This window comes from Paramormyrops kingsleyae, chromosome 8, assembly GCF_048594095.1.
Source record: "Paramormyrops kingsleyae isolate MSU_618 chromosome 8, PKINGS_0.4, whole genome shotgun sequence".
Classification (NCBI taxonomy): Eukaryota; Metazoa; Chordata; class Actinopteri; order Osteoglossiformes; family Mormyridae; genus Paramormyrops; species Paramormyrops kingsleyae.
In genome coordinates, this window is record NC_132804.1 from 16,798,935 (window position 1) to 17,065,000 (window position 266,066).

General features: G+C 45.5%; 16 protein-coding genes across 33 annotated transcripts in view; 8 read left to right on the top strand and 8 right to left on the bottom strand.

Moving 5' to 3' along the window:
• The first annotated feature begins 9,862 nt into the window (after positions 1-9,862).
• On the top strand, positions 9,863-12,778 carry LOC111854961 (transcription factor Sp5-like). Of its 2 annotated transcripts, none has more exons than XM_023833513.2 (2): positions 9,863-10,383; positions 10,942-12,778. In XM_023833513.2, exons 1-2 carry the CDS (start codon positions 10,330-10,332, stop codon positions 11,992-11,994), a joined length of 1,107 nt encoding a protein of 368 aa, XP_023689281.2. In that variant the 5' UTR covers positions 9,863-10,329; the 3' UTR covers positions 11,995-12,778. The 2 variants fall into 2 exon arrangements, with proteins under 2 accessions (XP_023689281.2, XP_023689272.2); XM_023833504.2 differs by having other exon boundaries at positions 9,863-10,088.
• Positions 12,779-15,317: 2,539 nt separating this feature from the next.
• Positions 15,318-52,579, bottom strand: arhgef25b (Rho guanine nucleotide exchange factor (GEF) 25b). 4 transcript variants are annotated; one of them, XM_023832627.2, is made up of 16 exons: positions 52,069-52,541; positions 32,331-32,614; positions 31,714-31,824; positions 26,704-26,828; positions 25,729-25,795; positions 25,475-25,578; positions 25,300-25,369; positions 23,478-23,567; positions 22,938-23,030; positions 22,370-22,420; positions 21,062-21,139; positions 20,644-20,835; positions 19,851-20,031; positions 18,911-19,128; positions 18,202-18,360; positions 15,318-16,993 (listed from the first exon to the last, which is right to left on the bottom strand). In XM_023832627.2, the coding sequence occupies exons 1-16, from the start codon at positions 52,160-52,162 to the stop codon at positions 16,877-16,879; spliced, it is 2,034 nt and encodes a 677-aa protein (XP_023688395.2). In that variant the 5' UTR covers positions 52,163-52,541; the 3' UTR covers positions 15,318-16,876. The 4 variants fall into 4 exon arrangements, with proteins under 4 accessions (XP_023688395.2, XP_023688413.2, XP_023688404.2 ...); XM_023832645.2 differs by lacking the exon at positions 18,202-18,360 and having other exon boundaries at positions 52,069-52,529; XM_023832636.2 differs by lacking the exons at positions 15,318-16,993; positions 18,202-18,360 and adding an exon at positions 18,378-18,811 and having other exon boundaries at positions 32,472-32,614; positions 52,069-52,579.
• Positions 52,580-71,183: 18,604 nt separating this feature from the next.
• Positions 71,184-77,684, top strand: ankrd33ab (ankyrin repeat domain 33Ab). Its single transcript, XM_023832655.2, has 4 exons — positions 71,184-71,438; positions 71,623-71,752; positions 75,258-75,398; positions 76,438-77,684. Exons 1-4 carry the CDS (start codon positions 71,184-71,186, stop codon positions 77,265-77,267), a joined length of 1,356 nt encoding a protein of 451 aa, XP_023688423.2. The 3' UTR covers positions 77,268-77,684.
• A 2,099-nt stretch (positions 77,685-79,783) lies between these two features.
• Positions 79,784-92,341, top strand: LOC111854584 (activin receptor type-1-like). 6 transcript variants are annotated; one of them, XR_011992611.1, is made up of 12 exons: positions 79,784-80,363; positions 82,475-82,586; positions 82,734-82,805; positions 84,080-84,304; positions 84,926-85,101; positions 85,205-85,304; positions 85,532-85,678; positions 87,099-87,374; positions 87,649-87,846; positions 89,254-89,384; positions 90,253-91,265; positions 91,319-92,341. XR_011992611.1 is itself a non-coding variant. In XM_023832670.2 (10 exons), the coding sequence occupies exons 2-10, from the start codon at positions 82,736-82,738 to the stop codon at positions 90,397-90,399; spliced, it is 1,470 nt and encodes a 489-aa protein (XP_023688438.1). In that variant the 5' UTR covers positions 79,793-80,363; positions 82,734-82,735; the 3' UTR covers positions 90,400-91,303. The 6 variants fall into 6 exon arrangements, 1 of the variants encoding a protein (XP_023688438.1); XR_011992612.1 differs by lacking the exon at positions 82,475-82,586 and having other exon boundaries at positions 79,793-80,046; positions 80,220-80,363; XR_011992609.1 differs by lacking the exon at positions 82,475-82,586 and having other exon boundaries at positions 79,793-80,363.
• Positions 92,342-96,680: 4,339 nt separating this feature from the next.
• LOC111854507 (activin receptor type-1B-like) lies at positions 96,681-116,624 on the top strand. The gene is made up of 9 exons (XM_072715329.1): positions 96,681-96,858; positions 109,166-109,405; positions 109,926-110,186; positions 110,288-110,518; positions 110,738-110,905; positions 111,608-111,764; positions 112,033-112,157; positions 112,488-112,618; positions 112,757-116,624. Exons 1-9 carry the CDS (start codon positions 96,768-96,770, stop codon positions 112,880-112,882), a joined length of 1,530 nt encoding a protein of 509 aa, XP_072571430.1. The 5' UTR covers positions 96,681-96,767; the 3' UTR covers positions 112,883-116,624.
• A 186-nt stretch (positions 116,625-116,810) lies between these two features.
• On the bottom strand, positions 116,811-124,431 carry prkag1 (protein kinase, AMP-activated, gamma 1 non-catalytic subunit). Its single transcript, XM_023832204.2, has 13 exons — positions 124,242-124,431; positions 122,899-122,953; positions 122,313-122,413; positions 122,108-122,189; positions 121,967-122,025; positions 121,753-121,798; positions 121,619-121,673; positions 121,011-121,137; positions 120,327-120,492; positions 120,030-120,067; positions 118,919-119,065; positions 118,741-118,840; positions 116,811-118,625 (listed from the first exon to the last, which is right to left on the bottom strand). The coding sequence occupies exons 1-13, from the start codon at positions 124,281-124,283 to the stop codon at positions 118,615-118,617; spliced, it is 1,029 nt and encodes a 342-aa protein (XP_023687972.2). The 5' UTR covers positions 124,284-124,431; the 3' UTR covers positions 116,811-118,614.
• Positions 124,432-126,480: 2,049 nt separating this feature from the next.
• Positions 126,481-159,691, bottom strand: LOC111854313 (histone-lysine N-methyltransferase 2D-like). Of its 3 annotated transcripts, none has more exons than XM_023832177.2 (55): positions 159,069-159,691; positions 155,671-155,755; positions 155,124-155,214; positions 154,394-154,596; positions 153,877-153,986; positions 153,494-153,656; positions 153,234-153,405; positions 152,605-152,719; positions 152,330-152,508; positions 151,768-151,928; positions 151,258-151,401; positions 150,222-151,021; positions 149,429-149,539; positions 148,479-148,592; positions 148,300-148,404; positions 147,723-147,904; positions 147,462-147,626; positions 147,269-147,378; positions 147,108-147,152; positions 146,845-147,009; positions 146,590-146,748; positions 145,732-145,863; positions 145,358-145,488; positions 145,134-145,254; positions 144,970-145,047; positions 144,790-144,873; positions 144,527-144,670; positions 144,237-144,321; positions 143,895-144,142; positions 143,714-143,787; positions 143,557-143,607; positions 141,991-143,430; positions 141,498-141,653; positions 141,280-141,413; positions 139,196-141,123; positions 138,983-139,106; positions 138,818-138,905; positions 138,572-138,638; positions 138,262-138,494; positions 134,915-138,145; positions 134,689-134,826; positions 134,439-134,603; positions 134,209-134,356; positions 134,038-134,125; positions 133,714-133,889; positions 133,382-133,524; positions 133,152-133,284; positions 132,924-133,039; positions 131,610-132,825; positions 131,371-131,507; positions 131,068-131,198; positions 130,238-130,523; positions 129,514-129,587; positions 129,314-129,422; positions 126,481-129,171 (listed from the first exon to the last, which is right to left on the bottom strand). In XM_023832177.2, exons 2-55 carry the CDS (start codon positions 155,717-155,719, stop codon positions 129,079-129,081), a joined length of 15,045 nt encoding a protein of 5,014 aa, XP_023687945.2. In that variant the 5' UTR covers positions 155,720-155,755; positions 159,069-159,691; the 3' UTR covers positions 126,481-129,078. The 3 variants fall into 3 exon arrangements, with proteins under 3 accessions (XP_023687945.2, XP_023687962.2, XP_023687953.2); XM_023832194.2 differs by lacking the exon at positions 159,069-159,691 and adding an exon at positions 158,524-158,622; XM_023832185.2 differs by lacking the exon at positions 159,069-159,691 and adding an exon at positions 156,352-156,442.
• A 1,695-nt stretch (positions 159,692-161,386) lies between these two features.
• Positions 161,387-166,659, bottom strand: rhebl1 (Ras homolog, mTORC1 binding like 1). Its single transcript, XM_023832217.2, has 8 exons — positions 166,214-166,659; positions 165,292-165,363; positions 164,948-165,015; positions 163,951-164,033; positions 163,684-163,740; positions 163,553-163,600; positions 163,333-163,414; positions 161,387-162,902 (listed from the first exon to the last, which is right to left on the bottom strand). Exons 1-8 carry the CDS (start codon positions 166,263-166,265, stop codon positions 162,810-162,812), a joined length of 555 nt encoding a protein of 184 aa, XP_023687985.1. The 5' UTR covers positions 166,266-166,659; the 3' UTR covers positions 161,387-162,809.
• A 203-nt stretch (positions 166,660-166,862) lies between these two features.
• LOC111853875 (limb region 1 homolog-like protein) lies at positions 166,863-182,782 on the bottom strand. Its single transcript, XM_023831272.2, has 17 exons — positions 182,501-182,782; positions 177,827-177,911; positions 176,401-176,434; positions 174,282-174,421; positions 173,297-173,400; positions 172,833-172,956; positions 172,004-172,072; positions 171,463-171,527; positions 171,296-171,368; positions 171,123-171,206; positions 170,946-171,022; positions 170,435-170,512; positions 170,261-170,334; positions 169,951-170,041; positions 169,776-169,842; positions 168,527-168,688; positions 166,863-168,268 (listed from the first exon to the last, which is right to left on the bottom strand). Exons 1-17 carry the CDS (start codon positions 182,561-182,563, stop codon positions 168,186-168,188), a joined length of 1,473 nt encoding a protein of 490 aa, XP_023687040.2. The 5' UTR covers positions 182,564-182,782; the 3' UTR covers positions 166,863-168,185.
• A 47-nt stretch (positions 182,783-182,829) lies between these two features.
• Positions 182,830-199,850, top strand: LOC111853842 (zinc finger protein Eos). 6 transcript variants are annotated; one of them, XR_011992614.1, is made up of 10 exons: positions 182,830-182,865; positions 183,152-183,211; positions 189,736-189,790; positions 189,890-189,994; positions 190,082-190,372; positions 190,558-190,725; positions 191,795-191,944; positions 192,054-192,185; positions 192,921-195,714; positions 195,760-199,850. XR_011992614.1 is itself a non-coding variant. In XM_023831197.2 (9 exons), the coding sequence occupies exons 1-9, from the start codon at positions 182,854-182,856 to the stop codon at positions 193,679-193,681; spliced, it is 1,734 nt and encodes a 577-aa protein (XP_023686965.2). In that variant the 5' UTR covers positions 182,830-182,853; the 3' UTR covers positions 193,682-199,850. The 6 variants fall into 6 exon arrangements, 5 of the variants coding, with proteins under 5 accessions (XP_023686965.2, XP_023686984.2, XP_072571431.1 ...); XM_023831197.2 differs by having other exon boundaries at positions 192,921-199,850; XM_023831216.2 differs by lacking the exon at positions 182,830-182,865 and adding an exon at positions 182,903-182,921 and having other exon boundaries at positions 192,921-199,850.
• Positions 199,851-200,577: 727 nt separating this feature from the next.
• On the bottom strand, positions 200,578-202,081 carry LOC111853869 (small ribosomal subunit protein eS26). The gene is made up of 4 exons (XM_023831260.2): positions 201,928-202,081; positions 201,314-201,491; positions 200,944-201,074; positions 200,578-200,686 (listed from the first exon to the last, which is right to left on the bottom strand). Exons 1-4 carry the CDS (start codon positions 201,928-201,930, stop codon positions 200,651-200,653), a joined length of 348 nt encoding a protein of 115 aa, XP_023687028.1. The 5' UTR covers positions 201,931-202,081; the 3' UTR covers positions 200,578-200,650.
• A 74-nt stretch (positions 202,082-202,155) lies between these two features.
• ccdc65 (coiled-coil domain containing 65) lies at positions 202,156-207,645 on the top strand. The gene is made up of 9 exons (XM_023831236.2): positions 202,156-202,581; positions 202,857-203,066; positions 203,304-203,471; positions 203,566-203,735; positions 204,376-204,514; positions 204,638-204,835; positions 205,008-205,226; positions 205,790-205,939; positions 206,593-207,645. The coding sequence occupies exons 2-9, from the start codon at positions 202,923-202,925 to the stop codon at positions 206,878-206,880; spliced, it is 1,476 nt and encodes a 491-aa protein (XP_023687004.2). The 5' UTR covers positions 202,156-202,581; positions 202,857-202,922; the 3' UTR covers positions 206,881-207,645.
• Positions 207,141-209,626, bottom strand: fkbp11 (FKBP prolyl isomerase 11). The gene is made up of 6 exons (XM_023831248.2): positions 209,244-209,626; positions 208,892-208,954; positions 208,084-208,171; positions 207,944-207,977; positions 207,534-207,604; positions 207,141-207,376 (listed from the first exon to the last, which is right to left on the bottom strand). The coding sequence occupies exons 1-6, from the start codon at positions 209,355-209,357 to the stop codon at positions 207,162-207,164; spliced, it is 585 nt and encodes a 194-aa protein (XP_023687016.2). The 5' UTR covers positions 209,358-209,626; the 3' UTR covers positions 207,141-207,161.
• Positions 209,627-215,660: 6,034 nt separating this feature from the next.
• Positions 215,661-224,452, bottom strand: LOC111854907 (protein Wnt-1-like). The gene is made up of 4 exons (XM_023833405.2): positions 223,398-224,452; positions 219,418-219,671; positions 218,162-218,427; positions 215,661-217,674 (listed from the first exon to the last, which is right to left on the bottom strand). Exons 1-4 carry the CDS (start codon positions 223,496-223,498, stop codon positions 217,171-217,173), a joined length of 1,125 nt encoding a protein of 374 aa, XP_023689173.1. The 5' UTR covers positions 223,499-224,452; the 3' UTR covers positions 215,661-217,170.
• An 8,362-nt stretch (positions 224,453-232,814) lies between these two features.
• arf3b (ADP-ribosylation factor 3b) lies at positions 232,815-238,947 on the top strand. Its single transcript, XM_023831889.2, has 5 exons — positions 232,815-232,945; positions 235,071-235,304; positions 236,275-236,385; positions 237,155-237,279; positions 238,095-238,947. Exons 2-5 carry the CDS (start codon positions 235,157-235,159, stop codon positions 238,254-238,256), a joined length of 546 nt encoding a protein of 181 aa, XP_023687657.1. The 5' UTR covers positions 232,815-232,945; positions 235,071-235,156; the 3' UTR covers positions 238,257-238,947.
• Positions 238,948-248,539: 9,592 nt separating this feature from the next.
• erbb3a (erb-b2 receptor tyrosine kinase 3a) overlaps positions 248,540-266,066 on the top strand; it is a 27,545-nt gene continuing 10,018 nt past the window's right edge. The window contains exons 1-19 of one of the 2 annotated variants that reach the window (XM_023831866.2): positions 248,540-249,098; positions 256,718-256,875; positions 257,547-257,733; positions 258,222-258,347; positions 259,097-259,159; positions 259,286-259,404; positions 260,601-260,742; positions 260,951-261,064; positions 261,559-261,676; positions 261,774-261,847; positions 261,921-262,011; positions 262,250-262,267; positions 262,775-262,989; positions 263,239-263,371; positions 263,487-263,580; positions 264,321-264,475; positions 264,830-264,880; positions 265,372-265,513; positions 265,647-265,766. In XM_023831866.2, the coding sequence (XP_023687634.2) occupies positions 249,017-249,098; positions 256,718-256,875; positions 257,547-257,733; positions 258,222-258,347; positions 259,097-259,159; positions 259,286-259,404; positions 260,601-260,742; positions 260,951-261,064; positions 261,559-261,676; positions 261,774-261,847; positions 261,921-262,011; positions 262,250-262,267; positions 262,775-262,989; positions 263,239-263,371; positions 263,487-263,580; positions 264,321-264,475; positions 264,830-264,880; positions 265,372-265,513; positions 265,647-265,766 (2,202 nt within the window). In that variant the 5' untranslated portion in view covers positions 248,540-249,016. The remainder of the gene's footprint in view (positions 249,099-256,717; positions 256,876-257,546; positions 257,734-258,221; positions 258,348-259,096; positions 259,160-259,285; positions 259,405-260,600; positions 260,743-260,950; positions 261,065-261,558; positions 261,677-261,773; positions 261,848-261,920; positions 262,012-262,249; positions 262,268-262,774; positions 262,990-263,238; positions 263,372-263,486; positions 263,581-264,320; positions 264,476-264,829; positions 264,881-265,371; positions 265,514-265,646; positions 265,767-266,066) is intronic. The other variant, XM_023831876.2, reaches the window with a different exon arrangement.

Consider the following 266,066-nt stretch of genomic DNA (forward strand, 5'->3'; position numbering starts at 1 on the left):
AAACATTTATACATAAGTGCAGAAGGTGTTACATTTAATGCGCTGTTTTTATTTAGTAGCCTACCTCTCGCTAAGCCTGGTCTCAAACATAAACACGGGCGTGTTTTCTCTTCCTGTGTTATTCCCAAACATGAACAGTAGGTACATTCTTCTGTCACTGACTTGAAATCCCGTTTGAATTAGTACGCGGAGCCGGGTGGTGATGAAGAGGCTGGCGGGGACGCATCTCTGGCTGACGGAGGACCTGCGCTAATTAGGGAGTAATCAGCTCTGTGAAGCTTGCTGTCGCCCGGCTGCCACTCAGGTGCGAGGCTGACATAATGGGGCTGCTGGGGTTGGGGGGGCAGTGATCCCTCCCGCTCCATCCTTCGCGCACGAGCGCGTTCACGCGGTGTACTCCGCAAGTCCGCGTGACCTGTTCGAGAGGAGACCTCCGCGTGCACATCATGTACAGTATGCTTCTCAGGTGTTACAGTCCATCGAACATCGATTAAGAACAAAACCATGAATTCATGAAGATCTTCAATCAAATGATGACCGGAGGGATAATTATCCTGATTTTTGAGAACGTCGTAAAATGCTAGAATGCTTTATATTACTTTTTCCGCGTAGCCTATATGTCAAAAGTAATTCCCATTACACTTTACACCGAATGTGAAAATGACATTATAGACATGCTACTGGAAGATTCGCAAAGGACAGTTATTTTCCCGAGTTGGCCTGTCGACTATTACATGTTAATTTAGTTTTCTTTCAGCGGCATTGTCTTACATTGCATTTGCTAAATTTGTCTCCGTGGGAACACATTGACACATAACAATATATCAGCAGATAATGCCAAAACTGTTTACGTATAGAGGGTGTCCAACATTCTGCACACAGTAGAAAATAAACTTAATGAACTAGTTTAGCAATTATGTGCATCTCAGAACTTAGCAGAAAGCTTCCTTTGGTACTTTAAATGGTATTTAAAAACTACATTGGTCCTAGTGATATTAAATGTCTTTTTTTGCGATTCTTTTATTTTTATCGCATTTCCGTCTTGAACCAATTTGAACCAATCTTGAGCCTCTCCCCCCCGTTGCCGACAAAAAGTGTCTGTCCATCTCCCAACCACCAAACCCTCCGCCAACAAAACTCCCACTTTTTTTAAAGACGTTTAAAACGATATAAAATTATGATAAACCTAAAAGTACATAAACATAACAAACAATATATACAACATGAGATTCACAAATAGAAGTGACAAAGGCAAATAGAAATAAATTGTAGTATATAAATTAAAAACAGAGAATCGAATTATCACTCTATTTCCCTACTGGCTAACAAACATACTAAAACATGTATAGTATACTATATGTAGTATACTGTTATACTAGCCTATTTCATTACATGCATAATATTATACTCATAAAGACATCAAATATCTGCATACCTTTTGCACATTTCTCCTCTTATTCTTTACTCTTTTTTTCTAAGCTGGGCAGCTGACGTCTTAGACCTGTTCTTATCCATTTGCGTTAATTTGATATCAATACATGACCCATCCCCTAACACTGTCAACCAAGAGTCAAAACTAAACAAATTCACCTTGGTGGCGTATAGACTGGCTTTATATATTCTTAACGATTTTGCACAAACCAGAAAAAAATGCAACAATATGTCTGTGACAACTAGGGATTTACAGCATCATGAACGAATTGTGAATTATTTGGTAGCATTTCGTAGCGTGATTGATTTACTAATTGCATCAGTACTGTTCAAAGTTAGAGGGGCGCTATTTGATAGATTCCCCCGCTCCCCCTACCTCGGACTTCCAGTGGGGCGACCTAAGGTCAGCCTAGCCCCGCCCCCTTCCCACCTCGTACTTCAGAGTAGCCCACTCTGACAAAGTTAATTGACTCCCATGGTAACATAATGTCATTAACTTGACGTGCAAAATGGCGAAATCGCGCAAATGTTACCATTTTTTTTCCCGGGCGCCCCATGCCGCCCCCGGCAAGATACCGCCCTGGGCGCCTGTCGCCCATGCCTAAATCCACCAGTGCACGGTGCTATGTTTCAGAGACAGAGCGGGACACAAATACTAATACAGCTAGTTAGAAAAAAAACTTTCTCGTGAACCAACCAAAAGAACTCAATGCAACAATCTACAAATGTCTCGTTTTCTCTTTCTCCTACTTTTTCATTTGATGATCAAGGGGCGGAAAAAAGTTAAATAATTCTGTGTCTTTGATCTGAGGACGCAAGTGAGGGTTCATTTCCATTTTTGATTTCCCCCCTTCTTTTCTGTAAGAGTGCCAAACATCAAGCTTCACCTTGGTGTGCAAATGCGCTGGAATAGGTTAAAAGAAAAGCACGTGGATCCGCGGAAGCGGGACTGCAGATGCCGTAACGTTAATTAAAGATTTAGCATTTCTTTTCTGGAGTCCCAATTTAGGTTGTATATCAAATGAACGAAAAGCAAAACAGAAGGGGAGCAACTTCTGTCGGTGGTCCACATAGCTTGACAGCTTCTTAAAATGTTTTATTTTAAAGGAAATGTGTATATGTTCGGCGTCTCTTCATCTTTTAATGAACTGAGTGGCACGATGTTTGTGGGATCCCAGGTTTTTTCTACACAACGCCAGCAAGCAAGTTTGCCGTGTCTCCACCATAAGCTGCAAACTATTTACGATAAACTACTTTGTATTTTGGGCCTACGCCTATTACATATCGATTTTTACAAAAAAAATCCAAGCAAAAGCAGAAATATTAACGTGTAATTTATCAAGCAGATCCGATATTCCTAGTGTTTAGCTACAAGCCCATATTATACGCCTGCTTTTACGGATCGCCTCACCTTTCTGTTTTAAGGTTCTTAAGTTTTTGCGGGTCTTAACTCATTTGACCTTGTTTCCTGCCAGCTCAGGTAGACCTACAGTACCTCACCATATAACGAGCTCCCCCCAGTCTTCCTCTCGCCCTCGATCTGCCCGCTACACCCAGCGGGACCGCGTTTTCATTGAGGGATATTACAAGCGGCAGAATCGCTTCTCTGATCTGCTCGCAGTCCTGGGTGAATAACGATTGACTTGTTCAATTTGTTTAGAAGCCACAATCTGCGCTTTGAAGCCCCGCGTTTCAGCATAAATCATAACCCCATCTTCGTGCTCCCCGACGCTTTGAAATGCAACATCTGGTTTTGAGTCCCACACCATTCAATTAGTTAGGCAACATCAATAGATTGACTTTCTATAATTTAGCACAGCAGTAAAGCTTTTGTTTTGATGACTAATTATTTCATATTTATACTTTCTTCAAATATCACCTGTATGTCTGTGCATAACACCGTCCATTTCTCACTGTCTTTGGCTGACGCAAAGATGGCTGAACTTCGGGCTGGTTGCAGGGTATTGTAACTGTAGGTTGTAGGCTGTGTTGTTGGTTTTTATCTTCTCCGTTGCACTAGTCAGGTGTCTGTTTATTGGTTTGCTGCTGAAAGGCTGTTCCTCCCATCAAGCTGCGAGCTGCTCTAACTTGCAGGAATGGCAGTGACGGTTCGCGCCGGCCCGCTTCACTGCAATACATGAACATAATCCATATCGTACAATATGATGCATTCTACTGTCTCTCGCCAGCAATTACACACACAAGCTTAGAGAAATATCAGTTTATAACCTATATAAATAAATATTATGTGACGTCTTTGACTGCAGCCATATGAACCAAGCTAGCCCAGCTGTCCCGAAAGTCACACAACATACCGACAGGCGCATAAATCTCACCTGTGAACCTAGGCGGATACGTCGAATACGCCCCAAATCCAACATTAAACTGAGGGTTTGTATCTGATCGTCGCATAGCCCATTATTTGAGGTTAATAATTTCTAAGTTTCTCTCTCTTTTTGCACTTGTTCCCATTATTTATATTGTGCGACGCCGCCACAACCATTGCGTAGAATTCGTTGTTTTTCGTGTACATTAAATACAACAAATAATACACGTACATAATACATGTCTAACCCTCTCTAATCGACGAGTTAGTCATTCATTTTAAATGTGAAATGGGGGAGTCGGCTGAATACGTCTGGGATATCTCAGGAAGTTGTACTAACAAAAGCCGTAGTCCTCAGAAACCTCGGGAACGACTCAACATTTTTTCTTCAAAGAAAATACCGGTAGCTGTAGCAGGTCTACGATTAGGGCAGACGAAGGATGGTAATGACTTTACAGCCACGTTACAGATAGCGTCTGAGTCGCAGACGCCTTGTGTCGTGTCGCACTCCTCTTCTTACTGGTTCCCGTCCTTATGAAGCGCTGGACCAAATCCAAGGATCGTAGCTGTGGTTGAATAGCAATAAACACCTTGAGTTCAGAATTTTACATTTGAATCTGAGATGTATTGCACCGTTATTTGTGTAACAGATGGGATGGATAATATAAATACAAATTATAACTCATCGTGATTGGAATGACATTTACATGCTTTTATTTAAGGTGACATACTATTGAGAAAAGCCTGGACATCAAGTCTCTGGAGCAATTACGGGTAAGGGCCCTGTTCGGTCACTCAACCAAGCACAAGATTAGAAGTAGTGCTCTTCCGATCACAGTCAGTGTCCTAATTTACAGAGCCATTGACTGCTCAATGCCCATCCATCCATCCATTTTCTGTAACCTCTTGTGTTCAGTATCACGGGGTGGTGCTGGCACCTCACACACCAGTCACTCACACACCAGTCACTCACACACCAGTCACTCACACACCAGTCACACACACACCAGTCACACACAAATGCACAGCTATGGGCAATTTAGCAACTCCAATTAACAGGTAACACTTTACTTGACGGGACTCCAACGTAGTATTATCCGATTACTTATGAATTAATTAACCACAAATTAAGATTTAGTTACAAACTGATCTCATGTTTGTTCATTATTAAGGTATTGTCACATATTTTTATCTCTAGCAAGTACTATATTTGTTACCATATCTGTTAATTCTGCAAACGTTTGTGAACCACTGAAGGAACAGATAATGAGAAACACATATAAACTACTGATCTCAGGTTTGTTCATCGTTAATTAATTGTGACATCTTTTATCCCAAGCAGTTACTATTTTTTTTTAAATTCTGTAAATCTTAGTAAACCACAGAAGAAACTAGTAACAAACTATTGAAGGAACAAGTAATGAATAACAAAAGTGAAATACTGATCTCATGTTTGTTCATCATTATTGAATCTTTAGTAGTAACTATTTTTTCTTCATTATTTGTACTTTAGTAGTAACTGAGTTACTACTAAGTACTTGCATCCCCTCAAGTAAAGTGTTACCAATTAACCTCGGCATGTTTTTGGACTGCGGGGGAAACTGGAGGAAACCCCACAATGGGAAGAACATGCAAACTCCACATAGATGGAGTCACAGAGGAGACGCAAACCCTGGACCCAGAGATGTGGAGCAATGGTCGCTTCTAACTTAAGCATGGTGCCCAAAGGGGTACTAAAGGCTCTGGTTTTTGTCTTCAGTGTTGAAGAGCTTTGGATACAACTCATGTAAAAACGTTGTGTAAGTTATTGATAGCGAATTATTAACAGAAACATTAGTAACCCATTTGCTCCGTTTTTCAAGTTTCAAGCTTGTTGTAACAATAGTACAAGTAATTTTTATAATAGATTTGTCTCACATCATACCTTACGGCTGAAATGTGTATCCAGATGTGCCAAAGATATGTGAAGGCGTGCATAGCTTGTGGCTGAGTGAGTGTGTCAGCCCTGGGGGAAATTTTGATCAGCCCCCCCAGAGGTGAGTGAGGTGCATCAGAAGAGGGAACGTGCACCATACTGTTCGGATCTCACTGCTCCCGGTGGAAGGCCTCCATACCACAACGTTCTGAGGCTCTAACTAGCAAACGAACGCATTGGCACCAGGCATCATGGAACAGGCTGGAGAAGATCAGACAGGCAACGGAAAACTGTGGGGTTCACCAAGCTGCCACTGCACCCCCCTACTCCGCCACCGCATCTCCTCTTTCTGCTCTGGGAGATACGGCGAGTGTCAACCAGTTGCTGGAGCTTAAATATTGATGCGGAGTATCAAAGAGCGGAGATTTAATCCTGTGTTTCCAGACTGAACCGCGAGCTTCTTTGATCATGAGCTACTGTGACCTGACTTCTCAAGCTGTTAAGAGCAGAGAAAAACAAAACGCAAACAAACTTCAAGAGCTTTGGATTCCGTGTGAGTTTTCCTCCGAGTCCCACCAACGCGACCCGTTCCTGCCTGCATCCCTCTGCAACTTCAGCTTTTATTAGTTAGCTGGTGACCATGATGAACCATAAACTAGTTAATGAGCAATGTGGGCGTTCTGTGGTATGGTCTGACGCGTCCCAGTGACTCAGTATGGAATATGTTGCTGACACATACTTGACTTGATCTGCAGTAACGGATAATCCTTTGCACTGTCTGGTGCTGGGTTTTTGGGAACATGGTCTGAACTTTTGCCGCGTTACAGTAAAACATAAAACCACAAGTCTCTGTCCCCACATGTGTCATGTGTGTCCTGCTCTGCTCTGATTGGTCACCTGCTGAGCCTGAATCAGGTACTGTTGTGGGGGGGGGGGGGGGGGCGCTTGCACTGTGGGTTGGGGGTGATGGGGGGAGGAATCGTTTGGTCGGAGCCTTGGCGTGAAATCAGTTTTACGGCAAGGCGACCATAAGAAAAGGCCCTTGCAGCAGCTCTCGTTACATCAAGTGCAGATGGCCCAGCCAGATGGGTCGCCCCGGCAACCCCAGAGTGTCACCAGCCCCTCGGGGTACAGCGCTAAGTGCCTTGACTGTACATTTGCCTCACTTCCTCTATGCTCCCACGTGTCATTCTCTGTACGTTAATCCGCCAGTAAGGGAGGTAAATGTGAAAGGGCGACTTTGTCACAATCAAGGAGAATGTGATTGGCATTTATAAAAGGCGTCACTTACTGCGATTGGAGTAAGGCGCGCAGATGCACGTGGGGGACCCCTTTATGTCGAAGGGGGGCGCTACAGGTCGCGTCATAATAAACACTGATTCTGCTTAACAATGACGGAAAGATGAGCACTAAGTGAAGAACAGACATGAGGGTTCAGTCGACATCAGCGCGACCCTGTTGGGCTGCCTGAAGTCTCCCTATGCTCCTTCCCTGCTCCGGAAACAGACTTTAGCTCACGGATGGCGTGGTAGGGGGATCCAGGTGTATTTAAATGAGGCAGCAGCGCACGGGGGAGGTGAGGCCCCCACCTGAGCATTGTTTTCACAGTTCAAAGTGAGGAGAGAGTTGTTAGCACTTCAAAGGCACTCATCTGGGAAGAAGTCAAGCACTGGGGGGGGTGGGAAAGGGGGGCGCAGGCATAATGACAGGAAATGAGTATCAGGGTAATTAATAACTTCTGCAGAGTAATAAGATTTGGAAAAAGAAGGAGTCTGTGGTTCCAGGAGACACCTTTTACCCCGTAATCTTAGGTACGTGTCTTTATGCATCTCTATCATGCAGACGTTGGCTCTACAGTTAGTGTAGACACGGATCACAGTTAATAATATAAAACCCATTTTGAAAATATTTAAATTATTTATTTTGCCAAAAACAGTTAAATGTGTTTCTCACCAAGATTTCTCTAGATTTTTTTCGCTGTGTTGTCTTTGCCAATAGGGGGCAGTAAAGGCGGTAAACCATTTGGAAAAGAAGGCCATGACTTCGACAGCCTAACATGTTATTAACAAACGGCATCACTCACATTGAAGCATTATACACACCCTGTCGACTGTGATTCATATTATATACCAAAAGACCCCAAACCGTCAGCTTGTCTCTTCAAATCCCAAGAGCAGCCTATTGTACCTTTCAGCGAGGCATCAGTACTTCACAGAGTAGACGTCTAGGTCCCCTTGGATTATCGCATTACCTGAGGAATTAAGTGACATATTAAGATGTTGTTTGATGGGACTATGGGCTAACTGGTGCAAAGCAGGAACGGAGGGAATACACTGTATAGATCGGGACGCCGGGACTACGCTTACATGTCTGGTACAATTTAATAGGCCCTTTGAAAAATGAATCTGCATTCAGCAGCCATATCCTCAGGAGGCCCCGTCAGGCACCGGGCTCCGCGCGATCACAGGAGATCACTGCCGTTACCTCCCGGGCCCCACCGGGCCCCACCCACTGGGCCCCACCGCCTCAGGTCTAGGCTACGTCTTTACTGTTTGCCAACAGGGTAATTTAGCGCCTTTAAAGGCATGGTGTGGTAAATGCCAGCAGATTTTAACAACGACCGTGACAGAGATAACATCTTGGCTTCGTAACCGTCCCTATTATTGCATTTTAATGGATATCTGGGGTGGGGAAGGGCAGCTCCAGGCTAAGGGTAAGTGTGCCCCCCTCCCTGGGCCGCGGACGCCTTTGTAAATCGCTGTTCTTTATGTGAGGAGACATATGGCATAACCATCCTGACCTGGAGGGGGGCATTGGCTGAGGGGTGCTTTCACAGGAGGAGATAGATGCATCGTGCAGGTGTTCTGCCTTAAAACTGAAATTCTTTACGTTATACAGCAACAAAATTAACACTTTTAACAAACACTTACAATACACGCTGTTCATAAGACATTGTTTCGTTGTGACCCTATTACTGAGCCAAACCTATAACTTACATCACATTCAATATTTACAGAAGCTGACCTCATTTTTGACAACGGACCAAGCAGATAAATTTGATCACTAAAATTTCATCTGATCATTTAATTCAAACTTTTACTACAAACTTCTCACTGCAATGTAATGTCATCACGTCTTGACTGACCAATTTTGGAAAACAAACTAGCCAGTTATTTTTGTCGAACAAGTCTGAAAAAATGGTTTAGTCTTGTTATGGCAATATAAATAAGGCATGAGAACTCACTTAATTATTTCATACGGACTAACTTTTTAAAGACTAATTAAATTATTAAAAACATACTAATTTGGACGGTATGTTGGATTTTTAGCCAGCATTCTATGGAAACGGAACTGCTCATTTTCTTTCAATTTACATTTATATTTGAAACGGACAAATGGGTTTATTTATATTATTCAAATTAATCAATTATCTGATTATCACAAATACGAGGAGACCCCGTCCTGGGCGTCCCCTAACTGCTAGGACAGGTGCCAGGCTCACTGCGACCTTGTACTGCGTCAGTAGCTGGAAGACGGATGGATGGATGGAGGCTTTGATGCGTGAGAGAGCGAAGAAAACCGGAAAGTGTATCAGCGGGAATATCAATTTAATTGCAGTGTAGTTTCAAGTGTTTTATTTTTCAATTTTACTTATTTATCGATCTATTTATTTATTTACTTTTGCTGTAATGTCACTTCACTTTATGTTCAGATTTATTTATTTTTGTTTATTTAATTGTCTATTTTTTTAAAAAGCATTTTCAGGCGACGTTGTAATACTGAGAAATATTGCACCCCTTTGTCATTTAACTGCTTTACATATTGGGCTCGCCAGTATCCAGGACTTTGTATTTGTTCGTACACTGAACATTTATTGGGAATTAAAATAATAATTATTTTGATTAAAATAACAGATAAGCGTTAAATGTTATGATATTAATAGAGTTGGATGGATGTCTTAAAAATCCAGGCTAATAAACATGTTCCAGGTTTTGTTTTGCATATGTCGTGAGAAAACATGACAGAAACAACAAACGTCTTAATATCTTAATTATTAGTAATTTAATAATTCCTTGGGACAGACTCAACTCAATTCAGATTTTTATTGTAGAATTTACATGGGTCACTCTTAAATTTGAACCTTTTGTTGAATCTTTGACGTTCAAAAATAAACAAAAAATGCTATATAAAAGACTGTTGTTCTATCAGAAACGTGTCTTTACTCACTGCGACTTCCTCCTCCTCTTCTGCAAGCCCCGCCATCACCGCCCCCCTCCCCTGTCCCTTAGCACATACATAAGGGACTCGGTGGAGAGGGTCTCTTCACTGTACAGAGGATGCAATCAGTGCTCCTTTGAAATGGTCCCAAGGACTTATGGCGATTGGCTCTGCCCTGCACTTCAAAAGACTCGTCAGGTATATGAAAGCCACCGCTGGCCGTCAGAGGAGCGGGGAAGTTCGCACGAGTGCAAATAACAGATCTGGGTGAGGAGGAGAGAAAGTGTGAAACGACGAGCTTTAAGTCCGGATTTCACAAACGGGATTACCCTGCTGTGCTTGTTAAACCTGGTCTCCTGTAACGTGCGCTTCTCCTGGAGCGTCGCCGCTCAGATGACCGCGCTGTCCGCGCCCAGCGAGCGGGGGTCCGAGCACACACATGGCTGCGCTTACTTTGTCCGCTACTGATCATTTTCTGCACTCATTTTTACAGGTTTGTAGATTGTTTTATTGTTTCCTCTTTAGACTTGGCAGGTAAAAACTAGTACTTGGTGACAGTAACAGATGTACTCGTATGGCGTATGAAAATAATAATAAATAAACAGTAACACTGCGTCAGGAACTTGAGGAAGAAGTGAACGAGTTAAGCACCTTTCCACAAACGTAATCTTTTTCTTATAAAGTTCCGTACAAATAATTCTCAGAGTAACATCATGATACACGGTGCAGCCTTTTTAACGGTATTAAGTGTTATTTCTGTTGCACTTGTAGCTGTTGCATTCCATGTTTCTGCAAACCATATGATGTTGACGATGCACATGCCACGTGCTTCAGTAGATACGGGACTAACACTGTGACTCAGCGACTGTTAGTTTAAGCCTCTTTGCTCCCGCTGCACTTAAGTTGTTATTCACAGTGTAAAAAAAACAGCTGATTATGCCTCATAATATCTAATAGGATGATACATTATTTCTCTCTATGAAGAACTGTGACATTAGGCTGCATAGTAAAAGGTAACTGATTAACTTTTACTTTTGTGGTCCTTGCATAGGACCGCACGCCCAGCTCCTCCCCAGACGGTGGATCCCACGCCATTTCCTTCTTGCCCTCGACACGGGGTCAGGCGCGGCAGGCAGGCAGCAGCGTGGGGCTGGAGGGACCCCGGGTTCCCTATGAAGGGGGGGTTGGCTCCACACCTGGGATGTTCCAGCTGTGGAGTAATGAGGTGGCGACGAGCCCAGGCCTGGGCAGCCACCAGATGACCCTGACGGTGCCGAAGTTTCCAGGGCATGTACAGTCCGGCCTGGGAACTCACTCTCACCACCACCACCACGAACTGCCCCTCACCCCTCCTGCTGAGACCCCAGCCTCCTACCCCTTTGATCTCTCCCCCGTCAAAGTCCTGTCTTCTCAAGTGCAGCCTAACAGCTCTTACTACCACCAGCATAGCAGCGTCGGCCAGAATTTCCCCAGTCTACTCCAAAGCTCCTCCAATAGGCACCACCTTCCAGGAAGCCACATGGAGGACAGGCAGCAGTGGTGGAGCATCCCCCAGACCAACAGCAGTCCACCCAGCCACCCCTTTGCCCTGGGAAGACAGCTGGTCCTGGGCCACCAGCCCCAGATTGCAGCCCTCCTTCAGGGCACCTCCAAGGGACTCCTGAGCTCCACGCGCCGCTGCCGGAGATGTAAGTGCCCCAATTGCCAGGCATCCAACAGCGGGCTGGCCAGCCAGACTCCTGAGGAGCTGGGCAGGAAGAGACTGCACGTGTGTCACATCCCTGAATGCGGCAAGGTCTACAAAAAGACATCGCACCTGAAGGCCCATCTGCGCTGGCACGCCGGCGAGCGCCCCTTCATCTGCAACTGGCTCTTCTGCGGCAAGAGCTTCACGCGCTCGGATGAGCTGCAGCGTCACCTGCGCACGCACACTGGCGAGAAGCGCTTTGGCTGCCCGCAGTGCGGCAAGCGCTTCATGAGGAGCGACCACCTGGCCAAGCACGTCAAGACCCACCAGAACAGGAAGGGCAGGGGGGCCGCCGCTCACGCCCCAGGCCAGCAGCACGCCGCGGGGGCCCTGCTCAGGCACATCAAGAAGGAGTGAGGGAGCAGGGGCCAGATCGGGGGGCCACAACACGGGGGCCCTTTCACACCAGACGCGTCAGTGTGCAGGAAACCTGCCCCCGTGTGCCGCGTGCGCGCCCCCCCCCTCGCTTTGCTGTACGCCCACAGCGGAATTCGTTTTGTCTCGACAATCTTTAAATACGCACTTTCACGCTTAAAAGCTGATGGGGAAAAATGGCGTGGCGATGAAAACATTTTCATCAGATTGTATGAACGTGGAGTAACAATCTGTAACACAAGAGATACTGAATTATCGTGGGGAGGCAATGTTATTTATAAAAGTATGTTTGTAAAGGACTGGCATCCGGGCTGGGGTGCCCTCTGCCTTGTATTCTGTTCTGCCGGCGATAAACTCCAGGCCCCCATGTATCCCTGCCCAAGATGAGTGGCTGGAGGTGGACGGATGTTCCTTAAGCTGATAGTGATTCGGAGAAATAAACAGCAAACTGCAGTAAGGTGAATCTGAAATCAATGAATCAGAGAAGCATTGCCGTGCGTTTTACTGCGGATTGTGCTTCCAATATGATCAATGGCCGTTCAGCTTTCACTGGGAGCTTCACACAGTGTAGCAACCTTGTCTTCCCTGTTCCCTAATATTTTGCATATCGCCACATCTGCTTAATTCAAAAAAGCAGATATCACTCAAATAAATCGCAAAGCAGTTTACCTGTAATTCTGCCAAACCAAAAACATTGGAATTCATAGGGAAAAATTATTTCAAAAGTCCTGCATCATTCAATATGCATTGATCAAAGATGCACATCTGAAATTTAAAAAATGTTAAATTAAATACATGGTTTCCCTGTCACCATAAGAACATACGTTTTGCAGGTTATTTTTGTTAAAGAAGAACCCCGGTCAGTTTCCGTGAGAACAAACTTATTTTCTTTATCAGAGAAATATTGTGAAAATAAGGGTTTTCAGAAAGTCGTTTTGTTCCCGCGGCCGTCGTTAGCTTCCCGTCTCGGGCAAATGCAAAAAGTCCTTACTGTTGTACCTCGCTGTCAGTGTACATTTAAGTATGTAACCATGTAATATGAGAAGGCATGTAAAAATGTTCCTTTAATGCAAATAAAAATAGATGGTGTGGTCTGTCTTCCGCTGTGTTCCTGTGACCTGATTGATGCTTGTACACTTTCAAACGGCAAGTTAGGTTACAGAAAACCTCATTATTCTGCAAATGACATCAATATTCCAGTGAACATGCGTCAGGATGGATAAACAGGCAGCTACCTAAAACATAGTTATCCGCTCCTGCTGGATAAAGCATTTAATATAACACAAATACCGTGACTAATTAGAGGTGTTAAACCTCCGTGGAATTATAACAAAACAAAACTATTTCTGCCTATATCTTTCTCAAGATATATTTTTAGAGTGCTAATTCTGAGGCGTTTAATTAGCTAAATTTGACCCTTTTCCCAGCAAACAGCCCTGTTGTGACAGAGGGATGCCAAAGCGTGTGTGTATACCATCTCGTAATTAACCTAATGTCGAATTAGGAAAATAACAGTCTGACATACAAGACGCCATTACTATCATATCAAGCCTTAACATTTCGTGGAAGTTACCTTAATAAATAATATGCATCACTGTTTGGCTGCTTTTGTTTTTTATTTTTTGCACAAATTAACAAACGCCTTTCTGATTAGGCCTACATACAGGCCTTAAGATCCCGTTAAAAATAAATTAAACATTTAAACTGACATTAACCTTTCATTTTGTTAGACTACTAAGCAGGCCTGCATTAACCATTATTCATCTGTTGCTGTAAATAAATCTGTTTTCCTGGTTTATGTGGTATAAACGTCCGCAGTTTTTTTTTTAACATTAAGTCTAGCGGTCATTTGCTAAGTAGGCTACATACGGCGGGAGGTTCTACAATCGTTATCACACTTAATACTCCTGGTTTGCCAGCCTGTATTTGGTACTATAGTGTGTGCCTCTGTAAAAGTGAGCATATTCCTATAACACTACTGGGCAATTAACATTTAACAAAGGAAGTAAAGCAGAAGGGTAAGACTCTAAATTCAAGAATTCAAAATTTTTAAGTTAGATAGCGACGAAGCGCGTTGAGTTTTTCTTTTCTGTTTTCTTTTCCGTTTTCTGTGAAACGACCGACGTTGTTTTGTTTTTTACCTAATTAAAATTAAGTTCTCGGATGGACCACGACCAAGCAAAGAAACAACAAACAAATTTATTTTTGTATAGCGCGTTATCACAACATTCAAAAGCGCTTTACATCAAGGAGGTTGGCCGTATGAACGCGGAGAACTTAAGCACCCTGGTTTGTATTGTCTGATCTAAAGCAATATTTATTTCTGTTTATGTAAAACAATGCCAACCACCACTGGCCGACCGCTCCCGAGCTGCAAAGTCTCGGGAAGCTTTATTTATTTTTGTAGTATCGCACTGAGGACGGGCGGCAGTGGGGTCGGCGATCTGCACCGCTTGGTAGGCTGGCCGCCGTTACATTCCTGCCTGGACAATTTGCACTGGAAATTTACAGACAAATACGGAAATACAATTTATGCAATAAAAGACTAAGTTCCTCCGCCTGGTTAAGATTACGTACAGCGCCTAGTTTATCGTTTTCATTTCACGTCAGTTTGTTTTGATATGTCTTTATTAAAAGGCGGTATTCGGTGGGATCCTGAAGCTGCTGAAACGTCGCAGCTCCGCGCTCCCTCTTAAAACGAGCGCATGTATTTCGTATGAGCCCCAGCACACCGCCCGTCTTACTGTCTTACAGGTATTTAGAAACTAGCCCTGGTTTTCAAGATGCGTCAGTTTTCTTGTGAAAATGCGAAAACGAAAAACTAAGCCGAATCCCTATCATGCTTATTTAAATCTGTGACATTAATGCACGTTTTCAACATCCGACCATAAAAGACCAACATGACTTTGACATTTTAAGTAAATACATTTACAGTTTTGCCCCATAGGAGGCGTTATACACTCAGTTATTACAGGGTATTTTACCAATATAAGCCACCTGAAACTGGTGCCCTTTTGAACATTTGTATACGTGATTTACATTTATGGGATGTTGTATGAGATTTATACTATGTTACATACAGCAGCCAGAAGGGGGCAGCAAACAATTGCAAGAATTATATTGCTGCAGCTATGGCTTGGCAGCGAGAATATCGCTGTCATCACAGATTGCAAGCTACTCATGTTCACAGTCTGACGTTTGATTTTCACAGTTGAAAGGTTTGTAAGGAAATCTGATTCATAATTTCTCACTTTTGCACTTTGTGCAGTATAAACAAAGGAAATCACCCAAAGAATTAGCGAGGATGAGTTTTCAAAAAGGTAAGTTTTATTTAAACATGATACAACGGCAAATGCTCATAGGTCAGGCAGTTTCATCTATCTCCCATCCTCTCCTTCTGTATGTTCACTTCCTGGTATGGTATTTTGTCTTTGATAAGCATGCAAATTAAGAAGGGTGAAATAACCTCAGTGGGGGCGGAGAAGACCTCAGGGTCTGGATCGGTATGGAGAGTCCAGGCCGCTTAGCGAGATAGCTTAGGGCACTCAAGCCTCCCCAAGAGGCCAGGTATGAAACCAGTACCGAAGAATCACACCAGACACATTGCAGGGTGAGCAGCTTTGCCTGCAGTGACGACTCCAGAGGAGTGAATTACACAAGAAGGGCAGGAGTTACCATGGCCAGAATTTCAAGATGTTCTTTGGTTCCCTCGCTGAAGATACAGTAAAACATTCAACTGATTATACCCTGTGCAAAAACCCTTTATATGCCAATGTGTGGCATTTTGAGCAGTGTCACCTGAGCTGCCAAGGCTGCAGATCCCTTTGGGTATTTAAACCTGCAATTCCCCGTCGTTATGGTGATTGTCATGTTTTAAAATGACTGATCAGATCAGTCGATTCCTACCTAGTGGTGGGATCACAGAAACCAATACTGCAAGGCAAACATAGACAGAGGTTAAGAGTGATTTTTTTTTTCCCCGTGAGCTAAACCCAATTGGACCACAGGCACTGATTTGGTATCCATGTGAGAGGTGGTGGGGGCATCAGGCTTCAGCTGACCCAAAGCGGAGTGTCTCTGTAAAAACCATCCATAGGTGGCCTTATAAGGACCGTTCACATCCCGTGACATTTCCACAACCTATGAATACCTTTGTTTTGGAAAAATCAAGAAGTAAAAATAAATCGGCAATAACATTGCCTTCACCCATGTCCTTTAAAAGTACGAGAAGCTCCCATCTGCTAAAGATGTCCGGATTTGACCTGTTTAAAGTCTGGCTTCTCCTTGCCTCTCTGACTGACTGTGAGTTTGCTTGAAGGAGCTAATCCAGTGGCACCTTCTCCTGAATGAAGTACATCTGCTGCATGACGGAAGAAGGTTCCTCCTTGGCAGGGCATTGAAGAGTGAGGTCAGCAAATGCTAAGGATCTCCTGCCTGTTACACATGCATACAAAAAATTTAAAATCTGTCTCCGGGAACGTCCCAGTTTTCAGCATATACCGATCTTAATCTAAATCCTTAATTGTCGACACGACACGGTGCCCATTCTCACTGTGGGAGAGAAATGCTCATTCTTGATGGACATTTCACACCCCTCCCTTCCTTGGTCTGGAACATTATTAAAAAGGGAGAAAAAACAAACACAAGGAAAAAGTCTTAAACATTCTGGGTCGTTTGTAACAGAAGGATGACGAGTAAAAACCGGTAGGAAAGAAGAGATAAGACAAAAAGAGCAACAGCAAAAAGTGATGCAGCCTAACGACCGCATCAGCTATGGCGTGCAGATTAAGACGACGCAGCACCGTCGCGCTCTATGGAGTTTGGTGCTGGGGGGGGGGCAGGAGGAGGTGCAGAGTCTCTGTGCTCACAGTTCATCTTCGTCCAGCTTTGCCAGGCTGCCGAGCCTCTGTACCCCCAGCGGGCCGGGCGAGAAGCACCCTGCCTCACTCGCTATGGCTTTCACATGGTCCTCACTGGCCCTCTGTGTGGGAAGAGGAGGACACAAGGCTGTCAGTTGAGGGAGTGAGCTTTACCAACCTCTGGATGGCCTGTCAGTGGTATGCCAGTTTGGCCTTAGCCTGGCCCCTTATTGGTGCATCCACACGTCTGTTAAGTGCAAACGCTGTTATTCATACAAAGCTGTGGAAAATTTTGGCAAACGCACAGCGTCAGGTTCGTTCGAATCGCAGGTTTTGTTCTTCCCAGCTCTCACATCACAACTCCACGCAAGCTTGTTTTCCCTTTTTGTAATATATTAGGGTTTTGGTCACTGTTAATGATTAACACCATAATTAGTAGTTGTAATGGCTGTCGCTCCGTTCCGCTGTCCTGTAATTAACTTTCAATTGTGATAAAAATTAATTATGCATTGGCTTCCAAGCCAACGCTGCTTTGGTGATAAAGTGTTATGCAGAGTGACTTGATACTGAGTCTGGTTACATATCTGAACTTTGTCTACCATCATTATAAATAATATCAGCTATGCTAATTAATTCGAATCATTTTGAAATTGCTTAGCTGACTCTTTTACCCAAAGTGACATACATTTTGGAGAAAGCCAGGTTTGACAGTCCCTGGTGCATTTGAGGGTTATGGGCTGAGCCCAAGGACATAATGGTAACTTCACTCTGCCAACCCTGGGATTTGAACTGGCAACTTCAGGAGCACAAGCCCAGCAGCCTAATCCCCTGAGCCACATGCTATTCCATAGAAAGCCAAATGGACAAAGATCTGTAAATGAATTATCCCTATTCACATGAATCATTCACACAAATGATTCACAAAGAAACAGCCAGAACTTAACAGGAAATCACAAATCAGGAAATTGATGAAGTCCGTAAGCATCTCCCCCAACGAGGCGACTGACCGCGCTGGCAGAGAGATCTTTGTCAGCCTGCAGTGAGAATTGGCCTGTTATGTCACAGCAATTTTTTTTCTTTCTCTGGAACAGGAGATGTGGCTGTTTTACAGTTGAGGAACAAGTCAAAATGCCTTTTTCTGGTTAACGTACAGTCAGTGGAAAGGAGATCTAAATATGTGTTATATACAGGTGCTGTATATAGTATACGTTGTGTCTGTCAGAGGGATTAAGATCAGAAGATACAGTGGGATTCTGGAAGTTTCGAGGTAACGTGTTTGATGTCAGTGAGCCAGCTGTGCCCAGAAGGGGGCAGTGTGGAGCCTGCATACCTGTGTAGTATGTCCCTTAGGATGGCACAGCCCTTTGGACACAGCTGGGTGGCCCTGGGGTGTGTTGCAGTGACCACAGTGTTGTGTGTGGATATGGATGGGAGCCATGCTCTGGCTGTATGTGCCAGACGCCAAGGGGAGGTGCTGGTCATGCGTGGGCTGGAGACACAAAGAGACGGAGAAGCTGATGGGAAAGTGTCCGACTGTCAGACCCCGATAAATGACCCTGTCCTTCACGGAGCTCATGTCTCAGTATTAATCCTTGCAAATAGTCCTTTTAATGGCAAGCCTCACATGGCAAAAGTGTTGAAATAGACAAAAACATTAAGGAAATAGCAAAATGAATACATGAGAATTTGTCTGGGTTTGTTGGATTTCTATGATTTGGTTCTCTGAAGAGAAACCATGGACCGGGCCAGGCCGATGAACCATCCAGCTGGGTCTGACATGCAGAACTGGACCCCCATCGATTCCCCGTTTCCTGTGGCCTCGGGGCTCCGTGACCCACGGGTGCCGGAGACGAGTTGGACTCTTCATTTGTGGTCCTGTTGTGGTGCAGAAAGGTGCTGCTCCTTCTGGACTGAGTGCTTGTGTGTTCAGCACAATCGGCCTGTGGGACCATTGTGGGTTTCCAGTAGCTGTTGTGAAAGACTTAGCTGGGAACAGGCCACACTTAACATTGTGGGGGGTGGGGCCCTTTGAGGCTTACCTGCTGCCGTGCGACTGCATCTAGGGGCCCCTGGCTGGGCATGTGGAGGGAGGGCAGTGAGCTGTTGTAGGCGTGCAGGTAGGGCAGCTGCTGGCGGTCAAAGGAGGCAGAGGAGTGGGGGCGCAGCGCAAGGTCGGCCGCCGTTGGAGCCTGCATGGCCCGTCCCAGGCTGCTGGACTTTCCCTCACGCCGCTGGTACTCGATGGGTGACTGCAGAGCTGACAGGTCAACGGAGAGATCATTGACATGCTGATCAGATCATTCACGATACTGCAGACCTTACTGCCTGCAACTGGTAAAGTGTTACATGGAATCTCTTTTGTGTACAGAGTTTGACATTCACGGCCTTGGTTGTTCGCAAGTCGGCCACGAGCAATTAAATGGGAATATTTTTGGAGCTTCTCCAATGTGTAAGCCAAAAATAGCTATTGAAATGATACTGACAATGATTTGGATAATAAAGTCATTTAATATATAAATATTAGTGCTAAAAAAGAGAGCTAAACATCATAGCTTGGGTACGCCATGCATCTTAGCAAGTAGCGTCACTCACGCGTTGACAGCTGTCTGTGTGATTTTCTTACCATATCTTAAACTTTTTGGTACCGTTAATTTGGATTTTTTTATAATGAGCCCAAATATGATGCTCAAATTTTCACATGCACAAGGACCTTTCGCGACCCTCGCAAACCTGAAGGGGTGACTAAAGTCAGTCTGACTTCTGTTGGCTCATTTTTGATGGTCTTACTCAGCTGATGCTGCTTTATATGCAAGCAGAAGCTGTTTCAGCCGCTGCAAGAGCTATAGCACATTAACTCCTTTCAGAAGATAAGAATGTGCCAGAAGGGAAGTGCGGGGGGGGGTGTGCTCAGAGGGAATCATTGTTTCAGAACGAAGGATGTGTTCTTTTAAAGCCTGGAGGCTGGAGGGTAGTCGTCACCATTTAAGAAGTTGCGCTGCGTCTCAAGGATCTGGCCGACGTCGAGCACCCAGGCTCTGCAGATATCGGGCGTCAGTGCCTGCAGTGTGAAGCGGACGCCGCTGCCGTTGGTCCCGCGGGATGTCAGCACGAAGCGGCACGTGTCGGCCTCATCACACGCCTCCAGGCCAAGGCAGCTGACCTGGGCGCCGACGAGACAGATGGTATCACCCGCCGACCGCCAACACAAACACGCCCAAAGAGAAGTTTGTTATTGTATCGTGACATCGATGCCACACTCTTATAGGAGACACAAATGTCAATCCACCCATTTTATACACACTTATCCAGTTACAATTACTGTGGTCTGGATTCTCTTTCAGAAGATAGAGATCATGAGGCAGAATATAGCCTGGATGAGAACCTTCCTCACGGACACACAGACACACACACATAGACGAAAGCAAACACCTGAGGACACTTTGGAGCTTCTAGTCCATCTGGTCTTTGTAATGGAGAACAGAAAGAAAAGTGAGGGAGAACAAGCGAACTCAGCACACAAATCCAGGATCATCTTCCCAAGGTGACAACACTACCTGCTGAGTCACTGTATCGCCCAACAGACATATTGATATTGTTTTTCTTAACACACCAGCTGTCAGAGTGGAATGGAAATGGAAAGAACAACAGAGCAAAACACTAAACACCTAGAAATATGGTACATGGAGAGAATCTGGAGGCTTGCCAAAGAAGGTATGTAATGCATATATGCAGTAACGGTGAAAAGCCAGGACTCTGCCAGAGGTCACCACACCTTGATGCTGTATTTGAAGATATATCCTGGCAATGAGAAGCCCTTCTTTCTGTCAATGGGCTCACTGAAGATGACAAGCTGCTCGAACAGGAAAACCCGCCTCTCCCTGGCCCGAGACAGGATGCTGTTGTCCTGCTCGGTCACCATAAATGTGTCCTGCTGGAGCAACTTCCCTTGTGCCGTGATCTTTCCCTGGGACACAGGAAGGCAAATAGGTGTTATCAGTCACTGCAATATGACCTCTGTCACTGGATGCACAATGGATCGTCAGTGAAGCGTGAGTGAACAAATGCCTCTGCAGTCCCTGCATTTATATCACTGTGCTACAGCTGGGACCGGAAGGGAACTCTGGATGATCCGGTGATAAAGTGGAGTTTGTGATTATAAACACATACTTCCAGAATGCGTGGCACCTCACCTCAAACCCCTGGAGCCTTCCCACATTCATCATATCGTTGCAACGTTTGGGGACGAAACACATGACCTCCACTGCCTTCTGCTCAAGAAGAAAAAGAGGTCGTGTGCACTAAACTGCAGGCGTCTCGGTCGAAAGTAATGGCTAAAGAAGTCATGCAAATAAGAGGAGATGTCCGTGAAAATATATCTACGCCAAAGGGTATGATAGAGTAATGACCACACCATGTTAGCGTCAAGTAATAGGTACATTTACAAATCTAGCAGATGCTTTTTCTAAAGCAACGTACAAGTGAGGCAAATGGCACATCAAAAGCATACAGCCACAAAAAAATTACGAGACCACTCTATACATTTTTAAATCCCGGTTTAATCATGATTCTGCTGCCAGAAGGCGTCGCTGAGCAGCAGGTCGCTTCCAGCTTCACAATTTCTAAGACAGCAGTACACAAGAATAAGGTGAAACAGGAGACACTGGGAATGACCCCAAACCAGCCAGGTAGACGGCGGAAGCGACTTTCAAATGCCAAAGATGACCGTTAACCGATCTGAGAATTTCTCATGAATTGGAAGACGACATCGTAACCTTTAAAAGGAATGGGAAACATTAAGTATAGGTGTGAAGTGCACTGCTAGGACAGTTCGTATCAGGCTCCTAGAAGCAGGACTGAAGTCCCATAAAGCAAGGAAGAAGCCCTTCATTAATGAGAAGCAGGGAAGAAGCCCTTCATTAATGAGAAGCAGGGAAGAACCAGGCTGCAGTTTGCAACAAAAAAAATATATAATTCACAGACACACACCCTTAAATTCAGAAATGAGTGAAACCAAAAATTGTGCTGTGGTCTCTTAATTTTTTCCGTGGCTGTACTTGCTGTCAAGGACTCAACTAGGCGTAACTGCAGTTAGGCTGAGCTTCCAAGCAAACGAAGCAAGTACCTAATAAGACTATTCAATGACAAGAAATGCAACACGAAAACATTCACATGAAGAGGCATGAAGGAAACATGAAGAGGCATCAGAGTAGCAGGGGAATTCATAGGACAGATGGGCCTTGAGGTGTTTCTTGAAGGTGGAGAGGGAGTCTGATGACCAGTGATTCGGCAGCTCATTCCACCATCAGAGAACCGCGCGAGAACATGCAGGACATGCAGCACTGGGAAGCAGATATGTCCAATACTGAGAATTTCGAGAAATGGAAGAATGGAATCTACTGACTGGAGCTGCTGTCATATTTGAGGTCATGCTATATTATTTTTCTATTTGCGGCTGCACGAGTGACAGTCTTTCCTATGAATAACTAACAAAATCATACCTCCAACTCAGCAGTGTCCATTCCAGCCTTGGTGTAGTACTTCAAGAAGTCCTGTAGGACCAAACAGCTCATTTTCTGAGGGAAAACCATCTTGGCTTATACAGCAATTAAAATGTTTCTGAAATGGTATTTCTTCACAGAGATATGTAATGGGAAAAAATTGCACATAAATTAATTTCCAGAGAGTGGATACGACCATGGTACAACAACCATGTTCCTCAACTACTATGCATCACAAAAAAATTGAATCCGAATAATTTGCAATCAATCGCTCAATGAATTGTTTATAAAGTCATTGGCCTGTTTGGCTGCTTAAGCTGGATTAGAGTAGTATTTTATTTGATGATCCTTAACTCACTGATTTACATGTCTGTTTGAAGGGGAAAGTCAGGTGACTTTTTTCCCAAAAGTTTAACCAAGCAACGCTACAAGCTGCTTCATCGTATCAAATATGGCCGAACTGGTAGAAGCAGGAATTTTCAGTAACACACAGCTGATGGAGGCAGGCATGTTATGAAAGACCTTCCACCGCTTCCCGCAGTTCCTAGCACTATACTCTGAGCCTGACCTTGAGCAGAAGCTGATACTTCATGATCCTCTGCACTGGCTTGATGAGCAGGTCATTGAGCTGGAGCCGGTGACCCAGCTGCTGTCTGAGTTCCTGTACAAAGCAGGATTCGTGCTGTGATTTTCACACACGATTTCACTCCGCAAGGGCTTCCTGACCAGAGGTTCAGAAAGTACAAATCCAAACCATGATTTTATTTCAATCAACCAGTTGAGAATAAAGAGTCACAGTCATAGAGTACTCAACTGGTTGATTGAAACAAAATCTTTGTTTGTACTCTCTGAACATGAACTTTCCACCTCTGCTGGTGACATCACTCTTCATTTCTCGTGGCACTAATCAATAAAATAATCAATTAGCCAATAAAACTTTGTGGTACATCTGTAGTACCGTGTTGATGGTTACAGATTCATGTCTTTGAGATATTCCGATACAGTATTGACCTTGAGATTGCACTGAACACAACCAAAGCTTTAGACTAAAGTGAACTTCATTAGAATGGCCTTTACCTTTTGATTGTGACTATGGTCATATACTCACTTCAAAGTAGGTATCGATGTATTCAGAGACGATGTGCTCCGATTTGGGCTTGTTCTGACAGTACACCACGTACATGTGTAACCGGCGTTCCTGCAACACGTGAGGACACGGTCAGTGTCTCCTACACAGTTTTGATGGCCATCTAGAGATCGGTCCAGAGTTCTGTAGCACCCTTTTGTTCATAAGCCCTGTTCACCTTGGAGGCTGTGGCCATAAGCACATCCATCATACTTCATCTGAAATCATTAGCGTTATCATTTTATAAGTGGGTTTTGCACACATTCTAGCTCCATAACAGCGACATGGCTTTACATGACTGGCCCTCTGTTCTCTGGTAGAGCCAGTCTGTAATGGAGCTGAGCGTGAGCAAGCGTCCGTTCATGTATAATTTAACCACATTATCCTGAAAGCCACATTAGAAATGAACACAGTCTACCTACACTGTCAGGAAAAGGTACCAATTTGTATCTTTGCTTGTCACTGGGGCTGTACCCTTAAGGGTCTGCCAACTATACCCTAGCTGTAGATAATAGTACTTTTAAGGTATAGAAATGGACTATGAGGAACATATTTGTACCATTGGGGTTCATCTGAGGGGATGTACCTCTCTGTCCATTTCTATACCTTAAATTAGATGAAAAGGTACAATTACCTACAGCTAGGGTACAATTGGCAGACTCTTGAAGGTACAAAGCAAAGGTACAAATTGGTACTCTTTTTTTCTGACAGTGTAGCAATTGCTGGGTGGTGAGGCCTGGAAACAGCCAGACCTTGTTAGGGAAGTGCTTATAGAGGTTCCTCAGTGTTACTCAGATACAGGGACCGTGTGCTTAAACAGGCCTTCTGTAATGGCGCAGATCGTGGAGATGGAGGAATGGGGAACTTTCTTCATGGAAGAATCACAAAACCCACTTTTTGCCTGACTGCCCATGCTGGTTCTAGTTTGCTCAAGGCATCTGACACTCAACATCTGCCTGGTTCCAAGGCTCTAGCCACCTTGCTCCTTTTCAGCCTAGTATCCTTCCACAGGCAGGGCTATCCAGACCATCCATAAGTCTCATTACGTCTCCCTCGCTCAGTCAGCATGGTTAATGTAACTCATGCACATGAGCAGTCAGGGCTGGAACGAGGACAGAGATCATGGTACCCTGGGAGACACGGCCCACTGACCTACCGTGACCTTTTCCAACCATTAGCTGCATAGCAGTGACCTGACTTACCCTCATGTACACAACCAGTCAAAAGGTTTTCTCTGCTGTTATAACTGCTAGAGGAGGTTACTTTGATGAATCAAAGATATGGCATTTTCCTGCTAATAAAGGTACTCAAATGGTGAACACAGTGTAAATTTATAGTATAAATATAGTATAATACAGTATAAATACAACATTGAGTGTATTTTTAGTAAATGTTGAGTAACGTGCAAATGTAGAAAATCTCAGTGTGTGCAAAGACTTTTGACTAGTAGTGTATATCTGTATCCTGAATTCAATGTTCTTCTACCAGCTTCTACCATTAATTGGCCCTCGACATTAGCTTATTATTATAGTATCTGTGACAGCAGAGGGGATCAAAAAGACACCGTCCCTCCTCCACCAAGGGAACCATGCTCCTCGGGGTAATCATGGCCCGGTTTATAATTGTGTTTTTGTTTTCCTCTTCACGCTTCCTGGCCAGTCACGGCACATCTGTATGGCAGACACCCAGAGTGATACTTAAAAAATTAGCTTGTGAGAGTTGGGGGGGGGTACTCAGCAGTAAACCAAGTCAGGTGACCTCTTGGGGGGTGGGCTGTCCCGTGGCGTTCCTCAGCTACACTTACATGCTTGATGAAGAGCTGCGCCAACCTCTCAGGTTCCTCTACACACTTCCCCAGCTCCCCCAGGAAGTAGCTGCATGGAGGGGGGCAGAGCAGAAACCCATTTCTGTCACACACACACACACTGACACAGGCTCACTCAGTCTGACATCAATACCGGAAAGCAATGGATGCTTACTCCTTATGCCAATCGAATATCTGGTGGATGTTCCCAAACACGATCTTGTCCCTTCCCTTCATATCTTCTGGCACTCCCTTGTCATTCATGGTGGCCCTGTAGCCCTTGTGGGGGTCAGAATTTACACAGTGTTACTCCGCCATCCAGGGGTGACTGTGACTCCATGTGTTTCTTACGGCGACTGCCATGTTTAATGCTCAAGCGAGTGGGAGAATGAAACAGATCATCTTAGCGGTGCAGTGTGTGGGATTTACCTCCACAATGAATCCCAGATCAGTCACATAGAGCTTCTCCGTCTCAACAAGCTCTTTCAGTACATAGCTGCAGGGTTGCGGTGACAGAGAGGAGGGCAGCAAACACATTACAATCTGCTGGACACTTTTTTTCTAAGCAACATACAATTGAAAGCATGTGAGTCTCTGGGGCAATGCGGGTTAGGGGCCCTACTCAGAGGCCCAAAGGTGAAATCACTATGACGATCACTGATTTGAATTGGAGAACCTCCAATTACAGGCAAAGTGTTGTAATCTGAGCCAGTCGTCACTGATCTAGCATGAGATACCAGAGTGACTGTAGTGTGGCCTTCTAATTCCCAACATGGGGACAATCAATGGATCCTTGACTTCTATATTGACCTTTGGACCATTGCTTTTGATTGAAATGGACACAGGACAATTTGTTTGAATTTAATGGACACAGGGCCATTTGTTTTGAATGAAATGGACACAGGACTATTTCTTTTGAATGAAATGGCACCGGACTGTTTCTTTTGAATTAAATGGCACCAGAATATTTGTTTTGAATGAAATGGACAAAGGGCTATTTGTTTTGAATGAAATGGACACAGGGCCATTGGTTTTGAATGAAATGGACACGGGACTATTTGTTTTGAATGAAATGGACACGGGACTATTTCTTTTGAATGAAACAGACTCAGGGCCATTTGTGTACTTTCAGGCATGGCCCCTGTAGCTCATGAAGTACAGTACTGCATTTGCAGCCTCTTTCGAAAAAAGCGTCAGATGAAATGCAAGTGTTTCATGTGAAAAGCTCTCCATCCTTTGTTGAATAATAATGATTTTATGATTGCGAATTGGCAAAAGTGGTTTTAAACAGCAAATGAGATAACTGTAATGAAATAAGTGCCAGATTGGATGTGTGTTCCCTGCATCAGCAGACGGATGTGAGAGCAAAGCCCATGTCTGAGGACGGTGAGGAGAAAGGCCTACGTGCTCTTCTCTAAAGCACTCCTCCTCTCTTCCTCACTGTCTGTAGTGGTTGACGATTGGCTGGACGCATCATCCATCATGGCGAAGCTGTCCTCTTCTCTTAACCGATTAGAGGGCAGGTGGTCCTGTTGGAAACAGCAGAAAGCAGTTGATAAATTGTGTTTTCGGCATTCCTGTTTCATATAATAATAATAATAATGACAATATTATTAGTAAATGCTATGTACTTCTGATTTGTGCAAAATATTATCTCTGAAGAACATTTTAATTTTAATATAAATGTGTAATATGTTTTTCCTTTTTGAACACGCTCTTCTCTCCTATGACCTCATCTGAGAGTCCCCCCTTCCTACCTCAGAGGATGTGCCAACACCACACACCATGATCTGGGCAGGGCTGCCTTTGTTGACACGTACCCCCCCCCCCCCCCCCATAATCAGGGTTTGTTCAGAATGCTGACCATAAATCAATGTGTGTCCTTATTACCACCAGGCTGTCACTACTCGTCAGCTGAAGGGAGCTGTTCTCCCATGAACTGTTCTACCAGGAACTGGGAGGAAGCAAAAACATGTATTGTCTGTGGATCCCCGAGGACCGTATTGGGAAACACTGATTTAGCCTCATAGGTAACGCATTATATTAACTGCAACTTCATAATGCTTTTATATTGCATTCATAAAACATTCAGTACACCTTCATAATGTATTCCTTAAGTATTCATAAAACATTCATAAACATCATGCATGTATACCATAACATCCTAACATTCCTTAACAGCTGTAATATACAATAAATAACAAAAATTATATAATAATAACGAACAGTATAATTGTATAATCATGTAATGTTTGTAATTAATGTATAATAAAGGGATGTTAGGATGTTAAGGTGTAGTTGCGTGCTGAATGTTCTATGAATGCTTTATGAAGGTGCACCGAATGTTCTATGAATGCATTATGAAGGTGCACTTAATGTTCTATGAATGCATTATGAAGGTACACTGAATGTTCTATGAATGCATTATGAAGGTGCACTTAATGTTCTATGAATGCATTATGAAGGTGCACTGAATGTTCTATGAATGCATTATGAAGGTGCACTTAATGTAAAGTGTTACCGCCTCATATCCAGACCGGGTTGGTATATTTGCTAACAGCCTGGTATTGTGTACTAGACCTCAGCTGAGCACCACTCTGCCCAGAGCGCGATAGCGGTGCTGTAAGTATGCGGGGATGATCCCGCTCTGCCCAGAGCGCGATAGCGGTGCTGTAAGTATGCGGGGATGATCCCGCTCTGCCCAGAGCGCGATAGCGGTGCTGTAAGTATGCGGGGATGATCCCGCTCTGCCCAGAGCGCGATAGCGGTGCTGTAAGTATGCGGGGATGATCCCGCTCTGCCCAGAGCGCGATAGCGGTGCTGTAAGAGCGCATGAATGATCCCGCTCTGCCCAGAGCGCGATAGCGGTGCTGTAAGTATGCGGGGATGATCCCGCTCTGCCCAGAGCGCGATAGCGGTGCTGTAAGTATGCGGGGATGATCCCGCTCTGCCCAGAGCGCGATAGCGGTGCTGTAAGTATGCGGGAGTGATCCCGCTCTGCCCAGAGCGCGATAGCGGTGCTGTAAGTATGCGGGGATGATCCCGCTCTGCCCAGAGCGCGATAGCGGTGCTGTAAGAGCGCATGAATGATCCCGCTCTGCCCAGAGCGCGATAGCGGTGCTGTAAGTATGCGGGGATGATCCCGCTCTGCCCAGAGCGCGATAGCGGTGCTGTAAGAGCGCATGAATGATCCCGCTCTGCCCAGAGCGCGATAGCGGTGCTGTAAGTATGCGGGAGTGATCCCGCTCTGCCCAGAGCGCGATAGCTGTGCTGTAAGTATGCGGGAGTGATCCCGCTCTGCCCAGAGCGCGATAGCGGTGCTGTAAGTATGCGGGGATGATCCCGCTCTGCTCAGAGCGCGATAGCGGTGCTGTAAGTATGCGGGGATGATCCCGCTCTGCCCAGAGCGCGATAGCTGTGCTGTAAGTATGCGGGGATGATCCCGCTCTGCCCAGAGCGCGATAGCGGTGCTGTAAGTATGCGGGAGTGATCCCGCTCTGCCCAGAGCGCGATAGCGGTGCTGTAAGTATGCGGGAGTGACCGTGGACTTTCCTCATGCAGGGTCTCCTTTGGGCTGCTCTTTCTTTATCTGAGCCGTCATCTTCCTTTCCTGTTACCTTCTGATTTTTCCAGACTGTTTTCCAAGCAGCACCTGTGTTTTGCCGTCTGAAAGTCCTCCATCCCTGTGAGGCCCCCAGTCACCCACATGAGGCCCGTCGGCATTTAACCCCCTAACAGCAGATTTTCATGCTGATTGATTTTGTGTGTTTGTCTTAGACTCATGTTAATTCCAGCCTCTCATCCTCTTTATTAGTCCAACCCGCCATGTTTCCTTCACACTAAGACTCCGCGTTTGAGGTTTCTGGTTTTTTTTTTTAATGAATGACATGGCGAAAGATCAAAGTAAGCTTTTCATAGTGCTGAAAACAAAAACACGGAGACAGAGCCAACGGCCCAAACAGATGAACAGCAAAAGGTGCTCTCTGCCTATCGGCCCGGCGTCGCCACGGCTACGCCTGCCCGCCTTGGTATCGCAGTGACTGTCGATGGATAGAATGCGCACCCCCAGCAGATCTTAATAAGAGGAAGAATCCTGGAAAGAAGCTGCCCGAGAGAATCAGGGGACTGCTGCAGCAGTGTCACGTGACCTGTGCTGTTGCGCAACTGGGACCAACTCCAGACCTAATAATAACCATGACAATAATAATACTGATAATGATATTAATGATGGAGCTGTTTGCTGGTTGAAGGGCGGGGAGCACTGAAGGCGTCTTCCTTTCTGCAGGGCTTTGCACGTACACGCGCGTATCTGGGCCTCCCGCGGCCTCCTGCTTACTCCCAAGCTCCTCAACCTCCCAGGCTGATCGCTTCCAGATGTGCCGTCCCCCAAAGACAAGATTCCTGCTCCTAAATGCATGATTATCGCCACTTTTTATGGTAGCTGTATTTGTTTTTCTGTCCAGGGGCTCTTTTTCACACTTTAGTGTGTCCATGGATGGGGCCTTATAGTAAACAGTCTGGTTAGAACATAAAACTCTCTTCGGTTCTTCTGCACAAGCTACCGTGCTGCGTGTCTGCAGTGAAAGTCAGTGAGGAGCTATAGTGTCCTGCACTCCCCCAGCCCATACCATACGCACCCTCAGGACGGCCCACGGTGAAGCCGTCTGCCTTTTCGTGGTTGAACTCATGTCCAAGTGGAGTTTCTCCTCTTTCTTCCCGATTAATTTTTTTGTTTGAGTCCCTTTTTAAAAATTGTTTTGTGTGTAGGAATGAAGGTGTTCACGTATTCATGATGTTGGGGGTGATGTAGGGGTGGAGGGGTCGCTAAAGGGGAATCTGCCAGCAGCCCAGGGTGATAAAAACGGATTTATCAGGGCAATGGAGTGAGAGAAGCCCTGTAGCCCAAACTGCACACCCTCCTCATGGGAAGTAAATCCAGACCATGACTCTCTCTGAAATGCTACCAGCTCATTCAAAAGAGCTCAGTGCAGAGAGACAGGCACCAGTCTGGGCAGCCTGCACCCCGGGGTCCTCAAAGCGGGGCCAGAATGAAAATGCAGGGCCAGAGATGGGTACTGGTGCTCCCAAATGAAAGAAAGGGACGGGGGCAGAATACCAGGTAAAATATTACCGTGTGCTTTGCTTGATGTTTTCCAGGAAACTCTTCTGACTAGAGAATTAAAGATTACCCGCATTAAAATTCCAGATTATTTCCTACTTTAAGCGCATATGTTCCTGGCGTTGCAATGCTCTGGGGTTTGCCTGCATCTCCTTTGATTCTCTGCATCAGTCCTTCCACAGCATCCCGAAGTCTTAATACTCCAAGTCGTACTGCTAATGTCATGTGACCATTACAGACAGCATGACATCACACATGGTATATGTGTTAAGCCGGGCCTGGGTCTGCTGTCTACTATACATCAGTTACAGCAGTAAATGTAGTAGTGATACCGTAAGGCACTTACAGCATGGAGAGAGATCCTCTAGATAGGAGTCATGATCTTATAATATCACAATATCTCAAAATTAATTTTCAGCCTTAAAGCTAACAAAGGAATGCAAATATATCCCTTAGAACAATACTGGTGGAATCCTTCGGAAATAAATCCTCTTTTATAATGTCTGATCCTGCTGATGATTATCTCTTTATCTACGAATGCGCAAATTGCATTTAAACCCATTTTGACACACTCCCTTGTCACATTGGCACCAAATTACCAACTAGGGCAAGTTTTTATAAATCAGGTTGTAAGAGGGGAATGACTTCTGTCACAGAGACCAGATTATTTTAGCTGACATACAGACAGAACACATCAGGATTGTGGCAAATTTTCATGTTATTATGTAATAGCACCTGCATTTTGTAATAATCTGCCACATTTTGTAATAGATGGCTTGAATGCAATATGTAACAATTTATTTGTATATTTTGTAATAAATTATTACATATTGTGGTGGTTATTACAAAATGGGGGAGTTGTACCTTTTAAGATGAAAATGTAATACTTTGCATTATGTAATAAGCAGCTAAAATGGATGTCTTCATTCACTCTTTGTTGAGTTGTTACATAATGCCTTGTTACACATCCACTGTTTGTCATTGATTAAATGGACGGTGTCAGTCTTTGTTTTCGCTGACTTCTCTGGTAGACCAAGGTTCCCTAGTTCCAGTCTTGGAGGGCCAGTCTGCAGGGAAATCTGCAAACTGTGTTGCAGATTGGCTGTCCAGGATCGAAATTGGGGAACCCTGTATAGAGGGCCTGCAGGGGCACCGCCCCACTGATTCCATATTCACAGTTAGGTGAATAACATTGATTCTGATGACCGCTGAGGTTAGATGGCAGTCCTGTGTGCTCCTTGTGTGCTTGGGAGGTGGGGATGATGGGGCTGGATGGTAGCCGGACCTGGACTCACCTGCACTGATGATGTGGAGCTTCCCACTGGCACTAGCTGGGACAGGTAACCATCACAGAGACGGATCTCCTGTGGGCAGCTTTCGGGATGCAGCGGACCGCTCTTCCATTCCTACACACAAACACATACATAACGGGCCGTCAATAACATTATCCAAGTAGAAATGAATGGTGCCAAGGACATGTGTGCTTGAGGGGATTTCTAAACCAGTGGAAACAAACTGGAAATCGTGTGGCTTCTGAGCCCTGGCCACAGAAGAATGGCATCCCCAGAGCGAAGGGCGCAGATGCTGTCGCACAATCAGACTGCGAGACGGCCCCTCGGCGGCGAGATGTGCTGACTCCACATCCCGCGGTAATGGCTTGAGCACCCATGCACTGCCACTGCGCCTTTTCACTGTGGTTTTTCCTCTGTGCCAGTGTTCCATTAGTTACTCTGCTCCACGTTGAGAGTGCAGTGGAGTAACCCAATTTTTAATTGTTCCATTTTCCACTCTCAGTCGCCGCAACTCCCAGGCTTTTAATTATATTACTGTGCAGCAGAACTTCCTCCAAGCAGATCCCTGTTGTTATAGTAACGAACGGAGGGGCCGTGATGATCATGGGTGTAACTCTTACCAGCTCTTGGTCTGTCACGGGAGGAGCGGCACAGCGCTCCCCACAGTCCTTACAGGGGGGGGCCGGGGCCTTGCTCTCCACTCGGCGGACCTGTCGCTCACCCTTGCCCCCCCCGGCGGAGCTGGAACTCAGCTTACGCACTGGGTTGGTCAGCCATTTCTTGAGGGTGCTGACGGAACGTCGAGATCCGGGAGAGCTGGGGGCGGACCCCCCCGAGGCCTGGGGGGGCAGAGAGGCCACAGAGGTGGAGATGCTGCCCTCGCTACCCGCCACAGAGTATGACTCTGCAGCATAAAAGAAAGAGGAAACGAACAGAGGGAGAGATTTAGGGTTTCTGATGGAGAACAGGGCTGTGGCGAAAGTGCAAGGAGGAAAAGGCTCTGATATGATACTGAAAGCAACAAATGTGCCTTATTTTCAAAATGTCTCAAACATAAAAGTCATTAAATAAGTATAATGTCTGTAGTATCAGTATATTGGTCATTAAATCAAAAGTATCCAAGTATGAATTGGAAGACATTCATAGCTGTTGAAAAGTTTCTCCTGGCTTCCTCACATAAATATCTGCTGTTTGTGTCAGGGAAACCAAGAGCCAACAATTTAACAGAGAAAAATAAAACCCAGCACTGGGCAGCAAGCAGGTCACATAAAGGTTAAGAGCCAACACCTTCATGGGTTTGCGTGGTGGTTCAAGCTTCACCGCTTTCTGAATGTCGAATGTAAATTTCAGCTAGAGAAATTAAGTGTAATAAGCATGGCAAAGCAGAGGAGAGAGAGAGAGGCCTTGATGGAGTTACTCTTACACCCATCAAAGGCCAATTTAAGGGTCAGTAACAGTTAGTTTAGCTGACCTGTGACCTTTGATTACCAGAATGCTGTCACCTAGACCAGTGGCAAATTACAGCAATGTGACTGTAGACCCCACTAATCTCTGCTTAGGATCAATCTCTGCTCTGGTTGGATCAAACTTTCACACAGCCCCTGCCCCCCACCCCCTACTCATCCCTCAAGTTTGCTTGTTGCCTGGATGGGCAGCTACTCAAGCACAAAAAACAGGAAGTAGGTGGACGGGATATCGAAGCCACTCCGCACCCCCCCTTTACTCCTCAGAGAGTCAGACATCTATATTAAGAGAGTAACCATACTGCTCCTGACTTTGGGCTCCTTCTCAAGCCCACATAATAAACCTCTAAATTAAATTATTATGCTTTTTTTAAGACATGGTAATATTTTACATCTGATGTCTAAGGTCCATCCACAAAGTAATTGGACCCTCTGAGTTATTTTCCACTGTTGTTCGTGAGAATAAACTAGTTCGTTAGAAGGTACCACGGCCAAAGTACTACATATTTCTGGAATATATATGTAGAAGCCTTTTGACATTCTGTCAAGCCTCAACTTAACATTTTGAGTTCAACATTAGACATGCAAACATGAAACCACGGGGAACAGAACTCTCCGGGCCAGAGCTGGAATCAGTGAAAGCCACACGGAGTCTGATATGGATGAACAGTATCGAGATCATGAAAGTCAGAAATGTTATGGTAATTAGTTGTCAAAGTGTTGCGATGCTTCAGGGGAAAAGACAATGTCACACGATTGCAGGGCAAACAGTCACGGAAAGTCCTACAGAGTTACTAATGGAGCTTTTCCACTGCCAGACCCAAGACCCAAGCCGTACTCAAGCCATCCTGCAAAGAGACGATTTTCCATTGTAAATTTTGTGAGCCGTATCTGAGCCATGCCCACGCTGAAATGGTTGAAGCAGAGCTGAAAGTGTGACTAAACTGAGGTGGATGCGTCACCACCCTCTGATTTGTTGAAATGCATACCAGTGATCTGCATTAATATGCATGAATTATCTGAAGGGACAAGGGCATTTTCTGTATCTTATTCATCAGTAGTAGTATTGCACACCACAATGTATTGATACAGTCCTGATAACTTGGAACTTGAAAATTTCCAACCTCTTACTTAAAAAGTAGTAGAGAATGGCTGAATAGAATGGATTCATAATTTCCACAAAATAATGTTAATTCTGCTAACATTTGATGCTAACATGACACTGCGATTTTCACAGATGTGCTAGCAGAAATTAACATGTAGTAAATCATGATGTACACCGTGTGAACAGTAAATAAGCATCTGTTTGGTTTTACGTAATTGTCACTCTCAAATCCCGGCAACGCCTTTATCGAACCGACCATTCTGCAGTGGAAAACCAAAGTAAGCTGGAACCACGCTGTAACTAGTGTCTCTTCGGGCTCCGGGTCGAGTACGGCCTGGATCCTGTATGTCAGTGGAAAAGGAGAGCAAGGGACTTTCAGCACCTATGTGTGCTAAACCACATGCAGTTCTTTAGGTTCAGCTCTCAATGCCCTAAGGACGAATTTCCATCCATCTAGTCATGAGGGGAGTTCAGTGTATGAATGTCTGATGAGTACAGCGTACTGATAATAGGCTGAGAATTTGTTCTTAGAGCAGAGCTCTACACCCCAAAAATACTTTCCAAAGTTTATAATAAGCTTTTCTAGTTTCTAAAGTACTTGTGCATGTTTTTGATATGTTAGTTATGCAGAATTTCTTTACTTGCACATTTCTCATCTCAAAAGCATTAAATAAACATTTGGAGGAGAAGTAGCTTTACTAAGTCAGAGGCAGCTCCTCATTTTTCAGCATGTGTGTCAGGATAAATGTTCAGGCCGCTGTGTTCTGGATGCTTTTGTCCTTCGTCAGAGACCACAAAGCTCCCCGTGCCAGATCCGAGCCTGAATTTCCTCATGCTCCGTGTACCATCCAGCCCCTGTGGTTTCTGCAATGGAACAAGTTTAGCCTGACGCCCCTGTGTCCGATTGCGGATGGTCTGTAGGTACCTCGGGCGATCTTTGAGCAGTAACATGGTGGGGGGAGGGGGGTGGGGAAGGGGGGGGTCTAAGGCTGAGGTGTTGGAGTGTGCTGTGCTAATTACTTCATCGTATCTCCTCCAGGCGGCAATCGTGAAAACTACTCTGGGGGTCTATTATTGAATCGTCTGTTGTCATAATCCCGGCTATTAAAGGCAGGGGGTAGCATGGTTATTAAGGACCTTGCTGGCCTGAAGGTTGTCAGTTCAAGTCTCTGCTTCTGCTGTCGTGATCCTCAGAATGGTTCTTGATTGAGTAAGTCTGAGTTTGGTGGAAGCGTCAGATAAGCCAAGAACTCAAGGGAAGAGCAGCAAAGCTTCAGCTTTGGGATTCTTGGGTGGAGGAATAGAGCAGGCAGGAAGGGCTGATGGATGGGGTGGATGGACAAGATGGACATGAAATAAAGACAAGTTAAATGGAGCAGAAAGGTCCACTTCCCTAAAACAGCAGAGAAAAGAGACACTGTGTTTAAGAAGCACCAGTCTGACTCCTAACACACTGCGTTTAAATCTGACCTGAGTCTCTGGACAAGCCCAGCGCAAGGACAAGCTCAGAGTCCCAATCGGTCATGGAAAATAGAGATTATCTTCCAACAGCTTTGGTTTGTTTGACCACACTGAGCTTTTTGCCGCTGAACTAAGCATAGGGTCCGTTTCTCGGCACTGCGCCCCCATCCTGCTCAGCGTCACCCAAAGCCCGGACCTGAAGCTGCTGTGCTGTCAGAAGGTCCTGCTGCCAGCGGGCTGTGGGGAGCTGTTACCATTTAATGGAAGAAAAGCCATAAGGGGTCCTTCTCTGGGAATCCGCGCCAGAAACAACGGCACCATCGACAGCTTAATTACCATACCTGACTCTGTCTGGTAACTTTGTCAGTCATTCCATCCATGTTATTTCAGTCTGTATTTGCGTGTTTGCATGTGTGTCCGTATCTAATGGCAACAGCTCCTTTCAGGATTAAATCAAGAGACTGAAAGAAAAACTAGGTTTTCCTTCTGACTAACATTTCTTTTTAGTAAAGCATTTATCATTAAACCTTCTAATTTTAATTGTTTTTTAATCTTCTTTCTTTTAAAATATTAGTCTTGATAAGTTTTTTTGTTCCTTTTGCTTTTTGATTCTGTAAGCACTTTGAGAGTTTTGGTAATGTAAAGTGCAGTATAAATAAAATGTATTATTATTATTATTACTATGACAGGCATTAAAATCTATCCCAGCTTCCCCAGTCTGTGGCCATAAAAGCCTGATATTCAATCAGAATGCTCACTCAATATGGCACCGTACAAAGTTGCTCTGACCCCTACTGAGCATAAGGTGGGTGACATAGAAAGGTATGACTTTCTTAATGGCTGGTTAGTGTAGGATCACCTAGCTAATCACAGGCACCAAAACTAGCATATATCATTTCTGACCCTGATTTTTTTTTTTTCATTTCTATATGTTACTTACTATATGTTCTTAAATCTACCAGTGGTGGTAAGGAGTGCTTTGTCCAAGGGACAGATTAAATTTGCACATAAAATCAAAAAATTAAATAAAACTGAAGCATTTTCATCACTCTGTTGGCACTGGGTGCCCTGGCGTCTAAGAGATGGATTAATTCCAGTAATGGTAGGGAGCAGATTAAAGTGCTACTGTTATTAATTCATGCAGAGCCACTCTGGGTCTGCAGCCTCAAACTGACCCAAACAATCCACTTATGCTGTCACCAGTTTAGACACGACAATGGTGCAGAATTCAACGATGAGAGAGAAACCTCAGTCTGCATGGATATCACAGTACAAACTGAATTAATGTACTGAACGGTGAGCTGGATCTGCCGTAACCCACGGTGCTGGAGAAACCGCCCTCCATCTGATGTGCCAGGGCTGCCCATCGTGGATCTCAGGCTCCCACGCTTTGATTAGGTCACCGAATATGGAATGATTTTAGCTTGTGTTACACTATGCTTATTCAAGGATCAGCAAATACCAGCATTGCCTATGGTTTATTTTCATTATCTGTTTTAAAAAAAGACATTCTCCTATGAAAAGTTGTAATCTACTAAAGTACTTTAGCAGACTCCAGTGTGAGGGAAGCGCTCAGAGCAGCCGCGGCCGGGTCTGGTTCTGGCTGTGTAGATGGCTGCTCCCTCAGAAGCCAAAGGGACGATACGTGAAATACCGACTAACGAAACAGGCATGAGTGCAGACCATCCTGCCAGTCTGAGGACCCGCCTCCCTGCCCTCTTTATGATGGCTTCGGGACCAGACACTGGTTCTGTGAGCTCACCTGTTATTCCATCCAGTACCCTGGCTGGCATCGACTCACCATAGATTTCTCTAACCATAACGGCCTGTATTTGAGGCCAGAGGGTCGCACTAGACTTTTATCCATGTAGGAAATGCTGAGGAAAATCTATTTCACGCAATGTCCCACCGGGAAAGTCAGGTTGAAACGACACCACGTCGACAGAGGTAAACGTTCATAAAGATGTGTGAAAGTTGCCAAATTATAAATACACGTAAAGAGCACGTGGAATTTATTTTGGTGGCAGACTCTGCTGAAGGTAATCCAAAACAATGCTGATATTTTAAAACCTGGGAAGTTTCAACACATATTTCTTCAAAGTGCCATTATTATTACGCTTTTCAAAATAACCTCAAACATAAACCTTAACGCTTTCAAAGCCACACCTGATGGTGGTCGGTTATTTTATGGTTGTGGTAACACACAAGTAACTTAGCAACTCAGTTACTATTCAAGTAGAAATTATGAACAAATATGGTAACTGCATGAAATACACAAACCGTTATGACTGATTAATGATGAACGAACTTGGTATCGGTACAAAACTAACACTTAGTTTCTGTGTAATTAATACATTAAGTAAGAGTGTACTTACTACTACATGATTTGTGCCTCCTCAGGTGAAGTGTTACCGTGCTTCTTAGGTTCACTTCGCTCAGAGGAGAACCAGACTGACTCCAGCCTATAAGCGATTTATCAGCTCAGAGCTGATGGAGAGCAGCCAAGGGAGGCATCAGTCAACACTGACATCATTACATCAGGAGTGGGGCTGCGAGTGGAAAGTCTGCATGTGGATTAATAATATTATCTGCCTTGTGGAAACACCCCCAAACCACAGACAGTGGAACATGCTTAGAATTATAGTTTCGCGTTCTTGTAATTTTCAGCAGTATAATTTTTCCTGACTTGAAGGTTTTAGGACCCAAAAGATGCAATGAGAGCACAGCTAGATCTTGGGCCTGACCTTGAGCTACTGCTTCTGTGTCTGCTCTTCCCAAATCAATAAATGCAGATGTCTGGAATACTGCCTCATTGATCCTCCTCTCAGCATCTGTGTAGGCTTCCTGCCTCCCCTGCTGACTTCCTACTCCACCGGCTCCATAAATGTACAGCAGATAGACCACATGGGGCCTCTGTACGATGGCTCATGAAATTAGCATTTTCATGTCATCTTCCCCAATCGTGGCCAACAGGAAGTTCATATGTTCCCGGTGATCATATAGATGACTGAAATATTTCATTATATTTAATATATCACATATAATCCTGACCAGATAGTGGCCTTATATCCCTGCTGGGTTAAATCCCCTGAGTTAAATCCCTGCTACAGAAACCTCAAACCACATGCACATGCTATAGACAAATAAATATGGACAATCTGTATAACATCAAAAGCCCAAAGAATTGTAAACTTCACAGAAAGAATTCCTCTCGATTAAGCATAGAAATTTTTCAAAATAAAAACAGAACAGCTTGCTTCTGAGACATTGCAATCTGATTAGTAACAGATTTAAAACTGATCTAAACAGTGCAGACACATAAACTGAGACTGAGGGAGGTACTACAGACACATGGGGGTATAACTGAGACTGAGGGAGTTACTACAGACACATGGGGGTATAACTGAGATTGAGGGAGTTACTACAGACACATGGGGGTATAACTGAGATTGAGGGAGTTACTACAGACACATGGGGGTATAACTGAGACTGAAGCAGGTACTACAGACATATGAAGGGTATATCTGAGACTGAAGCAGGTACTACAGGCACATGGGGAGTATAACTGACACTGATGCAGATGCTACAGACACATGGGGGGTATAGCTGAGACTGAACCAGACACTACAGACACATGGGGGTATAACTGAGACTGAACCAGACACTACAGACTCATGGGGTATAACTGAGACTGAAGCAGGCACTACAGACTCATGGGGTATAACTGAGACTGAAGCAGGCACTACAGACTCATGGGGTATAACTGAGACTGAAGCAGGCACTACAGACTCATGGGGTATAACTGAGACTGAAGCAGATGCTACAGCAGTGGATACATTTCACTGCAATCAATGGATCCTCCAGTCAATATCTATAATCCAGCCAAAGTCTCACAGGTGTTACCTGCAACCTTATACCTCCTAATATTGATACAGCATTAATAATGATATGTTATTGCTCTGTACACAGTGCCCTAGCTGCACATGTCCATCAAACCCCAGCCTCCACTTGTGCTGCTCGCCAACCTTCATGCAGAACGTCAGAGGGATGGGCAGGACACGGCCCAGGCCTGCTCGCACACGCACACGCTACACGCTAAAAGCCCTGCGATACTGGAGCCCAGCATGCCGCGTTACCTCACACCTCAAAGCCTCCTGGCCTGTTTACAACGTTTCCCCCCAATAACGATGCGATTAGCAGGAGGTCAGAATGCTTCTGAGGCCTGCATGCTTCCTCCTACTTCAGCAAGCTACCTCCAAAGCATAAATCAGTTACATAACCTCAAGACCGCTGTGTGACCGCAGATCTATTTAAAGTGCAGAAAAGCACGGTCTTCAATAAAAAACATTATGGAGGAGTGTAACCAGTGTGTAAGAACAGAGGCTGGTATAAATTAAAAACGGACACTTTCACGCCTCTTAGTTTGTTTATTTTCTCATCTTGCTCTAATGGAGAGTGAAAAGGAGCAAGCGGAGCGGGGCGCGGTGTTACCGTGAACTGGCGGAGAGTCTGCCTCCCCAGGCTCTCTCTCTCCCGCTCACTCAGCCCTGCAGCCCTATGAGTCAACCACTCTGACCTTGAAGGTTTAAACAAACACAGCTTATTGACTGGCGCTGAGCAGGGTATCCCTCCTCCCCGTTACCTCGGCAGACGCAGTCAGCTCTGTGAAGGTGCCGTCCCACCTCCGCACCAAATGGCGTCAGAGGAGATTGGCAGAAGCGGCCAACCAGGGAGCATTGTTGGGTTTAAGCGGCCAACCAGGGAGCATTGTTGGGTTTAAGCGGCCAACCAGGGAGCATTGTTGGGTTTGACCGCCCAGCTGCGGGGCCTGATTGTTATGGGCGACCACCCAGCCTACCCCCACTGCTTCTTGGGCACCAGTGCCAGTGTAATGGGGGCCCTTTATGAACAACGCTGGAGCATAGCTAGATGATCAGCATATTAGCCCGTGACCTCAAGGACCTCATCGCAAAGGGGCCAGAGTGTCTGTAGTTCATTTACAGAACTGGAGATTAAGACCAATCTGCCATCATCTGGGCATGAGCAGAAGGGGAATAAGGGATCCCTGGCCAGGCAGTGAACGGACGGAAAGTGCGTGGGTGTCTCAGCTGTCCAGGCTGTACCCTTTATCAGCTGGCACTCTTTAATACCTGCCTGTGAAGCCTAGATATTCTTTCCTGGAGGCATCTTAACCAAATGTGAAGTAGGTCAGACGTGTTGGCCAGGCAGGGGGGCAGACAAGCTGGCAGGTCTGGGAGGATGGGATTGGGAGTTTAAATTTCGACATAGTCAGTCCCAAGATAATCGTCTTTGTCTGAAACCGAGCATGCCTTAATGCGACAGGCCAAAGCGCACTAGGTCCTAACTTATGCCAGGGGGTCCGTCCCAGAAGACAGGACTTGGTCATTATAGGAGAGAAGTCAAATATAGTGTGTAACATAAGACATAATATCACACGTATTTAACTAAAGCTCTATAGTGGCAGCACAGTCAGTTTGTCTTGGTTCTTGCTGAATGCCGCACACATAATAAAACACTTCTGCTAACGTCCGCTCTGTCTGCTTAGGACGTCTCTTGATATTTTTACAGAGTGTCTATATGCACCTGGGTGCAAATAATATCTGCCTGCTGTATTCACCTGGTGCAAATAGCCACATTGGCTATCCACCCGTGGTGCAAATAGCCACATTGGCTATCCACCCGTGGTGCAAATAGCCACATAGGCTATCCACCCTTGGTGCAAATAGCCACATAGGCTATCCACCCGTGGTGCAGATAGCATTGTTAGCTACTGGCACCTGTGAATAAATAGCATCTGCCTAAATTTTATTAAGGCTTTTATGGGACCGCGGAAATAAGTATGATGGAACGTTAGTCGATGGATGACTGTACATGTTAATGAAAAACACAGGGCTAGGAACCCCCCCCCCCCCCACCCACTTTGGCTGACAGAGCTGCACCCAGCTTCATATCCTGCTAGCTGAAGGGTCCCCCACTGCGCAGAGGGTCTTTGAGGATGACTGCCAAGCTGCTTGAGGATGCTGAGATGTCCCTTCAGCTGCTCTGGGTCCAAACTGCACACAGTGCTCCTCACATGAAGCACAGCCCTCCATAGGAGAGCCAAAGATCCCCCTGCTGATGCTCGGAACCTCGGCTTCCTCCGTGCTCCCGTCTCCTTTTCTCTCTCTCCTCACATTGCCATAGCAACCATACCCAGGAGAACGAGGGTGAGATACACCCTCAGAAAAGACAGCGAGCCAACAGAAAGATGCACTGAGGGTGTCTGTGCCATGGGCATTCCTCTTTGTACGGGAAGGGGGTGTGGTGATGTCAGGTAAAGACAACACGTACATGACGCTTGTTATGTTTTCACACTTGACAGCTGGTGAGAATTCCTTGAGAATTGATTTTATGTTACTTTGCAGTGGTTTAAACTAGGGCGCCATAAAGAGAGAAGTTAGGGCGATTCCAGGGGCCCCTGACTGACAGGGGCCCTAAAAAATGTAGAACATAACTGGATTGGTCTGGTTGGGGGACCAGTGTGATATGCTGTCATGGGGCCCAAAATCTCTAGCGGCACACCTGGGTTTGAAGGTTTAACATTTTCTCTAAGAAAATTAAATCAAAGTGTGCGTGGTGATGAGACAACACTTCATACTGAAGAGAGAGATGGTCAACTGCAATGCCAACATACAGTGTGAGAGGACGAAGGCTTCCACTGGAAGCAGTCCTGGATCATCTGGGAGGGTTTAACGGGGCGGGGCTGACAGAATGGTGTTACTCCCCCTGCTTGGACTTGCTTGACTTACTTGCATGACACTGGAATGGTGGGGGGGAATTCAATTGATCTCCTGAGAAAACTGAAGCCACCACAAGATGTGATGTAGGACCACCAGACACTTGCCAAGTGACACTGAGCTGGGGCAGGAACTGGTTAGGGGTCAGCGCAAGAAGGCACACCAGTGACGCCCCCGAAGTTATGACAGGTCGTCATGGTCCGTCGCCCATCTGTTGTAACGGATTCTTTGCAGGTTGGCCAGATACAGTAGATGTGACACCATAGCTAAGGGACACTGCTGAGCTGCTGTGAGAATCGGCCCAATCAGCTTAGTCCGCCCCCAAGAAGCCCAAATATCCTTAATCAATTTTGTGCTGTGCTGTGGTTTACCGGGACACACTCCGCTTCTGCCGACACGTCAGCCTATTCATGCATTCAGCCTCATGCTTCATGCCTCGCATACATTTATGTGGGCATTACTTCGCCATGTGGGTGAACGAGTATCTCAGGAAAGCGAGAGCTCATTACATGCTACAGTCAGCATGATGTAGGTAGGATGCTGGTCACCCCTCCTTCTTGCTAACTGATAGGGTCGGGGGAAACACTCTGGGGGCGGGGGGCGGGGGGTAGGGGGTTTCCGGTCTGCTGATGTGGTTTTCTTGCCTTCCTGGGGCTAGCAGTGCATTCTCCCCTGTCTCCGCCAGGTAGCTTGATTATGAGCACATGAGAGTCAAAAAAGAAAGAGAACGATTTCTGAGAGGAACGGAAGGAGTCAGGAAGGGAGGGTGCAGGCATGGACACCGTGTTATAACCAGCGGAGAGATAAAGTCGGGGAGAGATAAAGGAAGGAATGGGAGAGTGCCTGTTTAGTGGGAAGTGGGGGTCAGCCAGGGGGGCTTTCCTGAGGAGAGGAATTCACATTCCTCGCAAGCACAGCTTTCACTCAAGGGTTAGAACTCCCTCCACTCTCAGTGGGCAGAATGGCTCTCGGTCAGGTCATGTTTGGAGTTGTGGGGAAGGGGCACAGGGACTGATATAAATTCTTGCTCACCATTAAATAGCAAGCTGTCTCTAATTCCAGCTTTGCTTTCAGCTTTTTTTGCAGCATTTTCCATTGTCTATAGCCTTCTGCCTCATGTGCTGATGGACAAAAACAGACTCCTAGTCTAATTCATGGAGGAAGAAGGTGTCTGCTATTTGATCATTCTGGAAGAGGAGGAGCTTCGCTCAGTTTATGAGAAGCTGAACACATCAGCTCTACAGACACAGGAAACAACAGCACTGGTTGGGAAATGTAGGGAGTTACCACACTGGATAAACTATTAGTAATAGAGGAGAACTGTTGGCAATGACAAATAGTTGTAGTCAAGGAACCCATTAACCAGTTAGCATCAGAGGGGACCTGACAGCAGTGAATAGGGGCATGCTAGCAAAAGACATGATGTATTAGCATTGAGGGACCTCTTAGCATCATAAGGAATCTATTAGCATTGGGGGACCTCTTAGCATCATAGGGAATCTATTAGCATTGGGGGAACTCTTAGCATAATAGGGAATCTATTAGCATTGGGGGAACGCTTAGCATAATAGGGAATCTGTTAGCATTGGGGGACCTCTTAGCATCATAGGGAATCTGTTAGCATTGGGGGAACTCTTAGCATAATAGGGAATCTATTAGCATTGGGGGAACGCTTAGCATAATAGGGAATCTGTTAGCATTGGGGGACCTCTTAGCATCATAGGGAATCTGTTAGCATTGGGGGACCTCTTAGCATAATAGGGAATCTGTTAGCATTGGCGGTCCTCTTAGCATCATAGGGAATCTGTTAGCATTGGGGGTCCTCTTAGCATCATAGGGAATCTCTTAGCATTGGGGGACCTCTTAGCATAATAGGGAATCTGTTAGCATTGGGGGTCCTCTTAGCATCATAGGGAATCTGTTAGCATTGGGGGTCCTCTAAGCATCATAGGGAATCTGTAAGCATTGGGGGACCTCTTAGCATCACAGGGAATCTGTTAGCATTTGGGGATCATTTAGTATCAGAGGGAGTCTGCTAGCATTGGGGTACATGTTAGCATTAAAGAGAATCTATTAACTTTGAGGGACCTCTTAGCATCAGAGGCAATCTGTTAGCATTGATGAGAATCTATTAGCATAAGAGGAATCTATTGGCATCAGGGGGGTTAGCATGGAAAGGGTATAAGTCAGTGTGAGAGGGTACTAAATGCTGGAGATTGCACAATTTAACATAAAGTAATGCAAAATTCATTCCTTTAAGCCCCATGAACCGGAGGCATCACAGCGTGTGTTTCTTGCACATATTGATTGAGCTGATTATATGCCTGAAAAAGCATAACGTGGGATGGATGTAAGGAGGAACACATTCAGTGATTAAAGTGTGAACACAGAGATGATCCTGACACACTGTCACCCCACTCTATGTACAGAAAAAAGCATGAGAATTTTGGTAAGCAAGCCCAGCGTTCATCTTACTACCGCTGTTCCGGGTTCTGCTCAGGTCCGTCCCACTGTACGATTCGATGACAACACTGTGGGAAATGCCAGTGGTTTATTGCATGCCGGAGGTGAGTGGAGAGGGAATGCAGGCTATCAGGTATTAGCAAGAGTGAATGAGGCTCAGAAGATGGCCAGAAAGTGGGTGGTAGGTGGGTGGACAGAGAAGATTGCTGGCAGTAAGATATGCGAGGGCTCGTGGAGGAGGAAGAGGCCAGCACCTGCGTTATTATCATTTTGATTTTTAAATTAGTGCTTATTTTTATATTATTCTCAATTTGAAATCCAATTTAGTTTTAGTTTTTTTTCTGTGTCTGTTGTATATTAGTTTATATTTTAAAGATTTAAAGACACTATATGGACAAAAGCATTGCAACACCCGTCCATTACACCCACAGAAACTTTGATGACATTCCATTCTAACAGAAAAGGGCCTTCATCAAACCTTTCCAACAAAACTGGAAGTGTAGAATTATCCAAAATGTCTTGGTATACTGAAGCATTAAGAGTTCCCTTCACTGGAACTAAGGGGCCTAGCCCAACCCCCGAAAAACAATCACAAACCATTATCCCTCCACCACCAAACTTTACAGTTGGCACAATGCAGTCAGGCAGGTAACGTTCTCCTGGCATCTGCCAAACTCAGACTCATCCGTCAGACTGCCAGACAGAGAAGGGTGATTCGTCACTCCTCAGAACATGTTTTCACTGTCACAGTCCAGTGACAGTGTGCTTTACATCACTCCATCTGACACTTGCCATTGTGCTTGGTGATGTGAGGCTTGCATGCAGCTGCTCAGCCAAGGAAGCCCATTCCATGAAGCTCCCGGTGCACTGTTTTTTTGCTGCAGTTAATGTCAGAGGAAGTTTGGAACTCTGCAGTTACTGAGTCAACAGAGCGTTGGCAACTTTTATGCACTATGTGCCTCAGCACTCGGCGACCCCCCTCTGTTTACAGTTGACTGTAATATCTTACAGGGAAGAAATTTCACTGACTTGGAAAGGTGACATCCTATGACAGTACCACTATGACCGTACTTGAATTCACTGAGCTCTTCAGAATGACCCATTCTTTCAAAAATGTTTGCAAACTTGACAGCATGGCTAGGTGCTTCACTTTTTACACCTGTGGCAATGGGTCTGAATGAAACACCTGAATTCAATGATTAAGAAGTGTGTCCCAATACCTGTATCCATATAGTGCATATTTCTCTTTATTTTTATATAACTTTTACTTTAGTTTAAGTTTTAGTAATTTTCTTCCTAGGGATAGACTGAAAGTTGTAGTTATTTTTTGTGTCTGATCCTGCATGAATACACAGCACACATTATGTACTAATGTCATCAAAATGGGAAAAACATGTTCCAGTCATTATTAATGGAAATTAAAGACAAACAAATCCATTGCTTTAGCTAAATAATACTAAGAACGATAATGGAAAGTATTTGACGTTTGTTTTGATTTTATTTCAGCTCGTTTTGAAAACAGTATTTACAGTGTTCATTCAGAGTTTTTTGTTTTATTTTCATGTCTTTTATTTTAGTTTACAAACATTTTTTGTTATAGTTCTACTTTTCATTAACGATAATAACCTTGGCTGGCACCCAGCTAGCGACAGATGGGCATGAGTTATGTGAGGCTGGGGGGAGGTGGAAACGCGGGGAGCTGCTCTCAGGTTTGGGTAATAAAGCATGAGCAAGCCTGGGAGATACTGCTACAGCACCAAAGCGGGGCAGGGGTGGACTTACCTAATTGGACCAGAAGGAAGGAGAAGATGCAAGGAAGGCTGATAGGCAGCTTAGGGAGTGGGGCAGGATGAATAACACCAGTCACACAATGTTCAGAGACAGGCTGAATCCAGCGAACCACCAACAGCAAATTGTTACTATTTGTTTGGGCACCTCGATAATCTGTAGCTAATACTGACTTTCATTTCATTTTCATTTTAGTGAAAAACTAATTAACAAGAAAGTCACAAGGGGAGAAAATGGGCAGATTTAATTTGTCTCATAGTCATATTTATTTAATTTACTCAAAGCTTCTCCCATTTCACTGTCTGCGTGTTTCGGTACATGAAGCGTTCAGTCCTGCAGTAATCACTGCTGACAGGAGGCATGAGACACAACACGCACCTCGCAGACGCTAATGTGTAGCTGACAGGTGAAACACGGGACCTCGCCAATCTGCAACAACGTGTACGATCCGTCGTTACTGTGACGGTTGCAGCTTCCTGTTTGCTGGGCATTGTGTGGTTTGGTGACTCACTTCTAAAAATCATGGCTGAAAAGTTCCTCTTTTTTTACTCCTTGGTCCAAATTTAGACGAATCACTCAGTCACCTGAGCAGTCAGCATGAATGATCCAGATTAAACATCCATCCATCCATCCATCCATTCAATATCTGCCACTTTTCTGGGTCCGAGTTGCCTGGGCCGCAGTCTAAGCAGGGATGCCCAGACCTCCCTCTCCCCAGCCACTTCCTGCTCCTCCGGAGGGGATTCCCAGGCAATCCCAGGCCAGCGAAGAGATAATGCCCAGAGCACCTTCCCAGAGAGGCATATAGGATGCGTCTGAGACAGATGCCCAAACTTCTTCAGCTGGCTCTTTTTGATACAGAGGAGCAGTGTCTCTCCTTAGGGCACCTCCTGAATGTCCACTCCCCTCACTCTTCAGTACAGCAATATTATCATCTCGTAATCAGAGATTTTCCTTCAGCTCTCACGATGTTTACCTAGAAATATTGACGCACGTGCACCGGCGTGACCCTTTAGCCTCAAAGCCTCTCTAAGAGGGAATCACAGATGTACATGTGCTGATGTATCCTTCCAAGGCTACAGAGGATCATCACCCGCACTTTACACGCAGGGCTGGGTCTCCCAAACGGATTTTACCTCCTGTGCCCGTAATGCCAAGATAAGACTTCCTGCCCAAACACTCCAATACATGAAGTGCAATTTTCTGAAGCGGCTTCAGTCCAGCATCAGCTTAACGGGGAATGGGGGGCTGGTTTCGGTGAGGAGAGGGAATCCTGCAGCAGTAACCTGGCCCCCACCGCACCACCCACACACAGAGGCGGTGTCCTAATTGACGCACCATCGCGGCTGCCCAAACAGCACATCCAGTCCATTTCTGTGCTCTCTCCTCCCTCACAACCATAGCACCAGCAATCAAGATGGCTTTCATCTAGCTAGCCCCTCCCTGGCCTGCTCTCATCTCCCATCAGGCAGGTGCGATGCTCGTGGAGGCGTGCCTTCAGTTAGCAGAGAAATGCGCTGAGGATATTGCCGTTTGCCCATATTTCCTCCCATTTTTGCTGTTTACAGGTTTCAAGAACAAACACTCAGTGAGTCCAAAAAATGTCCCCCCCAACACACTGTCACTCAGATAAGGGACATTGCCAGCCAAGTCTTGTCCCACTGGAGTGGTGTTTCTTTAAGAAAATGAATCAGCCAATCGCTGCTCTCATCACACGCCTTTAATACGTCACATGCATGCGACGTAGAGGCACGTATGAGGGAACCGGAAGTGAGCTGAATGAGTAGGATGAAGCTCAACCCAGGAGAATGTAGTTATGGGGAAGGGCTGTCCATGCAGCAGAAAGGCAACTCCTTAGCCTAAATGCATTTTCATCTAACCCACAGCCATCATGAGAACATCAACTCGTGTGATCACAGCTGGATTAGATGCTTACACAGGCAATGCTGAGTATCAATATAATCCCCCCCCCCCCCCTCCGGATGATGCATGCCACAAAGCCTTTAATAATGACAGGAAGGCCATCTCAGCTCAGTGCTCGGAGCTAAATATTGAGTTCGGAAGCACAGCAGGGAAACATTGCTGTTAAATTCTATTCAATTTATTTTTATATAGCGCCTTTCACAACAGAAACGCTCCAAGGTGCTTTATATGGATGTGTTGTGATATATTACAACATCATTAAAACAGAATATCCTGACAGAATATGTTGTTTGCGTCAGCTTGCTACTGGTTTTGTCGTCTGAGATTAATGCAAGGTCTTGCATCTGCTTAAGTAGAGAAATTATGAGGTTGCACTCTATCAGTGCACTGTAGCCATTTGAAAGCTACACTGCAGCCATTTGAAAGCTATACTGTAGCCATTTGAAAGCTTCACTGTTTCCTGTAACTGTATCTGAACTGTGTTACTGTAACTGCTTTTCAGACCACATCACATCACTTCTTAACACCTTTTTATTCTGACACCCTGCACTGGAAACAGAGGAAGAACTGACTGAATTTGCTGCTGGGAAGCGATCGAAAGTGAGTGGGATGTTTGTTTACTCTGCGCGGGGGGGCCGGGGAGGGGCGGGGCTCTCAGGCTGCATGGACACACAGACTGCGGCTCATCTTTGCCGCCGGAGCACTGCAGAAGCACAGGTGCCAGGCGCGAGTCCTACAACAAATAAGGACATTAGCATATCGACATGGTGATGCTGTGGCGAAGCCCCGTACCATTTACCCGCCGCTCATTTTAATTAGCATTACTGATTCTCCAGGCAGATGCCCTCATACATATTTCTTACACTTTTATACCGAAGCCCAGATTTACGAAGCATTTGCATCAGCATATCTGCACTGTTGCTGAGGGATATGCTTTTGCGTACTTGGAAATAAAGTGCAGACATTATTTAGCAACAGTTTGAAGATGCGAAAATGAAAATGATTTGACCTGTAAGCTTTTCTTTTCTTTTTTTTTTGCTTTCCAGTGGTTTGAGGAAAAAATCTATCACCCTGTACTATATAGTGCTTGCATTGAGGTGAATTAAAGTACAGTGCTGTGTCTGTGCCTGCTTGTGTACTAGGGCCCCATGCATGAAATCCTCGCCTGCCTTTAAGTCAGAGGGGAGACCGAGTCGATGACTGCAGACCGCTGAGGACAAACAGCAGCTCAACACGCTGTGGCCCAGCAGGACTCAGTTAAACATCACCATCCCTGAGAGACAGGGCAGCCTGCCTCCTGCCTGCCTCGCCTCACATAAACACACAAGCAGCTTACAGAGTTCACTGCCGGCATGATTCCGGGCAAGTGAATGAACAGATTGCATTAGCGCTGGATCAGCTATTTGACTATACGGTAGCCTGGAGGAAAGAAGAGTCAGACAATCCAGAGCTTGTTTCTCTCACGTCTTCTGTGGAAAGAGCTGAGCCTTGGCAGACAGAAACGGGGTAAAGGGACACAAATATCAAATAAGCACAGGGGAGCAACAAAGAGTGATGGGGTGAAAATCTCAACCCTGCTGAATGGCTGGTTAGCCTCTCATTAATGGTCAGCCGGCCACTTGAATGAGCTTTTTCTTGTTAGGATATCAGAAACACAGACCCAGAGTCCCAAGACTTTCAACCCGTCCAGAATGAACCCAGGAAAAGGAATGTGCATGCCGTATTAAAGGCACGCTTTATTTTCTTTCGACTACATGAATCTCGTGTAAAACATGCTACGCTGAAACCGCAAAACAGCAAATTACAAAAGCAATCAGCAAAGCAGAACCGGGCTGAGGTTGCAGGCCCATGCAGCCGGAGAACTTCCAGAAAGATGCACTTGAGCAGAACAGACCCTGAGCAGCGCCATCCTGGGGAGGGAAATGAGGGGCTCTCTCGGCTAACGGGAAGGACCTCTACGGGCCTCGGTCAGCGGAGCTGAGGTGCGTCGTGTGACTCAATCGCAGGCGAGACCCACGATACAGTGCTTTGCATACGCCTAGGAACGACAGTGTGTGTATTGATCCTACTCATCTCTGCATAAAACATGCTGTAGTCGCAGAAAGGGGATTTCGGAAAAGAGGATAAACTGTTTAAAGCTAAAATTGAAGCTCGGGAAAAAATGCTTGTCGGTGCTGTTCTGAGCCCAGCCGTGTTTGTTTGTTTGTGGGCACGGCGCCCGGAGAGGAGAACAAACAGACCACGATGTGTTTCGTGTTTCAGAAATACGGACGGCGCCGTATTGAAAGCATCGCTCGCTTGTCAAATAGTGACAGTACCCTGGCGTTTTTAAGGTTTTGGAGAAAACAGTGAATATGAGCAAATAAAAAAGTCTGGAAAAGGCACAGGATCATCATTAGATTTCTGATCATATAAACAGTTGTATTTGGCCGTGAATTGAACGTGAAGGTAGTGATTTGGCTGGACATTGATTGAGTAGCAAACAGGCTGATGCAGCAACATCAGCATCAGGCTGTTTTTTAAGTCTGTCAAAGCTGTTTGGTGTTTGCCAGCATGCTAATCCAGGCCAGGATCCATCTCCCAGGGAAATCCAGAGGTGTTTGAGTGTGTGCAACTAGAGAACTAGGTCCAGGCTCGAGATATCCCCATGCCTGTGGAGATAGTTGTTGTTAAAATGACCATTTATCTATCTGTTGTCATTGTTTTGTATACATACCACTCATTACATCGTTCCTGCTGTGTCTCATCACTACAATTTGTCTAGGCGACTAAAAGCACAAGATGGGCTCTGGGGGGGGTGGGATTCTGTAAGGCAGGCTGTTTGGGGAGAGGAATTTTATGTGTGAGTCAGGGTTTAGTGTCCCCACAATCCACGGGCCGGCACACACACGAAGGCGAGCTTCCAGATGTGTGTGTGAGAGGTCCCGCTACATGCACGAGGCCCCAGCCAGAACTGGCAGTATTTTCTCAGTATTTGTTTTTAAGGAGAGCGAGGCCTGAAATAGCTTCCCCCCCACGTCTGGTACAAAAAATAAAAAGTGCGTTAAGTGGAAATAAGAGCGGGGATGCAGAAAAGAACATCTGTTGCTCCTAAGCGGAGAGGACTTTCGAGGAGGAGGAGGAGGAGGAGACCGGGAACTGAAACCCGAAACAGGGCACCACGCGGCAGGGGGAATGCAGAGGCAGGGTGCACGGGTACGAGTGGCCGCCCGGGCAAGGGGGCACCACTTGTACAGGGGTAGACAGAGCACATAGAAGGAGGCAGGGAACGGGAGAGCAGCCACAAGCAGGCACAGAGATAGAGGGAGAGAGGATGAACGTGAAAGGTTAAAGGTGAAAATGAAAGCAAAGCACTGACCTCTGACCCTGGCGTAGCAGCAGCCACACTTCAGCAGCACTTTCCGGAAGAGATGGTGGCAGGCGCAGCCCCGCGGGTGATGGCCTCCCCTCATGCTGTATCCCTGGCGTGAGTCACAAGGTGGCCAGCGGGGCGCATGGCACTGGGCGAGCGTGCACTCTCACTCTCACGCTCACTCTCACGCTCACGCGGGCGCTCGCCGTCCCACGTCCCGGCGATATATATCCCAGAGAGGCGGGTGGAAGAGACGAAGACCGGACAAAGTCAGGCGATAGCGGGGTCGAGGAGCGTGCTCCTCCGGAGGGGGGGGGGGGGGGAGAGGAGGAGGCGGGCGTGATGCGGAAACGCCAGGAGAGCGGCGGGCCAGACGAGGGGCAGGTGGGGAGACTGAGCTCTGCTCCCGTTCGCTGTGCTTCCCTCTGGTCAAATAACGGCTAGGAGAGCGGCGGGGAGAATGAGCGAGCGAGAGGGAGAGAGCATGGGGAGGGGAGGTGTAGAGGAGGAGGAGCATGCGGGCTCCAGTTGCTGGCTATTCCAGGCTGTCCCCCCCCGCCACCCCCCTTTTTTCCCTCACTCTTTCCGTCACTCTGTCTCCCTCCATCCCTATCTCTATATCATGTTTCTTCCTCCCTTCCTGTTTGCCATTTCTTTTTTTTTTTCATTTTCTCCCACTCCCCCACACCCCCAGCACCATGCTCCCTTTTCCGGTCTCCTGTACGTGGCTTTGCTCCTGCAGCCACCACGGCTCCTGAACTCAGTGGTAAACATGCATGCTGATTCCCCCCCCCCCCCCCACTCCCACCCCACCAACCCCCCACAGAAACCCTACACCTCAGAGTCCTTTAAATGTCTCTTGGCCTCCTAGCAGTTTAAAGTGAATGAGCAGCAATCCGACGTTAAACGGCGCGACAGAACAAGACTGACTCTCCCTGCCTCCCCCCGGTAATGAGTCGGCTGTCCTCGGTGATACTATCATCTTCACACTGCATTGAGTGTGTATTGTTAATGTATTCTTTCTTCACAAACATCCAGGCTGCACGTAGGCTGGACGGCTGTATGAACATGTGCACAGATCGGGGACGGGGGCGATTGTTCAGCTCTGTGTGGGGGTGGGGGTGTGGGGGGGTCATTCACTGATGTCTGCTCTGATGCAGCTGATAGGACATCATGGCTGAACAGAACGCCACCCAAAGACCTATCATCCAATAGGGCTGCATGTGTTACTCCTATAGCCGCTCGACTGAGCCACCATTTAAGGGCATTCAGCGCTGCTTCCTAACCCGCTGACTGCTAACAGCTATTCTGCATTGGCCAGTGTGCCGTCGCGTTACGGTGCGGCATGTAAATCAGCGGCGAACAAGGCCTTCTGCCGGACGGGGTGTAAAATGCAAATGCAAGTCCCATCTGAGCACAGCACCGTGCCAGAGACGCCCGATCACAGTGCCCTTAGCGGTTACGTAACTGCAAAGCAGCACCTTGGGGTATTACGGGGCTAACCTCGGAAATCACAGGCGGAGTGCTGTGAAAGGTGGTGGGGGGGGGGGGGGGGGGGAGTGACACGTCTGATCAAAATGCCTTTGCATGATGATTTAATCAGTTATTAAAGCTGAGAATGTTACACAAGTGGCCAGTCATTGGGATAATCTGTGACTCCTCCTGGGGGGGTGAATTTCGGGATGGGATGAAGGCTACCTATGGTACATCTGTGGGCCAGGCAGGGGGAGGTCAAAAGGGCCCTTAAACCCCATTGATCTGTGTCTTTGTTGCCACAAAATCAAAGATCTTCAGCAAGCGGCAGGCAGATACAGGCCCAGAAGTGAAACCGACCACGCAAGGCATACAGCCCGGGGAGTCCCTCAGGCACTCAGCAGCTCTGGCGTCCGCTCTGATGCTGGGGGTCTGCAGGCATTAGCTGGCTTTTCTGGTGGACCAGAGACACAGAGACACAGGCACACGGGCACAGAGCGACAGACACAGAGACACAGGCACACGGGCACAGAGCTACAGACACAGAGACACAGGCACAGTGCTACAGACACAGGCACACGGGCACAGAGCTACAGACACAGAGACACAGGCACAGAGCGACAGACACAGAGACACAGGCACACGGACACAGAGCGACAAACACAGAGACACAGGCACAGAGCGACAGGCACAGAGACACAGGCACACGGACACAGAGCGACAAACACAGAGACACAGAGACACAGGCACAGAGCGACAAACACAGAGACACAGGCGCAGAGCGATAAACACAGAAACACAGGCACAGAGCGACAGACACAGAGACACAGGCAGCTGCTGTTACATTAAAGCCAAGCAGAAATAATGATATTTTCCCAGCTAATAGGCACGATGTTAACAGAGCACAGGATTACCTGCACTCTGGCTGAATACCAAGCTGGAGGCCGGGTGGGTGGGGTCTAAGAGTAGGGGGGGGTGGGCTCACATTCCTCTTTGTACTCTTTACTTCACCATACTCTCTTTCTCCTTCAATTTCCATATTAAACATTTCTCAACAGCTGCAAAGCATGTACTTCATTCATTTTTTTTTCTCATTTTGTATCTTTAATCTAATATTCTCCATAGAATCACACACATATGGATTTATTCCTCTAGAATGACTGAAATGTACCACCCTCCCATGAGGCATGTACATGCATTAGAGATGCAGGGGTACAGATTCTGTCCAACTGTGGCCAATACAGATTGAAGGTACAGACCAGAGGGTTTCTCTCATGTGGCGTTGGCTGACTGTGTCTCGCACACACAGTCCAGGCTGTGGTTCCTTCCTAAATCCCAGCCCCCCCCCCCCTCACACACACACACGCACACACTCATAAACATGGCCATCACCAGCCAAACATCACGGGCAGAGATATCAATCCACCCACGAGATTCGAACTCTGGCCTTTATTCCCTTAAAAGCCTTGACCTTATGGGCTAGAGAAGTACTTGGCCTTTTCAGCCAGCTAAACAGGATCTTTGTGTGAATGAATAAACAAGGTGACCTGAATCACCCATGATCCAGCCCCCAGCCCCCACCTCTAACCTATTCTGGTGACGGGAGTCTAAAATAAACACATCTGAGGCCTGCTGTTTGTTGTGGTAGTGCTGGGCAGTACTGTGTACTTTCCGGGTTTTATAAGGCCGTGCAGATGTTCACACTAATGCTGCCAGCGCCGATGACTTGGTGTTTACATCCTCATTACCGCTCAGACGACATCACGACCCATATCGGCATTATCTCATGGCTATGCTAACAGCTCCGCTAATGGCTAACAGAAGAGTTATTAACCTTGACGGATGGGCATGGAATGTATACCGTACAGCTGTGGGTGAAACTTTCTTGGCTGTGCCTATCGTAATATTTTTTTTTACGGAATTTTTTGCCCAACCTTGCTGTTATTAATGTTTCAAATGATTACATTTATAACTGTTTGTATGTTACCAGGTATTTATTTACTGTGCAGTAATGTATAGAGTAAATCCAATATTGAGAAAATTTTTAGATTTTACTGCAATTGTTCAACTAGCAACCATCTTTTTACTTGGGATAATTTCGGGATTATTATTCACTCTTACAGGAATGAAGTTCTAGCAACGGCCATCTTCTCTTTCTCGCCTTCTTGCCTGTAGAGTGATCTAGGAATTGGTGTAAGCTGCCACCTTGGTGAGCACTCTGTGAAGGGTGTGTAGACTCATAGCCTCACACACTGCATTCTCATTTATTCGTTTATGATCGCTGTGCTGCTCCTCATTTGGTAAGCAGGACATCCCAGGAGGAATATTTCCAAGAATCAAGAACAGTGACATCGTACCCTCCTGGCCTTGCAGACATGAAGGTGGACAGATACCATGTTTATTAGATACTGACTCCTTTGTGTTAATATTTATTTAAAGTCAGGTGCTCCACCATTGTGCAATTCATGTGTATAACATGCTTTTTAGAACCACAAAACAAGGACATATTTATCAAAAAAGTTATTTGCATACATTAAAGAATAAGCATAAAGACTGTTAATATATGTGTAGTATTGCATGCCTGCAAGGAAGAAAATATGATATCATCCGCATGCCGCATATTTGTCATGGTTCCGCAGGCAATGCATCCGTGGTTGCGTCCGGTTGCCTAAGCAACAGGACAGCCTGCTCTGGGCGGATGTTTTAGCTGCTCATTAAAACCCAGCGCAACAGGCATCGCCGATCGACTGGGGTGTAGGAGGCAGGGCCGCTTCTGGTGCCATCTGGTGGAGAACGGAAACTGAGGTAATGGAAGCGCGTAAAGGAAGAGGTTAGCTGAAGAAAGAACTCATTTTCATTTAGTGTAAGATATTCAGCAAAAAAAAAATCTTTGAAAAAACAAATGGTACTTTATGTTCCAGTTTTTCTGCTCACCAGACAGGCACTTGGGCATTAACAGTGCAGACCTGTGTAAAGTGACTCCTTTTAATGAAAGGCATATTTTCAGCATGCTTCAGTTAAAGCCAAGCAATTTTGCATTCAACAGCTGGGAGAAATGCAAAATTGGCAGACGTGTAATGAACCCTGACTGCAGCATCAGACTGCAATGTCCCTGAAACAAAAGCAGAAAAGAAAAACATGCAAATACCAGATGTACATTTTTGGTATCACTGACATAATTTATTCATTCTGCAGACAAGTTTACGCAAAGTGATGTACAATTGAGAAAGCAGGGCATGATTCCATCCAACCATGAACCCGTGACCTCCCAATCACACAGTAGACACCAAATCTCGATTTCATTCAGTTCCTGAAAAAGATTGACTCTACTTCCCAAGTGTAGCTCTACAACCTCTGAATGTGATTTACTCCAACTATCTTTTTTTAACCTTTGTTTTTGCTCTTGTATCTCACACACTTTCCTGTGGCTTCGGTTTGCATAACTCTCAGTGTGAGGGAAGAGGCAGAGCCGCAGCTGATCTCGTACAGTTAGCCGGCTGGATCATGTGCGATGGCTCACAGAACACCTTGGACTGCAGACGTGCACAGGAGGAGAATGATTCCCATTCCTGGAATCCCACAGAAATTGACTGTATCCATCTCACTGGATCCCTGTGCTTGTCCCCTGTGACAGCATGTAGGGCAGCAGTTTTTTGGTTATATACTGTATAATCTCCTCATCATGACAGGAATCTGGAATGTGGTAATTTGGCGTAACATTTCCAGATTGGAAAAAACACATCTGACAAACGGTAGGCATGTCCCACACCGGAGTCTGAAAATGGAAAATGGAACGTGCCCTTACCTGCATTGTCTCTGATGGCTGTCGCTTTACCTTTTCTTTTGTATTTATATATTCAGTCATAGAGGCATTTGTGCGCCATAAATCACTTTTTCATTTGCACCTTGGCCAATATAAATAATTAACATCACCTGACTGGAATCTTGAAGATGTTTTCTCAGCCTTTAGGTTTTTTGAGTAGCATAGAATACTTTTTGGGTTATACAATACTCCCACAGTGCTTCAGGGACAGTTCGGAAAACTGATGGACTTCTGTTATTACGTTTTCTGTCTTTTCTTCTGCATTACAATCATTCAGCTGGGGTTTTCTCTTTCAGACTGAATCTTCTGCTTTTATAGAAAATGTTTTTTGTTAATTTGTTTAGCCTATTTTAGTCACAGAGCTGACAGAAACAATGAAGTAGCGAAACCATCTGTAAGTCTAAACATGCTCCAGAATATGTGAGTCACAGCTATACATCTAGTCGATTTTTTTTATCTTCAAAATTGATGCTACTCTGTTCCTTTCATGGAACAGGAAAAAACTCTTTTCCTGCAGCTTAACCATGAAACTCTATCCATCCATCCATCCATCTTCCTGCGTATTGTGTTCATGGTCACGGGTAAATCTGAATGTTATAATTTATGCATTATGATGCTAAAAGTCACATTTACTCCAGGCTGTTTTGTAAATTAATTGAGTGCATTAATTATAACCATCTGCATTTCAATTAGTACTATGCTTAAGGAAAGTTATTTAAGTGTAGATGCTGTAAGGACCTCGCTCCTGGATACTCACAGACACATGGCTGCTCCCACTCGCTGACGCGCAAACTGAAAGCGCACGGATACTCACAGACACGTGGCTGCTCCCACTCTCTGACGCGCTAACTGAAAGCGCACGGATACTCACAGACACGTGGCTGCTCCCACTCGCTGACGCGCAAACTGAAAGCGCACGGATACTCACAGACACGTGGCTGCTCCCACTCTCTGACGCGCTAACTGAAAGCGCACGGATACTCACAGGCACGTGGCTGCTCCCACTCTCTGACGCGCTAACTGAAAGCGCACGGATACTCACAGGCACGTGGCTGCTCCCACTCTCTGACGCGCTAACTGAAAGCGCACGGATACTCACAGGCACGTGGCTGCTCCCACTCTCTGACGCGCTAACTGAAAGCGCACGGATACTCACAGACACGTGGCTGCTCCCACTCGCTGACGCGCTAACTGAAAGCGCACGGATACTCACAGACACGTGGCTGCTCCCACTCGCTGACGCGCTAACTGAAAGCGCACGGATACTCACAGACACGTGGCTGCTCCCACTCGCTGACGCGCTAACTGAAAGCGCACGGATACTCACAGACACGTGGCTGCTCCCACTCGCTGACGCGCTAACTGAAAGCGCACGGATACTCACAGACACCTGGCTGCTCCCACTCTCTGACGCGCTAACTGAAAGCGCACAGACAAGCACGCTCACAGCAGCAGCTCGCACATGCTCACTGCTCACATGCCGAAGTGCCCGTTGCTACAGCAGGGGCATCTTTAGGAGGAGGCCTGTGTGCAGATGTACAGACCAAGCCAACGTGCAAACAGACAAGGCTGCAAACAGAGAGACAGTAATGCCCCCCCGTCTCATTTCCTTCGTTGCTACTCCTTCTCTGAATTGTTACCGTATCCTGATTCTAGGCTCAGCGCTGATCCCCCGCCTTCCCTTTCCGCACTGCCCCCCCCCCCCCCCCCCACAGTGCTAAGTGCCTTTTATGACAGGTCTACCCAGGGGAAGCTGAAAGGCCGTCTCATCTGCACTCAGTAGCAGCTCCAGATTGTCTTCGGGGGGCATGGGGGGGGGGCATCTTCTGAAGACATGAAATGAATGCTGTCACTGAATTCTGTCTACTAAGTGCAGGTGCACAAAACGAAAACTCACTCAGTCCACGGGCTACATTTTCCATAAAATTTCTGTGGATTTCTGTGGAGTTTTGGAAATTTAACGAATGTTCTTTGTTGGATTACATGAGGACTGAGTAACTTTTGGTTACACAAGATGAGGAAGCCTAACTGTAGGTCACCGACTGTCTCATCTTAAAAACAACAAAAAATGGATGAAGTGAGTTTAGGGATTTGCTCTTCAATCATGGCTGTGATTCATGTATATGTTTCTGAGAACTGCTAAAGTTATAGTTACATATGTGCATTTGGGAAAACTCCATCCTGCATTCTATGATCAGCATCACTTGGAGTCAATGTAATCTGATTGGGGGGGGGGGGGGCAATTGCGCCTTGTTTACAGACCTGTCTGTGGTGGAATTTAAAACAAAGCAAGCCTGACTGAGAGGAGACTCACAGTCTCATCTTGTACAGCTGCATTTAATAGATGGTAGTTTACACTGCCCCCTAGTTGCCAACAAGGGTACTTCTCAGCTCAGCCACTGTCATGGCACTCCAGTGCACTGTACTTAATTATTATTGGCACTATGTTTATTTTCATTATCGAAACAGGATGACAAGTGTACCACTATAAAACCACTCCCTCTACAAATTTGTTTTTCCACTGAATTTTGCTTCAGAGACATCAGTTTGAACATACCTATTGCATTTGAATTCATAAAATTTCTTTGGGTTCTTTAAGGGCCTGGTTAAGTGTTATATAATATGCAAGTAGCTACAGAGACATCAGTCAATCCATCCATTACCATGCTACACTTTATTGTGTCACATGACCCACCTCAGCGTGTGTGACAGAGGACATCCAGCAGATCTCTGCAGAGGGGAATAATGAGCGTCTCTCACTCTAGGTGGTGAAGAGCCAGGAGTTTGGTAAACCACAGTGCAAACTCCTTAAATACTCCAGCCATATTGGAAGCCACAAAACTGAGAAATGGGGCACTCGCACAAAAACATATTCTCGTTGTTGATCTCTCTGTTGACCTTGCAGTCTCTAGGACTGAATCATGTGGCTTATTCGTGTGTCATCAAGGCTTTTGGTTCACATCTGTAACATGTAAGACGCTCACGTCTCTGTTTTTATTCATATTTGGATGGTCAGAAACTGCCCTATTCCACCAAACAGAAGCTTCTGTCTGACACATGTTGTCCTGAAGCACTGAAGGAACACGGCCAGTCTGACGTTTTTATTCAGGCGCGACACAGAGGCCCCCACCTTGTAGTGACAAAGTCCAGCTCTTCCCGCAAAACTCCTCTGTAGCAACCACAAGACATTTGGAAAGGGCTGAAACATCAAATACGAGCAAGAACAAAGGCCTCATTCACTTTATGTTGTTTATTAAGATAACCAGACTGCTCTCCCCAGTATTTCTGTTTCAGGGCTTTAACTGGTAAAGAAACTTAAACAATACTTTGATCTGGAAAAAAAATTAATCAAATAAGTCAAAATAATAGTCAAAGGCACAAACTATATAAGGTCAGATAATGTCACAGAATCTAAAGCAAGGCAAAAGGCCCAAGGCAGCTGTCGCAGGAGTGGATAAATAAGTCAATACAGATGATGTTTAATTAACGTAGACATGAGGCGAGAGACAACACTGATACAGCGTGCAGACACGTCGTATAAGCCGTGAGCACATCAGCGTTCCCCTGCTCAGTGTCCCAAAGTGCTAAAAGAGCTCCGCAGTGGGTAATTCATGTTTGCCTGTAACGAATAACACCATCAGATCAGCTACACACCACCTCACATCCACAGTAGTCATAACAACAAAGGTCAAGTGTTATTCTGGGCTGTTCCTACATCAGTGTCACAGGCTGCATGTTTAGAAATGTTATTGCAACCTGACATTTAGCTTTACTGAAATATACTATTTTGTTTTTCACTTGTGATTGTTCTCTGCTCATAGTCATATACATCAGTGCTTTGAACAAGTTTTTTTTTTCATTTGAGAACATAAAACTGATGAGGAAAGGCTGAATTCACTAATCAGATTTAATTAATAAATAGACCTATTAAAATCGGTCCGGTGAAACAAAACCCTTTGTTCTCTTGAAAAATATCACGGCAATCATCGTTCAGCTTACATTCTCTTTGCGGTCGCGGCAGTAATTTCTCACCACCGCCCTTGAGATTGGCCACTTCCATGTTTAGGCAAAGTTCACCAGCTCCCATTGTTATTTTCTTTAATAAGGTATACAGGAAAACACATTTTACAAAGGAAACTTCCAGAAATATTGCGCTAGATGAAGAAAACAGTCACTTTCTGCAATGCCATGTGCCCAGAGCCCTGGCAGTGTGCCAGAGAAAAGGCAAGAACAGCTCTTTCATTCTTAATGTGCCTGTTTTGTTCAGTTTGCCGCTGCTGAAGTGATCCATTAAGCAGGTTTAGCAGAGCCACCAAAATCTGATTCCTGTTCTGATTTGAGATTCTTCCAGCTTAATAGAATATCAGGGCAGCTTGACGACCTGGAGTCCGTGTGGCTTTGGGGCTCCCTGAAGTAGCTGACCTCAAGGTTAGCAAACGCTATTAATAACTGATCTGAATGCATGGCTCTCACTGAAATACTCCTCTCATAATGTTCGATCACTACTCACCAGATACTAGACTAAACATACTAATCACTGGAACAGCAATCTGAGGGCAATTATGCAGCAAATTATTAAATTATCAGACTGCTATCTGTCTGTCTGTCTTTCGGTCCATCTGTCTGTCTTTCCATTTTTCCGTCTGTCTGTCTGTCTGTCTACCATCACACTGTTCATGTTTCAGTAATTAGCAGAGGCCATACAGTAGATGTGAATACATTTCATATCTTCCTGTGTAACAATCTTATTTTGCATGAAATTAGAGAAGGATGTATGGTACAGATGTCAGATTTGATTATTATGCCAGATTGTATAGTTACTAAAAAGACTGAAAGTGGCACTTCTTGCCAACGGTCTTCACACCTCATAGGACCTCCTACAGCATGGTTTCATCCTGTTCAGTTTTGCTGACCATATTTCCTGAGCTTCAGTGGGCTAACAGATGCTGTACAAAAGACCCAGTAATTATTATAATTTCTTTACGTTGACACGTATGAGGACTGGTAACGCGCGTTCGTAAGACGTATGACCGGCAGAGGGCAACGTGAAGATGCAGGCAGCTGGCACAAGGGAGGCAGCGAGTATAGTTTGGCTTCCCGGTGGCCGTCCCTCTTCCTACGCGCACAAGTACTTAGTCGTGTACTGTCACCCTGGACCTGAAGCTCATACTCTAACCAATCAGCGAAGTCATATAAGGTGGGTATAGCTACCCTCAAGGGATGGATGTACCTCTTAAAGCCTGTCCTCGGGTCATGAGGTGAGCTCTAGTCTGGAAACATGAGAGCCACACTCCAGTTCGGCTCTTCCCGGTGGTCCCAGCTGTTCCAAAATGCTGACGAGGGACCTTATCCGCAGGGCAAACAAGCTAAATGCCTTTGTGTCCCCACTGCTAATGTTTGGGCCATCCATGACTTCAGCAATATGCTGCAGGACAAGCTTATGGGGCTGCCCATACATCTTAGTAAGAGCTTGCATGGTATCAGTGAAAGGATACCTAGAATTGCTATATGAGTCAGCTACCAGCAACGCTTCTTCCAACTTTAAGTGGTCAGTGAGGATCTGGAACTTGAACCTTTCGGTGGCATCCTCAGGGAGAAGATTCTCCAGAGCAATCCTCAGTCGGGAAAATTCTCTTGGGTCTGCTGAACCCAGGATAGGTATTGTTGGCTTCGGACCTCTATACATTCTCTCCTGCAACAGTGGAGTCCCAGGCACAACAGAGATGTGCTGGAACATCATTGCATTGGAATGCGCTACAATTTTGCTTTCCGCGAGCCGCACTTGCACCCCATCGACAGAGTGACGCTCTGTCTGCTGAATGACGTGACTCTCGGGAGAGGAGCCATACCTTGAGCACAGCTCATAAGGTCCTGTATTGTCGGCCCGTTGCGGTGAGAGATGGCAGGTACTCAGTTGTTCCACTAGTGATCTAACAGGGGACGGTGGGTGGCAAATGATATATATATCCGGTACAATGCAACACACTCGTGAATTAAATGTATATGCCAATATAAACAGGAATAACTTAAACGAAGTATTAATGAAATCAGGGAATTACAACTAAATACCGCTTCTACAACTTAGGGAAGTAATGCAGTTATCGGTAAGTGCACAAGTAACTAATATAAATTGTCTGTAATGCAACACTTACTTGTATATCCACGCACACTCTCAAGCGTAACAAAAGGGAGCTTTCGGCTGAGAAGTTAACTAACTAAAAAACCAAACTATACTCGCTGCCTCCCGTGTGCCAGCTGCCTGCATCTTCACGTTGCCCTCTTCCGGTCATACGTCTTACGAACGCACGTTACCAGTCCTCGTACCTGTCAACGTAAAGAAATTATAATAATTACTGGGTCTTTTGTATAGTTGTGTTGACTCAGGAACAATGTTATCAGCACTATCCAGGTACCTTCAGGTAGACTATCATTCTGGAGTTATCAGCATCATCAAGTTTGCAGATGACATCACAGCGACTGGACTCAGCAGTGTTGGTGACAAACGTCCCCACAGGAGGGAGGTAAAAGTCCCGGCATTATGGTATCAGGTGAGCAACCTCACTCTGAACGTCCACAAGACAAAGAAGATCATCGTCAACTTCAGGAGAGACAGAGGCAGTCATATTCTACGTGACATCAAAGGTTCACATGTGGAAATTGACAGCAGCGTCAGATTCCTGGGCATCCAGCTTGCAGACTCTCTCTGATTTTTTAACATGAGCTGCATCCTCAAGAAGGCACAGCAGAGACGGTTCTTCCTGAGGAGACCAAGGACCCCCAGATTGGAAGTTAAGGTCCTGTACTGCTGTGCCGTTGAGAACATCCTGGCAGGAAGCATCATGATGTGGTTTGATAATCTGACAGACCAGGATCTCAAACTGCTACAAAGTTCAGTCAGGGCAGCTTCCAGAATGACCAGCTCTGACCTTCCACAACTCTAGTCCATTTACCTCACCCCCCAGCCTAACACTACACTTTGTTATAATGGGAGGGGCAATATAGCAGAAGTTGTTTGGAGTATTATCTGAATAATGACAAGTAAACCTGAGCCCAGGCAGGTACTGAACCCCCAGCCCTGGGTTGTCAGACAATGGAGTGATACTCTCCACGCTAAGGTTTTGTTTTGATCTCATCAAAAAATTAAAGTGCTTCCCTGCGACTTTCTTATAGTGATTTGTTATACTAAGTAAATGTTAATGAGATATTGATATTCATTATCAAATAAAGTCTGGAGATCCACTTCATGCTATATATGGTTAACTCACGTGGTAACATTGATCCATGTATTTTGGTCTTGGGCTGCATATTTTCAGAAGACGGGAAAGACTTTGGTAATTATGCAGGATGGGGGCAGTGGGACCAGGGGTCAGAGGCCATTTAAAGGCACAGCAGACAAGGGAAATCACACAGACTGGAAAGGATCACCAAGTTGGTGTGTGGTGGTTTAAAGTTTGACCACCATGAAGTCGTATCTCACTGTCACACCAGTCTGACCAGTCTCCAAAGGTGCACCAATAGCCTGGTTTACTGGCTCCAGATTCTCATCTTTGTACATCACCACAGACCCGTGACTGAGCACTCAAATCCGAAACCCCACGTCTCCTTTATGATGCCATGTTGCATGTGTGTAGAGCTAACAGCAAAAGTATTTCCCTGGAACAGGAAAGTCACTGGCATTGCTAAATTCTGGCTACTCCAACTCTATTCTTTGTCACATGACCCTTAACTTCCTGTTATCCTGCATGAGGGATCAGAACAAACCGTACTGCGACTGTGTCTTCCCTCCAAGTCAGCCAAAGTGGCAATCAATAAGAAAACCACAAAAAGCCAACAGCCAGCCATTTACCGTACAACATGACAGACAATATTAGTGTCTTACCCCCATCTGTTTTCTGTATCTATGCCCAGTCTGGATTACCATGATCCAAAGTGATCCTGAGCAGCATAGATGATGGAGGTTGGAATGTTGTTAACATTAGGGCTGATCACCAGTTTACTGCAAGACACTGACACACAAAGAGCAATAAAAAGTGACTTATTCACTGTAACAGCACTCAAAATTAGGAAGGTGTTACATTTGCTTCAAGAAAATAGCTTGCAATTAAATGGCCTTGGGGCAGCAGATACGTGACACTTCCGTAGAGCGAGATGGCATGAAAGATGACAGCACACCATCTGCCTAAGTGATCTGTGGTTCAGTAAAAATATTTATGATTTATTTGGATGCAGCAGCTAAAATTAACAATACTTAAGAGTGGCTGAGTGGCTATATATGCGAAGGATGAGAGAACATCCTGTGTTCTCCTATATCTAGGCACCCTTATAGCTCCAAAGAAGTCCAAGATCTGGTCATGTAACTATCAGCGGAATGGAAATGTGACGTCCAAAATGATGATGTCTGGTACTCTTACACAGCAACACCAACAGCACTGTAGAGTTAACCACTACAACTCCTGTGGAGTGGGCATCAACTCCTCAGGTGATCATAAGGATCAAAAAAGGTTGTTTTTCTAGCTTTCTTCATCAGCAGAGTAAGAATGTATCCAGCCCTTTCTGGCTTCAGCCAAGAGTATAGCCAGATAGGTTTGGTACACAGCTGGCATCCTGAGAAGGACGACATGCTTCAGGTCGGCACACATATGTGGGATTGGGCAGCACGTTTTTGTTTTCTGGTCCCTTATTGAAGGAAGTGTGATTAAAATTACGTCTAGTGTGAACGGGAATCCTTCTGTTCCCTGTGTTCTGCTGGCAGAACATTTCCTTTTCTGTGTGTTTGTCTGTTCAGTAGGGGGATGTAAACAAACAATAGCTGCAGCATTTAACAAAGTGATAACAGTACAAATAAAGCTGCAACGGAATGTACATGCGAAGAAAACAGAGCAAATTCTTCCAAGCTGTCAAATCTGACTGATTTAAGACAAAGGTTAGTGTTTATGTAACAATAATGGGAAAATCCAAAAAATCAACCAAGATTTTTCTCTGAAGAAGTATCTTATTTTTTATGTCTAAATGAGTTTCAGTGACAATCCAAACATTCACAGTAAATCATTACTAAATTGCGTAATTGCTAAATGAAGTAAGACACTCGTGTTTTTTTGTGATCAGACAAAACAATGTATTATCGTCTCATGCACACTAGCGCCCCCTTCCGAAATTCAGCAGGATTACTGTGATCAGCATGTGTCACACACAAATAACATATTAGCAGTGATAGTAGTGCTTGTAAGAGTGGAGATGAAGGGTGTTCCTTCTGCAGGCTACTAATCTCAGCCTCTTCTGCCAGTAATAAGCATACGGTCAATAACCATCAAATATACATGACTATTGAAAGCCTTGCGCTTTAAAACCCTCCTTTTTAATGATGAGAAACACAAAGCCAGCCCCAGCGGGCACGGACGGCAAAGCAGGGCACACTTGGTTGGACTGTGTATTTATGGAGGCAGGAAGGAAATGACAAAACACAATTGCTGGGTTAAAAGTTTTTAACCAAGAAATGCAGGCACTGATGTCATCGTTAAAATATGAGCAGTATTCTGAGCAGAAGGTCACCTGACTGATTTGCTGCCCAAGTTTGGTGCCATGTCCATTTACTCCCAAGATTCAGTGTCTCCTGAAATGCTCCATCTGATCCCATAAGTGTCCCGAGATTAGAAATCTGGTGCTGTTCTTTTGACATGGGGCTCAGAGGGAAATTTTTAACCTTATTTTGAGGTGGTTTAAAGCGAGGCTATTCAAATCACGGTCCTCAAGGTCCGAGCACTGCTGATTTCCCAGCCTTCCTTTACCTGTGAGCCAAGTATGAAGCCTCTGTGGCCAATCAGTTATTAAACTAACTACTTGGGAGAACTGAAAACAAGGCCTGGATTTGAATCAGATTTGAAGAGCCCTGGTTTAAAGACTTGTTGGAAACATTGTGGTCAGTGGCCTGCCCCGCAAATCTTGCTCTCACCTCCCATCTAGTGGCTCCACGACATAATGTGGGGTCACTGACACACAACTACCCCACTATTACACTCGCAGAGCCAAATGTCAGCAAGCTAACAAGGTACTGGTCCACACAGTTGCCCTTTGGACCAATCAGGAATGAGCTGGGGCACAATTACTTGTAAACTCACCCTATCAAACCTCTTACACAGATATGTTTAAAAGGTGTAGTTCACACACAGCTGTGATTGTACATTTTTCACACTTGACTGGCCATTAACACTCAGTGTCTGTGTGTTTAAATCTATCTGAGAGAATAAAGTATGACATTCTTCAGATGAAAGACCGGCACAGGAGACAGGAAATTGCAGGCTGGTGGGGGGTTAATCTAATACAATATGAGGCGGGGCCCCTTTAAAACCACCTTTAAGAAAACACTGTGAAACCACAATACATATTTCACTCAGAGAGATCACTTCCTTCTGGTCTTATCTCTCCGCTGACACTCCTCTCTTCACCAAGGCCACCCCCACCCTGCCCCAGTTCAAAAACATTTTACCAAACATCTGTTCTATTAACCATCTACTTGTAAAACTTTAATTAAAATGCATATGACATAAAAATAACCAAGGTCACCAGAACAGCAATTTTGTGTCCAACAGTGTGGGATTTAAATTTGTTTGCATTACACAGCCGTGTATCGACTGGTCCTAGAACGGTCCTGACCACCTGGAATCACAGGTACAGGAAGAGGAAGCTCTCTTTTTCATTAACAGGGAATTTCCTGCAGAAATAAAACTGCCTTCCTGTACACCCAGCCTCCTAGCCTTGGATTAAACGGCCGGAAACCCTCTGAGTCGCTCTGTGTAAACGAGAGCAGAAGACAAAGGTATTTCCCATAGACCTCAAAGGCTGTACAGGCAAAGATCTTCTTGCCTCCCCTCCCTTTAACCCTCTTCCAAAATCTCCAGCTTTAATGAATAGTTTGCACTAAGACCTTCTTCATTAGCATCCAGCAGGGTATCATGACAGAAAGGGGGGTTAAAACGTGGCCGGTTCTCATGTGTGCTTCCAAACAGTTCAAAGGTGATGGAACAACAGTGGTAGATACATTGTGTCCCTTCTCGCTAGTTCAGCCAAACAGAGAAGGTACAGCTAGTCTGTCTTAGTAGTTCTCTGCTGAAGGTTGTCAGTCGAGCACCGGTTTGTCCTCTGTCTGGTAGGATTGACATTTTGACCCCCTTGTGGTTCAAAGCCAAGGTACAGGCTGAGGACGAGCTGTGGATTTGCGTGCCAGTGCTTTTCAGATTAATGTCTCCATCATGTTGTGCGTCATAATACTGACTTCCAAAGCTCGCGCCGAACAGGAAGCTAGGGGCCAAGGTGACAGTCCGGCTCACATTGTCCTGCATAACAATGCAGCATCAGCCTGGGTGCCTGCTGCAGAAACAACATCCTGTTATATGTGAACGTGGCATGGAGATGGAATGAAAAAAATCCTATAGTGGGGGACGTTAGTGGTGGGGTTATGTCATTTTTTCACAGACACCAGTTTCTGTTTATTTCGATTCTTTTCTCCCTCCTCCAAACAGCAGGACAGTGTTAGAGACTGGGATCAGGTACAGAAAGATGGCTGACAGAGGTGGGACTTCAGAGGGACATGGATACCCTGGCAGATTCAGGGGACCCAACTCTTCACCTTGAATAAGTAACATTATACGTGAAAATGGGTGGGGAGGTGACATTTTGTCAGGGGGTTCAGAATATATGGTACTCCCCAGACATGGACATTTCTCATTGACTGTAAGAAGCAAAGGTTTATCTGTCACTGGCTTATTTTAACAGGTTACCATGGAGATTTTTAACTAGTCCTAGGTTTTGTTCTTTAAAAATGACAGGTGACTGAATTGTCACAGGCGTCCCAAATATGGATAAATAAATTTCCACATAGTAAACATATGATATACAGGGTTACGATGGTCCGTGTTACGATTTTTTGACTTTACGATGGATAAATGTTTTTCAGTTTCAGTGCATTATTCAATAAATTACACAAGATATTCAATACTTTTTAATATATAAATTAGGCTTTATTTTAATTATTTTGCCCAACTGTAGGCTAATGAAAGTGTTCTAAGCATGTTTTTAGGATAGGCCGGTCTAGGCTGTGATGTTTGTTATATGTTAGTTGTACTGTATTAAAATGCATTTTCACCTTACGATAGGTTTGTCGGAACTTAACCCCATCGTAACCCGGGGAGAGTCTGTATTGCTTTTGCTGACAATCATAAATAATGTTCCCACAGTTTACACTGAATCCTAAATATATTAGCTGATATAAATTTGTTTTCATGCAAGTATAAGCACTTTCTAAACAAATGTTAATAGATGGAGTCAGTGTTCACACGGTCCGGTAAAGGATTTCAGTGAGCTGTGATCCAACATGTTTCTCATGTCTTCAGAAATCTGAAGACCGTGAGGCAGAATTCTTCATCTGGTCCTAATATTTATGTCGTATGAAATAAATTTTAACCACATCATGCGATGAACTTATATCCTATGCCTGTCTCACACTCTACTTCTGAATCATTACATTCCTAACCAGATGAGCAGTCATTGGAGATGAACAGCTTCTAGAATGTTGTTAAACACCACAGAATTGTCTCAATTTTATTTTTTATGGCACGCATCCAAACCAACTTAGTCATTCGGACATTTGTCTGTCAAAAACAGGCGAAGGAGACCACTTGAAGTCCCTACTACATTTGTCACACACAAAATCCACTGAGACAGGATGCAGTTGCGGAAATCACACTACTGAAGGTAGAAATTCCACAGGACAATCCGAAGTCAAACATGGTACAAACAAGCTCATATGGGCAATGCAGATAAACAGGAGTCAATAGCCATGAGGCACAGCTCAGAAACCCTGCTAAATGCGTGACAGACTTTTAAATGACCAGAGTCTTCATGCACATTCTCAACTAGAAACTGGAGGGAAAATGAAAAATGAAATTGGGCGGAGCCAGTAGTGAGTGGGCTGGCAAAGGGTGGGGGGGTGAATGAGCGCATGACGCTACATAAGCATCGAACCTTCAAAATATTATTGAAGAAATGCAGGAGAATATGTTCTCTTCTCGTCCCCAGATATATAGCCAGGCTATGTTTTCCACCTGGTGCCTGATCAAATCCAGTCCTTCTGTGATGAATGTAAGGCCCAGCACAGTTTTTCTTGTGCGTAGTTCCTGGTCTCCTGGAGGGACCTATACTGTCTCCTAAGAGAGCTCTCAAAATAACCCACGAAGCACATCCACAGCCGGAGTGGCTCATGCAGCCCTGTCAGCACTCTCATCTCAGGCTTATATCCGCTGGCCTGCTGGCTGTGACCTGCTTCACCGTTCACGGTTCACCATTTTGAGGATGCCACTACGTACAGCTCCTTAGCAGGGAGGTGGGAGTGAGCCGCCACACGTCACACAGGTGGAGGTAGGTGTGGAAAAACGCTTAGTTCATCCTCCCTGACAACCAGGTTCCCACTGGTCCGTGTCCAGGGATTTCAGCTCCAAACAAACCCCCCCTCCCCCGACCCCCCCGCTGCTTCATCATTGCTCTTTGCAGTCTGGGGTGTTCGGTCTGATTCTGGTATTTGGGTATGTCAGCAGTCCTATGAGCGATATCTCCTTAATGTTCTCGTTTGAAACTCCTTATCTGCTTCTGTACGAAACGTGTGCTCATTACATCATTTCCTGTTGCGGGAACTGACAAGTCAAGGTTTCAGTGAATGTTCCTGCATCCCAGAGAACAGCTGTGATGCAGGAATAGCTGGGTCCTTCATTCGGCACGCGACCCCTGGGTCTGGGGGGGGGGGGGGTGCAAGATAGTGAAGGTGGAAAGAGCCAGGATGGAAGACCCCCAGCACAGCTCGGGTCCAGCCAAGGAGACTTTGAAAGTGCCCGAATCTTCAGAAGACGACGACTCGGGGAGTGTGCGCTCTGACAACTCAGTCGTCTCCATGTTTGGGCTCCAGAGGAGAGGAGCAGACCATGCCATGACGTTGTACCAAGCCTGTGCCAGGAATGAAGCCCTAGTTGTCCGTGAGATCCTACGGAGGGGCACCACACGTCAGGAGGTGATGGAGGTGGACATCAATCGCTGGGTAGGTGACCTTCTTGCTCTCCATCTCCTCAACTCAGTCTTCGGTCATGATTTTATAAATTGAGTTTCAGCTTATGAGAAACATTGATGCTAATGATCACAGCACTGGATGCACAACTGGGACACAGACACGGACCTCAAAGCTGACGCTGGTTCCTCTGTGTCGCCCCTGCCTCTGACCTCAGAACGGCTTGATGGTTGCTGCCTATAAAGGCTTCCTGGAGGTTGTCTTTGCCCTACACAGCTGCCCTTATCTGGACATCAACCACCAGGACAAGGAGGGAAACACAGCACTCATGATCGCTGCTCAAGCAGGTCAGTGCGAAACGCAGCTTCTGCTTTTCCCGTTAACACCCTGCTTAACCTGCTTCGGGCCCATTCAAACTTAAAGGTGCTCTTATTAATCATTATTATACTGATAACAAGTGAGCTGTCAACGTAGCGATGTACAGTGCATATCCATATCTCACAAAGCAGGGGGCATGGAGCCTCAGTCGGGAGATACAGGCACCCCCTACACATTATACTCATCAGTCTGACTCTTTTATCCAGAGTAATCACAGTACAGAGGAGGGTTACAATTTATATGCATGAACCCATTATCTTTGTGTCACTAGCACAATGCTCTACTTGTTGAGCTACAGCAGTTGTCTATGAGGGATGTAATGGATAATGTAGAGTGTATACAGTAATGGATAATGTAGAGTGTATACAGTAATGGATGTAATGATAATGTAGAGCGTATACAGTAATGGATTTAATGGATAATGTAGAGTGTATACAGTAATGGATGTAATGGATAATGTAGAGTGTATACAGTAATGGATAATGTAGAGCGTATACAGTAATGGATGTAATGATAATGTAGAGTGTATACAGTAATGGATGTAATGATAATGTAGAGCGTATACAGTAATGGATTTAATGGATAATGTAGAGTGTATACAGTAATGGATGTAATGGATAATGTAGAGTGTATACAGTAATGGATGTAATGATAATGTAGAGTGTATACAGTAATGGATGTAATGATAATGTAGAGCGTATACAGTAATGGATGTAATGATAATGTAGAGCGTATACAGTAATGGATTTAATGGATAATGTAGAGTGTATACAGTAATGGATGTAATGATAATGTAGAGCGTATACAGTAATGGATGTAATGATAATGTAGAGCGTATACAGTAATGGATGTGATGGATAATGTAGCGCGTATACAGTAATGGATGTAATGAATAATGTAGAGCGTATACAGTAATGGATGTAATGGATAATGTAGAGCGTATACAGTAATGGATGTAATGATAATGTAGCGCATATACAGTAATGGATGTAATGGATAATGTAGGGCGTATACAGTAATGGATGTAATGAATAATGTAGAGCGTATACAGTAATGGATGTAATGAATAATGTAGAGCGTATACAGTAATGGATTTAATGGATAATGTAGAGTGTATACAGTAATGGATGTAATGATAATGTAGAGTGTATACAGTAATGGATGTAATGATAATGTAGAGCGTATACAGTAATGGATGTGATGGATAATGTAGCGCGTATACAGTAATGGATGTAATGAATAATGTAGAGCGTATACAGTAATGGATGTAATGGATAATGTAGAGCGTATACAGTAATGGATGTAATGATAATGTAGCGCATATACAGTAATGGATGTAATGGATAATGTAGGGCGTATACAGTAATGGATGTAATGAATAATGTAGAGCGTATACAGTAATGGATGTAATGAATAATGTAGAGCGTATACAGTAATGGATAATGTAGTGCGTATACAGTAATGGATGTAATGATAATGTAGAGCGTATACAGTAATGGATGTAATGAATAATGTAGAGCGTATACAGTAATGGATGTAATGATAATGTAGAGCGTATACAGTAATGGATGTAATGGATAATGTAGGGCGTATACAGTAATGGATGTAATGATAATGTAGAGCGTATACAGTAATGGATGTAATGATAATGTAGCGCGTATACAGTAATGGATGTAATGATAATGTAGGGCGTATACAGTAATGGATGTAATGATAATGTAGGGCGTATACAGTAATGGATGTAATGATAATGTAGAGCGTATACAGTAATGGATGTAATGGATAATGTAGCGCATATACAGTAATGGATGTAATGATAATGTAGAGCGTATACAGTAATGGATGTAATGAATAATGTAGAGCGTATACAGTAATGGATGTAATGGATAATGTAGCGCATATACAGTAATGGATGTAATGATAATGTAGAGCGTATACAGTAATGGATGTAATGATAATGTAGGGCGTATACAGTAATGGATGTAATGAATAATGTAGAGCGTATACAGTAATGGATGTAATGATAATGTAGGGCGTATACAGTAATGGATGTAATGATAATGTAGCGCGTATACAGTAATGGATGTAATGATAATGTAGAGCGTATACAGTAAGTGCTATATATACAGAAATGGGCAGAAGTCGAAGAAAATGGATAAAACTATTATCTGGGCCATTAGTGTATATCTAGAAATCTAAAAAATGCTCAAATGACCAGTAACACAATAAAAAGTAACAAGCTTTCTTCTGTTCTCCAAAAAGTCACAGATATCTTGTTGGATGGCTAGTAGAACAGAGCTTCAGTTGCCAAACCTCTCCTCAGGGGCACCTCAATTCCATTATTCATTAAATTTCATAATTATCTCATTTAGTTAATTACTTAACTTAATTAAGTAACTTGTCGAGGCACTGATTAGCCGAACATGTTCCAGTGGTTTCTTCCAGACATGGGCAAATTGGATGGTTATTGGAAATACCAGGGTGACTTTGGGAGAGGTTTTTGAACACTTTTTGACAAAAGTAAAATCAAACACCAACATCAAGATAATTCTAACATAATTATCTTTGGTGGCCTTTGACCTTTGCTCAGCCCTGTGTGTGTCATACAGGTCATTTTTGTGGACCACAGCTGGAGATAACTTTTTATTTTTTAAATCACCAGGAGGCTGTTATATGATCTGCTTTACCTGAAGTCCACAGAGAATTAATTAACAACTTCTGCAAATCGTCAGCATGACATCAGAGTCATTGCTCAACACAATATTTCCATTTGTATTCTGTTTATTAGTGGGATTAACTCCCATTTTGTAAAAAACAAATCTTCTATAACCCCTTTTCCTTTAAGACAGGGCAGATGCCTATGCTACAGATTAATTGCCCCATGAATTGTCTAAAAAATCATATATCTTAATGTTGAACTGTAACTAAAATATTTATATAGATTCATGACACAGTAAACATGACGTGCAATATGTGAAACTCTCAGCCACCATGGAGTTATGGGAATGTTGGGGTGCTCTGATACTAATAGGTCTGATTATAACAGTGAATGTGTAACTGCTGGGGATATCTACAGCTTGCATTCCAGGGTATTTGAAAGGCGTTCTTGCCAGTGAAGACACTGAACACTGCAGTAATTCCTCTGGAAAGAAACTTATTTGTGTATTTTGTTCATCATGATATGAATCAGACCTTTATAACTGTCACACAGCAGTAACCATGAAAATCCAAACATAAACCTTCATAACACCATCAAAGACATTGCATAGACATTTATCAATCCATGACTGCCCTGGACATTATTGCTATTTCATGCAAACCTGAAAGTCACTGCCACCAGCATGTTTGTGTACCTGTGCTGTAGCCATTTTTCTGACTTTGCATGACAGTATGAGATCAATTAATGAAACAGGAAACCAAAACCTCCAGCTAGCTCCCCTGCTGACTACGACCTGTGTGCCCCAACTCCTTCAGGTCACGTGACCATTCTGAACTACATCCTGAATTATTACCCCGGGGCAGACATGGAGATCCGGGATGCCCGCGGCTTCACGGCCCTCATTAAGGCGGCGATGCAGGGACGCAGCAGCTGTGTCATCGCACTGCTCATGGCTGGTGAGTGACAAAGTGTGACAAGGACCCTCCACCCTCCAGCAAGCTCACCATTGTAGAGGGAGGGGACACTAAGCCAGCAGAGCTGGCAGACAGCACACTGCAGCAGACAGAAGAGATAAGGAAGCTGTCACATGGTCATGCTTTTAAGATAAGACACCACATGACAATCTGTCAGTTGTGACAATCAATGGTGACCCGTAAAGATTAAAAGTACACTTAAATGACAGCACATACACAAATAAGACACAAATGACAGCACTGAGAACCCAGAACATGCAAAAGGTGAAAGGGAGTGTTCAAAAAAGGCAAAAGCAGGACACATGGATTGATGAGGTTTAGAGACAAGTCTGGACAATTTTATCTCTAAACGCTGTCAGCTGTCTGTCACAGCCTTGCCTAGATTTGGGGTAGCAGTATGTAAACTCACTGGGCTTATTATGGTCAGTATATATTTACAACTGTCTTATAGATAATCATAACCATTCCCTCTCTTGTTTGTGTCTTACTATGATGGTTTCTACAGCACGTATCACTGCACAGTGTGCAGCCACGGTGTTTTTATAACATCCCTCACTGTGCAGTGTGCAGCCATGGTGTTTTTAAAACATCCCTCACTGCACAATATGCAGCTGTGGTATTTGTATAACATTTCTCACGGCACAGTGTGCAGTTGTGGTATTTGTATAACATTTCTCACTGCACAATGTGCGGCCACGGTGTTTTTATAACATGCCTCACTGTGCACGTGCAGCCATTGTGTTTTTATAACATCCCTCACTGCACAGTGTGCAGCTGTGGTATTTGTATAACATTTCTCACTGCATAGTGTGCAGCTTATATAATTTAGATGTTCTATACTTCAGTGGTTCCTTTTCATCCCGTCTCCATAGTAATTTTCCTACTTCCTGTTTTTCTTGCAAAATGAGAGTAGATGGCATCTGTCACTATGTACAGCAGTTGCTTCCGTAGTTTCTCCTTCACTATAATGCTCTTATCCTGTTTTTCTTCCCTTCTTCCAACCATCCCCCCAATCTCCCAGGTGCAGATCTGAATGCGGTGGACACCACATGCCACAAGTGCGCGCGGGAGTGGGCCCAGAAGACGGGACGCTTTGAGACCCTCCAGATGCTCCAGCGACTCCATATGCAGCCCCAGGCCCAGCAGTTCTGTGAGACCTATGTGCTGGAGTGGCCAGAGCTGAAGTACCTGGTGAACAAGTCCGCAGTGGCCAGGAGCAGGGGGAAGCAGATCTCTAGGTCCCTACGTTCCACCTTCTCCTTCCGGTTCCCCCAGGACCCCCGGGACAATGGTGTGCTGGACCATATGGTGCGAATGACCACTAGCATCCACAGCCCATTGGTGGTCACGGGTTGTCGCCCGCTCTGCCCCAGCAGCCCCCCAGAGTTGGGCAAGAGGCGCCTAGCCGTGTCGGAGCTAGCTCAACAGTTCTCGGTGAACAGACTGGAGGAATGTTCTGTAAGGCACAGCACCGGCTCCATCTCCTCATCCCCTCCCTCTGTGACCTCCTCTGCCTGCACCTCGCTGGCCTCCTGCTGCCCCGACACACCCTGCAGGACCAGCACGTTCTCCGCGGCCTCCAGCAGGGTGCAACGCTTCATCTCATGGGGCTCCGGCACCCACAACAGTGTCTTCCCGGCTGGCTGCATCCCCCAAATCAAGGTGATCAGAGCAGGAGAGGCCACGCCCAGGAAGGAGAAGATGAGGAGGAAGACCAGGGGCTACCTGGAGCCACCCAAGTGGAAGTACAGGGAGATAAAGGAGGACAAACAGAAGGTGAAGGAAAACCAAGAAATGGAGAAGAGAGAAAAACAGTCATCTGACAGAGTGAACGTGAAGAAGACAAAGTAAGACCAAACAAGTCTGATGCCAGCCGTCAATATACATGGGGGTCCCCGGCTTCTTTCACTCACAGTATCCTTCATCAAAACAATGAAATGGATCCTTTAGAGCGCCTGTATGCTTGTGGTCTGGGGTCAAGCTGGGGCTCTGGGCTCCCGCCCAACAATTATAGTCAGCTATTTCCGACCATCGTTCTGTGAGCCAAGTCAAACTTCAGGTTTCTATTAACACTTGAATCTGAAATGTTTCTTGACACCTTGTTGAGGGAAATTCTAAGAGTGATGGTCGTCATGATGTCGCATCACCCTGATACTGAACTCTTTGTTGGGATGGAGAATTATTTACCTTTTGTGATAAATAAAGTGGTTCTTAGACAGTGCTCTTCTCAAACAAAGAGAACTTTGTTTCCCTCATCATTGTGATTCATATTCTGCCATGTTAATCCACCTCTGTCTACAAGTGCTCAGAGTCCTGGATGAAAATACTCAAACTATCCTTAGTCTTTGTTGAGTTCTGGTTTAAAGTTTTACACACATGTCCTGAGACAAGAACCAGAGGTGGAAAATTCAGGTCCAGAAAGTAGAAATCCAGACCAAGATTTTGTTTCAGCCAACCAGTTGAACATAAAGAGTCACAGTCACAGAGTACCCAACTGTGAGTACTCTGTGACAGTGACTCTTTATGTTCAACTGGTTGGTTGAAACAAAATCTTGGTCTGGATTTCTACTTTCTGGACCTGAACTTTCCACCTCTGACAAGAATATTACAGAAATACATTTTTGTCCAAAGCAAAATGCAAGTGAAGATCAGACATCACGGTCAGCCAGTGTACCTGAAGCATTTGTGGTGAACAGGGCATGACATTAACTTTTTTGCTCACTGGCCAATGTGGCTAGTGGATTTCCGGAGTCACTAGCCATTCAGCCTTTTTACTAGCCACAATTTTGTTACCAGAAAATCGCAGTTTTTTCTTCACCATGATACGTTAATGTTTGTTAGATCTAGATTTACTTATGAATGACAGCATACAATGTATCACTATAGTAGTAGTCAAGTATTCAGTACTGTTAAGATAGCTCCCAATATAAAAACATGCAAACATGAACAGTATATTCTGTTTATTGAAATTAAATTCAAGCCTCTTACGACATGAAATTGAAAAATAACAGATTCAGTACAACTGAACAGTGCATGGTGTTTTTTTCTTTGCAATGAACTAGCCAATCTCGCCCTAATTTCCATTTCTCATTAAACTGTCTTACCTTCCTCTTATCTTGTTCCTGTTGTTTATTTACAGCAGTACCAGCAGGGTCTGAAACACCAGTTACAGTATATGCCGCCACATAATACTGTCCAAGTAGTTGAGAGTAACTTTACAGCTTCTTACCGCAGGTTATCACTGTTAACAGAGACGTTAACGCACGTTCTAAACAAGTTGTATCAGAATGTTGATATAGATGCTCATGGGAGTTTTGATATTACGTTGCAATGCGTTTATTATATCAGATGCCTTTAGAGAAAACTACAACAAAAATATATTGTCATACCAAAGAATAAACTACCCGCCAAGGTGGCTAGTGAGACGAAAGTTATTACCTGCCACAGCCGAATTTTACCTGCATTTGGCGGGTGGGCGGGTGCCAATGTCAAGCCCTGGTGGTGAAGATCAGACATCACAGTCAGCCAGTGCACCTGAAGCATTTGTGGTCAAGGGCCTTGTTCAAGAACCCAATGATGACATCACAAGTCCAGCCAAGGAATCTGAACCAGCAATCTTCCAATCAGTTACACGGTTCTAACCCATAGAGCCACAAGCTGGCTATTCCACTTCGTTAAGTAAATGAAGGATGCTCAAAGAGTCTTTAGGACTGACAATGAACTTCTTTCTGGTGGGGGACAGTTGTCATCAGCATAACAATAATGATATATAATTACCCTGAATTTATATATAAATGATCTAGTACCACTTGGTTGGTCAGGAAAAATAGATCAGAATAGATTGCATGACTGTGAACAAATGTGGCCTTTAGAGAAGTGTATAATATTAGGGCATGAGGGACAATGTAAATGCCCCCACCCCGAAAGCTAGCCCCCTGACTGGGATAGGCGGCATGATGGATGAGTATGTAGAATAGGCTTTATTTATTCATTAATTGTTAAAAAGAGAAAATTATTAGGCCTGATAAAACAACACATTTTAACAGTTACGGGTATTTTTAAATAGTAATTTTCAGCACAATCAATTATTAAACATTTGCACCATCACAATCTAAAGAAGAAAACATATTTAGCACTTCTACTCAAGAGTGGGAAAGGTCGTGTTTTTGTCAAATTAAAAACGTATCTCGTCATTCGTTTTCCTGGATTCTGTATAAATTGTGAAAGCAAAAATGGCAAATTCTGTGTCTGCTAGTAAAATGTTAGTGTTGTTTTAACAGCGGCCAGATATTCTCAATAACATTCTCACAACTTTAATTTTTGGGAAGCATTTCCTGTTTGCTCAAGTTAGTCCTAATTTGGCATTTTATTCATTTGCCATCATTTTGGCAGTATATCGCAATTCAAGTTTTTACTTTGATAAGACGTGTAAAGGGGAATGGGGCTCTGTTGGCTGGAACACAAAAAGACAACGCGCAAAACTCGGGGCTTTCGAACCACAAGCTCAGGAAATGCGTGATAAAATACCACGAACAGGAAAACAGCTGGGAAAGCGCATTTCGCAACGGGAGCTTTGTCGGTCTGAGATCGGGAGTATGTGTAGAAGACCCGGAGCTGCGATTCAGAGCCGGTTCGTCGGTGAAAGATTTTTTAAAGCGATAGGCCTAATCATTGCCGGAGATTACTCCCTGAATAGATTTCCAGATTTCATAAATTATCACCATGCCATAATCCTTGTAATTTTTTAGCGCTTATGAGGATGTAAAGTCAAAATAGTTCATTTGCTCTTTATGCGTGCTTCAGCTAAAACAGGAAAACAACGGAGAAAAGCAGAAGACGGGATTAATTCAATGGACCGTTCTCTTTCTGATCTGAACTGAAAGATTTCGCGCAAAAAAAACACAGGAAACAATCCATTCTATACGGACACGGAGAAAAAACATCCAGGTAAAATGCTGTGGCTTTTTCACGAATTCATCTGGATACAATTCAAAACGTATTCAAAGTTTGGCTTCGTAGCCCACGTTAAAGGCTTGTTTTTGATAAGTGAGGTACGTGCACCCCAGTCCTTACAGGATAAGCCCCATGATACATTTATCTAAAGGAAATTTAATTTTGTTCTAATCTCGCTGTTCTTTGCTGTCACTTTTACACATGCTTGTAAAGTTTTAACGTATATTGGTGTGCGGGTTACTTGTGACTCCCGTGTCACCTTTCCGCTGAAAAATTAGTCTCCTTTCTGGAGATTAGCGGTTTTTCATAACGTAATTTACCACGGCGCTGACAGGCATGTAATCCGGCGTCATGTGATCTGGATGCGCTGTCCTGGCTGGGATTCATGCCGATACGCAAATGTACCCACTTCGTTATACAACTTAAACTACTGGTAGTTAATCGGCGTCTTTATTGTCTGTTCCCTATTATATTAGGTTGTAAACCGTTGGAGAAGGATGTTTTTTCGCTTTTTTGTGTTATGTCGATGCAGTTCCTCTGGTTTATATCACTTCAATCTAGCTAATATATGTTCTAACGGCTTGCCCTGGTCAGGGTCGCGAGGACGTCACTTTAATAAAATTCAGTCTCATATTTATGTATAAACCGAAGGCGAATACATTTCAAATTTATGATTTTCTTGATGGGATCAGACGAAACATAAAATAACCTTTGTAGCCTACTTTCATATTCATATTGTTAACAGTTTTTGCTTTTGAAGACTATGAATGAACCTCTAGATCAATATATCAGTAAATAAATTTTGTATTAAAACACCTAGAGTCTAGGTCCTAGACTGTCACAACGACGTAAAAAAACGTATTGCGGAGAAATGTTGAGCCATATTAATAAATGATATGACAGCTCTTTTAAAATTAATCCTACCATATTTATTAACCACTATCGATTTAATTAATACTAGCAGAGGCAGGGAAGCCCACAATTTGCACGACGCTCGGGGACGCGCGCCACGCACACGCAGGGCTGCCGGTGTTCTGACGAGTTGAGCTACCTATCGAGACGTGCTATCGGGCCTTTCTGCGCATGTGCAGTTCAACCGTTTTGGGATTAGGGTTAGGTTTTAGGGGTTAGGATTAGAGTAAGGGTTTTAGGGGTTTTTGGGGGGTTAGGGTAAGAGTTAGGGTTAGGGCTATCGATTAGCACTACGGTAGCCTAACTCGACAAAGTAGCTCAACTCGACAGAACACCGGCTCACACGCGTCTGGCGTGACACTCACATTTTCTGACTAACGCTCACGCAAGAAATCTTACGGTAAATATGTATTACGGTAAACACTCATTACAAAACATCCTATTTGGCGCCATCTATTCCAATTTTTGTCTAGATCCCGCATTTAAGATAACACCACTTTTTCAGACGAAGGGAGGAAAAACTCGTCTTTTATATTCGGGTCAACACGTTATGTATTAGCTTATTGCAGAATGAGAAGTTTGACTTTTTTTTTGTAAAAGTTTCCTGTTATTCCCACTGACATGCACTGACCCTCACGTACACCGTGTGGCTGGTTGCATTGTCTCCGTGGCAGAAAGGTGTCATTCCTGCATATCGAGTACCCAGGAGCCTGGCTGGGTTCTTAGAACAAGAAACTGGTGTTTGGAAACACGAGATTTTGTGGGAGGAAAAAAAACAATAATATTTTTGGGGGGTTTCCATAGCTGTTTTTAGAAGATTGTAGAGGCTCATATATTTTCTTTATTTTATATTCCCACAATACATTGTCCACGTTTTCTGAGTGATGTGTGCATGTGGACCTGTGGCCTGCACTGGGACAGACACCTACAGTAAACTGTATACGTTTATTTATTTATTTTACACTTTGATCCATGTGCAATTGACAAAGTTGGGTCAGTTAGTCCCTGGTGCAATTGGCGTAAATGGTGAAATCAATGCTAAAATGACTGAGCCTACCACAGGACCTGAACCCGAGACCTTCCAATCACAGCTACAGAGTCCACCCTTAGCCACACTCCGCCTGGAGCTCCTCCATCCAGCACAGCGCTGGTCTGAGGGACTCTGTGGATCGATTCTGCCCATCTCTTTTCAGCCTGTCCTGTATATTGTGCTTCCCACTTTCATCAACGCCCAGACCGGCTCTCGCAGTGTTGGATGGGAGGTGCCGACATCGCAGCCTGTCAAGTTAACAGGGTCGGGATAAGGTGATAAGGAGCAGAATGTGAATTAAAGGTCCTTCCGATAATTATCTGTCACTCGATGACTCCGAGCGATATAGTGCACGTTTGTGTGGTGTATCTGTGCTGTGTGTGCCCTTAACGCCGATGGAGGCTCTCTCGCACTCCCGACAGAGATGTACACTCCTTCAGCGGTGCTCCTGGTTCTCCTTCGCCTCGGCATGCGGTCCGCAGGAGCTCCACAGCGTAAGTGACGCTCCTGCCTGAAACTCACATATCATGCGGCTCCCCTTTAAAGCAGCCAAACAGTCCAGCTACACAGCTGAGGACGTTAAGCGTAGGCGCACCGCTTTGAAATAGCTGTGGAAAAAAACTCATTGTGTGGTCAATTGGTGGGGCCTCCTTGTGCAGGTATTTATGAGCATATTAATGTATAAATGAAGGTATAGATAGAAACTGGGTAATACAGTGGTGTGACATCAAGTGATGGGGGTTCAAATGTGTGTGTGGGGGGGGGGGGTCCATGTTTTCCATGTGTTGTGAGGGCTTCCACAGTCTGAAGGCATGTAGTTAGGCTGGAATCTCTAAAAACACAGTGTGTGTCTGTGTGTTTGTGTGTGTGCGCACATGTGTGTTTGTGTGTGTGTGCTTGTGGGTTTGTGTGTGTGTGTGCGCTTGTGGGTGTGTGTGTGTGTGTGTGTGTGCATGTGCGTGTGGGTGTATGTGGTGACGAGATTTTCCCACAATGTGATAAAAACTTTTTACCTTGTGGGGACATTTTTTCAGTCCCCACAAGGATAACCTAAATTTTATAAAAATCTGTGAATGCAATCAAAACACAAAAATAGCCAGAAACCTTGTATTTCGTTTGGTTACTTATGGTTAAGCTTAGGGCTGGGTACAGGTTAAGGCTACCATAATTGGGATTAGGTTTTTACCTATAGAAATGAATGTAGAGTCCCCACAAAGATATGAATACATGGACTGTTTGTGTGAGTGTGTGTGAGACCCTCAAGCGCATATTTGGAGATGGACTCTTATCACCCTGAAACAATGGGAGGCAGGGCGTGTGCGTCTTCCTGCTGCTACCGGCCCGCTGCTCCATTCCCATGATGCACTGGGATCCCCATGGCACCAGGCTCTATTCCCATGATGCACTGGGATCCCCATGGCACCAGGCTCTATTCCCATGATGCACTGGGATCCCCATGGCACCAGGCTCTATTCCCATGATGCACTGGGATCCCCATGGCACCAGGCTCGATTCCCATGATGCATCCCCCCTCCAAACAGACTCTGTTAAAGGGAAATTGCCCCAAATAGGGGAAGGGGGTAGTGGCTGCCTAATTAGACGTGAAAATGTCATAGAATGGTATTTAAAGGTCATGTTTATTTTGTTAGCTCTTGTTTGTGGACCAGGTGAGACTTCAGTGAGATCGGGGGGTGATTATTCTGTTCCAGATTTGTTACAAAAACTGATCACTCTCAATCATCTCACTCTCCACCCCATCCATATCCAGACCTGGCCTCTAAGGGGAAAGTTCAGTGCACATGCAAGAGTACGGAATGTGACAGCGCCACCTGCTGGGGCGACCTATGCTATTTCACCGTGGTGGAGGGCCGGGAGCTGAGGGGCTGCTTTGACGTGGACGAGCAGCTGCAGTGTGTCACAATGCCCGAGGTCTACACCAAGTGCTGCTTCTCTGACCACTGTAACACCAACATCACCGCGCCTGTGGACACAGGTCAGCCACATCACATCTGCCAGCAGTGCGGGGAACATGAAGGAGTGGGAAGGATAACATTATGAATTCATTGGTAGAGAATGGCACATTACTGGCGCCTAGTGGTTGTTAAGAGTACAGCGGCTCAGCGTCTGTCTTCTTTCATCCATTTTCTAGAGCTTCTTCTACTATGTGGGGTATTTGCTCGCCAGGAGTCCCTGAGGAAGCGCAGGGCATGAAGCAGGGGACATTGTAGAGGAACTTTGTCACAGGATACAGAAACATTACGGGCTATTTAGAGACACAAACCATCTTTAGGGGAACCTTACCCTGTACCCTGAAGATAAGAGGTCACAGCGCTTCTCACTGTAGCACCATTAATATTATACAGAGTGAAAAAGAGTCCTATTTATAAGTGCAGCTTCTATGTTTATATATATATGGGACACCAGGTTAACTGGGAATTTTGTGCAGGTGAACTGGGTAACTGTTCAGTAACTGTGATCCAATATAAACAGTTTATCAGTGAAGTGCTCTACTCGGATAAATTCAGCACAAGTTTCTCCAGAGCTACCGCCAGCGTTGAGGAGGCTGTGTAGCTCGGCACATGCTACCTCTGATGCCCTCTCTCTGCACGTCCAGCGGATGAGGGGACAGCGGTGCTGGTGGCCATGCCTGTGCTGGCGCTGCTGGTCCTGTCTGTCGGACTCGCCGGGTTTATCTGGTGCTGGAGGAAGCGGCAGGTCAAGCGGTGCCAGCGAGAAGACGACGGGGTCATGGTGCCCAAGGTGTCCAGCAAGGACGAGCCCACGTACGGGGTAGGACTCCGGGCGACCGCGGGAAGAAGAAAATGGCCGACTCTGTGCCAGGAAGCGGGAGGCCCTGTGTGTCTCATTGGCTGCCTCTGCCTGTCTCCCGCAGGACATGTTTGATGAGTTCTGCACATCTGGCAGCGGCACTGGCCTGCCCTACCTGGTGCAGAGGACCGTGGCCCGACAGATCATGCTGGTCGAGTGCGTTGGTGCGACATGTTCCTCAGCAAAAGCCCCCATTGTCCCCAACCCCATGTCACGCAGTAAAACGTTCACAGCAGACAGAGGCCCAGAATTCTGCCTCACAGATACCCAAACTCGTTCCCAAGAGTTCGGGCTCATCGATGAGGACAGATCTGATGCTGCCTTTCTTTTGCAAGGAGACAGAATCAGCGCAGCCTTGTTTCACCTCCTGCGTGTCATGGGATTATTTCAGGGAAAGGACGCTATGGTGAAGTGTGGCGGGGAACCTGGATGGGGGAGAACGTGGCCGTGAAAATCTTCTCCTCCCGGGACGAGCAGTCCTGGTTCCGCGAGACTGAGATCTACAACACTGTGCAACTTCAGCATGAAAACATCTTAGGTGAGTCAGCCCCACCCCCAGACACCAGAGGGCGCTGTGCATCTATGTTCTGAGTCAGGATCCACTCATCTAACAGATACGTCAATGTTCATGAATATATTTTGTGTATGTGCAGGTAACTGAATCCCTTGGAGTTTTAGCAGGTGTTTATTTTGTCTAACGGATGAAATACAGAGGGTAAAGAAAGAGGAGCATGACAGTCTTTCATCTTATTCACATCACAGAACATGTAGCATTCTCCCTGGTGGTGTTGGGGCACTGCTTCCAGTGTGAGGAGTACAGACATGGCTGACACATTCATGCTATCTTGCAGTTTCACATGCTCTTAATACCTCAGACTGCTTGGATATTATTTGGGTTATTATGTTCCAGGTCAGCTTTGAAACGCTTCTACCATTCCCAGGGTTGCCAACTCTCACGCATCTGGCGTGACACTCACGCTTTCCGACTCACGCTCACGTGAAAATGGTAGATTACCTGGATTCAAATAACATTCTGAGGGATGGCCAGCATGGATTTAGGAGAGGTAGATCCTGTTTAACTAATCTACTTGAGTTCTTTGAGGAAGCTACAAGAGAAATTGATCACAGGAAGACCTACGATGTGATCTACATAGATTTCCAGAATGCCTTTGATGTTGTCCCCCACAAATGGCTCTTGCTTTAGCTCAAAGCTGGATTTTAGGAACTGTGGCAGCTTGGATCAATAACTGGTTAACAGACAGGAAGCAGCGAGTAGTTATTAGAGGCACAATGTCACAGTTGGCCTGCGTTCATAGTGGGGTACCACACGGTTCAATTTTAGGACCATTATTGTTGCTAATTTACATTAATGATATTGACACCAATACGTACAGTAAACTGGTTAAATTTGCCCAAGGTGGGTGGTGTAGCAGATACTGATGTAGCAGCAGAGAGGCTACAATGGGATCTGGATTTAATTAGCGACTGGCAGATGAAATTTAACATAGATAAATGTAAGGTAATCCATGCGGGGAGCAGAAATATAAAGTACAGATATTTTATGGGTTCCACTGAAATAAAGGTAGCTGATTACGAGAAAGACCTCGGTGTGTATGTTGATGCTTCCATGTCCCACTCTCCACAGTGTGGGGAAGCAATAAAAAAGGCCAATAGGATGTTGGGTTACATTTCTAGGTGTGTGGAGTTTAAGACAAGGGAGGTGATGCTACGATTATATAATTCCTTGGTAAGACCCCACCTAGAATACTGTGTGCAGGTTTGGTCACCATACCTTAAGAAGGACATTGCTGCCTTGGAAAGGGTGCAACGGTGTTTTATTTTGCTGCATAAGCATTCACACAAAGCACATGGAGTGGAGTAAATGAGACAGTTTATACCAGTTTGCTGTAGTGAAGAGGCCATCAAGTTTCCTCTGTTTGTACCCCATTGAACCTCAGGTTTCATCGGGTCAGACATGACGTCCAAGAACTCCAGCACGCAACTGTGGCTGATCACACACTTCCACGAGGCGGGCTCGCTCTTCGACGTCCTGCAGCACCGGAGCCTGGCGCCCGACAGCTGCCTGACCATGTGCCTGTCCGTGGCCAGCGGTCTGGTGCACCTCCACACGCCCATCCTGGGCATGCAGGGCAAGCCCGCCATCGCACACCGGGACCTGAAGAGCCGCAACGTCCTGGTCAAGAAGAACGGGCAGTGCTGCATCGCCGACCTGGGTGAGGCAGGGCGGACGAGCATGGCTTGGGGGGGGGAGTGAAGTTTGGGGTCAGAGCACAGGGTCATTTATCTGACACCCCTGGAGCATTTTTCCGGGTTAGGGTCTCACTCAAGGGCCCGATGGAGATGTGACTACTCATTCAATGACGGGATCAGAACCGACAGCCTTCTGATCATAGACTCAGAGCCCTGTCCTGCAGATCCACTTGCCACCCCACTGCTCTGTTCGTTCAGGCCCAGTATACATCTGATGCACCCGTTGTTCTCCCTCAGGCTTGGCTGTCATGCAATGCGAGACCGGTGACCACCTGGACATCGGAAACAACCCTCGGGTTGGGACCAAGCGCTACATGGCCCCTGAGGTTCTGGATGAGACCATACGGACTGACCAGTTCGCCTCCTACAAACAGACTGACATCTGGGCCCTGGGCCTGGTACTGTGGGAGATCTCCCGCCGGACTGTGGTGAACGGTGAGTGACTCCACTTCTGCTCCTCAGCTAAATCTGGCATCCTGCTGTGTTTTTCGCCCTTTATCAAGCCAGACAGGTAACGTGTATAAGTAAGAATGTTCTGATAAAGTTGCCTGGAATCAGACGTACGGTTAAGGATTTGAGTTTTCAAACAGAAGCAGTCTGGGAAGCCCTTTTGTGGTCTTTTTTTTGCGGGCTCTCTAAATAGGACAGCATGGTAATATTAGGTCTGTGATAAGTTCAGTTTAGGCTTTTTTTTTTCTCTGGAGGTTTTGAGGGGATAGCTTGGACTGAAAATGGGAGGGAAAGGAAGGAGAGCGTGGGAGGACAGCGGCAGTGAAATCGAGACACAGCTAAAATTTGGTGGCCCTGTTGCTGCACACAGCTGTTCCCGCCTTGAGCCTGGTGTTGTGTAGAATAACCTGTAGTCCGTAGATGATGATGCTGAGGGTGGTGCCACAGTTCAGTGGATGACCCTGCAGCCCCTGGTTCTGAGTGTGTTGTGTGCATGAGGTTTTGTTTGGGTCTTGCAGTTTCTTCCTACAATCCAAAAACATGCAATTAGGCTAATTAATGTCTCTAAATTGCCCATTGTGAGTGATTATTTGTATGTGTAACTAGGGATGCAGCAGTATACCATGGTGAAAATGCTATCATGAAAATTGATAGTAATCATACCGTGTATATTTGCCTATTACTGGTATTTTAAAAGAGAATCTCTGCTTCGGAAGCACATCTCCTTCACTCCTCACCAGTCTGTCAGTCAGACTGAGCAAGTGATGCCGTTATGTGGAATCTCTGCCAGCGTGTCACTACCCGACCCGTACCACCTGCTCGAATCCTACCATGCCTCCACCACATGATGTTTCCTGGCACTGTCCCATCTATTCATCCTGCCATTTTATGGTGAACATATATTGTCTACGGCAGGGGTCTCCAACTCCGGTCATGGAGAGCTACCGTCCAGTAGGTTTTCTATCCAACCCGGCTTCTGATGAGCCACACCTGTTCTCAGGTAAATACCAGGAGCAGGTGTGGCTCATCAGAAGCCAAGTGGGACAGAAAACCTACTGGATAGTAGCTCTCCAGGACCGGAGTTGGAGACTCCTGGTCTACGGTAATAGCAGACTACACTGGTCACTGGTCACTAACTGGCAGGTTGAAAAAAAACCTTGGTCTGGATTTTGACTTTTCTGAACTGTCCACCTCTGTCTGTTATGGATTATTTTGTGAGTAATTTCCCCAACACTGCCTATGTGTAACCTGCAATGGACTGACCTTGACCTTGGGTGCACTGCATCCTGGGAAAGGCTCCAGACTAACCATGTACTGGATATGCAGGTCGATGGATGGATGGATGAATGGATGGACTTTGAGCCTTCTTGGTATGTCTTCATCCACACTCAGGAATCGTTGAGGAGTACCATCCCCCCTTCTTTGACCTGGTGCCCTCAGATCCTAGCTTCGAGCAGATGAAGAAGGTGGTGTGTGTGGACCAGCAGACGCCCAGCCTCCATAACCGCCTGCACTCCCACCCGGTGAGAGCGCCGCACTGAGGTCTTGAGATGCTGTCAGATCTGGGATCGTTTTCCCAGCCTGACACATTTAGGCAGCTTCCAGTTTACCTCCAGGGAAATGCAATGTTGTGTCAGCAAACAAAGTCAGGAATGGAAAAGGGGTTTGTTTCAATACCCTGTGTGCAAGATATGCATGAATGTGCTTCAGAATAAGAGTTTTAGCTAAACAAAAGGCTCTGTTTACAACAATGATATTCAGCCATTAAAGAGTCTCAGAAAATTAATCACCAGACCTGCTCTCTAAGCACTAGTTACACAGCACCATAAAAAATCTGAGGCTGAAAAAGAAAATATTTAAAGTTACTTATCTGGGCAGTAAGTGTATATTTTCTGAGAAGGAACAGCTGCACAAAAAAAGCAATTACAATTTAATATTAGAATATATGCAAATGAGGAGTAACATAATGAAAAGTAACAAGAATTTCTTCTGTTCTCCAAATAATTGCTGATACCTTGTTGAATGGCTAGAAGAACAGAGCTTCAGTTCCCAAACCGCTCCTCAGGGGCACCTCAGCAATTACATATGTTTTTTAAATTTCACAACCACTTCACTTAATTCATTAACTTAATTAGTTACTTCATGAGGTACTCATTAATGGTTGACTCAACAAATACATGTATGTATAGGACGATCGCACATCATTTTCCTTGGCAGCCTATGACTTCTGCAGTGCGCTGTACTTAACGCCTGTACACGCAGCCTCACACCAGTTCAGCATCACTGCTGCTGCTTACATCATTTCAGAGGCTTTACTTCACCTTCTGCACATGATGCACATCTCCGAGCTGAGCAGCAAACACCAAACTGTGATCCGCTTTTTTGGTCCAGATTCTCGCAGCCATCGCCAAGGTCATGAAGGAATGCTGGTTCCAGGACCCCAAGGCCCGGCCCACCGCCCTGCGTCTGCGCAAGACCCTCTCCAAATTGGACCAGGACATTGACCATGGGCTACACAAACTCAAATTGGACTTATAGCTTCCCTGAGATCCACTCATTAGTTTTAACAACCCTGGAGCAGTTCACCACTCCTGTGGGCGCTCCAATAAGGGAGATGCTACCAGAGCAGGCTTTTGGACAGAACTGGGCTCTTATCCATTATTTGGGGGGGACCAATGAGACATTGGATTTTTTATCAAAAAATGTGGTGCACATGTGCTTTCTTAGTGTCAGGTCCTGATGAACCATGAACAGCTGTCTGGGGACATCGAAACTTAACAGAGACATCAGATCAGGAACTGCACCTTCAAAGTCCTGAGTCCCACACACAGCATTGATTTTAGCAACGTCTCAAGATAACATGATGTCCAAGAATGCAGCAAGGTCCCCGTAAAGACCATGTCTCCGAATGCAGTAAGGTCCCTACTCACAGCAACGTCCCCGCATAAAACCATGTCTCCAAATGCAGTGAGGTCCCTACTCACAGCAACGTCCCCGCATAAAACCATGTCTCCAAATGCAGTGAGGTCCCTACTCACAGCAACGTCCCCGCATAAAACCATGTCTCCAAATGCAGTGAGGTCCCTACTCACAGCAACGTCCCCGCATAAAACCATGTCTCCAAATGCAGTGAGGTCCCTACTCACAGCAACGTCCCCGCATAAAACCATGTCTCCAAATGCAGTGAGGTCCCTACTCACAGCAACGTCCCCGCATAAAACCATGTCTCCAAATGCAGTGAGGTCCCTACTCACAGCAACGTCCCCGCATAAAACCATGTCTCCGAATGCAGTGAGGTCCCTACTCACAGCAACGTCCCCACATAAAACCATGTCTCCGAATGCAGTGAGGTCCCTACTCACAGCAACGTCCCCGCATAAAACCATGTCTCCGAATGCAGTGAGGTCCCTACTCGCAGCAACGTCCCCGCAAAAAAGCATGTCTCGAATGCAGTGAGGTCCATGCACACAGCAATGTCCCCACACTAGACGATGTCTCAGAATGCAGTGAGGTCCCTACTCGCAGCAACGTCCCCGCATAAAACCATGTCTCCAAATGCAGTGAGGTCCATGCACACAGCAATGTCCCCACACTAGACGATGTCTCAGAATGCAGTGAGGTCCCTACTCACAGCAACGTCCCCGCATAAAACAATGTCTCCGAATGCAGTGAGGTCCCTACGCGCAGCAACGTCCCCGCATAAAACAATGTCTCTGAATGCAGTGAGGTCCATGCACACAGCAAGATGCCCACACAAAACCATGTCTTTCAAAGCAATGATGTCCTAGCATGTAGCAGCGTCCGTGCACAAAAAGATTTCTCCCACCCTTTCGATGGAGTTAGATGCCAGCATGCAGCAACATCCTTGCATAAAACTATGCTGCCGAATGCAGTAAGGTCCATGCACACAGCAATGTCCCTGCACAAAATGATGTCCCTAAATGCAGTGAAGTCCCTGCAGGCAGCAATGTCCCTACACAAAACGTGGTCTCTCCACACCTAGCAAACTGTTGGTGTGGTCAGTAGCCATGGTCTCCACTAATGATCTTGACTTTCATCTCTTGTACATGAGCTAAGAGGGGCCTGACATTTTATGGACCTTGTGATTTTTGCCTGTGCTTCGGAAACGTGACATGTGCAGTGGATCCTGAGATTGCAGGAACGGCCGGCTATAAGCACTTATACTGAGTTCAGCATATCCCTCAAGCGTGCAGATCAGCTCCACATTCCAAAGGAAACATGTTTGCACTGTGTTTAATGTCAGTAATGCTGGGAGGATTCTTACTCGCTGCATGTTACAACAGAAATTTCATATCAGCCATGAAAGCTCAGAAACTTGTTTCCCTTGTAAGCAGATTTATTTCAAATGCACTTTGTATAATGCTATGTGATTTTAAACATTTGATTTGCTGAGAAGCTATATTTTTATTCACAATATACAGGGAATATGTTTATAAATATATTATGCTCAACTTTTGAACATTTTTATCCTTTATTCGTGGTCATAGTTGTAAATTGGATTTTTCCATCTGTAATGGTCTGTTTCTTAATGGATTATTACTTCACTTTAAAGTTACACTGAATACAGAAAGTATCTCTCAGGTTAACTTGGGCCCTTTTAACTAAATATGGATTGTAAACCTTAAGTCTTTTCTTTTCTGATGAACATAGTCGTGTACTAAGAAGGGTACCGCTAAAGATTTGGGGCCCCATGCAGTCATATCATATTGGGCCCCCAACCCAGATCAGTCATATTATGTTACAAATGTTTTAGGGCCCTGGGTTCTGCCCTAACTTTGCCCCGCTTTATAGCGCCCCTGTGCACTGACACATTAATGCACCTCCTCAGTGTATTAAAGCTATACCGTGGTAAGAAAGTGTTTTACAAATCCTCATTACTAACCATCTTCTCTCATGAATATGTTCAGCTGTATGGTCAATATTAAGACAAGAGCACCTTTGATGCTACAGCTGTTGTAGTTCCACTGATGACATAAAGGGCCAGTGGGAAAAGGTAGGAACGCATTGGAGAGAATGTGGCTGGTGAGAGACGCTCTGACCACATACACTTACTGTGATGCACTCCTTGCCTGTCACTCAATAACTCTTTGGTTGTGGTTTTCCTTTAATATAACGTACCCGTTCTCTTAGTCTCTGTACTCTCGTCAGGTGGCAGCGCCTCTGTCCGTGTTCTGAGTTTAAAGGAATAGTGAGGCAACAATTTCGCCGTGCGCTCCTTGTAGGAGAGAGCAGCGAACGATTCCTTCTGACCCACTTATGTTATGTGTGTTTTTAATTTTTTTGAGCCCACGCCCAGTGGCCTGTACTACAAAGCGGGGTTACTGGCTTATCGGGGTAACTTGTTGGATTTAAGGTAGGCTACCACAGTTTAAATGGACTTCATATTCGTTCACTTACATTTTGCCCAGACTACCTTAAATCCGACAAGTTACCCCGATAAGCCAGTAACCCCGCTTCGTAGTACAGGCCACAGGTGCCAGAACACAGCACTTTCTCAAATGTAAAAAGCAGCTTGTTACTCGGGCTGCATCTCAGATGTCAAAATGTGCAATTAGTCATTGTTATTTTTTCAGTTTCAGGAACACTTTCGCAATTGATTCGTGTTTAATGTATTATTTATCGCGATTGCAAAATGTATGCCTGTTAAATATTGCATAATTTAATTTCCAGGTAAATCATACACATAGCAAACCCAATATATTTAGTAATGTGGGATGCTGTCAACGGCGCTATAAAAAAATTAACAGCCATCAGAAAGCAACATGCAATGGGATTAAGTACAATTTTGAACGGTATTTTAATTAAATGAATCAATTTCACATGATTAAGTTTTGCGTCGGTCAGTGCTTCCTTCATAAAACATCTTCCCATGACCGAAGCAATTTTTTTTTCTGATTTTCTTTATTTTTAACATTTTTAAAATTATTTTTAAGGGCTTAATTGTTTGTGAACGGATTTAATAACGCTATACCTGTGTGATGGTGGTGTGTTTTTTTATTTGTGTATAAGTGTACGCGTTTGCAGTGCGCCTGCATCTAACTATGCGCGTGCGGATCAGAGAACCCGAGACCTCGTAATGCTTCAAAGCTTAAGTCCGCTAATCGGGCTGTGGGGTGGGAGGGGGCGCTGGAGGGGCGCCGACTATTGAAGAGCGACGGCCCTGCTGGTCTGACGCTTTTTTCCCCCGGCTACATAGTGGTTGTGTTATCCCCTGTTCTGCTGCTCAGTATGTGCACGTTGCCCTTACATGTGACCTCCTCGCTTGGCGCCCTCCGCTCTGGAGCTGTGTCCAGTCTGCCCACGGGAGCCCACGTCACACGGGGGAGGGGGAGGGGGGGTGGGAGGAAGGCTGGATGTGAGAGTGCAGACGCACGCCGTCTGTACCGCCCCGATCAGTCTGACAGCTCGGTAGCTGCGAGATGTGCAATGCCTTTATTCACACACCAGGGGGTTTCAGGACAAAACAGGACCGCAGGCATTTCAGCAGAACCAAATGGGGATTAGAGAATACTCAAGCGTGGTATTTCAGGCACATAAATCTGCTTCAGCCTAACTATCAAGAATATTTTGGCAAGTGATGTTGATAATTATACACTGATTTATTCTCTCTATGATTTGTGAATATTATTTTGAAATGTAAGACGGTCATGATAAATGTCTTACTTTGTGCACTGATTTCTTTTTGTTTATGGTTTTGTCTTATGATCTGAAACTATACTACTGAAAAAAATGTTGAAACGTCAGATAGCCCTGAAATTACACCAGGATTGGGTAATGCCAGTACGATCTGGCAACCTGGTGCAAGTTAATTCAGAAAGAGAAACAAAATACCATGTAACCGACACCATCCTAAAGGTTTAATGATAATCTGTGCTGAAAAATGGGGCTCAAATTAGCCATTTAACAGGTACCCAAAGCCATAGCGTAAGACTGGCTATTGTTAGCATGAGGTGGCAGAATTCAAAGGTTGCAATAGGTATAGGGCAGCACCCTGGAATTCTGCACGGGGCCAGCACTCACTGGCAATGCTCAGCGGTGAAACACGCTCTGGCATTCCAGTGCCCGTGACTGGTCTCGACAGGTGCCACCCAGGGCTTTGCCAGAGTTTTTGAAAACATTCCCGGCAAATATGTGCTGAGCGCCTCAATTTTGTCACAAGCTGATCCGCTCCTGAAAGCCCTGTAATGGCAGGGCAATACAGTATTGCTGGATAGTAGATGCGTAGGTTTATCGAATGACCCCGTATTGGGGGCGAGCTTACACCCAATCAGGAAAACAAACTGGAGATTAAACAGGGATGCCTCCATTGCACTCCTCCAAACCCCTATTAAAGGCAACACAAATCACAGACACCCCCCCATACAAACACATAGTATGTATTATATACATAGCTGCCACTGATAGCCTATGTGCTGGACATCGTTGGTTGTTTGTAGATGTGGTTTTGTCACCACACAGTGCTCTATGAATCCCATCAAGGCTTTTGTTTGTCCACAAGTGACCCAAGCTTATGCCCAGCCAACAACAGCCTCTGGAGGAAACCTTAATACAAGAAGAAGAGAAACGTCTATTTGCATGGCCGACACTTGGTGTCCTGTGTGCCGGGCTCCTTGTCAGCAGGCGGTGGGCGGGTTGTCTGGGAGCCACCGGGGAATAAAGTTCTCCCTGGGAAGCAAGACAAAGGCCACCAAGACGTCACCTGGCAGCGCGACGTCCCAGTCTGAGCAGAGCTGGCGGTCTTGTCTCATGCCAGCCGCTCAGACTGACCCATCTGTCTTATAGATTTTCTCCCGTCTCACCAGGGAGCAGTGGAGAAATAAAGCCTTTGAAGCCAGTTTTTTTGTGGCTGACACCAAAATTCCCAACAAATCCTTGTTGTAAGATTTTTTTTTTTTCCGCTGTGATTTTTTTTTTCTTTTAGTATCAAAGTAACTTTTAATACCAAAATAAATTTCTTCAATTTATCATGCTAACTATAAGCCAAATTATGGATAATATCAGTTTGATATGTTAAATATATAACAGGCCAGCTGGTAGGAAGGCTACTCACATTCTAAGTCTGTATGTTTGTATGTTTAACTTGAAAAACATACAGTGGAGCAATGAAGAGAGTATAATCCACGGGATGTTATTGAGTTTTATGTATAATGTTGTATAACCAAGATCGGATTAGTTAATGTGATCTTATGACAGGGATGATACTAGGCCAAGTAAACCGCGAAGTCTGACGTAGTAACGTGGACACGTGTGATGTTTTTCTCAGGAGTGTGATTAACTCTTCTGTATGGATCCAAACAGGCCCTTCTGATAAACACACCTAACAGCCGCCACGCCTAGGTCTGTGAATGCACTTACGTCTAGTCAGGTGGAGCAGGAAGAAAGTATCGGATGAACTTTGTGCCTTTTCAACGCAACTTAATACAATAAAAAATGTAAAGAGGATCTGTCCTGCGGGCACTTTCCGAGACACACAAACACAGATCAGTTAACTGGGTGCAAAATTCTATTGTCTAGCTTTAAAAAATGCCACCTATGCTCTTTACAGTAAAATCGTACACGCATCGATTGCACATTCTTTACCTTAATTATTTTATTTATTTAGTCGTTATTTACAAAATATTTGCATACTAAGAATATTTATATTTTGAATAAAAAAAAATAAATCCCTGCACTTAAGTTTCAAACTCCTATTATTATTAATATTATTATTATTAATAATAATAATAATAAACAGGATGCCCTTCTCTTTTACGGCCCCACAGTAAAAAGCGAGGTGATGAAGCTAACTGGGTGCGCGTCGCCTTTAAGAGGCGCATCCCTTTAAACGCGTCCCTGCCTGCCTGGCGGTCCGCTTCCCTTGTCAATATCGTACCTCTCATGCATTAATGCCTTGCGATGGGAATCTTTCAAACATGGCTAAAAGATACGCCGGTCTGAAGCTGCTGATCCTGCTCGGCTCGCTGGCGAGCTGCGACGGTGGGTACTCGGTGGCTTTTCTGCGTCCCCCCCCAGCCCTGGGGGCATTTGAGCGATCTGCTCCAATGTATTTATTTATGCGATCGCGGCGTAGGGGGGGATCGGGATTGGGGCTAGATCTGGCATTTCCCGACTCTCAACATGGCGCTTGGATTTATTACCAGCAGCCTGCGTAGCGGGGCTGGTCCGCCGGCCGCCCGGGTCGCCCGGCCGTCTGTATGGCGTGCGGCTCCGTCCCCTCGGCGCCGTCGGCCGCACGGTCTCAGCAAGCGCGCATCGGCCGCCTGCGTGGTCTCAAAGCGCCGCGCGATCGGCGGCAGGCAGCCAACTTTAACGACACGGTATTATTACGATGGAAGGTGGGAAGTAGTAGTTGGAGCCGAAGCCCCTGCACCAAGTGCGTGATGTGCGCCTTCGGACTGCGGGTCTTGCTTGCGGAGCGGCTTCTGGGCTCCCGGTGCCCCGCATTTGCGCACGGCGCAGGTGGAGGTGCCCGGCGTCCCGCGTCCGAGCCGAGCCTCCCTCCAGCACTTGTGGAGGATCCGGCAATTGGAAGGTCAAATTACTAGACTAAATTGACCTTTTTGGAATTTCTGTATAAGGGGCAACTGAATTGTTTCACCACGAATGAGATGCGTTGGTGAGACTTAAAACTACCCAGACAGTAATCCTCGCGACTAGTTTACATGATTGGATGCACAAATTTAACTCTTGGGACCCGTTTACATATGACACTCATTTGTGCGACCTGTATCCTTTAATAATCTTTAGGGCTTGTTTTCATACGCCTTATATCGTTTTATATATACCATTCTTTATATAGTGCTACCCTTTTTAAAGAATATTTGGCACATGCTAGGCAGCTGGGTGAAACTTTATATGTGTAGAGTTCATACATCTATTTTATACGCTCTTATCCTACTCAGGAGTTTATTTGTGATGTAGTTTTTGGATATTTGTTATAGTCCCCTAAGAGAGATGTATTTATAAAAACACGTTGCCGTACATTAAGCAGGGCCGCTTTATTCTGAACGGCAGATTGGCCTGTGCCTCTGAAACTGTCAGGAAAATCACTACAGATGGATTCCTGTAATAACAATTAGCTGGGGGTGGCTTTTGGTTAGGATTATTATGTTTTTTAATAAATGCTTTAAAGGTTTCTTCTGGCTACCTTGTCCATGCCAGTGGTGTTAACTACTGCTAAGTTTTACTGTTCAGTTTGGTTTTAGTTTACCTCCTATCCTGGGTGGCAGGAGACATAATTACCGAGGTGCGAGGGAATTTCATTGGGGGTGTAAAGTTAAAGTGAGCGGTCCTGGTGTGGGAAGGAACCAGCTGCTTTCCTGCTGGACCCGTAAGATTTGGTACTTCTGTGAATCGTTTGACCTGAGTTCTGTATCAGTAACAAAAATATGACCAGGTACCCCAATAGTATCTCTGTTTTATAATACTATTAACAATAGTCTGATATTAATACTTATTGATGTTCTGAATATAATTATTGTTATTACTGGTGTTTTTGCTCCTTACTTGGAAGAAAGACTGCATTTCACATCAGCGCTGATCTGCCGTTTGGGAGGATCCTGTTTCCATCATGCCGCTGGATTACTTGTCCAGTTTATTGTATTTTTGAGGACGTCCTTCATCATTTCATGTTTCATTATTGCTGGAGAAACCCTCAGGCACCTACTGAACTTCAAAGAGTCGATTGTGGTGCAGAGATTCCAGTGAACAGGAGTTGCTTTAGATGCTAAGTGACTGGGTTTTGTAATATTTTTCATAATGACGTCATTGATGGCAGTATTGCTTGTTAATAAGGTAAGATAATGAGGTTGAGTAATGAGAATGGATGGTAGGGTGTTTGTAAGGGGGGAGGTGATGCGAGGCCAGGAACATGGCAGCAGGAGGCTGTCCTGTCAGCATAGATGGACCGGTCAGAGTGAGTCTGACTTGCAAGTGGTCTGCCTGGGAGGCGGGCCTCTAGGAGCAGGCCTGCCCCGTCCCAGCAGCCAGTGTGACCATCATCCCATTCACAGCCTGGCTCGTCTCCGCTTCTGAATGTGGAGGCCGGCCAGCCGCTGGCGTTTCCCTCCCTGCCGTAACGCTGGGCCTGGTGATGTGGGCACGTTTCGTGCTCGGGAGATAACACACTTTGATTCCTAAACATTTTAACTCATGCTCTTACTCGTAGGAGGCCTGTGTGTTCCTTTCGGCGATAAAGGACTCATTAAGCGAGCGTTTCACGGCACTTGGGTAATGTGGGCATCCCATTATCAGGCTTGTCTTATCATGGCTGCCAAAATACACACTGAATAGGTACAGTTTTGCAGTTGGACTGCAGCACAGCAGGGACAAATAGCGAAACAGAAACGCCACTGTGGTTAAGCTAGAGAGGCTCGGCACGCGGCAGGCCTGGAAAAAGGAGAGGAGAGGCTCAGTACGCGGCAGGCCTGGGAAAAGGAGAGGAGAGGCTCGGTACGCGGCAGGCCTGGGAAAAGGAGAGGAGAGGCTCTGACTGGCTGTCGTTCTGTCTAAGGTTCACATAATACCACTGTGTCTTTGTGCTCTGGGGTTAAAGTGTTGAGGCGGCTGCTCTGCCTTGGGGGGGGGGGGTGGTTATTGGACCCTTGATCGAGGGTCCTGAATCGCTACAGTAAATATTCAGAAATTTCTAGAAAGAGCAGTAGTCATACTTCAACATTGTTGGTGGGGGGAGCAGTTTTCCTATTTAGGTCGGATATCCGAGTCATTTTTGGCTGAAATGCTGTCAACTTTGAGATGCCGAGAACTTTTCGTTCGTTTCACTTTAATGTTTATAACATTTAATGCTTATAACATTAATAATTTTTTTAAATTTAAGTTGTCATGGTTGGAGATGTGTTAAATATCTAACTCAACACTAGTCACTGTATTACTTGGTATTAGGAAAGTAGGAATCTGCTTTAACTCTTTGTGGTTCTGAGGTGAATCACTATGGCATTGGAGCTGCTTTGAAATACGTCTTTATTCTGTTCTCGGTTTACTGCTCGATGCTGCGAGGCCTTGATGTGATTGGCTGAATTCTGTCTGTACTGCTCGCAGTGCTCGCCGTCTGTACTGGCCCAGTTCCTGACCCCATTTACGCCTGTCATTTGCGCTTCTGTGTCTGTGAGGACCCACCGCGACTCCCTCCTCAGCTCTGCATCCGAGCGTCGAACGAGCACTGGCCACGTTTGTTTTCTTTCTCGATTCCGGTGGGATGGGATGGGATGGGATGGGGGGGTAGAGCCCCGATTGGCAATCATTTGGAGGGATTAGACCTGACAGGCGTCCGTGACAGACGATGGCGTGGCCCTCCTGTTGTCACCATTGTCCGACTGACTCGTCTTGCTGTGACCCGGGTCTGCATATGACCAGAGTCATGGTCGTGGGAGTCGGATGGATCAGCTGGCCTGCTGTTGGTCTCTGAGAGTGGCACAGGTGCTGGGAGACTAGGAGCGTCTCCTGCAGAAGCTCCCACCTCCCCACGTGGTGTAGACCTGTCTGAACTGTCACAGAACAATACCTGCAGTGTACATCTGCCAGGCCCCGCCCCCCTTTCTGCCCAGCCTCCATCGCCATGCCTATGTCTCAAAGTTCTGACTCCGCCCACTGTCACATGACCTTTCTTCAGCTACTGCTACTGTTTGTATGGCTAGCTAGGCCTCATTCCTTAGCTGTGTGTGCGTCTGTGTCAGTGCATGAGCATGTGTTATTGTGATAAAAAATTTTTGGTCCCCACAAGGATAACCTCAGTTTTAGAAAAATCTATGATCACAATCAAAAAAGTAAAAATGCCAAGCAGTCTTGTATTTTGTTTGGTTACTTGTGGTTAAGGTTAGGGCTGGCTACAGGTTAAAGCTGAGATTAGTGTTCTGCCCATAAAAATGAACGATATGAGTACATGGATTTTGCTTGTGTGTGCGTGTCTCCCCTCCCCCCACCTCAGTGCCCTTCTCCCCATTATCCCTGTCAGGACATGTATTTAAGTATTTATGAGCTGATCGTAAATCATTGTGAATTAACCATTGTGCGCGTTGGGTGATCATGTGACAGGTGTGAGGTTCTGCCTCGGGCCTGTGATCTTAGCGGGCTTCTCCATGTTGCATTTCCACAGCAGATCTGGCGGTATGCATGTTCTGGTGTGCAGACTGCTGCAGGTGTCACTGTGACTGCGGATCGACGTGCCGGTCGGGCTGGGGACTCAAATCCCCGCGGGCGTTTGTGCCGCAGATGGGAGCCACTCCAGGTCTGTCGAGTCTGGGGCAGCCTGGTCTCCTGTGCCATGCATGCGATTGGCCGGCTCAGCCTCTTCCGACCCGAGTGAAAGTTTTCTCTGTAGGTGTTAAGCGCTTCCCTGTAAGTCAGATGGCGCCGCTCGCTGCGTGGCCCTAACAGGAACTGGTTTTTCTGGTGTGTCATGCCGCCCTGCATTTCGGTGGCGCCGCTGCCATCCCTGTCTACCGGCGCCTTGGGACGGCGTTTCCGGTTCTGCAGGTGCTGACACGTTCCTCTCAGGCGAGTTTTGCCGTCTTTGGGTGAGACGGTCGGTGGTGGATGTTTGTACGGCAGGCGGTGAGGAGCCCGGCGGGGTGTGTGGGGGGGGGGGGGGCGTGTCTGGCTGCGGGCCCATCTGTCGCCGTAAAGGCCAGGTGGGTCGTTTGGCTCCCCAGGGCTGTGTCAGCGAGGTCTGCGCCACACTGGGTCTGCGCCCTGTCATCGAAACTGACTTTGCCCCCACCCCCACCCCCACCCCTACCCCTCAAACCGGACGGCTCTAACGAAGTGGTGATGTCATCGCGCGCATCTGCCCAAGGATCAGAGCCAGGTGGAGTGTATGTGCGCTCCTTGCATGCCTGGGGTTTGCAGAGGGTCACCTCCCCGAATAATCTTAAGACACTTTTAGGGGGGTGCTGACTGGTGGACATGCTGACTTTTGTCAACCTTTCCTTCTTTGGATGCAGAGAGTAGCGTTGAGCTCAGGAGCCTTGAAGTGCTGGTTAGTGAGGTTCAAATGCTTATTTGTGCCTCCGTCTCCTTATCTTATTTTCGCCAGTCCATGCAAATGAAATATAGCATTTTATTCAGTTTTTCAGAAATCATTTCTGAGGAGGATGTACTAGGTAAGATAATGTAAGTTAAGTATGGTGGCTCTTTGTAAGAGAGACTTTAGTGCTTGATTGTTAGACATTATTGTTGACTTTAGCAGCTTTGGGCCAGGATCGCACCTCACTGGAATAAGGGAACCTTTGGATCAGGGAGGTGCTTTTGAGGAGCAGACGGTCTACTGCAGACTGCCCTACAGAGTATCCCCATGCTGGCAGTTGTGTCACTGGGCAGCCGAATCTCCCAGTGTTCTTGGCCACTTGGGGCTGGGTGTAGCTGTGGGACTGGAGAACCTCCAGCGTGAATATAACACAACCTTCCATCCCTACTCCCCCTCTCCCCTCCCCGCACAACAGATCTTGTGTTTTTATGCTGTATGTCACTGAATTGCAAATAGACATTCCAGTTTTTGGGGAGGTAGGGGCTATGGGAGATGGTACCGTGAGAGAGGTGAAGGTGAAGGACTAGGAGCGTCATGGTGCTGGAGGTGAAGAATGGAGCTTTGGAGGAAATGGGGCCCCATGCTCTGTGCTTTCATCACTATAGTTAGTGATGCAGCTGATGGGGTGGTGGGCTTGCCCGTGCCCTCCCCCCCCCCCAGCATTGATCTGTATAGGAGAGTGGGGGCAGGGGCCAGAGATTTTTCTTTATATTCATTCCTCCCCCCCATCTACTGGCGTCTGCCTGTCTTTAACGGCTCGATGTCTAGATGCTGCCTGGATCTTATTTCAGGCCTCATCTGGGATAACGGCACTCAAGTGCAACCCCCTCCCCCCAAACATGTATTTTCGACCCCACACTTTGTGCCAGAGGCCAGGATTTCATTCATGGGCAGCATAGCTGTGCTGGTGCAGGGCAGGGGCCCCCCAGGCGCCCTGCGAGTCCACACACCGCACACACGCACTGCTGCTTCAGTGTCTGCGTTGGCTATTTATTTATTTATTTTCTGTTAATTGCCTACGGGAGCCTGATGTGACGCAGAGCAGGCGTCTATGTAATGTCATTTTGAAGTCCTAATCCCTTTCGCAGCCTGGGATAAGAGGTCTTTGACAGACATCAGATCTGGTGGCACTCAAGTTTTCATGTGGAAATTTAGACGACAACAAAAAAAATCTGCTTCAAAGGGGGGGGGACTTTACCAGCCATGATGTCACTATGGGGCCTTGTTAAATTAACGAATCGGGCTTCTACACAGCCAGTTGTGCGTCACCCGACAATGGAAAAGTTGGGGACTCCGACTGGCTTCTAAAAAGGAGGATCGGATAAGTTTGCTTTTGTTTTTTTTTTTTTCCCCCTTTTTCCTTCACTCTGCTTATTTGATACTGTGGCTATTTTAGTTTCTCAGTGCTGATGGACTTACCCCAAGCAGACTTAATGTTCTGATTAAAGTCGCATGGCACATTTGGTCATTTTCAACTTTTCTGTAGAGGATTCACACCAGCCACCACCCAACGTCTGTAGTATGACAAAATTCACATTGTATGGTTGTGGTCTAAATTGGTTCCAGTGGTACCTAGGAACCTGTGCAGGAACCCTCACACTTACCCCCTCTTTCCAGTAGAGTAAGACAGCTGGTACTTAAATACAATGAGTTACTCCTGTCACACACACACACACACACACGCTTTATCTCTGCAGGGTGATCCCGTTGGGAGTACATGGACCCAAGTAGAGTCCATTTCTAAAACCACATACTACTGGAGAGGACTTGGCCACGAGAATCTGCACCAGTCATACCGATTTTTCCCATCCTAGGGAGGATCATCGTCTCCCTGAACACAGTGATAGTCACCGGACACCGTAGGCACAAAGGCAGGATGAAGCCATGTAGCCAACCCACCCACCCCCCCCACCCCCCCGATTTCATGTTGTTTGATGAACAACATGAAGTCGGGGCTTTTCTGATTCCGGCTGGGCAGCCACTTGGGCACGAATCATGAGCATCTTCCCGGGTCGGAATCGAGGTGTGGAGGAGGTGCGGCGAATCTGCCGGTCCGCCTCGGCGCCGGCACTCCGGTAGCACGTCTGTCATGTGACAGCAGATATTTCCATCCTAGATTGTAAGGGAAGATTGTGGACTCTGACTTCAGTGAATTTAGACCCCCTTCAGAGGCCTTGGGGGAGGGGGGGGGTATGAAAATGCTCACTTTATTACTGTCTTATTCTCCAACTGTGGTGCTTCTGACCCTGTAGCTCATTAATTTGAGCTGTGTGATTCACGTCCGTTGAAGTTCACTGGGCTGTTCAGGTGTCCTGCTAATATGTGGTACGTTTTTTTACATAATCAGAATTTCATCAGGATCCTGTAGCTGGACCCCCTTCGGTCACCAGTCAGTCTTGAGCCATGAGACTACACACCACTTTCTTATTCTCTGATTAAAAGCAGATCACTGTGAGGTACTGGTCATGACTAAGCACTGGAGTTGGAACAAAACGACATTCTCCAAGCTTAGTTTAAACTGTGTGAAGGATGGAATCCTAGAACATGCCCCCCACAAAGTGCTATGGAAAGCAGGGGGTGGGAAAGAGCGGAGTCCAGTTTCTGAGGAACATTATCGGTTTGTGTGGGTGAATATATCTAGGAATCATGGCAGAAACACGCCGGCTTAATCTACTCAATAGTTATTATTTTCATGATTGAGAATTTTGAGCGACTGCATCACAGCCAAATTGCTCAGTTTCCTGCTAATTTTACAGAGAGAGAAACTCATTGGAGTTCAGTAATTATTAGTTCCGAAATCTGAATTAAAGCTTATTTGCGGGGAAATGGGTAGTTAGTCCGTGAGGTTTTGAAAATAGTGCAGTGGAAACCTTTTAAAGAGTCACTTTTGTATAAATTAAAACACAACAGTGACCTAACAGGATGGATATGGTTTTAGGATGCTTGTGTAATTCACACCTTTGACAAATGGGGGGGGAAAAAAATTGACCAATATGTGCACCATGCGGAACACCGTAAGTGAAGGGGGTGCGGAACGTAAAAAGAAAATCCAATGGCAGTAGGCATTCAGCTTTTGTACAGTAGGTAGGTTGGGATTGAAATCACCGGGGGTTAAGAGGTCTCTTCATGTTTTACAATGTTACAATGTTGGCTCCGTGCAGTCAGGATAGCCCTGCCCTTTTTCCTACTGCCAGGAGCAGGTCTTTGACATTGAGATGATCCCGGTGTATGTGTTTATCTCAATCATCATGTTTGAAAGGTTTTAAAGAGCAAGGTTTTAAGCTTGATGGGGATGTGTGAGTGAACCTGGGAGGCTCTGTCATGTTTTGGTGGATTTTGTGGAAAGAAACTCTCACAGGAACCTTCTTGTTGTGGAATTTAAATTGATCATACAGTTTTTAATTCTAAGGAATGATTTCAGATTTAAAGAATGCAGAATTGACGTCAAACGGAGGACATGCCTCGTACCGTATTTGGCATTCTGTCAAAACTGAATTTCATATCAGGATGGGAGTCAGTATAATCACTTACAGCTGTTGGTATATCAGCTGGGAATTTTTTATTTTTTCTTTCTTTCTGTATGAAGTCAAAAGTCCAACAGTCAAATTTTACAATGTGCATGTCCTCCAGAATGTGTGACTCGGAGAAGTGGTGACATGGAGCAGAGTCCTCACTGTGTTCCTTTGATTTGCTCCACAGTTAAGTTCACAGTAATGTGATGTGACCTGTTATGTATTAGGTGTCGTGTGCAGAAAGTCTGTTTCTCACCAGCAGAATGTTTTGCAGTGTAAACATCTTTTGGTTTGAATGCGCATTTGGTTATGGATCTGAAGATCTCAGTTGCTTGAGATGGATTGAATTCCATGATTCACTCAACACTCCATCCCTTTGTGTGTGCACCCCTCTGCTTCTGCCGAGGATCGTCCCTCAAGGGCAAAACTCCTCTGCCTGGGTCTTTGTCCTTATGTTACGCTTTTTGCTTTATCGTATCTTAATGAAAATGTAGGGGGTGTGTTTGGAAAGGGTTGTAATTGAGTATATTTTTGGAGTGTTTGCCTTAGCATGGCTGTCCTACCGTTCATGAAGCTTTTGTGAGATACTGTACAGGAATTCTGTGGCCATCGTTTTATCGAACAACTGGTGAATGTTAGCTAGAAGAGACGGCCGACTGGCGCTGTAATAGGAAGACACCCCCCTCACCCCTGGGTTTTGAACTTCATGATGTTTTGTGCGGCTTACTGTACCATGAAAGCATATCCGCCCCCTGGGTGATGGTCGTCTTTGTATCTTCTTGACACTGAATGTTATCTGATCTTCAGCCAAGACTGAATATTAGACATAAAGGGAACCCGAGTGAACAAACTTTCTTTTATGCATTTCTGTGATTTTATAGGATGTATGAAACACCATTTGGGGAAAAATATTAACCCTCTTACACTGGGCTGATAACAACACTTTTGAAATGACTATAAAACTTCCTGTAGTTCTTGCTCAGTCTCTCAGAGCAGTGGAAGAGTTTGAACAATGTTGATCTCCTTCACTTCTGGGATGTCTGTTGGTTTATAGATAAAATCTGCTTGTTTCATATCCTGTCACATCCATGTGGTTTGGCCTAGTCAAGGTTCATACCTAATCCAATGTCTTTTAGCCATTCCAAAGTAGACGTGTGTATGAGTTTTGGATGGTTACATGACCCGTCTGTTCTACCTGATGACTTAATGTTCTGTGGAACTTCAGGTGACTGGCAAACTTGCAGTAAGAGTTTGAGCTGAATCCTCTGTTCAGTACCAAGACAGTGTCGAGGAGGAAACCTATTCTGTCCACTGTATTTCTGATGGTGGAATCATGAACTTCAACCTTCTCCCAAGCAAAGATAGCTGTCCTTGGTTGTAGCTGTAAGGTTCTTTGTTACTCACTGGGTATTGTCACCTTGATCTTGGAAAGTTTTTGTATGATATCCTATAAAATTCTGACTTTAGTTGAGTCACTCATGACTGGACCTAATCTGTAACCCTTCCAAAACTGCCATGCAAACCTTTCATTTTTTAGGATCTTAAGGAATTCCTATTGGCTGTGTAAAATTATCTAGAGGTGTCCTTTCCAGAGCTGTGCCCTAAAAAAGCCTCTAATGGTTGACCATAGTTATTTCGGAGTAAAATTTCACACCTGTAGGTCTGCATGTTTGGACTTTTTACATCAAGTAAAAATAAGGGAAAGTGAAATGTTTCCATCTGCAGCCATGACCCAGAAGAAAATCTGCGCAAAATAAATGTGGGAAATGTAGAAATGGCAGGGCGGGGAGTACAGCGTGTCCGGACGTAATTATACGCCATATTTTTGGTTTTCAAGTCAAGCAGGTTTCCTAACATGAGTCGTCAGGATAATGGAGAATGCGGCACAGGGCTATAGTGCTTTTCCATTTTCGCCAGGAAGAGTGGGCCTAGGGGTCTGGCAGCAGAACTTGGCAGGCGGGATGATAAATGAAAATGTAGAAGGGGGCAACGTCCGCGCATTCATTACCTTTATTGCTCGGAGGGGGATTACAGGAGGGATTTTAGCAGGGCGGCTGCGCATGGTTTTGTCAGTCTTGTCACCTTTTTAATCAGCAGCAAGTTCTTTCCGCAAAAGTTGTGCTGATCTCGGGCCAGTCTTTAGCATGGCTGCTGTTCTGAGAAGGTGACCTGATAAGTTAGTCATTTTACTACTCTAATCACTTGGAAAGAATCAGAATTTTTTACACGTTTGTGATGTCATAAAGGAAGCGGTAATGGCTGACTCTGATCAGCATGTGTAACCTCCATACTGTGGGAATCTGAGTGTGGGTGACTACATGTGTGTTTTGCAATAACCATGAGGAATGAATAGAGGGTTTGATTAGGTCAGAGATGTTTAGGTGTTGAGAGTGGGGTGGGTGGGGGGGGGGGTGCTCTGGGGATTTTAGGGTTTTATTGTAGCACCTGACACTAGCTGGGCAGCGTGAGAACTAAGACCCCATAGTCACATGATCCAAAATCATGACCCTTCGCTTACAGAAGTATAGCAGTGTGCTAGCGTCCCCCAAACCCGCACCCGAGGAGTGCGCGTTCAGAGGCAGAAAGTAAAAATCCAGACCAAGGTTTTGTTTCGGCCAACCAGTTGAGTTCTCTGTGACTCTTTAGACCCAATTGGTTGGTTGAAACAAAACCTTGGCTTTTTATGTTCCCAAGCCGACCTTCTGTAGATGTGTTTATCTAGATGTGATGAAATGCTGTTTGACACGCCCAGATTCGCATGTCTCAGGTTCATCTGCTTGGTATCTGTTTAGTAAACCATGCGACAAAGTGTTTCTCCTCTGGCTAGTGTTTCTTATTGCGTAAACAAACTCAGTCACACACTGTGACTGTGAGCGCCCTCTGCTGGACATTTATGTATTTATGTTGGCACCTACTCTGCAATTATTACTTGTACTCAGTTGCTCTGTTTTTAACACCAAATTACAGCCTTATTGTCTCCTCTATGCTATGCAGTTCCATATTGGCACACATGATCAGTTAACTTTTTGTATTAACTTGACATTTCTGTTCACAAATGTGAAAGGCTTTAAAGTCTTTCTTTTAAACCTATTCCCATTAACCCTATTATTAGCTTACTGATCCATACATCAATATGACCCATAGTTAGAGGCTACCATATTTCTGCTAAATCCTTAGGCCCTCAGATAATCGGAGTGGGTGGGGGAGGTGTGGATGAGGTCAGCCATTAGCCATTGAAAATGAATGTGCTTTTCTACTGAAGCGGATTGGCTTTTGCAGTGGGGAGGTGCTTAATCAGATGATGGCACTGCCTCCTGAGAGTTGCTGTGTAATTGGTTTACAAGCTCGACTGCTGTTCATTTGTCATATATAATAGCAACGTGGATATTTACACGTGACTTTTTTTTTTTTCTTTTTCTTAATTCATTGGCAGTGAGTGTGGGTCAGATATTCTCCATCTTCTGGTCGTTAAGTGATCCCAAATTAGGGGGGGGGGGGGGGGGGCAGGCTTGGGGAACAGCGGGGCGTTTTTCAATTCTGAGCAAACAAAGGCTGTGTTATGCTCCGACACGTCGCAGCCCGGCTCCTCGTCCCGCTGCATGTTTGCTCGTTCCCCCGGCTGCTGTCTGGGTGCAGATGGGGTGGCACCGATGCTCCTCCTCCTCCCCCCCCCCCTCCCCACCCCCCCTATTCGGCCCTCTCGCTGAGCTCTTTCCATCTTCGCCAGCAGCCCTGAGATGCAACTGCACGGAGTGTGAGAAGACGGGCTACCAGTGCGTGACCGACGGGGCCTGCATGGCGTCCACATCCTTCATCGAAGGCCAGGAGCACCACATCCGCATCTGCATCACGCGCGAGAAGCTGGTGCCCCCAGGGCAGCCGTTCTACTGCCTGAGCGCCGAGGGGCTGCTCAACACGCACTGCTGCTACACCGACTACTGCAACAGCGTCGACCTCAAGGTCCCATCCGGTGAGACGCAGTGAGCCCGACCGCCCTTCCCCCACTGCATAAGTGGTTCTAGACTATTAAAAACAATTTTCCTAAATCCATTTACTAATCTGCCCTGTATTTTTGTATACATTTTGTGCCCCCTGCTCAGCAAATTTTAATAGTGACCCCTTAAGGTAGGGCGATCACCTAATCCGTATCAGAGGGGACAGTTTGTAAACGACCATTTCAATTAAAAGTACCTGCGTTTCACTTAAGCACTGACTTCTTGCTGTGTGCTGATTGGCCGGTCTCCTATAATCATGTGCGTGTCACTAATATTAATATGAAACAGCTGGATGAGTGAGTCTTCCAATCAAGGAAACGAACCAGTAAAAGCACAAGAATAATCAAACTAATTGGCCAAGCAGAGGAGCCTTTCAGTAGTAGCTCATAGTGCCCCCCCGACATGGATTAGGTCATCGCCCGACCTTAAGGGTCTTTTGAAAGCACGTTTACTTTACCAGCATATTAACCTGTTAACATCCCCCCCCACCCCCAGTCACCGTGAAGCCAGGCGAGGGCCTGGGCCCGGGGGCCACCTGGGGCCCCGTGGAGCTGGTGGCCGTCATCGCGGGGCCCGTCTTCCTGCTGTGCCTGCTTCTCGTCGTGGGCATCTTTCTATTCCAGCACCACCAGCGCGCCTACAGCCACCGGCAGCGGCTGGGCGTGGAGGATCCTTCCTGCGACCACCTGTACCTGGCCAAGGACAAGACCCTGCAGGACCTCATCTTCGACCTGTCCACTTCCGGTTCCGGCTCCGGTGAGTCTACGTTCCACCTCCAGCTCCTATCCTGCTGGGCTCTGGGTGCACGGCTCCAGCCCTGAGGTGTGGTGTGTCCCCCCCCCCCCCTTCCACTCCAGGGCTGCCCCTCTTTGTCCAGCGGACTGTGGCGCGGACTATCGTGCTGCAGGAGATCATCGGGAAGGGCCGCTTCGGAGAGGTCTGGCGGGGCAAGTGGCGCGGCGGCGACGTGGCCGTCAAGATCTTCTCGTCCCGTGAGGAGCGCTCCTGGTTCCGTGAGGCCGAGATCTACCAGACCATCATGCTGAGGCACGAGAACATCCTGGGCTTCATTGCCGCTGACAACAAGGGTAAACGCGCCAATTACAAACCAGAGTCCGTATCTTTAATAGCAGAAATAAACACTCTGGGTCTGATCCTAGTTTGTCCCGGATGCATTTTATTTAAAGCCGTGATTATTTCAGACCCATCATTTCAAGGGTACAACAGCTGGTTCCTTCATGGGATGTGAGTCTGGAATCCTTCACCACCTGCTGGCTGAGTCATTTCTCTGCTCTGCTCCTCCCCAGATAATGGCACCTGGACCCAGCTGTGGCTGGTGTCCGATTACCACGAGCACGGCTCCCTGTTCGACTACCTGAACCGCTACTCGGTCACCATCGAGGGGATGATTAAGCTGGCCCTGTCGGCTGCCAGTGGCCTGGCCCACCTGCACATGGAGATCCTGGGCACGCAGGGTGAGACTGGGGGGTGGGGTGTATGGGGTCTATACCGGGGCGGGCTTTAGGACCCAGGAGCCACATAACCTTGCAGACCCCAGATACCCAACATAGTAAAAACAACAAGGACCTGAGTCCTGAGTCAAGCTGCGATCGAAGCAGTTTATGAGACTGGATGTGATGGATTGCAAGGTGCTTTCCATGGAGAGAGCTGGCATGAATTTGCAGGATTCCCGCTCGTTGAAGGCTCTGTTGTTACTGTCACAGATGCATGGAGCTGGCTGGTATTATCAGTACTGCAGATCTCCTCCTTGAGCTTGTTTTAAAGTGGCAGAGTCCCTTTTATTCACCAACCTACTGTATAAGAATGCCTTTGGCTACATTAGTGAATGTTTGCTCCTGTGTTTAATTAATCATTTCCCCATCACCTTTATTTATGGAGTGGTGTGTGAGGGGGAAAAAAATCAGACCTTTTTTTTAGAAGCTCATGTCTGGGATGTAGGAGAGTAATGACACACATTTTGTAACGTGGATTTGTGCTGCACCCTGAAATGTTCTCACCAGTCGTGTTTGTGTAGCTCTGTGGTAACTGACATTTTGTGCCTTCTCTCTTTGTCTTACACTGTCACCTCTTTCTCCTTCCCTCTCTGCCCCCCCCCCCTTCTTTCTCTCTCACCCCTACCTCTCTCTTCCCCTCTCTGTCTTTCTCTCCCTCCCCAGGGAAGCCAGGCATCGCCCACCGTGACCTCAAGTCCAAGAATATCTTGGTGAAGAAGAACTGCTCGTGCGCCATCGCGGACTTGGGCCTGGCCGTCCGCCACGAGTCGGTCACCGACACCATCGACATCGCGCCCAACCAGCGTGTGGGCACCAAGAGGTACCGTCAAGGCCAGAGATGGGCAGTCTTATCCGCAGAGGGCCATTGTGTGTGCTGGTTTTTGGGATAACCTGCAGGTTAGCTGTTCAAACCCAGGTGTGAGGACACCTAATCACTCCTTTAATTGGTAATCTAATGATGGAGTTGCAGCCACACCCAGCACACACAATGGGCATTTCTGGATAAGATTGGCCACCCCTGGTCTGGGCCAACTCCCACCCTTCACCTGTGGCCAGAACCACTTCTGAAGCCGCTCTGTGTGCTGCAGGTACATGGCGCCCGAGGTTCTGGATGAGACCATCAACACCAGGCACTTTGACTCCTTCAAGTGCGCCGACATCTATGCCTTGGGCCTGGTGTATTGGGAGATCGCGCGTCGCTGTAACGCAGGGGGTAAGGCGCAGCCATGTGGGGCTCTATGGGATGGGTGGGGGGTGGGGGGGGGGCAGTATGTATCACACAGTGATGGGGGAAGTAATGTTAGAGCAAGAGGGATGAACATGATGAATATGAGAGGGGGTAAAAAAAGACAACTGGAAACTGAGACTGCATCTTGAGAGGAATATTAGATCGATGGCAGTGAAAGGGGTTCGGCAGAACTCTATATATTTATTGATCACTGTACAGTGTATCTGAGCATGCAGTTTGGGTGCAGTGTATCAGCGTATGTGTAATATGCTGCGGGTGGATGACTTGGTGATCAGGAGCCGGGGGTGTTCCTAGGTATCCATGAGGAGTACCAGCTGCCCTACTATGACCTGGTACCCTCTGACCCCTCCATTGAAGACATGAGGAAGGTGGTGTGTGAGCAGAAGCTCCGGCCCAACGTGCCCAACTGGTGGCAGAGTTACGAGGTCGGGGAGCCGCGCCACGCGCATACACACACATATACACACGCGCATACACACACATACACACACATATATACACATATACACACACAAACACCCTCCAGAGCGCCCTAATGGTCCTGCCCCCCCCTTACGCTCCAGGCCCTGCGCGTGATGGGGAAGATCATGCGGGAGTGCTGGTACGCCAACGGCGCTGCCCGGCTGACCGCGCTGCGCATCAAGAAGACGCTGTCGCAGCTCAGCGTGCAGGAGGACATCAAAATCTGAGCCAAGTGGCGCGTGGCGTCGCCGTTGACACCAGAGCAGCTTCGAAAAGTCCTGCCAGTTCAAAAGCCACAATCTGCGTTGTGACACGGCCTACCTCACCTCTTCAGCCAAAACTACTGAGAAAACCACACCCCAGTATCCCTCCACCCATTTCCAAAACGTCTGAACACTCCCTTTAGTGACCTCCCTGTAACCACAGACAACTACTATAATACTACTACTATACTATAATACTACTACTATATTACTATTACTACTACTACTATTAGTACTACTATTACTACCGCTACCATTATTACTACTACTACTACTAGTACTACTACTATTACTTCTACTACTATGAACAGTCTTACTGCCCTTTTAATTTATGAATTGCTGTACAGTGTCACTGTACCTTTTCTATTTAATCTTTTTAATCTCCCGACAAATAACTCCTTCCCCCATCCCAAGACCAAAATTTCTTAATTTCTTCTTGTCGGTATCTGTGTAAAACTGCCCTCTTCCGATCTGTCGTCTTTGTCAGAAGGTGTTTGACTTTGTACAGAGAGTTGAGGCTGGGGTGGGGTGGGTTGGGGGGGAGGGTGACCCTGATTCTTTGTAAACTCTTTGTCACAGACTGTTAAGCCAAGGACCATCTGCGTGTAGGTCATGGGAGACAAAGGTGGAGACCAAGAATGAAACAAAGCTGAAAGTTCGTCTCCCTCCGTCAAGGGACAGAGTAACACTGGAGCATTTCTGCTGAGCTGAGGGGTCAGGCTTCAGCTTCTAAATCAAAATGGGGGAGGGGGTGTGTATTCTTCTGCAGGGTGGGCTTGGGGGGACTGGCGCCCCCTGTCTTCTTAGGTTTGCGACGCCAGTGGCTGGTCTGTAGGACGTGGCCATCCGACACCAACAGCAGCGCTGCAGCGGGTTTGGGTTTGGTTAACGCCGGCTGTGTGTGTGAAGTGGGTTCACATTGGGTCCCCGTTCATAGTTGCGCTCTTTAAGGTTCGGGTGCCGATGGTGCGTGATTCGGAGGGGAACGTGAAGCGGCAGGGCGACCCCAATGGCGATTATCCATAACGCGGCCCGCAGAAGTTCATGCCTCTTCGTCCCTTTGCTGGAAAAGTGGCCTGGAAAATGGATAGATGGATGTGACATTTTCTGATGATGTTGACCACTTACTGATTTGCTGTATTGGTTCCTGAAATCCTCCTCTGAGCATTAATGTGATGTATTAAATATCAGATTCACTGGTGATGTGATAAGTGTATTAGCACTAGTGATGCTGGTTATGGACGCTGACCGGTACAGTATATAAACTCATAAGTCCTGTGGAAACTTCAGACTGTAATCTGACGGTTAAAATGCACGGCGGTTTGCTGGTACAGAACGCACCCGGTCAGTCTGCGGTCTTAAACGGGGATGGGGCTGAGCTCAGGAGCGAGTTTGGGGGGCACCTGCCTCGTTTTCTGTGCTTTATTTTATGAAATGATGCATTTTTATTGGATGTCAGTGTCTTGGTCTATGAATGGTTTTCACTGTTTTTACCTCCTCAATATGCAAATTATAAATAGTTTTTACAAAGTAAGGCATACAATTTTTCCTGTGTTAAAATATTATGGAAATTAACTGAACTTGCAATTATTTTTTTTTCTGTCTATAAATGATCTGCTGTAATTTTGTGTGTATAATATAATTTTTTTTTTTTTGCTTTTAAGAGATAGAAACTTAAGGTACTGCTGATTTTTTTTCTCCATCACAACTGATTGTGATTAGGACACTTGAACCTGCCTTGTATAGTCTGACTGTATATACTGTATTTTATGTAGTGTGTACATCAAGGGGTGGTCATTAGCTTTTTAAATATCAGTTTTAGGCTTGTTTAGTCACAGCTTAAAAACCAAATGTATTGCATCTGTATCCTTATAACTACAGCTGTGTTCCTTTAACAGTGCAGGAATATCCAGATTTAGGTATAAAGATCATCATCACATGCCAGTGGAATAAGACTTGCCTCTGTAATCTTGTCCTATTATTCTGTTGTGCAAAAAAGGTCTCTGAATCTTGCCTAAAGAGGTGCTTTGTGTTAAATTATGTATATTTAATATACCACGGTTCAGTAGATAGTCCTCTTTCATATAAACTACATGGCTATGTGCTGATTAGACTGGGACTTTGAATCCTGTACAGTTTCTGTAGCTTGATTGCGGTTTATTTATTAAGCCTAGTCGGTACTTAGCACGATGCCAGCCTTCCGAGATCCGTCACCTCCGGCTGGGGGACTCGGAAGCCAAGGTGCACGGAGCCATGTTGCTCATGAAAGTCAAGAAAGAGGGAAAACAAAATAACCTATCTGGGTGACTCACATTATGAACTCTTCCTTACTGGTTGTGGTGTCACTGGCTTACTGTATTTATTGAATTCAAAGTCCAGTACCGAATCCAGGATCCCAATATAAGCAGTCGTTCTATTAAGCAGGATGGACGTGTTTCAAGCATCCTGTACAGCTGAATGGATGATGATGTGCGTTGTTGAGCTGCCCGTTTATGCTCTGCAGGTGGCGCTGTTGTAAAAATGAACTACGCTCAGTGCTGCCATAGAAAAGCGTTTGATGTAGAAGGTAGCAGGTCGGTAGGAGAGGAGCCTGAATCAGGGGAACTTTGGTTTTTATTTTTCATTTTAATTAGAATTTGTTTTGTATATATCTGTGTTATATTGAAACATTTTGATTTCATGGAGGGTGACTGTTGTGGACTGGGTCTGACTGCACGGTGGCTGCTGGGAGACGGACGTTCAGGGGGGTCTCAGTGGGTGAGGCTGCCATCATACTGATTTTGTCACTGACAAGCATGGTACTCAGGGGTTTTCAGTCTGTGGGGGGGGTGTCTCCCTCCTCCACCCCCCCACCCGAGGTTGGTCAGGACACTTTGTCCATGCTTCAGCTGTGATCTGACATCTTTCCACTCCCCATTTTGCTGTATCCAAGTCCTTTCTCAAGCCCAGTTCCAAACTTCTGCATGGTTTTAGACCAGCAGCGATGTGTGACTGGTCTGCAGTGTTAGGGGGCGGCATTGCCCCACAGCAGGCCATCGCCAGCCCCTGGTCCTGTCATGCTTCTGGGTTCAATGGGGGGGAAAAAATGGTGCTTCACTTTTTCCATCTGTAGCATGCCACCCTACAATTTAACTCCTTTCGGCAATGAAACACTACTGAAGGTTTATCGATGCCATCAGCCAAGGACGAGTATCTTGCAAGGTTTTGCCTCCCAGCAATGGTGTCTGACCTTGGTAATATTATTTATTTATTCTTTAAAATTTTAATTTTGGGGATACCTAGGGAAGGTGTATATACTTGCCTGAAAATTTTGCTGCTTGGTATAAAGGTATTTGGGAGTCTGGCTCACGTTGCAGGAAACTGGAAGCCAGAGATGCAGGGGTGTGTTCATCTAGTCCTTTTAAGCTCAGATGAAGCACAGGAGCCAAAAGCGTTCAGCTGGGAGTCTCTGCTCAGTCTTCCCTTTGTGAGTGGAAGTCCTCACCTGCTTGGGTCCTTTTGTTCCCTGCAAGACGTATTACTGAGCTTTCTTCAGTGTGCACCTTCCTTCACCGCAAAGGCGGCATGGCCTGGATGCTGGCTTTACATCCCTACCAGAATGGACAGCTTAAGGACTTTTACAAAATGTGTGTAAAGAATCTTTTCAGGACTAGTTTGCAAACATGTACATAGGTGATAAATAAAATAAATGCATTTTTTTTTCCTACATCTTTGTTGTAGTCCGTTTTTTTTAAAGTGAGAGCCGCACTTCAGTTGCTGCATGTAAAATACTATAGAAAGAGGCTGATTCTAAAGCCCTCTCTGAAGCACAGTCAACCGGTCAACACTGATCTTGTATGTTTGAGAACCATCAAAGACTAGAGAACGTTTGGGCAGGAACAGAGACCACACATTGTACAACGCACAATTTATTGCTCATGCTTAATATTGATAGAATTAGAAAAAAAAACAATATGGATATAATTATGACTTGTATATAAACACATACATTTATTCATGTATTGAAATACCAAACAGAATCTAATTAACTGCAGATCTGTCACTGGCACAGTGTCAAGACCGACCACGTTGCTGTGAATGCGGGACCTGCATCGGTAATACGATGATCGTTCAGTTGTGTGACGGGAAAGTTGCGCGCTCTGTGGTTTGTCTGGTTGGCGAAGGAGTCTCTCAAATGCTTCAGTGAGCATGGCTGCGCAAACGAAGTGGGCATTTGTCCGCCCTGCTGAGACCCAGAATTTTTACCCAAGCTTCTCATCCAATGCCTTGCTGCACTGCTGAGCCACCTTCCACACACCATCCCCAACCTATCATGACCGTGGAGAGAAGATGCAGCAAGAGGTACAAGGGAAATCTGAGCAATGTAACCTTAAACAAACATCTACTTGACTCACGGTTCTTGATTTAGATACTGAATATATAATAAAACTGCAAGCTCTGAAATGCAGAGAAATCTCTTCTGACGTATTCCTATTCACTATACTTGGATTCCTGTGGTCAAACAAACAGCATGCCTTATCCATTGCAAGCACTGGATCACAGTGAGATCACCTAAGTGTGCGTTCTGCGTTGGCGTTCGAGCAGAAAGCTCCTAAGCATCGCTCAAGAAGCCTCTCGTCTCGTGTTGAAGGCTGACTTCACCATGAAGTTATTTCTGATGATTTATCTGGTTTGCCAGATCCCACCGCTGACAGCAATTTTAACGATGCAGGAGGGACTGACTAAATAGCAGAACGCTGCGTGAAATCCTTTGGGGATCAACCCTGTCCCTACAAAACATTCTGTACTTATACTCATTGAGCCCGACACATTTAGGTTAACTGGCACTTGGTTGCGAACGCAGAGGCTGACACCTAGTGGGTGGGTGAGGACTGCAACTCCTGTGAAAGTTAATTTAAATATCCATACTTCCAAGGTGTAGCCACAGCCAATGCACAAAATAAAAGTCAGAGGAAGGATAAAACTGAAGGTATACCCAAATAATGCTCCACTAATGATGGCAAATATCTAAGTCAAATATCAAACAAGTCTAGATAATCTGATCCCATAAAACTCAAAATGGTTGTATCCTTCGCAAATTTAAAAAAAAAAAAAAAAAAAAAACTTGTAGTATAAACTATAGTAATAGAGCAAACTTCAGACAGCAGGTGTGCAGTGCTGGTCAGCTTTTGCACTTGCTGTCATGACCCCCATCTGAAGGCATCAGACCCACATGACGTCCCTAAGTGAGCACGGAACAATGTATGCCTCTAAACAGGTGAAATCATCACGTCGCCAATGGAGAGAGAATCATTTCTAACTGAAGTAACTGCATAAATATGTTTAAACTGTATTTTTTTTACTCATATGCCTAAAAGGTAAAAGTAGATATTGGGAAGGGATCTGCTCTAGACTGCCCTGCGATTCCAGTAGCCCCGTGCTCCAGTGGACCCTGTGGCCTGGTTTCAGTGAATCATACTTTGTGATTATTGCTCTGTTCAAAATCCCGGATGCTCCCTTGTATCAGGAGGCGGTGGAAACCGGGGTTCAAAAGGGGTGGAGTTGGGGCTCAAAGGGGCAGAGTCGGGGCTCAAAGGGGGCGTGTAGAACACGGATAACAGCTGCTGGTGCTTCTCCCTTTTCAAACCCACTTCTGCCTCCCAGCTGTTCCACAGACGAAAGGGAAGAGCCGGAAGACCTTCATTCCAACTCCAACTTCAGGCGGTACCTACAAACAGAAGCTAAACTGCACCATTTCTGGACATTCGACTGAGCTCATGGATTTATAGCACTGGGCCACATAATTACATGCAGTCAAAAACCAGAGGGTTTGCCAGACTTACCCCCCTCGCCATTAGTGAGCACCAGAGCCTGCAAGATGTCCGACAAGGAGACAATTCCTTTCACCACGTCCTGTTCATCCACCACCACCAACCTGTGGACCTGTGGGGGAGCAAGACAAGTTCACACAGCCGGGACACTTAAAGGTTTTCCACATGAGGGCCAGGTGAAGGTGTGTACCTCGGCCTCCACCAGCCTGTTGATGATGGTCTCCAGGGTCTCGCTCCTGTGGCACGTGAGGACGCCCTCAAAGTACTGGGAACGGTGCTGTAGTGCCTTGGTCACCGACAGGTCCAGGTTGTTGTAGGTCTTCTCGGCCGCCAAGTTCTGGACAGACACCACAAACTCAGGGCGCGTTCACTTTGGGTTGGACGTCCGCTTCCTCCACGCCTCAGTTACGGTTCCACGGAAAACCGCTGCGTGATTAAGTGCTGAACAAATTCAGTATGTATGTACATTCATGTGAAAAAGAAACTACAACCTCTTTCAGTTCTGAGGTTTTAGGTATCAGGACATAATATAAAAAAATCTGATACTTACCAGGTCCTAAAATAAAGTAAATACAACCTCAGATGAACAACACCACATGACATATTACACCCTGTCATTATTTATTTAACAAAATCTAAGTCATAAATGCAGAAGCAGTGTGTGAAAAATTAAGTACACCGCTGGTGCTTCCATAGGAATTAAGTGAGTTAATCCACTTGATTAATTGATCATCAGCAAGTTTTTAAATTAGTACTTATTTTTCCCCCACACACGGCTTCTCCATTTTGGCTTAATTTTTGTTAAATAAATGATGACACTGTGGAATCTGTTGTGTTGTTTTACATCTGAGGTTAGACAAATAATTTAAATAATAACTGGTAAGGACCAGTTTTATTACGTCCTGATTTGTAAAACCATAGAACTGAGGATGTATTTTCTCTTTCACATGATAATAACTTAAAACATCTGAAAATTCAGACCAATCTCTCAGTAGAGAATGCAGAGTCTGATTTCCAGTACAAGTCAGCGTGTGAGTCCCAGTGTTAATATGCAATGGAGTAGGAGAGAGTTTGATATGGGGGGGGGGGTCACTGTTCAATAATTTAAATATAAAAGGTCAATTTATTGAGTGGGATGAATAATATTCAAATTAAATATTGGGGGGTACATGCCCCCCCCCCCCCGACAGAGGGACTCAGCTCCCCCCCTGACAGCATGATGACCAGCAAACCCCGACGCCCTGATCAATAAAGCAGAACACAAGCAAGGCTGGACATACAAACACCAACTCAATACTTACTATGACGTCAAACTTGGAGTAAATGTCCACCACTCGTCCTGTAAAAAAAAAAAAAAAAAAAAAAGTTCTTTCACAATAATACAGTGATACTAATACTGAGATATCTTTTTTAAACATTGTTACTAATTACTGATTTAATTCTTTTATAAATCCACACCACTGAAGATGTACAGGCAGACAGATGTACTCTGCAGCCGTCCATACAGCTGCAGAGACACTAACACATGACCAGTCACATGATTTCCTCATGAATATTAATGAGGACCCTTCCTGCCACCTGCCACCTGCCCCCCTCACCCTTGTCATCCACCACTGGTAGCGCAGATACTCTCTGGTCCACAAAGATGCCCAGCGCTGTGTAGAGGGGCGTGTCAGCATGCACCATGGCGATCTTGTGGAAGGTGCCGATATTCAGCTCCTCCAGTGTCTGACTTAGGAAGGCGGGTTTGGGCATCTCAGAAATCTGATGGGGGGGGGGGGGGGTAGGGAGACAGAGGCCATGTTCACATACCAGCTGCCAAAGCCAGGAGAGTATTATGTCGACCAAAACCACCAATGAAACGGGAGCGTGTGGCCTTCCTGAAGAATGTACCCCCTAGAGATATGCCTGGGTTGGTCCCAGTTTAGCTATGTCCGAGCAATAACAGGGAAAGACATTCATGAAGGGCAAAAGGAATTTAGGTCTATGTATATCAGAGCTACACTACTCAAACATGGTGTCTAGATTAAAAAAAACACACACACACACACTGCGGGAGGGGCTGCTAATCTGCATTATTCAAGTTTGGAGGCATGTCGTGCTGCCTACAGCAGGAGAGGACAAAGGGGACGGAGACACTGAAAATTAGGTGCGAGTTCCGCATGTTAATGAGGTCATCATGAAGGGACAGCAAATGGGGATGCAGGAGCTGCAGTTATGCGGTGTTCAGGTGAATGGGGCCGGCGTGATGGCATCCACACAGCTAGGAACGGGCAACTCACAAAGAGCTTGAGAAACTTGAGGATCCTCTTGTGCGTCAGGATATAGAGGGTGTTGCCTGTCAGAGGGTCAATGACGGGCAACCTGTGGATCTTGTTCTTCAGCAGAGAAGAGACGGCATCGTATAGGCTGGGGGGGCAGGCAGAGAGATAGAGAGGCAGCCAGTGACACACTCGTCCACCTAAACCGTCCACAACTTGGGCAACCATTCTATTATTTCTGGAGCAGGACGCCCTGTGAGTGGCGCTGACTAGACGAAAACCATGTTCTGTCTCAAACTAAAACCTGTGACACAAGGTCACCGACTTCAAGGGGAGCAAGGACAGCACAGCTGAGACAATGTCTCACCCAGGCAGGTCTGCAGTGACACACTGGAGGAGCCTCCTGTTCAACTCAAAACCTCATCATAATACCCTGGTACTCCTGGTGACCAGAGCAACAGCATATCCCCAGAGCACCAAAAAAAACACACAGGTGAAGGACATATGACCAGATCTACTAGACCCTAATCTCTGAATTATATTTCAGATAACACACATTATTTATGGGAGTGTGAAGAAAAGATTTGCCTGTTTCAGTGCAGCTGGTGAGCGAGTTGGGGAGTGCTTACCTGGCATTAGGGGAGATGCTGACTAGGGGCTTGAAGGAGTCTTGTAAATAGACCTCTGGGGAATAGAGGGGCCATTTTCAGCTTTCGTTTGTGTACATATTTTTGATGAAAACAACAACAAAAAAAGTGCTTACCTCTCCATGTCTCTATTTTGTGCTCCTCTAGCTCATATATTTGAACCTGCAATTTCACCAGAAACATGCAGAAGGAAGCAAAATATGAAGTACCATGCTCTGTTTCAACATGGCACATGTGACCTACTGGCTTTACAGAAATCCTGAATTGGTGGTTCTGAGAATTCAGGGGCAATGGAGCAATAACAGTGAGTCCAGCAGAAGGCAATCTTACCAAAGGAGATTTGTAGTAGCGATGCAGGATGTTGATGAAGTCAGTGATGGTCAGCATGCCTGTGAAGGCAGCATCATTAGAGAGGGCACAGTGACCCAGGTGAAATGTGGCCATTTACAAAGTTACAGTAGCAGGCCTTACCCACAAAGCACTGCTTCTTACTGTCCCATAGTGGGGCTGCTCTCACCCCATTGGACACCAAAGCGAAAAATGCTTTTTTCACCTGAAGGAAAAAAAGAATAGAAAAACTTTAGATGTTTTTCTGTCTGTCTATCCAAAACAATTTCCTGGATTTTGTGTTTTAATATAAAAGTTCTAAACAAATCAGAGCTATTAAGAATCTCACCTGCAGTGAGGTGTCAAACACAACCAGCTTTGAACTGGTGGGCACCAGATCGTAGCAGCGATGGGATTTCATGAAGCGTGTGTAAACATTCTTATCTGCGTCTAGACAAGACACAGATGCTGCCATCATCACATAAACATACAGCAGATCTTAAGAGGGGCCTTTTCTGTTTTGGCACAAAAGCCCCAAAAGGACCATTAAGGTCCATCTGCCCTCATAGGAAATGTGAGAGAGAGAGTGCTGATTCTGATCGATCTCATCTCTCTTCTAAGGAAAGTTACTCACAGTGTGTTCTTTGTGATATATTAGACTTCCATTCAGACAGGTGCTTAAAGTTCCCTGCCTTTGCACATTTTGAAATGACCATCATTCATTCATGATTTTTATTGCATTGAATGGTTTTATCTTTGTATGTGATCTTATAACAAAGAGAAGAACCCAGGGAGTACAGATGAAAACTAGCCTTCTGGCTACCTCTGGCATATTTACTGCAATGCAATCAATATGCATTTTCCCCATTAAATAAAACAACAAACAAACAATAATAACTCAAGGTCCCTCATGAACATTTCCGCAGAGTTCATACCCTCTGTGGCTGCCATCTCCTTTTTCCCCTCCAGGTCATCAGGAAGAGCAGTGACCTGAAAACAGATTAACCATGAGCTTCCAGCCGTTGTCATACACACACTTCTAGAGCTTATAATTATATTATGGGATGCCTACTGTAGTAAGCAAAGCCTTCCTCTGCTAGGTCAAATTAATAATAAAGTTATTGTTAATTATTAATAGATGATTAATAATAAATCTGGAATTTCAATAATTTAAGAAAAGGATGATACTAAAAACACTTACTCTGGCACATTTCCCAAAATATGCCACCTCAGTCCAAACAAATCAACCTGTCAGTCAACCAGCCAAGGAAAGTGTCTAGAGGTTCACAGTAAAATGTAAAAGTGTAACTACTGCATCGATTAAAGTGTTACTGAACATTAGGCTTGAGAGTGTCTTGTCTTAGAGTCGATCCCCCGACGTCATATTCAGTTTTAACTCCTCGATGTTCTAAACCTTGACATAGTTAAACTGGTTATCTCCCATATATACAGTATATATATATATACATACATACATACACACACACACACACACACACACACACACACACACACACACACACACACACATATATATATATATATATATATATATAACAGACAACGTTTTTACAGATCACCGCGGCAAAACGGTCCTAATGCAGAGCAGGAACAGCACACCAAATTTAAAGCATCGTCCTTATTACGTATGTTCCAGTCGGGAAGGGTCAAAGTCCTACATTTCAGTTCATCAATTAAGCAGCACGTGCCGATTTAGGCGAAGGTGAACCTGTAAATCAATACGGTCTGGAAGGTGGACAGGGGCGAAGGCCGAAAGACAAACCACAGATTTCCCATCAGTGGGTGACATGAGACCACGGTAAGTAGGTGACTGCGTCCGATCGGACACCCACGGCGGTTCAGGTGGCATGATGACGGAACACCCTACCCGCTTCAAACGCAGACAGCGTGCTGAATTTTATGTTATACTCTACCTGCATTAACTATACTGCTGTTTACTGAGCTTGCGTTTACTGTACAGGCGATTGTAACACCCTTCCATACAGCACATACTATATGGTGTGTGTATATATGATTACTGCATTTTTGTGCTTAGTATATTTGTGGCGTGTTATATAAAGTATATGTATCAAAATATCGCACTGGGCTGTTGTTTGAGTCTATAGACACTAAATCAAACACCATAAATAAGCATACGCACACTTTAGCGGCGAAGCTAACACTGCCCCTATCTGTGAGTACAGCTTCCCGGACCTTCGGACGTCCGGACCCCGCGCGGCCGCTCGCGCACGAGCAGTGCACACCCGTCGCTACTTACGCTCTCCATGTCCAACTCGCCGGGTCCGCTTTGTCCGCGCATTTAACCACCCACGACCTCGTAGCACCCGTACTTTCCACGTCTGCTGCTTTTGTGCGGCTGCTGCGCGGCCAGCCGGGTGTTGGGTGGGTGAGCCGGGTTTTGAAATCTTGCCTTGACGCTGACAGACCTGCCTACCACGTCCCGCCTTGTTTACTTCCGGTATTGACACCATCTGCGCATGCGCAGCTATAGGCATCATGACCGCAGTCATTTTTATGGTGGGTGTTAAATGTCGCCCCTTATTTGTTGTCATCATTCTAATTTCCTCCCTTAGTGGTTCAGCTCGTCGACTGTATGGAGCAGAAATTACATTTATTTCACGTATAAGTATTGTGATTACAAAGTGGTTAAATGTTAGTGCAGAATTTGTGAAAGTGAGATTCAGAGCCATGTAAGTCAACACATCACAGTAAAAATGACAACATTCAGATACGAATTAACGTCAATCTCGAAGAAAGTCCGGGTAGTACCTAAGTGTATTCGTAAGGTCCTGGTGTAAAACGTAAACTAACTTTAAACATTTGCGTTTTGTAATGTGTGGTAGACTTTGGCTGTTTTACCTTATAGTTATCATTTACAACCTCTTTCCAGAAAAGTTGGGATAGTGCGTAAAAAGTAAATAAAAACAACACAATGATTTGCAAATCATATAAGCCATATTTAATTGTAAATGCAACAAAAACAACTGAGAAAAAGTATTGTTTTATATAAATATATGCTCAATTTGAATTTCATGCTAGCAACGTATTTTAAAAATGTTAGGGGAGGGACAATAAAAAAATGAAAAAGTTGTCAACAAATCACCAGGTTAAATATCTCACAACTCATTAGATTAATCAGTAGCAGGTTGCTAAGATGATTAGGTATAAAAAGAGCCTCCCAGAGAGGCAGAGTCTCTGTGCAGTGAAGATGGGGAGAGGTTCACTGCTCTGTGCAGTGAAGATGGGGAGAGGTTCACTGCTCTGTGCAGTGAAGATGGGGAGAGGTTCACTGCTCTGTGCAGTGAAGATGGGGAGAGGTTCACCACTGTGTGAGCAAATAGTGCAACAATTTATGAATAATGTTCCTCAACGTAATATTGGAAGAAATTTGGGAATTTCATCATTGGTATATCGGTATATCATTAAAAGATTCAGAGAATCCAGAGAAATCTCTGTATTCAAGGGATAAGGCCAAAAACCAGTATTGGATAGTCATAATCTTCAGGTCCTCAGGCAGCACTGCGTTAAAAACAGACACGATTCTCCAGTGGAAATCACTGCATAGGCTCAGGAACACTTCCGAAAACCATTATCTGTAAACACAGTTCTTGGCTGCATCCTTAAATGCAGGATGAAATGTTACCATGCAAAGAAGAAACCATATCTAAACATGATCCAGAAATGCCACCAACTTCTCTGGGCCTGAGTTTATTTGAGATGGACTGAGGCAAAATGTAAAACTGTCCAGTGGTCTGACAAATTTGAAATTCTTTTTGGAAATCATGGCTGCTGCGTCCTCCAGGCTAAAGAGGAGAGGGACCATCCAGCTTGTTATCAGCAGACAGTTCAAAAGCCAGAATCCGTGATGGGATGGGGGTGGATTTGTGCCCATGGGGTGGGTAGCTTGCACATCTGGGAAGGCACCATTAATGCTGAATGATATACACAGGTTTTCGAGCAACATTGAAAACATTTGGCACATCGTGAAACGAAAAAATGTCAATGGAGACCCTGAACTGTTGAGCAGTTGAAATCCTGTATCAGGCAATAATGGGCCAACATTTCACTTTCAAAACTCCAGCAACTGGTCTCCTCAGTTCCCAATTGTTTAGAGTGTTGTTACAAGAAGTGATGCAACACAGTGGTCAACATAACCCTGTCCCTTTTCTGAACTGTTCTGAAACGTGTTGCTGGCATCAAATTCAAACTAAGCACACATTTTTCATAAAACAATAACTTTTCTGTTTCAAACATTCAATATCTTGTCTTTGTTCTATTTTCAGTTAAATATGGGTTTATATGATTTGTAACTCATTGCATTTTTAATTTACATTTTACAGCAGCATGTTAAAATGAAGTTAAGAACTATCAGAGGTGTCAGCCACATACTCTAGGCAACCGACAGAGAGGGAATTTCTATGTGTAATTGCCAATAACTGTAGTAACTGCCTATGCAGCTGAAAACGGCGTGGAAACACTTATGGAAAAACCTTCAATTTTATATTTAAAATGCATCTTTATTTCTTTACAGAAGTGGAGACAGATGTAAATTGAGAGGGAGAGGAAAAAGTGGAATAAAAAGGGCATATTGTCAAAAATATGTACAATTCAAAATTATACAAAACATGCCACATAGAATCAAAATGATCATTTATTTAGCATTTTTTCCTAAAAGTAACTCTGCTGTACAGATTAAACATCTTTAAAAAGAAGGTAATGCTTTCAAAATCTTCAAGAACTTAGGCAATCTTTAAGTTAAAAGCTATGTGAAGAACAGGATAGTCAAAAATAATTTATGTATATATAGATTCAACACGTTTTGTCAGTCACCTAGGAGGAAAAGAAAAGAAAACAACTCCCCTGAAAGGTTTGTTGGTCAAAAACAGTGCGTGTTCACGTTACTATCAGGGCTGTAATTAAAACATGACTGACTGAGAACATGATTCCTCGCAAAATCATAGCTGAAGTCAAATCACACAATATAAAAATGGGCTGAATATATAGTAATTCCACACAAACTAATCCAACACTGTACTTTCATAGGCTAGAAAAAGTTACCAGTATTAATAAGCATAGTTAGGACGACACTAGGGTAGTAAAAGACCTTCAAAGTTTCTTCTTTTCTGAGGAGTGCACATAACAGGGAAGTCTCTGAACAATCCAGGGACTCATTTTGGTACATATTCACAACCAGTAGCATACACAACAGTACAAGTAGGAAGGGAGAAACAAACCTACACAACCGCATCACACGTCATTGCACCTTTACCTGCAATCTTTTTTTTTTTTCTTTTTATTTATTGAAATAAAAATAGGCAGACACCTCTCCGATTGGAGATCCTCTCATAAGATCTGTTCCATGTGATCCAGCCCTGCTTCTAGCCAAAGTCATTGGCAAAACAGTCTTTCTGTGTTTAGCTAAAATTTACTGCTGGAGTATACAAGCTCGTAGCAAAAATGCTAATAGAAAAAAACTTAAATGCAAAAGGAAAAAAAAAATCATATACATATAGTCTCTTGACTGTTCTATTTATATGTGTGTATATTCATATATATATTTAATACTTGTATTAAAACAATATCCAGTGGATGATTTCTCTCACTTTAATTGTTTAAAAAGGGGTGAAGCTTTTGTTCCCCTTGTTTATATACAGTTTTTACACTTGCAGCTTACCTCAGGGGGAGAGGTGTGTGCAGTTGGAGAGTCCCACTCCCACACACACAAAAAAGCGAAAAACTAACTAAATGCCCTTTAAGACTCTTTCCCCCAAAGGCCCTTAAAATGAAAAGCCATCACCTTTACATGATTGACTAAGGATTTGGCTGTGGGGTGCAAAGGTCAGAATGCCAGCTGTAAGTCAAGTAGGCCTCACTACAGTAATCAGTAACATACAGCTGGTCTCCTGGGAGAAGCTCGTCAGAAGACGGGCAGAAACGGGGGCGTCAGACCAGCATCACAATAGGCTCCCTGTCAGCTTTTCTTATGGCCTATTAGCAATAGGAACGCTGTGAAATTCCCTTTGTCTTGAGCATCAGACAAAAACCTCCATAACATTTTGGGATTTCGTTGTGCATCATGTACGAGTATATACACAAAATCCAATGTCTATCATGTTTTACTTCAAATGGAGACTCGGATATAACAGTGGGAGTTCACCATTCAGGACTGATTTCTGACTGATGCAGTTTCTGAAATGCACAGGCCTTCCCAGACTGGGCATGGTCAATATATCATGGTTATCCTTACCATTCCCATGTTATTTCATATACTTATAAAAATTACAGCTAACCTGCTTAAATTTCCCAGCTTTTTTTAAGAGTAATAACCATTAATGTCTCCTCCACCTCTGCCTCTAACCCCCCCCCCCCCCCAAAGCAGTCCTTTACAGCTTTCAAAGCCTACAGGTCCTAATTGACTCAAATGAGGTAGACTGGGTCAGAATTACCACCCTGAATGCATTCAAACTGTCCGCTTTCAGGGAGCAGGTGGCTGTGTTTGTGTGTCTCACTGCCTCTGGTCTATCACACTATGCACTGATTTTTAGATTGTCCAGCCAATAACCACAATCTTTCATCATCACTGATGCACAGGGAGAGACCATGTTTTGGGGGAATAAGGAAGAAAATATATACTAAAACAGAGGAAACACGTGCTACTCTCTCTTCAGTGGTCATCACTGTACATAACTGGACAGCAGCACATCCCTTTTGGAGTCGATGAAAAGCATTTGAGGGATTAAAAGTCAGCTAAAGGCATGAAAGTAAAATTCGACATCACTGTGGCATTAACTGGAACGCATTACGAAGATCCTTTAAGACTCGTATTTCATAGTTTGTTATTAGATCTCCAGGCAGCGGCAGAGGGTGGGGGCTGCAGCGGCTGGTTAGTGATGTCAGATCCAGTTCTTTTCCTTCATAATTTTGGCTCCCAGAGCGTGAACGGCACTGACAGGAAACCACAAGGCAACTGCCAAAATGTATAAAAAGCACAGGCGCCTTCACTGGAAGCAGCTCTGGGTGGGATGTCGAATTTCGGCAAGCTTAGTCATGAAGGTGTTACTCCATTCATTCTGTCACCCCATTCTTCTCTCTGGTCAGTTCATCCACTTGCGGCAGTTCCAAGCTCCACAATGGCAGGGGATCTTGTGCTGATCATCTTCAAAGTCGAACTGATAGTCATAAGTCAGCTGGTAACAGGAAAACGTAAGGTCAGCTTAGTTTCTGCACATCTTCAGTTTCAAGCAAGTAGCTGATGCCACTTCACAACTTCATGAAGCTCTCTGTACACTGTAGATTAGAATGAATATGGTATTATGTTGGTTCTTTTACCTCCTCTCCCTTAGGAATCCTCCGACTAGATATGATGATGATCTTGTCCTCTTTGTCAAAAGTAACAACCTCCGCCACACAATTGGGGGCACAAGAGTGGTTGACATATCTGGAGGGGAGAGGATGCAAGAGGAGTAAAACCATACGGGTGAAAATGACTAATAGACAAAGAAGTAAACGGGCACATGGGGATGGCTCACCGGGCTGGGCCGCCGGTTAGGGTGGCATCGATCACGTGCTCATTGTTGATGCGAAACATGTAGATGCCTCGGTTCTGAAGAGACAGCAAAACACAGCTTATAGCACCCCAGTTGCTAGGATCAAGCTCAAGTTCAAACGAAACAGCCCGCTTTCACAAAATTAAGCTAAAAAAAATCAACCGATTTTACTCAACATCCCAGTCCTCCAAGCATTTCAAAGTATCATACCCAATGGTTACCTGCAGCATATGTAATTCGGCTCACAAATGATTATCAGAGCGTTCTTTCCTCAGAAGCCTAGTAAAATTAAGACCCCTTTCCTCAAGGATATATTTACAGTAGAAAGTACCCAGAAGCTACAGAGAGCCCAGAAAGCACAACAGCTACAAAACTACCAGAATTCACTTAATATCTTAATGAACATACGAAATATAGAAGACAGTACCTTTAAATCAACCAAGAGCTATTTATAATTCCATTAAGAGCAGAAGGAATTCTCAAGTTTAATCTTAAATTATAGATTTGCCCACCGTCTTAGAAAACAGTGATAACACTGACTTTCCTTCCACTTCAAATGAAGGGGAACTTTATCAGCTCTGTATTTTTGCAACATTCTCTCAGAGCCACCAGAGATCCTTCGTCTTTGGGTCTCTTAGAGCTCAGATGAAAACATGACAGATTAGGGTCAGTGCCGGTTTCCATGCCAACAACAGTAGCCCCCCACCTGCTCCTCATAGATCTTCTCTCGCCGGTTGGCCACCTCATTGCGGATGATGGTGCCGATGTACTCGATGACCATGGTGTGCTTCTCCAGGTCTTTGGCAGCGTACAGGCCGAGCCCCTGGATGCGAGAGCGGGCCAGATACACATTGTTCTTCCACTCGGTCTTCAGGCGCCGGTACTGCGATGACTTGGAATGGACAAACTGCTTGCTGTATGGTGTGTTGATCTCGCCGGTGAAGGTGCTCTGGTAAGCCTTGGACATGCTGGTGCTGTTCAAGGTATGAGGCCTAACCGGGAAAAGAGTGGGAGGTCTGTCCAAGGCCAATTACAATATGCTGGAGAATACAACGAGGAGTTGCTCTGGAGCCACGTGCAGACGTACAGTACTGAGCAAAGGTCTTAAGCAGTCAAAGAAAATGTACAAAGCTATTTATCCAAGTAGTAAATGTATATTCACTCAGGGGGAAAAAACAAAATGCAAATTAACAGCAACAATTAAAAAAACAAGAACTACTTCTGTTCTCCGGAAAGTTACTGATCTTGTTCGGCAGCTAGATTAATACTGCTTCAATTCCCAACGAGTTTATTAATTAAGTAACTGAGTGACGTATTGATTAGCCAAATAAGGTGGGGTATTGGTCAAGCAAAAAAATACATGGGTATGTTAAATGGTTACTGCAAAGGGTTCTTGGAGAGGTTGTGAAATGGCCGACACGTTGAGAGACCAGATATAGTTTTACATCAACGTGATCATTTAAACATCATTTTCTTTGACTGCCTAAGACTTTTGCACTGTACTGTAAATCTGACAGTAGAGAAGGGTGTGGTCACCTCTTGTAGTGGGTGAGGATCTTGGGCTCAGACCGGGCACAGCCAGTGGGGTTGATCATGAGAGGCAGCTCCATGAGTGGATGGCGGCCGTAACGGAAGACGTAGTTCTGGCAGTTCTCGACACCGGGCAGCTGGGGAGGAGTGAGGAAGAGTGTCACAAGCTAAACTAGTTTTGCGTTTACACTGTCCAAATGTAGTTCAACTCAAAAAATAAATAAATAAATAACATAACATAAGAGGTGGTTTAAATAGGACAGCTTCGCATCTGAGTGAACATCAGAGCGGCAGGTTGGAAGAACTCACAGACTCGGTGATCCGCAGGACTGCATGCACGGTCAGGCCATACATCTCCTCTCCCTTCACATGCTCTGTGAAAAGCTTCAGCATGGCGGCCTCCTGGCGAAGGCTGGCAACCTGCTCTACAACTCGGGCCCAAATCCCTGCAGGAGCCATTAGGAAAAGAAAGAGGGACAGATTCAGGGTTTTAACAGCCCGTTCACTGTTGCTGACTAGTTAAGAGTAAGACGACAGGGCTGATGTACCATCAGGGGTGGAATCCTGGAGAAGCAGATCCTCCTGGCCCTGCTCCAGCACCCGCACCTCGAAGAGCGGCCGGCTGTCCACCTCACTGATGCGGCAGCGGTAGCGGCAGCGCCGGTTGGGCACCCTGGTGCTCCAGTAGATACGCGTGGCCTCGTAGCCCACAGGGAAGATGGCGGTGGGCGAGTGGAAGGCAGCCATCTGGGAGGGCAGCAGCTGGCCCACGGCGTGGAAGATGAGGCCGCCGACACGAAACATGTGGACACGGTCGCCACGCTGCAGAATGCTGGCGATCTGCTTGACCTCGTCGCGCTCAATGTAGACCCGCCGGAAGACGGCAAAATTGCTGAGCTCCTCCTCACTGGGGCCCTTGAGCTTGTGCTGAATGCACAACATAGTCTTGTCCTTGAAGAACATGCAGCGTGCACGGATGGCGCAGGCAAAGTGGTACACGTTTGGGCAGCGCAGCCGGTTGCAGCTGTTGGTGGCGCCCGTCTTCTGGCAGCAGGCGCAGCGTGTGCGCAGCCCCCGGCGCAGAGCCACCTCCACGTTGATGAGCGCGCCGCCCTGCGTCTCGTACACCTCCGTGGACCATAGCGCGCAATTCAGATGCACCCATAGGTCCACATCAATGTTGAGCAGGCGTGCCGGGCCGTCGGTGGCGCCGTCACCCTCCTCGTGGCAGAAGCAGCATTTGCGAAGGTCGCGGGGCATTTTGTCGGGCCGCAGTGTGATGCGCAGGCGCTCCATGAGCTCGGACACCTCCCTGCTGCTCTCCTTCCGCGAGCTGCCTTTGCGGATGGTGATGACCAGCTGGAGGCGCTTCCAGCGCAGCCCCTTCCACTTCTTCATCTTTGGCCGCAGGTCCTCGTCTTCAGAGGGCGACCGGCTGCGATGCTTGCTGGCCTTGGGGGAGGAATCCAGCAGGGCGACACCATCTTCAGATGGAGCTGTGGGGTCCGTCAGTGTGGCAGCCATAGGGAGAACGGCAGAGTCCTGCTCAAGTTCAGATTTGACTGGAGGTTTCCCTGGACTGGAAGGTGGAGAAGATGAGCTTTGAGCAGGAGGTGGACAGGATGGATGCAGAGGGGCTGGTGGGGCGGGTGACTGGGGCGAAGAAGCGTCCACTGGGTATATAGGAAGATGGTGCACATCCAGGTCAGACACATTGGTGGTGTAACAGTGCTGAACCATGGTGTCCTCTGTCTCCAGGCACTCCTGAAAGTAAAACATGCCATTTAATCCTCTTTAGATCAAGTTCAACTGGTTAAGCAAACAAAGGTATTAACATTTACAACAGCCGGACATTTACTCACCTGTTTGACAATAGACAAGATATCCACCTGCTTCTTCAATGTGCAGCCAGGTAAGGAGGCATCAAACTTCACCCACTCTGGCTTTCCTTGTCTAGAGGCGTCTGGATCTGAAGGACCTGGATCAACACAAAGGGCACGAAACACAAGAAAGGGGGACATAACCATAGATTAGTTTACTGTGCATCCTCTCTTAACGCATCTACTCCAATGTTATACTAAGCAAAGTACCCGGAGCAAGTGTGTCCAGGGCTTTCCCAGCTTCAGGCCCTCTGCCTGGGCTCGGGGGAAAGGCCACCTCATAGGACCCTGGAGTCTGCATGTGTAGAAGCTGAGCCATGGCAACCATCACTGCGTTCAGGTTCTGTTCTCAGAGGAAGAAGAGAGAACACGACTCAGTAAAGTGGGTCTGACCACGTTCCGTACAGGGACAAGGAGTCGCGGTTCCCCTCCCACAGTACCTTAGCGGCAGCAGCAGACAGCGTGAACGTGACAGAGACCTCGCCGCTCTTGGCTTTATCCCATTGGCTCGAACCTGGTCCCATCCTGCCAGCATGCTCGGGAAGTGAGCTCACGGATTCGAAAGCCCTAGTCTCAGGGAAAACTGAAAGCAGGTCAAGCAGAAAGACAAGTCAGTGAGACACTGTATGAAACAGGTACATCAAAGCCTTTTCTTTGTTGTAAATTAATGGGAACATGTCTATCTAGCAGGACACAGCTGGGCTCTCTAGCAGAGCAGGCGAAAATAAGAATGACAATAGCCTAAGGGACTAGGGAGGATTACATTTCATACCAGGGATAGCAGAGCACGGGATGATGGGAATGACAGGCGATACAGCCCTTTCGCTTCCGCTCATCTTTGTCTCCTCCATCACAGGAAATCGAGGGACTTCTTCCCCCAGAATGCTTTCTGGAGAGGAAGCGGGAACAATGCTGTCTGGAGCGTCACTGTCCTCATCGCTCTCCATCCTGAAATAAAGTGGGAAGGGGAGAGTCACGGTCTGTACAGACCACCACAGAACAAATGCTTCTACATGATCAAACACACCAGTTTATCAGAGTGACAATTCAAATAAATCACCCTGATCATGCATGCAGTGCTTATATGCAACAGTACCTGATATCCTCGTTTTGATTGTGTGGAGGTGTGGGAAGAGCAGCGAGCAAATCAACATTCTTCACTTCCACACCTTCTCCCTCTGTGTCTGAAGAAAAAGAGAAAAGGACTCAAACTGGCTCTTCACAAAACAGACTGTAGCCTAAAAACCCACTTTTCCCACCAGCTCACCCTTGGACTCCTCAGGAGGGTCAGTCTCCTTCTGTTCATCAGACAGCTCCTCCACAGTGGTCACCCCATTCAGTAATTTGTGCTGCACCGATGGTGGGGGAGTGGGCGGTAGAGAGGAGGGTGGTGTTGGTGGATTGCTAAGATGACTCTGAGGAGACAGGAACCATGAGGACCTGACTGACAAAGACAAACAAGACAAAGACACTGTACACCGTCCTGCTATGTTCTACCTGAGTGAGCAGCTGAGAGTAGTAATCAGGGATATTGTCCAGTACTGCATTGCCGAAAGAACCCTTCAGCTTTGTTTCATCGTTGCCTGTGCTGCTGCCAAAAGGTGTGAACAACTCAAGATTGGCAGTGATGGAGGGCTCCATTAGAGGAAGGAGAGACAGCTCCTGGAATAACAGAATTGCGTATTTTATTACCCTTGAATAAAGGTTATGAAAACCAGACTGTAGGTCATGTTCAGCTCTGACACACCTGCTTCAGTTGCTTCATCAAAGCCTCTGTGCTTTTTCCTACTTCATCCTTTTTGGTCTTCTTTCGAGCACTGGGTACAGCCTTGGACGTGCGTTTAACCTTGGTTGCTGGAGGCTTCTTGTTGATAGACTGCAAGTCCTGTAAAAAAGCATGAACAGTTGTATCTAAAGAATCTTGAACAGATTACAAACATTTGCTTCAGAAACCAATGACAAGGGGATCATACCTCCATGTTGCATGGCGTTCCCTGCAGCTTCTGCTCCAACATCGCCAATTTGCTGTTGATGTGGCCATTAATCTCACTGTGGTTGTTGTCAGAGGGCTGCTGGGCCACCAGCTGCAGGTTTTTAGTGTGCAACAGTTTCTGTAGAAGATGCTGTCCTGTCCCAGGCTGCTGAGCTTGAAAGCCAGGAGTCCCAGCTGTGCCTTCCTGGCTTGTGGTGTTGGAATAAACTGAACCAGTGACACTGCCAACAAGGCAAGGACCCACCTGCCCATGACTGCTCTCCTTCTTTACAACCCTACTACAGGCCTCATTCCGTGCATCCGGATCACACATTACCTCCCTCGGCTCCTGTTTAATGTTCTGAAGAAACATTTTGTTTAGAGATTCTTCCCCTTGATGAGATGTTTGATTCTCTACACAAGGGGGCTGCTGCGTGTTCCTTTCAATTGGAGGTGGTGGCCTGCCCACTAGCATTGTGGTAGCTTGTACCTCATTGGGTAGTTTATCTGAAGACAGATGTTCACACTTTAGCCCTGGCTGCCCTGGAGGCCCATTCACATCACCTGAGACAGATCTACTGGTTTCTACTTGATTGAATGGACTGCTTCTTCTAGCAAAATTCTCAACTGCAGTGTCAGAGACTGTTTGGCCATAAGAGGGTAGTGTGCCTTGTTCCTGACTGGTGGTTGAAGCTGGACTTGAAGTAGTGCCTACTGCTAATGGTCCAGGACATATCAAGCGTGCTGGGGAGCCTTCTGAGCCGACTGGTGCTTGAGGTGGCTGAAATGGGCTAGAAGCTCCTGGCAATCGTGGTTGAAATGTTTGTTGATGAGATGCTTGTTGAGATTGCAATGCTTGTGTCGGTGATGACTGATGTGCACCTGTAGGGTGTGGGAAAAAGTGTTGCTGCAACTGTTGCTGCTGTGCCTGTACATTATGCTGCTGAGGAAGCTTAATTCCTGGGGAGTTTTGGTGCAAATCCTGTCGAGGATTTGTATGACCCTCTCTTAGAGTGTCCAAAGCCATTGTAATCTGTCCCCCAGCCACTTGCTGCTGCACTTGCATTCTTTGCTGATGCTGAGGCAAGATACTATATTGGGCTGGAGCTCTTTGCTGTAGCTGTTGGGAAAGTTGCATTGGTGGCTGTACCATCATACCAGGCTGTTGTAACTGTTGGGAAGGACCTCTAACACCTTGCTGCAGAGGTATCCCCACTGAGGACTGCATCATCATGGTTTGTGGGGAGACTCCCACAGCTTGTTGCCCCACTGCTCCTTGGGGGAGCTGCTGTTGCGTTACCAATCCCTGTGGTCTCTGTGCTACTAATCCTTGTGGTCGCTGTGCTACTAATCCCTGTGCTTGACTCTGCTGTCCCTGGACTTGTGCCTGCCCCGGAGACATGGCCATTCTCAGCATCTGATGCCTCTGGGCAATCATAGCTTGTATTTGACTTGGGGACAAGTGGCGGAGCTGGGGATTCTGGGCTATTAATGCTTGAATGTTAATATGTGGTCGGATATGTCCCATAGTCATTCCTGGCCTGGGGACCATCCCTGGACTTTGTTGTCCCCTCACCATACCCAACTGTCCCATCATAACTTGCTTCTGCTGTTGGATGAGGAGGGCTTGCTGTTGTTGCTGCGGATTTGGGTGAGTTGTCACACCAGATGCCTGTTGGCCAGGCTGACTCTGTAGCTGCCCAATCCCATCCTGGGGCTGCAGCTCAACCTTCTGACCAACAACTGCACCCTGCTGCTGTAGCTGAGATATGCGACACGCTTGTTGTCCATCCTGCTGCGCAGTATTGTTTTGCTCTCCCTGCAGGTTGCTTTGCCTCGGCACAGTCTGTGAAAGAACACCCTGGTTGCTTTGATAACTAAGTTGTTGTGGGATCCCTGACGGAGAGGGGGAACTGGAAAGTTGCTGCAATTGTGCAAGTTGTTGTGACTGTGGTGCCATGTATGTGTTTGGTGTTTGTTGCTGAATCACCGCTCCTGATGCCTCTCCAACTGACCCAGGGTGCTGTACATGGACAGTGATTACAGACCCTTGTGGCTGTTGTGGTGTCCTTGGGTTAAGTATTCCACTGTCTTTAGGGTTTTGAATATCATGTGAAACATTTTGTACCCCTAGCTGCAGACCTTCAGTTACCCCTTGCTGTTGAGGACCTTCTCGAGCATTTCCTGCAGGGAGAGACGTTTCCAGGGTGACCTGACTTTCAGCCGAGTCCAACTGCGTCGGTGCCGTTTGCAGCTGTCTGCCCAGGTCTTGTTGAAGGTTGATCTGGTTCATATATCCTTTCTGCTGTGGCAGGTGCTGTTGCAACTTTTGTTGCTGGGGTAGCTGTGGCAAGTCATTTCCTGCCTTCTTTTGCTGTTGGGAAAGAAGCATTCTCTGTGCTAGAATATTCTGTTGCTGTGGGGTTAGTTGGGTATGTGGTCCCTTAAGGCCATGCTGTTGCGGACCCACCAGCCCATGCTGAGCCACCATACCCTGGGCTCTCTGCTGTTGTACCAACATCTGTTGGTTTTCAATTATTCTTTGCTCCTTTCCCACAGCACTGTTGCCTTGGGTCATCACTTGCTCTCCCATAACATTCTGCTGCTGTTGTGGACCAGTTTGGCTTCCCATCAGGCTTTGCACTGGCACAGGCCCCTGCTGATCTTGGAGCTGCATCATGCTTTGTTGTTGGGGCTCATGCTGTTGAGACATCATCGGATTATTCATCACACTTTGCTGGGTTGGTGCAACCATTGCACCTGCTGGCTGATTAGTCAGGCCAGATTGCTGGACTTGTGGTGGAATTACTTGTTGTCCCATAAGTCCTTGCTGCCGCATTTTCTGTACAAGCTGCATCCTGTGCTGAAGCTGCATTTGTCGATCCTGCATAAGTCTTGCATCTGGGCCCTGAACTCCAGCATTCTGAGGAAAACAACCTGCATGGGGACCCGAGGTCATAGTAACAGGATGTGGGGGTTGAGTGGCTCCAAGGAAGGGTGGCGGCGGTTGCTGCAATCCTACCGGGACCCCCCCAGGAGGAACATGCACAGGGGGCTGGCCTGACAGTGGCACACCCTGCTGCCCTATCACTGATCCGGGCAGCTTGGAGAGGACCCGAGTTGCTTGTGCAGAAGAGCCAGGTGTCAGAAGACTGGAGCTTTGTTGATGTTGCTGCTGTTTGTTTCGGTATTCTGTAATCAGACTCGTGTGCTCTTTTTGCTGTTTGCGCACCTGGGGGTTTCAAATGAATGAATGAACAAACAAAACAGAACATCATTACTTGTCCAGCCTTAGCACAAACTCAGCAACACTGTATTACTACCATGTCAGTTCCGTAGTTCAGTTACCTGATCTAGCTGTTTTTGTATCTTGCTCTGTTCTTCAGTGACCAGCTTAAGCTTCTCGGCATCGGCCTCAGCAAATTCCCGGCCCGCTTTCTTGGCTGTGCGCTGCTTGGCGCAAAGCGCCTTGCGGGACTTGCGGTGCACGCCAATCTGCTCCTCCAGGAATTTGAGCTGCATCTGCAGGAGCTGTTGAGTATGCAGCAGCCACTCCTCATACTTGTGCTGCTCCGTATCATCTGAATTGGGGAGAGATCTCATCAAACAAAAAGAACTCAAACCCTACTCAAAAATGTAAAATTTATTAATTTCGTACTGATAATGCCTTGCACGAACTGTGGAGGGTTAGGTTTGGATTGGGTCATGTCACTGGTTTCTCCTTCCTACGGAAAACAAAGCAAAACTCATGTTAGATTACCATATTACAGTCCATTAGAAATCCTAACCGCACACTCTCAGGATAGAATCTGGAGGGTCATTCTGTGTCAGACGGCAGAGATTATTTTGTCATTACATCTCAGCAGATCTGTGACTGAATAAAGGATTAGTAAATAAATGGTACCTTTGCAGACCCTGCTTGGAGCCTGCCTTGGGGATCTGTAGCACCTGGGGTCCTGGCCAGTCTCTGAGCCAGGAGAGACACTTGTTGTCTGAGAGAGAGTAAAGCACTGACATCAGTCACAAAACAAAGATAGAAAGTTGTCTTATTTTGAACAAGACCAAGTACCTATTGATGCCAGGTGGCACTCCGATGGGACTTTGAGCCATAACCCTTTTGATGCCCTTCAGTGCCACCATTTTTGCCTTTGCAATAGGATCCATGATGTCATCTGGTGCAAATTTGTCCAGATCTGCAACAAAGCATCAGAGGGTCAAGAATTCAGTTCCACGGCAAACAATGAACTAGACAACATAAAATACATTTTAAGAATTGAGTTACCTGTGTCTGGGAAGAAGGTGTTAGCCAGAGGTGGCTTTGCCAACTGTTGCTGCTGATGTGGACTGACAATCATTTGATGTCCTCCTGACTGCTGAGCCATGGGAAGATTAGGTGACGGGGGCACGGCTGCTCCCAAAAGCCTTGGCTGCTGCTGGGGTGGAAGTGAGTGTGGTCTGGGCACCACACCTGGCTGAAACTGTTGATTTATAAGCTCCTGTGGAAGTGAGTGGTGCTGCTGGGCCAGCAAAACTTGTGGGGTACCCTGAGAAAGGGGAGCTTGCTGTTGAGGGAGGGTGCTACGAAGGTGTGATGTTATCCCTCCCTGTTGAAGGGCACTCAATTGTTGCTGTTGTTGTTGCTGCTTCTGAAGCTCCTTCTTCTCATGCTCCAGAAGATCCTGGATTAGTAGGGGTAGCTCACTGGCTTCCAGAGAGCTTTCGACTTTGTCCAAATCTACAGCAGGAGAATGCTGCCCCCCTCCATCAGGTAGCCCCAGTGGGTCCTCATCCAGGTCTGAATGCAGATTGTCTGAGGGAAAGGAAATTGTGTCTGCAGGGAGATTAAATGGTAGACCTCCCAAAGGAACAGTCCCAAGAGAAGCAGACGTGTTTGGCAGCTGAGCAGCAAGCCCACAGTGGGGCTTGGCAGTGTTTGGTGACCCTCCTAATATCATGGAGACAGATTCTGACATCTCATCCTTTATGGCACCAGAAGGCAGCTGCTTTGGCTTAGGTCTGGTTTCATCCTCAAGGCCAGGCATCAAGCTGCTCTCCTCCAACTTAAGTGTCGGGAGACTCTGGGCCTCTGATGATTGGCTATTCTGTGTAGAAGGATGAGGAATGCTTGAGGAAGTCAACACTGGCTGTGGACCGCTGACTGACGTGCCTGATTTTAATGATTTCTGCTCTGTCAAATCCAGCTTTGGTTTGTCTTCCACCTTAACATCAGGAACCGAAGTGGAAGAGGCACCTGGGACTTCACTCTCAGCCTCTACCAACCGAAGCTGCTCAGAAAAGGTGTCCTTGGGATCTGCTTGATCAAGCTCAGGGTCAGTGTAGGCCAACAAGTCAAACTCGTCACACTTCAGCAAGTCATCCAGGTGTGGGTCAGTGGTTTCCAGATTGTCCAAATCATCGTCCCCCTTATCAGGGCCAAGGTCAAGTGTGGCAAGGTCATCAACATCCTCAGTGCCATCATCACCCCCGGTGCCCCCCAACCCTTTGGCATCAAATGGGTCATCAAGTTCAGCTGGCATGTCTAGGTGACAGGGCCTTATAGCCATTGGGTCTACAGAGGAAGCCTTTCGGTCTTCTCCAGTACCAGTCTGGGGGGCTGGTTTCTGGATGTGCATGCTGGACATACTTAGGTTTGGAGTAGAGGTGCTGAGTTGCTGCTGCTGGGGTTGGGGTGACTGCAAAGCGGCTTGCTGGGGCAGTACGGTGGCACATTGCTGCAAACCCAGCCCAGGATCTCTGACTGCCTCCACCTGAGGTGGGGTGGCAGCAGGCAGCAGCAGAGCTGGAGGAGCAGATAAAGAAGCATGTGGAAATGGGGCGCCCACGTCCTGCTGAGGTATGAACAAACGCGGCCGGGGCTGCACACCACGCGCCACGAACTGCGCTCCTGGAGGCACTCTCTGCATGTTGTGTCTCAGCTCGATAAATTGTGGAGGGGTTCCAGGCACAGGGCCTCCCTGTACAGCCTGAGCAGGAGGGCCAGTTGTCATGGCAAGGGTGCTGGAAATTCCCGGCATCCTCTGAATGTTAAGTGAATCACCAACAGAGGTAGACGAGTGGTGTCTCGTAGCTGCCGCCACCTCCACCACAGCTGGCTGCAGAAATCGCTGCGGAGTCGCACTTTGTCCTGGCCACTGGGCAGGTAACTGACCATGCAGGTGAAAGCCCTGGGGATTGTTTTGCCCTGTTTGTCTGCAGGGGAGGAAAATTTGCAAGCATTTGATAATATGGCACACAGAAACAAACATAGGTACAATTTAATACTGCAACACAGAAAAATAATGGGGTAAAGAATAATAGAAGACATTTCCTGCATGTTTCTTAGCATAAATAAAATAATGTTCATACCTAATGCCAATAGCGTCCGTTAATGCAGGCATCCCAGGAGGGATGGGACAACCGAGTTTTTCACCCATTGTGCTTACAGCAGCTTTCTTGCCCAACTCTGCAGCTGGATAACCAGCAACAAGAGCAGCTCTATCCTAAAATAGCAGAAACAAATCAGTGAAAGTTTTCCTATTATAGAAACAAGTATGGTACAGTCAACATGGCAGTTAGACCTGTACCTGGGGGTAAGGTGGGGGTGCTCGTTGACTTTTATCTGCTTGGTAGGGTGGCATGTTCTCTCCTGGCCAGGGGGTGGCGCTGTTATTGGCTGCAGCTGCTGCTTTCTCCTGTCGCAGGGAGTTTCTCTGCATTAACAACTCTCTTAATCTCTGTTTCTGCAAAGGGCAAGAACAGGGGAAAAAAGGGAACATGCTTCTGTTAGAGGAAGCGGTGGTCTTTGAGCCGTCTTAAATGAAAGCTGTGAGAAATACCTGAACCAAATATAATAAGGGATTCATAGTCCAGTTCCATTTTTATTTATTTATTTTTTTAACTTTGGCTGACTCTTCTCTAGCAATAAATTACTTAACACGCTTAGCAACTACTTAAGTCCCCTTTCATCATGTCAATATCATGTGGACCCAATTCCATAAACAGCATGTCCAAAAATTTTCCCCATATCAGAAGCCATACAGGTGCTTTTGACATTTGCCTATAAAAGTGATGCTTTACCTGTCGGTGCTTCTCCAGGTCCGACTGGCTTAGAGTGCCTGTCGCCAGGTCCTGACTCACGTGCAGCTCCTGCGGCTCCTGAGAGCCCGGTATGGCAGGGGTGCGAGGCACCTCTTGGGCTCGCATAGAAAAGGGTTCGGATGCCCCCGTTGGCGGCTGTAATCGCGAGGGGAAGCTGTCGGCACTCAACACCTGAGGCTGGGCGGGCTGGGGCTGAACTTGGGGAGGGCGGGATTCCCCAAAAGCCCCATGCACCTGAGTCGTTGCCCCTGGAAACACACCCATACTGGGATTACAGTTCAGCGCAGGGGGTCCAGGGGGCTTTCCTGAAAGGGGATCCCCAATGGAAGATAGAGGGGGTGCCACTGGAGGCAGCTGGCCAGGGAGAGTGGAGGCTGGAAAGCCCAGGTTGCCTTGTGGGGGAACCGAGGTTGGCCGGGGGGGTTTTTGCAGAGAAGCAAAGGGGTCGCAGGACTGGGGCCGCGAGGGAGGGCGAGAGTAAGGTTCAGGAGACTGGAAGCAGGGGGGGACAGGGGACTGCGTAGGAAAGGCTTCACTCGAAAGAGTGCCTGTGCTGAGGGGTGACTGAGGGCTGGCAGCCACTCTGGAGCTGGGGTCTGCCTGAGGTAGCAGAGGCCTCTGGGACAGAGGAGAGCAGCCATCCCCTGACTGTGGCCGAGGGGTGAGAGCAGGCTGAGCGTGGATGTCCGAAAAGGAGGCCGAGGGAGATTGGCGGAAGCTTTCAGAAAGGTGACTGGGTGAAGCACCAGGCAGGGGGCAGCCGGCGGGGTTGGTGGCATCGCCCTGTTGGGCCCGTGGTGTCATGGGGGTCTTGAACAGTCTGTCCCCTGACTCCAGCAAGCCAGTAGCGGAGCCAGAGATAACGTCTGCGCTCCCGGCAGAAGGAGCCCTACTGGGGGGGATACCAACCAGGTCAAGCTTCTGCTGTCCCATCCCACCTGGAGAAGCTGCAGACAGAGGGGATGGAGTACTGTGCTCTTGACGTCTCCCCCCCTTCTGACTACATGGAGGGTCTCCAAAGGGGGAGGAGTGTGGTGGAGAGAGCAGAGGGGAGCCCCCAGGGACTCTGTGCTGAGGGCTCTTGGGCAGGCTTGCTGGAGACCTACAGGAGCTGGGCTGCGTGTCCTGTGGGCCGGAGCAGCCCGGCTGACCCTGGGGGGCGAGCTGCAGGCCTGAAGGGGGTTTGCCTGAGGAAAGGGCCTGCAGTGGACTGCCAGCGGACTGAGGGTGTGGAGACTGGGGAGTAAGCGCAGAGAAAGGATCCACTGGGGTGCCGGCGCCAGGCATGACGGAGAAGGGGCTCTCCGCAGAGCTGGGCTGCGACGGAGTGGAAAGGGAGCCAGATAGTGGAGGGGGGATGTGGAGGTGCAGGTCAGGACGCTCCGTCTTCACGGACCGGCACAGCTGGACCTCAGATTGCTGCAGGGGTGGGGGGGGGGGGGGTAGCAGAGCAGAGTACATCAGCAGACACTCACAGCAGGGCTGCACTAATATCAAGCCCCTCCCAGAGACACAACCCCACCCCCTCCCCAGGGCATTTCTGACCTTCTGTGCCTTGCTGATTCGTTGGGCAGCCCGGTTGTCTTTGGCCTTTTGCTGTTGCAGCAAAGGTAGGAAGGATGGTTACGTGACATCACAGATGCCATGCGATACAGACAGAGCCAAATGCGACGGAAAAGCTGCAGGGAAAACTGCGCCTTACCAGAAAGGGCACCTTATCCGCAGCGGAAATCTTCCTCCACATCTTCATTATCTGTTTGCACCGACTGGACCAGTCTGTCAAGAGCAAATCAAGGGAGAAATCACCAGCTAAACCACAGCAGAGCCCAGCCTCCAGGTTAAGTGGTGTGTGCCATGTGCATGCTGTCTTCCGGTAGGCTAACCCGGGAAATCCTGCTTGAGACTGGGGAAGTTGAGGTTAGCGTAGAGCACCGGCGAGATGGTGGACAGCTCCCCCAGCTCCTCGTCTTTCTCCCAGCGTTGCAGGCTGCGCTGGCTGTAAGACAGGCCGTCGCCCTCCGGCTCTGTGGGTGTGGGGGGCGTGGAGGGCGTGGAGGGCAAGGCTGGGGTGGAAGGTGTCGCCCAGGTACTGTCCTCTCCATGGTCAGGGCTGAAGAAACCCGGCCGATCCCTAATAACGTCGGAACAAGAGGTGAGCTAACTGCCGGAATAGGGCGCAAGCAATCGGAAGGCCAACCAGGACTGTGCAGGATAAATGGTCTTACCGGCTGTCCAAAAACGGAGACTGGGAGAGCCCGGGGAAAGAATCCATCATGCCAGCAGAAGGCAGGGAGCTAGACAAAGAGCCTCCTGCATGGAGGTCACAGGGGTGCGTCAGGGCACAGTGTACAGCTCTCACATTACCACGGCAACCTCATTAAGACTCCCTGTGTCAAGACGTGCCGGTCAAGCAGCAGCACAAAGCATCACTCGCTGACCACACTTTGTGACATCCCAGTTAGCCCAGTCTCGCTCCCCATCATTCTCTCCCCCGACGCCCCATGGCCATCCAAACCTGGAGGAAGGCTTCGGCTGGGCTCACCCGGCCCCGGCTCCACGACGGCTCCCGCACTCCCCTGCTGGCCATCACCCAGGGCAGCCCCGTCTTGAACTCCAAGGACCTTCCGGAAGAACTGCTCTGAACTGAGACTGTCGCCACCTAGGGGAAAGTCAGGGCCACACGCGTGAGAGGAAAGCGGAGGTAAGTGACGGGTGCAAAGGAGGACAGCGCTGTTCGGGCACCCAAAGCCGCAGCTCGGCTGCAAGCAGGACTCTCACCCTCAGGCCTGTCAGAGCTACAGCTCTGTGCGACATGCGACGTCTGGTCCTTGGGAGACAAAGGTCCAACGGCACCAACATCAGCTGAAAGTTCACAAAGACAGCCGGTCAGACACTATCAAACTAGCCAGCAGTAATATCCATGTATGGTAAATAATGTTTTAAATAAGAGAAGCTCACCATCGGTATTTCCTTCGGCCTCTGAAAGGGGAGCACTCTGCTGCTTCAGGTTTGCCGTCACTCCTTCCTTTGCCTCAGCTGAAATTTCCCATATGAGGACAGTCACTTTAGGTTAGTTAGAGACGTTTTGTATGGAAAGCCGCCTTAGCCGTCTCACCCCTCACCTGATTCAGCCATTGCTGTAGTGGGTGGAGGCTGGAGTGGACCGTGAGCCTGCCTCTGACCAGCAGGGGGCAGCAGTGCTTTCTTGCTAAGATCCAGGAGGGTCTTGCCAAAAAAAGCCTCCTGTGTTAGCAGAGACAGAGAAGCTATCTAACCATACTTCAGTGGACACCGGCTGACCCACTGTCCACAGGACTGGCTCGGACACATCCTCCGTGCGACGTACCTGCAGGTACCCCGGGAACGCGTCTTCCAGCTTACTCTTCTTTCGGCCCCGGCGCTTTTTGGCCTGCTCCCCTTCCACCTCGGCCACCTTCAGGTCAGAGGGTGCGTTCGCAGGCGTGTCCGGATGAGCTCCTGAGCAAGTATGAAACATCCTCAATTTTACAGGCCCACTATAAAGGAGACAATGACCTCCAGGAACATCTAAAGCTGACATGTACCAGATGTCATTTTTGCACCGATTAGCATCTGTAATGCTGACCCGGTAACCAAAGACCAAACTTTGTTACTGAATAACAATATTTCACAACAAAGAACGACAAAGTGGAAGGAACGGTGAGACAGCAGCAGAGAGCAGACAGAAGCGCTCGGTTTAACCTGCTGTTAACTTGTCTTCATCAGTAGCCTTGTCTGCGTTCAGCCCATCCAATTCTCCAGCAGGGGGCACTGCTGGCCCCTTTTTCGCTCGGGGGTTAGACTTCCTCTGTCGCACCATAAACCCACCAATCCCTACAACCGATGAGAGGAACCATATTCAGGGATGCCAGATGACCCCACCCCAGAACACGGAGATGTGCGGGTCTCCTAGGCCAGTGATTCCCAACCGGGGGTACGCGTACCCCTAGTGGTACGCGAGCACATTACAGGGGGTACGTGGAAAAAATTTTAATATTTAATTTCCCTGATGATGGGTAAATATTATCAGCCATTCCATTAGCTGTGCCCTGGTATAGAAAGAAAATCTGTCTGGGATGTGTTGCTTAATGAGATCTATCAGAGCTTATCAAAGATAAGCAAGCTCAGGTGTCTCATTAAACTAAACTAAGTTGAATGATGAAAACAAAGTAAAACTGATATGGTTATTTATTTTTGTGTTTTGCTCCTGATGTTCTAAGTTTAAATGTCTGTTTAAAGGGGACTCATTCAGCTTTTGTTATAACAAAGGGAGGTTTATTTACTTTTTTTTAAATTTAGTATTTATTTTCAGATTTATCATTCACTTTCGTGGCAACATATATATTTATGTTAAATTTAAACTGAAAAGAATAAAATGCCCAATAATTAAATGTTCAAGTTATGGAGATTTAATAAAATGTTTTAAATTTGATAATCAGTTGTACGTTCTACTTTTATTGAATCATCAACACATTTGACAAAGGGGGTACTTGTGGTATGAGAAAATCTCTCAGGGGGTACACAATTCAAAAAAGGTTGGGAAACACTGTCCTAGGCTACCTGGCCTGTAGGGCTTCCTCTTCCTCTTCTTCCCATCGTCGGTCTCTTCCGCTCCCCCCTTCACTCCCTCTCCTTCTGCTGCCCCCTCAGGTCCGGGCTCCCGGTCAGGGCTGCCAGGGGCCGCCGCTTTGGGCTCACTTTCCATAGGTTCCCCACAACCTGCTCGAGGGAGGGTAGAGAGCAGGTTCCTCATCCAGGGTCACGCTTCAGGCAAAGTCTCTGAGCTGAACCTCTGAGCTGCAGACGCATACTCGCCTTCCCCCTTCTCCGCGTCCCCCTCGCCATCCTTCAGCTCCAGCCCGTCCAGAGTGCGGGAGCGTCGCTGTCGCCGCTTGGTCACTGGCGACAGAGCGATGCCGCGCAGCATGGACATACCCGTCTCTGTCAGCCAAACGCCCTCCAGGCGATAGAACTGCGGCTCTGAGAGGGAGACCCAGCACACATGCTCAGAACAACAACGTCGATAAGCTACGTCACCATCAGCGAATGAGAAACAAAAGCCTTTTAAAACCACAAACCTGGTTCCTTCACTTTCACTGGTGTCACCAGGGGTGGCTCCAACACTTAACAAAAGGAGAGAAAAACATTTAAGTTCATTTAAAAGACAAAATGACTCATCAAGAAGCATGCATCCTGTCTTCTAGCCGTTAGCATAGCTGCCCAGATGAAACCACGTTACCTGGGGGTTTGGGGACGTAGGGAGAGCAGGCAGTGCACACAAATCCCTCATCGGATGCCTGTTCCGCCTCGTCCTCGGTGTAGAGGCCCTCACACACGGCGTGCATCCACCTACGCAAAGGCAGAAGCCAGTCAGAGGGGGGCCCCGCCACTGGTGAATTCCTTGAGCCCTAGCGCGATGGGCCCCCACCCACCGGTCGCAGTGTTGGCACTGCATGAGCAGCTCCTCCTCCATGAAGTTCTCGCGGCACACGGGGCAGGAGACGAGGCTGGCACAGGGGCCGCAGTGCGTGTAGTTGTTCTGCCACTCGCAGTGGAAGCCAGGTGAGCTAGCCCCGCACTGCATGCAGCACACGCACCTGCAGGCAGGGGACGGGGCAGAGCACAGCAGACCATCACAGAACCGTTAGCATAGCAACTACTTTGGATTTGGATTCACGCCTCCGATCACGCACCATTTGCACTTCCAGCCGCCCTTGGGCACAGTGTGCAGTGGGGGGTCCAAGCAGTAAGTGTGGTAGCTGACGTCACAGTCGTCGCACAGCAGCAGCCGGGCAGGGTCTGAGGCCTTGCCGCACACCTCGCACACGATGCACTCCAGGCAACGCCAGCCTTTGCTCAGCATCATCTTGGAGATCTGCACACGGCAAATAAATGTCACAAGGGGGCGCCACATGCAGCCATGCGACAAGATTAAAAAAAAAAAAAAAAAACATTAATCAAAGACTCACACAGCAACAATTAAACCAAGACCTACGAAGTAAAGTCCCGAGAACAGGAGCTCTGACAGGAGAGTTTACTATAAGCATACTGTTGGGAAAAACAAAAACATTCTGTTCATTTATGCTGACTGAATGATGGGAGCATGGAAGGGGATCCAGGTCCCTTCGGTCCTTGGGGACCCGCAACCCATCCATGATTTTGGTGCCTGCCAGCTCCCTGCCAGACTGTCTGCAGGTCCCTGAGGACCGGCTTGAGAAATACCACCTTAGGGCAACGGACACACGAAACGCTGGGACCACGGCGACACACCTTGCTGTTAACGCAGTAGGGATGGTAGCACTGGGCACACTGGGCACATGCCAGAAGCTGTCCCTCGACTCCGCGTCCGAAACTGCCACAAACCACGCACATGTCCTGGGGGGAGGGGGCACGACGTCAGCTATGCCGAAACCAGGCTAGAGTGGACGTCCGAGGACTACATTGGGTACCTGCTGCAGGACAAATTTGTCCGTGTTGGAGAAGAGCACCACGGTGTTCTGCATAGTGTCATCCTCTTCCTCCTCTTCATCTTTACCCAGGCCAGTGTCTGTGTCCATGCTTTGCTGGGAAACCATAGGATTCATGAAATTTCACGACGGAACCACACATTATAATGCACTCATTTGGAATGATTATATCTATTATGCATTAGAAATGCCTTCATACAGCTGTTCAGGACTCGTTCAGGTTAAGCAGCTCACCATGACACTCAAACCACATAGCATTCTGGTTACCAGCTCAGGTCCTGCTGCCCTGATCACACTATGCTACTGATGGTCTGGTTAAGACACAGCTACAGTTACAGCAGCTCCCATAGCTATTCCAGCTAATGCAAGGCTGTCAAGGAGGAGACATGGAGGCCACAGCAAGTCAGAGGTATGGCTCCTGTCTCTCCCTGGTGACTTTCAGCAGCATGCACCGCAGCTTCGCTCTGAAACGCAATGCCTTCGCGTGTTCCCTCCCCCCAAGCCGAATTCGATCAGCTACCAATTTACCGTATCCACGCATCAGGACACGATAAAAGCAAAAAGAACATGGAGCCGCCGATCTGGGCTGAATCTATTACAATGAAATCAGAGAAGATGAAACAAAACCAAGGCCAACCCACAGCACAACCCACACCCTATACCCAGGGATGCAAAGGAGAATAAGGAAAGTGAAAGTTTAGTAGGAAAGCCTAAATAAAGAGAAAGCAACCCCTTAAGTAAGGCATCAAAATGTAATATACGAGTGAATACATTGTTAATAACATTAACACTTGCAGACACAGAAGTAATAAATTTGCAAATTGCAATGTATCTGATGATTATGATGCACATGGATCACCATGCACACATTGCCTCAAATGGCCACACACTACCAGTGTGTTCAAAGACAACGCATCCATGCATAAGCTCACCAGGAAGGCCTCAATGCAGGAGGCCATGGCCTTCAGCCGTGAGCGACCTCGGCCCCGGCCGCTCGCACTGCCCCGCGGCCGCCGTTTCCCTGGGAAACTGCTGCCACGGCCCTGGAGGGCATAGAGCACAGGGCAGAGTGAAACCCCATAAGCAACTGAGAGGGGAAACCATCATTTAAAAGCTGAGAATACAGTAATACACACAAACACCAACCCTAAAAGCTCAGCCAAAATCCAACCCGTGATTCCATTCTGCACTAGGGATGAACCTGTTACCAGTTTCATGGTAAAATTCCCAACAGCTAGTATATTACTGTTTCAATTTTTAATTATCATTAAAACTGATTACTACACTTTGGAAAATTCATGTAAAATACTGTCCACCATCAACCAAAGTTAGCAGCAGAGTCAGACACAGGCAGACAGAGTCAGTCGCAGGCAGACAGTCAGTCGCAGGCAGACAGAGTCAGCATGTAACCTGGGTTTGTTTAGTGTCAGTGACACATGGTGGAAGGCAGTGACAGCACTCCAGAGATTTTTAATATTGATGCACATTTGATCTGGTTTTTACGTTTACAAAAGTTATTTTGATGTTTATGCAAACAAAAATTACATACTGGTGCTAATTTTATTTGTGGTGTTTTTTAACATTTTCAGCACATTTTAACAATACCACGATAATCCTGATAACCATGCTAATTTTGGTTTTGATTTTAAATTTTCATACCGTTTTGTCTATTTTATACCTTCTAATGAATCAATATTAATATTTAAATAATCTGTTATTCAGTACCTGCTTGACGCGAGAGCGACCAGGAGAGCCTCTCCGTTTGACTTTGTCCCCATCGGAATTCAGGGCATCAAAGGGCAACGAGTCGTCAGTCTCTGTAAGCAAGGAGTCTGACTTGGACCTTCCCGTCTGCCCCAGGCCAAGTTCCGCGGACAGAGACTGGCAATCGGGCTCCCCAGGGGAGCCCAGGAATCCACTGCTGCTGCCATCTCCATGGCTCAGGTTGGACATCTCATCCAGGAGGAGTTCCTGCTTGGATCCCATTTCCTGGGACTCTGGCTCTATTTTCACCTCACCATGCATCTCCTCTGCGGGCCCCGCACACTCATCCATTGCCTCTTCCGACAGGGTATTTTCAGGAACCGTGTCAGATGGAGGGACCTCATCCACAGAAGAAGGAGGGCTAGTCCTTGGTTCTGCCTCAGGTAGAGTGTGAGGTTCAGTCTCGACCCCTTCCATTGGAAGGTACTCCAGATCCTGGGTGGCCATGGGAGGGGTTTGGGGGTGAGGGGATTCCCCAGCAGGAGGCTCATTTGGAGTCAAACCCTCAGTGACACCTGTATCTCTTTCCTCCACTGACAGCTGTTCCATAGTGAGGCTCTCTGTCTCCTCCTGCTCTTTACATTCTTCTTCCACCAAGCCCTCAGCTCCTGGCTCAGCCTGGACCTTTGCTGCAGAACTCAGGGCAGGAGGTCGGGAGTCACTGGGGAGCTCATTCTGAGATGCCACATCTCTTTCACCAGCCACAGGAACAGGACAAGGCCCAGCCTCCAAGTGCCCAACCTCTTCACCACTGAACTCCACTTAATAAAGAGAAAGGAAAGGGAAATTCAGATTAGGCTGCTGAAGCGAGAGCAGATACTTACAGGCCAGGCACGTAGGCTGTAAGGTAAAAGGGAGAGTGACTTCCTCCCCAGCATGTACACACGCTGTGAGCTCCTCCGCTACCTGCTATAGGTAATCCAGCATGTTCTCAGGCCATATTCCCCCAACAGAGTCATTATATCCTGAGCAGGATGCTGTTAGAACCCTGGTTTACCTGGAGGCTCAGGTGAGAGGGGGGGCTGCTCTGTGGGCCCCACTGCCACCTCACGCTCAGGCTCCTCTGCTGCTGAAGGCTGCTCCTCGTGCTCCTCCACACGCTGCTCCACACACTTCTCCTCCTCAGTGGTGCTCTCCAGGCCTGCAAAACAAGACAAAGAAATAAATGTTGGTTATCACAACTCAAAAACAGCCTTTGTTTTGTTTGCACCTCAGTAAAAGTGCTATATTTAAAACACAGGCTAAAAATCAAAGAACTTTTTTTAGAGCTAGAAGAATGCGTCACCCATTAATGCCAACCGAGACCAACAGGAGGACATTTCAGAACCACAGGAGGCTACAGCAGGACCTCAGAACCCAGCCCCTTATCCAACTGCTGCAGCATTACAACTGCAGCATTAGAGCACTTGGGGAAAATGGACCCAAATACCATTTAATGAGCTCTGGCATTGCTGAAGACCACCGGCCACTTTATCTTACACTTACAGACAAAAGGCTGGGGAATTACCTGGATCCAAGGGCTCAGATGGCATCGCGGCCTCAGACTCTCCTTCAAGCGGAGCGCAAGCTGCACGGGCCTCCACCACAGGTCCCAGCTGCCGGCAGCGGTGGCACGTGTAGGTCCCCTCCACAGGGCCCGGCTGGGACGCACACTGCATGTGTACCGACCTAAAAGCAAAGGACGGATGAGAGGAGGTAGGAAGGTACAGTAGGTAGGTCATAGTTGGATATTTAATGCCATGTCAGCATCTCTGACTATCTCATGGCAAGAACTAGGGTCAGTCAATAACAATTCACACAGAGATAGGAACCAGATAAAATTTGATGTACACAGATACAAGAAGTTTTTGTTAATAAACAAATAGCAGGACAAGCTTAATATGAGATAAAAATGATAATGTCACAAAGGAGGGTTTTATTAGAAACGACTTGCAATGTAGCATCAGAGAATCGCTGTGTAATGGCACGACAGGCAGAGCAGTGCAGTAAAATATGCCTTATCGACAGAGGGAGACAGGGGAGTCAGACCCGTGCGGTTGAGGGGCGAGCGGCACCCACGGATCACTGACCTGCCGCAGGCCTGGCAGGGGTGCAGGCCGGTCGGGGACTCGGGGCCCTGGTCGCAAACACAGCAGGCCAGGCTGCGGCGCACATGACAGCCACCACACACGCTGTACTTTTCAAACCACTGCACCGATCCGGACAGGGCGGAGCCCCGGGAGCCACAGACGCTGCATACCCGACACCTCTGGGGGAGAGAGACACCAGGCGGGGGCTTCATTAAATCCACAGCGGGCCGCCTGTCGCAACACGGGAGGCAAGTGTAACGCAGGCCGCGACTGACCCGGCACTTCCAAGGGTCTGAGGGAAGAGACTCCATGGCAGGCTCTAGGCAGAAGGTGTGGTAGCCCTTATCGCAGGCGTCACAGACCAGCATCATGGAGTCCTCCCCGGGCTGCCTGTGGATGCACGACGCACAGAGCGTTCACTTCCACCCAGCAGAGCCAGACAAGTCACAAAAAAAAGCATCGGTTACCTGAAATAACTTGAGAAGATCAACTAAACAGCCAGCATCATGTCTGCACGTCCCTGCATTTCCTGTACAATCACTCTGCGTTTAGCGATAACCTTGGTTAGCGGCCATTTGCAAATACAGCGGTAATAAAAAAATACATTTTCTAACCAATGTGTGCATTTACGGCTAAATTTCACACATCTGACAGCAACGCACGCCAGAGTAAGAGAGATCCTTGAGCTAGGCTGTACAAAGCGATGCTAAAAATGGTCATTCCTAAGCTACCGTGATACATACTTAGCAACCTTTTCACTTAACAATTTGGCTGTTGGAATCGACCTCGGTCACTAATCGAGGAGCAGTTGTATACAAACCTCTTCAAACGCCGCTCCACCTTAAATGCCATCCTGAATAAACAGGCATGCTGTGCTGATGCACACACTGCCACATGGGCTCACCTGCAGGTCTGGCACACCTTGCACTCAGGGCACTGCCAACCGGAGCGCTGCAGTGGGGTGGCGCTGATCTCCAGGCAACCCGCGTGGTAGTGCTGCCCGCAGCCCGTGCAGAAGAGCAGGCTGGGCAACTCCCCCGCAGAGTCGCAAACAGCGCAGCGTGACTCCTCACCCGCTGGGTCGTGCCAAGAGGTGATCCGTTAGAGGGGAACGGAAAAAAAAAAGCGGCCACGCGGAAGGCCGAAGCAGATCCTTGCACCTACCCAATTCGGCCATCTTGTCTATGTGCTCCGGACAGAGGAGAGCCAGCAGCTTCATGGACTGGAAAGAGCCGCTGGCCGCCGAGCAGGGGAAGTGGTAAAAACGTGAGCAACCTTCCGCCCTGCACCTTATGGTAGCACCCAGCCTTTTACAGTATTCACATCGCTGCAAAACAAGGAGCAGAGCCTTAGCAGCGAAGCCTTGGCAACCCTGCATCATCACCCTTGATCCGTTTCAAACACAGTGACTGCTTCCTTCCTTAATGGTGCATTTACATTCTCCATTCACGCTGTACCAATGCATAATGAGTAGACCTCATAGGTGTACAGTTATCAAAAAAAAAAAAAAAAAAACCCCAAAGTCCCCACATCACCCCCCATCCAACCTGTCGTATCCCTGAGATGACCGCTCTATCCACACCCTCCAGCTGCTGATCGCCCGTCAGCTTCACCTCCTCCGACCAGACGGCACAGCAGTAGTGCACCCAGCAGTGCCCTGTGATGCCCGCAGGTGCAGGGAGAGTATAAGCAGTGATAATGCGGCACATCATAAAAAGTATATACAGGACATTTCAGGTAATGTTCATAAGTAAATGAAGCAAAAAAAAAGGAGAATCACAATGGCACAAAGTTATTACAATGGCACAGCTGTCACATGAGAAGACACCTGTGACATGGATTAAAAAGCCACTGCCGATTAGGTACGTATGTACTTATGCACACGCAGACAGACGGAAGAAATTCACATTCATAGCCAGGTTAACAAACTGGGGAATTTCACCAAAGGAGTCCAAACCCACATCCTTGAGGAGGCCCCCTGACTATAGTGACACATAGAATGACGCGCAGGCAAACAGCAGGACCAAGTCACCGGTCCCCAAAGTTATCCATCTGCCGACTGACCATTTTCGTCGAACAACGAAGTGGTATTGATGTGGTCAGGGAATCCGATGGAGGACAGATCATCATCGCCAGCCGGCAGGGGAGCAGCAGCAGGGCTCTCGAGTGGGGACCAGAGGAGAGAGGGCCCCCAGCGCCGGAGCTCCCGCTGGCCATGCAAACTCCGCTCATCACAGTTACAAAGTGCACAGGCCCTGCCGATTTCCCTGTAAACATAAATCAAAGACGCCTCAGTGTTTGCTGCCATCATGATACTTTCCACGTTCTCTCTTCAATCTAGTGCAATCAAATGCTATTTGTGCCTAGAAACGTTCCACTATACATATTATCAGTTACGCAAACCACAGCTGGAGAAGCGAGTGCCGACTGGACTAGGGAACACGCCCCACTGCCAATAACTGGCAACCTGCAAACCCCAGAAAGATTTCTGCGGTCCTTGTACAACTGCCAAAAGAGATACCTTGGCAGACAAATACTGCACCCTCTCCCCAGCAACAGCAACACTGGAGGGAAATTTACTGAGCCAATGTGAATCCTCCTAATCTGTTTTATAAGAAGATATTAAACTGAATACAACCCAAGCATTATTGACGTTTTATTTCCATTTACCAGTAAGATAGTAGGACAACACGTATTTGAACACTCTAAAACTACTTGAATTATATAGAGGCAGCTAAATGCAAAATAAACGCCTTAATCTTGTTTACTGAACATCTGGCACCCAGGTACTTACGCAGTGGCACTAGAAGCTTCCGTGGTTCTTTCTGGGGGTTCTGGGTCTCCATCAGGGGGAGCAGGCTTCTCTGGAGGTGCGCTGCCATCAACTAGAGGGTGCAAAATGGGATTAAAGAAAAAAACGAAACAGCATGCAACAGCTATACGCACTGTACAATTTAATCATTTTACTTTTGGCTTCATGCAGGACTGTAACCCTCCAGACTACTGGGGGTAAATTTATGGATTTGTGGTTTAGTTTTAATGATTGAAAATTTAATTCAAATGGTCGTAAAGCTTTTGTAAAATCCAAACCCCAGAGACCTCTAATGCCCATATGGTGACCTTTTTAAGCCAATCTGAAACCATGTTCAAAAATCCTGAGATACGTAATATTTTTGCCATGTTCTGTTGTCGTGTTATAGAAACCCTCTATTGTACAAAAAAATCTGCTATTATCAAGCTAGGCTAGTCCCAGGTGTGTAAACGGGAACCTGTTATAGTTCTGCTTCCACATAGAAAACAATCACTATACATTTGAAAAAACACCTGTACTGACTGCTTACCTGCCGATTCGGAATCATTCTCCTCGCAGTTGGATTTCTGGTTGTCCATCCCTTCTCCCGGTACAGCTCTGTCCTACACAGAGACCTAAAAAAAGCACCATCACTCCGCATGAGACTGGAGTTTATTTAGGGTGACCAAACGAAATAATACATTTTAATGGCATCTCTTTAAAATGCAACTACCATTTAATGCTTCAGTTATTACCACCAATTAAAAGTTGGCTACTCGGGTTTAACATATATTGTTCATATGGTTAAAGTTCTCTAAAGAGATTTTTGTTCTCTCTTTTAAATATCTACTTAACAACCATGACAATGAACAGTTTAAAAAGAACCCTCAATCTGTACCAGTTATTCTTTTAAATGCAATATTTATGCAATGAATACACTGCATAACATGAATTCGCCAACTTCCTTTCCCAGTAACGTCTTTCGTCTAATATACATAACACGCCGTATAACCACCATAAAAGTTGATTAAAGACATTGTGTCGTTCTTCTGCTGCGTCTGTCAACTGAAGGAAAGAACTCTACAATCCTTTGCCTCGTCACAAAACAGATTTTTACTACAAAACTACAAAAAAAGAGAACGGTATTTAAAACTGCTACAGGTGAATACCATTACAAATTGTTATCCGTTTGCTAATAATCAACAGCAAATGAAATTTTAAAACAACATACCGGTGCATATCATAATAAATCAAAATTTCCTTAAGTAAAACAAACAACACGGATACAAAGGGAATACAACTTCCGTGTCCGTCATTTCCTGTGAAGTCCGGGTATTTGTGGTGAAACAACCAGGTGCGTTATGGTTCCGATGCAAAACAAGACTTACACTCAAGCGCGTCAGATACCGCTCCTTTCATGACGAAAAGTAACGGCGAGAAACATTTATGAAAATCGATTACTTATTTGTTCAGAAATGCCATCTGATAGTACTAACCTAATATTTTACACTCATCGGTCTTTAATTTTCACACACCTACGATAAATAAACAGGCTAGGAAACGCCCCTCTCCACCCTTGCAGGTTTTGCCTTTCCCTGCTACACGTATAAAACCAAGACCGCTGACAGGTATTAACGTGATATTTTGTTAAGGAAAATTGATTTGTAAAGCGATAACCATCAGCATTGAATGCTAACTTTACAATACATAAATCTTTGTGATACTTTAGGTAAAGCATATATATATTAGATTTAAATTGATTATATATTAATTTCCTCTGAGTAAAACAAACCCCTAATGAGTCTATTTTTATATGCCATATTAGATGGCGCACAGAGATTCTGATATACTTTAAGTAGATAGCAAAGCATCTCATAGGAAATAAGCGGGTGGTTATAGATCTGTGGCCGTGCGGCGGAAAGTCATGGGTTCGAATCCTTTGACCCGCAGAGTTGTCATATCACTGTTGGGCTCTTGAACAAAGCCCTTAATCTTAACTGGTCCCATTGCGCTGGGTGCAGTCGAACCCTGGTTTTTCACCACAAGCTTTACTCACTTGTACGTCGCCTTGGAGACGTGCATCTCGCAAGCAAATAAATGTAGCGATATAACAGTTAAAATGTATCTAGAGTATTTTATACAGTCATATATTTAACCTTCAGAAAAAAATAACAGCTGCTTTAATTAAAACAGCGTGACACCAAAGAATGAAACCCTAATATTTTTTTCCAACACTGGACACAATCGTGATTGTCCAACAGGAATGCTTCTTATCTAAACTCTTATTGGACAGTCATGACTTCTAGTTGAAATTAACCCAACTAACTGAAAAATCCTGCTTCGTGGAACACCCCTCAGGTCTGATAGAAGAGATTATCAAATGTATTTCTCATTGTGCTTTCAGTTTCCCCATGATACATTATAGCAAATCATCTCGTAGGCGCTTACAGTTATTAATGGACAACGAAATTAAATTATCCAAGGATGAAGTCCAAACAATTACCTCTTCCCCAGTCTGATCGGAGTATCCCGTAAAACCAATCGAACAACTTATATTATAAAGTATGTTAAAGCCCCATTATGTATAGAAACTAAAGCAAAGAAACAATGACAGCTGTTTTAATGTTGGAATAACTGCTCAGCACGGCTATCGTCCTTATTCCAAATCCAGTGGATGGAAATAAATTAAACATGCAAACTCTAGCTTATTTAAGATACATTAAATAGGACGAAGAAGAGGCTAAAAAGCACGAGGAACTCCGCCATCTGGACCTTAATTTAATGAGAAAAATGTCCCTTCAACCATTTCTCGCCTAATTGAAAATTTAGGCCAAAAGCAATAGGCAAAAAACTAAAGAAACCACATTATGCTTTTACTATTTTACCGGAGCGGGACGACATTAAACGAGCACACAGTGCTAGGAGGCATTAATATTAACGCAAATAAACAACAGAGGTTTTAAAAACTTAACTAGTTAACTAGTGTTATGCAGCAACACCGACACGCCCCCACCCAGGGGTATTTAACCAGCTGGCGCGGCAGTGTTAATTAGTGGTTCATGAACGCCTGGCGTAAAACAAAAGAACCCTCCCCCCCCCCAATTAAAATGGAGATACGATATTTCGGAGAGGCCTGTATTAAATGAATCCAGGCGAAAGATACTTAAACAAGCGTGTAGCGAAGCAGCCAGCTAAACGTTGTTTGAAGTCTCCTTAAACATGAATCGAAATTGTTAAAGTTACTGCATATTTTTGTTAAGTGCAAGTGTCACTGTAGCCAATGCTAACTGGCAATTCAAGCGTAAAAGATTAAAAATAAAGCAGACAGAGCCGATCGGCCTGGCGTTTTTGTGGAGTGTTAGTTTCGGTACGGTTAAAATAAGCCCAGGCGCCAGGACATCACCGTTGATGGTACGAAGCGGACCCGGCTGCGCATTCCAGCGCGCCGCTGGCTTTTAGCAACGCGGGTCAGCCCGTTAGCCGCCCGACTTCGGTCGATGCTTAACCTAGTAGCCAGTCGCTTCGAGCTGAAGCCAGCTAACCAAGGACACCAGGCAGCCGATGTCGCCTGCCTTCGACCAGAACTGGTGGGAACGGGGGGGAGGGGAGGGAAAAAGAAATCAGAAGTTGATCGCAACCACTAAGTTGGCATCCAGCTAGCTGGCTAGCCGGTTAGCCTGTCGTCCCGGTCGCGCGGCGGCTTAGGTGACCGGGAGCCGCCGCGCGGGTGACGGTCAGCGACAGCGCGCGCCCGGTTTCCACGTATTCGCCGCTCGTGCGCAGTTTAACCGAAGGCTACCCGCAGTCCATAGCCATCGCCTTTCAAAAACAAAAAGACTTAACAGCCAACTACTTACCTAACCAGTTTAAACAATTATATGATACGTTGTAGATACTAAGACTACACTTGTTTACTTAAGTGAGCTGTCGAATTATAAGGCAACTCACCTTTTTAATTAGTGTGGTTCTACCGCACTCGGGTCCTTCTAGGCAGCCGCATCCGAACAGTCCTTCCGAAATAACCGGCTTACAGCTTCCATCTGTTAAAGTGCGAGACCCCGGGGGAGAAGCGCTCTTCTAGCTCACCGGCTAGCAAAGGTTACATGTCAGAACTGCTATCTGGTGGGCAGGCCCGCCCGGCAGAATAATGCTTCCAGCGGCTCTTGGTGTCGATTCGGGCCGGACTTCAGGCGCAAATCTCTGCTCCGATGCGTCGCAGACGACGCCGCCGCGTCCGAGTTGCAGTAGCCGGCTGGCTAGCTAGCTACGTCGCTAGCTAACCACACAAATGCAAGGAGCTCCCACATATTATTTTCAATCCGCACGAAAATTGCGTCCTCTCTCGTTGTATTGAGCGCCCAGATATGAGGAGTATACTTTGGGTTTTACATCCAACTTCATTCGCGCTTCGTGTTTTTCCGTACACCCAGTGCGATTCCCATTCTAAAAATACTCCTTTCGCTGCAGAGCCAATCCCCCTCCCCACATACAAACTACAGCCATGGAATCGGAATATTATCGGCATCCAGTGGCGAATTGCAAATGCTGCCGTTGCTCTCTGCCCCGCCACATGGGGGCGTGCACTGGGCTGCATCGCCACACTGGGGAAGGGGGCGGTGTTTCTGGATGGGAAATGGAGGAAGGGTTGAAAGTCCTGAATGGATATCTCAACTCGCTTGGCGCCACTTGTTTTCACACACCACATGTCGACACGCTATAAATATATTCTTGGCCAGGTGCATAAGTGTAACTACAAGCGACCGTTGTCGTATTAGGGGCAGTTTGCAGATCTGTTCGGTCCTGACTGATATATTATTCGGAAGCAAGTGATTGTTAGAGCTGGTGAAAGACGTGTGTGAGGGAATTGCCGAAAAGATATTATATTCTATGCGGGATCGGTGTGTTATTCGACGTGGCTTTAATCCCGTAGGAGTCTGTACGAAGGCGGACCAGCTCTGCACGGAAACCGAGCACAACGTAGGGGTCGGTGAGCCAAGCCGGAGGCACTCATGTTTTGGCCGAGCCATTTCCAATAACCTATATACAGACACTCCGTGTTTCTCATACACACATTTTAGAATATCTAGAATTCCTCTCAAAGTACTGGGCTATGACTTCTATATCGATTAAATGCGAACTTGTTTATTAACTTATCATTTTGATTGTAAGGTATAACATCTTAATATTTATTCATGTGTTTGTATAATTATCTATTGAATTTGAAATATGCCGACGTTATACGCAGAAAATACACGCTTAATTACCCTAAATGAGAGACGCGAAGTGGGTTAGATTAAAGATTTATTGTGATGCGTAAAATACAACCCTTAACAGTTTATGAAACCAAGCGATAAAAGACCCTTTTCATATTATTTCTCACAAACATGTTACCTAGCTGGCTTTGACAGAGGTGTTTATGAACCTAATACAAATGTTACGCTACTAAGAAACCCCGCCACCTCGCTTGTCTGATCAACTGGGTCACATTGTGTCCACATGGCGATGACAATAGTATATTTAACCCTTTGGGACAAAAAACAACAACACGGTCACATGTGGCGGAAATGAGGTTTCTTCGCAGGTTGGCTCTCTTCTCTACTCTTCATGTTTGGATGAGGAGTTCGGAGACCTGGGGGGACCTCGCAGTGGATCGAGGGGAGTCAGCCGAGGTGATACGACCATCTTATAAAGATACCACCTGGACGTTCCCAAGGGACTCCTTCCAGGACTCCCCAGGGGGAATATGTTTCCCAGCTGGCTTGGAACTGTCCAGGGATGGGCCAGACCGACAGCCACTGTGACTCTCACCAGTAAAAGCAGTGGGCAAAAAATTGAGACCAAAACTGTTGATAAATTTAATGGTCCTAAGTGAATTTCTATAATAACATGTATTAGGCAGTTGCATTCAGTAATTTTAGATTCTCTTAAGGGTAAAACTAAACCTTTAAATCTAACTATGCTGCCGGCTCTTTCAACAATAAGATCCTGACACATCGAGTCCCTGACTCATTCCTGTTGATTGCTTGTGAAATATATCGCCTTTTACTTAATGTATTCATGGTTTCACGCATTTCGCTCTCAGCGACAGAATTAGTAGTACACCTTTCAGTGGAGCCTTGAATCATTTTCTTCATATATTCTTCTGATCCCGCTGCTTAATTATATCCCAGAAGCCCCAACACTAACTTTGTAAGTCTATGGCTTATTTTTGCCTAGCAGAGACAATTTTCAAACATGAGATCAAAAAAATACACTTGAAAACATGGGAGGCTTAAAGGAGCAGAAGGATTTATTCATATATACATACTGTTTACAGCAAGATGTTGGTATCAACTCCAAACATGCAGGCATCGGCATTCAGATGCGCAACACCAGCAGATCCCAGGTTCAAGTCACCAGAGAGGAAAACCAAGAGAGCACCTTTATTTGGGGGGAGGAGGGGGGAGTGGGGGCAGGCAGGATAAGGCACAGGATACAGCATCACCAGGTTAGGCACCAGCTTCCAGCAAAACCGATACCCACTCTGACACACGGCAAACTAATAAATACTCTGAGCACCTCAGCCTGAGGCAAAACACACAGGGTAAGGCCGTGCCAATTCTGCGCATGAGCAGTGTGGGGGAGGACCAAAGACATCAAGTAGATTCTCTCAATATACCATTTTGTAATCCTCAAACTGTAAACCATAACTGTCTGAATTGCAGTGTAATTATATACACACATATTCAATATACAAGTACTGGTTTTCCAAAGAAGAGCAAGTAAATCTCCAAACTGTTCTACAAAAAGTTTGCTGCTGATGCCGGTCACAACGTAAAATGAACCCTTTTAATATTTACTTCTGCTAAATGAAATAGTAACATTATACTGGAAAGAAAATTACACAAACAGGTTCATTTAAAAGACAGTTATTGGGATATATCTTATTTGTACAATTAATGTACTCTACAGTCCAGAGAAGCTGAAATGGTATGTGTCAACCATGTCATCTGCTGAAAGCAAGTAGTACATATACTGGTTAAGTTATGGTCAGTTTATACTGGTAACCAGTGTGCAAGTGATTCTAATACTGAACCTTGTGCTCTCTGTCATACTGTTGCATTCTTAAAGTGTTTCATCAGTGCAACCAAGACACTGGTCAAAAACAAACCACAGGTATGGTTGGACCACTGACAATTGCCCGGACCTGCCATGTTGCTGCCACAGATTATGTAAATGATCTGACCTGCTCATTGCATGGAACCTTACTAGGGGAAAGCTAACTGATTGTGATATCCTTCAGCATGAGAGAGTAATTCATTATGTGATAAAAGACTAAATGAGCTCATTTATGAAAATAAAAAAATCTGTCCTTGTTCCTGAGGTTTAAGCCGAACCTTTTTAAAAAACCAGTTTAGTCTGTTTCATTTTGTTTAGTAGAACCAAGATGGTTTTTATCACAAATCCACTACAGTAACATTATACAGACTCTCAGGAGTTTTCAAAATCGGGTACAAGTAACCAAGTAAACAACCTGGTGCCAGGACTGGTGAGATCCTGCCCAGCCTCTAGATGGCGCTCTAGCTCTTGCAGTTTGAGACAGCAGATGGTACATCCATAATCCCGCTCAACTGTTTGGCGGGCAAGGAAGTGGGTGTTGGCGTGTCCCCGGGGGTCTGCCGATGGGCCCACTGGTGTCCTGCTGGGCATCTACATCACAGCACACTTTTTCTCCTCCGAAGGCGCATTCCCATCAGCCTTCTCCATCTCCAGAATAATCCTTTTGAATACCTCCACAGCCGTCTGTCACAGAACACAAGCTGGATGTTCACCTTCATTCGCATTAATGAATCTCATCAGCCCACTTCCCCATGTTCTTGTCTGTTTTGTTGTATTGATAATTTACATTGTTAGACTTGTGGCAGCAATGAATTGCAAGAATGTTTGAAAGTTTTGACTGTTTCCTTGTGGTTCAAATGCAACAGAGTAAGCACGATGAGGCTAATTAAAAACCGTTACCAAGAATCACTCAAAAATAACCTTAAAATTCTACTAATAAAACATTAATATATTTAACGTGACATATAAGTGTTGCCCAATTAAAGCCGTGTTTCTGAAGTCAATGCTTCCCATGCCATTTCTATCTAAGAGCTAACTGACCCACCCCTGAGGCTCACTGAGGTACAGCTTATTCCATACTAAACCCCCAGAGCACCTGGGAATGCCCATATACCTGATTCTCCTTGGCTGAAGACTCCATGAACGCGGCCCCCCAAGAGTCCGCCAGCTTTTTCCCTTCCTCTGGCTTGATCACCCTGAGGAGGAGCGACATGCCCAACGTGATGTGCGAGGCCCAGCGTCCAATGAAGATCCCCCGTAGCCTGCAGTAATTCTCTACCCTGTGCCTACAGATATGGTTAAGTTTCTTGACTCAGTTTTAAGTAACATCTCACCTTTCCATGTGAAGATCCTTCTTGTTCCCAACAAGAACAGTTGGCACCCTGAAAAAAATAGCATTTAATCACCAGTCTGATCATATAAATGTTGTACAAAGTGTTAATAAGACTTGACTTGTAAAACCTACTGGATTTTTCCAACCATGTCCAGTAGCTTGTCATGGAGGATCTGAACCACCTCAAAACTGCAGAGAGAACAGGACGACTATGCATGACTGCACGCACATTTTGTAACAATGGTAACATGGACACAGGCGTAAACATGGGAAACTGCCATCTGGCCTCAGATGAAATTTGTACTGCTATTGTTACTCGCTGTCAGATGTCAGACCTGAAAGACAAATCACACACCACAAAGCGCACAAATCAATGCAAAGACAATGACAGGGACTCACCTCTTCATAGAGGTGACTGAGTACACTAACACATAGCCATGGATGTCCATTGAGTGTGACTGGGGGAAAATTGAGTACTCATCCTGTAAAGAGACAACAGGGCAACCGCCTTTAAAGGCAACACCAGACCAAGATACCTCCACAAAACAAACCAGTCCTGCATCTATTTATCACAAACATATAACATTTTCAGGAGTTAACAAGCCTTGTAAATTTAGTCAAAATTGCTGCTGATACATATTACTCTTAGAATCTCAGTATTACTTCCAGAATTACCAGTTAACTGAAGAGTTATTTGAACTCCCTAGATATTTATTCACAACTGACAGATTATATAATAAAAACTGTACTGTAACATCTGCTGTGCCAGAATCATTCCATTATCAGCATGATATGGATGTAGCTGCCTCTGTGTTCAGACATGAGCAGATAGACTTTCACAGCAATGCAATTCACACTGAAATCTACACTTAAGTCTGATGATACGTGTTTCAGTCCCATTGCTGCAAATATATGCGTCTCATATCCTATGGGATTGCTTTTGCTGTCATAAATGTCTGGAAATGCTTCTTTGGCATTAAATAAGGGTACCGAAAAATAAATTCAGCAGATACAACGGAGAGTCTCCACTTTTTCCTAATTTTAAGATTTAAAATGGTCATAAAATACGGAATGCTCCAACAACAAAAGGATAAAAAGATGCATACACATTCTAGAAAAATGTTACAAGGAATGTTTTTATTCAACACAAGTCATTTTCACCTTTGTGCTACACTGAATGGACACCAATTAATTTAACCTTCCCTACAAAGACAAATTTAGAAATTTAAAATTTAAGAAAATGTGAATCACCTTGTATCAACTGACAAAAGGATAACAACCAAAGGCAAAACAATGCATTTATACAGACCAGGAGCTAAAAGAAATATCACATCTAAAATACAGTAACAGTGAGCAGAAATGTCACTTTGCATCTTCCATAACAGAACTTGTATACCTGTCCTGCAGTATCCACCAGCTGCAAGCTGAAGTCCTGTCCGTTCACAGAAACCATTTTATTAAAAGCTAGTGACAAAGAAACAGGAAGATATAATGTCACAATAGGGAAAGGAGATCTAAAAGTGAGGTAAATACACATGTAAGCTACCACTGCAATAAAGATTCATAGATATAGCCACAATCCAAACAGACTACATTTTGTACACAAATAAGTCTTTTTTGATTTACTCCCTTCCCTAGGCACACACACACACTGTTACTGTGATTCTCAAGGTATTTACTGGCCAAAAAACACATTGATGGATTGTGTTTCTGTAACTAGATGCCGCTGAAGATACCTACTGTTTTCAATGGTGGGGTCATAAGAGTCTACGAACTGTCCCTCCACAAACTGGATTGTAAGCGATGATTTGCCTGCAATGGAAGTCTGACACATTGGTAACAAAACACATGTAGCTTGGTCACACAAGTTCAAGACTTAAGCTGCTGGGTTGACTTTTTCCTCTCTAGAAGGTCATCAAAAAACAGTTTATGTAAACCTAAGTTGTCTGTGGTGGGTTGCAATACAATAAGTACTGTACAATTGTACAACCCATAGTTATTCCGGTTTTTATTTTCGGTTTGGTTTTAACGTGTATGTGGGTTTTATTGCAGTTTTATGTTTCAGACTTATTTTTAAATTACTTTAGCTTTGCATCGTGTTTTAACTTTATCCGTGACTGTGGCACACTGTTGCGTTCAATGACACGGCTCCATTTCCGCTCTGCATAAACATCTGTGCGGTACATACATAAGTACGTGTGTATGTATGTACTTATACAGTGTGTGTGTATATATATATATATATATATATATATATATATATATATATATATATATACACACACACACTGATCACAAAATATATAGACAATGTTCCCTACTGGACTAGACACGAATATTACCATGCCTTATAACACTAAACTAAAGTAGTACTTTGCAGTTTGTTAAAAAAAAAAACCTAGAAGTTTCGTTTTGTGAATTCAATCTCGTTTTCCATTTCAAATAATACATATTTTCATTTCAGTTTGCTCATTTTAGTTGACGGTAATCTTGTATCAACCACGCATGAAACGTATTCGGACCGGTACGTGGACTTAACGAACTAATCACAGAGTAGCCTAAATCGAGATTTTGATTTCCCAGGGGGGATATTAGCCAACCAGGCGTAAGCCAACTAGTTAACCCCGCTGAACAACCTAACAATAGGCGGGCTTCTACTCACCCACAGATCTGTACCCCAACACGGCAATCTTTCGGTACTTGGGCTGAGGCATGGCTTTAAAAGTCTATCAGCTCAAATAAATATTTAATAAAACAAAATGTAAGGCTTAAATTTTTGAAAAGAAAAAGTTTTATCGCCACATTCGTCTCGTGTCACGTGACAACAACAAACTTTTTTTCTCTCTCAAAGCCGCCGAAGATCGTTTCCCCCCGGTGGCTCCGCGCCGTCAATAAAAGTCTACACTGTCACTCGTAAATATCACTATCCGCCTCGGGATTTGTTCGTAACCTCGGTTAGCGCTTTCAAACGCGATCAAACCAAGAAAACCAAAAAAAAGTGAAACGGCCAGTTCCAAACGACGATGGCACTATAGAGTCGTACTGCCGTAAACTGCTTAGAGGAAGGAACGCCGTCGTAAAAGTGCAGACGCACAAGGCTAACATGTTAACGAGTCCGGAATGAAGAGCGCCATCTTACCCTGTTCATGTGACCATAAACGTCACATCTTACGTGTGATTAAAAGGAAAGATTTCGTAATTAACGTGCGGTCCTGCTGCTGCAGAGAGATGGCAGTAGACAGAAAGAAGAACGACGGTTTCGGTTCACGTATTAATAAAAAAAAACCAGAGAAGGATCAGACATCGGGAAGTTTTGAAAAAAATACGTTTTTATTAAATAAAGGTACACAATTTTCATATTTTATTCACAGTTTAAAAGCAAAGCTAACACTGTACAAATATAAACAAAAGGATGACAATTTTATACCTGTTATTACATTTTTTTTACTGCTGTTCCAATAATGAGAATTTTAGTTACTTTGCAAAATGGCTTTTGGATATTATGGCATTATATTTTTTCCCTTCACAGATTCCAGTTTTTTGTTTACACTAAACTAGCATTTCCCCCCTCATCACAGCAGTCAAAAAGCTAATTAGGATCTCTTTTTCACAGTTAATACAAAAGTCAAATTTCATTGCGCAAACAAATTTCAAACACCCAAAGTGCATAAAACGTGTGCATAGGACAGACCCGGGAAAGCCAAGCTGCCTTGTACCGATCTGGTTTTACAGCATTTTAGTGCCCCGCTACTGAGGCGCATAAGAATACCACAGAATAAATGGTCACAGAAGATTGGAAATTTCAAAATGTGAGGTTTCTAACAGTGGTTTAAGAGCATGGTACACATCCCAGCATTATAACACTGCACATTACAGACGAGGATAATTGAAATATTTTGATAAACACTCACAAGTTTATAGAGAAAGACCAAAGTACTAGACAGGATGAACCCTAAGACGCTTCAGGTCTGAGTTATTCAACAGGCACAGCAGCAGAAAGAAGCCTGAAATGATTCCTACAAGAGTAAAATTAGCACACATTTTAAACACCAAAAATGGCAATGACATCAAATTGTATCCAGGTGATGAAAGGATGGGGGAAGCCCTGGTCTGGAAAGGCCATGGAAAACTGATGGAGGTGGTGCAACACTGGCTTCTTACCAAGGTCAAAAGAATCCATTCAGAGAGGAAGGAACTTTGGGTAACAATAATATAATATATATTGGGTAATCCCTAATATACCGAACGACAAAAGTATTGTTACAATGCATTAAGTGTACCACTGATCAAACAAGCTTCACTACACTAAATATTCAATATTGTACAATAGTTTCCTTTGATTCCATCCATCTTTCAAATAATCCGTTGTGATGTGAGGAAGCAGATATACTTGGTCCCTGTCCTAGGTCTGCACTGTCCATCTGCTCCTCCATCTCATAAGTCTGGTTTAACGTCACTGCTTGATGAGCTCCATAATTGTTACAGCTGTGGTGGCAGAATGATTAACGTTCATTCTGCCTAAGAGACGCTGTCCAAGTTAGATGGATGTTGTCAATGGGAGGTAAAAAAAAACAAACAAAGTCCAGAAAGTGAAAGGCGTGCAGTGAGACATGGGTGTGAAGGTCAGTGACGTGTCACTGGATTTTTGAAAGTCCATGAGTCAGTATCTTGAAGGGGACTTTAGGACGAGACATTGTCAAAGGTAGCCTGTGTAGCCCTGAGAAGAAGAGAAACAGGGGTTAAGAAGTGGTAAGAGGAGGTGCATCGTAGGGAGACTCAGGAAATCAAAGTGGGGGGAAGGAGCAGCACCAGAACATATGACATAATTGAATGAAAATGTTTACTTTATGAGCTCCTGTATTATGATAGTATGTTTCCCACCCCAGGGCCAGCTATTGCGGTCTAACGTAACACAACCCTGCTCCCTTAACGATGAAGTGTACTGACAACTCTGTGCCCATGAAACGATGCTCACCCACAGCGCAGATGAGTTCCCGCTGCATAGCCCGCGTGATGGACCTCATGAGGCAGGCTGACGTCAGCCCTGCGAACAGCATGTTGTACAAGAAGATGATGTAGAAGTTGCCCAGCCAATCATACCGTCCGAAGTCCCCTGGCAGGTCAAAATGCGTGATTCCTGACATGGGAAGACCAGAGTGTTAAATCCTTCCACCCATCCTCACTGGCTCAAATTATTTCAGAACATTTAACATCATGACTGTCCTGTGAAAAACATGAATCTCCAAGCGTCCATTATTTCAGGAACATGAAAAACAATCTTTTTCTCAGAAACTGCTCTACAAAATAAACCTAAAACAATGCAATGAGACACCCTTAGCACCACAAACAGAAACCTATCTTTACACAGCCGTCAATGAATGGTTTAATGTTTTAAATGATCTTTGATAAACAACAATATTAGCTAGCTAGCTAGCTAAAAACATTTTTAAAATTTGAAATATGAAATAATCCATACAAATGCCCATCATAAATATAAATGTTAAGTGGTACAAAATAAATACTAGACACTTCACAAAAAATCTTTTCATTGGTCAATTAGATGTCAAATGCTATCAGTAGACAGAGCGCATTCCAACTGTAGTAAAACGTCACAACTGCCAAAAAGTGACCATACCCCGAATTTATTGGATAGTGACAATATGGACTAGGCATTAATATCCAAGCTACTGTACCATTCTCAAACACATCATTCACTGCAGAATAGCAATAGACCAGCATATACCAAATTCATTACCTAACCCCTATATACACTACCAGTCAAAAGTTTTTGCAGCTACTGGTTTTTATCACTTTTCCATTTATTTCATGAACTGCAGATTTTTTTTATTCTTGTTAAGCATTGTAAAGTTGAGTGAACAAATTTCAAAAAGAAAATACAAGTCAAATAAAACAAGTTTCCTTTATAACACGGACAGAGTATGTAACGGTGCATGTCTGACATCCTAGTAACTGGTTGTGCGATGATGCCATAGTTAAATTCTAAGCTGTCTTGATATGGCATTTTCCTGCTAATAAAGGTACTCAAATGGTGAACACAGTAAATTTGTCAGCAAAGAATACTGAGTCTATTTTTAGTACATGTTAAGTGAGTAACATGCAAATGTTGGAATCTCAGTGTCTGCAAAAACTTTTGACTGGTAGTGTACACCAGTACAGCACTGGAGCGAATGCTGGTTTTTCACTGAACTGCTGCACCGGCTTACCCAGGGTGCGGGAGAAGACCGGCAAAGCGGAGCTGAGCATAAGCAAGGACACGCAGTTCCCAATGATCTGAGGACAGAGAGAGGTTAGCATTCAGTTGGACCACAGGTGCTGTAGAAATTGGCTGACTGATGCACAAATGTAGGGGGGTGGGGGGGTGGGGGCTCCCCGACATGCCTGCGTCAGGGTGGTGTCTTGAACACGGGGCAGCAGGCTGGTGAAGAGGGGCAGGCTGTAGAAGCCTACCACCGACGATGCCATCAGGTATCTGAAAAGCCTCGATAAGGAAGAGACACTGCAGCGCAGTGACTGCAGGACTGCAGAGCACACTGAGCTACATCTGGCAGATGAGCGACTGGGGTTAGGGCCTTGTTCAAGGTCACTGGCACAGGGCTCCAACCCACAGAGCCATATATCGTCCCACCCAGTACTACAGTAACGGCCAAGGTCCCCTATGTGAGGGGCTGACGCAAGTGAGAAAGGATACAGGATAAGGATGACCTGCACAGCGGCACCGAACGAGCCAAACATGGAGAACGAGGCCGCTCCTAAGAGGGGGTCCTGGTGGAGAAGGGAAGGGGCAAAGGTATTAATGAGGGGCAGTTTCCTCCCACAGGTAACCCAGACGCGTCCACAGAGAAGGTGGCGGGTTGTTCCTCACCTCCATTCCTCGGGGCATGGCAGTATCGTCGAAAAGCAGCTCCAGCACATGGAAGCTAACTATCAGAACACAGAGTACCTGAGGGAGAGAGGGTGCAGGGTGATGGAGGACCGACACTAAAGCTCGTGTCCGTTTCCGTCTTCCTGCTTTTGCACCAACCAAGGTTGAACCGTGTCATCGATAGCAGTGTTTTGCACACCAGTCCTCGAGGACCCCTAGACGGTCCATGTTATTGCTCCCTCACAAATTCCAAGGAACCGGGAGAGAGCATAAACTTGCATAAATTTGCACCATGTCCCTGAGGACTGCTTCGAAAAGCACCGATCTGTAGAGGTACATCTCATGAGCATATTTACTTCATAAATCGAGTAACCCGTTTTATACAAGTGGACTGTTAGTTACCAGACACACTTGATCACATGCCCCTGATCAGCTGCCTAGTCATACAAACATCTACGGAAGCTTCCTCTGATGTCATGTCAAGCTGCCTGGGGGGATCAGCCAGCCTCACCGTCAGTCCCAGCAGGAGCAGCAAGGTCAGTGGGTAGCCCACGTTCCGCTGCCAGGGAGATGCATTCCTCTTCAGCTCTGAGCAAAAACAGGGAAAAAGATGACGGCACATTCACTCCAGGCTTTTATCAAGGGCTTCCACAGCCCTTCTGTGGAGCCCCTGAATGGTCTGTCTTACCTAGAGACACCCGCCTGGCTTGTATGGAGAGAAACTGATTCTTGAGGATATCCAGGTTGACGCTGATCCAGCAAGAAGATTTGCCTGATGGAAACAAGACAGTGGCTCCTAACAGACAGCTGGCTCAAACCCAGGGTTCATCTCTTTCTCTTCTTGGACACCAGACCACTAACCTGCCAGCTTCTTGGAAAGACAGGCTTCCTCAAACGCCACGCAGCTTGCAGTCTCGTCAATGTTCTCCAGCAGCTGGAAGGGGGGCAGTGAACAGGACTTGTTCTCTGAGAATGTCGGTGCGACAGGAGTGTCAGACAGACCCACTGCAGCTCGCGCCGGCACTCACCCGGGGCTTCACCAGGACGCTCTCTGTGACGATGAAGACCCGGGACAGCCCGAAGGGCGTGCATACTGCAGGCGATGCAGAGAGACAAGCGGCAGCTCAACCATCACTAGCCAACTTCATACACAGCAATGCTAACCATCAAGAAGCCATGTTAATTACAATGAAGTGAAAATGTAACAGTGCCATTAATGTGACCTGGGCACTATGCTGTGGGAAAAAAAATCATCTGAAAAGGGGGACTTTTGCACATACATAAATGACTATTTTTAAATTTAAAGCTAAACTCTGATCCATCCACTACACTATACAGCAGAACTGCTCGTTTCATCATGACGGATTGGGCCCAGTCTTTGAATAAGCGTCTCCTGCGCTCTTCCAGCACCTAGTGGACACGAGCGCTCACCTCTGCGGGAAGGACAGAGCGGTGCACACCCTCGTGAAAACATTACGGCTTAAGGGTGGCTGTGGACACCAGAGGCTGCTACAGAATCAGAATGGCTACAATGAGGATGAAATGGAGAGGCAGTGCGAATGTACTCACGCAACAGCAGCAGGACTCCGAACAGGGATATGCAGGAGTACAGGTAGGGCAGGTAGCGTTCCCACAGGTCTGTGAGAGAAACAATCGAACAGGGACAAAGGCGTCATAACTACGTTATATTACACACACGCACGCACTGTATTTGGCAGTTACTAGAATCCAGGGCTGTCAAGTTTTGAAGACAGGCAAGAGTGACATTCCACAGGATGCCTTTTCATTGGTTGTTGTGTTGTATTTTACCCAGATACAATAGTACTATTTTCTGATTGGCTATTGTGTAGGCCCTTTCTTTTTTTTTGATTGGCTGGTAAGAATCTTGGGGCAAATCTTGTCGGAGTTCATAAAAGAGGCGTGTTTCCGACGGGAAGCGACGTTTTTCTTGACGTTTCGTGACGTTTTCATCCGAGTTCCGACTTGGAGAGAAATAATCGAACGCACCATAATGTCACTCAACTCAGAATTTCCGAGTTCCGAGAGAAAAACGAACGCACCATTAGACTCCAGCGGAGACACGCTTGTTTTATAGTGAGGCGCTACTGTGCCGCGGTCTGGGGAAAAATTGGGCTCTGCGGCATATTAGCCTACAAATTATTTTTCCGCATGAGAAATACAATGTGTGGCGGGAGTGCGTGACAAAAGACTGAAAAGAGTGACTGTCACTCTCAATGCGTGACACTTGAGAGCCCTGTAGAATCGTTATTCTGACCAGAAAGTTCGCTGCACAGGGAGAAAGCAGGCAGCTAGTAACACAGCCAGGCTAACCAGAGGGTCAACAGTGGGGAGATTTAAAGGACTCTACGTGCTGAGGATAGAGAGGACTGACGCTCACCATTGAGGCTCTCCCTGGCCACGTCGTGGTGGGTGAGAGCAGACGCCAGCCACAGCATACCCAGGACCAGCAGGCTGAGAAGCAGGAGCACCACGGCGCTCTCATAGACACGGCCCATCACGCCCTGCGTGTGTCACGGTCAGGACCCCGGTTAGGCCGCAGCTCGGCCGTGTTTAGTGGTCAAATGCCAGTACAGCAGCATGTGTGAACTTTCACAGACGCCTCAAGAAGGTCACCTTAGCTGCTTTGTCCAAGACCCCATCCTACTCACCAACTGGACAACTAAAACCTATATCTGCTCATGAAACCACAAAAATCTACATGTTGGTATGAATGACTGGTCACCAGTGCCAATGTATTTAGTCAGCTATTATGAAAAGATATCCTGAATTACATAGCACAGCATGACAGAGGACTTTGAGAAAGACTAAAATAACCTGTAATTCCAGGCATTTACAAAGTACCTTCTTGGAGCCTACAAATCCTTCGGACTCGGTGAAGAAGTAGGCGAAGGGCAGGAGGAACACCAGGGAGAGGTTGGAGAAGAGGAAGATGAGATTCCACAGTCCTGTAGAACGTAATAGTAGGTTCACAAAGAACATTTACATTTCAAAACCCACATATTACATCGCTATCACAACATAATAGACAAGAGAAGTGTTGTTGGTTTGGGGCATAAAATGGCACGATATGTATGATTTGTAGACTGGAGACGGCAGCAGTAGTTTCACAGTTCCTCCACCAGAGAGAGAAGCCATCTGAGCAAATTATTTTCTGTTAATAAACAAAAGTATATCAAAAAAGAAATAAGAATAAATATGATTTTGTCGACCTCCTGTACCTGAGGAGGCTATAATGGAAGATTCCAGCCAACTTATGGTTTGGTGTTTGTCAGTGGAACGAGAGAAACAGGTTATTGGGGTGTGAATGTTTACACAATAGGAAAGAAATGTTGAAACCTACTGTGCTGTAAGATGAAAGGAGGCTGAAACAGCCAGCAAAACCTCACTGAACATTCAGCTAACTAAACACCTCTCCAAAAAACGTGGAGCAGATCATAATGAAAATAACATAAACAAGATGGAGAACTACTCCTGACAAAAACCTAATGATAAAATTTAAATGTAAAAATCGGTCCTTATCGAAGAATCTGTATGTCAAAGGTTTAAAATATTTCAAATATCTTAAGCATTTGCAAGTTGAGCCTTCTGTTGTGTGGCTTGGTATTCAAAATCTTGAGAGAGACTGACAGAGACGACGAGAGAATGCAATACGTCAGTCGTGATATTTGTATGACAGAGCAGTGACGCAAAACGGCAGGCAGTGATCTGGAAGGCGGTGGTGGATCCTGGCAAAATGGGCAGTTACCCAGGGTGCCATCTTCTGTAAGGGGGGGGGGGGGCAGGGGGCAAATGGTGGCACCATTGCTGGGAGGGCAGATGAGCTTACCATGCACAAGGGAGCCATTGAGCCACTGTATGTAGTAGCTGTCAGGGACAAACAGCAAGACCTCATTGGACAGGATGGAGAGGGGCAGCAGGAGGACGGCACCCACTGACACGGAGAGGGAGAAGGTGCACAGCCACAGCCTGGAGGCAGGAGGAGAGCCTGCATTGAACCTCGACGATAATAAAGCATGAAGCTGGTCACACTGGCTTTTATTACCATGCTTTCTGTAGAATTGCTCCTACAAAAATGGACCCCTATAATCAAAGACTTCAAATTGTTGCTACCACCCAGCTGTCTTACAACAATATATCATATCCAGTGTTAGGGAAGTTACGCACAAAAGTAATCCATTAGAGACAGAGGTGGAAATTCCAGAAAGTACAAATCCAGACCAAGGTTTTGTTTCAACCAGCCAGCTTAATACTTTGTGACTGTGACTCTTTATACTCAACTGGATGGCTGAAACAAAACCTTGGTCTGGAATTGTACTTTCTGGACCGGACATTTCCACCTCAGTCTGTAATGGATTACTTTTGTGAGTAACTTCCCCGACACTGATCTTATGACATGTGCAGTATAGTTTAAGCTCCCTGCTTGAATCAGGATCTCAGTGTGCTTAGAGTGTACAGAGCTTTTACACAGTTTTAGCTCAGGATGGTCACAGAAAGACGGCACGGTGACAGACGCAAATCCCATTTTTCAAATGTGCCATTTAGGAACTTTCCTGTTAACACGTCTAGGTCAGGGGTCTCCAACTCCGGTCCTGGAGAGCCACTATACAGTAGGTTTTCTGTCATACCCGGCTTTTGATGAGCCACACCTGCTCCTGGTATTTACCTGAGAACAGGTGTGGCTCATCAGAAGCCGGGTATGATAGAAAACCTACTGGACGGTAGCTCTCTAGGACTGCAGTTGGCGACCCGTGGTCTAGGTAGTGCAAGTGGAATGAAGCCAGAGAACTTGCTGATGTTGATCAGCATTGCAGCTTCGCTGGGGCCCTTGCCACCACAACCATTCCGCTGGGGAGATCTCCAGCATGCAGTCATCATATAAACAGTCAGCAGGAGGCACAGCTAGTAGTAGCCCCCTACTGGCCGCCTGGACACGCCCCCTACTGGCCACCTGGACGTGCTCCCTACTGGCCACCATGACGCGCCCCCTACTGGCCGCCTGGACACGCCCCCTACTGGCCGCCATGACGCGCCCCCTACTGGCCGCCATGACGCGCCCCCTACTGGCCCCCATGACGCGCCCCCTACAGGCCGCCTGGCCGCGCCCCCTACTGGCCACCATGACGCGCCCCCTACTGGCCGCCTGGACGCGCCCCCTACAGGCCGCCTGGCCGCGCCCCCTACAGGCCGCCTGGCCGCGCCCCCTACTGGCCACCATGACGCGCCCCCTACTGGCCGCCTGGACGCGCCCCCTACAGGCCGCCTGGCCGCGCCCCCTACTGGCCACCATGACGCGCCCCCTACAGGCCGCCTGGACGCGCCCCCTACAGGCCACCATGACGCGCCCCCTACAGGCCGCCTGGACGCGCCCCCTACAGGCCGCCTGGACGCGCCCCCTACAGGCCACCTGGCCGCGCCCCCTACTGGCCACCATGACGCGCCCCCTACAGGCCGCCATGACGCGCCCCCTACTGGCCGCCTGGACGAGGTGTAAATTCAGCATATACCTGCTGTTTATCTTAATCTAATGGATTTTACTGATCCCAGGGGGAAACTCTGGTGCATACAGCAGCAAGAACAGATTGCATGGATGAACATGCATATAGTGCCAAATAGGAAGGGTTATTTATGAAGTTATTTATAATGATATAAATACAAAAAAACAGGTCTGCATGACCATTTTCCTGCAGTGCATGCCTCTTAGAAACAGTAAAGGGGACCTGACTGGAGGGAAGACCGACAGGAAACCACAGAGACACACCTGCACCGGGATTAGGTCGCCGTGGAAACCGCGCCACAAACAGACTATAGAAATTCAGTGCACTGTTTATACAGTCAAGGATACCACCTCACTGTCATTCTGGAATATGCCAGAACAATTTGGCAGAACTTCTGGCCGCTGGCAATACAAAGGGTAACATTTGAGGACGGGTTTATGATTCACTTACGAAATTCTGTTCACTGTCGCATCTTCGCTGTCATCTGAAATGCCAATAGAGTAGAAGTTAATGTGTCATGCAGCCACTTTTCTCAGCATGTATATTGAAGCACAAAGGCATCAGGAAGGCGTGCAGAGAATGGGAAACCTTACAATCGAGGTTGCTTTCCACATTAGAGCCGATACGTGCCCACACACTGAGATCAGGCTCATTATTACCCAAACTCCCCTCTTGCCAAAGATCCTTCATTATTTAAGTAGCAGGCAGAAGCAGCAATACAGTGCGATACACATACGTATACGCAACATTCTGCCAGGATGACAATGCTTCACAAAATATCGACATTTTGTTTTTGCACAGTTTCTCACATGCCTGTAGAGAAAAAAAATCCCCACAAACCGCACTGCATCTAAGCCCCCCAAGCCTGCAACAGCTGGACATGCATCTCTGGGCTTCGCAGTACAATCTGCACAGGGGGGCAGTTTCACAGAGGTGAAATTATGAACATTTCCACAGATAAACCAAATGTATGAAAGAATATTAAAATGTACGTAGGACATGTACTTAATTTTGTGGGTTTTGTTTCCGTGATGTAACAGTTTCACCGTGCTGTGACTATACAGTGTTACAGACATCGTAACCTTTACCTTTTTGTGGTATTTTAACAAGCTGTCAGAAGAAAGAAAACACAGAAATGGAGGACACCATGTGTTTCAGTGACATTTCAGAGAAACGTTTTTGCAGGCCGCAAGTTCAAGGCTCAGAATGTTCCCCCAGAAGCTGAAACTCGAGGCACTAAGCAAAAACGTGAAGCTGGCATGGATCCTGATACTAGGGAGGTCCCCTGCCGTGCCGTTAACCCCAAGGAGGTGGGGGGGGTCATAGAACTGAACACTGGGTATTATTATCACAGGGAACATTCCCCCATATCCCCCCCCCCCCGATGGGCCAAGGTGAGTTACATAACAGACACTCTGTCTGTTTTCAGGGACTGTGCACTAAAATGCACAGTCCCCAGCTGGGGAAACGTAGGGGGGCATAGTGACCTCACCCCCCTGAAATCCAAACATTCAGACAAGTTAACTGGCACCTTACTGTGTGACAGACCCCCAGCCCCACTGTGACCTAGTACTAGATAGAGGGCTGGAAAATGGATGGACACGTTAATGCATGATCAGAAACAAACAAACTGAATATACTAAACATTTCTGCTTTATAAATGCTGCTTTTCCTGAAAATTCTCATACTGACTTCATTAACATGTGACCTACGTGTAAGTATATACATGTAAATATCAGGGTACCCCTGTCTGGCTGTGGTGCAGCCTGGGACCTTTGCACAAACCCTCAGCAGATGTGCCAAGGCGAGACAGAAACTTCTCTGCAGAGATAGAAAGTCAGCAGACTGGGGAAGGCAGTGGACCAGATGTACATACCTGTCATAAACTCTGCATTCTTCTTGTAGTGAGTGATGACGAGGTAGGAAAGAATGTAGAGACAAATGAAGAAGAGCACAAAGATCTGAGGAAAAAGAGGTGGCTATGTTACAAATAATTGCAATAAAATGAATTACCATAGCAAAATAGTGTGTGTGGGGAGCTATGCTGGCATAGCGATTAGAATTGCTGCCTCACATCTCTAGGACCAGTGGTCAAGTCTCTGGCCTGGCTGTGTGTGTGGAATTTGTGCATTTTCCCCACGTCATCGTGGGGCTTCCTCTGGGGCTTCCCCCTCCCACCCAGTCCAAAAACAAGGCAAACTGAGCTACCAAGTTGCAGGTAGGTGTGAATGTGTGTGCCCTGCAATGGGTTGGTGCCCCACCCTGAGTTACTCCTTGCCTTGTGCCCTTAGATTCCAGGATAGACTCTAGATCCCTGTGACTTTGCACATTTTGGAGATATTGGCTGTAGAAAAGTCGGGCATCTCTCGAATATAATGGGAGTGAACGGCATTCTTTCTGGGGTGATTAAAGTGGCAGAAAAATACATTTGAAAAATCCAACAGCCATGACTCTTAGCAGAAATCATGACCCAGTTATCGAAGGTAACCCACAGATGTTTTAGTAAGCAGTTTAATGCACAAACTATTTTCTTTGACCGAATTCTACACACCAGTCGTACCACTGCACAAGACGATACGCACATGAGCACATGACACGGAAATTATAACAGAAAAGTGACAATTTATTCATCCTCGTGGGGAAATTCTCTTTTCACTTATCCCATCCTGCTTAATTTTGTGATTCCTTTCAAACAGACTAACAACATTCCATAAGTATACATACCTCAAAGATTTATACTGGGTACTTACTGGGATTACACAGCACACAACCCCACGGCTAAGTGTCTGCCTAATTAACTTCAGCCATAAATCCCTCCTCTGCTGATGCCATCTCTGTCCATGCCAACTACAAGGAGAAAGCACCTCTAAAACAAATCATCGTTTTACTGACTAATGTCTTTCTTCGTCCTTTATCCAGTGAAGCTGCTTTTAAGACTAAGGTCAAGTAGGGGCTCCTTTTTAAAAGCCCTCATTCGTTCATCGCATGGGAAGCCCGGCACAGTGAGTGAATGAGTGAGTGAGGAAGCAGAAATGGAACATCATGTTCACTCCAGATAGGCTTTCAGCTGGGGATTAGGGTTCAGGCATGTGTTTCAAGTACACAAACCTTGGCCTGACGTAAAAAAAGCAGGGAGGGGGGCACAGAGGGACTGGGGAGGATGAGCCAGTACCCTAAATAAAGTGGTTCTCTGCATCCAAGCCAACATGGCAGAGTGCCGGCCCATCCGGGCGAGGTGCCAGGAACAATGTCCCGTCATATCTCAGGCAAAGTAGGTGCTGCACACCAGTGTGGTCCAGCACAAGGATAACTGGGGGCAGAATACACATTTTCACTCCCCCGCAGGCCACAGTTGGTACAGTCTTGTTCGCAAAAGGAAGGTGGGATTCAGACCATGGTGCTGGATGGTACAAACCACGTTCAGCTTTAGCAGTGAAGCACTGAGGAATAAATCCACACAGTAAGAAACTACCCAGTCAGAAAAAGAGCGTCTGTCTTAATGCAGAGACGGTGTGAGGAGCAGAGAGCAAGGCGAAATCTAACTGCCTGTCTGGCCATATCTGACTCCTGTGGCACCTTCACATCGCCACTTGATCACAATGGATGGTGTGGAACAGACCAGGAACCCAGGGCGTCTCGCTAATCCATTCATAACTCCGGCGGCTTTTCCCCCCGTCCTCATGACATCACTGAAAGGCACCTTCTCTGTTTACTGCTCTGTCATTTGGAATTTTTTTTGTGAAGTACACTGGAAGACATACATCCTTGTTCTGCGCAGATGGGCAGACCTGGTGGATGATAAGCGTAAAAAGAGAGCACCGATAATTGTAGGAAAAGCTTGGATATGTATGTCAGAGCCACACGACAAAGGTGGCGAGTCGAGCTCAACTGACACATCATTCGAGCAATATAATTGGTCAGTATTGTGGTTCCGCAAACTTACTGGCATCTGTGCAAAACCCTCCAATAATGCCCCCTTAATGTGCCTTTAAACATTCATGATGTAAAACGTAGCTCTCTCACTGAAGAGGATGCTAAGGAGTTATGCTCTCTGCATAATAACATAACAATACAAGTCCTAACTTACTAGTTTGTTTAGCCAAAATTTCTAGTGACAGGTTATAATGTTACTTAAAGTCATCATTTTTATTTTTATATTGGGAATTTGAGTCTTGGCTCTTTGATCAAGTTTGAGAAATTGACATAATCGTACCAGTCAGTAAAACGCTGATAGCATCCATTTAATTTTTAATCATGTAAATTGTAACGCCTGAAATATTACCCTAAGCTCTGTTTTGGGGACAGCATTTCCACATTGGTGGGTTCATATACAAAATTACACAATGTCTCCGAATTGCCTGGTGCTGATATAACTATTGACTTCATAGTACTCGACTTCTTCCAAACTCCGAATCTCCAATGTTTAAACTTCTTCACACAGCTGCCCACACCAAGAAAAATACCAAACTTTTGGTAGCACTTAAATATCCACCAGCTAACAAATTATTCACCCCTAACCCTGTAAGGTTACATGACTATACAAGACAAAAGATCATCTATTAAAATTCAGGTCAGGAGCACACGTAATTCCAATTCACAGTCTGAAACACGTCACACTGGTCCAATCTCGATGAATATGCTGATTTCATAATATATTATGGTATATTCATTTTAGTAAACGATCTACTTAAAACTACAAACTTCGCCCACCTTATAACCAAATCATATCCAGCATCCCTTCATTCTAATCCAGCTTTTTATACACATATACATTTTTGGGGCAGAGAGTCAATTTCAGAAAATCAGTTTACATTTTGACCTCCTGAGACCCCACCCATTCATTTATGTCCATTGTAGTGGACATTTTGTTTTTGCATCTATCTTTTCACTGATGTAAGGAAACATATTTATTCCTGTTGTACACTAAAAAGGACATGCTGTGATATTAAAAATAAATTTGAAAAAAGATGTCTTATTTCCTCCAAAGACATAGAATATCATAATTAACCTAAAACTGAAGGACACTTTTTCCTTGGGTCTCAGGAGGCTGTCAGAAGGCTGTCAGAAGGTCCCAGCTGAAGCACCCTTCTACTCCACTGGACGCCGTATTGATGACACAAGCCGACGCTCCTCTGCATCTGAACACAGGGGTGTGTGAAGCGGCGCCCTTATTGACAATTGGCACCTGCTGCATCACCGTTGTGTGTGTCAGGGAATGCGAATGCATGCAGAACTGAAACAGGCTCAGCAGGGAAATAAAGAGGAACTGAAATGCATTGTGGCAGAAACAAAACCGCACTGGATGATACACCAATTCCCCTTTTTTGCATGTTTTGTAGGTTCTGTTCAGTCATCTGAGCAAAACTTTGGTTAAAAACAAAAGAGCTTCAGCCTTTCATTTCAGTACTTTCATTTGACACTGATTAACCGGTTAAATGAACCAGTCTTTTCGAAAACTGAGGAAGAGGAGAGAAGAGGACATTCTCTCATGATTCTTGTTTCCTATCACTAGTTAAACATTTGGGAATACCAGCATGACTAAACTTGATTAGCTCCACCCAATATCCTCGTTTGGATCTTAAGGTCGTTAGCTGGCTAAAAACGTGGGCATCAACCCCCTGGAAACCTGCCAGCCAAAGGGTGGTTTGGAACAAGGTGGGCATAGTATATGATCCCTCCGCCGTCCCTCAGAAAGAGAGCTAGGTAGTAAGGCTCCACCCTCGAGTGCTTTCTGTTCTAGAAGAGTCAAAGGTGGATCTTCAGGCAGTTACAGACAGAACCTCCCAGAATCTCACCAAAGGCAAATAAACTCTGCCCTCATGAGTCACTTAGCCTAAACAAACAGGCTATCTGCTCAACGCTATTATTATTCTCTTCTGAATGCTGCATGCTTGCTTTTTTTGGCACCTGACAGCTCACTGCTCAAATGTTTAAGTGACTCTTCATCTGGACGCTATCTGCAGGTCACTGTCCTATATGGTCCCTTAATTTTCTGTTTATCATGTGATGTGGTCCATTGTACACCATGACATGGGATGCAACTGAATTTCCATAAAAATGAAAGAGTTACTTTCCACATTCCTGCTCAGCATGCCAGTTGAGATTCATGTGCCTGAGACCGAATTTATTTAGCATAGCTTTGCAAGCTAACATGGTATGAAATACATCAACGATCAACTCTATTCGAACCACCAACAGTGAAACTGTAACTTCCGGTAACGTGTGTGTGTGTGTGTGTGTGTGTGTGTGTATATATATATATATATATATATATATATATATATATATATATATATATATATATATATACTGTATATATGTGTGACCCTCAAGTAACATCGTAACATACGTATTTCTTCATATGGTGACACATAAAATGAGCAAAAGGGTAAGGCGATACGATGCATTTCAACGCACCAGCTAGATAAGGTGGACGGATGGATTGGGAAGGTATTCACCAAAGCCCTCCGAGCGCAGGTGACGCGTTAAGAGCTACACCAGAAGTAGAATAGTTAGTTTACAAGGTAACTTCAGAGATCCGATTACTTACTATGGTCTCTCGAACACGGTCGTGGAAGAGCTGCTCTCTAACCGACACGTCGTCCGCTTCCATCCTCCGACAGCATGTTCCGTCTGCGGACGCCTTCAAGGAATCACAATCATCACAGCCCCGGCATCCTGATACGCCCGTCGGGGCTTTGAGCGGCTCATACAGTCCGAGGCTTCAATTCACTTCCAACCTATAAGGTCTTTGCTGTAGATGCCCACTAACACATGGCAACCCCGCACTTTTACTAAACAGACACCATGGTGCCCGAAAAGACTTATTTAAAGTGCGGGGCGTGTCTAGGGGCGGGGATAGGGGGCGTGGCCCCGGAACTCGAAGGAAGCGAAGACACAGCAATGGGCTTCTATGTAAGTAAATACTTTCACTTACTTGAAAATATATACAAATTGTAACTATAACGAAGGTGATCGAACCGTATATATGTATATACGTGTTAAATGTCTAGAGAGATTAGTCTGCGGTAGAAGTAGAAATATATTAAAGCAAAACCGACTCCGAATCTTTTTGGCATCATCTAATTCAAATGTAGGGTCTACGTTCGTATTCAGAAGGTCCTAATGGTTTGTGTCTTGCATGTGTTAAGATCCTCTTCATGATGTATCTACCCTTACTAAGACAAGTTTTCTGAATCAGGACGATATGCTGACGAAAGATCGCCTACGATGGAAGAAGAATTCATTTTCTCCTTCTCAGGTAAAAACCTCCTCTAAGAGTAAAATCAAAGTTCAGGGAGCATTAACATCGTTGTATTTCAGTTCAGTTTTACGTTTCACCCTTCTTAACACAGCTGCCTCCCAGTACTTATATATCTGTCAGTCTCGCTGTACATTTTCGTCCAAACCAACCTGCCCATCTAAAGTAGCTAACGCAGTCGTAACAGACAGCCCTTCCCTAGATTTGAGTTGACTTGTTTTGTTTACATTCGACCATACTCCAGTCTTCATACTCTGTTCCTTTACTTTTCTTTAAAATATCTTAAAATCTTAATGTTCTGCTATATGTGTAATGTCATTAGAATATCGACAGAATTATTGTTGATGTTTTTTCCCCCAATAATCTAGACTCCTCGTTGTATTCTAGCTCAGCTTCTCTCGCTATAGGTCTATGTGTTCTGTGTACAGGTGAATAGTTTGGGGTGATAGCATGCAATCTGGTTAACTTTAATCTGAAACCTGATATTTTATCTTCATTCCATCCGTACTGGTGCTTCTTTATTAAGTCAAGAGATTCTTCGCAAGGACAATGAGATGCTCTGGCACATTCATTTTCTTTGGAACCATTTTGATATTTTTAGGGGTCCAAGTAGCGTAAGTGATGGAACCCTATTATTCAAGATTCAAGAAACTTTATTGTCATTCCACACATGTTCGCACATGCCGAGCGAAATTAAGTACTCAGGTCACGGATAAGCCATAGACTTAGAGCTAGTCACAAACACTTATAAAGATAAAAATTAAATATAAAGGTATTGTAGTATAAAGTATGGAATATAAATTAGCAGTATGTACAGTGTCCGATGCGCAGAAGCAGACATATAATGGATGCTTGGATTATTGATGTATTCATCTTGAATTTTCAACTAGGCATTAAATTCCATATTTTATTGCATTGGATACAAGATAGGGGTGTCACAGGTTCAATGACCAGAAGTATTATCTCGCAGTGGTGCAGTGGTTAGCACTGTTACATCCCACTGCTGGGAGCAGCGTTCGAATCTCCAGGTCTCCACCATGGCTTCATAGTGGAGTCTGCATGTTCTTCCTGTGGCGTTGTGGGGTTTCCTCTGGGTGCTCCGACTTCCACACATAGTTGTTACATTGCTCATGAGTGTGCCCTGTAATGGGTTGGCGCCCCAGCCTGGGTTGCTCCTTGCCGTGCACCCCCACCGGCCCTGAACAGGACAAGCGGTTTCAGGAAATGGATGGGTGGTATTGTTCACCATACGCTGCCACCGTGTGGTGAATGAGGTTGAAACGCCACACTCTTTCGGAGATAAGCATCTTATTTAAGAAAAACACAAAAATAATAAACCAAATTTAGAAAAACAAAAAAACGCAGTGTGAATAGAGATAGAAGGTATTAACATTTACGTATATATTTCAGGGATTCTACCAAGCACCAAACTGTAGCAATGTTTATTCATGTATCAAAAAATACATTCTTGGACATTTATCATCTTTAGAGGGACTACTACAACTGCTGCTATGATGATGGTAGTGGTGGCGGTGGTGATGATGATGAATATTATTATTATTATTATTATTATGTTGCTTAGCTGAGGATTTTCATTTTATTCAAATCGCTTGGTATTTGTGAAGCCATTCATGTCAGCTAATTACCTTGCATATTTAACTAACATTTATTTGTGACTTTATAGTTAATAAAATTTAAGTTAATTTCATTAAACATCGTTTTCACTTTTGGAACAGCGGGACATCTAACGGGATCTGTTAAATTTTAACGAAAAGGAAGATGTCCTTAACAGTGATATGGTCTTATTTTTCATAAACCAGACTCGGTTATTCCTAAATCCGACTGATCTAGAATCATTTTCAGCGAGATACACACTGAAAAAGGTAGATTCTCAGCAGCTTCTGCATGCTGGAATAGACGCGCTTACTTGGAATACTGGCCGGACCCTTTATATATAATACGTTTATAAGCGTGTAAATATTCAGTTACGTGACCAAAACACTGAGTGTTTATGTTTGTGGGTAAACTTTGAAATGTTATTACATATTTTTATGCATTTTTCTGTGTTGTGTACCAATTGAAGTAGAACTGTGCGTAATATTGTTTCTTCCAACTTGGAGTATTCCAAAAAAGATTTTAAGTTTTAACTAAATATTGGAATAGTTTGCATTAATGTGGTTGTTTTTGCGTTGCTCAGAATCTGTGAAATTGAGTTTACAAATGCAAAACGTCTCAGAAGAAATGTATAATGACTAATATTCTAAAAATGTAATATGTTATTACTGAATGCAATAATAAAAATATTGTACATTATATGTTTATGAGGGATCCCGGAGAAAAGCATATGCTATAGGCTACGGTCTTATAATAACATGAATTTCCGTGTGGTGGAGAAAAAGAAATTAAACATAAAAAGCTTCATTTGGGTAAAACGATATCATGGATGGCATTTAATTATTTCTGTGTATGTTTTTCTTTCTTTACTCAAAAATAAGGAAACCGATAAAAATCGGTGTACATCAGAGATGTACCACTGCATCTGGTTGGTTTTAATTCTTAAAAACATATTTGCTGTTCACTGTTACCGAAGAAATTGAGCGCAGTTAAAAATATATAAATTCACTTACTCCTAAATTTACTATTTCATAGAAAAACTATTCATTTTAAATAAAAGCTCCGAATTACAAAATAGTAATATTACGATATTCCAGTGTTTCACATTTCAAAACAAAACTCATACAATATTTAACAATAAATAAATCCTGATTGCTGAAATATAGCTGACTCCGTGATTACCTTAACATGCTTCAAATATAACTTAGACGAGGCTTTGCTAATGTTTGACAGTTGTACATATTTCACATTAAATTAGCTTATGACTTGCTTACATTCGTAGCAGGTATAGTAATAGGCCTAAAGACGGTTTTATTTAACAAATGATTCTGCTATACTGTTCTGCTATACTATTGTATATGAATGTTCTAACGATACATTTATAATATATACTTTATTTAAATTGTTAATGGTAGGCTACGCTAACAAAATCCTGAAAGTCAAAACGCTAGACTATGAATCGGCGACCTTCTGAGGACATTATATTACATAATTAGTAGCCTATATAGCATATAATAATATATGTAATGAATGTAATCTATTAACAGTGTATTGTAAATTTGTAAGCGCCATAATATAGTAATGAGAATAAGATTTAATAAATTAATTAATTATTTCATAGTCCTTTTTAAAAAAAAACAATGTTCAAAAAACAATTAGCCGTTTACTGAGTGATATTTTGCTGTCTGATATACACGTATACCTATCTTTTTAAAAGTTCGCACAGAGTAACGTATAAAAATTATAATTATTATTATTATTATTATTAATGTTGCTTGTTTGAGACTTAATTTTCAAATCACTATATTTTTATAAAGTCATACACGTCAATTGTGTATCTTGTACATTCATTTAATTTATTCATTCACTACCTGACTTAAATTTACAATATTGATTAATGATTATGGTAATGATAATTTTGTGAATTTCAGCTCAAGATAGGCCTAAGCACTTCACGTGTTTTTGGAATACATTATTATTATTATTATTATTATTATTATTATTATTATTATTATTATTATTATTATTATTATTTGGAACACTGCTGTTAGAAGATGGATTGATGGATAGATTTTCGGTATATGTATTGCACCGCGCCAGGTTTCCAGACATCGGCTGTCGATCATCGATCGTCAGGGTGGATTAGTCCGGTCTGTATCCCCGTGCGGGACCGGAAGTTGTCCGCGCTCAGTGGTAAACGTTCCCGGAGATGCTGCCGTCGCCAGATAACCGAAGCCAGCAGCCAGATATATAGATCCAAACCACCGGCCTGTTGCCTGTCGTGGCAGGTAAAACCACGGGGCTGACGAAAGTGGGGAAGCGGAGGCCTGTGGGGGCGGGGAGGGGGGGGGGGCGCCCGGGGGAGGGGAGGGGAGGGGAGGGGGCACAAGTGTCAGTGTATCGCAGCCGACGACATTAGCCAGCGGCTCTGGCTAGACGGGCTGCCATAGCAACGGCGCTAAAGAAACGTTATGCACTCGATGACAGACGGCAGCGTTTCACTATAAGGCCCTGGGAACACCCCTGTAACCCGCTTCGCTCAGTTAGGACGGTCAATAGTGATGCGGCTCGATGTCACGGACCTGTCATGCTTTTGTTTTCTACTTCGGGGTGTCGGGGGTCCGGTGTTTAAGCAGCGGTGTCTGCATTTAGCAGATGCCGAAGTCTCCTCCTTCAGTTGGGTTGCATGATTTAGCCTCCCCCGCCCCGCTCCGTTCGTAGTTTGTAATTGTAATTAATTTGTATTTCTTTAAACAGAAATCTAGCTCTGAAAATCTTGTGTTACGCAATCCACAATACTGTCGGATCCAAAAACACTGTTGGCAAACGGAGGTTGGCATACAGCTGTTCTGTTTATTTTAATCATCTGGAGGTCAGCACCTCTTCACAGACGTGATTACTCTGACTAGCTTAGTTGAACTGTCATTTATAAAATTCTATGGCATGACCATTGACAGCCTAGGGAAGCACAATGGGATATAGATATAAACAACTCCAGCATGCTCATTTATACATAGATCAATATCAAAGGGACATCAGTTCAGTACTGTACATAAACACCATGGCTCCTAGAGTGAGACTGTAGATGTGCCTTTATTTTATTGGACCCAAATCTGTGCTGAGTTTCATGGCCCTTTTTGTCACTCTGCATACATCACATTTTAAATTTACAGTTACTCGGGTAACATTACCTCCAGTAATAGACGAGTAATTGCCATGATTGTCACTATTTATTGCAGAGATTCAAGAGAGATTCAAGATCTTTATTTGTCACATGCGTAGTCATACAAGTACAACACACAGTGAAATGTAACCTGAGCCGCTCCTTGACTGTGCAAAGAGTCAAAAGTATTCAAGAGTGCAGGGTATGACTTTTCCTGTATAGTCTTATATGTTTCAGCATTAATGCATCATTGGCTTTCTACTGAATGTTCTTCTTCAAGAAAATACCAACCATGACTGGCTAATCCTTGTATGTATAGTTTATAGGCTGCATAAACAGTTCCTGTTGCTGATACACAGTGAATCAGATTCACACTCGGACACACTGAGGCAGAACAATGACAGATAACCATTGCACCATTACTGTAGTGTAGTGTACGCTTCAGAATGTTCCTCCTGTGATGCCTTCAACTCAGTGGGGGTGTTTTCCCACAGAGGAGGGCTGTGGTTGTACTTGGCCTTGTTTCTGCTCACTGCCCCCATCTAGGGGGGTGGAGAGGGATGTTTGCCTCAGAGTTTCCAGCCCCCTGAATGACTGTCTTTCTGAAAGGGAGTACCCTCAAACATGGAAACAGTCTTTGTGCCTCCTTTCTTCATAGCTGCTATCTCATTGGTTTCACAACCTCTGCCTCTTTTTTTCCTATTCTATAGCCGCCTGAGCTCCCCCTTTCCCCCCAGTCTGCTGTATTTCCCGTTTCTGTTCAGTCTCTGCGTTGGCTAGCTGAGCAGGGAGCTTCCGAGAGCTTCAGCATTCGGCGGGGCTCTCCCTTCATATACACTTTGAAACCCTAGATATTTTTTTGAAGCTGAGCTCTGGTGTTTGTCCATTAGCAGCATCAGGCCTCTAGCAGTAAAAGAAAATGCTCTGGATATGCGGCTTCATTGGGCTGTCAGGCCACTGTGAGACAACTGGGTTACCAGTGGTGCAGTGGTAAGGATCGCTTGGCTCCTACTGGTTCTCAGTTCTCCCACATGATGCTAGTTAAGCTAGTTTATTTTCAATGTGAGAGGAATGTATGGGGGTAAATTGGAAGAGTGCTCATGAAAATTGACGTGGGGAGGTGTTGACAAACAGGAAATTATTATGTAAAACCCCAAAAGGTTGGGACTCTCTTCTTGCTGGAGAAGTTCAATTATTTCAGTTAATAACAAAGAGTTTTGATTGGTGAAAACCAGCCAGGAAGGGGGCATGAATGGTCCACCTTCAAAGGCAACCTTGGCCAACTAGATAGTGCCTCTTTTTTTCTTTTAACTCCCACCCCCCCCCCCCCCCCCTCATCTTAGTATTTTCTGCCCGGAGGTGGGTAGGAAGAAAGTTTCAGAAGAGTTTCAGAACCATCTTCAGATGGTTAGGGGTTATGGTATGGATGTAGAAGGGAGGGACTAAACATCAGACAGAAACCTTTAAAAGTGATTTGGTCTTAGGGAGGAAGGAAAGAAGACAGGTTCAGAACGTAGGGGTGTGACTGAGGTTCAGGTTTAGGCTTTGAGTCTGACGAGAGATAGAGCATCGACTGCCATGGACTATGTTCAGCCCTCTAGAGTGAGTATTATCAATAGAGCAGCCTGCTTTGTTACAACAGGAAGCTCATTCAGGTATAGAATTTAACAGAAATATGTGAAGTGCTGCAGGAGATGCAGATAATTGAGCATCTCTGCGTGCTTCTGTTTGTGTCTCTGTCCTGCAGTCAGCCGGCACGACGATGGACGCTGAGGACTGCAGCAGCCGTGCCTGCGCGTCCGGTAAGGGTGGGCGCTGGGTGTTTCGGGAGGGGGGGGTAGTCTGGCTCGTCACTTTTATATGGACGTGGCTTCTCTGAAGGGCGCGCTCGGTGCTTTCAGGCAGTGGTGATTCATCCGCGGAGAGAGACTTCCCTGCGGGATTAGGCGTGCTAACCGCGGGGACCCCTGACAGCCAGCAGACATCTCCCAGCCGCTCCCTCAGCGGTAAGTGACCCTCCCCCCATAATCCATATCAGCTGAACACGTCTGACACACACATCGTTTTCTGTGCTGCCACCTGTCGCTTTCCAGCAAACTCCATCAAGGTGGAGCAGTACAGCGATGACGAGTTGGGCCGCCCGGCGCGTACGGCGAGGCCCGGTGACCGGGACGAGGCCTGGAAGGATGAGCGCGCCAGTCGGACGGACGACGGGGGCCCTGAGCCGGCTGCGGGGGCAGGCTGTGCTTACGGGGAGCTGGCCAGTCCAGAGCCAGCCTCTCTGGGCGCCATCCGCCTGCCCAACGGCAAGCTGAAGTGCGACATCTGCGGCATGATCTGCATCGGGCCCAACGTGCTTATGGTGCACAAGAGGAGCCACACAGGTGACCTGGCCGGCGGCAGGCAGCTTTAGTGTTGAAAGCGTTGAAAGCGACGGTCAGGGATACATGCCGTTTGGGTCCAACTTAGGAGGACGGGTGAATGGGGCAGACTGGGACATGTGATGAAGCACGGGGGGGATAGGAGCGAGGGCCACAAGTAACGCCAGTGTGATGGCCTATACCGCCAGGTGAGCGGCCCTTCCAGTGCATCCAGTGCGGTGCCTCCTTCACCCAGAAGGGCAACTTGCTGCGGCACATCAAGCTGCACTCTGGTGAGAAGCCCTTCAAATGTCCCTTCTGCAGCTATGCGTGCCGACGGCGGGATGCCCTGACGGGACACCTCCGCACACACTCCGGTGAGTCAGGGGAAGACGGGGAGGAGGAGGAGATGGAGGAGGATGGCGTGATTAACACTGGACGGGGATTATCTGACACGCCTGGGAAGGGTAGTGCGAGCAGCCGTGTTATTAATTAGGAACGGAAACCACGGTGCTGGAGCATCTCATCACAGCACCCCTGGGAATGAGGATGCCAGCAGCAAGGCTGGGCTGCACAGTGAGAGCATGCAGCTGTCAGCTAGTTGCTCTCCAGCTACCGCACACCAAGCACACTGAGTGCTCAATGACATTTAGACGGTAACAAAACAGGAAATCCTGTTGATGTTTTTCAATTCATAGATACAAAATTTTCAAGAATTAATGGCGTGGCGGTGAAGACAGGGTGAGAACTGCTTTTACCATGGCTCACAGAAAGGAAGATCGCCAAAGCTCATTAATTTAGCAGAAAAAAAATCATCTGTCAGTGCAAGTGCATTCCTTCGAAGGTGATGGCCGTCCACCGGGGGCTCGGGGGAATCGGATGGCGGGCATGTGGCGAGGGCAGGGGGGAGAGGGAGGGGCCACATCGCGACGTCACAGGCGAGCAGCGTGGGACCGTTTCGGAGAACCGTTAACGTAACGGGGAAAATCCGCATCGCAGCGGAAATCGGAAGGAATGAGATAAAGAGCGGATCGCCCCTTTCTCAGGAATAGTGTCTTTCGTCTGGCAACTTGCCGATGTTAAAACCGCTGTGACCTATCCAGTGCGTCATTAGATAAATGGCGGGAAAGCAGCGCGATTTCAGTGCGGTGTGATGCTGCTGTAGCCCAGGGCATCTATTGGTACCGCTGGGTGACAAAGTGACAGTAGGGGTATAAAAGTTACATTGTAGGCAGGTGTGTGTGTGTGTGTGTGTGTGTGTGTACACATACAGCTGGGCCGTCCGTAAGGCCTATTAGCAGACTTCTTTAGATATTCAACACAAACCTGGCTATCATATAATTGCGAATTTGCAGACTGGAAATACCGTATATAGTAGGAAAGCCAAGCATCCTCCAGCATCTCTCTATCTTCATTTCAACCCCTCACTTTTTCTGTGCTCCTCAGTATCCTCTCCAGTGGTGGGGAAGCCCTACAAGTGCAGTTACTGCGGCCGCAGCTACAAGCAGCAGAGCACACTGGAGGAGCACCGGGAACGCTGCCACAGCTACCTGCAGAGCCTGGAGGCCCAGGCCACGCACAGCACCCACGTGCAGGGTAGTGCTTCCACCGCACTGTGCCCCGCCGCCCCCTGACCCCCACACAGTTCCAGCGTAATTGTCTTTTTTCTTCCATGCTGACACTGTCTGACACCTTTCCTGTGCAGGTGACGACTTGCACGACGTGGAATCCATGCCTGACTCCTTGGTCCAGCCATCCTCCGACAAGATGTCCTTCATTGACCGGCTGGCAAACAGCATCACCAAACGCAAGAGGTCAACACCCCAGAAGTTTGTAGGTGAGCATGCCGGCACGTCCGCGAATGCATACCCAGTTTATAGCCACCTTTTTTTTGGGAGGGGTGTCAATTAGAAAAGGCTTAATTCCCAGCGTAGAATAACCAGATGCGCCGTCAGTGTATCGGCACCACGTTGCATAATATGGTCTCAGCCTCCTGAGGATGACCAGCGTCAGTGAATACGGGGTTAAATCTGCCTTCGCTGGCTGATGCCAGCTTAGCGTACCACCGAGACGCACTTGGGCTGCAGCGGTCGGGCTGAATACGCCAAAGAGACAATGAAGCCACTCAGGGAGATAGCATCACTGTCTTCACCGCGCAGTCCAGTGAAGCAGCGCTTCATGCAGCCCCCCTTATTTATTTTGGTAATTTTCATTTTTTTCCTTACAAGCTGAATCTGTCGAACCAGGGATTCCTCATGTTGTATTTCCACTTTACCGCAGTTAGGTTTAACCTTTTTAACAGATTAATGCAGTTTTTACGCTGGTACTAAGTTCTAAACCTCGAGGGAGGTGCCTGTTTCCGACCCGATGATCCGTTCCTGCATCTGAATAATCTCAGTGAATAAACTGGGACGTCGTTCCATGCGGAACTGAGTTTAATGTTGGGGAGAAATTTGCTGATATCCCTCTATCGGTTAATGTATTTTGAACTGAAAGGAGTGAGCATCCTGGGGGGCCGTCCCGGGGCCTCCCATGAGGCCGTGTGACTAGAGCCACCCTGTGTGTCCCGCAGGTGAAAAGCACCTCCGCCTCACCCTGGCTGATGCGCCGTATGAGCTCAACGCAGGCTTTGACAGAGAAGGTGACATACTCGGCACTCAGCACGTGGGCTCAGAGCCGGGAGGCTTCCCGGGGGTGGGAGGAGGCTACCTCGGGGGGCCAGCAGGCGGGGCCGGAGGCCCGGACTCCTTTCGGCTCCTTCGGCTGCCAACCCCCCACTCCACCTGTCTGTCCGAGCTCACCCCAGTCATCAGCTCCGTCTACACCCAGATCGGGTCACGACTAGATGGCACGGGGGGCGGGGTCACCGGCCAGGAGGGGGTCGAGGGCCACGAGGACCAGGTCCCCGCGCGGAGCCGAGCCCCCTCGCCCAGCAATGGCTGCCATGACTCCACGGACACGGAGAGCACTCCGGAGGAGCAGGCTGTCGCCACCACCACCCCAGGTCACAACTCCAACCACCACACCGGCCTGCCGCCGTCCCGCAGCCAGGAGAGGGAGCGGGAGAGACAGAGCCCCAGCAAGGCCAAGGAGAGGGACAGCGAGCGGGAGCGCCTGAGTTCCCTGCGGGTGATCGACAAGGACGGGGACCCCGTGCGCTCCTTCCGCTGCGATCACTGCCGCGTCCTCTTCCTGGACCACGTCATGTTCACCATCCACATGGGCTGCCATGGCTTCCGACAGCCATTCGAGTGCAACATCTGCGGCCACCGCAGTCAGGACCGCTACGAGTTCTCCTCGCACATCGTCCGTGGGGAGCACACGGTGGGCTGAGGGCGGCAGGGGGCCGGGGTGGGGGGTTAGGGTGGCGGGCTGGGGAGGGGCGCTTCTACCGTGGTCGTGTTTGTGACGCTTGTCTTTGAGACGTGGGCAAGTTGGGTTTGGTCTGCACCGGGCCGTTATTTCTGCAGAACCGTTACATGGAACGCGGGGGAGCCAGGATGAAGGGACGGGGCACCCCCTGAGAGATTTAGCGGGCAGAACAGCACTGTTCTGCCCCGGAAGTGCCTTTCCCCGGTGCTGTTTACCTTGGGTGGGAGCCGCAGAAACACACGATCAGCCCGAAGACAGAGGTTGTGAGATGCACACAGGTTTAACATTTAAATGTCATAGTAAGTTGGGCCATGAATGTCAGCCTTTGTCATCTTTTCTGTCTGTTCGCCGTGTGACCAGGATGAGAGCGGCAGGGCCCAGATTAGGGGAGGTACGGCTTATTTTCCTCTCTGCTACCTTTTGCGCGGTAGAAAGCGACTTTAAAAAAGGAACTGGAAAGTATTGTTCATATAAGATTTCTCAGAGAAACGACTTGTTTGGTTTTACACTGCTAGACTTGTAATACAAGTTTAGTTGGGGGTATTTATTTATAAACAGAGTAATGATATTTTTATCCAATGAAATGTAGTTTTTTAAAATGTTTAGGCTGGATGGAGAAACTTGAATGAAGCCTGGTGATGTTACTGGCGAGGATCTAGGCTGGGGGGTCGTGTCAAAGCCACATGTGAGCAGAAATCAAACACACACGTTGCCTTAATAGAAGCTATTTACTCTGCAGAAAATCACAGTGACTGAAATAGTCTTGCATCTCAAGACAACTTCAAATATCGAAAGTCAGTCTGTAGAATATTTTACATTAGCTGCTTATTTCCACATGCACCAAAAAAGACAATAAACCAAAACTATATACACTATATATTTTTTCCAACTTTCCAAAAACCTTAATCCATTTCATCTGTGGCTTAGTACCGGAGATCTACCTTTTTCATTTGTGTTTTTCTCCAATGCACCAAAAGAAAAAAGATTAAGCCAAAATGACTGCTTTTGAGAAATGGACAGACAGGCTTTGATCAAACTCATTTCCCCCATACAGATATTCAGGCCAGCTTGGTGACTGCTGACAGCCACAATGTCCAGTAGAGTAGAGTTTGCACAGTAAGTTCTACCAACCAAGCTGGGCCATTCGGGCTTCATCCACTGCAGGGGAAAGTGGAGTAAAACGGGACGAATATTTCTGAGAATTTCCTGACGTGTTGGTGCAGATCAGACAGACAGACCCATCTCAAGTGACTTTGGTGGGAAGAGGTGTGTGTGTGGGGGGGGGGGATCACTAATGCGAAGTATTGCACTTTCTGAATCAAGTGTTTATGTGTGTGTGCGCGCGTTTGTGTGAGAGAGTGAATGTGTACGCACCCTACTTTCTTAACAGGGAGTGTAGAATTATGTGTGTGTTAAGTGCCGCGGTGGGTGAGTCTTTATAAAATCTATCGTTCCTGCTTCACAGGTATCTGTTGTAATTTTTTAAATATCAATATGTTGTAATGGGGATGAACAATTTACTGACAAATAGTGTTGCTTTTAAAGAGATCTTAAAATTTCAGTGGCAGTCGCTGCCTCGCGGCGAGGAGTCAGACTCTCAATCTCGTTGGCAGTCGCTGCCTCGCAGCAAGGAGTCAGACTCTCAATCTCGGTGGCAGTCGCTGCCTCGCGGCGAGGTGGCAGACTCTCAATCTCGGTGGCAGTCGTTGCCTCGCAGCAAGGAGTCAGACTCTCAATCTCGGTGGCAGTCGCTGCCTCGCAGCAAGGAGTCAGACTCTCAATCTCGGTGGCAGTCGCTGCCTCGCAGCAAGGAGTCAGACTCTCAATCTCGGTGGCAGTCGCTGCCTCGCAGCAAGGAGTCAGACTCTCAATCTCGGTGGCAGTCGCTGCCTCGCAGCAAGGAGTCAGACTCTCAATCTCGGTGGCAGTCGCTGCCTCGCAGCAAGGAGTCAGACTCTCAATCTCGGTGGCAGTCGCTGCCTCGCAGCAAGGAGGCAGACTCTCAATCTCGGTGGCAGTCGCTGCCTCGCGGCGAGGAGGCAGACTCTCAGTACCTTTGAGTGGTTACCTTCTTCAGACAAGCCTTCTGATGATCAGCTCCTATGCTCTGAGGAGCAAAAGACAAAACAAACTGATGTTTCCAGCCCCCCTCCCCCTATATCAAACTGCAGTGAATCCAGCACCCAGCACCCAGCACCATGGGCTGGTTTCAGCAGTTTAAGTTCCTGGAGAAAAATGTTGCACTGATATGTCAATTTTCACTTGAATTTAGTTTTTCACATTTTAAACAAGCAGGATAAAGACAATGAGATGTAAAAATCCAAGAAAGAATACTTCTTTAAAGGATTCTGTAGTTTGAGAAGATTTGTGAGTGCGTGTGTCTGAATGTCTACCTGCTGAACCTCAGAGAGACACCAAGGTCCCTCACTGTATGTCAGACCCCACATTTAACCTCAGTTTTTGTATGATTTACACAATCATGATTATCCCCCTGAGAGGCCTAGTTCAATCCAGCACCCCTAGGATATGGTCAGGTTATCACAGGTAAACTGTTAAATTGTCAGATTTTCTGCCAGGTGTATGGGAGAAGGCTAAATGGTGATGTGTGTGCTTGTGTAACAGTGAATGAGGTTTGGATGTGTGTGCTTGTGTAACAGTGAATGAGGTTTGGATGTGTGTGCTTGTGTAACAGTGAATGAGGTTTGTTTGTGTGTGCTTGTGTAACAGTGAATGAGGTTTGGATGTGTGTGCTTGTGTAACAGTGAATGAGGTTTGGATGTGTGTGCTTGTGTAACAGTGAATGAGGTTTGGATGCGCTTTCTGTGCTTAAATATGTGGATTAGGGTACGGGATAAAGACTAGCAAGGACACCCAGCTTCATTTTGGCTGTTAAAGCTCTTCTCTCTTTATCCAATCAGTGATGTTGTGGTTTTTCTGTATTTGTATCTAATTTTTTATCTGCTCGAAGGAAAACAAACCGTCTTAAAGTTAATGAGCTGTGAATTAAGCCTGAAAGGTGGAGGACAGCGGAAGCGGGAGTCATTCCGTGCCGCGTGGACTTCCAGGTTTCATGTTTTAGATGAGAGCACTGTTTACCTCAAATGGGAAAACCCTCTCGTCGTGTGTGGGAAGGGTGTGGGGGCTGTTTCGGTCTTAGGGGACACTGACTCCCTGGAAGGAAGTGGAGGAGTTCTGGCCTTGCTTAGAGATTCACTGGAACCCTCTGCTGCACTTGCAGTTTTCCATTTTAAATGAAGGGTCTCGATACAAAGAGGAAAGATGGGGGGGCAGATCCAGAGCAACTCTAGCAGCTCGTTTACACTGCAGGGTGTGTGGCCCATCCCCCTCTCTGACGACACTATTCATTTAAATAGCTGTAGCACTTCTGTCCCAAAATAAATGCCTTTCGTTTGAATATTGAGTTCCTGTGAAAAATGTATTAAGGCTTTGTGATTATGAATGGAGGAAGGGCTGATTCAAAATGTATTTCTTCTAAATTCTAGCATCACTCTATATATAATGTACACAGGAATAATGTTTTTCTTATATAATGGTGCTATTGTGCCCTTGCCTTAGGGTTTTTTTTTTCCTGGTGACTGACAGCTAAAACATGGACTAGTGACTCAGTCACATAAACATTTTATTCCCATATGAAACTGCAGTATGGCTTTATAATTGGGTCAGTCTCACCAAATTCACACTCGTTATTTTTTCTTTTGTGTTCTGCAGAATATGGTTTGAAAATTCAGTGTAGATATGATTAGTATTTTAACTGCTGTTGAGTAAACTTCTAATGCATTTTGAGACTTTGTCAAACAATCTCATTACTGTAACTGTAAAGTGTTCAAAGATAAAATATTTATGGAGCTTTTAAATTAGCAGATTTGTAAATAGAAATCCACAAACAGGCCTAGAAAATACACTTTTTAATTTTGTAATTAATTTTAATTTATTTCAGTACTGTAGCATGTTTTGAACCTTTAATTTTTAAGGTAGTTTTTTGTTAAATTATCAGAGTAAATGTATGAAGAGTACATTTCACTTCAGTGTGATATCAAGAATATTCCCAAAATATTCCTGCTTTAACATGATGGTTGTTGAGGTTACGATAATAAGATGGGTTCAAGTTACAAATTTTCACCCCTTAAACATAACAGCAAGTATGTTTTGCTGTTAAAAATATTGTCAATTTATACTAATTAATTCAAGTCAAATCATTACAGACAGGTTAATAGTTGGTTTGTGAGAGTGACCCAATTAGACTGATTAACTGGTAAATTTATGAAGAACACTGGTTCAAAAATTCTCTAGATTGCACAGAGCTAACAGAGATTAGCACAAGTGTTCTTGTTTGAGTCCTATCCCAGCTAAACTACTGCTCCAAATCGGAGGCTGGTCAATGTGCATGGAGTCTCCCTGTGTGCTACCTGTGGCTTTTATGAATATTTCCTGATGATTTATCAGTCATTCTGCATTCTTCTTAAACACGTGCCTGTAAATATGCTGAGTTCTGATACAGCTGGATAGCAGAAAGACTGTACTTGGCTAAACCAAATGGCACGTATAGTTAATGCACAAACTGCCAAAGACTGGAGTTTGCTATCAGAACAAATGCGCCGCAGTGAGTCGCACTTAAACCCTCTCTCCTGAAATAGGTTTCTTGCTTCTACCTCAACGGAAATCTGTATCTCATAAACCCGAGTTGTGAGAATTTTCTGTGGCTTGGATAAAAGTTTCTTTTTTCCTGAGTCTTGACGTACGAGTGAGCCTGGAAGACAAAGACAGTAGTGGATTGATGTTATCTTCAGGCATCGAAACAAGATTACTGTGGTTGCTGCAGATGGGTTGATTGGTGCATCTGACTCAACAAATATGATTGATACTAATTCAAACTGACTACTTAAATAAGATGCCTTCTAAAACTTCAAATTTAAACATTGGCCATTAAAGAATTATTTTTATTTTTTTCCCATAGATAAAATGTTTTATCATAGAGGCATGATCACCTTTGTTCAGTTTTCCTCTTGGAACAAGGGCTAATGATTCTCTTCAGATGACCCTTTGATTTACGTTAGTTTAAAAAATTAGTGGAGTATAAAAGCATGTTTGCACACAACACGTGACACGTTTGGATCAGATGAGATCCGGGTCACTCCATGTTCCTCCTCACAAGCTTCTTGGCTATTTGTGTGCAACATCGTGAAAGCAGTTAGGCCAGTGTAAAACGTAACACTGTTACACTGTAGCAAGAATGAATTAATAGTCTTGATTGATTTTATGGCTAACCTACTTTGATGAGGTACCAATAAAAACTGTTAAAGCTAAGTGTTACATATTTACAAACAATTCTAGGGATTTTTTTTATGAGATGGCTGAACAAATTGCACTATCCTACCTGGGTGGGGGGGTTAGCTCTTAGCTGTGAGATTCATGGCATTTTATGCAAGCAGATCCAGTTTCATAGGCTTTCTCTACTATGTAGTGATGCAGATTCTGGACTGTAGGCAACCTAGATGAAGACAAATTCTGAATGCTAACTCTCACCACTGGGCCTCCAGCATCTCAACCATCTCAGCCCCGTAAATTTCCACAGGAAAAATATAGCAAATCAGCTTTGGAGAAGGTCAAGTTCGGTTAGCAATGTGAACTCTGTGTGTTTGACACGGGACACAGAAAGTAAGGGTTTTATGTTGCTTTGTTGCATGTGCGAACATTTCGTTGCACAATGATCACCTTTGTCTTTACTTTGGATTTGCAGTGTAGGTCTTTAAAATGGTCAATAGACTCCATATTCTCCTTTTCAGAATACCGTGTACAGAAGATATTTTGTTACAGATGTATACAATTCCAAAGTGCAATATATCCTCTACCATTTTGTGGTTTGTTTTCTCCCAGATTTCTCGTTCTGTATTGCAAAGTATATTTGTGTTATGCTTTTATCATCATTAATGAATTACTTTCTGTGACTGGTATGAATTGCTTTAAATACATTTAAAGTATAAAAAAACTACTGCAGAGCCTTTGTATATGTACTATACTGTAATTAGATATATTTGTGTAACGAGAAACTACTGTAAGTTTTGTACTGTATGGCAGAAAGTCTATTCCAAATAAATATAAATCAGCTTTACTTTTTGTCACGTTGAAATGTGTTTATTGCACTTGCTGCTCTCCTTCCTACTGGTGCCTCAGTAACGTATGGTCGAGGCTCATCAGTGGTTTTGAAAGAGCAATTGCTGACAAACCATGATCGAACTTTAAACGATAGCAAAGCTTTGTGTCAATTAATGTGTTATTCATGCAAGTCATAAAAACTTTGTGTGATTGATATTTCTAACTAGTTCAAAATTTTTTGTCTAGTCAGGTGCCCAACCTACAGCCAATAGTGCAATAATTGCCAATAATGTAATGTTTTTAATACATTAATGGTAGTTATAACATTATTGGCTGCTATAACCTATTACATTATGCATAAGTAATATTTTTGATTCAGAAATGTTAGATCTTTGGTAAGTTATTACATTAAGACTGGAAAAATAATGTTATTGGCAGACATTACTGGCTGCTACACATCTTCTCTGGCCTCAGGTCTTAGCCAGACATTAGTAATCAAATTAATCAAACTGTAATCAAACCAAAGGATCAGCAACTCCATCATATGTAGATTAAGTTGGCACAGGCAGACTCTCGTCAGCTCCATTAGTGCCATTTCAAGATGAGCACTAGAAAATGGGAAGTTCGGTTCTTTTGTCCTAAAATAACTTAAATCCTATACACACCCCAGATATCACTATACTCAGACAACACCAATACAAAACTTTACAAACAGTGCCAATAATTTGGTCAGAACAAGCAGCTTCAAGGTCTAGGTGTCATTTATTCTCAAGCTTTCCTGTAAATGTGCACAGAATCTTCGAAAAAAAATCAGCATCACATTGGCTTTGGAGGAGCTCTTGGTGCGACACCCTGCGTAAGGACAGAGACAAGAAGTCAGTTTCCCTCACATTAACATAATGAAGTAACATACAATTCATGAGGCTGAGTGGTCACATATTTAACTGCAGAAGCACTCATTCTAGAAAGAGAAATTCCAACACTTCTAAATATTCTTTGTCTAAGAAAACAGCTTGCCTTTCAATTTCATCAAAACAGTTTAAAATGTACGTCCCAATGGGCACAAGTGCATTTCAAGTGAACATGCACAAAGGGCCAGCCGAACTTACAGTGGGCCTGAAGCGTGGAGGTGGGGTGCGGTCCTTCCGAGCCTCTCGGGAGCGGTTCCTCACCACCTTGCTGTGAATGGCACAGCTTACACAATAGTGCAGCTTCACATACAACTTCGGCAAGACATAGGCTGTGTGGGAGCAGAGATGGAAGAAAAAAGCCATCAGCATCCACTGATCACAAAGGATAGGAGGGTCTGCATACAGCCAAATCAGGTAACTTAATTTAGCCTTCGTCCTACATTGATACTGCTTAATTAGTCATCTAAACGTAATAATGTACACCCTACAGCAAAAACAAAATCTCAAAAGTGATTAATTAAACTTTAATCTTCAGTGTAGCCGCACAGTCGCAACCCCCCGCACTTACAGTCAAAGACACTGGCCTCGGAGATATCTCTGACGGCTGCAGCCTCCACGATGTTCCGGATAACGAACTTCTTGATGGCCTTGTCCTTCGGTACACAGCGGGCGCAGTTGGTGCAGCGGATGGGCTGGACGTGGCCGCGGCCCTTCTTAGCGCGTCCGTTGTTCCTTCTCTTCTTGGTCTGAGGAGACAAACGCGGCGCAGGCGGCGGCCCGCTGGCGTTAGCATCGCCCGCAATGAGCAAACACGCGCATTTCAACCAACAGCAGTGGACGGGCTTTACACACGAAAGTCACATAAAGCGCGATGTTCACTTACATATCAAGCATACAGTCACATTTACAGTCTGATTAGCATGCGGCACAGTAATTACTGAAGCTAACGTGAGTTATCTCACTGAGGCCAAACGAACTCGCCCCATACGCGTGCTACCTGACGAGTAGCTAAGGAGCTATCTTAGAATCAACATTACGTCACCCCTGAAGTACTGGAAACCTCATGGATAGGTGCTATTAGGTTTTATTTTGTTAAAGATGAGAAAGGGAAAGTAACGTATATGTCTGATCAACGACATGAGACCACTTTCGACACTCCTGTACAAGACTGTTTTCACTCACCATCTTGAACAGGAGGCTGGAAAGAGGACCGTAAACCGCAGCACCGACCTTTTTATGCTGCTATTCTTCCGCCGACGAAATCTGGTCTTAAATAGTGAAGAAAATACAATCAGCTTAATATAAAACTGCCAGATATATTTATACGACTTCTGTGTGATTTTTCTCTGTTCTCAAAAATATGTTTCGCTTATAACAATATGTAGAAGGACTATTTTATCGCGGATGGATTACTACAACCTTTTGCTACCCCACAGTACACTGCGTGCGACCTTTTACCATAGAATTCACTTTTAAATGAATGAAATCCAAAGTAGGTCTAGCAAACTTATTTCAGGTTTCATATGAAAGTGTATGAAATTGGGCTAAATTACACCCACAACTCCAGAAATATATGGTTTGGAAAATTACTGTCACCTAATAATACTTATTATTTTTATTTTATTTTATTTTATTTTACTGTTTTACTCTCTAGAGCGGCGTTGTATATAAATTCTAAAGTCTACAAAACGGGTATTTAAATTGCGTTTGGTTGCACTCGTCACTCATATAATCGGGAATTTGCCTCTACACTAGTAAGAAAGGTTTCCTTTAACCATGATGCTCGTTGCTAAGAGACGCGGTGTAAACAGAAGCGAGCGACTGCCTGGTTTTACGGTAAGCAGTTAGAAACCCACCTAAATGCCTGATTTAGTGAACATTTCGTTACTGCCGTGACTATTTGGTTGAATTTGAGAACATAACTTAATGTACTGTTCTTGTAAGAAAGAACTAGACGTTTATGACACTGGAATATGTTTCCAAATGTGTTTGTAATAAATCCAATAGAGATTTAATTGGCAAATGTATTAGTTAAAAATGCAACACTTTTTATGTAGAGATAATGCTTTGATTTCAGGTAGTTTATGGACATCTAACTAAGTCTGTTTTAGGATCCTGAAAGTATCCATTAAAAAGGAAGGAGAAGTTGTGGACAGTGGAGCTCGGGTAGTAGAGCCATGTCGAAAGGAGCAAAAAGGGTAACCAAGGGGAAGAAGGCAACAATGACGGAGGAAGAAAAAATCCTATTCATGCAGCAGAGAGCTTTGGCAGAGGAGGACATGGCAAAAAGGAAAGAGGACATGTTGTCCCAGTTCCTTAAGGTATTAGTTCCTTATTACTGATGCACAAGTCTAATACAGGGGAGGATCAGACATACTTCAGATGTATGAGATTAATAAATCCATCTATCCATTTTCTGTACCCCTTGTCCTAATATTTATTTTATTTTTTTAAAGATTTTACTTATTTTAAAGGAGTTTGTCCCATAAAATGTGCTTCTGTGGGTTGCTGGACTACTACATGTCACCCAGTCAGTTTTCCTTCACAACACCCCTCAGGACAAGCTGCAGAAGGAGGAGCGGAACAGCGCAGTGAACCGGCTCAAGCTGACCCAGCAGTGGAGGACGGTGCTGAGGAAAGCCCGTGTCGAGGAGCTGTACCGCGATGTGGCTGTGCTCAGCCAGACCTTTGAGAGGATCCTGGACCACAAGGACAGCATCGTCAAGGTCAGGGGGACGGTTCACGGAGCCGGCCGGCTCCCGCCTGTGCATGCGCCTAGGCGCTGCGCCCATGCTGATAGGCTCTCTGCGTGTCACGCAGTCCCTGGTGAGCGACCTGATGGAGGCGGAGCAGCAGTCGTCCTTGGCAGTGAGCTCTCACCTGCAGTTTGTGGACCGGCTTCTGGATCTGCATAAGGCCAGGCTGGAGTCGCTGCAACAGACCTGGGCCAATGAGCTTGAAGAGCTCAGCCAGGAGTTTAACGCAGAGAGGTTGCCCTGTTCTTTTCTCTGCATGGGCAGTAGGGCTTACTGAGGAATGCTGTGGCACATGACCTGATCATATCACTAATCATATCACTAAACATTCCTGCTGTTTATGTGCATAAACACCTTGGTACCATGAAAGGTGGTTCTTACCCCTGACCCTGGCGAAACACTGTGAAATTTGCTGTTTTTTTCCAACCTGCCACTTAATCGAAAGGCTTATTAGATTCCGTGAAATGATCACAATCAACGGTGTAGGAGGCAGTTTCATATTGGAGGGGGGGGTGGTGGTGTACATACTAAGGTTTGTTTATTGGGGGGCGGTACATCTCTCCTTCAGTTCCTAAGCCCCTGATCATGTTGTTCTATCTAAATCGTACCCAGTTTTTCAGGGTATATATCAGTATTCAAACAATTCTATTTTAAATTCATTTGCCACTGTAATAATCATCTAAGGGCCAACACTTTGGATAAGTATCTTTTCATGTTTTTTTTCCTTATTAGAATATGCACACTTCCAAAAGCAACAGATAGGGTTCAATCAGCAGCCAGCAGCCTGGAAAAGATGAGATAGAAACAAAATCGTTAGCAGGGTCCTCCTGGTCTGTGGTGAAGAATCACTGAACATCCCTATGCTGTTTTGTAGGGTGCTGCTCACATCTCAGCACCAGGCAGAGTCCACATATCTTCAGGATGTCAGCTTTGCCATGGATGACCACTACCGCAATGTGTACCGAGAAGCCCAAGATGACTTCTACAGCACCCGTGATGACGTCCGGAACCAGGTACACCCAGCCGGATGAGTCGAATGAGGAGCATGTGTATCGACGGCCATAGGTCCGCGCTTCCAGTGTTTACGTGGTTTTGAACATTCAGTGACTAAAGCCACATAATTAAACTTACCTTAGAATGCAGAGGAGATGCAGATGATCCAGGATCAGCAGAAAGGCACTGTGCAGAAGCGGATGGAAGAGCTCGAGCAGGAGCACCATAGATATTTAAAGGCCACGGAGAACCAGCAGGTCGCATGCAATGCACTGCAGGACAGCGACCAGCAGAGTGCCCAGGAAATAGAGGAGCAGATGAAGAAACTGCGCAAGATACAGGTCCATGGTGGGGGGATGCACCAGGGGGGCTGTGGATGTCATGGTCAAATTATCCCAGTGTTGCCTTCAGCTTCAGTTTAGACGTTTGCGATCCCCTGACCTAGATGGTCCCTGATGATGTGCAGGTTCAGGTCTGCCTGACAGTGTGCCTGATGCTGCTCTGACCCTCTAGACCAAAATCGCAAAATTGCGGGCGCAGCTGAGCTCCAGACAGGGTGAGAGCACACTGATGACGCAGGACCTGCGGGCAGCCAAGACAGACGTCCTCCTGCAGGCGCAGCAGCTAATGACCCAGCTGGGCGGCACCCGTGCTGCGGATCGGCGGCGACTCACTGACCTCACCGTGCGCAGCAATGCTGCGGCAAAGACCTTACGGGGCGTCATAGAGAAGGTGCCGCCGTGCTTGTTTGTCTCATGTTACATTAATGAGAGGAAATCTACTGCACAGTCTTATAGCAGTAGATCAATAAATAGGGCATTAACAACACAAAGGTCATGGGTTCAAATCACAGGGAGCACATGTGAGCCTTTCCACTACTGCAAGTCACTGAATAAATCTGATAAATGACAGTAAATGTAGTTACATTTTTGTTAAGAGCCTTGAGACATCAATGTTGGGAAAAGTGATATTTAAAAATTAGTTGGTTTTAATTTACTTTGTCCTAACTCATATAATCTGGATGAGAGGAGGTTCATTACTCCAATTACTGTAATGCAGGGTTTCCCACCCCAGTCCTCAGGGACCCCCAGTCGGTCCACATTTTTGAATCCATCCAATTAATAATGCAGAATACCTGGTACGGTTGTGTTGGGACCTGAGAGTCAACAAAAATGTGGACTGCATGGGAGACCCCAAGGACCGTGCTAAGAAACGCCGCTGTAAACAGTTCTGTTGAGTCGCAGATCTGTTTTAAAATCGTAAGATGGGACGGACACAGTGTGTGTCTGCGTCAGGGGGAGAAGCTACTGCGTCTCTCAGAGATGTGCCGCAAGCTGGAGACGGAGCAGGAGAAGGTGCTGCCTTTCTACAGCTGCTCCCTTAGCGCTGAGGAGAGCCTGGGGGGAGGTGGCAGCGCGGAGGTGCCCACAGAGGAGCTCGCCAAGGTGATTCAGCATCGGCCCTTTACCGCTTTCTTTTAGATCTCACCCATTTTACCTAGAAGCAGGACCTTGTTTGTAGTTCCTGTGTGTTCAAAGAAACAGATACAATAGGAACCATTTTGTCTGAGAAAGCTGGTCAGGAGTAGCATCTTAGATCGGTTTTCAAAGACCGTTTGGCCACTGAGGCTTGTGCTGATTTAGCTGTATTGAGGGAAGCTTCAGTAAGAGAAGCTTCAGTAAGAGGCAGGTCACACACCACATGGGGACAATGTATCTCTCTACACACGGAGGCGGGAAATTAAACCTTCAGCTCCATACCTCATCCACCTGTCTTACGTACCTAATGCAGACCGTCCCTGACTTATGACTGGACTCCAGGTTGTAAGTCAAAATGGATGCATGTCGGAAAATAGGATAAGCACATTTTTAGGTGAGAATGTGACTGGGAGATGCGTGTGAGGCTGGGGCAGTTGTGCCGCTATATACTATACTGTACTAGGTAGCGCTCAGCTAATCTAATAATAAAATACTTCAGTGCCAGTCTCACAGTCTGTAATAGGTACTCGGATGCCTTGCCAGTATTGACCCATGAGAGTTTGGTTACGACATTCTCTTCTCCTGCATGGTTGCCCCCCCCACACCCTCCTGTGGACCAGGCCATGCAGGATCATTCGGCCCTGGAACACTTCTGGCAGCGCTACAACAAGGCCCAGCTGGAGCGCCTGTGCTTGGAGCGCGAGCGGGCTGAGCTGAGCCAGGAGAACCAACGCCTACGGCTGCTCCTGCGCCAGTACCTAGACAGCATCTCCGTCAACGACGAGCTCCATCTTCAACAGCGCCCCCTCCTGGTGGTCCGCCAGCCCGCGCTCGCAGTCCTGGGCGACAGCCGTGGGAAGCGGCACACCGTCGTCGAGGTGGCCCATGCCATGAAGCACACGCTGTGAACCACCGGGGGGGCGTGTTTTTCCGCTGCCAGGAGCCCACCTGCGCAGCCACCGGAGGAATAAAAGGCCCCACTCACATTTTACAGCATGACAGCAGCTGGGCACAGAAGCAGCACATTACAGCTCATACATAAATAATACAGCACCCAGCAGCCCTTACAGCACGCAGCCCTCAGACACACCGTGCCCCACATCCATCCAAAACCACGAGTCATCAGTAAACACACGGGGTCCGAGCTTCTCAATGAGAGACGCCAGCCTTGTGCTCTTTGGAAAGCACTTTATTTCTTCTTCTGCTTGCCCTTCTTGTCCTTGACTTTCTTCTTGCCCGATTGCTGGGTGCCGGCCTTTTTGTAGAGGTAGAGCCCCACCAGGCCCAGCAGCGAGGGCACCAGTGCGAGGCACACCAGCGGGAACACATCATTCACCAGCTTCTGCCAGGGCGTCTGCTGGCTCAGAGACACCACCTCCACCTCGAATTCCAGCGCCGCGTCACCTGTGGCGTCAGGAAGCGTGCGTATAGGGACATCAATAGCTGTTATCATGCTTGTGTTATATGCGCCCCCTTTAAACTGAGACATGCATTAGGCCGTGTCCTTGATCACTTGATCACTACTGTCCAATATGTAGCATAACGACAAGCCCAACATTACCCGGGATGGTTGGAGGATAGCCACGCTTTCCATAGGCAAGATGAGCTGGTATTGTGGCCTTGATTTTTTGTCTTAGGGAGAAAAAAACTGAAATAAATAATGCATATTCAAAGGAAGTTGGTTATTTTTTTCTTTAACTCTGTACAAAAGGCTGGTGAAAATCCTAAGCAGGATGCCAGTCTATCACTGAGCACACACACAGTCACACACTATGTAATTTAGAGACACTAATTCACCCAAATGTATGACTCTGGACTGCAGGAGTTAACTAGAGTACCCAGGAGGAACCTGCATAGCACCAAAAAAACAACTTCCACATTGGTGGGACTCATATCCCCAAACATAGAGGTCTGAGCCAACAGAACTACCCACTGAAGCATCGTACAAGTTACGGTTAAATCAGAACTCACCCGACGCAAACACCGATAAGACTCTGCTCGAGACCTGAGGGGATGAAATGTAAAATCTGCACTTAAATGGGTTTAACAGTCGCGTTAGTGATGTGAATCAAGCAGAAAACAACTTTGTGAGATTAGCACAGTTCATGTACCTGCAATAACCGTCCTTTTCCCCAATTCCACAAGCAACGGGTCCCGGGACAGAGAGGAATCTATCACCTTTCCATCGAGCAGCCTGCCCTGGAGGTGACAGTCAAACACCGAGCAGGCATGAGCGCTATTCACTGCACAGACCAACAGCATAACTGTCTCAACTTCAAATAGATAAAAGAAGTGCTCTATACAATGACGGTTCATTTCGGCTACTGATATGTATTTCCAATAGCGGGGGATATAAACGAAGGTATATTTTATTCTGAATGTGTGCCGTATATGCCGAAGAGCGGGACATTGCGTGTGAAAGGCCGCCCGCACGCCGCGACTGCTGACGTGTTGCTCCGCCTCCGACAAACCCAGCAAAGTGGATGTGTCTTTTTCAGCTCAACAGGTTTTAAACCTAAGATCCTTACATTTCCAAAGCTGTCATTCTGAATAAGTCTGGCAATGGGAAAAACATCTGCAGGAACTGTAAGCGCTGCCCGTTATTTTTTGCAGGACTACGCTGGAAAGGTGAAGCTGCGCGTATCGGAGCGGACATGCCTTTCGCAGGAGTTGAGTGTCACACAGACTCCGATCTCCTTCCATACAATCGAATTACAAATGCGTCATAAAGGCATTAAATACTTCCAACCAATATTACATTTGTGTGATTTTGACGATTTCCCCTGGTCTAAATGAATGGTGCAAGTTAGCGACGGATGACACGAATCGTCGCGTAAGGGCGACGGCTCCGCAGACAGACAGTGGGTGAGGGACAGTAAGAGCCAAGCTGTGTTTCATCTTCGGGCAGATTTGTCTCACAGTGTAATGGATCTGCAGCGTGTCCCCCATCTCCGACACTCTGTCACAGCTTTCTGGTATCACCTTTAAAACATTTAAATCACAGGGAATTAAACATTTAAACAATTTATTCAGTCGAAAAAAACCTTATGGATATTCTGTATATGTTTGGAAGTTAAAATGGAAAAACTAATTTTTCAAAAATATATATGGTTTAAAATATAAGCTTTTGAACACGTTTTCCCTTGTGGGCGGTTACTGTGCGTTTCGTCTGTAACCCACGTTTGCAAAGGGCTTACGTGTACAGTGCTGCCCGGTCTTTTCGGCCATCGGCTTTAAACTTAAAACAAAAAGAAAACTTGGGATTACTTACCAAGGTGTCCACCATAAGCTCCTCAATTGCATTTTGCTCCTGCCCCGAGTCTTCGGCTGCGACTAATGCTGCAGCAACCAGCCAGACTAGGAAAACCCAAGTCTTCATTTTCATTTGTATGTATATATATATATATTCAGAAAAAAAAACTTTCAGGAAGTTAAGCAAGCCTTTCTAGGAATATTTTGAGTATTAGCTGAGCCAAGTAATGGCCCAGCGAGGCGCATACGAAGGTCCAGGTGAAACTGATGTGGCCAAAGCAGGCGACGGAGGTTAAAGCTGATGTGTTATTATAGCACGACGATAACGGGGCAGCCGCCACATGAGCGCTCCCCACACCTGGATCCCGGAGTCCCGCCCGGACATTCCGCCAGCGTCCCACAAGCCCCTCCCGACTGCAGTTCCCAATCCAGCGTTAGGGGGCGCCCTTAGCCTGCGCGCTATCGAGGGATTGAGTGACGCATCTTCCCCAAGTAAAAGGTAAAAATAGCCTACATAAATACATATAAATATATGGTAAAATGTACCCGTATTTACGATGGAAATACAAGATAAAGGCATTGCCTCTATGTCGAGATAAAACGTTACAGACAGAAATAACTATAAATGCTTAAAACGAATAAATAACAAAACAACAAAAAATTAAATCACAAATTAGACCAATAAATTACAGATCAGTGTATTGCGATAATTAACATTGGGCCATCTAAATAAAATGAGCATAGCCAACTAATCCAAAATTATTTAGGCCTACTTGGGTGTTTTTTTTCCTGCAATGTTCTTCCACTGAATTGATCTGAATGAGGTATATCAACTAACTGGTGTTGTTCCAGCTTGAATATACAAGAATTTACTGTTGAAAGTTACTACTTGATTTAACGATCAAAAGTGCGCCTATTGTTCATATTGGCCCTTCGCTCTTTTTGGCACAATCATAACACAAACACTAATCATTATTGCACAAACTAATGCCCTTGTATACTATATATACCTCTAAGTTGGTACATTTAAAATATGATAAGAATCCTATTTAAATGTACTAATCCCATTGTTTTATCTGTTTATTTTTCTGTTGGATACTGTTTCTGTTTTCTTTTGCTTGCGGTTTAATAACTACAAATCTCCACTAGGTGCCAGCAGATACTCGGTTATTTTACCTGAGTCAATATGCATTATCGATTGTCTGGAGTCCGAAGGATCTGAATTGTGAACTGTGAAAAAAAGACGTTCAAGTTTAAACATGGATACAGTATTCTTTGTATTGCGAATGCAAACCGCAAGGCATAGTGGCGGGACAGGCAAGGCAGGCAATAGCATTTGCTGTTTGAAAAAAAGGTACCAATTTGTACCTTTTGAGTGTACAGTTACTTGTTACTGGGGTTGTACCCTCGAGGACCCACCAACTGTACCCTAGCTATAGGTAAATGTACCCTTTAAGACATAGAAGTGGACTCTGAGGAACGTTTTTGTATCATTGGGGGTATATGAATGTTGTTTGTACCTTGGGGAACAAATCTATACCAGAGCTGCACCCTTTTTTCTGACAGTGTGGTACATTTCAATGACAAATCTGCTGTACTGTGTATGGGGTGAACTGGAGAGCTCTCAGAGTCTCTAAAATCACTTCTGGTACAACAATAAAGCAGCACTTGGGAGGTGCAGGGGGCTAAGAGATGTGTTGTGCTGAAAGCTCTACATGAGAACTTAGGGTTGAGTATAGGCCACTGAAGGCGCTTGGGGAGTTCTGTTCTGGAAGCGATTATGGCGCTGGGTGTTGAGGCGGCAGACATAAGCAGTCCCATCCGGAGCGCCGGCTGGCTGGTGGAGCCAGTGGCTCGTGTGGTTGGCCGTCCTCAGTGTCGCTGAGCAGGGGGAAGAGGTGGGACAATGGAATGTGTTTCTGACAGGGTTTGGCAGTCAGCACTTCTGAGGTGCATTCAGTAGCTCTGGTGCAGGAGCACCCTAATGGGAAAGGTGACCACACTTTTAATTCACACACTCCATATGTGCAGATCTATATTCTTGGGTGGTCTGGCTTGGCACCTTCGCACAATGGGGAGCAAAAGGACTTGGCATGTAACTTGGTGTTCCCCTGTCACCTGTTTGTGTGCCTGCGCTTGCCTTATGCTCTGATTCTGACCGCTGAGCCCTGTGTGTATGTGTGTGCGAGACGGTGGCCTCCACGCGTGCTCCTACAAACCGACCTGCCCACAAACTGCATCACATAACATTCCTCTCCCCATGTGTCAGAACCAAAGCCCCAGCCCACTCTTTCTGTAAAACACAACCGGCAATTAAAAGCCAAGAGGCTGACAAGTTCCTCCCCTCTTTTGGAAGATTGTTTGGTAGACTTGTTTGAGACACTTTTCTGATTTCTAATCTTAAATCAACACTGGGCCTAGAATGGTATGGAAGTATAGAATTAGTATGCAATATGGAAGTATGGAATTAGTACACACAGCTTTTCTGCCGAGCAGTTTCTTGTACTGGCAGAACAAATGTAATTAAGACGAGACGTGCTGTACCTAAGGATGGTTGTTTGGAATTAAAACTATGCAGAATTTGCGAGCAGCCCAGGTCAGTAATTGGAAATGGTCAGGAAGGGCCACAATGAGTCCATGTTTTGTTTTTAATGAAACAATATACTCACCCAAGCACCCAGCTTGACTGCCGTTGTTGTTCTTCGATCTGCGTCGCGTCAGTTTACCTACCTCATTTGTCATCGTTTGACCTAATATTCCTCAGACTGCTCTGTCCTCTGCAGAAAATAATTAATTTGGCTCATATAATAAATCCTTGTAAAAAAAATAAAAAATGAATGGCATCATGACATTAATGTGTTTTGGTTTGTGCATTTCCTCTTTATACTTACTTTTTCTATATTGCACACCTTTTGTATTTAATTAGTTCTCGGTTTATAATTTAATTTTATGGCAAATTAAGGTAAAATGTTGCATCATAAATGGAACCAAATAGCTTGGGTTCCTAGACTTCCTGAACTCATTACTGCTAATGTCTGCATTATATTGGTTTCAAGGGCTGGGAATGGCAAGAGTTTGCAGGACATTTCAGGAGTGCTTGCCGCCGTACCTCATTCCCTTCCCCGTGAGTAAAACCTCAGCATTTGGCAGCAGTTTCCTCACAAGAAGAGGCAAAGTGACAAAGCAGAGCCACCCGAAATCAGCACACAGTTATGCTCTTATCTTTTCATCACAGACCATCAGATTAATCCTGCTTTTTCAATTTGTCTGTACATAGTGTATCGTTCTTAAGAACAGGTCAATGTAGGTCAGTCACACTAGTGCGCAGTTGTCTGGCAACATTTTTTGGTCAAAGTGAGCAAACCATATCACATTTAACACATCACTTACCACATATGTCCTTATTTCTTTCCTTCTGTGATAATATTAAATTATTGTGAAAAACAGAACAAGATAGCTTACTTTCCAAATGTATTATTCACAGCCATCACATTTCCTACAAAGTATAAATTTGATCTAAATGTCCAAGTTCAGCTTTCATGTTTTGAATGAAAACGTATCCTTGTCTTCTCCTAACCTGCTCCCAGCAGAGATGATCAGGCCTTGCCCTCTGTAGTCTGTAGCAATTTCCACTGAGGGGAAAAAGCATGCTTGCACTTATAGGACAATGCAAAGCACTGGACCCTGAGCATTGAACTGGGATTGCTCCAGTTTTTCCCCCAAAAATCACAGATAATTTTTTGATAGTTTTCAAAGATACCATTTTTAAATTCTGTAGGAAGATTCAGTTTGCTGCCACCTGCTGTCCTTCTACAGCAACACTGTTACAAACACATTACAAAGGAGAGAACATAAGAAGTGAAAGAAATGTTGTTTCAGCAATATTATTCTGAGTGTTGTCAGGGCATTACCACATCTACTGCTGCCAACCACATTGTCTGAGAAATAGCTGGTGATCTGGGATCACAAATGAGTTCAGGTATGGTACCGGTATCTTTGTCTTTTAAATCTTATGTGTGTGTGTTTTTTGTATTTAAACGCATGCCATGTGCTATTTCTGGCATAAAATGTAGACAGCTATAGCTAAAAATGCACTTTAAAATGTGTTTTGCAAGTTGTATTTTGTGTGTTTAGAATGTGCCCAGATTTTTACCCTTCTTTTGGAATTTGTGATGGGTTTTAAGTGAATGTTCTTAAGAATCCCACGGTCCAAAGCAGCCTGGCCACCACAGATTAGATGCTAATTACAAAGCCAGTGTCATTAGCGGTTTCAGTCCAGGGTTGAATCACTTGCCATCGGACAAGTAAATAATTGCACAATGTTTGTAATGTTTGATTAAGGGGTGTGTGATTTTAAATTCTGATTTCATTCCAGGTCTATCCGCCTCATTGTCTCACCCCCAATTCTCATTCCCCCAGCAGCTGCTTCTTACTTGCTTTCAGAATGTTGATGGATTTATAATTTATTGCAGCAACTGCCCCCCCACCATGATTTTGGGAAAACGTGTTAAAGACGACTGTGTATGTATTCATGGTGGGACACAGACACACAGACCATGAGTCTACACACACACACACACACACACACACTCTTATTGCAGATCCTGGCTTGACTGTTTGCCCTCGACTCACCAACCAACACTCATTTTCCCATCTAGTCCAGAATAAATGACAACCCCATTTCCCTGAATCTTCCAAGTGAGAGAAATGCATTTTTCTCAATCTGGCGACCATGCGGGAGGAATTAACATTCTTTTTTATTTCTGAGATGGAGCAGTGAGGGCAGACAAAGGGCCCAGAGAATAACCCCAACCCACGTGATGGCAACAGTGAGGCCAGCCAGCAGGGGGCGAAGTTGCCGCGTCATGCGTAGGCGGAGTGATGTTTTCTCTGCCCAACGAAACGTCCATCAGACTGGGATCTTTTGGTGGTCAATGCAGGGTCAGAGCAACTGGTGCCCAGAGCCACTATTTATTAATCACTAATTGAGCTCATTACCACATAACATTACCACTGCGCACCCCACACCCTCTCACACCTCTGTTCTCCTTTCATTTGTCTTCTCTCTTTCAACTATGTTTTGCACAAACTCATTCCCTCTTCAATTTCCGCTGGATTTCCTCTTCTGTTAGCACTCTCTTATTTTGCTGCCATCCATCTGTCCTTGTTCTTTCTGTCACTTTCTGTTTTTCCCCCTAACCTTGTCCCTGAATCGCTCTCCCTGGCTCCATTGCATCTTGGGAGCTCTCGACACGGAGCAATTAGGGCGAGACTCACACTGAAACGGCAAAAAGAAATGGTTATTCTGGCACAACAACATGATTTCAGAGTGCGAACCAAGATCTTAACTTCTGTTTCTCACACTTTATCTCCATCTCTGGATCCATTTTGCAAGTTTTCCACCCAGAAACTAAAACGTTTTTAATACCACCACTTCCATTTTCCAGCTGAAGTATCTGCGCTATCATTTTTCATTTGATTTATTATTAATAACGCATTTCACTCTTAATTAGATTTGTTCTGCCAAGCTCATCCGCACTCACTAAGGCCTAGAAACCTCTGGCTCGCATACCAGTCTGCTCTCAAAACCATTATGTCGACACACCAAATAACACAAACCCTAGCTGTGTAAATAAATACCTGAAAACCACACCTCGCTCAGTTTCTTTTTGCCCCTCTAACCAGTCAATCCATCCTTCCTCTTATCTCACCCCAATCTTTGGCCCAGTTTGGGTGTGAGAGTGTTAGCTGGCTGACCCACAGCCTCTCTAGCGCCACCCTGTGGTTAGCCAGGATGAATCAGCTGGCCACTTCCAGACAACTGTGGTCAGTGTGGAGCAGGGGCTGGGGGAGGATGGGGGGGCACAGCCCTCCATTATTTCATTCATTATTTCTTTAATTTTTTTTACTGAGGTTAAATAAATGAAGCAAAGCACTCAGTGTTGTGAAAACAAATGTACAATAGAAACTATGAAGATGGGCAGGGTGGGATTTCGCTGTGGTTTCCCCTGGCTTTTTGCTGATTCCATAGCAGAACTGGGGGAGGGTGTGTGAATTACCCCAGCAAAAAATGAGGAGAAGAAATGAGGAAGGATGGAGGTAAAGACAAAGGTGTCATAGAGAAACCAAGTAACAAACGAAGACTCGTCACTTACAGCAACTAGGAGCTACAGCAGCGGTACCACTAGAGATTTTGGGCCCCATGAAACCACATCATATTGGGCCTAAAACCCAGACCAATCCAATTATATTCCAGTTTGAAAGGGCCCCTGTCTGTCTGGGGCCCTGGGACTTGTCCTGGCTTCCTGGCGGCCCTGAGTGATCGTATGGAATAGTCAAGACACGATCATCCTAGAAAATCACATTATAACTAAGAAGAGAATCTTTATTGAAAATATAGCCTTTTTAAAATTAATCTGTAACACTATAAAAGAAAACAACTTTCTCTACATCTTAAAAAGGAAGCATTAAGACATTCTAAAAGGAAACTCACAATAAATACATTTACACATAAAAAAGGAATATCCAGTGTTCATAATACAGACAGGGTACAGCGCAGTGAACAAGGAGTCGACGTCATGCACCACAGTCACTGCCTCCAGGGTTTATAAGACGCGCTTGTTGTTTCTCTCATATTCTCAGTTCGATTTGTCCCTGGGAGTCAGTGTGACATCGAGGGAAAGTTGCACTGTCTGTCACCGATCTACAGAGATCCTGGGGTTTTGGCTTACAGAGAGAGTCGCCCGAAATGCAGAAGGCAAAGATCTGCTGGGATTCACTTGATCGTGTAAAGTTGCAAGCAGGTTTGCTCTGCCTGATCTGCGGGCGATTGGACTAATGTGTTCATCAGAATATGGCTAATGTACACGAGAAGAGGCTTGATGATATTTAAATGGCACATACAGTGGTGTCGGAAGGAGTTAGACATTTGGGGGGGGGGGGGGATGAATATCACAACATCGCCATGGACACACATGCAATAGTCAGGATAGAATGCGATTTGAGAAGACATTTAAAATAATTAGATTTCATTTAAAATAAGACTAATACTGTTTAAGGTGCAGTTTCACAAGGAACTGATATTGGGGGGGAGGGGGCTGTGGCGTGGCCCCCTCCCCCCTATTTCTGACGCCCCTGGGCACATACATAAATATGTGGAAAAATAAACCTGATACATTTAAATAGGTAGCTACATGCTATCAACATTTTTGAGCTGGTATACATACGCTGCCTGGTGCTAGTAAGGGTTAGCATTTAGCATGCAGTCAAATAATACTTCATAGTGCAGTAAAGTACACAGTAGCATATGCTGGTTAAGGAGGACCAGATTACAGCAAAATCCAGAATCAAAGAGGAAAATGCGGTAAATTACAGAGGAGACGCATGGGCGGCCTGCCTTTGTTGGGGCTCCATCGTGGTGGCTGCAGGAGGAAAGCTCCGGAAAGAGTCCCATGAGATGCACGCCGGGACGCGATCCAAAAAGCAGCCGTCACGGCAGAAGGGGAGCGTAGGGGGAGCAAACGGTTAAAGGAGGCGCGGATGTGAGTGAGAGAGGCGCTCACCACCAGTTTTAAAGAGGCATGCTTGTGGTTCCCCAGCCGCAGAAACATCTGTCAGACGACGTGTCCAGTTACAACTGCGCTCCCCAAATTGTGGGGCGTTGGATACAGGGGGATGGAAGGATGGAGATGGAGATGAGGAAAGGGTGTAGAGAGGAAAGTCAGAGAAACAGGGGCAAACAGGCTCCTTATAAGGATCGAACCCTTTACCAGGAGTCCAGTGTAAATCAATTCTCTGTGGTCTTATCTCTCCCTTTCGTGCACCTCCCCCATGACTCCTTTCCTCCTTTAAGGTCCTCTGCTCCCTGCGTCCCACTTCTGTACTTCCTTGCTTCCGCCCCCCCCCCCCCTGCCGTTTCATTGGCTCTCTCCTCCCTCCATCACCTCTCAGAGACACTGGTGCGAGATCCGTGTGCTGGTGCAGTTCAGGCAGCTGACATGGCAGCACCAGTGGAATGTGCAGTGGCACCTTTCTACCACGCTCTCAGCGTGTGCCCTGTAGCCCCGCCCACAGCATAGCAGCTCGCACCCGTCCAGCCCTGCCGACGAGCTGTTGCAGCTCCGCCCCAGAGTACCCAGGCTGCCTGTTTTCCTGTTACGCGAGCAGAAACTGGGCGACTTCTCGAAGTAGACCAGGTCCCCGACTGAGGGAGGCTTGTGGGCGGGGTCCTCGGGCTCCAGGTGGTGCGGGCCGGCCCTGTTGGAGGCCCGGTTGCTGCCGCGGTTGCTGCCGCGGTTGGCGTAGACGACACACGAGGCTCCATCGAAGCGGTCCTTCAGCAGGTCGCTGACGGTGCGGAGGCCTGGAAGCCGCATCCAGCAGGTCCGCAGTGAGCAGGAGCCTGACATGCCGTGGCATTTGCATTCCCGCCGCATCCCGGATTCCACCGTCTGCAGGGAGCATGTTACACGCATTCTGTGTGTGTCACATGACCATGTTGACGTAACCGATAAAAATTACGCTACGAGGGCAAAAAGGAATAAAATAACCGAATCCATAGATATCTCTTATATTTGGATGCTCCAATAATCTATAAAGTATACTAACTTCAAGTTACATATACACTAGTGACCAAAATTGTGGAAACACCTAGCATTTTTGGCATTACGCTTTAAAAATTACTACACGAGTACTTACAATAAAAGAATGTTTACAAATATACTTTGGACGATTGAATAAGTAACTGGAGTAACTGGAATAATGCTCTGAAATTTCTAAAAATTGAGTGTTTCCACAGTTTTGGCCACTAGTGTAAATAAGTACTATTACATTAACAGGAAATGTATTTATTTCTGGAAGCTTCCTTTGTTCCACTCTTATCCCATAGTGCCAGCATGGGGCCTGTGAGGACCCCGGCAGGTGTGCAGCTCTTCTTACCGCCCTGCCCGCCTCGTTGTTGTGCAGGTTGGTGAGGTAGCGCAGGTCGCTGCCTCTCTCGCTGGAGTCTGCCAGCTCCCGGCTGAAAGCGCGGCCGAACTCCACGTTGTCGCTGCAGCCCCCCCAGTGCCAGTCTGGGCCCCCGGGTCCGGGCCAGCGATGGTCACACGTGCAGGTCTCGATGGTCCCCTCTGAGCAGGAGCGTGCCACCGCGTGCATGACCCCCGCGCTGGTGATCGCAAAGATGAACGCCGTCTCCCGACAACCTGAACAAACAGAAATATAAATAAACGCAAGCATAAATAAAAGGATATTTTTACATTTGTAATTTGTTAGTGTGAATATGCTCTGTAAGGGTGTTGGCTGCTATAGTGTGGTGGCTCAGTCGGTCACATTGTTGCTTGTTTCTTGCAGGATTGGGGGTTTGAATCCTGCATCTGCTCTGTGGGGGCATGTACCCTGTAGCAATGAATCCAGCATGCATCCTCAGCCTGGTCGCCCCCCCCAATATCCTGATAAGCCATTACACGGGTGTATGGATTTTACATTAAAAAATGGGGCATGCTTTGCCGACAGGGCCATGAAACACAGGGTTTTACGCCAAGTCAGAAGTAGCCTGACCAGTATAAGTGGTTAGAAGTTCAATGGGTGGATGAAAACTTTTCCATTTCTTATGAAGTCAATTCAGTTAATTTACAAGCGAAGGGTTACATTAAAAGTCTTTTAAAATTCTCAGATTTTAGTGGCTTTTTCCTTAGGCTAACCCTTGTTTGAACCCCACCATGTTGCATCTAACCACAATATATATATATATATATATATTTTTTTTTTGTTGTTTACTGAAATTAGAAAAGGCTTTGAGATTAATTCTGGAATAAAAAGGAAATGCTGTTTGTATTTTTGCCCCCGTAACGGTTCTGGAGCTCTTTGTTTCCCTTATCTGTGCCCATGCTCCAGCGGCATTGATATCCCCTGGCAGCTTCTCAGCCCTGAGTTCAGCGCTGGCTCTGGCTCTGGCTCTGGCTCTGCATGGTTCGTGATTCTTTGTGATTTTATGGTTTCCCACAGGGGGACGTCACTTCATTCATTCGATCCAAAAGACAAGCTGCCCTGCTGAGATGATGACTTCCCAGTTGTGTGTGTGTATGAGTGAGAGAGAGACCACCCCACCATCTACCCTAACCTCACACCCTCTGCACTCTGGGAGATGCTTCAGACGTCAAGGACAGTGACTAGATTTGTCCTTATGGGCTCACCCCGGCTGACGATTTTGCCGAAGATAGCAGGGCCCTGCGTGGTTGGGCAGTTCCACCGCCGGTTGCGAAACTGCCACTGGCACTCCTTGATGGCAGTCTGCAGGCCGGCCACGATGGAGGAGAGCACGCCAGGGTTCTGCCGGATCAGACGCCGCTGGCGACGGTTCAGCAGTGCTAAGCTGGGGTCCAGAAACATCTGTCCACTCTTTGAATTAGTGAGGTGGTTAGCAGAGGAAGCCATGTTTATGATTCCCCTGAAAGGTCATCAGAATCAGACATCAGTTTAGCCCCTACACTGGGAGCAGCTGATGTAATTCATGTAAATTGGATAACTAATCTCTGACATTGTGTATAAGTTCTACACAGGATAACCGATCTATCAGACTGTATATAAGCTGTAAACAGGATAACTGATCTATCAGACTGTAAACAGGATAACTGATCTGTCAGACTGTATATAAGCTGTAAACAGGATAACTGATCTGTCAGACTGTATATAAGCTGTAAACAGGATAACTGATCTATCAGACTGTATATAAGCTGTAAACAGGATAACTGATCTATCAGACTGTATATAAGCTGTAAACAGGATAACTGATCTATCAGACTGTATATAAGCTGTAAACAGGATAACTGATCTATCAGACTGTATATAAGCTGTAAACAGGATAACTGATCTATCAGACTGTATATAAGCTATAAACAGGATAACTGATCTATCAGACTGTATATAAGCTGTAAACAGGATAACTGATCTGTCAGACTGTATATAAGCTGTAAACAGGATAACTGATCTGTCAGACTGTATATAAGCTGTAAACAGGATAACTGATCTGTCAGACTGTACATAAGCTATAAACAGGATAACTGATCTATCAGACTGTATATAAGCTATAAACAGGATAACTGATCTGTCAGACTGTATATAAGCTGTAAACAGGATAACTGATCTATCAGACTGTATATAAGCTGTAAACAGGATAACTGATCTGTCAGACTGTATATAAGCTGTAAACAGGATAACTAATCTGTCAGACTGTATATAAGCTATAAACAGGATAACTGATCTATCAGACTGTATATAAGCTGTAAACAGGATAACTGATCTGTCAGACTGTATATAAGCTGTAAACAGGATAACTGATCTGTCAGACTGTATATAAGCTATAAACAGGATAACTGATCTGTCAGACTGTATATAAGCTGTAAACAGGATAACTGATCTATCAGACTGTATATAAGCTGTAAACAGGATAACTGATCTGTCAGACTGTATATAAGCTGTAAACAGGATAACTGATCTATCAGACTGTATATAAGCTGTAAACAGGATAACTGATCTATCAGACTGTATATAAGCTGTAAACAGGATAACTGATCTATCAGACTGTATATAAGCTATAAACAGGATAACTGATCTGTCAGACTGTATATAAGCTATAAACAGGATAACTGATCTATCAGACTGTATATAAGCTGTAAACAGGATAACTGATCTATCAGACTGTATATAAGCTGTAAACAGGATAACTGATCTATCAGACTGTATATAAGCTATAAACAGGATAACTGATCTGTCAGACTGTATATAAGCTATAAACAGGATAACTGATCTATCAGACTGTATATAAGCTGTAAACAGGATAACTGATCTATCAGACTGTATATAAGCTATAAACAGGATAACTGATCTGTCAGACTGTATATAAGCTATAAACAGGATAACTGATCTATCAGACTGTATATAAGCTGTAAACAGGATAACTGATCTATCAGACTGTATATAAGCTGTAAACAGGATAACTGATCTATCAGACTGTATATAAGCTATAAACAGGATAACTGATCTGTCAGACTGTATATAAGCTGTAAACAGGATAACTGATCTATCAGACTGTATATAAGCTGTAAACAGGATAACTGATCTGTCAGACTGTATATAAGCTGTAAACAGGATAACTGATCTGTCAGACTGTATATAAGCTATAAACAGGATAACTGATCTGTCAGACTGTATATAAGCTGTAAACAGGATAACTGATCTATCAGACTGTATATAAGCTGTAAACAGGATAACTGATCTGTCAGACTGTATATAAGCTGTAAACAGGATAACTGATCTGTCAGACTGTATATAAGCTATAAACAGGATAACTGATCTGTCAGACTGTATATAATCTGTAAACAGGATAACTGATCTATCAGACTGTATATAAGCTGTAAACAGGATAACTGATCTATCAGACTGTATATAAGCTGTAAACAGGATAACTGATCTGTCAGACTGTATATAAGCTGTAAACAGGATAACTGATCTGTCAGACTGTATATAAGCTATAAACAGGATAACTGATCTGTCAGACTGTATATAATCTGTAAACAGGATAACTGATCTATCAGACTGTATATAAGCTGTAAACAGGATAACTGATCTGTCAGACTGTATATAAGCTGTAAACAGGATAACTAATCTGTCAGACTGTATATAAGCTATAAACAGGATAACTAATCTGTCAGACTGTATATAATCTGTAAACAGGATAACTGATCTGTCAGACTGTATATAAGCTGTAAACAGGATAACTGATCTATCAGCAGTGTAAAACAAATCAAAGAAATCTCATATTAGGTTGTATTTTCTTTTACAACATTTGATTTTAAGAAGCCATAATGCTCTTGTGAGTTACAGACTAGTTTAAAAAGTCACAGAAAATGATTATCCCAAAAATAGCTTAAACCAGGGCAGCACTGTCACGTGTCCCCACTCAATCAACAGACAAATGCTGTCTATACATTGCCTATAGTATGAGATTGTCTGTGTGTGTGTTTTTTTTGGGGGGGGGGGGGGGGGGTCATGTATATGTTACATTGTGGGAACATTTGACAAAAACCTGCTATTTTGACGTTGTGGGGACCATTTTTATGATTCCCACCAGAGGAAACTCAATTTATCAAAGTATCACTGTAGACCACTTTTCAAATATAAATACCTTCCTTCTTGGTTTATATTTAAGGTATTGTTGAAGGTTCATACCCATAGATTAGTATGGCCTGTCATTCTGAAACTCAAGCAGGTCCCCTTACATGTTACAGATGTTGCCTCTGTTTGATTTACTTCATACACGACATTTAGGATCCATTTCGGTGAAGCCATTCCCTCACTGTGCCGGAGGATACAGGGACATCGTTTATAGTTTCATGTTCATTTGTTCGCATTGCATGGTTTTCCGATTTGCATCAATCATCACATAAAACGAAACTTTGTCGTCTATGTTTTAGTATACAATTAATTAAAAATTGGGGGAAAAATTGAATTTGGAGCATCTTATTTACAGCTAAATCCCGACATTCTTTCGGTAGCCTATATGAAGAATACTATTAGCAACTGCCCACAATCCCAAGATTTAATGACCTGAATCATTAACTCGATACTGCATTATTTTACAGAATGATTTTTCGATTAATAATTTTAATTACAAATTACATTCAGTTACAAATTACATTCACCCCAATGAATATTTTTTTTTAATTTGTAACGATTATGGTGCTGTCTTGTGTTCAAACCGCACTGTGGAAGGATCTGAACTCCGCTTTGCACCACATCCCCCGCTAGTACGACTTGCCAGTTTAAGTAACAGCTCTGTGTTTATCTGTACATGTTATAAACCTTGGCTAAATTTGCACTGTCCAGAAAACTAAACACGTCCTGCGGTATGTTCTGTTCGAATTTCCACAACGAGTTTATTAAAGTAGCTATGCTAGAATACACGATCGTTAAAGTGGATGTTGCGAGTAGTCTGCACAATGTTTTCCAAATTTCTACAGAAACTTGCGACCACTATTTAATGCATCATGATAGGGTATAAACAGATAGACCTAAGTCAATTTGCTAGAAAAGTGGAAATAAAAATGCCATCGCTTCATGCCCAGTATCGCCATACCACCCCAGTATTATATGAACAGTTAACCGCTGAACTCACCACCACCGGCCGCTACTGACGTCCGCCCCGGTGCCAGCGAGCGCCGCTGCCAAGAGCAGACAGGCTGCCTTCGCCCCCATCAGCAGCACTATGGTCCGCATGGTGCAGTCAGTGAGGCAGCTGAACACGGCCTTCGGCACCAAAATGCACTAAAATGTCACCCCACCATGTGTCAGAGTTATAACCAACTTCGCAAAAGGCGCGTAATTTAGAATTGAATAGTCCACAGTAGAATAGTTATAGACTATTTTTTCCCGAACATCTCTTCTTGGTGCTCTCATAAAAACATATGTACACTAAATAACTTTTTTGCCTTTGAGGTACGCTGAAGTTTGGACAATATGCTTACTGTAGAACTGACTAGGAAGCCCATTTGAGATTTCAAAATAATTTGATCTGATTTTAAACTTTATTCTGTATCGCCAGGAAGATGTCAATATAGAGCTTTAGTTTTCATGTTGATCCGTGTTTAGACTTTTCCGCGAATTAGCCTACAAACTTCGCGAACAGAAAAAATAGGCTACATACATATAAATAAACAGAAAAGGCAAATAAGTTGTATTTCCAGTAAATTCAGTGGCGGGTGATATGTACTTGAGTTTGCCATTGAGAATCGCTTTGCCCAGAGGCGGACGCGGTCTGAAAAAGACTCATTTATAGAGTTCAGCGAGAGAAATCAAAAAGGGATTTATTGCTCTTTTCCAAAATTCCATTTAAATCAATGGGAGGGATATTTCACTGCAAAGCGCGTAAGGTACCAAGAATGACGCAAACTGCTGGGAAAACTGTACAATTAACCCATCTGGTAGATATGAACAGAGTAGAAGATGCGCTGGGGAGAGTAGCAAAGATCAGTGCGGTTCGTTTAACTCCACATGCCACTACTCCACCGACTGATATTCCCAGTTAGATTCACGATGCTTGGTTCCCATTTCGGCACTTGTCTTAAGTTAAAATAACAGTGGGTTTCCCAGGCAGAAAGTATCACCAAAGCCGTGCGCAAAGATACCGATCCGAAGCCGAACCGCGGCACACAGTGGTCCCTACACCCAACATCTTCATTACGCTGCTTCTCGAATCTGCACCGCTTCATAATTTATGCGCCTTATCCTTTCAAATAGCGGCTTGCCAGCCAATAGCGAAAGCGTTTCCCGTTACACATATTCTTCTGTTAACTCTTGATATAACATCCAAGACAACGACTTCATTAAAAAGGATAAATTAAGGCGACCAGCATCGTGCGAAACGTACGGGTGCGCAAAATCGCGTACTCCATAGTGCGTAATTTTCCCCGAAGCCCACAAAAGTGCTAGGTGAATACCACAAAAAGTAAATGTGAAGATGTTTTTCTTACATTGGGTTTACTGAATATATGACAGAGCAACGTTTTTAATTAGTTGGCCAGAATTTCAGAGACATTTAAAAGACAACTGCGGAACGCTGGAGTGTGGCAGGTGTATAGTAAAACTTTTCAGATGAGACATCTTGCTCAACATCAGTGTGACATGTGGATTTCCGGAATAAATCCTCTGTTCTCTAAGCAGAGGTGTTCGTGACGTGTTGTTATAACAGAAAGGAGCAGCCTATTCTGTTTCCAAAAAAGCTCAAGTATCCCTTTAATTTAAAACTTAATATATGAACTACATATATAAGCCATCATATATCATAAATGAGTTCCTTCAGCCCTCTCGTCGAAATCAACAGCAATGGATGCATTCATTTTTAATGTAAAAGATTTGCATTAAACCATATATTTAACATGACTTAATCTGTTTAAACTGTTAAATGACACAATATGGTTTATAAACCATATTTTTGAAAGCCACAAAAAGGGCATTTCATTTCCTAAAATAATTACACAGTGGTGAGTGTGATTCCCCACGACCAGGATGAGTAGCTGGAAGATGGCAGGATGGATGGATGGCTTATTTAATATATATATATATATATATATATTTTAAATGAAGTACTTGATTGATCCATATTTATTTTGATGAATACTAGTTTGGACTATTGCCCACATCTCCAAATGAACTGATGGAGTTTTGATTAAAGTTTAAAATTTTCTGCATGCAAGCAAGCATAGCTATAACAACTGAAAGAATGCGTAGCCTCTATAACATACTGTAGCAATCTCAGCAGCCTAGTGCAGGGGTCGGTTGGTGGTGTGGTCAGGGCCGCTGGCATGAGTAACTCGCCACGGACTGTCCCCTGTGGATTGCCTACAATATGTTATTTGCAGCTTCTGTGTCATTATTTCAGAAGAGCCCAGTAAAACCTCATTAATAAAAAGGCCACTTGGAACAGAAAGCAGCAAATGCAGGAGGTCCGGGACGGGAGCGGAAACCGGAATCTCAGAGAAGGAAGCCATGTCTTTTTCCTGGGGTTTCATTCTCCAGTCTTCCTCATGTGTAAAACGAGCTTCCTAGGCTGACGCCGTCCAACACAGAGGAGCCTGTGGCACGCAAATCCTCGCCTCTCGTACATAAATGTGCCCAGAATCATTCTGCCAGCGCCTGAGCTCCGCACCTCCACACCAATGTCATTTTTTTGATGAAGACTTCAGGCCAGTTTCATCAACAGATAAAGCAGGCCTCGTTTGTCGATGTGCGAGACTGCCGCTGCAGACACGGGGATGATGCATTTACTCTGGCAAAGTTGCCCTAGATGTTCCGGAAACCCTCCAATTCCTCTCATTATCTCTTTCTCAGACAGCTCCGTTCAGTAAGGTGACACACGACAAAGATACCCCCCTCACACCCCCCAGTGAGAGAAAAAACAGATGAGCAATAAAACAAAAGCCGCATGGTGGGGAGACACAGAGGAACAGGTGAAGAAAAGGGGGGGGGGGGGCGGGACAGTGCTGCCAAAACCATTTGAAATGTTCAAGGTGCAGGTGCACAAATAAACAAATTATTTACAGAGATCTGAAATAAGGTTTATATCTGCAAGAAAACACTTCCATGTTTTATCATTGATGACTTATGAGTAAAGCTGACTACATTACATATGTGGATTCATAAACATTTACTCAATTCATTTTACTGAGGGTCTTTTTGAACAGTTGCACAAATTTATGACACCAACCCCTCAGCCCCCTCACTCAAAAGTCAAGTTCTACTCAAAGCCACATTTCTAATAATGATGCACAAAGAAGAAAAAAGAACGACGGAATAATCTTAAAATAATATAACGTATTTTAGACAAAGATATTGAAAAAGCTCCCCCATGTGGCAGAAATTTTAACTAGCCAGCTATTGTGACCAAATTGAGTTTTGTGACGGTCACAGCAGTGGTGACACAGGGACATTTGTCTACAAATTAAAAAAACAATGTTTTTATTGTGTGTGATTCAACACATCTGTTTAGCTGGAATGTGTGAGTGTGGATTTGTATATGCGGTGCACACATGTGGCCTCATTTCAAAGCAGGAACGCATCTCTCAGATGACACAGAGGCTACATGAGTGTCTCATCGCCCTCAACCCCCAACCTGCGCACTGCTTGAGGCTGAATCCCAATTTCATTATGTGCTTTATACCCTGGCAGGAGCATTGTGCTGCTGAACTTGCCACATTTGTCACCCACTAACCTGCTCTGGGGCTGAGTTCCAACATCTAGGGTGTCCTTTGGTTAAAGGTCAACAGCGTGTCCTCAATCAGACATCGTTAGGCTAATACTGCAGGGAGGAAAGCGCATTCTGAACTAAGGCTCGAGTTATTCTGAGGGCTTATTATGTGGGAAACCCAACAAAACAGGAGTGAGGAGGTTTACAAAGACAAGGACTGGAAAATAAGAACAAGGGGCACTGAAGCACAGCTTTAAATAAACACCTCAGTCTTGGCAGAGATCTGTTCAGGGCTCAGAGGTCGCAGCAAGCGGAGGCGGGGCTTAAGTAGGCCAACCCAAGTGGGGATAGTCATCCAGTGACTGACAGTGTGGCCTTTGCTACACTGCAGTAGCAGGTCAGCCCACACTACACAGCTGTGACAGATGTGCAGAACATTGGCAGGCACTGAAATCAGGCCATAAGAGCAATTTCTTCTCTAGTATATATATATATATATATATATATAACGGTTTATCAAATTAATGGGGGGAAGAAATTCATCCTCCAAGTGCCGTGTTTTTTTACAACTTCATATAAGTCTGGTGTTGCGACCTGAGATCTCAGGAAAAAATGTAGAATCTGACGGGCAGCTAAATATACCAACTCCTCCTCATGAGAGCCCAAGAGGTCTGTGAGAAAATCTTTACAGATGACAGCTTGGGGTGGGTGTGTGTGTGTTTTTGTGTGTGTGTGTGTGTGTGTGTGGTGTTAGGTTTATATTACATTAGGGGGACCAAAAAGGTCCCCCACAATGTAATACAAACCTGTTTTTTGACATTGTGGGGATCATTTTTCAGGTCCCCACAAAGTTATGTGAATGCAATAAAAAAAAGTAAATATTCCAAAAGTCTCATATTTTGTTTGGTTACTTATGTTTAAGGTTAGGGCTGGGTGGGTTTTAAGCTTGTCATGTTGGGATTAGAGTTTTACCCATAGAAATGAAGTCCCCATAAATATATAATTACAAACCTGTGTGTGTGTGTGTGTGTGTGTGTGTGTGTGTGTGTGTAGTGAATATACCTACAAGTGCATCTTTTTTTAACTGTTGCCTTTAAGCAAAACAAAGATATACAACAGCTCTGGATAATCATAACCCTGTATGATAGCAGGTGGCACAGCATTCAGAGACAAAGCCCTGTAATTACGGTAACTGGTTCAAAAATCAGTAGGAGTCCCTCATTCTGAGCAAAGATCTCAATAGTCAGAACTGAATATCTTCAGTGATGTGTTCAGCTGCATGGATGGATACAATAGTACAACAGAACTGGATTAAGAATAATATGTCTGTTGGACTATTGCTAAGCATATTAAGATATATTGAAAGTTCTCAAACCTTCAGTCTACATGAAAAGACAGTATGGTGGCTCATTGGGTGGCACTGTTGCCTCACTCCTCCAAGGTTGGGGGTTTGAGTCCTTCTCCCAGTACCACGCAGGTCTCCTCCAACTCCAACTGCAGTCCAAAGACATACAGTCAGGCTAACTGGTTGATTAATTTGCTTTTTGTCTATGTGCCCAGTAATAGACTGGCATCCCATCCAGGCCCTATGCTGCCTGGGATAGACTCCAGGTGTTCTTGACCAAAATAAGTGCTTAGAAGATGGATGGATGGATGGATGGATGGATTGATAGATGAAAAACAAGGGACACTGACTTGCTGACAAGCATATGAAACAGTGAGTGTTGGTGTCTTATCACCTTGCTTTGTTTTTAGAGGTTACTGTCAGTAACGTCTGGAATTTGATGCCAGTCAGACAGAGCCTGGCCCTTGGGGGCAGAACACTGATCAATACCGACACGTGGACCAGAGCTCATGTAGTAGCATGTACATAATGGTTTAACGTACGAAATATGTATTTAAATAGCTTTTTCAGTTTTTTATTTATTTCTTTATTTATTTTATTGTTTATTTATATTAATCAAATATAAATTAATCACAGTTTTTTTTTTTTTTTTAAATGAATCCTTCCATCCCTCCATCCCTCCAACACCACAGGGTCATAGTGTAAAAAACTCATCATAAAAATAAATCACTCTCTCATTGCTTCACTTGATCTCTATCTTTGAAGCAGTCTTGATTTTTCCCAAAAGAGAAACACAAAGGGAGTTTCTTGAACTCCAAGAACATTCACATGGAATAAATAAGATCAAAACTGGAGGAGTGGAGCAAGGAAGGGCACAGGCAACAGGAGGGCTCACCATCAATGACTGGACTGGGACTGATGAAATAAACAAAGACTAACGAGGGGCAACAAGCATCAAATGTGGCTCAGCTCATGGGGGCCACGTCAGGGAGGAGACGAGGGGGGGGGGGGGGTCAGGCGTGTGGGACGTGACACTCTCAAGGGCTTATTTACCGTCCTGTAGCAATGTGCTATGCGTGTAATGTGAATAATTGGCTCATTGACTGATTGACTTTCTGATAGGTTCGACGGGCAGTTCCACTGAGCTCCCTGTGAATGTACCCATGCCATATGTGGCTATCATTAATGTATGGGGCTCAGATTGTCCCAACAGGCATGGCTTATATGAGGGTCTAAGCCTTTCTCTCCTTAGGCCTTACAGCCAGAATTCAGAAGATGGAAGATTAAATGCGGACCTTATAGGGAGAGACAAAAGGGGGGGGGGGTACAGGTGCCCTAACCTCCCCACCTTCAGAAGGGCATTATTTTGAATGCCCAGCTTGTGCCCCCCCCCCCCCCCCCAGCAGAGCCTGTGTATTGCTGGTACAGCCCTGACATGATGTCATCCTCCTCAGTGTTAGCAGCTGCTCCTCAGCGGAGAGTCATGGCAAAATGCCCCAACACAGCGGCAACCCCCCCCCCCCCCCCCCCGCCGGTGTTGATGGAAAACTGCTGGAACGGCAAGCTGTGGGTGCAGCAGAATGTTTCTGCTTCTGGAATCTGGTGAGAGGTGGATGGAAGGGGAGCCTTCACTTCTAAAGGGGGGGGGGGTTCGGATAGAACATGCCAGGCGATGTCGGAGGGTGTCTGGTTTGTAAGAATACAGCATGGAGACCCTGGAGATGAAGTCCTCCTGTGCGACCCCCCCCCCCCCCCAGCCATCGATCACATGACAACCTGAGCAGGGGGCCATCTCCATAGCCTTCCTCCTGCCTGTGTCCCATTTGCAGCTCACCATTAATCTAATTTGAAGTATGTTAGCTTTCTATCACATTAGAATAAAAAATTATAAACAATAATTTTTGCACTAGTTGATTACTTTTCCAGTTATAATTAATAGTACATGACTTCATATGTATATCGAATATGAAAGAAATCTTTCCCATTATTTTGATATTTGTGTTTATTAAAAAGATATTTATATATAGAGTCTTCTGATTGGGCAGATTGTACACCATGCATTGCCTGAAGCTTTTTCCTGATACTCAGAACCCAGTTCATTCTCTCTAACCTGTGCGTCGCCCTCTTGCACGCCAAATTACATTCACCCTTCTGTTCTTACAAGCCAATGCAGGCTGCATTTTGCATGCATTTTCAGCAAAACGCAATATACTCCACCTGTTAATGGCTAGAATCTGACAAGCACCCAGCTAGAATTCTGAGGTTAAATGCAGTGTGAGTACAGTCAGTTAGGGCAAAGTGAGAGTATGAGGTACTTCTGCTGGAAATCAATGATTTAAATTTTTTTAATTTGGATGCATGTCCTGAGAGGACCCTGCGTTTCAAGTCTGATCTTAATTAAGTGGCTCTCAAAGAGAGGAGGTGCAATGCACCATGGGAGCTTAGTGTGCCAATCACTCTCAGACTGACATGGCCGCTTTTTCATTCATGTACAGAACATTCCGGGCAAGCGGACCTTTACTGGACTGTGCACTGGCTCTCCAGCCTGAAAGGTTCTTAGATTACATTGACTATGTCTTATAATGTTTATTATAAGCCAATAAACCATTTTAACCAATTGGCTGCAACTACATTTCAACTATTAAGGCACGTGTAAACATACTTTTTTTCTCCCCAGAATGTTCCTTTATTATGCAATATTTTATCCTAAGTATAGAGGAAAAGGGAAAGCCTGGCTGATATCACCTCTTTGTGGAATATTATTTATTTAAAAGGCTGAAGAACCAGTGGGCAGGGAATTAAATTTAAAGGAGTGTTGTGTCTGAGTTCCCATTTCTTTATCTTTCCATCGGTTTCATCATTTAATTATTTCACACTGTCATTCCTGAACATTGCAGGGACACAGATTTCCCTGGTCTTGTGTGTGACACAAGGGAGCCGAGCCCCGAGGCTTTCTCTCTCATCTTCCTCTCCTCTCCTTTTAATTCCTTCTCTCTTTTGCTCTCCCCTACAGCGACGCCAGTTCGCCGCTGTCTGCGTAATTGGAACCAGACGTCGTTGCCAATGAGAGGGAGGACAGAAATGGCCGGGTGTGAGAGAGAAAGCTGTCCTGCTGACCTGCGGAGTGCGCGTGCGTCACGGGCAGGATCTGCTATGTGGGCAGATAGATGGATGGACGCAGAAGAAAAGACAGATGTTTAAATAGACGCTTATGAAGAGTCATACCGATAAGTAAAGGCAAAATTAAACTGGCACTTTAACGCACCGCGGCCGCAAACATCTGTGTGTGTGCGTGTCCGTCAGCGCATGTGACAGTGCTGGGGGGTGGGGCTGCTGCAATGCAATCAATGTAAATAAACAGCTGGGAACATATGCTGGTGGGTCACTCCCCCATCCTGCATGCTGCCCTATTCCTCGCCACTGCAGCTCTGATGTGGGACGGAGAGGCAGCCGGAGCGAGGGAGAACAGTCTGCGAGCAGCCAGCTCCCTGGCCCTTCAAAGGGCTCTCCACCTCCCACAAGCTCTCATTATTTCTGCCAGCGCGGCCCAAGAGGACCTGTGATTGTGTGTTACTGGGGCTCACGTCTCTGCCCCCTGGCAAACGCTTCAGAGAAACAGGCGTCCTTCAATTATAACTCCCCCGTTCTGCAGCTACCACCCCAGCCCACTGTGAACCCCTCCATGACCCCCATTGGCTCCCACAATCCACACTCCACCCCAGAATCTGGTCTGCCGCTGCAAACATCTGCAGTGCTGATTCCTTTACTGCTTCATCTAATGAATTTATGGACATCTATTGGTCTTCCTCTAACAAATGTCAGCTCTGCACAGGAACGAAAGGGACACTTCCAGCAAAGTCAACGCCTGGCTACCTGAGAGCCTGATACTCCAAGTCAAATGAATCATTAAAGAAATAGGAGAAAGAACAGGGTGGAGGGGGGACAAACTCCATCTTGCTGAAAGGAGGGTTGGGCAAGGGTGCCATAAGAGGGAGGGGGGGGGGGGGGGGTAGTTAGGACGATTCCTAAATAACAATTCCTAAATAACTTGGAACATAATATCGTTGTTCTGGGTTGGGGGCCCAATATGATATGCTTTCATGGGGTCCAAAATCTTTAACCACACCCCTGGGGATGGGTAGCATGTTCCACCAATCACTACCCATAATTAATATTCCATTGTTTTCTTTTCTCCTTCTCCTTTCCATGTTTCACAGGTAAACAATCATTTCCTTACTGTATTTAATTCTTCAGTGAGATCCCACTCGCCTGTGTGGGTTTCTTATCATGGATGATTTGTCCCAGTTGGCAGCATCTCTATCTCCAGTTTATTTATATATTTCTTTATTAATTAATGGAATAACTGATTTGAGGGTCCGTCTGACACAGACATTGCGTGCATTTCATGTGTACCTACGGCTGCCGGCCGTAAATAACACCTTCAGCTTAATGTCTTCAGAGTCGCAACACACACAGGTACAACGCCAGCAGAGCGAGATCCTCACCTCGCGCCGTGAGGCTCACGGCCTTGGAAAGCTGCGCCGATGACGCTGCAACTGCCGAGGCAGGGAACTCTGAAATATCGCGAGATTTTTGAGCCCCGCAAGCTCGAGATTGAGTAGTGTCGCCGCTGGAGGTAAGTGAAGGAGCAGGTCATAATGAATACAAAATGTAACGATAATAACTATGATTAAATATTATGATTATTATGACATTATTTAGATATACTTGACGGGTGATAGTGGTTATGAAGCGTAAAGGTCCGGAGATTCCGCAGTTAAACAACGAGGCTTTAGTGCTTTGGTTAGCATAGCCGCGGGTTAGCAAGCTAACCGTCTTTGGGAAGGAGGGGAGGGGGGTCGGGGTCCCTGCTTCGGTCTGCCGGTCACCGGCGCTCTCTCTGAGGAGACAGACGGCGCTGACGACCCACACCACAGCTTCCGCGAATAAAGTGGCGGCGGAGCGGTCTTGCTGTCCGGCAGTATACGGCTCGTCTCAGTGCCTCCGTCCAGTAGTCCGACTGCCGGCGGACGTTCTATGTTTCTGCTGAGTTCGACGACTGCCTCCTCGGCTCTTCTGCTGTCCGAACCGGCTGGATGGGGCGCGTCGCCCTCTAAAGCCGTGGGTGGGCTGGTTAGTTAAGCGCCGCTGGACCGGCTGAGTGATGGCCAGTACGACTCGGAACTGGCCACAGTAAGCTGGAAAACAGCGCCGTGCTTCATGGCCGTAGCTCCCAGTTTACTGCGATTTTGTACACGAATAAGGAAAATCATTTTTTCTGTGCCTTTTCAAATCCACGGTCATTCGTAATGTTTAAAGGACGCGTCAGAGGAAGTGTCAGTACCATGGACAGCACTAATGGGTTTCACACGTTAACCATCACGACCTGTTATTTTAAAGTCGTGACTGGGGAATCAAATCTGGAGTAGACAGTGAAAGGCACAGGACATCATAACATTTTGTGTGTTACATGCGGGATCTCTTGAAAACCTGAACGCTTGTGTGTGTTTTTGTCTTAGTTTGTCAAACGAGCAAACCCTGATAGGTGGAAATATTAAACCTGGAATGGGGAAATATAATTTTGCTTTTATTCTGAGAGATTAATTTATAATCTGGGCACAGTTTTCAGCATCTGGCTTCAGCAGTTCAGTCAGATGAGCTGACTAGTCTTCCTGTGCCAGTAATGTTTCAGGAGGTCTTGGGTTGAGGTGCTGTCTCACATGCTTTTGTTCCATTGGGAATAACAATAGTAGAATGTTTTTCTGAAAAGCATTTAAAGCTGCTGCAAGGTAGTTGTAATTTAACTATGAATCACAGCAAGCAAACATTTGTGGCAGAAACAAAAAACAGGCATGTTTGGTGGATAATATGCATCCACATATTAAACCACAGCATAATTGACCGAGATATCTGTTTATCTCTAAAGTGGGGATAATTTACTGCAAGATTAAACTATTACCCAAATTGTCAAATAAGCAGATATTTTTAAACAAAGCCTGCAAATTCAAGATATTTGTAGAATTGTTACCACCATTTATTCAGAGAAATATCCATTTTTAATTTGTACAGTTTTTACCTGGAATATGTCCATTGGTGCAGTGGAAGATGTTTAAGCTGTTTTTATAAGAAGCTGGTATCATGTGTCCCGTCTATGTGAAAATTCAGAGGTTTTTACTGCATTTGTACTGCACGTGTTTGTGTCAGGAGGTGTGTCAAACCGGGCGTGTTAAACAGATTGCAGGGAGCATTGGCGGCTTCACCACTCTGTGTGTGAGAAAGAACGACCAATTCCAGAATGGATGGACCATTGCTGATGCTTGTAGGTGTCAAACTGTTCACTTGCGAAAATCTGTGGGTAAACGTTGGCTTGGAAGTGGATGGGGAGCCGTGTTAATGAGGCACACGATGAGTCCGTGTGTCCCCTGTGCCAGCAAGGAGCCTTTCGCCGCCCTTTCAGGAATGCAGAATGTTATCGATTACAGGGAGTCTCATTTAGGAGAAAATGACTGTGATGAGATCTGCCATCTGTGCTGTGGGTCATACAGACCCATGATTAAGAAACGGCACTCTTCCTTTAATAATTTCTTTTTTCTGCTGTCTTACACTTTCATAAAAATCATTTGTTCCCTCTGTACTCATTTTTAACCAACTGTTCAACTACTGAAGTGAGACTTCGATTGAGTACTCCGATTAAATGTTATCAGTACTGCTGGTGGATGTGTTGATTCCGCAGTTAAGGCCGGCCTCCCATCTCTCTTCAGATTGTATGCTCATTGGTCGAGCACGGCCCTGCTAGGAACTGCTCGTCTTTGCTGGGAGCTGCCGACAAGTCAGAACCAACGGCACCATGGGAAATATTTTTGGGAACCTGCTGAAAAGCTTGATTGGGAAGAAGGAGATGCGTATTCTGATGGTGGGGCTGGACGCAGCAGGGAAAACCACCATCCTGTACAAACTTAAACTTGGAGAGATTGTCACCACTATTCCTACTATCGGTATGGTCGTCTGCCTCATTGTCTGTACACATTCATAGATACATGCATGCATACATGTATATTTCACATAGATATATTTCCTCAGTTCGAACAAGTGACTAAGTTAATAGATGGATGTCAGTTTTAATTTACAGTGATTTACATTTTTTGACTGAAAATGTGGTTTAAAAAGCAAGTCATAAGTTGTTCTATAATAATACCAGTCTGATGTGCTTGTTTTTCCCTTTTCTAAAAACACAGTATAAGACCAGGCACGTGAACTTAGGAGATCAGATTTGCTGGGAGCTTAGGGGACTTGTGCTCTGTGCTGGTTAAACTATTTTTAATCTTTCGTGTGCTATCTTAGGCTGTTTAATTACAGAGCACGAGCCAGCACAGTGGGTAGTGTGGCATTACCGCTTCAGGCTACGGTTTCCAAACGCAAGCAGTGCTTGCTAAGTAGTGTGTGTAAACGGCCACAGGTATAAGTAACTCTGTGCAAGCCTGTGCACTCTGTGATGGGCTTACGGCCCCGCGAGAATGCGTTCCCTCTGCATGCAGTAAGCCTGCCTGGGCAGGGCCTGGCTTATCGCGACACCAGTAAGTGTGATTTTTCAGAAAGGCCACTTACATAAATGCCCTCTTTGTTCTTTGTGTTATGTCCCGTTAGCATAGTGGGAACACTCGTTATAGCATAATGAAAAACTGTTCAGAGGGTTCCCAATTCACGTCCGTTGCATTCAGGAAATATGGATGTATTTCAGATTTTGTGTGTCTTAAATAGGGTTTTCCTCATGCAAAAAACAAAAATTATTAAAAAAAAAAAAACAGCATAACTATGCAATTTGTTATTTTGACTTGTGCCATATACTTGACTTGTTTTAGAATGGTATATTTTACATGTATAAAGCATAAACCCAGTGCATGGCACAAACAAAGATGCATCTTGTCATGTAGACATCCAATAATTGAGCTGTGTTCATCCTTCCAGGATTCAATGTGGAAACTGTGGAGTACAAGAATATCAGCTTCACAGTGTGGGATGTGGGCGGCCAGGACAAGATTCGGCCCCTTTGGAGACATTATTTCCAGAACACGCAGGGTGAGCTGACCCCTGGGCACTTAAGGATGCTGTAGGTTCCCAGTCCCAGCCTCGTCTGAGTGTCCAGCTTATTTTCCGTGTTTGCTTCTTCAGAGGTCTTGGCCCTGAAATGTAGGTGAAGTTTCATAAACTGTCGGTAACAGTGCCTATTTGTGTGCTGAAAGCTGCTCTTTTATTGTGGATTGTATTTGTTAAACACAGGAAGTGGAGTTTGTGACTATCACTCCAGGATACAGGCAGACAAGTGAGCGCATCACTAAGGAACTCACACATTGGTTCCAGAGCTTTAAAACCTCTATTCTGAATGACTCCATTTGTGCCACTCTGGTATCTCCAGTGAAATTAGGTTTTTTTCTGACTAAATTGTCTTGCTTGTGCCAGCCAGTCAAACACCCGCATCTTGTTAAAGCCGCAGGCACAACTGGAAACCATGTGTTGAATGAGATTTTGTCTTAGTAGTCACATTTTTGCACAAATAGGACTGTTGGAGATGGGCAAGATAATTAACTGCGACAGTCTCCGCTGTCTCTATTTCACCTGCTAACAGAGTAGCACGTGTTAAGTAGGTCTGTCATTTAAGTCCATTCCCTCACAGTTATGGCCAGGATATCCTAAAGCCTGCTATAGAGTCCAGTCCCGGATTCATTTAAAACTGGTACTAGGGCCTTTCTTGTCCATTTTAACATCAACCTACTCAGGATGAAAGGTCCATCCCATTTTGCCAAAGGTGACAGGGTCGCACCCTGACCTCGGGCCGCTCTCTTGGCAGGCCTGATCTTCGTGGTGGACAGCAACGACCGCGAGCGCGTCAACGAAGCCCGGGAGGAGCTGATGAGGATGCTGGCCGAGGACGAGCTGCGGGATGCCGTGCTCCTCGTCTTCGCCAACAAGCAGGCACGTGAACTGCAGTGGCTCCCCCCTCTGCCTGTTAACCATTAAAACATATTAAGAAAGATAAGCAGTTAACAAGCTGGGAGCGTGGCCATTTGTCTGCGTATTAAGACTGTCAACAGTGGTGTCATTATTTCATGAAAAACTTCCGTAACTATTTCTCTACTTGCTTTGTTTTGTCTATGCAAAGTGAATGTGACTGTGGGTCTACGTTGCCCACGCTGGCAGCTCAATGTGCTCTTATCAGATTTCCAGAGCCGTCCAGAGGAAACAATGGTGCAGATCATTTTTTCCCCCAAGTGTGCTGGGAGACTGAAGACGCAATTTAATATTTGTAGGCAGATCAGTAATGAGAGAGAACAGTGGGTTTTAGATTTTGAAAATGGATGAAATGGTATTTACAGTCTGACATCATCATATTGTGAGTCACTTAGAGTCACCAGATTACCAGCATTTTAGAGGAAACAGGCTCCTACAAGCTCTTTTATCCCATTTGGTGAGGTTTCCATTTTTGTTTGTAATTTTTCAGCAGCATCGCCAGGCTACTGAAAGAGCCCCAGTTCCCACCCCTGTAATAGATTGCCGAGTCATTCTCTAAAAGTTTGCTGAGTCATTCTCGATCAAGCAAGCCTGCCATTTCATCCTTGCAGGGGCTGTTTGTGAAAATTCATTGGTAATATAGTTAACAGATGGCTGAGAGTACAGAAAATCCTTGGCTGTTCTGGTTCTCATTTTTTGTTTCTTTTTCTCTCCATCTTCTCCTATGCATGTACCAATGCCCCTCCCCCTTTGTTCCCCTGTAACCCCCCCCCCAACAGGACCTCCCCAATGCTATGAATGCGGCTGAGATCACAGACAAGCTGGGCCTGCACTCCCTGCGCCACCGCAACTGGTACATCCAGGCCACCTGTGCCACCAGTGGGGATGGCCTCTATGAGGGCCTGGACTGGCTGGCCAACCAGCTCAAGAACAAAAAGTGAGGTGGGCCTTTGTGCCATGGGAGGGGCTGGGGAACGGGGGAGGGCGGGACTTAAACTTGTCAGGTCGTCTTATTTTTTCCTTTATGTTTTTAAGGGCACTGGGGTGGGTTTTGGATTGAGGGTCTTAATGCCCCCCCCTCTACCAACACTCACACTAAAATATCATTCTTTCCCTCTCCTACAGTACTGTTATTTTTGACTATCTTGAAAAGAGAACAGGTACTGGGCTTCCCTGTGTGTCGAATCTGGCATAAATCTACTGTAGATATAAAAACAAAGTGACAGATCTTTTGATTGAATTGTACTGTCAGCAGCAATTGATAATTTGATATTAATGGATATCTTTCAGAGTCAGTCTTACTATAAGAGGGGCTGGCAGATGGTAATTGATGAGTGCGCCTCTGGGAGCAGGCCTAGGAAGAGCCTCAGTCAGGCCACACGTTCCCCTGATGACACTTGTGTAACTGTTTGTTCGTCACTCCGCACCCATGGCTTCCATTATCGCTGTCGTTAGCTTTAGCATTTGCACATGTGCAATCCGCATGTCCTGCTTCATCTGCCAATGATGACACTCTACTGATACTTGCGCATCCATTATTTTGACCGCAAAACCATTAGAGCCAATTAATTGGGAAATGGGAAAATGCCATGGATTTGGGGGCTATAGCCATGCCTGTTGTTGCTTTTTCATTATTTTCACGCAGGCTGTGGACATGCCGGCTGCGTGCTTTATTTCGGCTTGTTCTCTGCTGTGGTAAACTTCTTGAAACCTCAGAAAAAAAAGTACAGAAGTCAGTGATATTCAATATCAGCTCTGATGAATTGATGGGTCTTGTTCTGGATGAGAGGGGCACTAAAAATATGTCGAATTTGCCAGAAAGAGCTCTGGTGTCCTGTAAAGCTACTGGTTTACATTTTAATTATTTAAAATGTTTTTCTTTGTGTTGTGGAAATTTTTCATACTTTCATGGATCATTTCCGTGAATTTGGAAGCATGTAAACTAACCCATTCTCTAACGAGCACTGATCTCTGTCCCTCGTCTGTGCTGAACCTGTATCCACTGACCACAGACACAGAGTAGCCAGAACACGTACTTTGATGGTTTATGTTTCTCACCAAAGCCTGCACTGCGATTATGCAGAACCTGCTACTCTTCCATGGCTCCAGACCCTTGTGTCATGCCGTGGCTGCATGTGCTGCTGGTCTCACAGCTTGAATGGAGAGATATGTGGCTGCAGAGAGAGCCTGAGCGGCACTGAAGCACCCGAATCTGCCTTTTCTCACGCTGCCGTTCACCAGCAGGACGTGAACACCGGCTGGATGAGTGCTTTGGGTGGAGCTGGGGTCCGTCCAGGACAATCCTAGGCACGCATGATGCTCTGTTTGGCCTGGGGGGGCCGGGCTGCACAACAGTGATCTGTCAAACCTGAAAATAAGCGTTTATTTACCTTTGTAACTTTTGCTATGGTATAGTAAAAATTTTTATTGGATTTATTTTTGGGATTTATTGTTTATTATTTATTTATGGGTATTTATTGGATGTATTTATTTCTGTACAAGAATTGAGAGAGGCACACAAGCTTGATTCCACTGTAGTAGTGAGTCTGTTATTCCTTTAGACTTGAGTGACTTTAGTCAGATGAAAATACTGTCCTGTCAGGCAAAAGAGGCTTGGAATGTATTTCACAGAATAGCTGGGATGGAGTAAAATGAGTGACAAGTTATTAGATAAAATGGAGAGAACTGACATTCCATGTTTTTTTACTGTGTTATAGAACCGTTACATTAGTAGATGTTTGAGGGTAAATGTGTTTTTTTTATTCAAACAAAACATTGCCGACTGACAAAGGAAAAACTGCAATTTCAACCAGTAATGTTACATTCCATCACTAACTGAGGCTAGGCCCAGCGATTACGCCAGTCAGTGCCTGTACACTGACTGTACTCACACAGACACCCAGCTTCTCCTTAGTACAACAAATCTGTTGAGCTGTATCATTTTTGTGGCCTTATATTAATGGTGGTTGTGTTCTTCTTTCATTGTTTTGCAAATCAAACCTTGGGGTTAGGGGTGTAATCAGATTCCTTCTGCACCATTTTGCTGGGTCATTTGATTGTTGCAAAATGTATTGCTGCTTTTAATTAACATTCCTGTTTCCCTGTTTACATGTTTGTGTTTGTTCCTTAGCGAGAGACTAGTCTGCACGGTCTTCATATACATCTCGTGGGCTTCTGTATTTTAAGAGTGTGCTTGATTTTCTGGTTGTAGATTCGATGTTTTGGGTCCAATTTTGATGGATAGAAATTGTTTGTGGAAAAACTGATTATGTAAAAAAAAAAAAAAAAACACTGCTGATGATGAAATTCTCAGTAACATACTGAAGAAAAATAGTTAATAAAATGTGAATCCTTGGGGTCAGCTTGATCCTGTGACAGTTTAAAAAGTCCTGTGCTGAAAAATAAACCTGTTTTCTGTTTGACCTGTCATACCGGCTCCGTGTGGCTTCAGTGGGGGTTTGTGGGCAGTTGATGGCCAGAAGGGGAGGATCTCTGTCCATGTGACGTCTACATGCTGTTAAGTTCATTTCATTCCTCCTCATTCCTCTGATTCCACCAGAACCTGTTCTCCACTTTACTCTTGAAACATGAGCTTCCTGTTTTGGTGACAGAATCAGAGAAAGGACAGCTCTCTCTGTGCCAGTTATAGTCTAATGGTGGAGGCTCCTGGCTTCCCCTGGTGGTAGTGATGCCCTGGGTTGCTTTTACTGCCAGCCTACCAGCTTCTCACGTGCCACAGACCACTGGCACAGCAATTTTAATATCCCAGAAATCAAGCTGGTGAAAATGCGCTGTTTTGTAGACTTTGTGCCTTAAAATTTAATGTACTGTGCACCTGCATTGACCGTTTGCTGAACCGTAACTGTTATAGTGGCGTGCTAACGTGACCCTATGCTAAAGATAGAATGGATACAGGGTTAGCAATGGTAAGCTGCTCAGCCTGCAGCACCCTGTCCTCCACTGGTGAACATGGCTGTATCACAGGCAAGCAATCACCAAAGGCTGAGTTGTCATGGCCACCATCCACAATGAATGACAGGATGGGACTCGATGTTATGATGGTTGTGAGTCACATCCACGAATTACCTCACTGTTACTCAGCAGGGGAAAGTAGCAGTTTACGGAGGGGGAGGTGTCCTTAGGCTGTCTGTATGACACGTCATTCCCACACATTCTCTCACACTGAGTTCTGCTGTTCTCACGTTCTTCATAATGCCACATATTCCAGGTCACACTGGCACACGTCATTCCTTATTAACTGGTCTTGTTGTCAAAATGAACATGGGAATGGAAGAGTGCAGGACCAGCAAGCTGGGAGGGGCTGCATCTTCAGAACGCCCTACTTAGCGGATAATAACAGTGCAAGAGTGGGCTGTGTTGTAAGAACTATTTGTCGGGATTGTTGGATGAAAGAAGGTGATATTTAAGCCACACCTTATTAATTACCGTCTATAGAGATGTCATCTCCACAATATGAACGCCTACAGTCACCGGGAGATCCTATAGAACAATTATGAAGATTAATCCAAAGAAGAAAAGCATTTCTACATTAGTAAAGAAAAACTAATAAAATTCAACATAACTATAGCAAGAATACTTTGTGTTGTCAATATCATGTGGAAACTTGTGGATTCAAAGGGTATATTTTCTATTGGTCAGGTAGCTGTTTCAGCCCCATTTCTCACCAAGGAATGGAAAGATCATGCTGAACATTTTCGGCAAAGAAAAGGAACACACAGACTAATACAGAGAAGACGAGCATATGCCACTATGTTTTTAATCTGATTTTAGTATGCAGGATTAAGGTTTTTTTGTTACAATGTACTAACAAGCAAAGTAACTGTCCATACTTTGTATCTGTTTCTTAAAGATGCAAAATATTATCTACATGCAAATAATGGAAAGAATGTGTTTTTGGGTTTAGAGCCAGTTGTAAAATTGTTATTCAGCATGATTTTGGTCCCAGATCTATAGAGGATCCCGTGATGTTTTATCCTGTTTTCCCCAAACCCTTAAGCAACAGTCGTCACCCTCTAAAACTTCATCAAGCAAGCAGATATGGGCAGTATTTCAATTAAATGTATTTAAAATACATATTTAATTTTTTTTGTGTATTTTGCAATTTGTTTTTTGCTGGACGGACAGCAATCAGGTGTCATTTGTAACAAAATACTTTGAGAGATTGTATTTCATGTATTTAAAATGTCATTTTATTCATTTTCTGTCATTTTTAGAACCTTCATCACCAGTCTTACAGACTTTTAAATATAACCTACCACTGACTTTGGCTAGATGCAGGTGAATCACTGACACATCCTGTTGGGCCCTGCTAGCTTGTTCTGAATTTTGTTTTCCAATTACTAGTAATTCAAGGAAAGAAGATGCTTTGGTGCTCGGTGAAAATTGCCTTAAGCTAAAGAATGCAGTAAAATATACTTTAAGATAAAGCTCACTGAATGTCATTATAGGACAGAGAAATCGAGCAATTAGCAAACAGCAGTGCGGTGCTCTACAACATATGAATTAACTTGCTAGCCTGCTAGCAGCATTCTAGTTAATTTAAACTGGCAGGATCAGCCAGTGGCATCTTGTCATTTGTCATATATGATAGACTTCATCAGCTACGTTTGTGCCTAAGGACAAAATTAATTTCTATCTCCCCCTCCCCCCCAATTCGCTGCTGCAGGTACAGCCTGTTAGCTCTCTTTATGTTACTAATGTTACAAAACATTTTATATATCACAGTTAACACTATAACATATGTAACTCACAAAATTATTATTCTATTTAAAGTTTCTAGTTATATTTTGTAAATATTACACATCACTAGGGCTGTACCAGTACATGTATTTGATGTGTACTGTTGCTTTTGTATTTTCAAATTACAAATAATTTGTATTTTAATTAAATATATTTTCTCACCAGTATTTTGTATTTTATTTTATTATATTTCATGAGCAAGTATTTGTATTTTGTAATAAAATACTTTTTGATGTATTTGTGCCCATCTCTATCCACAAGAAAAAGAAGAGCGTTTATAGAAAGCAATGGGTCAGACCCTGGCCTCTGTGACATTATGTAGTGTATTACAGTATAGATTCAGTGTTAAATGTTGATTATGAGACGATAAAACAGCTCAATGGCCTATAGACTGGAAGAGACAATGGTTTATTTTCCATTGTCACAGAAGGAAAACCTGACAGAGTGTGCAAACTATTGGATAATTTCCCTTGTATCACAGGCTAATAATGTTACGCTAAAGACCATTCAATATCTGTGATGGGATGGATGGACGGATGGATGGATGGTTCAGTGTAGATTAGAGAAAAATACTGCCATGTACAAGCTGAAGAGTTAAAGAACTGAGTTATTACAACCGATTGTGAAGAGAACCAAGATGATGATCACAGGAACCACAGTTAACTTTAGTTCTGATTGTAAAAGCTAAAGGTTTATAGATAGTTTTTATCACCTTGGTACAATTGCCAGCTACAAAGGATCCAGCAGTCAAATATATTGTAGACTGGCATTTAGGAGAGGTGCAATTAAGAATCAAAAAATCATTATGATGCTTATATTTCAATTAGGTGTTAGGGATTCAAGGCTATCATGCACTGCAATAAAAACAAACAAGTTAGTTGTGGATCAAATCAAACCTAAATGTTCACAAGAATATAATGAAACTGAAGTCTATTTCTGGCATATTATCAGTACAACGAAGCCTACCATAATGGAAATGTAAAGGTGAAAGAGGAAGAGGATGAGCAGAGACCAGATGGGTGGGCTCAATCAGGACAACAATGTACATGGCTTTGGGAAGCCTGAAGAGTGAGACAGGAGGCTGGATGCTCTGGAGGAATGCCATTCCGATAGCCAGGGCCTGTGTGCAGCTGTAACCCATGTGTCTGTGAGTCCCTGAGCCTTAATCCTCACACCGGTGAAGGCTGCTGCCGTGCGGGAGGCAAACAGAGAGCTTCTCCACATGGGATCAATAATGGCTCATTGTTATTATCCACTTGACAAAACCCAATAATAATGGTAAGATAATTCATTAATAGTAAGTATAAATGAAATTCATTACTTTGAAGTTACTACTATTGGTTAATAACAACCAATAGCTGAAAACCTCTCAATTTATATTAAAAAAAGAGCAGAATTTCCAGAATATCATTGAAAGCGGTGAAATATTTCAGTCAATTCTCTAAAATGAGGGATATCTCTGTTTGCTCCTGCTGTCCTTCTGGGTTTTACCATTGATAAATTCTGTTTGTTGGCTTCCAATACAAATTTAAAAAGAAATCCAAAAATCCAATATGACATTTATTGATTCAAGACGTCTGTTTCCATTTAGCATTCTATTCTATACAATAATATGTCCCTGGGTTGGAAGGATCAGCTCACTCAGTGTAATATGTTCAGCTGTTTCATTCTGTATGTTTTTATCGTTTTCTTATATGGGGATGGAAGGGTCTTGTTGAAAATCTCATGTTTAATTGAATGGGTATCTTCTGTTTCGGTAAGTAACATCCTCTTTTCCCCTCACATCTGTTCTTCATCACCTAGATATGTCAGGCTAAGGCACTAGACAACACAAGGAACAACACAAGGAACCACAACACAAGGAACCACAACACAAGGTGGTATCACCTCTAAATGAGTCCCAGCCCACATCCGAATGTAAAGGTTCTCGGAATGAGGAAGGACTCTGAGGGGTGGGGGGTGGTGCAGTGTTTAGCACCATTGCCTCACACCTCTGGGACCAGGGTTTGATTCTCTGTCGTGAGTTTGTATGTTCTCCCTGTGCCGTCATGGTGTTTCCACCGGGTGCTCCAGTTCTCCTCCCCACCCCTGCAGTCCAAAAACACACTGAGATTAATGGGGGTTGCTGAATTGCCCATAGGTACGAGTGAATGGTGTGTGGGACTGCCCTGCTATTGGTTGAGGCCCCGTCCTGGGTTCGCTCTGAACCTCCTACGACCTACGACTCTTAATACAAGCGGTTTCTGTAAATTGGCGGATAGAAGGGCTCTAAAATTAAGGCCCTCTACTGTCTGAAGTAAGAGTTGCATGATAATATTTTAAATAAATTATGTTACATTTATTTTGCTTCTATACCCCATAATATACTATTTACTCCGCATTCTCGCCACGACTGTGTATTTAAAAATTGTCACAATGGATCCTGCATGTTGCATTTTATTTTTATTAATCAAAGGATTATGCAAACGTGTACGGGATGTGAAGAAGAGTTGTATAACCCAACCGTCTTATGTTTCTAAGGTGTGAATAAATATTCCGTTATATTGAATATTCTATGAATTGACGGTCGGTAAATTTGATTTCCAAAGTGATTTTCTTTCATTATTTTACTTGGCCTGAGTTTTTCCAGTTCACATTTTCTGCAGCAGGTGGTGCTGTTGCTCAGACATAGAGATCAAAACCCAAACAAGAAACCTGTTGACAGAGATCTGAGCGGGGTGCTGAAGCTGAAATGCTGTCAGGACCGGCTTTAGATAGAGGCAGTTGCCTGGCCCCCCGAATTGTCTGTGTCGCGGAGGAAATTAAATGACCATCAGTTTTTGTTTTTTGATAGGGGGGGCTCCCAAGTTAAGCTTGCCCTTGGCCCCTGAAATGGTAGTGCTGTCCCTTTTTATAATAATTTAAACTCAATTAATGTACCTAATTCTAATTGCAATTATTGTTTTTTTTTATCAATTTATTTTATTTATTAGTATCGCCTTTACTGTAACTATAGGTCTAGTTCGTAACGTTTTAAGACTCTTTAATAACTTTCCTACACGTACGCAAAAGCAGGGTTCAGTAAATATTTCCTTTATTAAACAGCGTGAGTTGTATGTTGTTCCACCGATTCGATCAAAGCACAAACTGCAGTTCACCTCTCCAATCAGTGCCTCTAGTTGGCTTGAGTTACAGGAACATCCAGTTTCTTAAAACCTGTTCTGCGAACAATCACACGATCCATGGTAGTATATTGTCAAGATGCAGAGTGAGAAGCGGATGACTCTTTGTCTTTTTCCTGCCAAACCTGTATTTCTGCCTACCTAAAAACGACGCTATAGTGCCGTTTTGTGCGACTGTATCTAACATCTGGTTGTTCAAATAGGCTACATAGAGTACGTACTTCGAACTCATTTGTGTAAACACTACGACGTCGAGTGTCTGTCAGTGATTTTTATATACCTCGATAAAATGTATGTTAAACTCTATGGTGGTTCCTGTACGAACCTTTGGCAAAGAGCAGTATTACGGTAAATGACGAACACGCCTGCTTTTAACCGTGATCCCATTTTTCGCTCCGGGAAAGAGGAAGGGCGCGTTTCCGCGACACTGCTTAAGCCTCAACTTCTACGTCTAGTGGAGTATTCAGTTATTCAGTCGATGTGCTTAAGGCTGTCGGCCAACATAATTTGCCATGTGCTTATCATAGTGTTACATTTGAATGGGTAAATAAGTGTTTTCCTGGAACCAGCAAACAACGAAAAGACAGTTGGCATGTATCCACGACCTTTTTGGCTTACTCGCAATTTATACGAAAGTGTACGCCTTAACATTTCCATCAACTGAGCATATTTCGAGAAAAAAAAAACGCAGGGCCTATGTAAACGTTAAACACACACAAAATTTAAAATGAAAGTGAAGATATGTTTTTATGATACAAATTTAAATTAGGCCTGCATACATAAGATTTACTGTAATGTGAATTTGAAAGATGTTCAGGACAGAAATGAAAGTAATCAGTTTCTTTAAGCAATGGTCACCGAATTCAGCATTAAAGTGTTTTCAGTGCTAAACTGCCTTTCTCTTAAATTTGATATTGTGGTTTCCGACTTGAAGTCCATGTTCACAAATTAAAGGTTTTAACCGTTAGGCGATTCTCCCGTTCATGTTGAGGTACACCAATAAAGTATATTTAATACATTATTCAATGGCAAATATGCTCAACAAAACAGCTAATCAAATTAGGATGGAACGGACAACATCAGTCAATTAAACAGCCCTTAGGATTTTGTTTGTGTGTAGGCCTATTTATGTGTGTTTGTCTGTGAATGCGTACGAGAAATATAATACTTGTAATTTCCAAATTACTCTGTTACGATATCTGCCAACAACATAAGCCTGTCCCGTTGGCTGTCCGGTGCCCGCAGGTTGTCTCTGCACTTGAGCTCGGTGCAGGATGTTTCGTTCATCTCTTGTGACCCGAAGCAGAAAAGTCTAAAGTAGTAGGACGTACGATATTCACCGGGTGCCTCGCCGCCAGATCCAGATGCAAAACTGCATGGTGACGAGAGTAGCGGACTGAAAACGGGGTGATGCGCAGGGACGGTTGAGAGCCTGTAGTAACGCTCTGTGGGCCTCGTTGTGGTTTCTGAATTCTGCATATCTGAATTATTTTTCTATATTGACTGCGGAAACAGAATACAAAATGAATGATGCCAGTTAAAACACTACTGTTATTAAAATCTGCCTTATTGGTCGTCACATTTCTGAATGACGCACAGGACGGAGCGGCGAGTCCTTCTTGACTGATGAGCCCTTGTGCGGCGTTCAGCAGTCAATTCACCACTGTACAATGTCTCCATTGTGACAGCTGGGTCCTGCTGCATCAAAGAAAGGGTGATTAACCAGTTGACAGCGCCGAGGCACAATACAGCTCTTTACAGCGAACAGCGAAGACCCTCAGCCTCTTGGTCATCAACGACCACTTATTTTCACTGCTGAAAATACAGTGCTTGGAGTATATAAAATTAAAATAAGTCGGAACGTAATCCAAACATAATAACAACAGCGCATCCTACGTTAATTAATAGTAGGTCACGTAGCTGCTGGTGCTTGTTTCGATGACTAATTGCAATTTCCAATCACCATATAACTAAATAATTACCATGTCATAATTTAGACATAAATCAAGGTTATAACCCGAAAACGGTCAGCACATGTACTGCATCACACAGGGGGCTGTGTATGCCCCTCCTAATTACTGCTCTATTGCGAGTTCTATTTCGTCCATTAATAGAAGCTATAGGCTCGTTTTGACATTGTTGTACCCCGTTTATTATAAATATGACAGCGCAAGAGAGAGACCGCATTCCAGGGAGCTTAAGTATTTACGAGCACGTCCAGAGGCCGGCTTGATTGGTGAGAAGTGCCGATCGGGGACCAATCAGCGGGACTCGCCTGCCTTTCATCGTAGGAGGGGGGAAAGGGCGTGAGCAGACGTAGTTGTACGGATTCCCTTCACAGGTCGGTCCGCGTTTTTAAACACCGGTCACCAGTCTTATATATGCGTGTTTTTTCAGTGGTATCATTTCCTTCATGCTTTAACCTGACAGTGTCATAAATTCAGGATATGGGTGCTCTGCGGTGAACAACACTGGGCTCGCGCAGAAGGAAATACTTTAATATGTTTATACATTTTTATCTAAACCAGTTTGGAAAAGGATTGATTAAAAAGGAAAGCTCATTGTCGAAAATCACAAGTGTGAGTACCGAGAAGTTTACAGAAGACAGACAAATGCCATAAAGACTGGAAAGCCTGCGCGGACAGTTCATTTTTCCCCAGTGAGTTTAAACGACATGCGGGAAATATCTTGTTGAAAAAGACTGATATAAAAGCAAAGGAGGATCTCCGTAGGGGCGCCGGTCATGGTCCCCTGATCGCGTCGGCTGCATCGCACTCAGGATGGTTATGCGTCGGCAGGTGTTTGCTCTGTGGATCGGGCTGCTGTGCTTCCTGCAGCCAGCCACCTCCCATACCGATAAAGGTACGTTACATTGACGGACAAATAAACCACTCAGATGTTTTAAAGCGCACTTCATACGGGATTGAACAACACGATTTGGTTTGCGCTTCTTTGTAAGTTTGCTGTATTTTCTCTGCGTCTGATATTCGTGGAGATCTGTATTTCAGTATCACGATAAGAAACTTCATCATTTCCACCCTTTGCCCTCTCATTGTAATAGCAACCCACCCATAGGTGTGGAAACCATGCGTAATGAAATGGGGAATAACGCCAAACTCTGTAGTAGGTAATGATAGATTGTTCACAAAGGGACCTAGACTTTTTACGTATTATTTTTGAAAAGTTAAACTTCATTCATTACATCTTGTGCAATGAAACTCAGAAAAGTGGCCCGTCCGGTTTGTCTTTACTTTTAAACGCATTAGTTTTGCACATGAGTAAGACTGACTTTAAGCACGGCCAAGACTGGCAAACTCAGTCTTAAAATTGTAGCTTGAGCTCAAAGGAGCGGAAGGGTAACACATTGTAGGGAGACTGGCTAAATAATTTGGTTTCTAAAGTGGATCTGTGAACCATGCTGTATTGTCAATGCTTGTATTTCCCCAGCCACCTTGAGTCAAAGCTTTCTGTGACTTGCTTCTGAATTACATTTCTAATGGTGTTTTGACTAGTTTCTCTCCCTATGTAACTGTAAAGATATCTTCTGAGAAAGGTGTGCCTGAGCTTATCTCGCAGGGCTGACTAGAGAGGAACCCGGTCCGTATCGGGGGGGGGGCTAGTCATCATGGGTGAGATGGGAACCAATCACAGCTAGCAAGGTGCCGCTGACTGCTGTCAACAGAGCCATTAAGAAATACCAAAGGTACACAGCAGTTAAATAAATAAAAAACACATCTACCTGGCTGATCGGCGATTGGACTCAAAGGTCACCAGCTCCAGGAAACAGGAAAGGCTTAGCAAACAGCTGACTTAAACCCCCCGGTGTATGAACGTACCATCAGTTATGAGGGACAGAAAGGCGTGATATGTCTGCCCTTAAATTAAATCAAAACTTTGACCCACCCATTAATCAAACACCCCAAACCTGGAATCTGTTTACTTGTAAGGAGTTAACTTGCCCTGAATCACACCATTGGCTTTTTTTGGTCTATCTAACACCTTTTTTTTATAACACAAACTTGGATTGATAGTATAAAGTATAAAGACCTCAATTCCAATTAATTTCATTAACATTTTTTATCACATACTGTAAAGTATCATAAAACACAATAAAAATAGGATCAAAGTTCTCGAAGAACAATGCATATTCTACTGATGGGTTAAAACATATATTTAAAAACACACACCATTCTGTGGATGTTAAGTGTACAAAGACGTGAATTCTGTGGATCCTTGTCCTAACAGGAAATGAAAGAGCAAGTGGGTAGACCCTCCAGTTGTGGACGAATCAGATTTATTTTTCAGGTGTCCTAGGATTGTCATTGGTTTGTTGGGCTTGCGTTTCTTGGTTGCTTGGCATCCCAGACGAACACTCCAAAAATCCAATTTCCTCTGAAGTCGTTTTTAAAAGTACCACCTGAATTCTTACAGTGGTTAGCACTTTAGCACTTTGAAATTCAACATTTCACTTAAAGTAGTCTGAAGGATAAATTTAATATAATCAGTGTATATTACAATACTACCACATATGATTACTTTATGTGAAAAGATTGATAAATGTAAATTGTATGACTCAAAATAGGCTTCCAAGTGAATGCTTGTAAAAACACTCTTAGTATATGACTGATGTTAATCTCTATTCCTATCTGTGACTCAAGCACTGTGAAAATCTATAAGACACTGTGGATAAGGAAAGTGTGTTTTTTTTTTTCACCTGGATCTCAAAAACACAACAACCAGTTAGTCCTGCTGCTTGCATTACTCACATTACTTGGAGGAAAAACAACTAAGAGCCAAATGTCAAACCAGGTAAAATAACATTAAATCACAAGACACACCATCTCTGCTTCTTATTTTTTTAATTGCTGGATAGTTCGTAAAATGTACACCTGTTTTCTGGCGTTGCTGAAGAGTGACTTATTGTTTACGTACATGTGCGCTTGGAGTTCAGCGTAATGAACTCGACTGTGAGAATGTTTTTACAGGTATGTGGTAATCTCTTGGTGGCTTGAGCCAAGTTTCTGTTTACTCGACTCGCTGTTTCAATTGCTTCTTCGGCGGGATTTTTTGTCCCCTCCCCTTTTCCCTTCTTTTCTTTTCCTTTTGTTAGCTATGAAACACCTTGAACCACCTGGATAAGAGTGAATGAGCTTTTGGCGTGGTACTGGTACACCCCTGTATTGGCTCTGTGCGCCCAATTAGCCCCTCAGTGTGCAGTGCTGTCTCTGCTTTTGTGTCATAACTGTGGTTGGCACTGAAAAGAAAGCGAAATGGAGAGAACGACAGAGAGAGGAAGAGAAAGACAGGAAGGGGGGAATCAATGAGACACAGACAGAGAATGACAAAGAGTGAGACAGATATAGAGTGGAAGGCAGAATGAAAGAGGGAAAAGGACAGTGCTGGACGAAGAGCGAGAAATGGACAGAGCGAGGATGAGATGAGACATATGGAGAGAAAGACAGGAGTGAGGAATGGAGAATCAGAGAGAGTAAGACAGACATACAGACAGAACGAAACAGACCGAGAGGGATAGAGAACAGAGAGGACAAGGAGAGTGAGACAGAGAGAGGAGAACAAGACCAGAAACAGAAGACAGAGAGAGAAGGAAAAAGGAAGACAAACAGAGAGGGAAAGATAGACAGAGGCAGAGGGAGACAGGATGAAATGAGAGAAACAGACGGGAAGATGAGGTAACCAGAAGGAGGGGTGGATGGCGGTTGTTTTCTGCTCTTTCAGAATAGAGTCATTGTGTGAAGCCCAGTCTGGACCCAACTTCCTTTCCTTAGTCTGATTCCTCCCAGTCCTCCCCCATCTGTCCCCCTACCATGTCACCCTACTTACCATCTGCAGACTGTAAGCACGTCCTTATTGGCTGCGGTTTCAGCATTTTGGAGTGTCTTGGAACGTATTATGGCCTGTGTCTGTATTTGAGTATATTACTGTATATAGGTGTGTGGAGGATTTCCCAGCGAAGGTTGACTAGCGACTGTATCACAACCCACCTACGTAAACCGCCTTGGGGGCAACTCTGTTGTGAAAGGCGCTATATAAAAATAAATAGAATTGAATTAAAGGCTTCCACGAACAGGTCACTTAAACCAAACATGTAAAGGCAAATGGTTGTAGTCTTTCCATTGTCTTTGTACGGTTCTGCTTGAGGAGACAAAATGGAGCAAGTATGTAGAGTCCGTGGGTGTTTCAGGACATTGGCGTCCCAACAGTGGTCCGCTTGTTTGCACACTCACGTGAGTGTGTATTAAAAACATCTCGGGCTGTAAGACCACAGCGGTGTTAAACATGGTTGGAAAGTACCAGCATGTAGGCATGGGCTTGGTGGCCATTCTGCAGGACACAGCGAAGCGTCGTGATCGATCTGTTGGTGTGCGTGTGAGTATGAGTGCCGTGTGGCTCCCCCCTCTGACCCTTCTCCGTCAGATAGCTTGGCCTCATCACACTTGCTCCATTGTCTTTGAAGCCACACAGTAAGGACACAATGAACCACAGACATTTCTGAGCCCCAACCCCCCCCCCCCCCCCCCACTGCAGCCAATGCTTATACATGCATTAGACAGACATGCCACAATGACATTTTTGTGTTTCGGCCGAAAGATCCGTGCTTCCTATCCAGAGCCATTTACCCCCTGGGCCCTAGGAAGACTCCTTCCCAAATTAACCTCTTTTCACACAGCTGCAGACAGACCAGGCTTTTGTCAAGGAGAATTCTTTAATTCCTGTCTCCCTCCCAAAGTGGCAGCATGTTAACATGGTCTTCGAGAATGGTGGCGCAGAGCCTTGATCATATCTCCAGGGTTTGGTGCAATCCGGAAGGCGTCGATGCCAGCAGTGTAGGAATGTGACATCTTTCAGCTTGAGTTCTCCTCGTTAAGCTCAGTCACCTGAGATGAGGGATCGTGCGCAGGAAGCCAGTCCGTCAAAGGGCAAACACACACATTACGGGCAATTTTGACACCTCTCATTGCTTCCATTGTGTTGTATTTCCCCTAAGACCAAGACCAAGTGAGTTAAGACAACAGGAAACAACATCACGGTTGGGTCTGCCTGGAGTAGAGCACATGTAAAATTCAACCTTAGATGGCCCCAGCGTTGGCATCGGCTTAGTCTCGGTGCTGAGGGCCCAGCAGAATCAGCCCCTGTCCCACATGAAAACATTCTTCCCTCAGCCACTTTGTTAATCATCAAGCCATGCTGGAGAAACTGAACAGAAATGTCCTATATGCCTGCAAGACTCCAAAGGAAGCAGCTGCCTTGAAAAATAGTTTGTAATGTTCTGAAAATGCCCAGTATAGGGTATACTACATTTTACAATAGACTGGTTGAATGAATACATACACTTTACTCATTAACTAGTGTATGTTGTGGCCATCTGCATTGCAAAAGGAATTATTGCCGAGTTACAATAACACCTTACCCCAAAAATTGCACAATTTGCTGTTTTTGTCTCCCCCCCCTACTGTTGTTAGTCATATGCAGTGAGCATTTCTGTTGAAAGTAAGAATGTAAATATAGTGCGTTCTGCATTTGGCCACGGGACAGGAGTGAATTGGAGGCTCATTATTCTGGGTGACACCCATCATACCCGACCAGCGGGTGCCAAACAACAACACATTCCACAGCTCTTTGTGTCACTGCCTCGCACGGTGCTGCTCCGATTGTTACCTGCCCGTGGGCGTGAGCCCAAGATCAGTCAGTTACAGCAGGTTAGGGACGCTAATTCCTGCTTCAACTGTGCACAGTTTCACGTCGCAAGTATTTGTTCAGCATTTGGCAAGTTGTGGGACTTCAACTGTAGATTAGGGTTTTTGTTATGAAGTGCTTTTATTTTTGTATATCAATATCAGCTGTTCAGGTTGTGAAATTGTGTCCCTGATATGAAAACAGAAATCTACAATGACCACACAGGAATCAGTTTATTTTTTAATGGTTATGCCCTTTTTGTGAGTTTTACTACATTTTTCTCAGAAGTGGACTGTGGATATCACTGGATGGACTTCACTGAGTTTTGTTCCTATGATACATGCCCAGTCCGTAGCAGCAGGCTAAGTGCCGAATCAGTGCCTCTTTATGCAGTAACCCCTGCCTGGAGTTCAGACCTTCCAACCTTCAGACCTCTCTCCTTCATTCCAAAGACCTCTAATAAAAAAGTGCATCACGGCTCGTAAAACTCCTTTATAACCTATTCCCTGTGGCTAGCCGGTGTGCGTGTGTATGTGTGTCTGTTGTATTTTTCCAGAAGCAATAAGGAAGTTATCCAACTGCCAGAAAAGGAGGGCGAATACACCCTACAGTTTTAATAACCGTGTGATAACTGAAATTATTAAAAGGAGCCCCGTCTGCCTCTCCTTGCAGTTATTGTTCACCTCACCAGATTCTCAGTACTCCACACCCAGCTGATCTGGTGCCTTTACTCACCTTTTTGGAACAGCTTAGGTGCCTGGCTTCACAACGCCGTTATTCTGTAATTTTACCCATAACCCTCCACTCAGTGCATATGCTACCAGAACAAACCAGCATTTTGAATGTTCAGAGACAGTATCGCACCGGTGGTGTTCCATGTCTTACCCATAATCTGCCACTGAGGGTATACACTGGTGTAGGGGTGTGCAACATGCTGCATATTTTTGCTTAAAATCACGATCATAGATCACATTTTTTCATTAATTTGTCGTCACTTGAATCAGCGTTTTGAATAAGTGTTTTAAATCACTGGTTTTCAATCATTTCGATTGGGACCATGTCTTCGGCTAGCATTTTTTAGCATTTGGTGGAGCGAACATACGGCGTGCTGCTCTCACATGCATCAATAAGAAGTGCTTGCTTCTGTTTGGTTATTAAGAACACATGGAAGATGTACAAGCACAACATCCTCAGCCGCAACATGTACCCATAGCCAGACTGCATGTGTGTTGCCACCTGTTTTACAAACGCCATCTTTCCAAAGGTTCCAAATTACAGCAGATTTTGCAAATTACTGCCACCATATGGGGGCAGACATGTGGATCAGTGGGCTAAGCCTCTGTGTCTGCGATTGGAAGGTCACTGGTTCGAGCCCAGCCTCAGCAAAGGAATTTCCCCATGGAGATGAATGAAGCATTAATAATAATTTCACAAATCCAAACCATTTCCACACAAAGCAGAACCTCTTTTGCCAAGACCTTTCTTGATGAGGCACAAACTCTTAGTAATAACCCGGTGTTACGGCAGAGCATGGAGAAGGGAAATGAGGGACGATTCACAGAGAGGCTCACAGCAAACAGAAGAGTTTGTTAAACTCAAGAACACAAAGGGGAACCAGAAAATGAAGGGACCACAAGCAGTGGAAAAGACAGGAAAAATAAGAACCAACTAATGGTAACACAATCAGGCACCAGCATAAAACAGGGAAACAACCACACCTACAAACACAAAGTAACAACTACCATGACTGACTGAGGAAGAGAACAAAGGCAGACACTTAAATACACTGATAAGAAGGACTAACAAGGGGCAGGTGTGGGCTGTGAACGAGGGGCAACGAGGAGCAGGTGAGGTCAATTAACAGTTAGAGTAGGTTCAGCACCAAAGCAAACTAAAACAAGGAAAACTGATCCATAATACAACCAGGAAGCACAAGGGAGAGTAACCGGAAGACATGCACGTAATAAACAAAGAGAACGTAAAATAACAAACATTAAATCACAAAAAATAACTAGTTGAGGCTGGCCATCAATTCATTGACAAATAAACATTACATCATTTTGACTTATTCATTACTTGTTCCTTCAGTAGTTCCTCAGTAGTTCCTTAGTAGTTCCTTTAGTAGTTCACACAGGTTTACAGAATTAGATATAGTAACATAATGACTGCTTCAGATAAAACATGCAACACGATTCATTAATGATGAATTAACAAAAGATCAGTATATAACTGGTTAATTAATACATAAGAAATAGCATAATACTATATTATGTGTGCCCCGTGAAGTACAGTGTTACCCCCTTTTTTGGAACCAGTTCTTGCCTGTGAGCCATGCTGCACACTCTGTTTACTTGACGATGTAGCCCAACCCGTCCATGGACTGTGTGTTCATTCTGAAACACTTATCACAGGTACAATCGCAATGGTCATGATAAATTATCGTTATATCGCCCACCACTACACTGCCAGAACAAACCATTAAGAGTGACGGCATTGTTAGGACACTGCAGCAGTGGCAGGTCCTGATTATTTTCTGCGAAGGGGCATGGGTGGGGGGGCAATAGTTAGATCGGGGGGGGGGTGGCTTCTGACGAGAGAAAATGAAGGCTTTCACCAACTTCTTTATTCACCTTTATCACACAAAATGAAGAACTTCATCAAGTATATAAGTGCACAGTAATTACTATGGCTAAGATTCATATATATTCATGCAGTCCTGGTGACTTCTAAAATTATACAAATGCATCTTTTTGACAAAACCATGTTCTCGCCTTGTCCTTCCTCAGTGGCTGTGTGCACTGGTACCCAGAATTCCCTGAGCATGACAGGGAACTCTGACGTGCAGTACAATATCATGAAGGACATGTACACTGGCTGCGAGATCGTCATGGGCAACCTGGAGATCACACACATGGAGCAAAATCGCAACTTCTCCTTTCTCCAGGTGAGTGGGGGGGGGGGGGGGGTTACATGACAGACCTTTGAATGTGGGGATAGGTGACATCACCACAGCACATCTACCTCAGTGTCTTGATGAAAGGCACATGGCCAAAAACAGTCTCCTTATTGTTGTGATCTTCTGACCCATATCTTCCATCTTCAAATTTTGCCTGTTATACAAAATGCACTCCCCCATCACCAAGAGTTACACATAGCTGCTGATCTGAGGCTTATGTCCAGATGTGAAGGGCCTCTGACCCGCCTACTGTACAGTGCTGCTGAGTGTGTGATTGCAGGTCATCACAGCAGTAGCTGTTGATGCGAATCATCGGCACGCAGGTGCCCTGTTGCCTTGAGCCCGCCTCAATCCGGGGCTATAAAAACTCATCCAATCAGATGGCTTGGTCCCACCTTCTCTACTTGCTTGGACCCACCTCCTCTACAATCTGATTGGTTACAGAACATTTTTGTGCAAATAAAACTTCCACAAACATAAAGACACCCCTGTTATGGCGGCTCGCCATTACTGACTACAGCCATCTGCGATTACACTGAGTAAAAATAAAAAATAAAACCCTGCCCATTGCCTCCCTTCCTTTGTTGCTGCCTCTTTGCAAGATGCGGGTTTTGAACTTGTTGGCAGCGGTTGAGCGCTATGATATGCTGTCTCCTCAGTCCATCCGGGAAGTCACCGGCTACATCCTCATCGCCATCAACCAGTTCTCGTACCTGCCCCTGGAGCAGCTGCGGGTGATCAGGGGCACGACACTGTATGAGGATCGCTGGGCCCTGGCTGTGCTGGTCAATTACCAGAAGGATGGGCACCAGGGCCTGCGGGAGCTGGGATTCACGCGCCTCACTGGTGAGGGATGGGCTCGGGGGGGCCCTCCTGTCAACACACTACGTGAATTTCTTACCTTGTGTATTTATGGGCGTCTTTGAGGTAAAAAGCTGCTCTTTAGGATCGGCCCCACATACCCAGTGTCTCTGCTTTTACGTACAGCAGAGCTATTCAAATTATGGGGTGAGCCCCCTAGTGGGGAACGAAGGAACTCTGTGGGGGGGTTAGGTGGTAAGGTGGGGGCAGGCCTATTTTAAAATTACAACCCTTAGAAATTTGTGCACATTATATGATGACAACAATTACATTTCATTAAATGTGTGTTTGGTGAGGACAAATACATCAGGCCTAGGGCAGATATACCACTGACATGCAGCCTGTGAATGAATTCCCATTCCGGGTGTCTTTCATTGACCACAACACTCTCCTCACCAGTTTCTGTGCATCTGTGTCTGTCTGTGTGTCTGTGTGTGCATGGCCTCCTCTCTCCCATCCCCTGCGTGCAACAGAGATTCTGGAGGGAGGTGTTCAAATCTTAAGCAACAAGTACCTGAGCTGCGCTCCCAAGGTGCACTGGGCGGACATCTTGAAAAACAGTTCGGCCAACATCAGCATCGAGGACAACAATGCCAACTGTGAGTGAGAGGGAGGTACAGGGAGGGGAAGGCAGGGATACGGGGGGGGGGGTCCCTCAAAAGGTACAGAGCAAGACTGAGAGAAGCTGAGTCAACAGAGAGCTGGACTTGAGCCAACTGTGTGTGAGACCCAGGAGCAGTTCAGACGGACCCCTTATCCGTGGGGCTGCTTGCAGAAAGATTAGAGCGAGTCCTGCAGAGCGGGAAGCCGGCCTGCTTCAAAGACACCGTCAGTCAGTCACACACTCCCTCGCACTTAAGAAAAGCCATGCTTTCGTGTGCAGGATTGTGGAGAAGATAGACTGATGATGGGTTGTGCAAGTCCAAGTGTGGAATATATTTACTTGGACTGAAAGCTTATTATTCAAGACTGATAATTGATAACTGTTTCAGGGAAGTAGAAGAAAACTGGAGAAAAGCCAGAAACATCGATAGTATTTTTTGTTTGTTCTTTCTTCATTCTCTTAGGAAAAGGGGAGTACCTAAAAAATCTGCTCCCCAAAAAAGTTTGTTTATCCAAGGGCCCCTTGTCAAACGCTGGGGCCCCTGAATCTGCCAGGGTGTAAATGCCCCTCTGACACCCTTGCAGAGATATGATTTTGGAAAATAGTATATAAAGTGTGATTTGTTATATACTTCATTCAATGCTGGGGCAAAGATTGGACACCCCCCCACCCCCCCCTTTTGACCAGGATGGGACGGCCATAATGCATTCGCTGTGTGCTGACGACACCCCCCCTGTTTTTCAGGTTCGTGTCATGCAGCCTGTAATGGCTACTGCTGGGGTTTTGGAGAACACAAGTGCCAGACCTGTGAGTCTCCCATCTTCCCTACTTCCTCCTTCTCCATGCCTCCACTTGCCGTCCTCAACTTCCAGAGAGGATTAAAGCCAGTCTCTTGTCTTCACACACGCACCATCTCCTTATTGCCCCCTGCAGTGACTAAGACGATCTGCGCCCCCCAGTGCAATGGCCGCTGTTTTGGGACGAAGCCCAACGAGTGCTGCCATATGGAGTGTGCAGGGGGGTGCACGGGGCCGCATGACACTGACTGCTTCGTGAGTCAGTCGCCGGGCTTATGCACATATCACACATACCCACTGCACGTGCGCATGCTCTCTGTACGTTCTGTGTATGCTCTCGGCATGCTCTCTACGCTCTCTGTGCGCTCTCTGCATGCTCTCTGTACGCTCTGTGCATGCTCTCTGTACGCTCTGTGCATGCTCTCTGCATGCTCTCTGCATGCTCTCTGTACGCTCTCTGCATGCTCTCTGCATGCTCTCTACGCTCTCTGTACGCTCTGTGAATGCTCTCTGTACGCTCTCTGCATGCTCTCTGCATGCTCTCTACGCTCTCTGCATGCTCTCTGTGCGCTCTCTGCATGCTCTCTGTACGCTCTGTGCATGCTCTCTGTACGCTCTGTGCATGCTCTCTGCATGCTCTCTACGCTCTCTGCATGCTCTCTGTGCACTCTCTGCATGCTCTCTGTACGCTCTCTGCATGCTCTCTACGCTCTCTGCATGCTCTCTGTGCGCTCTCTATATGCTCTCTGTACGCTCTCTGTACGCTCTCTGTACGCTCTCTGCATGCTCTCTGTACGCTCTCTATATGCTCTCTGTACGCTCTCTGCATGCTCTCTGTACGCTCTCTGCATGCTCTCTGTACGCTCACTGTATGCTCTCTGTATGTACTCTCTGCACTCTCTGTACTCTGCACACTCTTTGTATGCTTTTTGCGCCCTATCTGCACACTCTCTGTGTGCTCTCTGTACACTCTCGCTATCAGTGCACTCTCTGTGTGCTCTCTATACTCCTTCTGTACTCTATACGCTCTCTGTATGCTCTCTATACGCTCTCTGCACACATCTTTGTTTACTCTCTGTGCATGCCGTATGCAGTCTGTATGCTTTCTGTGCACTCTCTGCACACTCTCTGCACACTCTCTGCACACTCTCTGCACGCTGTTGCTACACTTCAGATAGGAACACTTGAACAAAACTCATGCCTGCATTTTATTGTATATGAAGAAGTGCTCATATAATAGCAAATAGGAACATTTAAACAAAACGAAAAAAGTTTTTATGAAGGAATCCATCCATTCATTTATTTTATGCATTTATATAAAAAGACACTGGTGGTGATTAAACACATTTTAAGCATCTGAAATGCAGACTTGTATAGGATATGTGTGGCATGTTTGGACTGTCTGTGACGTTACGTGTGGCGTGTGCCTACGCCCCATTCCGCCGCTGCAGGCATGCGGCCACTTCAGTGATGCAGGCTCCTGCGTCCCACAATGTCCCCAGACGCTCATTTACAACAAGCACACGTTCCAGCTGGAGCCCAACCCCAATGCCAAGTACCAGTACGGCTCCATCTGCGTGTCCCAGTGTCCTAGTGAGTACTCAGAGCCACTGTGCCTTTAATGACGTGAATCTACTCTATGGATGTCAACCCTGAGCTTGTCACATGTTTGATTTCTGAATTGCTGATTGGTTGTTGCAAGAAGTTCACCAAATCTAATGACTAAAGGGAAACACATTCAAACAGACGCCCCACCCAACTTGTGCATCATGCATTGCCCCTTCTCGCCTTTGTCTCTCAGCGAACTTTGTGGTGGACGGCAGCTCCTGTGTGAGCGGCTGCCCTTCGGACAAGAAAGAGGTGGAGAAGAATGGGCTGAAACAATGTGAGCCCTGTGAAGGCCTATGTCCCAAAGGTACCGCCTCCCTATGCACATTCCCAACCAGGCACACCTTCCCTCCTGTCAGTCATGGGAATCTCACTCTCCTATAGGCTGATTAAACTCTTATTGTTGTAAATTATTATTGTAGTAGATGACATGGCATATTATACATGAAATATATTTCCGAACGCCAGTTCTCACTGACATAAAAGTACCTTTTTAACTAAAGGTAATGATTATAATCAAAGCTGTATTGGATGTTGATGTGAGACATCCTGGAACCCTCTTTGAATTAACCTTGAATCCAGTGATGTTCTCCGAGAATAGCTGACTACGTGACTTCTCACCCGAGCAGTTTAAAAGCATTAGCTGGGAAACGAAACAAAAAAGACATATATAAAAATAAAATTACTTTAAGCAAAATAATATCAGGGATTACAGTAATAACGGTAATGTGCAGTTGGGTGAGCATTTTGATGACTGTGTTATTTGGCTTTGTAACCTCCCCCCCCCCCCACTCCCGCCAGCCTGTGTGGGCACTGGTTCCAGTAACAGGCAGACCGTGGACGCCACGAATATCGACAGCTTCATCAACTGCACCAAGATCCAGGGCAGCCTGCACTTCCTCACCACAGGGATCATGGGGTGAGTCCCCCCCCTCCACAGTGGGCATCAGGACAATCACCCCCCCCCCCCCACACACACTCCTACGCTTACTTTTTAAAATGATGTCTTCCAACAGTGACCCGTACCACAACATTTCGGCCCTAAACCCTGAAAAGCTGAACGTGTTCCGCACCGTCCAGGAAATCACGGGTATGTGCATGCGTGTGGCCGAGGCGTGTGTGTCTATAGACACCCTTCCTGACCTTGTCCCGTCTTCCCACAGAAATCCTGAGCATCCAGTCGTGGCCCCCAGTGCTCACTGACCTGTCAGTGTTCTCCAACCTCACCACCATCCAAGGCAGGGCACTCTACAAGTAAGGCTGGGACCCCCGGGCCGCTGCCCCTCCCCTTCTCCTTCTCCTTCTCCTTCCCCTCTCCCTGCCTTTCTCTCCTTATCTCCTACTCTGTTTGTGACCTCACCTTCACCCTCTGAAGTATCCCTACCTGATCGCCCGCTCGTCCAACGACGTCGTAAACCTGGATCTCGCACATCCATCACGCTGACATTTGTATCTCTTTATTTTGTTCCCCCTCCCCCTCCCCCTCCCCCAGAGGTGTCAGTTCTAAGAGGTATGCTGTAGTAGGTTAAGTACAACCTTCCTTTAGTCTGTCTAACAGGTACCCTGGGCATCTACACTGATAGGCCTAGACTGCTCTCTTCCGGGACGGCTAACACGGTGGAGGGGGTGTTAGCTGAGAAATTGCTGGCTCACGTACATAGGTGGTCTACTGAGGGTCACTTCAGTTATGTTAATGCTGCCGTCTGTTGTGGCTGGTTCTGAGCTCTGTGGTTTATGGTCTTAAAGATTCTTTCATTATCATTAACCCTCAACTCCTGCCACCCCCCACCCCCCGCTCCTTCTGCCACTGCATTCCTCCCCCCTGCCCCTCCCAATCCCACCCACTCTCCTCCATGACCCCTCACCTTTTTATTTCAACCGATTTCCCCATTTTGCCCATATTGTATATCCTCCCACCATTCCCTCAAACCCCACCCCTTTCCCCAATTGCCACACCCCCCACTTTTATGACCCCGCCCACCTGGTGCTCCCTGCTTCTGCTGGCCCGGTTCCTCAGGGGCTACTCCCTCTTGGTGATGAAGCTGCCTTTCATCACCTCCCTGGGCCTGAGGTCTCTGCGTGAGATCAGCGCCGGCAGCATCTACATCAGCGGCAACAAGAAGCTATGCTACCACACCACAGTGAACTGGACCCAGCTGTTCACGAGTGGTCACATGAGCCAGCGGCAGGCCGTGCGGGACATCAAGAAGAACCGGCCAGAACAAGACTGCAGTAAGTGAGGAATCAGCCTTCTGGCGTCTGGGCTGGACCGTGTGGGTAGATGCACAGCGTTCGGTGTGATATGGATGCTGTGTAACACGCAGTCTGGGTCCCTCCCTCAGCCTGAGCTAGTGACTGGTGTCTGTGCCCTGCAGTGGGGGAACACTTTGCCCAGGGTGCACAGATGAGCTTTAGATCACCTACATTCCTGAAAGCCGCAGCTGTACATGCATTGTGCTGACACGCGCCTCTTATGATCAGTTGCAGAGGGGCGTGTGTGTGACCGCCTGTGCTCAACAGCGGGGTGCTGGGGCCCGGGGCCCAGCCAGTGCGTCTCCTGCAGGAACTACAGCCGTGGGGGCACCTGTGTTGCTGACTGCAACTTCTACACGGGGTCAGTCCTCTCGGCACGAGCCGCATCCTCGCCATGGTGCCTGTATTGTCTCCTCCCATTCCAGTGAGGCCCCGCCCACTAATCACGGTTCCTCTGACCTCATCTTTTCCCCCAGAGAGCCGCGGGAGTTTGCCAGCTCCAGTCGTGAGTGTCTACCCTGTCACTCAGAGTGCCAGCTCCAGGGTGGGACGGCCAGCTGCACTGGACCGGTACCTTTTCTTAGTCTGTCTCCTCCTCACACCACCAGAGTAGAAACCTGCTTCCCATGCATCTCTTTTGTTTGAAGTGCTGAAGTTACACAGTTTGGACATAAACAGAGCTGATGCCTGCCAGTGAAGGCATGTCTTTGTAAAGCCTCTTTGTGCCTCCGAAGCATCGGTGTGGGACATGTAGATTCTTCACTTGTGGGAGTTTTACTCACACAAAAGTGTTTCAAAGGCAGAACAAAAACTGATTGGTTCAGAGAGATAACCAATCAGATTGTAGAGGGGTGTCAGATGTCTTGGTCCCGCCTCCTCTCGTTACTTGGAGTCATTTTTTATCGTTATGATTATTCCGGGAAAAAAAAATCACCAGAGAATTTAAGGGAATCGTAAGTTGACACGTTTCGGGAAAGGGACATTTTTGTGGTGTGAAATAACAGCTCAGACAAACCTAATTAATTACAAGCGGAACTGCATCTAAAGTTGGCCAGTGGAAAGGACCGGCCTGGAAAACACCGCCGTGTGCAGTGGTGCAGGTGAATATGGAAAGAGTCACTGCACAGTCCCTGATCGCAGTGGCACAGAGCAGGTTCATCCTGCTCATCCTCTCCAAAGATCCGTATGTGAAATGTAACACGTCAGCGTGTGTGTGTTACCAATGACAACAGTACCACACGCACGCACACGCACGCACGCGCACACTCGGTCCATCCACCTTATCCACTCTGTCCTCCTTTCCTGTCCAGGGAGCCGACAGCTGTGTGTCCTGCACCAGCCTCAAAGATGGCCCCCACTGCGTGTCCTCTTGTCCCAATGGAGTGATGGGGGAGAAGGGGCTCATCTTTAAATACCCCAATGCCAAGAAGGTTTGCGAGCCCTGCCACTTCAACTGCACGCAGGGGTGAGTGGACAGCCTCGGAACATCAAACGAATGAGTCCATTCGCCCTGGGGAGCACTGCGACTCATTGGGAAATTCTCACATATGTTTTTCCCACATACTCCTTAATCTCTGCCTGGCGGGACACTGTACTCGTACCATTTCCCAGTTTGTTGTTGTACTAAGTGGCTACTCAACATGACGGTTGTTCCTTTATGGGTTTCCCCCTTCCAGAGCATCACTCATTAAATGCAAATGCTGATTTCAATGCTACAGTGATACTTTTTTTCCCTCCGTATTTCCCCTTTACAGTCTGTGGGTTGTGGAGAAGCTTGCAGCTGTGCAGTAGTTTTTGACAGTCTGTCTTGGCATTTCAGGTGCACAGGTCCAGGTCTGGATGACTGCATAGGAATGAGGAACATCTCCAGGTCAGTGTCTCCCTCTGCTGGCCAGCCTCCGTAAGCATTACCTCATCACAGGGCCATTCAAATCACGGTCCTCCAGGTCTGAGCACTGCTGATTTTCCGGCCTTCCTTCAACTGTGAGTCAGGCGTGAAGCTTCTGGCCAATCAGTAATTAATAAGCTATCTACCTGGAAGGACTGAAAACAGTGATGCACATTCAGCCCTGATTTGGAATCGAGGTCCAGAGTCCTGCCCTATCAGGAACGTGGGCTATGCTGTCTACCTACAGTACTGTGACTGTCACTTACCCATCATGTGTAAGCAACTGTATGTCCCAGTATCACTTCGCAGTTTGGGTACCGGAAACTGACTTTAGTCTTTTGTACCTTCTGATAAGTGGTAAAAGATTAATTTCAGTCATTTTTCCTGCGGTACAACTTACAGCACACTTTTGTTGCCATTACTGGCCGCCTTGCTGATGTTGCCATGCCCTAAAACGTGTCCGCACCCCACAGCCCGTCCACCACGGCCATTGTTGTCGGCGTGCTTCTGGGTGTGTTAGCTTGCTTCGCCATCGTCGTGCTTGGCATGCTGTACCACCGCGACAGGGCCATCCGCCGCAAGCGTGCTATGAGGAGGTACCTGGAGAGTGGGGAGGTGAGTGCCCCCTAGGGGTGTGGAGAGTATTTGCGTGAGGGAGAGGAGAGGCTTCGGAAAAGCAGTGCTTGAGCAGACATGCATCAAGGGCCGGGTGTCGGAGAAGCGTGCCGACTGTGCGTCTCTCTGACAGACGTTTGAGCCCCTGGAGCCGGGGGAGAAGGGGACCAAGGTTCACGCGCGCATCCTGAAGATCTCGGAGCTGCGCAAGATCAAACTTCTAGGATCTGGCATCTTTGGAATGGTGCACAAGGTTGGTACAACAGCCCCTCCCACCCAAGCAAGATTATGCTTCGAAGTATGTCGTGTCACATCATACTGTTTAAATTTACAGTGAAACTGTTGGCTGGTTAGTGAACAGCTGAAACTCTTTTCAGACAATGTGCCAATTGCCACAACTCCAAGTACACATGACTGTGTGTGTCTGTGTGTGTCTGTGTCTGTGTGGTCCAGGTATACTTTACCAAATGTCCCCACAATGTGAAGAAAACCTGTTATTTTGACATTGTGGGAACCATTTTCCCGCTCCCCATAAGGACATAAAAATCTGTGA

Coding starts and splice junctions, on each gene's coding strand:
- arhgef25b (XM_023832618.2), bottom strand. CDS start 52,162: ATGAGGGGAGGCCATCACCCGCGGGGCTGCGCCTGCCACCATCTCTTC. Junction 25,796..26,703: donor AGTGCTTTAGAGAAGAGCAC/GTAGGCCTTTCT, acceptor GCAACCCTGCAG/CTATGTACTGAAAGAGCTTG. Junction 19,129..19,850: donor GCAGCGCAACTTCTTAAATG/GTGACGACTACC, acceptor TTGACCTGTCAG/CTCTGCAGTCACCCATCGAG.
- LOC111854507 (XM_072715329.1), top strand. CDS start 96,768: ATGCCTTGCGATGGGAATCTTTCAAACATGGCTAAAAGATACGCCGGT. Junction 110,906..111,607: donor GGAGATCCTGGGCACGCAGG/GTGAGACTGGGG, acceptor CTCCCTCCCCAG/GGAAGCCAGGCATCGCCCAC. Junction 112,158..112,487: donor GCGTCGCTGTAACGCAGGGG/GTAAGGCGCAGC, acceptor GGGTGTTCCTAG/GTATCCATGAGGAGTACCAG.
- LOC111853875 (XM_023831272.2), bottom strand. CDS start 182,563: ATGGAAGCGGACGACGTGTCGGTTAGAGAGCAGCTCTTCCACGACCGT. Junction 174,422..176,400: donor GCGACAGTGAACAGAATTTC/GTAAGTGAATCA, acceptor TCCTGCCTCCAG/GCTGTGGCTGTGCACCTTCT. Junction 169,843..169,950: donor AAGACACCACCCTGACGCAG/GCATGTCGGGGA, acceptor CTCTGTCCTCAG/ATCATTGGGAACTGCGTGTC.
- LOC111854961 (XM_023833504.2), top strand. CDS start 10,032: ATGGTCCCAAGGACTTATGGCGATTGGCTCTGCCCTGCACTTCAAAAG. Junction 10,089..10,941: donor CACTTCAAAAGACTCGTCAG/GTATATGAAAGC, acceptor GTCCTTGCATAG/GACCGCACGCCCAGCTCCTC.
- rhebl1 (XM_023832217.2), bottom strand. CDS start 166,265: ATGCCTCAGCCCAAGTACCGAAAGATTGCCGTGTTGGGGTACAGATCT. Junction 165,364..166,213: donor GTTGGGGTACAGATCTGTGG/GTGAGTAGAAGC, acceptor CTTCCATTGCAG/GCAAATCATCGCTTACAATC. Junction 164,034..164,947: donor TGGTGGATACTGCAGGACAG/GTATACAAGTTC, acceptor GTCTCTTTACAG/GATGAGTACTCAATTTTCCC.
- arf3b (XM_023831889.2), top strand. CDS start 235,157: ATGGGAAATATTTTTGGGAACCTGCTGAAAAGCTTGATTGGGAAGAAG. Junction 235,305..236,274: donor CACCACTATTCCTACTATCG/GTATGGTCGTCT, acceptor TCATCCTTCCAG/GATTCAATGTGGAAACTGTG. Junction 236,386..237,154: donor TTATTTCCAGAACACGCAGG/GTGAGCTGACCC, acceptor CTCTCTTGGCAG/GCCTGATCTTCGTGGTGGAC.
- ankrd33ab (XM_023832655.2), top strand. CDS start 71,184: ATGGAAGACCCCCAGCACAGCTCGGGTCCAGCCAAGGAGACTTTGAAA. Junction 71,439..71,622: donor AGGTGGACATCAATCGCTGG/GTAGGTGACCTT, acceptor CTCTGACCTCAG/AACGGCTTGATGGTTGCTGC. Junction 71,753..75,257: donor CATGATCGCTGCTCAAGCAG/GTCAGTGCGAAA, acceptor CAACTCCTTCAG/GTCACGTGACCATTCTGAAC.
- LOC111853842 (XM_023831197.2), top strand. Junction 189,791..189,889: donor CAGCCGTGCCTGCGCGTCCG/GTAAGGGTGGGC, acceptor CGGTGCTTTCAG/GCAGTGGTGATTCATCCGCG. Junction 191,945..192,053: donor GCACAGCACCCACGTGCAGG/GTAGTGCTTCCA, acceptor TTTCCTGTGCAG/GTGACGACTTGCACGACGTG.
- ccdc65 (XM_023831236.2), top strand. CDS start 202,923: ATGTCGAAAGGAGCAAAAAGGGTAACCAAGGGGAAGAAGGCAACAATG. Junction 203,067..203,303: donor TGTTGTCCCAGTTCCTTAAG/GTATTAGTTCCT, acceptor AACACCCCTCAG/GACAAGCTGCAGAAGGAGGA. Junction 204,515..204,637: donor GTGATGACGTCCGGAACCAG/GTACACCCAGCC, acceptor AACTTACCTTAG/AATGCAGAGGAGATGCAGAT.
- fkbp11 (XM_023831248.2), bottom strand. CDS start 209,357: ATGAAAATGAAGACTTGGGTTTTCCTAGTCTGGCTGGTTGCTGCAGCA. Junction 208,955..209,243: donor AGCTTATGGTGGACACCTTG/GTAAGTAATCCC, acceptor AATGTTTTAAAG/GTGATACCAGAAAGCTGTGA. Junction 207,377..207,533: donor CTATCCTCCAACCATCCCGG/GTAATGTTGGGC, acceptor CTGACGCCACAG/GTGACGCGGCGCTGGAATTC.
- LOC111853869 (XM_023831260.2), bottom strand. Junction 201,075..201,313: donor CGAGGCCAGTGTCTTTGACT/GTAAGTGCGGGG, acceptor GCTCCCACACAG/CCTATGTCTTGCCGAAGTTG. Junction 200,687..200,943: donor CTCCACGCTTCAGGCCCACT/GTAAGTTCGGCT, acceptor GTCCTTACGCAG/GGTGTCGCACCAAGAGCTCC.
- LOC111854907 (XM_023833405.2), bottom strand. CDS start 223,498: ATGCGGACCATAGTGCTGCTGATGGGGGCGAAGGCAGCCTGTCTGCTC. Junction 218,428..219,417: donor CGGCAAAATCGTCAGCCGGG/GTGAGCCCATAA, acceptor CTGTTTGTTCAG/GTTGTCGGGAGACGGCGTTC. Junction 217,675..218,161: donor ACAACGAGGCGGGCAGGGCG/GTAAGAAGAGCT, acceptor TGCTCCCTGCAG/ACGGTGGAATCCGGGATGCG.
- LOC111854584 (XM_023832670.2), top strand. CDS start 82,736: ATGTACACTCCTTCAGCGGTGCTCCTGGTTCTCCTTCGCCTCGGCATG. Junction 82,806..84,079: donor GTCCGCAGGAGCTCCACAGC/GTAAGTGACGCT, acceptor ATCCATATCCAG/ACCTGGCCTCTAAGGGGAAA. Junction 84,305..84,925: donor CACCGCGCCTGTGGACACAG/GTCAGCCACATC, acceptor CTGCACGTCCAG/CGGATGAGGGGACAGCGGTG.
- LOC111854313 (XM_023832177.2), bottom strand. CDS start 155,719: ATGGACAACCAGAAATCCAACTGCGAGGAGAATGATTCCGAATCGGCA. Junction 145,048..145,133: donor TACAGCAATGGCTGAATCAG/GTGAGGGGTGAG, acceptor GGGAAATTTCAG/CTGAGGCAAAGGAAGGAGTG. Junction 138,146..138,261: donor TACAAAAACAGCTAGATCAG/GTAACTGAACTA, acceptor TGAAACCCCCAG/GTGCGCAAACAGCAAAAAGA.
- prkag1 (XM_023832204.2), bottom strand. CDS start 124,283: ATGCGCGGACAAAGCGGACCCGGCGAGTTGGACATGGAGAGC. Junction 121,674..121,752: donor CAAAATAGAGACATGGAGAG/GTAAGCACTTTT, acceptor TCTATTCCCCAG/AGGTCTATTTACAAGACTCC. Junction 120,493..121,010: donor TCAAGTTTCTCAAGCTCTTT/GTGAGTTGCCCG, acceptor CCCCCCCATCAG/ATTTCTGAGATGCCCAAACC.